The following is a 243,793-nucleotide window of genomic DNA, read 5'->3' on the forward strand; positions in this document are numbered from 1 at the left end:
AGAGACTATTTGCACATCAATAAACAGTGAGGAACGTCTGCTATGACCTCTTGCACGTGAGCGGTTAAACGTGTTACTTAATTTTTATGCACGCCATGAATCCATGTTAAAACATTGGCCATTTGGTCTAAAATTGCATTTAATGGACTTCAGTAAGTGGACAATATTGCATGGCTGTCACCTGCTATAGCGAGGAACCACTTGCCTATTTTTGCATTTGGTTTGCAGGCTTCCCCTGAGCAGGCCATCTGCAAGCAGAAGCCATATAAATGCTAACAACGGAACATTGATTTTTTTTTTTTTTCTTTCTTGGTGTATGTGTGTGTTTGTGAGTGTGTTGCTGTATCTGATACATCAATCTCATTAAGGTGGGAAGCTCTGGGTGAAGGTCCCGGCTCTGCACAATGAAAGACGTAAATACTAACAGTCCCAAACAGTCACAAACTCGGGACGCTTGGGAAGCTATGGCGACCACGACCAGCAGTAATTTGACCACATTAAAAGCCGTAAACCTTAACAGTAATAAACAGAGGAGAAGAAGGGCTGGGTGCTTGTGGAAGGAAGTGATTTACACTAATCTGTACCAACACATTAAGCTTAACAGGGTGGATAAATGCGTGCGAGTTTTCCGACGGAGCCACAGAAGCTACCAAGTTTTCACCACAGCATTGTTACATCAGAGAGAGGGGTATCACAAAAATCAGCGAGTGAGTGTGTGCGACTGGGTGTGAGTCAGAGAAAGAGAGAGGGAGGGAGTATTGGAATGTGGAAACCGTGTCGCGGCAACAACCTTTCACACATTACTGAGCCCACACAAAGTATGTGGCTCCGGTGAGTTGTCAAACAAGATACAGCTCACAACAAAGGGAAGCTTAAAAAAGTAAGGGGGCCATGACGGTGCAGCTTCCGAAATGTTTTCATTTGGCTATGTAGATATGGTTGCATATACAAACAAATACAATTAAACTTCATTGCAGAACAGTTGTATAAGAAATCAGGTGGGGAGGGGTTTAAGCAAGTTCCCTAAAGTTTGGGCCGAACTTGGACAATCTTGTCATTTGGCATTTTCATTATTGCCCAGAGGAAGAGAAATATCTCTTTACAACATTGTGATTCTGTCACAATCTGGGTCAACTGTACAAATAAAAGACCTTAAGCCATGCCACAGAGCGTGATGATTTCCCAATGCATCATCGTGCAACGTCGTCAATAGATGCAGAGCACATGTTTGCAGAAATGTGTCAGGAACTTGCATCATCTTTGCTGCCCTAATGTTTCACGAATGTTGCCGAGCTGCGAGTATCACTTTGGCCAAGGGGGCTGGCACTGTATATGCGTCTAGAACCCTCAAAAAGAGAGGCGAATAATGTGTACATCAAGCTTAGTTGTGGCCGGAGGGTTGGATGAGGGGGTTGTGACACAATATGTCATGCAAAGTCTCGAGATGAAAGGTATTTTTCTGACTGCCTTATTACATAATGGCTTTATCAAGCCAGCACCGCAGCGGCTTTGACAGGTTGAAAATGTGACTTTTGGCATGGCATGTAAGTGGAGAAATGAAGTGGAAAAAAAACATATACATTTTTGAAGAAACTGTTAATGCTTGCCAAGAAGTCATTCATTATTTTCTCTATCAGAAACTCAAAAGGCAGGCAATAAGCTTCTTTCGGCGAGGCAATTATCAGCTGTGGCAGATATAAAATGTGCGTTTCACAGTGTCGCCATGTAAAATCACACTGGGGGTGATGTAAAAATCTAAATTTTAAAGAGGCAGCCGGCTCCACCCCCCCCCCCGCCCCCCACATCCCCCTCCTTTGTCCCTCCTCGCTCCTGCTAAATGTGGAGGACAAACGTGTCACAGCGCTCATAAGCCCCTCTTAATCAGCGTGAGAGATTGCCCGCATATCTGTTAACTATGTCACTAATGGCTATTCTTCCTCATTAGGGAATGCTATCGTTCCTCTCCCCCTCTGCCATGTGCAGGCGCGATCAATTCCTCTATCATTTAGGGCCAGATCAATCTCACGGCGCGCCCTCTTCTTTTCCGTCTCTTCACACTTCAATATCTGCACTTGCCACCGTGATACATTACAGCATCTAATTAGTCGCGTGGCCCGAGGAGGGCCAGGTCTTTACATTCAAGGTGGTCTCCCGTGGTATAGATAAGTCTTCATTAAAAAAAAAGAAAAAAAAGAAAAAAGTGAGTTCCATACACCCCCTCTAGAAATAAAGGGCAGATAGTTGGGAAAGAGTCTCTGGCTTGAAAGTTGATCAGCCTTGGACTTGAAACTTCATGAGAATGAGTTCAAACTGGCAGCAACAGGGATTTTTAATACCTCTGCGGTAAAAATTTAAATGGTTCTCCACTATATCCTGTACAGGTGTTTTTCTTTATTCGGTATGGCCTTCTGTAGTAAAGCCTCACAGAATAAATTATTAAAGAAGACCATACAGATGACCAAAAACTAAAACATGGAGCCCTCCGTTTACCAGCTTCCTTCCAAAAAAGTTTGGGTTTAGCTCGCTGCTGACACTTGTGTTTTGTTGGACTCCTCCACATTTGTGGGAGGTGACAAAGTAGTTCACCTAAGACCTGTCTCAGGGCTAGTATTCAGAAGTGGCTGTTTTTGCCAGCATTTGCAAAACAGCTGAGCAAAAACAGAAGGAAAGGGTGGACATATTTGTATGGCGTTTGTTGATGGTCTAGAAATGTATATTTAGCCAGTAAAGTTGGCAAAATATATGTCTTTTTACCGTGTGTGGAGAGACGAGGTGAGAAGAATCCTAAATCCGCAGGAGACTTGTGTCAAATGGTAGAAAGACAGTGACTCTTTGACGAGAATGCGAGAGCTCTGTAGATTATTGCTGCATATCATTGATTTTTGTTCAGGCAGATTGAGGGCACCGGTGGACTCCCTGACATTTCCAGTAATTTGTGGAATATTTCCAGATTTGATACCACACAACCGGACATAGTAATAACTGAACCGTCCACGTTTATGTACACCAAAGAGAGAAAGTTATGTTGTGACGTGTCCTTCCGTGAGCCAGATTCAGTCACTTCCCTCCGGGGTTGAGGTGAATGAAAGCGTGGCTGGGCGAACTTTCACTCGTGACAAGGGCATTGGGAAGCATTGTTTCCTCAGCGTTTAACCATGCCGCAAGGTCAACACAGAACGCTTTAGAGACACATAACTGCCTTATAAGACCGGAGTGTAAAAGTCTTCCCTCGCAGCAAAAATAACAAAGCTCAAACTCAGTGCTCTCTGTAGTCACAAGGCCGTGGCGCCGGCAAACAAAGCAGGTCGAGAATAAAAAACGCCAACTGAAGGGTTTTCCTTCGTCTTCGTTTGGGAGAAGGTTAAACCAATTTGATTTGCAGTTGTAATTATGCACACTGTTTTCATGATAGTCTAATCAAACCGCCATGATTATAACTTTCTCGCTTGCAGCACAGAGTCTGGCAGAGCGCGGCTTTAAAAAAAACAAAAAAACAATAGTCGCCTTTATGAAATGCAGTACGCCAAGCTTGGGGCTTTTGTAATATTACACCTGATAAGGGTTGGATTTAATTATTACGAGTGTTTCATGGCTAATGCAAAATTTGCTGAAGTGACTACAAAGGCAGAGGCAGCCAGAACCGGATGAAAAGCAAGACATTATGCTCCCACCGTTATTGATTCATGTTTTGTTTTTGTTTTTTAAATAACTTCATTGCTCTCACATCTTGCGGCGCCCCCTTTAACCTTCAGCAGAAGAGTATTGGAGGTTACAAAAGGCTGTTTCTACCTCTCTGCCCGGGCTCTTCTCTATCTCACTGTAGTGGAAGAGAGGGAGTTATTATTTATTAATAGTCAGTCTCCCCAAAGCTCTGTAAAACATCCTGTTGAGCTCCCCGAGGTGAGCGCTCTGCTTCAAAGCAATTAAAACCGAGGCTATAGGAGAGCGGGCCTGCCGCACAAGAAAAATGGATGGGGGAGAGAAAAAGGCCTGACCAGCGACTGTACAGTCAAATATCGCCCTTTTTAGTTTTTCAGCCAGCTCCCTTTGTTGAGGACTCCTTCTCCACCTTTTAGGGCTGAGTGAAGCTTCCTCTAAGGCCAAAACCTCCACAGGGAATTATGTAACCGCAGCATGTGAATGTATTGATCCTCTCCCATTCTTGGACTTATGCTAAGATGGCCGGTAAGAAGTCCACTCAACTATCACAAAGCCTTCACATTTTGGAAAGATATTGGATATATCTTTATTTTTCATGTCAGACCCCAGTGATGTATCCTGAAACCCCCAAAAAACTACAGATATGCCATCGATTTAAAGAGAACAGGTGCTCTGTTGATCAAACAACATGGCAACAAGATGGTCTCACAGAGGAATAATCAACACCTCGCAAAGGGTGCTCTCATCACTGAGTTATCAGTTCCCTTTGTGACATCACAAACAGCTAACTTCCAGTATCTAAAAATTGAAGTTAGTGGAAGAAGTTAAAAGAAAAATAATTTTCTCATTTATGGAGAGTTCAGTGACAGAGCGTATTATTTTTAGACAGCAGTGATAAAGTGAACTTTGCATAATATGGGATGTTAAAGTTGTAAAGCTGATCCCCTGCAGGGTGCTAACCATCCCACCGCTGCATCCTGAAATACATCCGAGCCCCCAGTGGAGGATTTTATTTGCTGTAACCAAAAAACAGATGGGTTTCCTACAACTTGTTGGTCACAGGAGCCCAAGGCGTCTGATGACTGTGAACTTTAAGCTTTATCTCCATCTTCTTTTCTTACACACAGTTACAGCTGCACAATTTTCCACACTGAAACACATCATTAAAAACCAGCATGAGGCAAGGTTATGCCTGTATCTATCAGGAAGCACTGTTAGGCATCATAAAGGCTGGCTTAAGTGGTCTTTAATAAAGGTCGGGTTTACGCGCCTTTCAGCCATTTTCCCATAAAACCCTGAAAAGGTTTTGGTGAACCATTCTCTCTTATGGGCTTGTAAAATTGTAGCATCCTCCTCTGACCGCGATGACAATAAGAATGCCTTTACAGGAGGTGTTCTGCACTTCCAAGAGCCCCATAACCCTTGTGTAATTGTCCTCCTGTGACACTCCCTCGTGATACGCCCAGCTTCCGTTCTCAATTCCCTCTGTCACTCATCATCTACGATACTTGTGGGCCTGATTCGATTGCTCCCTCCAAGCCATTCAGTGATTACGATACGTATATTAGTTCTACTGCTGCTGTTCTAGGCTCCTTTGTCAAGGTGGGTTACGCAACTGAACAAAGGAAGTATTTTGGGCATGAAGATTGTGTTATTGACTGATTTACTTGTAGAAAGATGTTCCTGGTCTCCTGGCCATGAAAAATGATGTATTAAAATATCTTTCTGCTTAAGGAAAAGAGGACTTATTTTCGAGATGTAGTTGTGAAAAGGCCAATGGAAACACAACAACTTAACCATTTTGTGGGTGTAAGTTGCTATGGGTTCAGGAGAGGTCCAACAAACATTGTTTTCCACATTGTTCTTGGGAGTTCCCAAGGGGCGTGTAAACCAGACAGAATAAATAAAATCCCTCCCGTGCACTCTGAGTCCTTCGCAATTGGACATACCTGACCGTACTTCCATGGAAAGGCAGCCAATCATTTGACTGATCCCGCTCGACTTTGCCGTGGTTCTTTCCCTGTGGGCAATTCCATGGAGCCTCCATTGGAAGCTCAGTTTTCTGTCTTTATTTCAGCCCCATTCTTTCTGCCACAACAGATGCAGGCAGAATCTCGTCAGGGCAACCTTGGAACAACAGCAACTGAACAAAGGCAGTCAAACATAGTCCACATCTCTTCACCACAATACCCAAATCTGTACTCGACCCAGTTTTTGTCTCGGAGACAGAGGTTTGTTTTATCTATTTATCTTTTGTAATCCAGTTGTTTGATCTTCATATATCAAAGATCATCTTTATCAGTTGTCAGAAAACACATTTTCCAATTAGGTTGTTGGTCCTACATGCCAAATGTCATTGCATACATTTCCTACACGGTTTCTTAGCGGAGTATTTGAAAAGCAAAATGTTAACCTCTCTGAATTACACACTACTTGTGTGTGGGGTTCACAGGAAAAACATATTCTACGCATCATTTAGCAACTAATTTGCACAATTTATAATCCAGCGTTCAATTTACTGTCCAGCGGGTTTATTCAATTAACACGCCCTGCTCCATGAGAATGAGCATTTTGTAGGTCTAAAGCAGGGAATCTGCAACGTTCACACTGGATTATCGGGGTTTAACATATCAGGAGCTATCCAGTAAAAAGCCCATCAAGAGACATTTATGGCTGGGATTGAATAATCCATTACCTAATTAGTAGCAAAGGGATGGTCAAAGGACGGCCAGAACGGCTTAAGACTTATTCAAGCATGGCAGAATCCTCCAGTGAGTATCTTCTCCCAACCTTGTGCTCAAAGTATTGCATTGAATACTAGCAAGCAGCTGATAATGTCTTGTCTTCTACCTTTCCTATGTATATGTACACACACATACACACACACACACACACACACACACACACACTTGTAGGTACTTAGAAAGTATTTATGTCGAGACAGCATCGTTTAACTTGAACTAATAGTACAGCGTTCACAAATGAAAAGCAAAAGGTAACCAAAAGATTTTTTTGATAAAAAAAAATTTAAAAAAATGAAAGGGTTATTGCGGCTTTAGGCCCACGGGGCTTAAAGCAGACTTTTTGAAGCAATCCCACATGAAATATAACTCAACTTCCAAAATCATTATGCCTGCATTTGCAGGGAAAACTCTGAACCGCAGCCATTTAAGCATTTATATTTTCATAGTCCATCAAATTTCTGCTTTCATGAATATCTCAATGACAGAATTTTATATGCACCAGTGCCTTGATTTGAATCTTTAGAGGGACCAGGCACATGAAAGGCAAACCGAGGGAGAGGAAGGACAGACAGACGGAAAGCTCCCGACCTTCCTCTCCGCAGGAAACTCTTGACAACACTGACAATCGGACCACGCAGGTTGTGTGTAGATAAGTTGGGGGCTCGCTGGATACAATCGTTGGCGTCCATCAGTCAGAACACACTGGCCCACCACTGAGATTAACTCACTCCCTCTTTGCCTGCTCTCAGATCCCTCCCCCTGTCCTGCAGTAGCAGGAGTATTAAATATGTGAGGCATACTCACTGCAAAAGTGATGCCATCGATTTGCTGTCAATCTCCCTGGCCGCAGTGACTTGATTTGGTTTCAGTGATGACTAAATGGGTCCTCTCATGGCCTGAGCACTGAGAGCAGGAGGAGAGGTGAAAGGTTGGCAATTTATTCTGCAGATATTGACTGCTAAAGGCACCTCCACTTGTTTGGTAGCCTTATTTTATCAGTACCTGATCTCAAAGGGCCTACAACAAAACACATTGGTTGTAGTGCCCTATTTTGCAAAGCTGACTTTACCTCCTAAGATATTGGAAAAGTCCATCATTTACTTATTTGGCTTGCTTTACTTTTCAGAAAGTGCACGCTAAAATTGCATGTATACATCTCTCAGGTTGGTGACAGCAACACCCACGCCTCGTTTTTCAAAAACACGTTGAGGGTACAACAAAGCATCAGTTTTAGCAGGAAGCTTGGACTGAAACTGAAAACACTGGGCTGCACGAGTTGAGTATGTGGATTTTTATTTTTATTTTTTTTTGGGGGGGGGATTAATTGTATGAGACTGCTCCAACTTAAGAAAAAAAAGTTCCAAAAATGGGAAACTCTTTGGAACCTGTGGATAGCACATCTCCTTCATTTGTGTCAAGTGACAGAGTGGCGCTAACAGGTACCACCAGCTTACACATCACTAGCTTCATCAGTGCTTCAGCTCCAATGTGGACTCCGAACTCCTGCAGTGCCGAGTGCTTCACCCGAGTCTGCGTTGAGCTTAATGCAATTAATGCCGCAGCCGTCTCGAAGAGCTCCTTTGACTTTGAGAGGGAGACTGTTTGCCCAGACGCTTTTTAAATGTGGACAAAGCCAGTCTGAGAGCTGGAGGCAGCCTCGCCACTGATTTGTGTTACTTGCGATCAACTAGTCTATGCCGTATTGAATTCAAACTTTGCCTTCACTTGGAGCCTCCTGGTGGGCGTTGAATCTGTGTGACCTCTTTTTGACAAATAAGAAGCAAAACAAGTCATTTTTTTTTTCATCAGAGCAAAGTCAAGAAACACACACACACAAAAGTCCTGACAAACAAGCAAGAAGCCGCACGCAAAGTGTAGTAGCGGCACTGCTACTGGAGGGTTTTCCACAGTCTGTGTTGGAGCGCGTGGGCGGAAGGGAGCTTGCAAGGGAACTGTCAGCTTATGAAAAACAAGCATGAAGCAACATTGCGTTTGATTTACAGTGCGCATCCGCCTGTGCATGTGCATGGGCTTGATTTTATGGGAAGTAGCATGCAAACAGCGGCGGAATGTGGTGCCGTTATCTACATTGTGATGTCGTATTCTGATTCACCAAAAAGAAACCCTGACAGAGACTCTGTTTTGTACCATAACACTGGCACTGTTCCCACCTTCTCGGCAGGAATCGGTCCCTATCACACACACACACACACACACACACACAAGAACTACATTTTGCAGCTCAACATTGCCACCAAGTGGCAGGCAACGGTCATGGCCCAATGCACTGGCCCGAGGTGAGCGGCTCCACATGCTGGCAGTCGGTGCTCCACGTGGGGACGGCATTGCAGAGGCAGGTGTCACGGTGGGTTCAAAAGGAAGTGCGTGCGTCAGATCATAGCGGGGTTTGGCAGCGGTCCCGCCCTTTGATGAGCGGACATCAAATCGATAATCTGTTCATTAAGCCTTACAAGAGGAAATCTAAGAGTGATGTGGCGCTGAAACAAATCAATATTGCATGTAGTTACTGGTTGTGCCAAATCCTCTTCTCACTCTATGATAACCTTTAATGTGCATCCCTAGCTGCCAATAGCCCGACCTGCCCATATGTCCCCCTCCCCCCCCCCCCAAAAAAAAGGTCCTATCTATGGCGCTTGGAGAAGTTCATTGCATTCTCTGTCCATTTGTTAGGGGCCCCTGCCATCAGTGAGGAGGCAATTAAAGGCCTCATTTCAGAGGAATGTCTGCAATAAGGCCTCAAATCCTTTTCCTTTCCTTGCCATCAAGGTTGCAGCATGAGCCGCTAACAGTGACCTGGGTTATTTCCCACTGCCCCCTCCTTCATTACTATGTAATTAGTTGCGGTTCAGTTTGCCTCATCCCAGACTCTTTTAGATCAATATCGCGAAGGCTGCCCACTAAATGGCTTTTCAGAAGGGGTGGGACTGTGCGGCGGGGGGCGTGTCCCTGTAGCCCAATAGGAGCCATCAATCACTCAGCCGAAAGAGTGCCTCTGTGCTGAGTGCTCATTGACCACACATGGACTGAGCAACTGCAGCAAAAGCCACAATGGGTAGATGTGAGGGGCCGGATAATTCATTGTATATGCATGTTTTTTTTTGTCTTCAAGTCTGAATCAGTGGTTGTGAAAAGCCAAAGTGCACCAGCTCAGGTCCAAATGACTGATTTATTGATTTTCGTTTTGTTTTGTTTTGTTTTCAATTTAATTGCAGACTTCAGTGCAGCACCGAGGCACAAATAATTATTCAAAACTCTGGAGAGTTCCAGAAAACGTTGAATTTCGCCATCTGTTCAACGCAAATTGCAGTAATCGTCATAATTTCTTTATTTGTTGAGCACGGTAATTGCTGTCATATTAACAACTTTCAAACTCTTTCACATAATTTCCAAACAAAACATGTGTGGATTATCTGCAGGCGAATTGCTTATTGATTAATAAAAATAAAAATAAAGGTTTTTTGCTGATAAACACTGAAAAATACTTTTGGGTTGTCATAAAAATGGACTTGTGTGGATCAAACGGATCCAGTCAGATTTCTGGTGTCACTCTAGTTGACTGTTCAATGAGTTAAAATACATTTTCTCAATTTATGCTGTTCAAACCACATTGTACTTGTACTTGGATAATGTTCATGGTAAATTGTATATATACATGTATATACACATATATATAATACATACTTGATTTTTTTTTTTTATGCGACATCGTCTCTTAACTGCTTGTCTGGATTTCAGTAGTTAAGTAAAAATCTACCCTGAAAAAAATGACTCACGCCTGCATAATCATGCAGTTAACACTGGTGTAATGAAGGTCGATAGTCCAATTAATAAACACATCACCTCTGCAGCTCATCAGCTCAGTGTGAGCCCACACAGTCCCACGCGAGAGCATTAAACAGTATCATTGGCCTGGATGAGATATGAGCTGACTCGGAGGCTGAATGCAGAGAGATCAATCCACTGCTACTGAACCAAAGGTGTAGAGCGAACAACACATTGTTCATGGCTCGGTCAGACAGCTCTGCTCATTCAGGGCTGATTATTAATGTCTGCAGTAAGACATTACAGGGGTCACTTTCAAGCAGAACTGTCAGAGGGCAGTTGTGGGATTGATTTCAACACTGGAAGAGTGAGGAAGTTGCGGTCGGCGATGTTGAAAACTGCCTTAATGTCTCAGGAAGCGAGTAGCAGGATCTCCAAAAGATGAAACAGCAAGATGGTGGTGCAGGAGCCAAGGGGGGACGTTTAACAGAAACTAGACTATTAGTTTGTACTACACAAAATGTAAAAAGGAAAAAATAACACCTGCTTGAGATTTAAACCGCCTTGGTATGTAGACTTATTTAAAGTCTTGGCCTAATTTCTTTGGAACAAACCAGGCACTCTGTTTCTGACTGGCAGGTATACTTTGCAGTTATAAATATTATAATCTTATTTGGATTACTTTCAAAAATCTGTGCCGCTGAGTTCTTCTGTGCGGGGAACATGAAAGATTGCGAGCGTTCACCTGAAATTACCAGCATTAAAAGTAATGGGTATTTCATTTGGCATAAAAGGCTGTATTTTTAGATCAAAGCCACTGCTAAAAGCTGAAAATATCCTGCGCTCGGAAGAAAGCGGAAAATACATCTGTGGGAGAACAAGAGTGGAAACTGATTGAATTCCCATTTCAGGAAAGATAAGACAGAGGCTCGTTTTCTCTTTTGTTTTGTTGTTTTTTTTTCTCAGCACAATTCTTATTAGTCACAGGAATTCTCAACCAGAACACATACTGAAGTGATGGCTGCTGCATTTAATACTAGGGAGGGCACACGCGAGTCTGAAGAATTCATTCACAGAATGACAACAAACATCCTCCATCAGGCGGGAAGTGGCACAGAAGGGCGTTTTGAGCAATTCAGAGAGGAATTTAAAAAAAAACACACAGCAATTTGAAGGCGTCTCATTCAATGACGAAACAGCAGTTAGCAATATGGCACTCAGTCGAGATTCATCCCTCTTTCATCTCAAGCACAAAGCCATAGCAGCATGTCCTCTGCAAGGGATTTCAAGACTGTCTCATAACTGAATGATAACTCTGCGTGCTACTTCAAAAAAAAAATGTAAAAAGTAATGATAAAATTGAAACGAATGACCATAGAATAAAGCCATAGGAGGCATGCAGAGAGAGAAAAAAAGAAAAACGAGAAAATACACCTCACATCAGGACAGATTCCCATCGGAATAATGTACTATTTACATGCTGCTGTTAAATGAGGAGCCACATAACTGTTTAGTTTTTTTTTGTGTGTGTGTGTGTGTGTCTGTTTTTTTCAATTTTGGGGTGGATTGTGTATGTAGCGTTCACTCCCAGTGCGCAAAAGCTCAATGTAAGAATGGGGGAGAGGAAGCAGCGGGAAGTTAACCGTTTCTCTGCTCTGCCTCTCTGCCATATCTATCAGGAGGAATGAGGGCTTCATCTGACAGCAGCAATTTACTATGTCTGCTACATTTACAGCGCTGCAAGAAGGAGATCATCCATCAGCACACTGGCACAAGACATTACTGCAATAACACCACGGCCATAACTATCAGACAGTCACTGACATTCAGGTAAACATGACGAAAAAAGATAATGTTCAAAGTATACCTCTAATAATTAGAAAGGCCCACGCGGCACTCTCAGCTGCTTCTTTTGTCTCTCTTTTGTTCTATGCAAAACAGATGCTTTTGTCAGGCGCGAAAGCCCAACCTCGTCATATTTTAACGGACATCAAAATTGCACCTATTGTGGTCCCCATTGAAATGCACTTCAAAACGAAACGATGCACAATAAAAAGCAGAGACTCTCGTGTAAAGGAGACTGCAGCTGGGTTTACATTCTTGGCAAGAACAGCACCTCTTTGCACATTGGAAAGAAAATCAACAGCTATTTAAGTCTGCGACAAAGTTCCGCTTAAATTTCATTTTAAACTTCGATCACTTAAACATTCCAGGACAAAAATAAAATTCTGTGGATATTTTAATATGTATTAATATACTACTTTTTACAGCAACACATTTGGCCGACAGAGACTTAAAATGCGGGAATATGACAGAGGTTACGCAAATACATTCAGTTCACATTGGTTGTCCCATTCGTGCGAGATGGACAGCTGGACTGGAGTTGCAGTTGCAGAATGTGCCCACTGTGTGGCAGCGTCTAGGTATCCTGGCTTGTGTTCAGTGCAAGTTGTCCACAGCGGCTGAGGGCAGAGACTGGAGCTGAAGTACTGCATGGCACATTCTGAGTGTGGCTCCATGACGGTTTGCTGGTTCGACCCCTCTCGCCACCAGCTGTGACACGGGATTCTGTAGACTCTCACTGCAATTTGCATTAAGGAAAAAAAATAGCTCAGTACGTTCCAAGATGTGCAGGGGTTTTTGGTTTGTTTTGTTTTGACTGATGACCAAGAATAAATACGATTTAAAAAAAAAAAGAAAGAAGAAAATTTTACAAATTCTGTGGGCTTTTGGCAGAATATTGACTTAAAGGTAACATTCTAAGCAAAATGTATACATAGTTCCCAAACAAATTAGCATAAATTTAATTTGTGGACTGTCTGCAGCTTGGGTTACCTTGTGAATCACATGGATTCAGTCGTCATTTGTTTACAGTGCCAATTGGGTTGGGTTCAACTTAGAATTTCACTGTGTAATCCAGAGAATGTGTCAAATTTGCGATGGGTCTGTACGCACAATAGACAGTTAAAGGTCAAATATTGTGCAAAAATTAGCAAAAGTGTTACAAAGTGTTCTCCAGAAATGAGAAAACCTTTTAGTCATGTTATCAAATATAAATATGTGTGCAATTCGGGGAATCAGAACTTTGTGACCCACTTATGCTGATAAAAAATGATGCTGGTAAAATGTGGGACCTTTGGAATGGCTGCCATTTCAATAAAAAATGCTGATGGTTTTTAATGTCCCAAGACCAAATATTTACATGATTTGGCCACAACAAACGATTAGTTTGTCCTAGATGTCGGCAAGATATGTGGCTTTGTTTGAAATGTAAAAAATATGTCAGATAAACCATCACAGATACACAAGAGCTCAGAATCCAAATCAGACTATTTCTCGGCTCGGCACATCAGTTTTCTCCCTTGGCAACTTTACAGCGATGACAGAGCAGCAGGATGTTACTCCGCCTGCCAGGAAATTGGCCCGCACACAACCACCACCAAGTCAATTTACATTGTTGTTTATGCTCAGTTTAACAGACAAAATCTGGCCTAATCTTGATCAGTGGGGGGTCAGAGGCGCTTGCTCGGTGGATTCTGCTACATTTGGATAGAAACAGGAAGGCAGCTGCTTCCTCTGTTCCCAGCATGAAAGCTAAGCTACACAGCACGGATGCTGGCTCTTACTTTGTTGTGCATCCTTCTCAATATGTTGTTGCATTTCTTTTACAATCGTATGGGAAAAGTTTCAATTATCATCCAAATATAAGGACATGTTTTTGTATCACTGTTTAAATGTTTCCAAGCCGAGATATTTCTTACCTGGTTATAGGTGGACATCAAACACTCCCTCTTCCACTGCCTCGATTTCCTCCTCAGCAATGACTGGAAACAGAAAGTCAGTCAGTCAGTCAGAGGAAAATTTTAAAACATCTGTTGTTGTGAGCAAGAATTGCAGCTTGTCTGCACTGCAGTTTTGTCTTTGACCCAGAATGTCCACAGCAACGTCAAATCAGGAGACACAATAGTTATAACAGAACCGCTGCGTCTACCAATGACTGGCCGCACGTTGTCACTACAAAGGGCTGTTATCCTTTGATGTTATCTTTCAAATGTCAGTGGCCTATATTTGTAAAGGAGGACACAAGCACTCCTCTGAAAGTGGACGCCCCAAGCTGCTCTAAATGTTTTTGTCAAAATGCCTTCAGCCAGAATTCTTCCTGAGAGCTGCACTCTGCATTTTGATGAATAAAAACATGGCTTGTTGTGCCTGCGTGTGTTGCTCATTTTAGCAGCGACTGTGATTTTCTTTTAATTGAAATAGTACGAATTTAATCATTATGTGTGTGGAAATAAGTGACAACCTTTCTACTATTGCGTTTTGTGCTTAGAAGGTCACACACATTAGATAAACGTGAGGTCTTGGCTTATCACTGCATGTATATTAGAAAATGGAGTGTGACTAAAAAATGTACTTGAATGTCTATCTTTGACTCTCCACAAATAACAGCTTAGAGCTTTGCGTGGTTTACTACTCTGAAAGGTTTGGAACATTTTTTTCAACATCAGTCGAACAATTTCTCCCCAAGCATCATTTTTCTAATGACAAAGACATCATTTTTTTTTTTTTTTTTTGCCATTTCAAATACAGTTTTTAAAGGTCCAACGTGCAACATGTACAGGGAATCTATTTGCATGAATGCAAGTGGTTTTACTTAATAATAGTTAACATTTACAATTAAAAAGAGGACCAAAGGCCCACTTCCGTACTGTGCCACCAACATAACACAAGAACGATGGAAGAGATCAGAAACAAACAACACTTTATCGCAAAAACATGTCCTCATTCATCTTTAAAAAAAGAAAGGAAGTCCTTTGACTGAAGCTCCGTCCTCACCGGTGTTCTGCAGGCTGGGCGGCATGTTGGCCGGCGGTGGGAAACTGTAGGACCTCGCCTGGAGTGCAGGCGGCGCCTCGTGGCTGATGCTCTTGGTCCTCTTGCGGCACTCGACGGCCAGGCGGGCGCGGCAGGCCTTGTGGCAGTTCACCCCGCAGGCTGCGGCAGCGGCGGCCAATGGCGGCAGCGGGAGGGACCGGGTGGGGAGGGAGAGTCGGCGGGAGAGCGAGGAGGGAGGAGAGGGAGGAGGCCGGGTGGGGCGCGGGGTGGGGAGGGAGAGTCGGCGGGAGCGGAGGAGGCCAGGTGGGAGGAAGGGGAGGAGGGGGGAGAGCCGGGGACGGCCGTGCGAGGCGGGAGGAGAGAGAGCGACAGGGTCAGACCGGGGGTGCATTCCAAACAGGAGGACGAACGGGGGCGGCGGCGGCGGTGGGCGGAGGCGGGGGCTCGGACACGCCATGCAGACGCAGGAACACTCGCACACGCACACTGTGAGGCCGACGGTGCCCGACAGCAACGCCGGCAGCCAGTGGGTGTCTGAGAGGGGAGGGGGCGCCGGGTCGTTGAGCAAGGCAGCGGGTGGAAATGAAATGAGAAATGGACGAATGAATGAAATGCGAGCGGGGACGACGTGCAGACGTACTGTGCGCACAATGCTCGCGGATATACACACAAACACAAAAACGCACGTGGCAGCATGAAATGTTAAATTGTCATTGAGTGAACTCCAGCAGAGTCAGTAGTAGCCCTTTGTGACATCATAAGCATCAATTTGGCACAAAAAACGTTTTTAAAATCGTTTACAAAAAGGTTTATCGGCTGGAATGAGGTGGGTTTATACTTCTGAAAAAAACAGATACAAGGAAGGCAATCAAGGGAGACTCAACACTTGCTGAACTGATGGACGCCGACAATGTCTTTGCAGTCTCTCCATAACTCGCAGCAGCAACAACAACAGAAGATGAATGTCTCACGTCAGATCTCCGTGACCCTCACATCATCGAGCAAATGTTGCCCATTGCTGTGGCAACGACTTGCTTTGCTTTCAGGATGTGACCTCTCGCACATCTACTTTTTGTCACAACAATAACGAGCGCGTGTTGCCAACAAAGCAGTATCAGTTCCATTCACATGAGTTCCCTTTCGGTGAACTTTCAGAATATTCCCTTTGCATACGGATAGAGACAAGGCTGTTGTGAATTCCCCACCACCTGGTGCAAAAAGGTAATTCTGTGTCATCACGACGTGAAGCTCTACTGCCAGCTGCTGGCCCATATGAAGCTTGTATTACAGCTGACGTGGATCAATATTCAACGGCTTTATGAAAGAACAGAGGAGTAAAATTTCTCCCTGATTAAGGTTCATTCCAAAAAGGTCAACAATCGTCAGGAGTCGGGCTCATTGCTATGACATCATCGCTGTATTCTATTAATAGGAGAGCAGAGTCGAAATATCTCAGCAGCCCCACACACACACACACACACACACACACACACACCAAGAGCTTCCAACACACAATCCTGCACTGCGATTTGTTTCAATTTGGTCAGTCGCCGTCACTCTCTCTCTCCCTCGCTCTCTCCACTAGCACAATTCTAACAATGCTAATGGGAATGAATGGCTGTGGGCCTTTTCTCATTGACTTCCTGTGGTCTCATTAATGCATCGGATCACGCCAGAACACACTCCCCCGGTCGGATGCAGCGAGGACAGTCCGGCTGAGTGCTTCGAGTGCGTGTGTGCGCACAAAGTCCCGTCTTATCTCTCTCTCTTTCGCGCGAGCTGACATTTCGCAGGCATATTTGTCTCGTTAATGACGCGCGCTACCTTCCAGAAATATAAACCGAGATGTGTCCAAATTGATTAAAGTCGGGCACGTCGGCATAATTATGCAATTAGGAGCTGATGGAATCGTCTCTGCTCTTCCCGCTAATGACAAGGTGGATGGCAGAATGCGAGACCTCAGAGGCCCCAGGGAGCCTTCATTACCTGTGTTGCTATGCAACTCTTTGCCAGACTGAGATGAACCCACACTTGCGCTGATGATAAATAGCAAAAAGACTGCGAACTAGTTGCCGGCAACCTCATCAACTGCGGCAACTCAACCACTTCATCTACTTTACAGGTTTAAATGACACAACGTAGAGTCAAATCGTGTACAAACAGATTGACACAGGTTTGAGGAACACATTTGGATGATTTATGTTGCAAAATTTTGTTGCTCTTGAAATCTGGATGAAAACATCCAGAGGTCAGTTGTTGAAGTTATTTAACTTATTCCTGCAGATCACAACTTTTTAATAATAAAGTCTATATTTAAAAATCAATGACCACGTATTGCTAATCAAGGCAACAACTGCAGTGAATTAATAAAAGACATGTTGAACACCCTCATTTACCAAAACAGACTTGTTGGAATAATTTTTTTATCAAATTTACCAATTCAGCTGTTTTTATGACTGCAAATTGCCACATCTTATCAAATGCTGATTCCAAACAGGTTCTACACGACTAGCTTGTTCCAGCGCAGCCATCCCAGAGCATCATGGGAGTCATGTATGTTAGTGAGTTAAGCCAGCTGTTCTACCAGGGGCCTGGAGAGGAGAGAAATAATTGTGCAATGTGTGCGGCTGCGGTCTCAGCTGATGGAGCTCATCCAACTGTTCGTGCGTGGATACGGATCCATTAAGACTGTAACATATTTGCTGCGGTTCCTGAGTCTATGGCATTTACTCAACTCTCGGAGGAGGTTTTTCTATGGAGGGGTGAATGTCTGTGTGCGTGCGTGCTGGGAATCGATTCCTCTGGATGGAACGCAGAATCATTCAGCGGACTGGAGAAGAGAAAATTGATTGCCTACCTTTACACTTGTAGCCTTGCTTGTAGAATCCCCATATCTAGGAGAAGACAAAGAACAATATGAATTTTCATTTCCAGTTGTTTGGTTTTCATTGTTTTTTCACATCAAAGATAAGAATTACTAAAACAATTAGATGTTTGATTTTTCTCAAAATAGATTCCTCAGATTGCTGCAGAAAATAAGTGTACAGTACATTATTAGTAGTATACTTCCAATACATTATTCTTGAATAATATCAGTTAAACTGCACACAGGTTAAGCTCAGAAATCTCCTTGGTCTTATTTCCACAGTGGTCAGATCTTGAATTTGCTGGGAGAGAGTTGAGTGACTTCACCGTCACATCAGAGCTTATATAAGAACACTTGAATATTCTTTGCAGTATGCTTCCTTGTCGACTAAATCTTACACACTGGGTCATTAAATCTGCACTGCAGCATCAATTTGCATGACACAATAACAAGTTGTCATTATTGTTTAATAGAACAAGCTGATATATGGCTGGTATAACATACTGGGGGAAAAATACGTAGTCAAAGTCATATTTTCAGAGAACTGGACTCTTTTTTTGTGCTGAACAGCACATTATACATCTCATAAATAACAGCCACCAGAAGGAGTGCACCCAGCCAAAATATTAGAGTGCGCAGTGCATGCACTCCATAGGTTAAGTCAACTTATTCAGGTAATATACCAAAATGCAAAGGAATTGCGTTGTTTTGATTTGTCTATTTGTCTCTCGTGCAAAATAGTAGCGTTGTGCATGTTCGCACAGTTGTACACCATCAACCACAACGAGGCATGACTTGCAAAGACGTGTGAAGCATTCTCTTCACGCCTCGTGTCCTCCACTGTCACCCACGAGGGGAGGGGAGAGAAAGGAATACAGCGTACACTTCACAGTGACAAAGTAGGAAATACAGGCTGAGGAAGGGGTTGGCGGGACGGTGAGATCAAGAGGGATGATGGGAGCGGCCAGAGCGCGGCGGGAACAATGACATGAAAGAGCCGCGCTGGAGATCACACACTGCACTGGCACATCTGACGAGGTGCAAAATACCCTGACCTCCACACACACACACAGTGCGTGCACACGAACACACGCGGCAGAGCACGCACGCGCGCAGCGGGCAACGCGATCGGAGGCTCCATAACAAAGAGAAGCCAGTTATGAACTCGACATCTGAACAGAAAAAGCATCATCACAGCTCTGCCTACACTGACTGACCTTTAGAGGCACGGTCGACTTGAAAAACAAATGCACTACAAATAGGAGTGGGAGAAGCGGTGCCTCACCGCTTTGTTTAGCAGCTCAGTGTCAGCCTTGGGGGAAGCGTGTATGATTAACTTTAAAAGAAACAGATCTAAATTGGAGCGTCTGCATTTTAATGCGGGGGAAAACGCTTTTGGCAGCAGCGGTGGCAGCGGAATGATAGCAAAAAAAAAAAAAAAAAACAGCGACGCTCTGTGACATCGTAATAATGACCTCTTGCAAGCTCAACAGCATTTGAATCAATGATTTATCTGCGACTGCACGAGAAACCTCAGCTAATGAGCTGGACATCTTAAAATGGGAGCAATGCATGTTGCATTAGATATTTATGACTAACAGTCCAGGGAAATAGACTAGAGCCACTAATAAACTCGTCCAAGAGCAACTTTGTTCCTGCGCATTTAAAAACAGAGGAACAAAAAGGGAAAATAACTGAGAAAAGAGGAAGAACGGCAGAGCACGAGCAGAGGCACGATATCTCTCCTCAGTGACCTGCGTCTTGTACCAAAGGACACAAGGTCGCATCTTTTTAACCGCTTCCGGGACGTATTTATTGTGGCCTTCCGTCGAGACGTGTAACCCAGCCTGGTAAACTCAACTGCCGAGCTCTGCCTCACAGCGTCAACCTTAATGCGCCACATAAATAAAAAGGAATCTCCTGCAGCCAGGGAAGTCACTCTGTTGGACAATAAATGTGTGTGATTTGTTTGCTTTTATAGAACAGATTGCTTCAAGAGACAGCTTAGAGTACATGTGACTGATAGGCCGCGTATTCCCTCAGCAAAAAAGAACTTTGCTTTTGAGTGGAGTGGAGTCGCTGAAAGATTGCGTAACCCCCAAGCGGTAAAAGAGAGAAGAAGAAAAAAAAGCACCACTTGCTTCTCTTCACATTTCTCCACAGCTCAACTGAAAAAAAGCCCACAGAGACATCAAAAAAATAGTCAGCTTCAAGCTGTCTTGTGTCTTGTCAGACGCTGAAACAGCTCTGTGATGGACATGCCGTCTCTGTGATGCTTTCCGAAAACTTAGTTTGGAGCCATTCATTAAGATGTGAAAGATTCACAATGTACAAAGTTCACTCTTAGTTTCTGACAGTCCGTTTCCAGCCTCTCAAGGAACTCCCCAGAAAAAAGAACGTCCAGAAATAAGAGAAGTACATTGTTTACTTCCTCTTTTCAGAAAATGTGAGCTAAAGCACAAACATAAGCCTCTTTGTGATGTCACAAAGGGCAGGATTTGCCCTCTAAGACCACTTCACAGACATCCTGTTTTTGTCTCCTTCCAAAACTCATCGAAGGTTCACCAAAGCCTTTGCAGCTTTAGCAGGAAGTAAAGTTTTTTTGTTTTTTTTTAGAGAAGCTGTAAACAGAGGGCTAAGTATTCTCTCTTCTGGAAATCTGTACAGTTGTTTTTTATTTTAAGCAATGAAGCATGCAAGCCTGCTCCAATGAACACAGGCATGTTAGATAAAGATCGGAAAATGGGTACAACGTGGGAACGTTCAGGTTAAAAGGTGCCTTCAGGCACAAACTTCAGAGGGTTCTGAGGATCAAGTGAGTCAGCGGAGCCGACTGGGAACTCTGCTGTGTTTGCGGGAGCCCCCGGCCTGTCCTGTGCGGCCTCCTGCGGCGGCGGTTTTTAGCAAGTGTTCAAAAAATGGACCGCGGCAAAATATTGTTTTTGCACAGCAGCCAAGGGAGGAAAACACCAAGGCAGGCAGCGGAGGAAGCAGCCCCCGTGTCAACCTCACACACACAGGCAGGCAGGCAGGCAGACACACACACACACAGACTCACCTCAAAGGAAGGAGCTCTTATCTCTCTCACTCCGCTTGCTATTCTGAATTTCCCCTCATGATGGCACAGAAATGCACAAGTTTCCTCCAGAGAATGCGTTTGCGTTTTGTTTTTTTTCCTGCCCATTGAAGACCATTAAAAAGTCACCGTATGGATTCACATCATCTATGGCACACTGGCACACTCTGAGTGCATCTCTCCACAGCGTCGCCTGCAGTTCAACATGAGAGCCCTGTTCCTGTTCTCATTACGGCCCATTGCTGACTCACTGTCTGTGTCTAAATAACAAAAGGCCCCTTAAGGGACTTTGGGGGAATGTTAAGGACAAGAGGGCGAATGCACGCACGCACGCTCGCAAAAATACACACGCACACAGCCAATGCAACGCCGCCACGGAGGAGGGTTATCATCTCGCCCAATTACCCCTCCGCTGTATTTCCCACAGTGCAGCTTCTGCAGCGTAGCCATAGCTCAAAGTAATTGGCGTTGCCCCGGACTGACAGGGAGGAGCCGCTGAGAGATGGTCCCATCACGACAAATAATGAAGTGCAGAGAGCTGACGGGGTAACAGCAGCGGCAGGCGCGCCCGACCTCTGACCTTCTAAACCCGCCATGACACGTGCCGTGGACTGTGTAGCGAGGAAATCAATGCGGGGGGGGATGGTCGAGGCAAACAGAGGGGAGATTAATATCAGCCGGGCGCAACGTTTACGAATCACGCAGCTGTTCCTGTATTTAAAGAGGGAATCTCCAATCTCACAAAGACATAACAAAGTCCGAGTGTTTACTCACAAAGCCGGCGCAGTGCTCGCAGAATGTGGGTTTGACGTAGGTGGCCTCAGTGAACATGTGGATGAAGCCCATCTTGCAGTTGAGCAGCGAGCTGGCTTTCATGAAGTAGTCGATCATCTCCTCCCGGCTGATCTGGCCGTCTCTGTAAATGAAGGGCGGCACCGGTGAGATCTCGTCTCCCAGGCTGGGCAAGAAGGGACGCTGTCAAAGTGAGAGCGTGTCAAGTTCAACTCACTGGTTTTTGTCCAGTTCTCCAAACTTGCTGAGGTAAGGGAAGTTGTTCCTGATGGCCTCAAATTCATCCCTGGAGATGTGGCCGTCACCGTCTGTGTCGAAGTTCTTGAAGACTGACTGTGGACATGAGGCGTGGAATCAATGGTTTCAATGCTGGATTTAATTCAATCATATTGATATCAGGTATTAGAAAAGACATGGAGGATGCGGGACACCAAACAGTAAACTGTTTGGCTTTTTACTAGCACATATATGGACATCTTTTCCTGAATGTAGGCTTCCCGCCAGGACTTTCTACCAACAGCTGGAGCCTAGAGCGCCCTCTAGATAACTAGATGTTGCAGCATGATGCATAGAAATAGTTATGTATTCAACTTCCTGTTGCAACAGTGCAACTTAGATTTGATGCTACGAAATGTTAAACCACGGAAGCATATTCGAAGCTACTGTATCTACATAATAGATACATTTAAAAAGTGGATACCTTTAAAATGTTACACACCAGCCCCAGATTGCTTTTTGTTTTGTTAATGAAAAACAATAAAAATAGGGTTCTTTAGCAGATGTGATAATAAAAACATTGAGCCTTAATTAGTATAAAACTAACAACGGAATTCACAGCACACAACTTTTTTTTTTTTTTTTTCAAAATAGCAAGCAGCGGTGCTGGTGTCTGACTGCAATACTAAACGTACATCCTCCCAACTCCCATGAATGTAACAAGGAGAGACTTTCCAATGCAGCTTCAGCGAATTTGCATTTATCCGAGTCTCCCAGACATCCAGCAGACAGTAAACAGTGACTTATACCGGTTGCTTCTCTTCCCTCGCTGCTCGTAGACAAAGTCCCAAAATTCTCCTCAAAATTGCTCAGATTGGCGAGTTGCTGCGTTCAGAGAAACATTACAGGCTTTACGACGAGCTGCCTGTTGTCATCTGGGCCTCCTTGTCAAAGGCTATTACGTTTTGTTTTGTTTTTCTTCTCTGTAAGAAACATTGTGCTTCATAATCTCAGTAAGTTACTCACACAACTGGCCATCAATCAAAATAGAATCCAGTGAGGACAAAGAACAATTGTTTGATTCTTTGACCAACAATTAACAAGTAAGGATTGCAAGACTTCTTTTCACACACCAGTTGAGTTGCAGTGATGCAGGTTTTGGTGCAAGGAACAACAAGTAAAATTCCCCTGACAACCTCCAACCCCCGCAATGTGACCTGCATCGTCAGCAGAAAGGAAGCAGGACGTGTTGGCGGCAAAAAAAAACAAAACAACTCACCTCTACCATCTTCTCGATGTGCTTTTTGATGATGGTGGGGTCGGCGCTGGGCTTCACTGACACGGCCCAGTCATCGATCATGGTGGGCTTGGGGTCAGGCGCGGGGGTGGGGCTAGAGTTCTGCTGTGAAGTAGGAGGGAAAGCCAAACCAACCAAAAGACATCGATAAGACTGCAGGGGAGAAGCCGATGCTATGATTTTTACAAAGGAAGCGAGAGACTTTTAAGGGTCAAAATGTTGTGAGAAAATAAAGATTTCCAATATGCGCCGAATGCTGCAGCAAACTAACAGCTATTCCAGGACGGCTGCAGTGGGTATCAGTGCCATTCTGTGTAAACAGAAAGGAGGAGGCTGCGCCGAGTGTGGAGGAATAAAACTACGAGGTCCTTGACAGTTTGCGGCTCACCGCTGCCTTTCGAGGTTCTCTCTGGAGAGACATCTGGTAGATCTCTTCCTCGGTGTGGTACTGGTCCAGAGACACCTTCACATGAAAGGAGAAAGATTTTGTCATGACGAGCTATAATGAGTAAGGATAAAGCTTCATTTAAAAACAGCACTGTAAATATCAACCAGCCCAATATAATTTTGCAGGTAAGATTCAATATTTCAGTCCAGAGCCAGTGTGTTAAATTTAGTACCACCTAATGGATAAAAGTATTCTGCAAACTTTTATCCATTGCTGTTAATATGTTTTCTGACGATCCACTTTCTTGTAGCAGATGTGATGATGAAGTTGAAGAAAAAAAACTAACATGCATACATATAAACACATGAATGTATCCCATGTATGCACAAGGACGATGATGATTGGTGACTGATGATGGATTATTATGACTGATGATGATGATGATGACGATCACCACGTGATTCTATATTTTGATTTTGCAAATACTTTCCCCTTTCACAGATTTGTACCCTTTTGAGTCTTTTGTCATTCTTCTCATTGCAGCCTCAGTTCAGACCCCACATATAAGTACGGCACATAGACACCAACTGCACCTATTGTTAGCCTCACATTATTCCCACTGAGTTGCTGTTGCTGTTTTATTGAGTTCAAACGGTGAGCGCTAAAGAAAGCACACTGTGTACTTCAGTTGGGCTGTTTTGGAGATGAGGTTAAGTGCACTTAACCTGTCATCAAATCTGAGACGGTCTAATCTCCTCTCTTAAAAGACTAATGAATGTGCTTCAGGAGGAAGTTCTATTCTGAACCTGTGCAGCCTCCCTGTCAGAGCAGTACACTATTGTCAGGGCTGTCTTCATTCAAGTTATTTGACTATTTTTCCAACATTTAACTGTTGACTTAAGCCTACCTGACTGCAATTAGCACTGGCATAAGATAATTAGATATTGACTGTCAGCAAGTGTCCCAGGTGCCACTAAGCTCTGAAACCTGTCGAGTTGTTTTCTGTGATTTCTATTGGGGAAAAAAAGTAAAGGAAGAGGGGAACCAGCTGCAATCTCAGAGAAACACCTGCCATCAGATCGAATGATTGAGCTCTCAGGATTGTTCAGATTCAGAGCTCTCCCCTCGAGGATCTGGGAAACCCTTATCTACGTTTTCTAAAAAAAAAAAGGAAACAAACAACATACATCGCCCAGGAGTTCTGTCAGTGTTGGAGCAGTCCTTCAGCTCTGATGCCGACATGCAGACAGTGCCCAAGCTCCCCTCACTAAAGTGACCCACACAGTGAATCTGCCAGAGCATCAAAGACTTGATGTAGACTTACAAGATTGAAAAATGTATAAAGATCACAAGTAAAGAAAGACGGATGTTTAGCAGCATGTATCTTGTCTTACAGTGCATGAAAGTTGGACTGCTTAGACTTGAACTCTGAAATCGCGCCGACACCATCTGATTTTTAATGGCTGCAAATAAAGAGGCATGTGGCATGAGTGCCAAAGTTGTGATGAAAGCAAAGGTTGATGGCTTCAAGGTGTTGTGAAAAACCACAGAGGAAGACCAGGAGGAAAGAGGCTGATACGAGTGGGAGATGATTGATCTCAAAGACATTAGCAAGAGTGCGGCTGTAGAAGATAGCAGCACACATCTTTACATTACATTACTTATTAGCGCTTATATTCCAGCTGAATGTAGAATATGTAAATAAATATGAATATAATAAATATGTATGTTAAAGCCTCTACACAGAGAAAGTCCTTGATGGAGGTACAGAATAGGAGAAGAGGCTTTAGTACAGATTACCAATAAACCGAGTTCAGCAAAGTTCACGAGAAGTGGTGCTGAGACTTTTATTACTCAGAGTTCTTTCATGCCTTAACCATAGCAGTTTTAATAACATCCACTTGCATCCCTTTCTTTTCCATGGCGCTAAGAAGGTCAACTGTGTGCCCTACCAGACTGTAGGTGGTGGGTGCTTCAAGAAAGGTTGAAACGCATATGTTCAAAAGGATGTAAAAAATGTATAATTTCAAAGATGTGCGTTTTGGTTGTTATACGTTAACAAAATCAAGCCTGGTGAAAAATCAGCATGATAGGTACAAAGACAAAGAAAACAAAAATGTTGGAAGCAAATATATTGCAACACAAAAAATTGTATTGCTTTGGTTACCATTGTCAATATTTTAATACAACAAAGAGTGAAAACACCCACCACCACTCCTCCATCCTCCCATGTGACTTTTTACCCCCACATGTCCGATACTTGGTTTGACAGCCGAGGATTCTATGATTTTATGTTTTTTGGAAATGTCTGGTAAACAAATGCGAGTCAGGAGCAAAAATTAAAGAAATTAGAGATGATGCCAGTGCATCCCTTGGCAGGAAGTCCATGTTTTATAGTTCTTCAATAAGCCCCTTCAGAGATTAAATGTACTTAACGTGCAGTGAAAGTGGGCCTGATGTATTTTGTACTTGCTGGCCAATATAAACAACTTATGTGCTAACTTGCATTCCCTGGTCGGTTCTTCTTCTTTGCACTTCTCCATGAAAAATATTCCTACGATCACTCCATATGTCCTGAATGTATTTAGTGCACCTCTCCTCTGGTGCTCGCGTTAGTTGTGTTACAATCGGTTACATCAATCGCCTTTTGTCTGTACACAATCCCAGCTGGCTGGGCTCCTGAACAGTTTCTCTGACCATGAGCCAATCGCAGTGCGGCGGTACTAATTCTGGGCATCACTGCCCATTAAACCATTTGGAAACAATTGGTCCACCTCAAATCTCCTACAACACTGCTGTCTGGATCTGCATTCACAAAGACTGATGATTCACAAGGCGTCAAAGCAACTCGTTCGGGACGCAATTTAACAAGTGCATATTGTTGTTTTAGGCCAAATGCTACCTCTTCGCCCTTCTCCTCCATTTTGCACATTCCCATGAAGGGCTAGAGTGTCCAGTAATTATAGAGACACAGGGGTAGGGTTAAGTGTGAGGGCTAACTAGCCCTTCAAACAGAGACCACACTTCAAACAGAAGAGAATGAGATATTTCTTTGAGAAGATGATTCCACTACACAAGACAGCAGCGGAATCTGTTAATAAAGACTTGAAACTTACAGAAAACATTGTGCTTTCTTATTTTAATTCTCTTTGAGTTCTTGTTCAGATAATGGTCCTCCTTTTCAAAAAAAAAAATGCTGTTTGTCTGTGACACATCAGTAGCTTTCAGTCACATTTAAATGTACAGTAACATACCGTCACATATTTATTATTGTTTGCAATCTCCTTTAATGTTGCTCTACCTCCATTTAATGTCGTATGACAACCAGTCTGCAGTCCATCAACAGTGAGTTTTTCTAAGCTTTCAGAAAGCCTGTCAGAGCTGCTGCAGACATAGAAGCTAATGGCGCCTTCTGATGAGTCAGTGATGAAGGGGCATCTTAATTCATTGGAAGAAATCTCAGCTGCTATAACCCTTGGTTCCATGGGTCAAGGGTTATAGGGGAAAAAATAGAATTGGCATTGGGTCTAAGTGACACACACACACACACACACACACACACACACACACACACACACACACACACACACACACACACACACACGGCAAGTCCTGTGCACCGCTGACACTCACCGTTAGCAGGTTGACCAGGTCTGTGTTGGCGTCAATGTTGGGTGGGGTGTTCTGGATGAGTGCGAGCTCCAGAAGGATGGTGTAAAGCTGCTGGGTCTTGGTCAGGTTGACGCGCGTCTTCTCTTTGTCGGCCCAATCCGGCAGTGCCACGTGCACGGCTATGAGGTCCTTGAGGTGCACGCCGAGGATGGGGAATCGGAAGCCCGAGCACTCCGAGAACCGCTTGCGGTACTGACTGTAGTTCCCGCACGATGTCACCAGTTCAATGAGACTGTTGAAAACCTGCAACCGAGTTCATGATCAGTGTCACGGTGTCTTGTTGTCACTAACCAGGAAGAGGTGTCAGTGCCCTTTGTGACATCACAAAAAAGGGCTGGCTTCCAGAACTGTATGATTTGGTACATACTTTCTGCAAAGTGGTGCAAGCAAGAGTGCTAAAAGATGGACGAGCTGGAGGGATTCTAAGGATTTCCAAGAGAATTTACCCCCAACTCACACCAAAAGTGTCTGCAGCACGTCTGCGGCACGGAAACCGCTCTGTACCCTCTCACAACAAACGCGTTTCTGAGAGAAAACGAAAAAATAATCAACTGAACTACTGGTATCATACAAAATGCAGGTATTTAAAGTATACCTGCATTTTGTTCATCATAGTTTAATCTTTTAAGTGAAATCGGCTTTATTATTTGACAGCCGAACTGAACAGTGTTGAAGCCCATACGTCACGCTAATGTCTCACAGTAAAATCCAGTACATTATGATGAAGATCACCCGGATCCAGCGTGTTTTCCAATCATTGACTTCCTGCCTTTACGATTCAACCTGCTGCCATTGACGCGGTCGCCACGCGTGAAGCGTGAAAAATAGAACGGCAGCGTATTTTTCCAAAGCGTCGCCGTTTCACGTTTCTGGGACGCATCCCCGCCGCGCCTGGTGTGAACTTGCACACTGACTTTAATGGCGGCGATCTGCTGCAGAGCCGAGGCCGCGCCGCAGACACTTTGGTTGTGAATTGGTGCTTACTCAGTGACTCAGTGGTGCACAAATTTGGACCATATGAGACCTTTAAAAGGAAATACTGCATGAAATGCACGAAGTAGAGCAGCAGGAAACAACAGGCATGTCCCACGGGAGAGACTTTTATTAGATGAGTCAAAAAACATTTTGGAAAACTTTTCTTTTTCACACAGCCTCACAAAATTGTTGAGACGCTGTAACTGTTGCCATCATTTCAGCTACGTGTCTCGATCTCTTAGTTTTAAAAAGCCACTGCGTGGGCGTCACGGGCGCTGATATGGAGTTTGGCAGCTCACACCGAGGACACAAGGCAGACTGAATCCAAAACTTCACTTATTTGGATTAAGTTCATCAAGATGATGTCATCACGAGCTCGGTGGAAACAAGCTGAGGAAGATGTTCACCTTGTTTGTCTCGTTGCTGATGTGCGCCTGCGTGTCTTTGAGCCGAGAGATGGAGCTGTTGCTGAGACCGCCCACCACCGCCATCAGCGTGTTGAAGTTCTGCAACTCCAGCAGCTTCTGTCAACGGAGGAGGAGGAGGAGGAAACATCAGGCGCAAGGGCAAAGGAGTAGACAGTAGAGGAATGTGCTGGACACTGCCGAGGGGAATTTTAGGGATTGCAAAAAGAGAGTGGGGTAAAGGTCAAAAAATATTTACAGCAGAACAGACTCAGATGGATGCAGGAGGGGGAGAAAAAACCCGGAGCATAGCCAGAAGAGACTCTCGGCACCGTGTTCAACAACTTGCATCTACAAAACAAGTCTAATCCGAGCGCGCGAAGCCTGGTACTGGATGTTCTAACCTGCACTGTGTCAAACTGGAGCGCACTCTTTGTGAATGGCAATCCGCAGGGCTCCACGCTGCCCTTCAGCCTGCGCGGTGTATCGCTGAAAATCAATGGGTTCGCAGCTGTGTGGGAGGGCTGCCGGGGGGGATCATTTGATTCCGCTCAGACACCCTTTGGAATAAAAAGGCAAAAGCGGCGTGCAGGGCAAAGCCTCGTTTTTGAAAAGCAGGCTTCTGCCGAGGCAAAGGCAGGACGTGACCGCCGGCGAGGCCTGGCGAGGCTCACCTGTGTCATCGCACAGCTCCAGATGAAACGCAAGCACGCACTCGGGGGCTAGCGGTGATTAATACATCTCTTCATCTCCGGGTTTACCGCCCGCACGCAACTTATGGGCTGATTTGATGACGCGGCGTGTTCCGAGGCATCGTATCAAAGCACCAACGAGAAACGTAATTGCAAAAGGAGCTTGTCAGAGAGCGTTGCAGGAGCGCTTGTGCGTCTCGCGGAACAGACAAAGCGTGACGAGCCTCAGCCGTCTGTGTCGCGATTACCAGCGGGGAGGCACGACGGTACACGACTGGCGCCTCACTTGGGAACCTTCGGGGGATGTCGAGAAGCCGAGGCTGCACTCTGCGCGTCCTTGGAATACACTTAAAAATCAGCTTGAGCACAATTTCTGTCCCCGTATGTGTCTGATTCCTGGAGTTCGAAGCTCGTCATCTGGCAGGAGATGAACAGCAGGGGTCCCAACAGCCTGTGTCCAAATGCACAAATGTTCGCTCAGTCTGAACGGATGGCACAGTCCAAAAGCTAGTCAGGCACACTGTTATATTTGATGCGTTACTGAAGCTTTGTTTTTCCTTTTCTGTGATTTTTTTATGAACTGAAATCATTTTAGAAATAATAATAAAACGTCCCGAGTTATTATCATTTTCAGTTGTTTTTGTTTCTCTATAACTCCAGTGGAGCAGCTTTGCGTGAATAATTGCTAGCTCATTGAACCCTCTTTTCACTGCCTCACTCAGCTTCAGACTAAAACCGACACATTGCTCGAGATCCCAGCTGTGGGAGTGTTCACAAACATGGGAAGGATTGAGAGAGGTGACCAAACAAAGGCCAATGTCAAAAACTGCATGGTTTAGCGCACAGTAAAAGCAAGTGGAGGGAAAAGACAATGATGGATTTTGCTCATTTCTGAGGAGTCCATCACAGGCTAGAGACACAACAGCGCTTAAAAAACGTGAATCGATTCTGATTTGACAAAATCTTTTCATATCCCTTTTATCAAAATTGATCTGTCTGTCCCACTATCTCACGTCCTTGTCCAATCACTTCATCAATGTTATTGTCACCAATGAAAACGTATATTGGTGAGTGCGAACTCCTCCTTTTGGATGCGTTTGCTCATCAAAAGACCAACCTGCTCACTGCACATTCAGCCAATCCAGTCCCTTCATTGGTCAGAGACCGAGCCAGGATGGATGACAATTCTAAACTGTTAGTTTAATCGTTTTGTGCAAAAGTCACAATCCTACTCCGCTTGCACAGTTTCCTTCAGCATTTGTCAATAGTTTGCCAAACAAGTCAGGAGTTCTCCCTCCCTGAGGACAGTGACGGATGAGCAGCTGCTGCGACTCCCTGAGCTCCGTCCTGCTGAGGCGTCAGAGCACCGGTGTATTATAACAGGGGGAGGTGGTGAACCCTGCCAAGGCCCTGCTCAATAAATTATGAGTGACAGAAGAGTAGGAGGAGACAGTAGCCAAACTCTAACCACGCAGCGGGCAACAGGGATGAAAATGAGTTGGTGGCTGACTGAGGCTCTCTGTCGCCATAAAAAATGGGTGAAATGTCTCACAAAGAGATGACAAACTGTCTGGCAGAACAAAAGTAATTATATTATCAGGATGAAATGGCGTAACGGAAAGCCAGGATGCTCCCTGAAGGGCTGTTCCTGCCAGATAATGAGCTGCAGATACATGTGCGGTCAATCACATAAGGCAGCAAGAACCACAGCAGGCAAAAAAAAAACTGGCAGCTTTACCTCGGAAATTATGTGGGGAGACAAGATTAGGTTAAGATTAGGATTAGCGGCATTTTGGCTGCGCACATCCGTGGGCAGGCTGTGACAGTGCAGCAGTCAGACGTCTGACGGAGAAGCGTGAAGTCAACCGCTCCGGTGAGACTAAGATGCATCCCTGCGACTGATGAACTTCATTTACTCCCTAATTTGAAACTGCAGGTCTGCCCTTGTTTTCAAATGTTAAGCGAACCATTTAAACGCCTACTAGACACATTTAAGCGGAAAACTTTTGTGCTTCAAGCTATCAGTGTGTCTGGCTCCCCTCTCATGTCACTCGCTGTTTTACATTTTTTAATGGAGCGTTTCAAACGCTTTGAGGAGGGCTGCCCTTAAAAACGCTGCTGAATTCTCAAACACTTGAGTCATCCTTGGACTTTCAACAGAGGCTCTTAATTCAAAGTGCATCTGCGCCGTAAGCATATCAGCAAGCCGGTTTTGCCTGCTTCTAACAGAGCTGTTAGCTGCACCGTGTCTAAAAAGACAGAATAAATTAGCTCTGGTCCCCCATTAAGCATAACTTCAGGTTGAAAATCTAAATTCCACTGTTTGGTATTCCTTTGCTCTGCCTAGCGGATGCTTTCCAACCGGCCGTGCCTGTGAGCCACGCCACCTGCAACCACTTCTCCACTGATCGCTCTAAGATGAGTCACTGAATTCCATCGGGCCAACTGGAAGTGCACCCACTGCTCCTAATGAGCTGATGGACCTCTACACTTTTATTGATCTTATGTTGGGAGCAACAAAAAAGCTAATTGCCCCTTTTCTGTGCAACTTATTCCCAACATTTTTTGTATTTTTTTATCTATTGTCCACTGTTGCTAAAAGCCCACAAACATCAGCAATAAAAGCAAATGAGTCACTGCTCTAACTCAAGTGTTCCCCTGGCAGCAGCATTCTCTGTAATGTGTTTTAACATGACACCTCTAAAGCAAGGATGCAAATGATTGATTAATTCATTAATCGCTAGTTGATTGACCTTATGGATCAATTAACAATTAATTGATGAGCAGCAATCTTTTTTTCCTGAGAACCTACATTTCACAATGAAAAATGTGTCAGGAACACGTCATTTAACCCTTAACTAATGTTGAGGGTCCAATGTGACCCATTTTTACATTAGAGAACAGTAAAAACACCCTAAACATTTATCCTCTGAATTTAAGTTGACTTCTAATAGGTCACATTTCAACTTTAAAAAGAAAAAAAACAAAAAAAGTTGTTTAGTAACTTCTCTTTGATTTTGTACTAACAAGATGTGCACAGCAACTCGTTGGCTATCAAAAGTGGGGCACGAGGTCACTGACAGTCATGACTGTAGTGGAGTTGTTAAGTTCTAGGTATATTATGACCATCACAGTATCTACAGGTGAATGCCTCTTTAATGCCACTACACTGTTATAATGATATTAACTGCCCGTGTAAAAAATGTTCAATTAATTGTGACTAATTTAATTTAATCAACTAACTTCTTAATCGACAATTAATCGATAATCAATTAATTGTTAGCATCCCTCCTCTAAAGCCTTTTTAAATGAAACCTTTTTTTCTCATCTTAAATATGGATGCATAGGTCATGTGACTGAATGAAGGGTCCTGACTTCCTATGCTGCCACTCTGAACACCTGAAACCAGCAGTCGTCTTCAAACTTGGCCAGCAAACTGTGTGATGAGCCCTGATGAGCGACGGACCTGTGCCACTCTGATGAAGTGGGAGATGACGGCGGCTCTCTGCGGGGCCGTCGGCTTGCTGAGCACCATGAGCTGGATCCACTGGGAGACACTGTTGAAGAGGGTGATGAAACGCTCCAGGATTGGGTTATCCACCGTGCAGCCGTGCATCACGAAGCTGTGGTAGTCCTGAAACTAAAGGAAGCCAGCGTCATTCTTTATTTCATTGTTTGAATATTGGAATTAAATCACAAGACACCTAGATCTTAAAAAAAATCACCATAAATCCCCACAAATGATGTTCTCACAAAGACACAGGCTCATTTCAACAGCAAAATCATCATCATTTTGGTCCAAAAGGTTAAATTTCTATTGCAGACAGAACCTTTAGTTTATTACCAGTGGTGAACAAAATCATCTTCACTCACCAGTTCTGTGGAATTACTGATACTGAGGCTACAATTGTGCTGTCTGAGTATGTTGCTTTTACCAGGAAGTGTGTGGGATGGAGTCCTTCTGTGAGTGGCCTGTACTTAAGATGCAAAGTTAAACTATTGCAGGGTCTATTTCCTGGCCTTTTAGGATTATTGCTCGTTCAAAGGGGAGGTGGGCTTCTAAATCTATGATCTGGGTGTTTAACTGCACAGTTTAGGTTTTCTGAATGAATGATATTCTCTTCTTATGTTATTATTATACTTAGAAAAATGAATAGATATATTGCCCCTGCACGTTCTCGTATTTAATCTGACCAGGAAACTAATTTTCAGTTTAGGTAAGTCAAAACTAATTATCCCATCATAATCTGAGACAATCGTGACATTTACATCAGCAGAAACTGATTCACTGCTTTTCTTTTATAATAAAAGGGTCAAATGAGCACAGTTTTTAATATGAATTCCTGGCAACAGCTATAAGCTTGATCAAGTGCACCTAAATAACGACGTTGATAGCTTGAGAAGGTCACAGCTCTTTAGGATGACAGCAGTCACACTCACCAGGATCTTGCAGAAGGACTTGTATTCCAGGTAAGTCAGGTGTTCAGCCAGTTCGCAGGAATCCAGGTGGTCAAACAGCAGAGACATCTTCCTCTTTTTGGACACTGAGGGGACACGCTGGGTCACCTGGCGTTTCCATTTGTATGAGGGCCTGATAAGCAACAGGATGGCACACGATTACAGATAGCTTTGCTTCTCTGATATCCCTCAAACTTGTTCTGACTGCCGGTATTAAAATTCTAAAAGAGAAAAACATTGTGTTGTGTCTGCAACCATTAAACACCATGGATCCAATAAAAGACAAGTAGAACTGCTGAGACAAAGACCAACTTGGCAGATTCTTCTATAAAATGCAGCACTGCACTGCATTCCTGGAGGCGCATTCCTCCATTTGCAAAGCAGCTGCAGAAAGTCACACACATGCTCCATAAAGCCTCCTCTTTCATGGAACATAAATGGCGCACTGAGCTCAAACAAGATTTTTTTTTTTTTTTTTTTTTATGGCAGAGAAAAAGGAGAAGTCGGTGACCCGGCGTAATGCAGTCCAGCAATGTCTGACAACAGGCAAGGAAAGGGCATGCTGACATAATCATCCACAGACGGAGAAGCTCATCCATTCATTCCGTCGACAAAAGCCTTTTGGCGAGCCGAGTCACTCACACGCTGTCAAGGTCAATGAGCTGGCTCTGCCGCTCGTTGCCCTCGGTAGTCAAGAGGTCTTTAAAGTCTTTGATCTGGTCAGCTAGCTCCGGGTTCAGATTGAACTCTGCTGGAAACTCAGAGATCCAGTACCTGGCGGGCAACAACAAAGGGGCGAATAAAAAGGGAGGCGGGTGGAGGAGGGGATAGAGCAGGGAAATGATAGTCTGTCATCCAACACCCGTTCTATGAACCAGTGGTTTGCTGCCATGATATACAGTAAAAATGATACACTATAACATGCCCAAGCATTCAAGTTTAAAATGTAATAGTAATAGAGTAGAATGAAATTGCTTACTTGACAAGGTGGCATATTTTTGTGCGCCGCTCAGCATTGCAACCCTCCTCTTGAGATCTACCGCAGCAGTCAAGGTGCAACATGTAACCAAATTTCCAAAGTGTCAGATAAGGTGTCATGTTCAGCAGAGAGCTGAAAGAAAAGTGTTTTCATAGGCGACAGGAGTCTGAGATGAAAACAAAATCTAAAATAAATATGGAAGCTTCAAAAGGGAACAAGGAAAAACTTTTTTTTTTTTTTTAATTCTCTCTTTAAAAAGCTAAAACAGAAGAAAAATCTGCTGCACATCTCAGTCCAGGAGTCGCCTTTACCCTAAAGACATACCAAATAATACTAAGACTTTGGTGATATACTGTCCTCATGTACTGCGTTACACATAAATATGGTGCTACAGCATTGCAGGATACTTGAGCACGAGGTTCTTCGCCATGTCTGTGGAAGGGATGTACCAAGGCTGCATCATGAGAAACATGCGGACCAAGTACGCGTCCTTCAAAGTGCCGCCCTCATCTGCGGGAAGGAAACAGCTTAATCACTCATAGTCACTCATCGCTTGGAAGACGTCTTCACACATGAATCACCATGTTTCCTTGTATGTATTTCAATTGGCTCACTTCAGGACTAATCTAATTGGGTGGACAACAGAGAAATGACCGACCGAAGGCTTGGATGCAGGCTTCGACCAACTCGTCCACGGTGGCCGACTGCTCCGATAATATGGACTCCATCCTCCTTCACTTGTCTGTTTTCTCTCGCTGCTTCCTTTTCTCCCGCTTTGCCTCTGCCACGTGAAACTGCACATGAAAGGAGATGAAAAAGAGAGGAGCGGAAAAAGCAATTATGAGTCGTGAGGAGTGAAAATGAAATTCACAGTCGACGGATGCTGCTGCACGTTGCGGAGCGAGCACTAATTGGCTGAGCTTTCGATAGTGGGTTTTAAAGATCTCAGACGTTTCGCAATTTACAGAGTGCTTCAGAGCTATCGCATGGAAAAATGAGACCGTAAATTCCAATGTTTTACATGGGATTAATGTGATGAATTTATGGTCAAATCCAATATTGTCATATGAATGAAACATTTCTACATTTACACATCAGTTTAGGCTTTTAATTTCGTTGACTTATTTAAATTTAAGGGTTAAAGATTTTGATGCTGCTGTTTATTAAAGTCGGATTTAAGGGATTTTAAAATACAGGCAAGATTTACTGAGTCAGCTTTTAGCCGTCTTTCGTACATGGCAGAATTTGCCCAGTGTTGATGGATGTTTAATCTTGATGTAGTCATTCATCACAGTAAACCGTACGAGGGGGACACTGGCACTTAGCACTGACGCCTCACAGAAACGTTACCTTTGACAGCTTGACAGGTTGTAGATTGCGGAGGCTCCTCTGAGCCTGATGCATTTTCTTAGAACAAAACAAGTGCCAGGCGTGCAACTGACAGGAAACCACAATTTATTATCGAGTATTGCTGGAGTACGCCACAACACATGGAAGCCTGCAAGCAGCAGAGGCACGATAGCCAGTACTTTGACATGCTGGGCGGATGATGTTTTTAAGTTCTGTTGCAGAAATGACGTACAAAATAAAGTTGCTATCTTTGTCGCTTGAGAGAGTCCCAGCTGTGGGGATCCATGGCCACTGCTGCCCAGTCACATAATACCAGTATGTACACGTCATGCACCTCCACACACAAAGCATGAGGACATAAGTGTAACTGGAAGTGTAAGATATGCCTGAGTGAAACAGTCAAAACCTTTTCTTTCGTGTTTTTAACCCTCACTGAGTTCATTGCGTCAGACAGGTTGATGGACACTAATCCTTCATCTTCCTCATATAGACCACAGCTCAATGTCCCGGCATAAAACAAGGCCTGAGACATTTCAATTTACCGCCGTCTTGGTACTGACGAGCGTGACTGCCGATGCCACGGTCGTCGGACAAACAACGCATTCCACTGCAGCAACACCATGGTGTGATTCCGCAGCCAAATGTATGAAGGGGTGTGATGGGCGTATGTATCCATTGTGCCTCAGACAATGAAGCCTTCGATTGTACTGTCTGTATTGCCAGGTGGTGGGCGGACACACTCAATTGCAGGCTTACAGGCAGTTGTATTGGCCGCGCGCGCACAAACACACACGCAAACGCACACACATTTTCTGAAGAATTGGAGGCAAAAGCAAAAACAAGGACAGTGGGGGGTACGACTGATAATTCAGCCATGATTTGCACAGCATTGGTGAGTGAAAGCCACTGTGATAATGAGCCGAGGTGGCCGTGGTCTAACTATATCTAAATCGGCCGCAAAAACATATGCTGTGGTGAGATTGTGCAAGGATAAGTTGAAAGCACACAGCAGACAGTGGTGTGCTGTAGGATAGAAGTAGTATTGTCATAAAGAGCAAGGACAAGGACATGTTCCTCGGAGGCACTCAGGTTATTAAAGGACAATGGCTGCGAAAGTAAGGTAGAGATATTAATTTTGTAATAAAAATGTTGGGTTTTTTTTAAACAGAAATGTCCTTTTTAAACTTATTCTCAACTTTCCAACGCAACAGCTACAGCTACAAGACAGACTATTCAGCGTGTATTGTTATCTGTTATACAGGTACTACCCGAAAAATTAGAATACCAAGTAAAAGTTGTTTCATTTTGGCAATTTAACATAAAAGATGAAACCAACAAATTTTATTGAGCCATTACACACAAATTGACATTTCTCAAGCAGTTCCTTGTTGTAACTTTGCTGATTAAGCTGATTAAGATTTTCAGCTTATTAAAACCACAAACCCACAAACTTGGGTACAATTTGAGGGTTTTTTTTAAGCTGCAAGACCTGATCAGCAAAATCCAAAGAAATAAAAACTTGAAATATATTGATTTGCATATTATTTGTTTATATAATATGTCAAATTCACCTTTTAAGTTGAATTGCAGAAATACAACAACCTTTTCAGGATATTGTAATTTTCTGGGTAGTACCTGTAGATCTTTGCTGGAGCTGGAGTAAATCTGGCAACGACTTGGTACATTTGCTGAGTTCTTGGATTCTTTTCACATATTCAACTGGTAAATAACCCACCAACGGTGTTTGTAAAGAGGAGGCATGAATGCATCAACCTTCTGTCTAAGACCTTCTGGGTTTTGCGACTGTTAGCTTGGGCATGTTGCTAACAGGCGCTTAATGCAAGTGGCGACGTTGGCCACACGTGAACACACTGTGAATGTGCACAACAACACAAGGGTCATGGAACCAATGAAAAAACAACAACAACACAGCAAGATGGATGGGCAAGACTTCAGAGTTGCTGTGCAGGGTTACTTGAGCACCTTTTGGTGACAAAGCTTCAACCTTTAAATGCTAGCGTGGCTCAGAAAAGTCTCTGCCTCTCCCGAGGATCCGAAAAAACACTACTTCCACGCAGGCGGCGGCGACCTATCCTCCAGCAGGGAAAAGAAAGATGTGGGATGGTGACCTCAGCGCCACCTTGACAAAGGTTGCGTCTACTTCTGACTGCGGCACAGGCTGTGCCCATCTCGAAGATAACGCGCGGTCATCCATCATGCGGCTGACAGGGACTCGGTGCTGCCACTTGGGGAACAGTTCACTTTGTGCTCTCGTGGTTTTGTTGCATGTCTTCAACCATTTTTTTTCTTCCGTCATGCGTGTTCTCGCTACGTGACGCAGTCATGGAGCTCTAGCATGAACTGGTTGCCAGTTAGCAGAGCCATCGATCACAGTGGGGATAAAGGGACATTACCGGGTGTCTGGCCAATCCTGGTCATGGAAACCTAACAGTCTGCTGCCAGTCTAACAGACACTAACATGTCACAGTATCCATCTGCACTTACAGTATCCACAAGTTACAGACAATCCAAAATGTAAATGACCATATTTACCACATATATGTACAGTATGCACATATACTGTATTTGTAAAAAAAATAATAATAATAATAAATACATACAATTGTGCTCTAGTGTTTACAGGTTTTACAGTGAGCAGCAGGTGCTTTGTTGGCGTCTAAGCTCAGGATGATCAGTCTGGTTGAAGACCATAGGAAGGCAACTGTAACTGAAATAACCACTGGTTATAACCAAGGTATCATCGCTGAACCTTGAAGCAGAATACATATACATAAACCCTCATTGATCCCTTTTTTTTTTAAAGAAACCTGTTACGATCAAGGTGGATGAAAGTGGCCAGTGAGTGTATTTACAGCACAGGACATTTGTTCTTATAAGCATTAAATACATTCTAATATGCTGTTTGTTTGTACGTTTGTTCGTTCGTTCATTCGTTTATAATGGGCCTGTTAAAGATCAATTTAAAACACAATTTCAGGGTCGAGAATCAGCTATTATGTAACGGAAACAGAGGACCTCACTACAGTTGCTATGCCAAGAAAACACTGGAAACAAATGGGGAAAATATTTGGTCAGTCAAAAAATACATTGAATGATAAATGAGTATAAAAGCAGAGGAGGACAAGCAGGAACAAACTGATTAGGAGGAGAGTTGATGGAAACGACTCCTGCATAAAGTAAAAAATTATTTTTACCTGATTAAAGCTGCATTTACCGCAGCACTAGAGACTGACTACTAACTCTCGAACTACATGAAAGTTTTTTAGTGCAGCCAGTCCGGCTCAAGGCAAGTTTGACACTGGTGTTTCAATGACACTAATCAAGGACCTGGTCGGTTTCAGTTAATAGGCGTCCAATGGCGTCAGAGCAGCATCAAAAATCGAACTTAACCCAAAGAGACTGTATTAGCTGCTTCTGCAGCAAGAGGTGGTGTCTTGTTGATATATATATATATATATACAGTATGTATTTATATATATACATATATATGTATATACATATATATGTATATATATATATATATATATATATATATATACATATGTTTCATTTTCTTGCACCTTTCTTTTCTTTTTAGAGACTTCAGCACCTTCATCTTAAAGGTCCCATATTATGCTGTCACAGAAGACAGCATATTTAGCCCTCTGTTTACAGTCTCTTACAAGAAATGGTTTCTGCTATAACTTGTTAGGCGATGGCTTTCTTATTAATTTGATGTCAGGTTTGCAAGGGAAGAAGAACAAAGTGGTGTGTTGCCTGAACCTGGGAGAGGTATAAATAAAGCATGAGTGAACTTTGAGTGACATCGCAAAGGTCACTTATGACATGGCTAATTTCCACATATGCATGTTTTAGCAAAGAGGTTTTGAACTCAATGTCAAAAGCTCCGTGTCAAGGGAGCTCACTGACGAGCTTCACACTCTGGATCAATTCAATATTTCAGGAGAGAGACACATAGCAGTTACAAAACATGAGTAAATACAATTGTAAAAGATTTTGTGGGTTTTAAACAGTTAAGTTTTCTCAGTATTTTTGTGTTTTATTTTGTGGGGGTTTTTTTGTCATCAGGCAATGCTGAATGGATCTGCCAGTAAAAGGCCAGACCATACAGAGAAGCAGGACCTTTTAACGTCTTAAAGTTGACTCAATCACTGATTGATGACGAGACAAAATGAACCACAGAGAAATTTATCCACTGTGCTATTGACATTCCAATAACCTACCTATTTCTAGGCTAGTTAATACCCAGAGTGAATGCATGGCCACCAAACAGCCATTGATTTCACTATATCCTCTCTCTAACTGCGAATTGGGTAAAACAAGATTGATTGAGCTTGTGCAGATGTGGCCACATTAATTCACTCGGAGTGGCTATTGGCATACAGTCTGGTCAATGGGCCTTTCAAAAACTTCAGTCATATTGCCATGTAGTCCATTTTTTTGTCTTTTGTCTGCTTTGAGAATTGTTTTGGGTTGTTTTTTTTTACAATAAATTGATTTCTGCACGCTTCAAAATGTGGTTTTCTGGCAGATCCTGTGGCTGTCGATACATTTAAAACGAGATCAATTCAGCAATGAATGCACACCACTGAATTTTGCACCATCCCGTCGTTTCGCTTTTGTTTCGTTTTAAAACAAAACCTCAAAAAATAAAAACACTTCCCATTTAACACACTCCCCTTCCTCACTCCCATCCAACACCCCCTAGTTTGTTGCAGGAAGTCGTAGCAAGAGTGCTGAATGATGGGACGGATATAGTTCTCCAGAGGGGCCCCGCGAGCTGCCGGTGGCAGGCCTCTATTTACAGACTGCAGGGTACCGAGAGCAGGAAGGGGAACATTTCCCTTTCCCTGGACACGCAGAATGCCACGGCGGTGGGGGGGCACCGGCTGCAAACTGAGATTAGCAGCTACATTTCTGGGAGGTGGTGAGGGGGGGAGGAGGGGAGGGGGGAGGAGGGGCACGGGAGATAAAGGGGAGGACCGGGAGGCAGGAAGACAGCGCCGCCTCGATTTGGCCCGGTCAAACATGGAAAAAGGTTGCAGGCAAAAAAGATCAAACAGTGCGGGATGTTGATAATGGAAAAGTGGAAGAAGGAGGAGGGAAAAGGAATTTTTAAAAATCATACGCGGCTCAAAGGACTACTTGAAACGCTCCACATGAGGCGTGCAGGGCTTAAAATAAAAGAAGGAAGCTAAAAAAATAAAAAAAAAACCCAATAAAGAATCAACAGGTTTCACATCACAGTTGATATTTTATAACAGCCGACTCGCCCTCTCCAAATACCCCCGCTATGACCACCAACACCACCATCTAAATTGAACAAAAAAAAAAACAAGTCAAACATCCAGTTGCACACTCTGACATCTCAACTTTCGGCTCCTCTCAAACACAACAATGGATTATTGTGTCAGCCTGTTTTGGCTGCTTTGTTTAGAGTCTTCCTGTCCCAACGTCTGTCCTCTCAGCAGATGTGAGAGTTTGCTTCATAACAACTACAGGAAGGGTGTGCCGGTGCACCCAGCGAGAAACACCCGAGCGTCAGGGACTACGCAGATTTGCTTAAACCTCAAAATTTGGGAAGTTGATTCTTTTTTTTTCTTGCACCTTTCTTCATCTTTCATCTCACTTGGAGCTTTCTCCTCCCATTCTTGCTGTGCGATGAGCGCGAAGCCACATGGTGCCTTTTGCAAAAGAGTGAAACGTTGCCTCTCAGGTCTCACGGCGAACGCTCAAACCGCCATCGGGAATCTTTTTGTTTTTTCTGCAAAGCAAAAAAACCTCACTTCCTGTTGTTTCTAAGTGTTTCACTTCAAACAAATCCCATGCTGTGACATTTGCAGGCCAAATACTTATATCTGTCTAAGAAGAGCATTTCATTCTTTTTTCTTTTTTTTTTGAAAAAGAGACACGAGAATAGATTTTTTTAAATAAAACTGCCAAAAACCAAATTTGTCATCTATTTGCTGGGAAGCAATGTGTTACTTTTGTGTCTGTACAGTCAACATCCTGCACACTATGAGCCGTAAAACCCAACTTGTTTTCAGTATTTCTGCTAAGCCAAGCAACGCTAACAGGCTGCGGGCTGCCACATTATCAATCTCTAAATCTCTCCGTGAAGTGCATATTATTATTTTTTAAACAACACTGTACTTTGAACTTTGTTTTATATGTAAATAAAAAATATATAAAATCCTCTGAGCTTTTAATAAATCCTCAAATGAAAGTATACATAAATACCAACGGAGAACACGACGATCAAATTTTCCAGAGGAGTTTTACTAAGCAATCCCCGTGCAGCCATAAGCCAATTACATCACCCGGAGGGCCCCAGAACTGGTGCAACTGAGCAGCCGCAGGGCAGCGTCCACCCAGAAACAGCTCGTACTTAGGACCAAACGCACAGTCACGCCTGGGCCTTTTGTTTCCCTGCAACTCTCACTATCGAGGAAACGCATGCGGTTCATTAAAAAAAAAAAAAAAAGGCACATTCTGTGCAACTGGAGACTAATTTACCCTCAACCATGTTTATCTGCTCGGCTTCCTCCTGCCTGTCACGGCTGCACTCAGCGAGCCGCACGGCGCTTTGCATTGCGCCTCCTCTGGTTTCAAGTGATTTCTGTTTCGCATTCATTCAGCGCGGCGAGTCCCTTCATCATCCCCGCAGGCTGTTTGAGCTGTTATCGAGGGCTGGTTCCTGTTTATGTATTCCTCCCCGACGCCGCTTGCATCCCCGAGCAGAGCTTAAAAAACCCTGCAATTTCCTGCAGACGTGAGGCTCTGTTCATTTTGCGCGTTCAGAAAAAAGGGCTCAAACAATTACAAACTGCTAAAAAAAAAAAAAAGAAGAAGAAGAAGAAGGCCAAGGATGAAAACAAATGGAACAGTAATTTTCTCTTTTTTTTTCAATGCAGGTGCAAAATACCGAGAACTTGCAACTTCTCGATTCCTACTTTTGAAAGCGAGGCCCGCCCAACAACTGAAGGCAGGAAGGGACTGAAATAGACAGAGAGATTAATTAATCACGCCCATGCAATTGCTAGCCTCCCTTATTTACCCGGATTGGTATAATGACTGGATCTGAGACAGGACCGCCAGTGACTACCGTGATTTAACACCAGCCACCGCTTGATTTATTGCTCCGTTACTCGAACACCTTCCTTCCTCCCACGCCTCTCTCCCTCTCTCTCTCTCCCTCTCCCTCTCTCTCTCTCCCTCTCTCTCTCTCTTCTTCTCTCTCTCTTCCTTTCTCTCTCCCTCTCTCTCTCTCCTTCTCCCTCTTTCTCTCTCTCTCGCTCTCTCCCTCTCTCTCTCTCCTTCTCCCTCTCTCTCTCTCTCTCTCCCTGTCTCTCTCTCTCTCTCATCACACTTTCCAGCAATGCCTTTAAAAGGATAGGGAGAGCTGAGTGCATTAAGAGAACGCCATTTTTTTTTACAAGGGCTGTGGCCTTTAATGGGAGTGGAAGAGGTGGAAGAGGTGACAGAGGAGCAGAGAAATCGTGGCGGGGCAGAAGGAACATTAGAGAGAATGTCAGCTTAACCTTTGCTAGATCGGAGAGGAATGTGTGACCTGTGTTAAAAACGGCCATTACTGCAAAAAGAGACGACACAGTGAAATATTAGTCAGGCATTGGTAAATGCTGGCCAAATGAACATGTCAGTGCAGCAAGGGTCTTTAAGTACCTAATACAAATATAATTGCTCTGATATTAATTCTGCTTATGATCAGTTATCTACACTGCCGGTGATCATATCTGAGTTCTACTCAATCATGACAGCGGTGATATCATTTATTCCTTGTATCACCTCTGTCATTGTTCTACCCGATCACCCATAAGATAACTTGAGATAACAATTGGTTCATTTCTGCTTTCAGAAAATCTGAAGAAATAATTATGATCAAATCAAAGTCTGAAACTGAAAATTGCAATCCTTACGTCCAAAACAAGTAATTAAGATAAGCACAGCGAGTTAAAAAAAAAAATCTTCCAAAATGCACATTGTGCCGTGCAGTACGCGACCGTTCATTCACCAAGGAGGGTTGTTGTCACTTGTCCCTGACCGACAGTCCTCAGCGCCTAGTGAGAAATGTCGCCACAGGTGAGGAGAGCGGCTCAGGGGCCGCAAAGAAATAAATGGAAGTGCAAGTGAGATAAAAGCGGAGCGAGCAGTGGACCGTTGTCTCCGATCATGGCAAACATCCAAAAGCGCACGTGCCAGCCTGTCAGCTCGCTGCAATTATCGAGCTCTGTCTCTCTCCCCCCTCGCTGAGTCTCACTGTTCCGCTCGTGTGTTTACTCTTTCTTCTCTTCCTCTTTCCGCCTGACGGTTCTTCTCCTCAGCCGGTCCTTATGTGTTGTGGCGGCGCCTCGGCGCGGCACATATAGCTGTGGCTGGCTTTTCCGATAAAGTGCGACGCTGCTGCGGGTTTGAGGTGGACGAGGCAGGCGGCGGCGGCGGCGGCGCAGAACCGGCACGAGAGAGCTGCCGCAGCAGAGGAGAGCTAGAGGAGTATTCATGGCCTCTGTTGATTGCTGCGCTGCACATCTCGCACCTTTGACATACGAGTTCACGCCGATTCCTCTGCGCTGACCGACGCTCGGATCAGCCCCGGCCTGCTGAAACAGACTTGTCGTCGGGTGGATTCTCGTTGCAAGTGACAGATTTGAATGTGTGGGCACGGCACGTATGATAGCTGACGGTTGCAGACACCCCTTTGCATCCTGTAGCTCAGATCTGAGAATGAGAAAGTCGCCACATGAAAGGCTTCAGCAAGACGGGCCCCTAAAAATGAGCCCTCAAACATCGGACCTAAAACTGAAAAAGTAAAAAAAATGTTTTTTTTTTGTCTCTCGCCTGTCAATTATCTCTCCAAAAATGAGGAAAGTCTTTCACCACTTTTGTTTGAACCAGAAAACGTGTTCTAAAACACACAGGTCCAAAACACAGCTCTTTGTGATGTCATGACACGTCACTTGTACCTCCTGCCAAACACGTGGAAGTAGTTAGTTAGAGTTAACAAGGCATCGTTTTGCATAGGAAGATAAAAAATATATATATTTTTTTTTTTTTTTTTTTGCACTAGGCTGTAAAACAGAGGGCAACACCTGCTGTTTCCTGGAGTTGCACAGTGTGTTTTGGAAAATCTGGATGTGCCCGAGTCTTAACACTGGAGCTCATGCTAACCTCAGAAACCTTATAAAGGGTCTGACATGGGACCTTTAAGATGCCCAGAAAGGCACTGATGTACTTTGCAGCATTACAAGTCAAATCCTACCCGTTTGACACACAAACGCAAAATCCGAGTCCGGCAAGTAATCAGCAGCCGCCAAACACTCAAACATGCCTCCTAATCCCCCCCCCCTCCAGGCCCTCACTGCTCTGGGGGCGGTGGGAGGAAATCACCTTGAATCACCGCAATCAGGCAGCTGCAGTCAGCCAGGGAGCAGGTAATGAAGGGGCTGGCTGCATGAAAATAAAGCAGGCGGGTGAAGACTGACCTCCCGAGTTTAATTCAGCAGCCCCGGCCGACTCACAATGAGCTGGGAGCCGGCCTTGATTGTTGTTCTCCAGTCATGGAGAATTATTATCGCCATAAATGTACTCAGAGGTTTTAACCCAGGCCGCTCATGCAGCCCCCCCCACCCCACCCCGCACCCCCGAGATGCTGTCAGAGAGGCGCTTGACGGATACCTCAGCCGTGAAAAGATGCACCAGCGGGTAGAAGAAGGTTCCACTCGTCTGGCCTCATGGTTACATTTGAAACGTGAACACACTTTTGTTTGCCAACGCTGAATTAATGGCCATGACAGACTGCGGCACTCCCCTAGTCCCAAATTTAGGATCAGGACCCCGCTCATTCCATTGTGTGAGGGAGGTGGGCGGAGGGGAGGTGGGGGCTGCTGCTAATGCCATTACTTGGACTGGACTAGATGTCTGAACCAGCAGCAGGGCACAAGCCTTATCTTCGGCAAATCTGAGCAACACAGTTCTGTTGCCAAAGACGGTGGCGCAATCACAACAGTGTTTTTGAGTCGACACAAAATTCCCAGCAACTCTGTGGTTGATGGTGCAAGAGAGGCGCACGCGCTTGAGCTTACCTGCCTTTGCAGCACAGTGGCATACGCTTGAGAGTAGTGTGCAATTATATGGGAGGTTTATTCTATTCTGTTCTTAACATTTCAAAAGTGTGGTCAACCAAAATAAAGTAAAGGCAAACAAAAATAATAATAAAGCCACGTGACACACGTGGCGCGGTTCTTCAACATACAACACATAAAATAACGAGCAGGTTTGTCGCCGAACGTGCAACTTAGCAAAACGGTTCCTACCTCTAGAGTTTGAAGGGTCCCATTGCCGCGGGAGCCAGGAGATGGGAGAGCCTTCACATCACCAGCACCGCTGCCGAACTCAAAGCGCCCGCTGGGCTCCGGGTGCGGACGTGGGGAAGACCGAACCAAGACCAACTCCCAGGAGGAGGAGGAAGACGAGGAGGAAGAGGAGGAGACGCACTCGGCTCTCCCTTCGGAGTTGATACCGAGTTTTCTCGTCGATAACGAGGCGGGCTGTACGCGCACGCGTCCCCTCGACGCACAAGTTGTGGATGCGATGCGGTGCGTGCGTGTCGCCGCGGCGCGCATGCGGCAGAGCTCAGCTGGAACCGCGTGCCAGCCATCTGCTCCAGCTCCAGCTGCGCGGCTGACACCATCCCACTGCAGAGCTACAGTCCCGCCTATTGGTCGTATCACAGCAGCGCCACACGCTGGACACTCACACGCGCGCGCGCACGAACACACACAAGCTTGTTGCGCGCGCGCGCGCGCGCCGTTACGTGTGACTGCTTCACGCGCAAACCTGCGGTTAAGTGGCGCCTCGTAATTGTCGAGGCAGCGCCTTCGAAACCAACTGGTGTAATACTTAATGATGAGAGCGCGTGCTTGAGCAGGGAGCCGCTCGAGAGAGGGATTAAGGCATTCTGTTAATATTAAAATAATTTATCATATTTTATGATATTTTATGGGGTTTTTTTTATATATATTTTATTGCCGTGTAGTGAAAGGACTTCAACCTGTTGCTGCAGTATTTCACACGTCCACCCTCAACGTCACATGTTGCATTGAGGGCCTACGCAGTTAAACCAACGTGGATCTCATTTTCTTCTTATTTTTCTTTTAATAAACGCGTACATTTGGCCAAAGAGGTACTCCATCTATGTTTTATTCAACAAGACTATTCTTATTTGCAGGAGCCAAGTTCAGAAATGCGTATCTTTGTCAGTACACGTTTCAGGCCAATTTAAACTGTTGCTTTAAAATCAATCGAATCAATTGAATATGTGCTGCTACTCAAATAATGACAGAACATCTATATCATATTGTTCATGAAGTTGCCTTTTGACCGTGTACTCTTATTGTACGGAACCGTGGAGGTCATTATCCTTGGCCTGTCGTAAACAATAGACCAAAATATAAAAGCCATATGTCTGACAGTCAGTGAAGTTCACACACGCTAGTCCCGCCCTACCAGGAAAAGGTGAGGTTTACTTTTTTTTCCCCAAAGCTCCACTTTCGATTCATTACTATCGTCCCTATAAAGCAGACACAACCGTAAATGAGATTGATTCTTTTATTTAGCAGGATCTCTAAAAAACTCTTTCCTGAAGGTTAGTTTCCTTTCTGTTGGCGAATTACAGTTGTCTGTGTGCTTGTCAGAAACAACTGACAGAGAACAAAAAACTCACTGGGGATGTTGCTGACATTTTTGGCGATATTCCTATTTTACATTAGATCACTGGATATAAAATCGTAAGATTTATTTAAAATTATATGTATCTATAAAGACATTGTGTATATGAAATGATATTTATCTGAGAAGGATTGATCTTACAGTATGCATGTTTTCAGGGGGGCGGGGGGGGGAGTGTGTCATCTCAGCAACAGCTACAACATCTGTTTCCTGGAATGGCCAGCCAAGAAGTGGGGGGTTTACTGGATGAGTGTATCACAGCTTTGGAAACATGTCAACAGCCCACACAGCCGAGCGCAGAGGACAAGCAGCACTGCCGCAAGTGCAAAGGTTGGTCGTTAGATGGTGCTATTTGGCGACTTTTGTTCAGACGCAGTGGGGCATCGGAAAGAAAAAAATCGATTGCAACAAAACAAAAGCTTATTTGATGATATGATATAATTTGAAGAAATTATTTTAGAAATCTACATTAATATGTCACTAGTGACGAAGTAAAATATTAAATGGATGTTTCTAATTGCCACACCAGATAAGCCTGGTGACAACAGCGTGTTCACATGTAAAATCCGTAATACAAAATATTGACACTCAGAGCCACAACCATCACTTTCTGTTTTAGGCCCAGACAGTGAGCAGTCTTGATTCAGTGATTTATTCTGATTTGCGATTGACATGCACATACGCACACGCAAATGAAACAATAACACAAAGGGGGCAACTGGCACGACCTTGGATTAGAAAGCAGCACAACAACATCACCTACATGTCTGAAAAGAGGCGAGAAGAAGTTGCAACTTAGACTTATTCCTCATTGTGTTTCACTTCCTGTTTCGCTCATTTTTATAAATAACGAAACACAATTATTTCATCCAGACTTGTTGTGTCCAGAACTGGCTTCTCTCCTGCAAGAGGCAGTGGAAATGAAGTGGCCCTTTGCGCCAGAGAAGTGGCAGTACAAGCAGTCGCTCAGTGCCAGTGACAAGACCAACCTCAACGACCTCATCGCCAAACACATTTCTCCACTGCTGGTAAACACAACACTTCAGGACACCTCAAGTTCTCCTGGTTGTGTCGACTTGCATTTACAGAAAAGGGTCCTCTGTGTTGCCAGGCTCTTTTAAAGGCTTCCATCAGCGCTCAGGAGCCACACACCTCACTGGCTGTTGTGTTCTTAGTGGACCGCTTCCTTTACTGGGCGGACGAGTCCAGCCGGCTGCTGAGGATCGTCAAGTTGCTCCACAGGCTTCACCCTGACACTCCAGTCGCACCACAGCTGGTCATACGACAGGCCAGAGTGTACCTCAACTCTGGTACATTCAATCTTTGCTTAGTTTTACGGGAGGGGTCACCATCTGAATGAGAGTCAGTTCTTGTATAATTTTCTAATTTCTGTCTCTGCAGGACAAAAAATAAATAAACTCCGTACTGTTTGTTTTTTCAAACACTATGAAAAATGTATTCCATGCAGGCAAGCTACAGAAGGCGGAGTTCATTCTGAGCGGCCTTATAAACAACAGCGGGGCCACAGGTCGGTTACTTGTGCTGTTTACACAATTCTTAGTGTTGAGGGTGTTTCTTGGGGGGTCGTTGAAAAGCTGCTTTTTCGCAGGTTGTTGGGCGTACCACTCAAAAAGCGACAGGGCTCTTGTGCAGGCCGTGAGCGTCCAAGTGCGTGGAATGATTCTGCAAAAGCTAGGTCAGCTCTTTCAAGGGACACGCAACAGCCACTCTGCAGCACATATTGCTCTTACTTTTTCTCTCTCTCCATTTTTAGGCCTTTGGCTTGAGGCTGCAGAGCTCATTTGGGCCTCTGTGGTGGGCTACTACGCCCTCCCTCAACCTGATAAAAAGGTCATTCTGAAAGCCAGTCACAAAGCACGTGTCCATCATGTACAGTGCTGCAGTTGTCTGATCTGCATTGCTGTATGTTTCGACAGGGCATCGGAACGTCTCTTGGGATATTGGCGAACATATTGGTGTCAATGAATGATGAGGACTTTAATGCTTTTCGAGCCAGGCCAGATATTGATTTGGTAGGTCGTACTCTACCACGATTTACTCAGAATTATCACACGGGACTAGTTGTGTCTGATTTTCTCGGTGCAGTCTTTGCTCGGCGACCAGGGTCATCGTCTTCTCTCAGCAGCCCAGTCTGCAAAGATGGCCGTGGTGTACAGTCAGTACACCTCACTCTATGTGCTGACCAATGCCGTGAGTTGTTCCTCTGCCGCGGCACTGTATTTTCTGCATGACGCATATGAAGTCTTTAATGTCAACACCTCTGGTGTAATGGGTCTTCTTCTGTTCAGGCAGCTCAAGGGACGAGCTTGTTATCGTACAGTTTCTCGGCGGAGTGCCCCGCGGCTCTCAAGCAGTCCTTCCTCCTGCAGACCAGGGAGGCCTTTAGCGTCGCTTTGCTCACCAAGGCACACGGCGAGGTGGTCACCAGCAAACAGGAGCTTCACACATTCATCAAAGCCGCTTACTCCCTCACAGTCACCCACAAGTGGCTCAGCGCCACTCCTCAGGATGTTTTGGACGACGTGACGCAAATTTGCAGGAAAGCTCTGGCTCATTTCTCCGATTACGACTCTGACGGCCACGACAAAGACGGCCTCTGTGCTGAAATCATGGAGCTAATCTCCCAAGTCAAGCTGCAGTTGCAGGTGAAGCCTTTTCTTAATTCCGACGATGGGTCTTTTATTCCAGACAGTTACAGGAACATCAAGGAGTCCTCAGCCAGTTTTACCCTGGAGGGTTTCGCAAGACTTCTGCAGAGATTCCAAAAGTACCACGCATCACTTTGCGAGACAACTCACGCCAAGTGCAGGAGTGGAGACCAGATAGGCGCCGCAAGGTTTTGCATAACTGCTCTAGGTACGACTGTCGGCACGCTCAACACGCAGTGCCAAACTGAGGCCTGCACGGCGGCTAAAAATTCAGAGCAAGAAGAGGCGGCAAAACAGCGAGGACGAGATTCACACCTAAAGTTTGACTTGTGTACCACTCAAGGAAGCACAGAGGAAGCACAAAGCCTGGACTCTTCATGGCAGAACCTCTCCCTGAGTAACTCTGGGTCCCACAGGAGCAGTGGCTACAGAGGAAGTGATGGCACTGGTCAGGAAGACAAACTCAGCAACCAGAGATGTCCGACCACTGAGAGTGATGATGATGATTCGGACAACATTCTGCAATCTGGTTGTCATCAAAACAACTCCAAAAGCAACAAACCCCTTGTCAGTTCCAGTGAAGTCATGAGTGCTGCAACTCCCCAGACTTCCTCCTCCAGCGGAGTTGGTGTCTCTGAAAATTTTGAAGTAATGCAAGCTGGTATTGAGACATTAAGCACAGAGGAGGATTGGGTGAATGTGAATTTGGCTATGACGCAGAAACCACCGGCGCCTGATGGAGCTGCACAACACCTATCTCAGCTGACACCCAAAACGTCCTCCAGCGCCCTCAGCGACAGTTTCACTTCTCAGTCATCATGGGAAAAGGTTTATACTGATTCTGGTTGTGCCACAGCCAGAAAACCCCAGCCAAAGAGTCAGTCAAAGGTACAAACCAGCCAAACCAGCAAGTCATCAGAATCGGATGGGAGCTTCTTCATTTTGGAGACGCTTGGGTCTGAATGTTTTGATTCAGCTCGTGACCCAGCGCAGCAAAACCACACATCTCAACAGGAAATCAGAGAATGGTCCTCACCACAGCATCTGCAAGGCTTCGGAGTTGAGCAAGTGTCTGTAAAACCTGCACCCAAAAAGCCTTTGATGAGCCTCAAACCAAACCCACAACTGCGCAGTTCCACTGAGCACTCCACAGAGAGTTCATACGAGGTTCTGGTTGAGAATCAAGATTTGCATCAAATCAGCGACAATAATCCCAATGAAAAAGCCTGTGTCCCTGAAATGAACCATTTGTGTTTCAACTGCAAATATGGGGCTTTTGCTGATATTGCCAGTGAGAGACAGTATTGGCTGTCGCAGCAGGACTACAAGGCCCTGTTGGCTGGAGTTTGCCATGGCTGTCTGCTGAAGAGGCTGCACAGTGGAAAGTCCCAGTTTGAACTCAAGAAACATCAAACTGCCCACAGTAAGTGATGATTGATTGATTGATTTCTGCTTTCACTTAAAGGTACGATATGAAACCTTTTATTCAGATCTTGTTTATTTACCCTTGAATGAAATGAAGTAACTCGATAGTTTGATAATCCAAAAAGACCAGAAAATCATCACGCTCAGCACTCAGTTTAATTGTGCTAAGTTTTAGCGTCCTCCTTGCGTGGGTACGACTGTATGTTTGGCCTTTCACATGTTTGGAAAAGGCAAAAACACGGTTCGTGAGAGCACCTCAGGCAGTGCGTAATATAGGAATTTTAAATTGGACCATGTCATGAACTTTTTTTTCCTCTTTTAGATGCTCTTCACTTAAAGTTTTCCAAAGCCACCGGGCTATGGACAGCCAAGGAGACCTGTGTTTACATTGGTGAGCCAATGGGAATGCAGGGCAAACAGAGAAGAGCCATATGGGTGACATTTCTCCACCAGGAGGAAAGACTGAGCAGGTAGGGAGCAACACAGTCAAGGCAGTGGCTGAACATTAGAGCTCCCCCTCTCTTTTGCATGTTTGTTTGTTTGTTTGTTCCGATAAAAAACAAAAACAAATGTTGTTCTTTTCCCAGCTATGTTGGAAAAGACTACCTGAAGCCCAAGGAGATCCAATTCCACCTGAAAGATGTGGAAAGGCAGATGACAGCCCAGTACTATGTGACTGAATTCAACAAGAGTCTCTATGACAAGGAAGTGATGGCCCAGATCTTCTTCATTCCCTCAGAGGCACTGTTGGTGAGGCCAAATGAGACTTTGCACTCTTGTAAAAAAAATAAAATAATAAAAAATCTCATTGTTATGCACTGCCCTAGCACTTCCTCCTGACATTAGTTTTAGTTTTCACAATTTATATTAGTAGAGAATGTAACACAGGCTTTAAAAGCTCAGGAGAAGCTGTGATTAAAAAAAAAAAATGGTAACAAATGCCATAGTTGAAAAAATGGCACTGATCATTCTCTTTTTTGTGCATAAACAGATTTTGGAAGAGAATGAGATTGTGGGGTGCGTGACAGTGGAGCCCTACATGCTCGGAGACTTTGTCAAACTGACTAACAATACTGGGAAGAAGGACGGCAGATTCCAGGCCACAGATTATGGCCTCGCCTTTGGACATTTCACCTACTTGCTCTCTGGTGGCCAGGAGGTTGTTGTGGATCTGCAGGGTGTGTCTCTTTCACCGGTGCTTGAAAATACTGACTGGCAGCGAAATGATATTAAAAGCCAGAGATGTTTTTTTCAATTATTTCCCTTCTTGCGTTTTTCTACAGGGTGGGTGACGGCCAATGGCAAAGGGCTGACCTACCTCACAGACCCCCAGATTCACTCCACCAAAACACCCAGAGGCCCCTCCAACTTTGCTGACAGAGGCCTCAGGTACTTTCTGGAGGAGCAACATGGACCAGAGTGCAACGCCATTTGTCAGCTGCTCAAACTACCTCCATTGTGCAAACAGACACGTGTTGAACCACAGTAATCATGTCTACCAGTATTATTCCGGTTTTGTTTTATTAACTGATGTGTAATTTAGCTGAAACACCATCAAGGCGCTATGATTTGTAACCAAAGTTTTTATAAACGTGCAATTGATACTAGTTTTGACATCTAGGTTAGGTGCCTTGTAGATAAAAGTGCTGGCATTCTTCTTGTTTGTTAACAACAATCCATCAAACTTTCATGGCAATGACAATTTATATATACAGAATCCACAGAGAATTATATTATCAATAATGATTATTTTGGCTAATAGCCATGATACAGCAGGCTATGTTGTGCTTTTGACAAGTGTGCTACTGTACAAAACTTGTTTTCTGTTATGTTTAATGATGAAAATCAACTTTCATAACCACAGTTATCTAATGGTGTAATGCACTTCCTGTTCAGCCGGTTTGGCAAGCGAGTATCTGCGGACACTGTAACAAACTAACAACTAACAATCCAATTAATTTTTTTAAGCATAAAGATAGAATGTGAAAATAGCTCAAAGGAACAAGCTCCCCTTATCTGTTGTGATTGATTTGGTTAAAGTGCAAAGTGTGTTTGCAATGTTTCTTGTTTTGTTTAGTTTTTGTTGTTAAAGTTATCTGTTTGGACTATGATTAAGAGGACACTGCAAGGTTATTATCGCTGTTTTCTGATTCAAAAAAAGTAAACAAAAGAAAAAAGCTCTAATGTTTTTGTATTACAAGCAATACACTAGCTTAATCTTGCCTCAGAAATATGAGATGATTATAAAAAAAAATAATAATAACATTCATGATATTCTGTCATGAAATCTAACGGAATAAAGTGTTAACCTACATAATCTCTGATGTCAGCGGTTAATTTGTCATGCAGGTGCTTTAACAGCTGTAGTCACGCACCTTTGGGTCATATGACAGTGACGTAATTGCACCTGCACACCTCTTCTCCACTCAGCCTTAGCTCCACTTCTGGGTTTTCAAACTTCCACCAGCGATGAATCCAAACAACATTCTTACCCTTGACACACTGAACACAGACCATTAACTGCAAGGCAATACTGGAATTAACCTCTCTTCATAACTCTCTTTCAACATACTTCCAGTGAGAGGAAGTGACATTTTGTGGACACATTTCAGTGTTTGGTTCTCTTATTGGCCGACATGCAGAATATCTATTTTGTGACACGTATGCAGTCAGTGTGTTTAGCGGTAAAAAAAAAAAAAAAAAAAAAAAAAACTTACATAAGAAAAAGTTTGACAAAGAGGGACAGATGTCAGAGAGGTTTTTGGCAGAGAATGTGGGACATTGTAGCCCTTTATGATGTTAACCTCATAACAATCACATGATCTGAACGCTCCCGACACCATGGGGTCAGAAACAAAACCTGGCAGCCAGACTCTCACCTGGAGCTCCAGAGCCCGTATTTATACGAGCGAGCTGTCCCTCTCAAGCGTCAGTCTGTCATTGACACCTGGAGAGTGAACGTCTGCAAAATGAGACTGGTTGTGGTATTAGCGAGCCTCCTCGTATGTTGCCTGGCCAACAAGCCTAGACATTGCTGTAAGTAAACATATGGATTTGAATGTGTTTGCAGGGACCTCAGCCAATCTCCCTTTTTAAAATGGCATTTGTGCTTTTTCAACCATTGTATCAGAAATATCGCAATGATGCACTATGGTTAATGCAATCTTCTCTTCTTTCACATCACAGCGAGTCCACCTCTTTTGAGCGGAGCCCTCACGGTGGTAGGTGTTAATTATCTTATCTATAATGATAAAAAAAAAAGAACTTAATCAAAGCTTACCAAAATCAATGACATGTATATATTCTCTCTGCAGTCTACACAGAATGAGAAGCTGTGGGCGTATGCCAAGTACCTCTATGATGCAATGGGGCACCGGATACGGTTGTTTGAGATGGGAAAGTACAACAACCAGTCATTCACCATTGATGTTCTTCTGCTCTATCGGGAGGTGAGAGGCCCTGATCAAGCATAATAGAAACAGTGAAAAATGGCAGGGTATGATATTTTACCCTGTTAAACTATACTAACAACAGGGGGCACAGCTTAGTCAGCAGAATTGTGCAATAGTGAAATGTATCGGACTAAACAATCCATGTAGATCTGAAGACAACAGCGTGATGATCATAGTCGCCATCAAAAATATTCTTGTTCAACTTATTTGAGAAAAAAAAAAAAAAAAACAAGGCATCCAGGACATGGAAAAAGGTCCTGTGTTACCTCACAAAGGGCTGATTTAAACAGCTGTGTCTTTACGGACATATAGTGTGTAAAGTGGAGCAAGCAAAAGGAAGGCCTTTTCTCATTTCTTGGTAACTCATTGATAGATCGGAGAAACACATCATCATAAAAGAATAATGATGAAGTGGATTTTGCACAATACCTAAAGCAGAAACAGAAACACACACTCGCAGCAGGTCCTTTAATAGTGTCTATAGTCAGCCCAACACAATGAATGATATATGACATCTGGCACAAAAGAGTGATAAAACAATTGTGGACAAAGGTATGAGCAAGATGTTAGTTTAAAATATTCCTTAAATTGCCAGCGTTGCTGACCTAAAAACTTTATCTTATTCTACTTGCACCTTGTACAATTTATTGCTGTTGTCATTGCCAAATCAGACACCTGCGTCCAAGTAAGAGTGTAAAGTAGGGCAAATGACGAAAGACAATTTTATCGCTTTAAATTTTATGATGGTGGTATTATCAGAGATTAAGAAATCAAAGCATCTTGACAGTGTGTAGATATAAACACAGATCTTGCCCACACATTAGGGCAACTGTAGCTCACGAGGTAGAGTGGGATGTCCAATGACTGAAAGGTTGGCAGTTCAAATCCCACTCCATCCCAGTCTGTCGTCGTGTCCTGGGGCAAGACATTTAAAACTAAATTGTTCCCAATGGGGCTGGCAGCGCCTTGCATGGCAGCAGCCACCCATTGGTGTATGAGTGTGTGGGTGAAGGAGAGGCTATTGTGAAGCGCTTTGGGGTACTGTAAAGGAGTACAAGTGCAGTCCATTTATGCATTGCCAGAAAACAGTTGTGTTCAATAAAAGATACTTGATAAATTTAATAACGTGGCATGTTTTCAAAATAAACTTGAGGTACAGTGAGCCAATGTTCTGTTGTTGTTGTTTTTTCACCACAATTTGTATCCATCAGGGTGTGATGTATGAGATCAACGATAAGGCAAAGACCTGCGAGAAGAAGCCTCTGAAAGTAGATTTCCAGCCCCTAAAAATCCCAGATGAGGCATCGTTCATTGGCCAGTTTGTTATCGGAAGCTCATCAGGGCCTGGGGAAGGACTCCTGGTCAACAGCTGGCAGGGAGACATACCCAAAGGAGGTGAGGCATTTAAAAGAAATAGTGTGTGAAAATCTATACCATGATTTCATTTACAAACATGAATTTACATGACCTACCCAACAGGAAAGTACTTTGCCACCGTCACTGAATTTGGGTGCATTCCTGTCAGCGTATTGTACCAGACCAAACAGTTTGGATGGGCAGTGACAAGGTTGGTTCATATTATACAAAAAAAGATTATTTCAATAAGCAGGAAAGACTGGGAGTGACTCGAGAAATTGCTTATGATGTGAATGCCTGTCTGTTCACCAGCTACTTGGACAACTTGATTGGGATCAGCAACCCGAACCTACTCAACCCTCCGTCCTTCTGCCCTGCCTTGGAGGCGGAGGTTGACAGTGGGGAGGAGCCAGTCGACTTCCTGAATGTGTTTTTTGCGAAACCATGATAGCACTCGCAATCACAAAGCCTCTCTGAGATTTATATAAAACCCGTGAATCAGGATACGCAGACATGTTTACATCAACTTTGATTTGTTGTTTTTTGTTTTGTTTTTTAGAGGTTTAAGCATCTTTCATAGACAATAATCCTCCACAAATCCCAACCATCACTCTATTCTCTTGTCCAATAAGCTACAAGCAAGCTTATCTGTTTTGCCTAAGACCACCTATACCCGTTTATCAATAAAATCTGTGAAAACAAACTGTGAAATCTTGTTCTTTCATTGCGTCCTATTGTCATGCAGTTTTACTTGGAATGCATCAAAAGATTGCAAGCAGCAAAACATTTAACACAACTGACATAACTAGAGATTTGACATAACTAGAGACATTTTAAATTACAAACACAAGTTTCAATCCTAATTCAAAGTCATAATTTTTTACAGAATAAGAGCAATAAGAATAAAATGAAATCTTTGAGATCTTTATCTCTCTGTGCAATCCTCACAAAAGAAGGCAAGGAAATAAGGAAGGGGAGGAGGCAGAGAGAAAGCAAAATGTCCAACTGCAACTTCCAGAATTTTGATCATGACTTATTCTCGCAAATTGTGGCTCATCTAAAGGCTGTGAAACCACGTGAGCAGTGAACACACCCCTTGAGCCTTGTTCATAAAGACGTTCGCAGCTCCGTGTGTTTCGTGTCTTTTTGTCTAGACAGAGGTGTGAGGACCTGCGAGCAGCATGAGAGCCTTCATCCTGTTGCTGTGCCTGTCAGTGGGCTGCCTGGCTCAGAGACCCAAGCCATGCAGTAAGTACAACCACGCGCACTATTTGTTTGTACATTTTCTAGAATATTTCACACTCCTCAGCAGAGAGCACGTATACAAACATTGAAAGTTATGGAAAATATTTGACAGAGACGTTTACCATTTAACACTACTTTCACCTTAACAGCATCCCCTTCACTGTTTTCTGGAAGCTTCTCTGTCGTAAGTTTTGACCCACTGTGGCATTCACGGATATGTGACAATATTTCTGGACAATGTGCTGAGACAAATGAGCAAGTGAATGAAGCAACCTCGTTTGAACATTTTAATGTGTATTTCTGTCACTGACACAGTCCTCCCAAAGAGAGCAGCTGATGGTTTATGCCAGGTACAGCTACGATGCACTGAGGCAGAGGGTCTTCGTCAAGGAGTCTGGATCTTTCAAAAACCAGACCTTCCACATCAGTGCAATTCTACTCTACAGAGAGGTAAAAGACACGTAAATGAACAGACATTAAATGAACATACCATAGCAGATTGCACATGCAACTTCAGGCCCATCTTGCCATCCTTGTCTTCCAGGGTGTGATGTATCAGTTTAGCTACAGGAACAGGACATGCATCAAGAGGCCCCTGAGTGTAGACTTCCAACCCCTGGAGGTCCCAAAGAACGCTTCCCTAATGGGGCAAGTTGTGCTGGGAGCCTCCTCTGGACCCGGACAAGGAGTCCTGGTCAACTCCTGGGCTGGAGAGGTATGGATGGGACCAGCAAAAGGTACAGTGAGGATTATCAGAGCAAAAGGATCATAAAAAAGAAGCAACATGACACAGCACATGACCTGCTGTGATTTTTTTTTTTCTTTGTTTCAAAAACCCTGCTGAACCGGTTGCACTTCTTCAGACAACTCGTGATCTGCTTGCTTCCACAGCAAAATACATGAGTACTGTCACCGTGTCTGGCTGCATTCCCTTAAGCAATCTCTTCTACACCGATCAAATTGGATGGTTGCTGACCAGGTCAGTGCATCAGTTTTCCTAAAAAGAAAACACATTCCTGGGTGTTTGGAGTCAGCAGACCTTGGGCTGTTCAGTGTGGATGGTTTGACTGTGTCTTCATCTGTGTCGCACCTTACAGCTTCTTCAACGGTGTGGTCGGTCTGGTGGATCCTGCGCAGTTCATCCCGCCGACTTTCTGTAAGGAGGCCAAGCTGGAGATGCAGGAGCCAGTACACTTCTACAACTTGTTTGACAATAACGTTTAGCAGAACACAGTAAGGATTAGGGGTGTTACAGTTCACCTAACTTTCAGTTCGGTTTAAACCTTTTTTTTCTTTATGTAAAAATTCAAAACAAAAAAACAATGCCTGAATTTTATTAGCAAAATTATACATTGCAATAGAGAACATGAAGTTTTCTTGCCAGCTCACAATTTAAAAAAAGTATTTTAATCTCTTAACTATCCAAGAATGCAAATAATAAAGAACCGTCATGAGAACTGTCTACATTGTCGAAATACATACACAGTAAACACTGTTCTTGGTACCAATCTACATAAATAAAAATTAAATATTTTCGGTTGGAAAATCAACTTGGTCAACTTTGGGTCATATCTGTGTTTCTGGATGTAAAGCAAACGGCTGATTCCAGGTTGAGGTACTGCTGTGAAAGCGATGAGAGCAATTGGTTAAATCAAGGTGGAATCAGGTTCTAAAAATAAATCCTTTAAGCGGAGGTTTTTCCTATTTTATCTATTTTTTCAATAGCATTACAACCACAGCAATGATGACAATGAATTTGCACTAAATATTTGCCGACAATGCGCTGACATTGTGGAGATTATTTGCAATGTGAGCAAGAGTCAGGAGCGGAATAAAAACAGGTTGATTGCACATAAATGAAACGGACAATGTCAGTTTCAATTAAGCTGTCAACTATATAAAAAACAGAATACTTCGTATGAATGTCAACTTCCTTTGAAACATTATATTTGTGTGTATAAAAACCCTTCTAAGAGCCTGGAGTAGGATGTAAGAACAACTAATGATCCATGCAAGTAGACCTATTCCTCATGTAAACACAGATCTCTCTTACGATATTACCTAATGACTATATCAGTAAATGTGGACTATATGCTGTTATACAAATTTTGAAATTGTGGGCCTTTAATTTAGGATTATCTATTTAGGGATTTCATTTGTTCACATATACATTTATATTTAAAGCCAATTTTAAGTAAAGGGTACTTTAAAGTTAAGTCTTTAAGTTACTTTTCTTGTAAAAGAGGAAAGAAATTAACTTTCACTCTAAATATGTAAAAGGGGAAACTGAAAGGGAAGGGACTTAAATAGTACAGCGAAACAGTGAAGTACTGTGCATCTTTGCCATGTCTGACAGTATTTTGGCCACACGGGGGCAGTAGACAACAAGTAATGACAGCAGCTGCAGTCATCGCTCGAATTTATTTATGGTCATACTGCATACAGGGAGGCTTGTCTCTAACGTAGCAGACCATTTGTAATGTAAAGACAACGCTGTTTTTTTTTTTCATAACAAAAAGTGATGGGTCATTTTTAAAAAAATCATCATGATGTACAGTCAGCCACTAAATTGATACCATTACAGTTAAACTGATGGCATGCTATCCAACAGCTCTTGGAGTGATTTGGTAGCAATAATAACACACTCCTCTTAGCTCCCCAACTTCCTGCACTGCAACATCAGCTGCCACCACCCCTTGCTCCCGTGCCTCAGTCTCCAGCCACAGCAGCCTGGCATCAGGGTCCTCATCAGAAAACTGGAGCAGAGAGCCCGAAACCCGCAGAGCCTTCAAACACTGTTTCAGCACCACACTGGCCTTCCCCCTGCCTTCCTTTGACCTCACCAAGGCATCAGTGGTGCCCTTGTCAACAATTAGGTCCAAAGTGCCAGAGGAGTAGCGCTTGTGAAGCTGTGTGCAGTCCAGCTCAACAAACTCGAGTTGAGAGGAAAGGTTGAGGGGCTGAATGGCTTCAGTTCGGACATGCTCCTGCATCAGTCGCACGGCTACGGGGGAAATGTCAGCGCACGTGACTCGACATGGTAGAGTGGAGTGTCTGTATATACTGGGCCCTAAAGAGGATGTTCCGCAGCCCATGTCCAGGACTTGGAGCAGAGCATCTGGGTGTGACTTGGTCTGCAGGAGGGGCATGATGAAGTCTCGGACGGTGTCAAAACTGAAGAACCACTCAAAGTTTTTGAAGGTGGCCGTCCTGCTGCTGCTCTCAGTGTAGAAGCGGTCCCAGGTGGCCTTTTTATCCATGTTTTCAATCAGGTCAGCTGAACACAAACAGAATAATTTGATCACATAAAATGGTTTTATTTTGTTTTCTCTTTATTTACTACACTTTACTAACTAATCTGGCATTGTAAAATGAATTGCAATTGTGTGTGTGTGTGTGTGTGTGTGTGTGTGTGTGTGTGTGTGTGTGTGTGTGTGTGTGTGTGTGTGAACACATATACACGCGGCACACACATACATAAACAATTATTTGTCATTTAAGCTGCACAAAAACTTTTTTCCCATCGCTATCCGGTGACGTCATAAATTGGAGACGGAAGTGCTGTTCTTTAGTCAAACTGTCATTTTATAAATTTCTATTTCTATTTCAAAATACGTGCGCGTTTACAAACTTTTTTTTTAAAAAAATTGTAGTTTACTTGAAAAATAAAATAAGCACATTCAGCGGAAATTACACCAGAAAATGAGGCGTCAGCGATACGGTTAGCCCCGCGTTAGCGTACGACCATGTGAGCTCGCAAGTATGACCTATCTCCGGGAAAGTCAAGCTGGCGATTTGAAATGTTGCAAGCTGCTTACAGGTTTAATTTTAAAACGCACTTGTCAGAGATGAGTGGTACCGTGCAGACGCCGCTACCATCCTCCGACCGGACAGCGTCAACGACTTCAGCAGAACAGACATAATTCCTTCAGCTTGTCTTGTCCCCGTCCAGTTCACTGAAGCGCAGAGTCCTCACTCCGACTGAAGTTCTCAGGACGAACAACAGGGTTTCCGACCGTTGGAAACGCACATCTGTCATCCTACAGAATCATCTTTGATTAGACGACGGCATACGGATAAAAACACCGCACCATTGCTATTTATGGACATTAACCTTGTTACTGGCCAAGAGTCGAGAAATAGCGACTGCTCTGTTTTCCTTCCCCTTCTCTCGAAGTGGCGTGGTCTGTACTGCCCAAATTATGAGGACAGCTTGTTTGCTTATGTAAAAAACTAATGATGGGTAGTCACCCTTGCTAAAAGTATCTAGTATAATGGCCCATGTATGTATTATATACTGTATAATGTAAATAACTTGCGCCATTAATTTGTGTGAATTCATTTGACAACTGTTTTGTTTTTGTTTTGTTTTCATTTTAGTAATAATGATAGAAAGCCAATAGCACGAACGTAAATTGATGAAGTTCTGTATTCCAATTCTAATTTTGACAAGTATTAGGCAAGGGAAAAAAATAGTGCTAAACATAAGAGATTAATTTGTTTCCTTAAAGGAGACCATCCCCCCGTTACAAAATAAGAGGTCCTCAAGTGTCAAAGACAATTTTGGCAAGAAATAAGATGTAAATCCTTTTATTAAAACTCAATGAAACGCAGTGTAACAAAGGAAAAGAATCCAACATAAAGCAAGTAGATAACATTTACAACCACAAAAGAAAAAAAAAAACCTGTACAACTTTATATGTATGGAGACTTCTACTCTTCCATCTTTTTTTTTATTATTAATCATTGTGTGATGACTGAAGGTAAACTCAGGGAAGGGGGAAAGGGAATTATGTCACGTGATTTATCTTTAACTTATTTTTCTCAAATACATGAGTGTAATCTCATACACAGATGTATGCTTCATCAACATGGCTGCTGAACCTTTGGCCGCCACTGTACAAGCACAGCAGGGTGGGAGGATGAGGTGGGCCCAAGCCAGGAGTGCTATTTGTACAAGATGTCGTAATGGCCAGGTCTGTAGAGGAGGAAGATGCGTGGGTCACCCCTTTCAGGGAAGACATGATGATTGACTGTCCCTCCCTCTCCTCGATCCATGTACTCCACCAGGATGGATACGTTCAGGGCCTGGGCTAAGGCGATGATGTGAATGTGGTCACTTTCTTTAGACATTGGCTCTACCTCCTGGGGACAAAAAAGGAAAAGACTATTTCCTGGGGAAAACACTTATATTCTCCAAAGACTTTCTGTCCTTCCTGCTAAACATCGGGTCCACAAAAATCTCCTTTTCTTGTTTTGAACTACCCACGTAATCCCGGCTGTATCTCAGGGCACTTTCACACTCGACAATCCACACTGCGCCTCAACACCATCCACAGTTTAGTTAAGGTTTACTTGACTAGAATGAAGTGAACCTCGGCAACGGTCCACTTCCTTGGTGCCGGCACTGTTAGAGGAGGTGGCTCTTGGAATTGTGCGGTTAAACACAAGCACACTAACGCAATATTTTCAGGTTAAAATATATCAATGAAAACCCCAGGTTTTTAGTGGTATTGTTAATTAGGAGCCTCATCAACGGTAGTTTTTTCCAAAATGGACAGCATAGGAGTAAGCACAATTTATGTTAAAATATACTTGAAGCACAGATTATCTTTGAGACAAAAGCCTGTTGACGGCCAAGGTCGGTTACAAGTAAGACATAATTCATTATACAGATTAACGGGCAGACACCTGACATTGCAAAAATTATGGCCGGAGTTATGAGTTACAGTTGACTCTTGACAAGTGCAGCATTATAAAGCACTAGCAGCTGCAGCCAACTGTAGGTTTTATAGCCTCTTGCAGACACAGAGGGTAGGGAGTATCTGCAAGTCAGTAATTCAGAGAAAACTAAAAAATAAATCAGCTCTCTCTAGTAAGGTGGCTATCTAAACAACTGAGATCTAATTTGGTAACAGGCTTCTCTAAAGCAGAATGCTGTTTGCACAACTTGATTTAAACAAACTGTTCAATAATTATTATACCAAAGGGTTTCAAACACCCACCTGCTGACAAAACTCCTTAACGGAGCGTCCTCCCTCAATGAAGTGCTGAAAGAAAACGTGCTCTCTCTGCAGGTAGCCTGAGGTGAGCAGCCTCAGGTACACCACCACATAGTCCGACACATTTTGGTTGTTGAAAGAGCCAATCAAATTCTCCAGACTGGGCTCTTTCTCACACAGCTCGATGAGGTCCATGAACTGAAAAAAAAAAAAAAAAGTTTTATTTTTTAATGTTTATATGTTCCAGTTATAATATCCTAGACAATAATGCACAAAAAAATAAAGTGTAAACTCACAGTGTTGTGAAAGTCTTCAATAGTGAACTCAGTGAAACCTTCCTTAACCAGGTCCTGTTTACTTTTTGATGAAACTGCTTTAAACCTGAAGAGACATAAAAACTTTATTGACTGACAGGAAGGTGAAGCTGTACTTATACACTAAATGGAAAAACCATTTCATCACATTGCAGAGCTGGGTTACAACACACACTGACATAAGAAATAAATTCCACTCTAGGCACATTTTGCTCAGCTGCATGTACATTTTGTAGTTTGTAAAAGAAAAAAAAAAAAAGGACCCGACTTAAATGTGTATTGAAATATGAACATTAGATGTCAGCAGTGAAAACAGTGCAGAGTGTAACTGCTGCGACACCCACTTCTGAAGCTCTTTGCTGTTATCTAGCAGAGACTCAAGATGTGCGAAACCAAAGGCTCTGTAGAAACAGTTCCCATCTGGCCGTGTCTTACGAATGTGAGAGTATTTCTTGTATAGGTCCTGAAAGAAAGGGAGTCAAACGCCATGCTGTGAACTTGCACGCTCAAAATGTTCTTGTAATATAAAAGTGCAGAGTCAGAGATTAAATGACACTCTGGACTGGCACGTAATATGAGTGAAGTTTGACTTACCTTGATCTTTAGCTGATAAACCGTATCATCATCGGCGTACTCCCTCTGCAGCACTGATAGGTCCTGTCTTTCTGACACTAAAGGGTTACTGTTGGCTATCTGAACAAACACACACAAAAAAAACTGTGATTTCATTGTGTCTTTTACTTGAAAGGATAACTAATATTCAAGATTTAATGCGACTGATAGAAATGTTTAAGTCATTGTAGGGCTGGGTGATATATCGATATAAAAAATATATTGATATATTTTTAAACACGATATGGAATTAGGCCATATCGCCGATATTGATATCATTGCGATCCTTGCTCCTGGCAAGCTGCGGACCCGGACCGCTCTGCTCCCCCCTCCGACACCCCTCCTCATTTATGCAGAGGGTGGGAGCGCACGTCCAGATACTCCGAACCGGCATGACCGACATGTCATATTTGGCTTTAACTTAACATTTATTTAGTCTCACTTTGCGGAAAAAATATTGGGATAAATATCGTATATCGATATTCAGCCCACATATATCGGGATATGACTTTCAGGCCACATCGCCCAGCCCTAAGTCACAGCTACACAACTTTATTCTAAACAAAAGCAGAAAAACAGAATGAGTATGTATGTATATATATATATATATATATATATATATATATATATATATATATATATATATATATATATATATATATATATATATATATATATATATATATTTTTTTTTTTTTTTAAATTACCAAAGGACTTTCTGAAATAATATACAGACTTGACAAAACTGTAACTATTTCATTTGGGAGGGTCATGCATGAAAAGTCTAATTGAGTAATAGTTTTTAGCTGCGTCCACACAATTTGGAGATAGCCATGACTTATATAACTAAACAACTTTTAAGTGTATAACTATAAATCGGAACACTTGGTGACCCTGTTGTTTAAATGCTACTCTCGTGCCATTAGAAAATCAACGTCTGCCTTCATGCTTTCTCACCTCCTGCTGGATTCTGTCCTGCTGAGCAATTATGGCCTCATCATAAGCGAGGCAATTCACTCCTGAAAGAGAAAGGGCAAGAAACTTAAAGGTACAGAATAAAGTTTAGAGCTGAGTGAGATTCACTAAAGACTTGCACAAACCATCCTGTGACATACCCCCACACTTGTCACATTTTGGAACTTTTTGCAATATGGCAAACAAACGAAATGTAACGTGTCCTGTTCGGATTTCTGACGGACCATGTGAGCGTTTGAGCGAAAAAACAAAAATCTTGGCTCTTGGTGTATTAATGACGAACCGTGGTTTAAAATCTATTTAGTTCAGATAAGGCGACTTGAATTCACATGGAGAGGGGGTTGCCCGCATGGTGTCAAAAAAGACAGTACGGATGACTGCACATATTTCCCTTTAATTTATTTTATTTTAACAAAACAATTTAGAAAATGTCCTCACAAGACAGGGAGAATATTTTCACAAATTGTCAATTTAGACGAAAACCGTTCCCTCACAAGAGTTTCCGTTAGTTTGGGCTACGTTACTTAGCTAGCCTGACCAGCGTGAAAACAAAACATTTGTTTACGACAAATGCTTTTTTTTTTTTTTTTTTTTTTTTAACATGTCAAACGTCGGCTTAATTGTTTGATCAAAGTCCAACGCATTCAAGATGTAGTTAGGTCAAATATAGTTCAAGTGTCATTGCCTTACCACCCAAAAGTAACTAAACTCGCGTTTCTTTCTTTGTGCAGCAGTGGAAGCTAATGTTAGCCAGCACTGGCCTCTGCTGTCTGCCCCCTCATCGCTATTTGTCAACCATCTCCGTCACGAAGAGATAAACATCCAAAACGACAAACGGACATTCGTTGGAATGTGAGCTTTGCTCTTTTAGACGAGGGATGCGACTTCTTATCAATATTTGGTATTTTAACTGTTTCTCTCACCCTCCGTCTCCCCCTGCAATGTTTCCTGCTGCTCCTCCGCCATCTTAGTTTTCTAGAACTGTTCTTGCTCGTCACTCAGTTGGCTTAAGCATGCACCGCAACGGCGCGCTACTGCCCTCCCTAGGTTACCTTTAATGCGCCTCTATGGCGATGAAAGTGACGAAATACTTCACAGATATGTTATTGGAGTCAAATTTCTAAAGACAAGAGTTCAAAAAGTTTGTTCAACCTAGAACTGGCCCATATTTCAAAGTTGTCTATGGCAGGACTGTTTTCAGCTCATAGTATCTGACACAGTTTAATTTTCTATTTAGAAGATTCTTGTATTTTATATTTTTTCTAAATTTCAAATAAACACAGTAGACACTTCAATGTCTCATATTTACTGTGTGTTTACGGTATATACTATTTACTGTACTATGTTTAAAGCATGCATGCGACTTTAATGTCAAGATGACTGCCATCACTGCTTTTCTTTGTCAGGGCTTTCTTAGTGCATCCACTGAAGAACCTCCCTCAGCTTGGTCGTACCATTGTGAGGCATTATTTTTCTTTTCTTTTTCTTTAAAAAAAAAAAAAAAAATCAAATGCTTTAGTTTCAAAATGGGAATAGCAGGAAAAACAAACCAAGAAAGTGGTTTTCTTGTCAGATAACTTGGAATCATGGATGTCTTATTGGGGGAATGTACTATTTATTGTGCAGACACAGCACACATGGATTTAAAAAAAAAAAAAAAAAAAGTAGATAAATCTATGGGCACATAATCTGATAGTTTTGTTCAGGCTCTTGGCCTTCTTTGACATTATTTTCCAAAGCTGACCAAAATAATGTCCATGGCAAAATTAGAGATAATCAGTAACTACCCAGCAAATTCAAATTTTAAATACTTCACATATCCAAAACATATGCAGATGTACATCAAAAAGACCTAACAAAAAAAATGTAATTTCTTAACCAATGAACCTACTGTATATTGCTCTTTAAAAAGAACATACTTGCAAGAAATGCCATTAATCCATTTTCTGTCACGGTTTATTCTGTGTTCAGCGTCAAGGGGTACTGCAGCCTCTCCAAGCTATGTTAAGGAAAGGCAGGGATATTGCCTGCATAGGTTACAGGTTTGTTGCAGGCACACATAGAGACATGATCAACACGCACTGACATATTTTGCACACACAATCACACCTACGTACAAGTTGGATCTGCAAATTGGTCTAATGTGCACATTTTGGACTTTGAGAGGGAACTGGAGTACCTGGAGAAGAGAACCCACGCAGAACATGCAAAATCTTCACAGAAGGCCCCCGATCGCAGGATCAAACCCCATGGCCTTCCTGCTGGAAATAGTGGCAACCATTGCACTACCATGTTGCGCCACGCAGAGAATCAAAACAGGTACAATCAATGCATCCAGTAATCAACTGTGACACTGTATTTCCATCGACAATAGTGAGAGAGAAACACATCACTATCTGACAGACAGACACAAACACTTAATGGCTGCGTGAATGCAAAACAAAAGGTTCCCCTGTTGGAGGGCAGTGCCTTGAACAAAATTTGAAGCAACAATTTTAGTTCTTCAGGCTTTGCTAGAGAGCGATTTTTTTCCCCCCGACTTTTTTCTTACGGCCAAAACCGCCACAATGTGGTTTGCGCTCATATGGGTCTCTGCGTTTTCTGGCACATCACAGCAGGGGGCACTGTCTACAACAACATTTAAACATAACAGGTTTTATCATGAGAATTCCACCTGAACTAAAATAAACATTTTGTCTGAAATTATTTAAAAAAAAAAAAAAAAAGTAATCCAAAGGATTATTTTCCACAGTTTTTACCGAAGGTCAAAATAATACTTCACGTTTGCTGAGTCAGCAAACTTCTTTTGTTTTTTTTAATGTACATTAGACACGATCCCTTTGGCACTTGTATCCCAGTTTTGGGTTGTAACAAAACCCAATAATTCTCACAATGCAGATAAAAAATAAAATAAAACCATGTGTCCACTTGCAACAGAAAACGGAAATCTTAGTATCGCAAAAGAAACACACTTTAAAAAATAATCCAAAATATTCAGTGAGAATATCCTCGTGAGAAGGTGTCTTTCTGTGGTAAATGTCAGGATGAAATATGTATGTATATACATATACATAAAAAAAAAACAAGATTAAAAACAAGCAGGAGACAGGTTGGTGGCTCACAAAGGTAACCAAGAGACGACATTTCATCAAAACAAAACTGATGTGATTGCTAGCATGTTTTGGAGACATTGTAGCATACAACATAAATGCTCTCCTATGTATTTGCTGCATTTGGCCATGCTGTGCTTTCTGTCAATCTCTCTGTAAAATTGTAATATCTAATTTTCCTTTTATTTTCAGCAATCGTCAGCAGAGAATCAGTGTAACTAGCAGATGAGGGGAAAGGACGAGCAGATGAGGGGAAAGGCGAAACAAGTGGGTCGTTGGCGCATACATATGCTGATTGCCACACAGACTACGTAACTGACGGAAACAAATCATGTTTTGGCTGTTTGTCGCTTTTATCAGACACAGACGGTCTCACATGCCCGAGGCAAAGGCATGAAGACAGCAAGACAATATGGAGGTATGCATGTAGCAGGTGTGGCAAACACAAAACAAGTCCATGGTTTGAATGAGATCCCAAACCACAATGTTTTAAGGCCACTTAGAGTTGGCAGTTGATGCCAACGTACGCTACAAAAACTTGGAAAAAAAAATATATATAAAAAAATAAAAATCCCGCATGAGCGTTGATGTGTCGCAATCTTTCCATTTCTGATCAACCCACATTCCCACAGAGCCTCCACGTGCTTCCTGATTTCCCGTGGGACACCCACACTCGCACAATATGCAGTTGGACTGCATTCACCTGTTGACAAGAAAACAATTGTGTGTTGTAAGAGGCGTGCAGAGTACGTCGTCGGTGGGAGTAACACTGTAGTTGCACAGAGAGCTGTTGTGCCATCGTCTTTGGTCGAGTGTGTAATCCACGGAACAGACAACAACAAACATCGGGGAGACATCCGGAGGAGACCCGGCGGATGTTGGATGGACTCAATTGGACTCGCAGAGTAACAAAGGTCCAACACTGCAGTCAATGAGAGGAGATGTGGGAGCTCCCCCAGCACCTAATAGTTCACCAGTGGCAACTTTGAGTTTCAGTTTTTCCTGTTCTGCTTGCTAGACTATCTGGGCCTTGTGGATGGTGGAGGCGTGCGGGCTGACCACAGTTGGCTTGGGCAGGAGCGGGGGCCGCAGCGTGCCGTTAGGCTGCTGGTAGGGCTGCACGCTGTGGGCCTCGGACACCTGCGAGCTGTTTGTCTCACTGTCCTGGTCGTCGGGGTGCTCCTGACTGGCGGGGCCCCCCAGGCCTTCGTCCACCTCGTCCTCGTCGTCCGTCACCGGCGGGTAGCTGCAGCTAAGCGGAGGGCTCTGGTGGCTCTTGGAGACGCTTCCTGTCCGCGAGCCCCCCGCGGACGGGACGATGACGCTGCCGTTCAGCTGCCTCAAGATATCCGTCGACTGGAGGACCGGAAATGGTGACGGAACGAGAGGCGGCTGGAAGCGGGTTTCCTGCTGCAGAGACACGGTTCAAATGTAGGTGTCAGTGGCCGGAGCATGCGGAGGAATGAACTGGTGCACCAGACAGATTTCCTGAGTCCTGTACAAATTTCTCACGTATCCCATCTGGTTAAAGCCCATAGAAACTGTTTGTAAAGGGAATGCAAAACCTGAACAAAGTATTTTGTATTCAAGCCGACCATTTTATTTTTTAAGAGTCGGTTTTGCAATCTATCTAATCAAGAGTTCAATTTGGTGCATATTTTGGAGACACGTGGCACCCCACAGCCCACAATGGCAATAAGCCATTGTGCTAGGTTTTGCATTTTTGTTTTGCAACAGCAGGGCAAAGAATAGCTTGCTTGTTTTCTTTTGTTGAATGTTTTGTTGTTAAATTTCCTCTTAGATTCTCTCTGATCAATTTTCTTTTCTTTTCTGTGTCTTCAACTGCCAGCAGTCGCTGAAAGGAAGCTGACCAACAAGGAACACAACACTTATTGTAAGAGTCTGGTGAGATAAAACACCAAGATTTCAGCATTAAATTCTTAGGAATCCAGTTGTTGTACAGGGGATTATGCCATGGGTGAGATACATTCCACTATTTGGAGAAATCAGGCCTCGACTTGCCCCGATAAATACTTACAAGGGACATGTTGCTGTTTCTCACGTAAGACTCCACTCTCAGTCGGCTCTCTTCGTCTCTGTCCAATAGCCTATCTCTCCCCCTCCGTGAGTTGTTGTGCAGGACGGGTCTGCCAAGGTAATCATACGCGCCCACTCCTCCACGTCCAGAGATAGTGGAGCGGCTGTCGCGGCACTGGGCCTGCTCCTGCCAGCACAGGAGAGAAATTGGCCAGTCAATCACAAGTATTCACTGCTGTTCATAAAAAATAACTTTAAAGTTTTTATTTGAAAAAAGGTGAATGGATTTAAACATTCGGTTCACCCTGGAAGATTCAATTGCAATTAACTGAAAATATTCAGTTAATAAAAAGGTATTTTTATGAAAGTAATTGCCTTCATATGGCTTAAGACGGGCAAGAGCTGAAGACGAGAAAGAAGCTGCACATGCACGACAGCTGTGTCACTCAGTTTTCAACGCTGAGATATCACTCATCCATCATGTCAACATATCCAATCATTTTCTTTTTATGATGAAACCAGAGAGCAATTGCTCAAGGTTCCCTTTCAGAGCCAAGGAGATGGCAAGGAAGTAACTGCATCGCATTCAAGCCGCTGCTGAAGAGTTGTGCTTACGTTGCAGCAGGGCAGGAAGGAGCTTATCGTGGTTATTTTCACAGTAAGTAAATGATAAGCGACGAATGGCACTAAATGCAAGTATCAACTGATCCCAACGAGATCTGTTAAGGGGATAAGGGTGGCTTGCAACTAGAATGAGGGTGGTGACGTGTGGCTAATCTCATGCCATGTGGGTGGTGACGTGTGGCTAATCTCATGCCATGTACCAGTAGGAAGAACTGAGCAATAGCTACTATGGACTCTTCACTATGGATACCTTGAGATGAAAGGAGAAAAAGATTTGAGAAACATTCCATATATGGCACCCCAGCTTACGTTGCCGTTCCGATAGTTACACGCAACATGCGAGCTCTGTACGTCATTTCATGAAATGTGTCCTAATGTCATCTGCAGTATTACACGATACTGCTGTTAAAATACGGCAGAGTTCGTCAGTTTTTCAATTAACTTCCCTGCTTGAGATTGACTCTCCGCCACCCTTTCTGTAAGTTGTATATATAATCATCATCGGCTCATTTACACTTCAGACCAGAGGAAAGGAGGAGACAGGTTGGTATTTCACAGCTAGTAATTAAGTATGTCTGGGTCAGGTACAGTAAATATCTGGGAGTTGAGTCTCGCTTGATGAGGTATTGGAAACAACCATTAGTGTTGTTTGAAAGTTGTTTTTTGTGCATGAGGATAGCAAGGGGGGAAAGAAAATCCAACTTTGTGCATTTAAGCACATCATAAATCCAAAAGCCAAAAGGGGGACGTGAAGATTGAAATACAACAACTGAGATAGACTACATTTCTTGTTTTGATGACGTCGTTGCTCAGAACTTGGCCACCTGACATCGAGAAAGCAAAACGTCAGTTCTCGACCCCGGCCCTGTATGCAGAGACACAGATACTCGTAGACTGACCCCGAGGGAAGAAAAGCTGGTCCTGATGGTTCCCTCCACTCTTAGAGGGATGTTCTCCTCTGTCTGCAGCAAAGAAGAAATGAAAACGCTAAATTAGGCGTGGATGGAAGGCATTAAGCAGTCAAAACTTTGCAAACAACAACCTAAACCCTGAGACAAGTCTGTGCGTCGCGCCCTCCAAACTTTCAACCCCCACTCGCGAGTTTCCTTGGAAAGTCAAAGTAGGTCAAGCGTGCCGCGCAACAAGATATTAGCATTAGACTAGCACGCATGTGAAGTATTCATCACAATATATTTCTATGAGAATCCTTGAACAAATGAGAAACACGAGGGACCAGCAGTCGGCTGCTTTTGACGGCTGGTGTCACAAAGCCTGACAGCCGGAATCAGGTCACGCAGACGTCGGAGGAGAAACCTAAGATAATGATGCTGCAGTGCATTCGGCGTGATGAGAATAACTCAGGAACAGTACCGTTCCTCTGGGATCCGTGCTGACAGAGTTCATCCTTCTGAACGAGGCCTGCCTGGAGAGAGTGCTGATTTCCTCCCTGGGAAACGAGAAGCAGCAGAAGGGGAAGGGAGATGGGGGGGGGGACAGGAAGAATATTTAAAAGAAAAAAATGATGACTCAAATAGTCACGCTTCGTTTTAAGCTCTGATGTAGTTCACACTATACATTTTTAATTTCTTGCAAAGTTTCCATCCCTATTTTATTCTTTGTACTTAGTGGTTTTACATAAATTCATATTTTTATGCCATCCAATTCTGTTTAACACACTCCTTGACAAATGTGTAATAGCTCAGATTTGTTCATTTACTGAGTTTATCATGACATCATCTTGTCTCATCTCATCTAAGTATCTTATTATGCAAAGTTTACTTTCCTAATATTTACATGTGCTCAGGGATTTTAGTGACTGTTTTATGTTTACGCAGACCAACTGTTTTTTTTTTTTTTTCACTGCCAGGTTCAGCCACTGTGATAGTTCATTTTGGAGCAAAACAGACACATCAAAATTGAAAGGAAGCTGACTGGCCTGGAAGACAACAACATTGTAAGGCCAACTGAAAGGCTTTCTATTGGAGTCAGGCAAGATGAAAGTAATACATTCTTAGCAATCCAGCCACTAGATACAACATTTACCTCCCTAATGTTTACATACTGTAAATACTGCTGTAAATATGATGTATGTCCGTAGCCTGCAGTGAACTCACCACAAAAAAAAAGCCCTTCCTTCACTTTATTTGTTCTTGCTTGAAGCTAAAACTGGGGGGGGGGGGGGGGGGGGTTGCAAGAGACTGCAAACAGTGGGCTTAATAAGATATCAAAAACATTTTTTTAAATAATAAAATGTGCGAGACTGTTCCACTGGGGCCGGGCTTGAAAAATAATGTTCTGAAAATGAGTATGAAATGGCCCCTTTAATCAAACACTGTGCTCTACAAACAACAAGCATACCGCTTCTCTGTCAGCTCCTTCTCCAGTTTTTGGTTCCTGCGCTTATGGTGGCAGGTCAGGGTGATGACAACGATGAGCATAAGGATCAGCAGCCCCCCAGCCACCGCACCCACGATGATCATCAGCATGTTCTCCATGATTTGGGACCGTGGCTCACCCTCTGTACAGTGGAGAGTCTGGATATCAGCTTCTTTTTTTTTTTTTGGTTCCCTGTGTTACTCTGGACAATCTAAGTGCGGGCCGCTGACAGCGCTGTCATCTACCTGTCACGCTGATCTCCACCTCCGCGTTCCCCTCCCCCACGTCATTCTTCGCCACGCACTTGTAGGTGCCTCCGTCGGACAGGCTAAGGGGTCGTCCAAAATCCAGCGTGCCGTTGGGGTGGGGGACGACTCCCTCCGGCAACTCACCACCGGTTCTGGAAGCAGAAAAATAAACAGGTCAAAGTTTCATCACTGCGAATTCATCTTGTTTTAAGACTGTGGTGTGTTCACCGTCATCCTCAAAAGTAGGTTTTGATGGACATTAGTGCAAAAATTAAGGTTTTAGAATTCGAAAGTGAAGAGTTCTGTGTGACCTGTCCCGCTCAACACAGCAATAGTCACATTTTTGATGGATACAATGTCTTTCACCACCACTTATGACACAATAATGGAAAACAAGGCTGTCTGGATTGAATATGAACAGCCACCCCATCACCCAGTTGTAAAAAACAAAACAAAGATTATTTTCAGTTGCACCCAACCTCCTCCACGCCTTCACAAAGTCGTGATTCACTCCCTAATACTGCTTCCCTCTCCTCCCCCCGCCGGTGTGCTCGCACCACAGCGTCTGTGATGACAAGCAGCAGACCGGAATTACACAGCTCACACCGGCAGTCACAGGAGCACACTATCTTTTCTGCGTGAATGTAAATACACATTATTTATGATGTCCTGCGTATGGATTTAGGCAGCAATATAATTTTGTCATCTTCCACTGGAGATGATAAGAAATAAAAAAAAAAAAAACAGTTTTTCATACAATCTGTGTTTAAAAGGGGTTGTTTTAGCACATTATATTTTAATATTATTAGTTAAATCTGTTTGTTGTTACTTTATTATCAATTTTCTTCCCTCAGTCCAGTCTTGGCAGGAATAACATTAATATAATAAACCCACTCAACAAGTAGTTCCTGAACCAACCTGTGCAATTTACACTCGGGTTACGAGCTCTACCTCAAGGAATAAATCTGTCAGCCATCATAGAGACATTGCAATTGTTGTAGTGTTTCCTTCGCTTAAAAAAAGCAAAATAAAATCCATATCAAAATAGCTTCTTACTTATGTATTAGGTTAGTGTCACTTTAACCTCTTTTTTTTTTCTTTTTTTTTGTGTCACTTTAACCTGAGCCAAAAACCAAATAAGGGTTAACATTGTTTCAAATCATTTTGGCCCTCAGGGGACAGGAACCTTTTTTCCCAAATGTTTCATATCTTTTCATTTACATTTCAAGTGTGCCACGGTTGGTTGGAGCCAGTTTGTCTTTCCTGGCAACGTGACTCAGCGAAGATGTTTTCCAGTGAGCAACGCTCTCTGGGGTGTTGCCTCAATGTTGGTGTTTTGAGCGTGTTGGACTTAATCCCGCACCTTGCTTTGAACCCGGTCAGCTCACATTGATCCACAAATACTTTTACATTTCTCACTTTTGAAAACACAACACGAATGTCTCTAGACAAAGGATACCAATTGGGAGTCTCCCCAATCACTGGTTGTGAAAGAGGTGTTTACATTTGCTCCGGACACACCTTCATGATGGTTTCGTTCAACAGTCCGCACATTTCTCCTCCTTCCGTCCCCCCTCTTGGTTCAGCCATACCCCTTCTGCTCAATCTGCTCCGACAAGTCCACCTTTTTCTCCCCCCCGACCTCATTCTCATCACTTTCCCTCTTCCTCTCCCCCGACCGCCTTTCTTCCCCCTCCTTCGTGTGAAACTGTCTCACCCGTCTGCTCACAGCACAAGCTGCAACAGGACACTGTGACACCAGATATTACTTCACCTGACGCCTTTTATTGACAGAGCCAACAGGTTTACCCGGTGCCGCTGTGACTCCTGCTGCACGTTCATGCGTGTGCCTCTGCGAGTATCTGTGTGTGCGCGCGCGGCGTGCGTGCGAGTGAGAGACATTGTGCACAGTGTGCGTGCGTGTGAGAGAGAGACTGCACAGTGTGTGTGAGTGTGAGCGTGTGCTTCTGTGAAAACTGTCTATTAGTAAGAAGAGATTGATTGCAACGACAGTCTGAGTGGTGACGTGTGTGTGTGTGTGTGTGTGTGTGTGTGCGTGTGTGTGCGTGTGTGTGTGTGTGTGTGTGTGTGTGTATGTACACATTCAGGCTTGTGTGTACCTTCAAGGTTGGCTTGGGCCAGGTAATCCTGCGTCACAAAAAATAATTTCCCAAGGTGTGTTCGCGTGACTAACGGCAAGTGACACGGACATCGTTTGGGAAAACAATTTTGATCAGATTAAAAAAAAAAACTGATCAAAAATATCTTAACATTTTCTTTCCTCACACCATCATATACTCTCATATGCAAATACTTGCTCGTCTATGTTTGGGGAACTTCTCCCTTGAGGCTCAACTGTCAGTCCTCATAATTCAGAGGCAGCCTTTGCACTTGCACTCACTTTTGATGGCACACTCCTTTTGTTTCCAGTCGAACTCCACGCCACCACACCCTGAGAATGCACTTAATGCACCAAAGGAAATTGCGTGAAATAAACAACAGGCAACACAAGCAAGGGAAGACTGGCGTGTCAGTCAAACCCTGAGCGAGGATTAAAGAAGCAGCCACATCTCAAGTGACGCACGCGACATTTGAACGCTTTCATTTAGGCCATAGAATTGGAGGGTGGCATGGCGAGGGCTTGTTGACTCGCAGTGGCAACTGGAAGGGTGGAGATCCACTTTCAATGCACAATATGTTTATAATTGACCAGCCCATAATAAACACTTGCCTTTATAATCGGTGTTGAACTAAAACGCATCTTGGGAGCACAGCTCTGCCTTATTGTGGCTGCATCATAAACCTTTGACATCTACTGGGCAAGAAGACGACCAGTGACCATTTATGGACCCATTTTAGAGTCATTTTCAGATTTCTTTTTGTTTGCCCTCCAGAACAGCATCATTAGCCATGCTAGGTTTTAGCTTCAATCTTTGTCACTGTGTGACATGACACAGGGCGGATTTGCCGCTGCTTTTCCAACTAAGTTTTAGCGCACAAAGTTCTTGTTTTTATTCCCCCCTCCCGCCCCCCCCCTTCTTCTTTTCTCATTTCTTGCGCTGTTGTTTGTAGAAATTGGTGACGTGAGTTTCACATGAGGGGAGCTTTTAACCCTGGAGCTATGCATGCGAGTGCGTCTTCATCTCTCATAGAAAAAGAGGCTTTGAAGAAGTAGACTGAAGCTTCAGAACACTGACTGTGTGATCTGATAGAGCGGCAGAGAACCACTGCATCACCTGTGACAACCAAGGCAGCGGCTGGTGTCACAAACCAACCGCCTGTAATATACAAGACCAGGAGCAAGTGACATAAATAGTTAAAACCACAGCATCTGGCATCACAAATATAGACTGACCATCCTCCTCTCAGTCTAACAAGAAGGTCAACTGAGAAAGCCATCATTTCATTTCACTCGGTTAAAACATTAGTGCACCTTCTTATACCTCTACCTCCTTTTAATGATTGTGTCTCAAACGGCTAGCAGGAAGTAAAACAGAGGCCCGACAACACTGCTCACATGAGAATTTTCATATTGTTCACATTATCATCGTCATTTGGGTGAGAAATTTCATTGATACTGATACATAATGATAAGGAGTCCAAATGGTGGCACTGTAAGAGAAAAAAAAACATCTATTGAATTGGTCTTTAGCCTGAACTGTGCTGATATTAAAAATTTAGTCAACTCTTTCTCAAATGTGGATGCTCAAAGTGGAATGGGATGGTGCCTTTTAATTTTTAATTAGACCTGCTGCTGATCTGGAACAGTGTGGAAAATGTTCAATGTGAGTGATCTTTCTTGACATCAGACGAGCACAAATGGAAGAGTACTAACGTCTGAGTGGAGAAACCAATCAAAACACTCTTGTCAAGTGGAGACAACTTTAACTGTCTGTGGCCCCCTTGACCTCAGCCTAGAGTCCCCACACCCCACCCCAGAGTGGCAAAATCATCACACGATAATTGACGTAATTATCCTGAAACCTACGGGAAGTGTATGACCAGGCACCTCAGACAATTAGTCACCCCAGCACCAGACAGTGAGGCAGGCGGGTCCTTCTGTACCTGATCCAAGTGATCGTTGGTGCAGGGTTCCCTCCAGTCACGCACCTCACGGCGGCATTTCTCAAACCCGAGAACCAGTCTCCGCTGTAGCCTGTCACCTCTGCATGTGGAGGGACTGGGGAGGAGAAGCACAGGGAGAAAAAAAATGAATCAGCCTGGTGAGCGGTGGGAAAAGAGATGGCCTGAGAAAACAGGAAACAATAAGCTGTGTATTCAAGACTTTGTTCAGCAAATATGAAAAGTAAAAAAAAAAACCTGAATGTGTTTGATACTTGAACTGCTCCTTTCTCTTTCATTCAAAGTGATTAAAACAGGAAGTAGATGATTTGTTTGTTTGTATTTCAGTTTCTCCACAGCCTTTGTCTTTGTGTCTTCCCTGTCTCTTTCATTGATACTCACAGTGCACCACCAGGTTATTTTTGATCCTGCGGGGGCTCTGCGATGTGGGATGCCACACCAGACAGTCCAGCTTCATGCCGTTCATGGCCCTGAGCGGGTGCAGCGAGTAGTGCGAGGTGACCGCCCCGCTGGCCGACGAGCGATTGGTTGACTGGCCGTTCAGGCTGCTGTCCCAGGAGATGCGGGGAGGTGGGCGGGCCACAGAGCGACACAGTGCAGCCTTTCGGTAGGACTGGCCTTCCACCAGCGTGACAGGTTCCAGCGAGGAGATGGGGATGGCTGCAGGGGAGAGGGTTATGAAGTTTTTTTTAAAACAGTGTCTCATAAAAGTAAAGACCAAACTCTGTACTTTTCAACTGCTGTTATTTTCTGAAATCGGCAGTTTCGCAACACAAACTTCTCATTTGAATTTAAGTGTAACGCTTTACAAGGCTGCTTTTTTTTTCCGCTGATAAAGACATAAAGGAAAAGATGTTTCTTTCAACAAAAGACTGGAGCCCTCAGGGAATTCCCACACATTCTTTTGAAGGAACCACAAGATAGAACCACATGTTTGCATCACCAGTGTTTGCTTCTCTTAGCCTCGTGTCTAGCCTGTCGATAAACCCCCAAAGCAAACACTTCAGAAGGTGTGGCTTATTGTGACATCACAAAGGGCACTTGTTTATGATGCCCTTTGAGAATCCCTCACATGCAAGGCTGCTCCAACAAATTGTGGGACCTTTAAATAGCAGCATACAATAAGAAAATAAGTTGACTGAAATCCGAATCAGAACATCACTTAAATAATGACTTAATTTCCATCAATTCATTTTGATGTGTGTAGTGGAAATTTTCAATGGACCAGACCAATCAATCAATATCAAGGTTTAAAGCAAACTTGCAGTTGTGACTGTGTCACTGCCAGTGTTTTTGGGATTACTCCAGAAAAGTAATCCAACTACTGATTACTGATACTCCTTTAAAAAGTAATCTAATTACTTCTTTAACTACTTTGTTTCATAAGTAATCAACTACTAGTTTAGTTTTTTTTAAAAAGAGACAGTGACAGTTGAGAACGTCTTGTTTCTTGCACATAACGTACAACGAATCACAATATTCTTTCATTCAAGCAAGATGAACTCAAAATAATGTTTGTGTTTCCAGCTATTAAATGTAATCGCTGTTTTTTTCTTTTGCCGCCGCCATGCTTGTTTTTGGTGCGTCGTCGCAACTCAATGACGTTGCATGCACGGCTGCATCATCAATCTGCATCTGCAATCTGCAAACATAATTGTTTTTGGTTGTTTTTCTAAATTTCAGACATTTTGTGGACTGTAAGATATTTCTATCTTGCTAAATATTTCAGAAAAGTAATGAAATCATTACTTGATAAAGTAATTATGCTATAATTACCAGTTTTGCCACAGTAATTCCATTCCATTACTCTATTACTAAAAAAGCAGTTTAATTAGAGTAGTGGATGACTTAGTAATAGATTATTCGCCAACACTAGTCACTGCATGTCAAAAGGCTGCAGTCCAACCACGAGAGAGGCACTCACTCCACACGATGATCGACATCCAGGTGTCAAAGTTCCCCAGCGGGAAGGTGCTGATGCGGCACGTGAACGTGCCCTCGTCCGAAACCTCTGTGCTCATGATGACCAGGGACGAATCCATGATGGGGTCACTGTTTTTGAAGCGCACGCGGCGGGACCACGCCCCAAACGCTGCGCGGGAAGAGAGAGAAACGGTGAGTAGGATGGAGGTATGGCGATGACAGACTTAGTCAAGGAGACACACAGCTGAAGGACAAAGTGAAGAAGCATGTGACAGAAAAAATTAGGCCCAGAGATTTCAAACAGCGACCTCGGGGGGTTTTGTTTTGTCACCGTCGCTTCCACACGCACGTCTGCACCCTCGAAATGTGGCTTTTACGTTCTTGGCATTTATCAGGCTGGCCTTAACAGCTTGTCTAACACTCAGAAAGCGTGTTAGCCTCCTGAATCACTGCTAGTTAGCTCAAAAAGAAGACACTGTTTAAAACCAGCATCTCATCTGGCTGTCCTTCCTGCTTTCACTGTAAAATTGTCTCACTTAATTACATGATTTTAGACGGTTGGGAGCTTCTGCCTACAGGCACTTCTTAGTTGTTGGAGCACAGGAGAAAAAAAGGCCCCCAACTATCACATGTCAAGAAGTGGCGTGAACAAATCAACTTGCAATACCAGAAAGAAAAAACTGTTTGCTGAGTAGAATGAGCGTGACAGAGAGAGTGCCGGAGTAAGAGTTTTTCTTCTGGAAGCAGTGGAGGGATAACCTGAGGACAAGGTCCTGGCAGCAAATCAACCGTGGCCTCAGTGAGTGAAAGACAGCAAAATAAGCAGACCTGTCTGTCCATTAGTGTTGTGCGCGGTGATGATCTGCTCCTTGCCATCTGCCGTATCCTTGTACCAGGTGACCTGCACCACCTGGACGTCAGTGGCCGGTGCGTACAGACAGGGCAGGACCGTCTCCTCCTCTGCCAGGGAACGTATGGGATCGCTTGAAGGAAGCTTCACAAATTCTCCCCTTATCACTGGAACTGAAAAAAAAGGGCGTGAAGGTTCATGTCATTAGTGAGAAATATTACTGCTGACTGCAATTATTCCTAAGATAATGCTTTAAAAGGGCAATTTTAAAGTGAAATAAGAAAGAAAAAGAAATCTTCATCTTCTTGATCTTGATCTTCTTCAAAAAAAAGATCATGTTTGATACACTGACAAGTAATTCACAAAATACAGTGGGATGAGGTTCCATACAGCGTAACAGTGCAAAGCCTACCCAGAGATTCCACAGCCAGATACAGAGGCAGCATCTGTCTGTTCAAATTCCTGTTAACCAACATAAACTAAAGTCTGTGGAGCCTACAGAGGTACATGATCTCTGTTGCTTGAACAGAAACAGCTGTGACATTGACTAACTTCCTGTCACGCATTTAAAAAAAAGCACAAGCGGACGGGCTGAAGAGTTGCACAACACCGGCTGCGGCGGAAGGCCCTCGGCCCCCATATTTTCAGACTTTGAGCCGTTGTTGTGTGAATCACAAGAACAGGCATCCGGCCACGGTGTCGTTTGTTGGACGCCGAAATTCGTAAGAAGTGGAAATCCACTTTCAAATTTTCAGCTTCATGGAAAAGTTTCTTGACTTTGCACGGCAGCAGAACAAGAAAAAGGGTGAGGAGTGAGTAAACAGGCCAGAGTGAAGGCACACAAGTGAAGATATGTCGCATAACTAGTTGCTCGAGACAAGCTTTCAAAGAGAAAACACAGAGGGCCAGTTTGGTGTCTGGACGCAGAAGTAACCCGAGACACACAGCAACACCTCATAACACGCGCAAAACACACTCAAGCGACACACTGAGAACTGTGTGTCACACTATAAATGACAAATTACAGCATAAACCACAAACGCTGGTGCACAGCTTTTTTTTGTTTCCCTTTTTAAAAGAGGAAAAACTCCTATCGCCTCTCCTCATGCATGTCAGCCTCAGCTCAAAACTTGTGAATTGCTGACAAACTGAAATGCGATAGCTCGCAAACATACAAGAAGTATTCAGTTGCATGAGCTGATGTTGCGATGCGATTTGTCTTACTACGTTGATTACCAAAATAACAGTTTTCTCATCTGTTTGCGCCTCTTGAGGGGAGCTGTTGTTTTTCTACATCAAAGAAAAAAATGAACAGAATATTCTTTATGTGTATATTTTAGTTTTTTGGCAATCATACATGATTATAGTGACCGCAGGAAAAAACATGTAACAGGGAATTAATTAATGCTCAGCTAGCTGGCATGTTTTCCAACAGGCCATTTTTATTTTCAACCCAAGTACTTTGTGGAAGTAGCATCGCTCCTCTCGAGGGGGTGAAAACAGTGATGCACTGAAATTAAGCGCTGCACTGTGGTTAAGCACGAGGCTGCATCCACCTCAATTACAGATTCAGAGCACCACCCCGCAATCAAACTAAGTGACACATGGCTAACACACCCCGATGATATACAATTAACAGGGGACACCAAGTTCGGCAAACCGCTAAAGCACTGACAGATGATTTCAAAAAATATATATATTAATTCAAGTTTTTGTTTGCTGGTAGTTTTTCAAACATCTTCGTAGCTGCAAAAATTTACAATTTGCTCAGTTTTGTAAGAAAGTCTAGTTTTTATCTTTTCATTTTTGTGACAACAGAACCCCCAAATGGACCTGGGGTTCAAACAGCAGATAAGAGCTTGCATCATGGCAACACATCATTTTAGTCTAGCTTCTCAAACACTACTATGCAATAAATCTAAAGGTGTGTCCAAAATGCCACGCCTCTGTACCAAATGATTGATATTCTGAATATATCCATAACGGGAAGGATGCCAAAATATCATATCTTCAACAAGCATGATGTGCTATTAAGCCATGAAAGCCCAACATTAGTATTTGTCTGCTAGCTGCTGTGCTCCAAGCTACTGTGGTTCAGGATTTTCGCAATGTGGCTTTCTTTATTGTCTGGTCGTCGTTCACAATTGAAAAATAGTGAAAAATGTGAGTGCCAATTAAACAACAAAAACCTTGTCACCACCAGTAAGTGCACGCTTTGTAAATTTCAATGTGTGATCTGGGAGAATACCCTCGTCAAAATGTGCACCCTTGGTATCAAGTGAAGCGTGCAGTATTTATGCACACTAATGGAAGAGTTTGCGATTTTGAGAAGTCTTCATCTGTTGATGGAGCATCAGTTTTCAGAAGACTAGTGTAGGTAGTGTCACTGGCTGTAAGGAGGACACATTTGCAGTCTTTGGGCTTTTACAGGTGCTGATTCAAACCTGGATGTGGAAATCCGTTCTGATGTGTGAGTGGGTGGAGCATGATTCACGCATTTACCATCAGACATGATGAGTGTGCACCCTGACAGGTGTGTTTCCGTGTGTGTGTGTGTGTGTGTGTGTGTGTGTGTGTGTGTGTGTGTGTGTGTGTGTGTGCATGAGAGAGAGAGAAAGAGAAAGAGAGAGAGAGAGAGAGAGAGAGAAAGACAGAGTTGGAAGAATAATACACTTTGCCTATACTGCATTATAACATTTACACTTCATTGCCTTCTTACATTTTTACAGGTGGATTCCAATTAGTCGTGCTCACACAGGCCAGATTCATGTCTAACAGGTGGACTTATCTCAGTGGCTGGCATCTTTAACATACATACTTAGGTCCACATACAATCAGGCAGAAGACCACAATGGGTCAATGAAATGCTCCCCCTCTAAATCAGACAGCAGAAAGAGGGTATTTGATCAGCAGTAGCCTGTTTTGCCCGACCTTTAGGGACAGAATACAAGTGTTTTCTTTAACTGCTCCACTCCAGCTATATAACAGTATGAGTACATAGCACATAGCACAGCCGATGAACATAAACGAGATGCTACAGGTCTAGATTTTCATATTCTTCTGCAGATTATATCTTGTTTTGGAAAAAAAAAAACTGTTTGCCGTTTCTAACACAGACTATCAATATCTATTGTTGTTTTTTTTATTAACGTTGTAAATTATATATGTTCAGTGGAGGGAAAACTATTTGATACAGACATTCCATAAAGTACATTTTGACATCCAAAGACTTTGGACAGACACAATGTAAAGTTTTCTTACCCAGGGTGAGAAGGACACAGAGACATAGCAAGTGTGTGTTCAGAAGAGATGTCATTCTTCACAGCAGATGCTGTTGACTGCAGACGAGTTTGGATGGTTTCAGGGCTGGAAGAGTTCTCATAAGTCCAGGTGGTTGTGTTCTAAATGGAAGTCTTGCATGAGATGGATTCACGCCTCATCCCGCCGGGACATCTTTGACGTTGTTGCTGATGTGCAGTTTCCGTGCGGTAAACAATCCCCTCACTTAGAAATAAAAATGCAAAATGTAGAGAAGTTTAAAGTCAGTCCTTGTCCAAAAAAGTTAGATCCTCTTAGTTTGAGGTGCTGCTTTGTTGAGCACACACACCATGGTGTTTGCCCAAAAGGAGAAAAAAAAAAAGGGGGAAGGAGCTGCTTTACCTGTTTTGGTTACACCTGTTTGTGCTGCCCTTCTCTCTCTCTGTCTCTCTCTCTTTTGCTCTCTCTCTCTCTCTCTCTCTGTGTCGTTCTCTCTAATACACACACAAATACACACCTTCCCCTGAAACACGCAGACACACGTAGATACAGACGCACACACGCACGCACACACACTTTTGTGGGAACCCACCATTCCGGTTTGTCTGAGGCAATATGACAGTTATAGTCCCGTCTTTACTTGCTCGGCTCGGAGGAGAGGCAGGTGGAAGGGAGGCGCGGGGAGCCGAAATGACACAGTGCACATGTTTACCATTTCAGACCCACTGCCAAAACTAGAGGGCCACCTGAGAAAAACAACACATTGATAATTGACGTGTGGAATCACATATTGCAGCAAAAGTTGGGCGATGTAAAAAGGCCATTGCAGAGTTTCATGTGGATCTAAATCATAAAGTAAGGATGATGTTCCTTCACAAACAGTTTTGTTTTTTCTTGGCAATACGTTGTGTAGAGTCATTGTGTTCATCATTTGGCCCATAGTATGCTGTATGTGTCCACAATAAACATTGCAAACAACCTTGAGAGCAATTAAGAATTATATATATATACATATATATATATATATATGTATGTATATATATATATATATGTATGTATATATATATATATATATATATATATATATATATATATATATATATATATATATATATATATATATATATATATATATATATATATATATATATATATATATATATATATACATATATATATGTAGTATGAAGCAGTATGAAACCAGATGTTGGGTGTGATATGGAGTTTTACAAGTCAAAACTATTATCTCCAGACTCTGAGGTGGGAGAAGATTTTAGATGTTTAACAGCTCTGTGCTTTCTGCATGTAGCAGGTTATGCTCACGCGTGAGCAAAATGTGCTCGGAGGCCTCGTCACAGACCTCATCACTGCCATCTAGCGGCAGGAACACTCTTGAGTCTCAGTCAAAAAGCACCTATGACACGAATTTATTTATTTATTTGTTTGTTTGTTTAGTTATTGTGTATTTATTTATTTTTACTTACATATTTCAATACATATTTTCTTACTTCCCTTTCACTTATTTCACTTTCAAATTAGAATGTATTCAGTTATCAAATCAATACAGGTACTTTATAGATATTGTTGCTCTTCAGGAAAATACACAGAACACTTTTACCAGAAACAACTCTTTTATTTGTCTTGTATTGTCTCGCCTTTCTTATTGTCACCAATGCATCTGTGTGAATTTGGAAACTTCATTCATTTTGTAAAATCAAATTCTCCAGCCAGATTTGGAGACCGTATTGCTGGCAGGTATGATCTAATCTATGACGATCTACGATCTAAACTGCATTGTGTGCCGTTTTTACTGTGTTCAAACCAATTTGCAGTGGAAATTACACCTTCATATCTTGTGAATGGCAACACCACACAAAAGAAATGAAATGACATTACAAAGAACAAGTAAATACATTCATTTATTCTTTTAGAATTCAGCTGAGCACACGTTGAATATCTTCTCGACTTATTTCTGAAATGCCGTCAGGCCCTTTTTCTCCTGTTGTGCCACGGCGACATGATTTCAGATCATGATTACATCACTTCTGAACACTCACACGCACGGTACGACAACTGCCGAACTCTTTTCACAATATTAAAAGGCTTATTGTCCTTTATATTTATGGACCCAGTTTCCTTTTCAAAAAAACGGGAAGACTGGCGACTTTCGAGCAGCACTGAAAGAGGAAGCCAGCTACCATTCTGGCAGTATGTAGAAGAAGAAAAAGAAATTGGAGCCGAGCTTGTGGACACAGACATGAACTTGAAGAAAGGCAACACACACAACATATTAGACAATAGGACATTTTCATTTATATCAACCACAGTTTAAACATGATAAATATTTGATGGTTAAAGGACTTTACAAACAAAATTAAGCATTAAAAAAAAAATCATCCATCTTTTCTCCTCCATTTCGTTAAATACACAACCAAAGCAACACATCCACCCACATTCCAGCGGATGAGATCACTTCTTCATTCCGATAGTTTCATATGTGTCCTGAGGATGAGGAGTCAACCCCTGCGAGAAGACAGAACAACGGGTCAGTGGGTAATAACAACTGTGTGTGTGTGTGTGTGTGTGTGTGTGTGTGTGTGTGTGTGTGTGTGTGTGTGTGTGTGTGTGTGTGTGTGCGTGCGTGCGTGCGTGCGGTCAAGGCACAAAAACTCACCGTGTAGATGCCATCCTCACCATTCTGCCAGGGGACACAAAAAGATTCAATGTAAATGTAAATGTCCGAACATGCATATTGTAGCTTACAAGCGAGACACTGGATTGATATCTTTGGTCTGATAGGCGAGGGTGTGGTTTGTGGTTGCAAATAGGAAAGTGTTCAACAGCTGCCCGAGCACTTGTAAGCAGACAGAGCGTTGCTCAGTTTGTGCTTTAAAGGTCTTTAGGTTTCTAGGTCTTTCTCATGCAAGACCATTGGAACTATCAAGAGCAGAACAATCGTCTTGCTGTTTTTACTGCTACAATAGAATATTTGTTTCAATCTTGGAATACATAATTTAATTTTAGCATTTAAAAAGGCAAAACTAAAAGTTATGATAAAAGTTCTACAATTTTTTTTTTAAATAGTTTAAACAGTTCTAAATAATGTTGCAAAGGATAAAGACAACAGTCTCTGGAACTTTTTCAAAGCGGAACTGACATGTGATGAAGTCACTTGTGCAATCTGCCACTGCTAAATTAATACATTCTCTGTGCCTCCCCCCGAGAGAATGCATTGCATGGAGGTTTGGCCTGATTAGTGAGCCAGTGAGCTCTGCCTCTTTATCAAGCTGTGGTGGTCCACACTTAGCAGTACAAGATGGCTGCAGTTCACGGTCACACGTTAAATTAAATGTGTTAGAGTTGACAAAGATATTCGTTTTTGGTGTCATTACCGGTTTTGGTTTCCCAGCTTTGTTCTCTTTAGCGGCAGACATCTGTGAAGACAAAGTTCACAAATTTTAGCTATTATTAGTTAAATTTTTTAGCACTTCATAAATTGTTAAATGACATTACGAGAAGAGGCCGAGGTCTAAGCTAAGTCCATATAAATCTAACTGTCACATGCAAAGAACAACACAAAATCATGAACACAAAAAGTCTGTTGAACACTTAAATCTCCTAAATGACAAATTTACAACGAAATGTGTTGCCACGATCATAAAATGTAACACTTAGAGATGACAGACTTATTTTTCAGGGTGCTTGCTCACTTAATTGAAATAATGTAAAAAGGGAAAAAAGAAAAAAGAAAAGTGCAACTGTGCTGCCGAGGTCAAACCTTGATCCGACAGTAGAGGGCCGTCAGAATGATCCCGTACAAGAAGAGAATTCCGTCCAGCACGTAACAGATCTGTGGCTCGGAGAGAGCGGCTGTAAAAAAAAAAGAAAAGGTGAGCATCATGTTTGAAGCAATAACACATCATGCACTTAAAACAGAAAATGGTAAATTGGCTACCACTGTGACTTGCTTCCCCCAGAGCCCTTCCTCCTTGGACTCAGCTGCCTTGCGCAACTCTTGTCTTTTTTTTCGTTGCATTTCACACAGCAAACATAGCAATAAAGTAACAAACTAAACTAATATAAAGCACTCATTTAGCAGAGCAATTTTACAACATTCTTGTTTGGATAGAATTTCATATTATTGACTGTTATATTGACCTTTGTTTAGTGTTTTACTTTTTTCTTCTTTTTTTAATTTCCTTGTCATAAAGATGAAAAAAAAAATGTTTTCGTAGTTGTTCCAGATTGTCCTTCATGCTTTCAATCCCATTCAATTTAAACATTTCCTTCCACTGTTTTTGTTAAACTAAAAATTAACATCACTAAGTAATTTACTGATGGACTCTGAAAACTCAGAAACTCAGTTTCACACTTGTCTGAGAAGAGAAGATGTTTTTTTTTTATCTGTATAAATATCTCCACGATGAACAATCACAACTCAAGTGATAATTTGTCACAAATACTAAAACATTCTCTCGTCTGATCATCAGCAGAAATAGAAACTGAAATATTTCATTTGCCAGACCTCCCTCAAATAGAAGTGACCGAGTTCCCCTCAATGACTATGTTCACTTAACACTGTCCTCCCAGTTATGTAAATTTAAGCATCATTAAAACCGTAAAATCAGGAAACATAAAATCTTTTTTATCTTCAAATTGGGTTGTTCAGAAATAATCAGTTTCAATGTTGTCATTTTACTATTTCAGCTTTATGTTTGGAAATTGATTTGTTTTGTTGTAGTTCTGTTAACTTAACCTACAATTATTATGAGAATTCAGTATCTCAAAATTTAGAAGCCATGTAGCTAAAACTATTACTCCTGGTGCAAATTCAGTCCTTAACTGAACAAACTAGGGTAAAAAACGGCTCGAAAAGGTGGATGGTGGTTACAAATGATTCACGCGCAGGCACACATAAGCTTATGGTTTTTGCCACAAACAGGGTCAGCTTCTCTTTCACAGGAAACCTAACATGGTGACATCTTCTCAGCCTGCCACCTTAAAAAAAAACTGCGAGAAGGCAGAAGATCAGCTGGCTGAAAAACACATTGTGCATTTCAAAAATCAATCCTTTAAAACAGCTTCTTTGGGTACATTTAACACAAAGAATTATTATCAGTATTATTATTTTTTACTTCAAACGTCCTTTATTAAAATCTTTCATACAAGTGTCTTGTAAAAGTGACGTAAAAATAACAAAAAAAAAAAAAAACTGGATCAGAAACTTTCCCTTTATAAAAATTCAGTCATAACTCACCAGCACTCCCAAAAGTCAACCACAGAGAAATCACCAGAAGAACTGGGTTCCAACCCCGAACGGCCATGGCACCACTGGCTCAGCGGGGACAACTGCGCTGCTCGAGACACAAGGCAGACGAGGCGAACTGTGGAAAGCGATTTTCTTTTGACGGTGCTTAAAAAACACAAATGTTGCAGACCTCTGTAGCAAAGAGGGGAAGTTGTGGTCGGAGCTTGAAGTCCATCTGCCTCAGATCTCATCAGACCACTCCCCCCTTTTGACACCAAGAAACCAAGATGAGGATTTTCTCTCCGAGCGCCGATTGCTGATGTTTTCTTTGGTGCTTCATTTAAAACCAACGACGACGGGACGAGAGAAACGAAAGGGGAACCAAACAAAAGGCCATCTTGGAAATACACTCATTAAGACGCGACACCACATCAGCCAGGGTCATAAAATATTTATTAGGTTTATTCGGACATTGTACATTGTTGATTTTGGACAGAAAAGCGTTCTGTCACGAGCCTTACTACGGCGACAGTGAACAGGAAGAGAACCTGACAAACAAATGTAGGAGGGGAGAAAGAAATCTCCGGCCACACGTTGGCAGCATCAGGTTAGCGATCGACCTCGCCGAACACGATGTCCTGTGTGCCTGTCAGGGCGAAATAGGGGTTATATTAAAATTTAAAGAACACGCAGCTGAGGGCGTGTACACATAAATCTGCCGTCATTAACTCACCGATGATGGCCACCACGTCAGCAAGCATGTGTCCCTGGGCCATTTTATCCAGACCAGCCTGAGAGAAAGTCACCAAAACAAAACATTCATGAACATCCTGAGTAACTGAAGCCTCACCGCCGCACTGCACGGCAGTAAACTCGTACAACAGCGAATATTCATGAGAGCGTAGCCTGAAGTCAAAGCACTAATAACTCTAATAGTTTGTTGATGCAACTTCATAAAAAGGGAGCCTAGAAGACTGAGTCCATGTGTTTAACAGCAACAAGCAGCAGCAGGAGGAGGAGGAGGAGGAGGAGGAAGAGAGGCGAGCAGGAAGCTGGGAGAGCGGAGGAGGGGGAGGCGGGGGAGGAGGGGGGGGCGGGGTGTGCATTTTTAAAAATGCTGCTACAGTACGCCACAAAATATACTTAATGAAGTTAAAAGTAGCCTTAAGGACGAGCCTTTAAACGTGCTGAATAATTGATAGCCAGCGTGTTAAATATTTCACTGTGTTTTATGAAGTTTTGAAAGAGGGATGGGGGGAGAGGGAGGGGGAGCGCACCAAGTGGGCAAATCCGGGAGCTTTGATCTTGCAGCGGTAGGGTCTGCTGGAGCCATCCGACACCAAATAAACACCAAACTCTCCCTGCAAGTGACACACACACACACACACACACACACACACACACACACACACACACACACACACACACACACACACACACACACACACACTCAAGTAGGCGCGTAACATCAAGGATTCCCTAGAGGCCTGCGAGGGCTTCCCACTTAATTAAGACTCACAAACCAGAAGTATAAAGAGAATCAGCTCAACAGTACAAGCAACACAATTTCAGTTGACTACAGAATCTTTCTGACTTGCTTACATTTACTTAGAAGTCTAGTTTGGAGGGAATAGGCAGGCCAATGTTTAGAATTAAGCCGTGAAAGCAAGTGTTCCAACCTTGGGTGCCTCCACGGCTGTGTAGGTAGAGCCTGGTGGGACCTGGTAGCCTTCAGTGTACAGTTTGAAGTGGTGAATCAGAGACTCCATGGACATCTGGGACAGAGAGCGCAGAGGAAACGTGTGAGTTGTTGGTCAGTGTTAGACAGTAATATGTTTTTAAAAATGACTTGGATTGGGTAAAAAATAAACAACAACACACATGTACACACACACAACCCCAAAAGAAAGTCCCTGTCTTGCCGTTGCGAGTCCGTCTGACTCAGCTCACCTTCATCTCAGACCTCTTTGGTGGGGCAACCTTGGCGTCGTCGACCTTGATCTCTCCTTCTGGCATCTTGTTCAGTGCCTGGTGCATGATCCTCAGGGACTGCCTCATCTCCTCCACTCGGCACAAATATCTGCAGCGCACACACACGCACACAACCTAAGTCAGCTACAGGGGAGCACTCTAGTGAAAAGCTGCTGCAGGCGTGTGTTCAGAAGGTGGGGACTTTTTCTAAGCGTCGATCCGTTTTAACACTTAATTATTGCTGATTTGTGAGTCATACCTGTCGTAGCAGTCTCCATTAGTTCCAATGGGGACGTCAAAGTCCACCTCGTCGTACTTGTCATAGGACTGAGACTTCCTCAGGTCCCACTTGATGCCCGATCCCCGCAGCATCACCCCGCTGGTGGGAGAGGAAAAAGCAGAAAAGTGAATTATTTATTTATGTTTTTTAAAACAAAAAAGTAGCTCTTTTTTCAGAAAGGGTACATGATTTTCTTTATAGTGGAAATACAATTTTAACATTTTTCCAACGACCCTCAGGCTCAGTAGATTTGCAACACCTAAGATATTTGTGGATTCCATAAAAGAAGCATGAGGGTGAAAAAAAATGAGTTGCCTGAAACCGTAGTTGAGGGCCTCCTCTGCAGAAACCACACCAATGTTCACAGTACGATTCTTCCAGATTCGATTGTTGGTCAACATCTGTATGATTGAAAATGCAAAGACATTCAGCCCAAACATAATAAGAAATTATAATTTAGAATTTTAGAATTAATTTAATGATTTATTTTATCTCATTTCTTTTAGACAATTACAGTCGCTCACCTCTTCCACTTCATCAATTCTGATAGAGAAGTTCTTGCACCACTCATAAATATCATCCATCAGGCCAAGGGGCAAATCCTGGAAGACATTTGAAAGACGCACTTTATGACATTGTTTTCATGATTATTATTATTATCATTATGTGTTTGATGGTGACACAGTCATGAGTCATGCATTGCACATCATTTCATCAAATTCAGGAACTTGGCCAATTTTACACGGAAATGAATTTGCTCATCAAACAAATGGTAACAAAAACTTTTCTCCCACCTGATGAACACCGCCAGGTCTGACGTAAGCAGCGTGCATTCTGGCTCCAGAGACCCGCTCATAGAATTCAAACATCTAAGTGGAGATACAGCAAATAAATAAATAAAACGTTATCATAATAATATGTAAAGAGGGTACAACAATCTTATATTATACAACACATCTTATATAAAGAACAGTCAATTTAAAAGTTATTTTGCCAAAATACGTGACTGATGAAGCCATATGGCTGCTCTGTGTTCTGGGCCATCTGAAAAATGACCGACAGGATGTGATGTCACGTTGTGGTGCCTCCCACCTTCTCTCTTTCCTCAAACATCCAGAAGAAAGGAGTCATGGCGCCGATGTCGAGGGCATGTGTGGTGATGGCCATGATGTGGTTCAGGATGCGAGTCATCTCCCCATATAGAACTGCAAGCACATCAGATCAAGCATGAAGCCATTTACAGCAAAAATGTTAAGAGGGCAAGGACAGAATTTGGAGGAAAAAAAATAAATTTTTACAGTTCAACAGTTTTTGGATATTCCAAACCATATTTTGTCATTCTTCTGAAGTATATAATGTAAGTGTGGTACACAGTCAAATTGTGCAAGGTAGCATTGCTTTTTCATCCTGTGATTTTGATGCTTACTTTTTCACGCTTGAGAAAGTGCTGTTGTGTTTGTGACATGTTGTTGTGACAGCAGAAAAAGGTTTAATCTATGCGTGATGAAAAAACATCACGCTGATGCTGACTCATCAAGTCCCATTGTTGGTACCTCTGATCCACTGTGCACGGAGTGGGGCTTGGATGTTGAGCAACTTCTCCACAGCCAAAGAGTAGGCCTGCTCATTGCACATCATGGAAACATAGTCCAGACGGTCAAAGTAGGGCAGAGCCTGTCAAGGTTCAGAGAAGAGGAACCGATGCTTATCAAGTCAGGAACTTCCACAAATGGCACAACTCACAATTAACGCCCTTTTACATTTTACTTAATAAACCAGGTTTTTAAAAATCCTGAATTCACAATTCAATCCTGCCCAAGGCTGCCAGGCAAAAACAGGGATTAAACAGCTAAAGGAAGATAAGACATACATTAAATTTTCAGTACCTGGAGGTAGGTCTTGTACTCGATGAGTTTCTCTGTACCACGGTGAAGCAGCCCAATGTGGGGGTCACACTTCTTGACAGATTCCCCGCTGAGCTCCAGGACGAGGCGCAGCACGCCGTGAGCTGCCGGATGCTGGGGCCCAAAGTTGATGGTCAGGTTGGACACATTCTTCTCAGCGGGAGGATCTTTGTCTGCAGAAAGTTTATGAAATGACGCAAGGCATCGTGAGCGGTGCTCAAGATGTGCAAATCCAACCAGGGGTTAAGCGACAGTTCCTTTGTGATTTCCTGTTGTTTAATAAGTTTCACCTGTGTTTGGGGGAACGGTTAACGACGGAAATGATAGTTTTTGTGTTATGTATGCAAGAACCATACCATTCCATGGGGGTGGGCTCCACTTCTCATTCACAGCAGTGGGGTACATCACTGCTCCAGCAAACTGCTCCGTCCATTCCACATCTGGTTGCCACTGCTTCTGCCTGTCAAAAGCAATTGCAAAATGTTTTAAGCCAAACCTGACATAAAATCTATATAAACAGATGATCAGTGTCAAGTGTCAGATCAGAAGAAATATGGAAATAAACATTGAAATAAAACAATGTCATTTCGTTTTGTTTTACACAAATAAGTGGTTGCATGACGTATTAGGAAAAAGCAAATGACTGATAACTTGAAATACATTTAGAAATGGAAAAGGTGTGTTAAATCTTAGGAAGTGTGCTGCATAGAAACACATTTACAAATATCAATTTTGTGCTACGTTGATAGTACTGATATCAATTCCAAAGATATATATTCCAGCAAAGTCATGACATGGTCACACATAACTCGGGTGGCTCAGGCTTTATTCATTTGTTTTCACACTATGTGTACGACCTGAACATTTGGTTTCAGGATTTCTGGAAGGATTTTGATCGACGGATGCAGATGTCGAAGAGACAGTGGTAAACAGCTTAACACGTCGGACACAGAGCTAACAGGGACACAATTTCACGACAAGACAGCAGGAACACAACTATCCTGATACGTATGGGAACTACACTGAAGTCAAATACCATGCACCGGAAAAAGGTTAAGAATTAAGTTAAGAAAAAGGCTAACCGTAGCTTATTTCTATAAAACCAAGAGGGATTATTTATTTATTTTTTAGCTTCAGCTAACACTAGCTGTCAGCACGCATATTCATGTGGGACATACGCTGAGACAGGTCAAATTGCAATTAAAGTGTTCACTTCACTCTTTAAGTTCACTCACCTGTTTTGCAGAACAGTAGAACAGGGGCTCAGGGCGTTATTGTTTAATAGTAATTTGGTTGAAGGACGTCCTAGTTTAGTAAGCGACCTCAACATTGTGGCGGCCATCTTGGCTGCCAGACACCGCTCGGCAATGACGTAAGGGGACCGTTTCTTCTTCGACCAACGAACTACGCGTGTAATTCATCCGTCTGCCCCCTATCGGTTCAATGCGTGCAACACTTCATACCTTTTCAAGGTACAGGATAAATAAAGCAGTGATTAACTGTTAATAGAGGTTATATACATACTTTGCTATTTCTCATATTTCACGGATGTCCAGAGTATACTGAAAATACAAATTTATTATTAGCTATTATTTTCTCGATGGATCCAACTCATCTTAAGACAAATTTATTTTATCTTGGCTACTTCCCTTGTGTGTATATTGTTCTCGGATGCCCACTAAAACGACGAATCCTCTGCATTGTTGAGATTATGAAGTTCTTCTTTACAGAAATGGTTTGTCCTTTGTAATTCTCCAGAGCCGCTGAAACTAACTCCTCGTACAAACAGAATTCAGTCAGGAACGAAAAAAAGGTTCCAAAATGTATAAAAATGTAATGTAATTGCAGTCTACAGGAAAGACAAAATCCTTGTAATTTAAGCGCTGACAAATATAAAACAAACCAACCTTTATTTTTTTTATATATAAAAACAGTGCTTTTATTTATGTAATACTGTGGAAAAATAATTACATACCATTTTTAAAAAATACTGGAGATAATGAAATTAAAAAATGAGAGTTTGATAATGTTTGTCATACATCTTTTGGACAGCTTTCTCTGCTACGAAGAACAGTACAATAAGATAAACATTGGATTTTTCTAAATTCAAAGACACAATAATACAGGATACAGTCCTACCAGAGGTATAAAAGTATTGTAACAGGATTGTGAGAGAAATGATACTGTATACGGAAACACACGCTCACACACTTAGGCACAGACTTGCACACTCGTACGCACTCGCACGCACTCGCACGCACGCACGCGCACACACACACACATGTGCCATACAATAGCCGCACACACACTCCAGTCTGGCACTGTGTGTTATTTTTACAGTATGCTTGCCATACACACGCAGCCATTCACAAATCTATACAAACACACTATACAAATCGGTGTGCGCGCAAACGCCCACGCGCTCCCTCTTGAACTCTCTCTTTCTCACACTCACACTCTCACGCACTCGCAGTCACACATGTCAATATTGTGGACAAGCCTTCTTCAAACCTCTCCTTACACATTCTCCTCTGGCCGTTTTTTGGCAGACAAGACGATGAGGAATGATTCAAAACGGAAATGCACGACATGTTCCCCTATAAGGCCACTCAGTTCGAAACCCAACATCTGTGTTTTTCTCTCAGTCTGCACCAGGCTTGTATTAAGGAGCGCAGAGAAGGGAAGAAAAAAAGAGGCTCCGGCCTAGAAAAAAAATGTCAGGGAATGACTCAAATCCCCGAGCCTGGTTTCGTAAAGCAACAGTCACCGAAAGAAGGAGCCTCTACTGCATATACATGGTCTAAGGTGGAGAAAAACACGAACACTTGGCACTAGGTTTTATTTGTTTTGTTTACACCTATATACCCCTCTGTTGTAAAAGACAACCCGAGCTCCGGTTCCTTGCAGTTGGCACGACCCTTCAGTGGAAACCATCCAGGCAAACTCTCCGAGTTACTGTATGTGCGCTCGCGTTCAAACTTTTGGTCCGTACAGACAAGACATACATACACAATACATGTTTTACATTGACAAAAATAATTCTGTAATGTTTAAAAAATAGAATACAAAGCTCTAGTCAGGTGTGCAAATAAAAGGAGACATTACACAGATATAGATGAGGGACGTCAAAAGCATGAATACTGTCAATGCAGTGCAAAATGAAGACAGACGTTCCCCAAGCCCCACCCCAGCCCAAGGCATGATGACGTGTACCACTGAGCAGGAGGGCATTATGAGATACTATATATATATATATGTGCTCTATGATGATTGAAGGACAAGGACAAGTGCCTTATTCAACGATGAAGAGAAAATTAAATTAAAATGGTGGCCAGAAATGACTTCCACTGGCTGAGGTCTCTCTCAATCAGCGTGTACCATATTTGCCAGTCAGTTTGGCGTTACGGCGCTCTCTCTCTTTCCCTCTCTCTGAATCATTTACAAAGTCTGTTCATAGCAAAAGCCACGGGCTCCAAAGTGATTTGCGGTCTCTCATCGTCCACCGCTCGGGTTCTCCGCTCTCTCTCTCTCCCCAGTCTTGATTGTGACTTGCGCCATCCGCTCTTTGAGAGCCCTAGATATACGAACACATCGGGAGTATGGGAATTAAAACTCGTGTGGAATTTCCCTTCCCTGTCTCACTAAAAATTCCCCTCTTTACTCGTCTCCTTGGCTCTCCCCGTGTATCCATGTTTCTCATACCCTCCCTGTCTCCTGGGCATGGTCTTCTGACTCTGTGCATGTGTGTGTATGTGTGTGTGTGTGTGTGTTTGTCATTCATGTTAGTGTGTGAAGATGTGTGCCTGCAAATCTATGATGGTGTGTGTGTGTGTGTGTGTGTGTGTCTGTGTTTAAGGTGTGACACTATTTATAGGATGCTTCCTCGTGCTGTGTTAAGACTGTGAGGTGTTCTTGCGTCCTTCCGTCTCACACGTGAGTCTGCATCCTCTGCGTATGCCGGCTGTGGGAGTAGTCAGAGTGTTGCGAGGTGTAGGAGAAGCGAGTGGAGCTGCCGTACTTCCCCAGTCCAGTCTCCGACCCTGCGGGAGCCGGGCCGCTGGGACCCACGCCAACCCCAGGGCTCCCCACCCCTGGTCCAACGGCTGGTCCCACCCCATACATTTCGTAGGACGGGCCGGCCTCCAGGGGCGCCAGGCTGGATGGGGCGAAACCCATGCGATAGGTCTGGTAGTGCGACGGGTAGCCGTAATTGTCGTAAGCCAGCTGGGAAGTGGAGTCCAGGAGGCTGCACTCTCCTTGGAAATCGCCGGAGACGGGGGCGGGGTTAGCTGGAGGCTGCTGGCTCTGGCCGCCCCGGGTGAAGGTGTTGAATTGGGCATAGCTGATGTGGGAAAGTCTAGATGGGGGCCGGGGGTCGTAGCAGGCCTGCGGTCGGCCAGGGGAGGTGAGAGGACCGGGGGGGACGGGGGCTCCGCAGCTGGCTGTCGCTCCTGAGCCACCGGCGCTGCTGCTGATGGACGTGGCTCCACCTGGAGTCCCTGTTGGCGAGCGGTAGTCGGAGTAGTGCATGGTGGAGCGGGACGCAGGGCGGCCTTCATCATGGGTGGAGGCTCGCACGTTGTAGTAACCATTGGTGGGGTCCTAAGCAAAAGTAGAGGAGATGGAAACAACTCATGGTCGTGTCATCAGAAAATCTCTGCTTTTATTCAACCAAAGTCTCTTTAAATCATTTTCACAGAGCACCTTGGAGGGGTTCCCCACAAGTTTTCATTTCACCGATTTTCTAAACACCACAATGCCAGTGGAGGCTCGTGGGACGTTTTTCAATCAACATGCCGTAACTGCTGTGGCCATTCACAGAGAGGAAGTCACTTTCCCCTCGCATATAGCAGCATAACATCTTTAAGTAACTAGTTTAAGAGGCTGTAAGACTTGGCAGTCAAAATTACGTCTAAAGTGTAATGTTAATTTTTTTCTTGGCAAAACATTCACTCCAATCTTCTTGCCAGAGGATAAAAAGTAAATAAAAAATAGTATGACAGGTTTGCTAAATGTTTTGGTATTAGGAGGAATAATTTCCCTCCACAAAACTCAACAGCGGTTAAAATTTAACCTTGACGGGTGGTGGGGGGGGGGGGGGGGACAATGGGTGAAACTTAATATTTGGATAACAATCACTTCAATGAAACCATAAATCTGGGTAAAAACAAAGACATTCACTAAAAGTATGAGACTTTTCCCGCCACCAAATCAATTAGTTTGTTATCTTGAACTGATTAGCAGCTGTGTCTTCCACATCTATTATCTGGTAACCGTTCAGCTCAAGCGTCGCCATTTCCTTCACACACACGGGCTCCAGCGGCAGCTCGTGAAAAACTGTGATGGTTAGCGATGTTTGCATAAAGCCTTCATAATTTCACCCCAGACACTTCCAGCAGGGCGCATCCCCGCTGGCACTGATCCCACGTCAGCACGGTGATGCACGGCAACATGTTCTCGCGGAACTCCACCCTCTGCTCAATGCTCAAAGGCTGCTCTTCTATTTCTTCTGACAGGAGTCTGCCACCACATTGTCTCTCACTTCTCCCCTACTCAACTGTTTCACTCTTTTGGTGCTTCAGGCAGCGGGGAGGCGAAAAAACAGCCTGGCTGAGGCTGCTGTCGGGGTGATCTAACCACCTCCTGGGGTGGATTCGTGTCTGTGTTTCTTCAAAGTGATCCGCGGCAGCGCTCCAGCTGGAGGCGTGGCTGCAGCCTGCCCTCACGAAATATTCATGGGGAGAAGTATCAGCGCAGCATTTTGGCAGCTTTACGCTTGAAAATACATTTATCACCTAAGCCCGGCCCCACAGTGTCAAGATATATAAATGATTCATGGCGGCTCGAATGAGTGGCCTGAATGTCCTTCGCTTTTTTTATACGCGTCTCTCTCAAAAGACCTATTTGACGATGGCCATGTTGAAAGGATATTGCACATGGGTGCAGGTGCACCAGGTTCATTGGCTCAGAGGCGGGTTGACTGTAAGGGAATTCACTTGATTACATTTAGAATAGAGTGAATCTCCACCTTCACTTAATAATAGCCTCACTCCGGGGCTGAATCCTCCCTTTCGCACACTCACATCACTTCCAGTCATTGCCTTGACAAATATAAAGGTCACCCATGATCAGACGGTTGCTCTCAAATACAACAGCTTTGCGTAGTAATAATAATAAAAAAAACATGGATCTCCAAGAGACAGCATATTTAGCCCAAAGGTTTTAGCCCAAATTCTCTAAAAAGTGGAGCAAGTTGAAGAAGAGGAGGGAAGGTCAGTCGCGGGTTTGTTGGATTGATCACATGAGAATTCAGAATTTAGAATGTAGTGTGTAGCAGAGCTAATTACAGCCCTGTACTGAACCGTGTGTGTTTTTCTCTTTTTTTTATTTTGTTTTTTAGTCCCGGTACATGATTTTGACCTCTCTTGACTTACATATCATGGCTTCTAATCAGACCGAGTCCTAGTGTCGTGCCAAAGCTGAAAAAGGTGCTGGTACGCCAAGAAAGGTTTCTAGAATCCTTGAATCTTTTAAATTAGCATTAATTTTGTTGGCAAAATTTTGTCGACTTCATTGTTTTCTTATCTCAACTGGATGGATGCTGTCAGTGGTTGACATCCCTTCCATCAAAGACTTCCACGACGTGATGAGAAAGTCATCGCTCATAGTCGCCGTGTCACTGACGATCAGGTTGTCTGCAGCCCTCCGAGCTATAATTAGAATGCAACCTTGCTCCGACTAAACCTTACTCTGACTCATTCAGAGATAATGCAACTATCCATATACTGTATATCTGGATGTCTGTTAATGAAGTCACTGCACGTCTTAAAATGTCTTGAGCTGCCTCTGCACTATTGGCTCTGCTGTTGCAAAGGACCGCTGTGTGAAGCAGCTCACCTTTAAGTCGTACTCCTGGCGGGTGTCGAGGGTGTCACTGCGGAGGTCGGACTTCAGCTCTATGTCATCTTTAAAGGGCTGATTGGAGGGAGAGAAGGACACAGAGGGGAGAAACTAAACCGTCAAACGACAAAAAAAAAAAAAACAAAAAGAAAGAAGAGAGAAGGTGCCATGAGGAAAACAGAAGAGGGAAGGAGGCCACAGAGTAAGACGGGAAAAAAGAGAATGGGATTAAAAGTGTTAAAAGGAAAGCACAAAGTTTGTTTTCACTCAAAAAGGCAGCATGGGGAGAGGTTACTGAGTTAATCGGTGGTTTTTCTCTACAGCTACAGGCTGTGTAAACAGTGTCCTGCCCGAGCACACACATATCCCGCCGTCACTCACCGAGTACATGGCCTTGACCATGCGCGAAGCCGTAGACACGCTGCCGGAGTCTTCCTCCAAGCTGTGGGTCTCCTTGTTTATCGTCTCCACCTTGATGTCGGGCTTACCCAGGGTGACCCCGCGTCGACCTGGAAGCAAAACAAGGCAAGGTTGAAGTCAGCTGACTGCAGCGTTTTCTCAAGCTGCAGGGGCGAGTTCAGAAGGGGAGCCGCGTCGACATGGCGGCGAGGAAGGCGGCGGGTGTTTGATTCCCTCTGGTTTGCCGCGACTTATTTGGTTTTGGGATGAGCATTTCAACCTTAATCCTCTTAATAAATAAAAAAAAAACATGAAAAGCTCTACAGGACATGCAGATTTTGTCTTTGTAGTGTGTAAGCGCACAGTAGTGTGTATGACTCACTGCCTTTGCGCTGCCAGTAGAAGATAAGGACGAAGATCAGGGAAAGGATGAATAAGACGATGCCGGCGAGCACAATGAAAACTGCTACGAACCCCACTGAGAGATTCTCTGAAATAAAGGGGTGAGGGAGAACAAGGTAGAGAAGGTTAGAATGTGCAAATGCCTGTTTACAGCTGTAAAATGGAGATACTGACGTTACTAAAAATACACTTGGGCGCACTGCCAAGTTACACAGGATGTGCAATTTAAAAAATCTGTAGGAATCTGAATGACTGAGGGGAAACACACCCTTCTCCACCAGGGAGATGATCATGGTGCCGGGGCCAAACGAATTCCAGGCCGTGCAGTTGTAGGTGGACAGGAAGTCGGACTCCATCACATTGTTGATGGTGAGGGTGGAGAGGACGCCGCCGCCCTCGGCCGACGGTTTGCTCTGCTCCACGGTGTACCTCTCCAGCAGCGTCCCCTTCTCCTTCTCCCACACGTTCTCCTTCCACGCCCACACCTGCATCACACACACAGGAAAACACACACTGAAACCCTAGAAGGCAGTAGTATGGGCTGAAATATGTGCCACCAGAAACTGAATTTGAATCATTTATAGTTGAATTTGAATAACTAAATGCGAATAGTTGAATTAAAATTTTGAAATTTGAATCACATAATTTGAAATTGTATTGTTAAATTTGGATCATTGCATTGAAAAACTGTATTTAAATAGTAAAATTTGAAATTGAAATTCAATTAAAAAAAAAAAAATTCATTGTCACTGAAAATCCAACTGTCTAGACATCTTCACATTCAGTTCTCACAATTCAAGTTCAGCTCTCAAAATTCAGTTTCAATTTACTGTGACAGACATCTGGGTGCTTGGAGGATAAATGGGAAGAGCAATTTAGCTCAGATATACAGGACTCCTCTTCGGCCAATGAGCACTTACTTTTGTACACTTACGTTGATGGACCGGCGCTCCGGTTCAACTCGCTACTATGTTAACTGGCTACCTTTATTTACTCGCATCTATGGTCTAAGTGAAAACATTCCATGTTTTTTTTTGAACATTTCCTTGTCTGTCTGGTCGGAACGTTGTTAACGAACAGAGTTGGACGCCTGGTTCACACTGGACGCGGAAGCGCCGAGCGCTTCAATTCGGCGACCATGTTAATCAATGTAGTGGTTCACACCGGACGCGAACGGCGCGCGCCTTGCCTCGCCGATCGCGCCATGTACTTCGCCAGTTCACTGGAAGTGGAAGCGAAGCGAAGCGCCGCGAGGCGGAGAGCGCTTCCATTCGGCGCCCACGTTAATCAATGTGGTGGTTCACACCAGACACGAACAGGCGCGCGGCGCGCGGCTCGCGTCTTGCACTTGTCGTTTCGGCGTCTGCTCTATTTTGTGCGCGAGCGGTCCTCGTCAATAGTACAGGAAGTCGCTCAAAAAAAAAAAAACAAGAAAATCCGGTGAACTTTCAAAATAAACTAATTTCCCAAACTCCAAATCCCCGTAAAACACATTGTATGACTTGACGAAGTTCACTTTTAAGCACGTCTTCCCATTGCTATATGGAGAGGCTGCTTCGCACCGCTGGCAGCAGGCGAGCCATGCCCATGCGCACCTGTCAGTCACATATCTGTCACCTACCAATATCGTCACATACATGAAAAACATTCATTACAACTCCTTCCAGCTCTGTTCGTTCACACTGTTCCAACCAGACAGACAAGGAAACGTTTAAAAAAACAAACAAAAAAACAAACAAAAACAAAAAACATGGAATGTGTTCACTTGGGCCCGGGCCTGGGACCTTTCTGTGTGGAGTTTGCATGTTCTCCCCGTGTCTGCGTGGGTTCTCTCTGGGTACTCCGGCTTCCTCCCACAGTCCAAAAACATGCATGCGAGGTCAATTGAATATTCTAAAGTGGTTGTTTGTTTCTATGTGGCCCTGCGATGAACTGGCGACTTGTCCAGGGTGTACCCTGCCTTCGGAATAAGCGGGTAGAGAAGATGGATGGATGGATGGTGTTCACTTGGACCATAGATGCGAGTAAACAAAGGTAGCTAGTTAACATAGTAGCGAGTTGAACCGGAACGCCGGTCCATCAACGCAAGTGTTCAAAAGTAAGTGCTGATTGGCCGGAGAGAAGTCCTGTGTATCTGAGCTCAATCGCTCTTCCCCTTCATCCTCCAAGCACCCGGATGTCTGTCACAGTAAATTGAAACTGAATTTTGAGAACTGAACTTGAATTGTGGGAACTGAATGTGAAGATGTCTAGACAGTTGGATTTTCAGTGACAATGATTTTTTTTTTTTTTTTTATTGAATTTCAATTTCAGATTTTACTATTCAAATACAGTTTTTCAATGCAATGATCCAAATTTAACAATACAATTTCAAATTATGTGATTCAAATTCAAAATTTTAATTCAATTATTCGCATTATTCATAAAAAAATCTTGAATAAAAATATTCTGATTAAAAAAACATGTTTAACAATCAGCACTTATATATTTAAACCCTAGATAGATAGATAGATAGATAGATAGATAGATAGATAGATAGATAGATAGATAGATATTCATTTATTTTGCATTTGACAAGCCTTCCTTACTGCTATTAAACAGTTCCTTAACATCAAATAATATACAATGAAAAATGAAGGAAGCAAAATTAATAAAACAGAAATTGTTTGCGATAGTTGTCAGTAAAATCATAAAAGTGAAAAAATCGAAATATATTTATATGGCATATTTTCACATGGACTCACTCCCACCAACAAATTTAAACACAAATGTTATTCTTGGGGATTGAAAACTTTGTAGAATGTATATTTTTCCTTTCCAAAAGGCAGCCAGCAAGCTTTGCTTGGCAGAGGAAACAGGGACAGGAGGAGGCAGAGGAGAATTGATATTTGCAACAACATAAAGGAGTGGGGTCATTTGATCACATCAGAGTTGTCAGCTGGTTCATGTGACACTCTGTTTGCACTTGGTCACTTGTAACTGTTTTGGGGGACTGGATCACGAGAACGGATCTCGAAGCATCTGTTCGCACGTAGCATTAACATGCGTCTCGAGCGTGCCATTTGTGATCGCATCCCCCCCCCGCCGAACCTATGCAAATGCAACATGCGTCATTTCCGTTTTTAACGACTGGGGGCAGTAAAGCGCAAAAGCACGGCGAGTTTTACATGGCAGCGAATAAGAATCAACTTCCTGTTTGCGGACTATATCAAGTCACTGGTTTTAATTCCACTGCAGCTCGTATGGATCCGAACGAGGAGTAACGACTGGTGGGACAGAGTGGTGATGACTTTATTTTCGGATCAACAGTGGCTGGCAAATTTTCGGATGCAACGTCGCACATTTAATCTCAAATGTGGGGAAACTGCGACCGCTGCTCCGCTGACAAAATGCGCTCATGCGGAGTGAAATTTATTAGCATGCTAATAAACGAGTCTAATGATTTGTTTTCGCTTCTGGTTTGTAACTTTATAATGACGACGCCGGGAGGTGGGGCGCCGACCAAGTACGTACACGGGAGAGGTGAGTGGAGTAGGTGGTCGTTAATGTGGACTGAGCTCGCATTCTGTTCGCACGTCCGTGACGAATGCGTTTTTATGGGATGCGAGCACCAAAACCACCTCCTTGGGTATTCGGATGACAAAACGGATTTGGACTGTTTGCACTTGGTTACTTCGTGTGTTTTTTGCCGATCGGAATACGAAAAACGCATGAAATGACCAAGTGCAAACAGGGCCTCAGTACATGCAGCTAATGTGATCCACGCACCTTTCTCTGTGTGTTTATCCAGGAACCGAATGTGCACTACAGGCAGCCGTGACAAAAAGAACACATACGTTTACATGCTGTCTTGTAAACACACACGTTGCATGCCAAGATGCAAGCAGCAACAGTTTGAGCGCTCCTGTGGGCTGCAGTCGGTGGTTAATGGGCTGAGGGAGGGGAGGGGGGCTGGAGACCACGCCGGTGAGAATCTTGTACCCTCTCCGGCTTCAAAGCCACTAAAAGCAACTGTATTATTCAGCATTGAAGTACTGTACTAAGGCCAGTTAATTATGCATAAGGCCACATGTTCCCATAATCTGCCCACTTATTCCAGGGAAGGATAATCTCCTGTCTGTGGCATTTACTGGGACAACTGTTCCTCTCCTCTTCCTGTATATTTTATAAATCTTTCTTGGTCCCAGCCCTCAGCCACTCGCATTAGGAGCGTGGCAAGTCGCAATGTGAGTCAGGTTGGATCAGTCACAGGGGCCGGGGAGCTGGAGAGCCACTACTACAGCGAGGGGAGCAGAGCGGCGGGCTGATTTCTGACGCGGGAGCTAAAAGCGGCTTGGCTTTGCGTTAGTGTTGGTTTGTTTATGTGACGGGGATGGAGGAGAATTCTGGGAGAGTTGAGGGGGTGAGTCACAGCCGCGCGCAGTGAAAAAAAAAAGGGGGGATGGCGCCTAAAAGCATTTACGGTGCAGGAGGGAAGCCATGTAGAAACAGGAAGGCGCGAGGAAGAAAATAAATCAAAGAGCGTACGCTCCGCATGATCATTTGGCAAGTCTGGCAGTTTTGACGTTGGGTTAGGATTTAGATAATTCCCACTTTTATCTTCTTACATGTAGCAAAAATTTCCAATTTTTTTCCCTCTTTCTTTCTGTTGTTGAACTCACAATCTTATCGGGGGGAGGCGTGCTGGCGATGTAGCACGTCACCTCTCCTCTCTCCCCTCTCACTGCCTTCTGGACCGGATCACTGGAGATGATGGGAGGACCTGCATTCGCCAGAAAATGACAGGGTGCATGAAGATGTGTAGCAGCAAAAAGGAAAGCAGAAAATAACTAAAATAGCACAGGCTGCATAGCTGTACATTTCTTATTTCATAACTAGGCCTGTTTTAGCGGAACTGATGCTGCTGTTCTTTTAAACTGCTTTGAACAAGTGCTTTCTTTCTAGTTACTAACAAGGCAACCTTTGGGAAAGAACAAGCGACTCATCTAGAAGCAGTGAAACATGGAAAATGAGCGGAGAGTTTCTGACCATTGACGTTGAGCGTGACCTCGGTCTCCCCTACTCCGATCCGAGGGACGATGGCCTTGCATACGTATTGGCCGGCGTCCGCCTGGCTCACTGACTTCAGATGCAGCTGGTTGCTGTTACTCAGAACCTGTGGGGGAGTGGAGAAAAAAAGTACACAAATATAAACAAGGCAAGGGTGCTAAGCAGCGGGAGGAAGAAAAAAACAACGCAGTAAAAATCTTCATGAGCATTAAGTGGAGAAAGAGGCAAATGTCGTGTACTACATCTATCTGCATAGCTTAATTAACCTATTTAAATGTATTGAAATTAAATTGATCTTGTTCAGCATTTGAATGTGTCGCCTCATTTGAGTGTGCATCTTTAACTGCTCTGACCCCGGCTGCTTAACAATGCAAACTTGCACATTATAACACATCACAAAGGGTTCGCAGTTGCCTAGCAACAACATTCATGGGAAAATTAGCTGTGTGGAAATTATTCCTATGTAACCACCTCGTGAGAGAGACACCTAAGCCCTGGACTGATTATTAAATGTGGGTGGAGGCAGAGTTGGCCCGTAGTGTGCCATGGCAGATGTTTTAATTTGACTGTGTTGCAGCTCTGGTGTGAATAAATCTTTTCCTTGTAGCTTCATGGGATCCAACAAACATGAGCAGCAGACAACAATCAGCGATGGCGGCAAAAAAAAAACAATCAAGGCTCACTGATGCCTGCACTTTTATTTTAAAGGCTTGACAAAAACGTAATTAAATCAGTGCCATTGGACCAAAAGATAAATGAAATGAAATTATGACTTTAATGTTAGAAAAAAAGGAGAAGAATGAGGCCTGAAGTTAATTCAACAACTGATGCCACACTTCAGGCAGCAGATATTGAGCTTAGTGTGAGCCTGAAGAGGGAAGTCTGACACTGATCTGTATGAGGGTGATATAATCATCATCAGCTGCTGCTAATTAAGGCAAATCCTCACTACTCTTCATATTTAGTATTTTTGGCATTAGGCAGGTAAGACCTAGTAAGCTGCTGTGAACCTGAACAGAAACATCTCGCAGTTACTGCTGACGTTGCATTGGTTTAATATTCTTGTGTTTTCCTTTACAGTTGAAATATTGCATCTCATAATGTCTCGCTATTCTGTCAGTCTTTGGCTGAACAACCTGTAGTTGCTAAAGACTCACAATTGAGCTGCCAGTATTATTTGCTCTTCAAACTGAAAGTGAGGTTAAAGTTGAAGCTCCTCTAGAAGTATGGAGGCATTTAAGTGTACAGGCAAGAATTTGCCCTTGGAAGAAATTGTGGGAAAGAAAAAGCAGAGTGGGAATGCACAGAGAAGACAAATCTGCAAAGCACTGGCCTTTTGGCCTCTTACCATGTTTGAACCCTTTTTGAACCACGTGAGTGTCAGCGGAGGGTTTCCTGCCCATTTACAGTTCAAGGTGACATCGTCGTCAATGTCCACTGTTTTTGGCTGCGGCTCCACCAGCAAAATGGGACCGACTGCAGACACAAAAACGAGAGAGGGTGAAGAAGATGAAGAAGAAGAAGAAGAAGAAGCAACGTTGCTTTGTGCCCTCACACTCAGTGCTGTAGCGAGTGAAGTGGGCCACGAGAGACGGAGCGAGGTGAGGCGAGCGCAGAGTGACTCACAGTGAACGTCCACCAGGATGCTGACGTTGGTCTTTCCCACCGCGTTGAAAACCAGACAGGAGACGGGTTCGGTGAAGAAGGAGTGGTCGGCCTTGGTGGTGAAGACGCTCTCCCTGGCCCCCTGCAGCACCACGCCACCCTTGGCCCACCTGGGATTAAAGGAGGGAAGAGGGGGTCGGGGGGTCACATTTTATCCACAAAAAACAAAATATACGCCCAACTACGGCCCGGGGGCCATATGCAGCCCGTTAAGGTTTTTTAATCCGGCCTGCCGAATTTGAAGAAATTACATTAATAGTGAGTAACAAAATAGCTGCTTTTCATCCATTTTTCAGAGTTTTAAAAGTCATTTCAATTTCTACATATCCCATGATATGTTTTCCTCTATTTTTCTCACACCCCATCCATCAGCTCCTGCTCTGGCCCTCTCTGTCACATTTTAGAACCCAGTGTAGCTCACCAGTCAAAACGTTTGCCCACCCCTGATATACGCACACACACAATGTGGTGAACACCAGCAGAATGTGTGTATTTTGGTCTCCTTGACACAGAAAAACTAAAATATTCTCCCTTTTTTTCCTTTACCCTCTTTGCCTTTTATGGCATCCACTTCATTTGCTGTACAACTAAATCTGGAATGGAAAATGAACGGATGTAGTGGCCAATGGTGAATAGGCTTTACTGCTTTACCGGTCCAGTGTGTAAAATTTGGTTTGATTTCTGATTTTTATATTGGTAAAAGCTTACATATACATTAATAAAAGTGTATACTCGCAGAAAAATAGAATTCATTTGGTTTTCCTTCCCTTAGAACGGTTCTTATATATTTAGGAATATACATAGAGCAATAAGGGTCTCGCTCCTAGTTAGCTGCCATCTTGCACCACCATTTTTAAGGAAGCCCGCCTGACAGTGGCCTAAAAACCAAACATGCTGTCAGACAGGCTTCCTCAAAACATTTTACACATTATACCTTTAACTGGATGTGAAAAGAAATCTGTACTTTTTCGTGTTGATAATTTAATGTTGTCAAATGTCTGAAACAACATTGAGGCACTTTTGTTCATGATTTTGATTGTCGAAATTCATGGTTCGCCTGTTGTCGACTCATCCTAAGTGGCCAAGTGAAACTGAGAACGTGTTTTTGCACACAGACCTGTAGCCCATTATAGGAGGGTTGGCGTGAGCCTGGCAGGTGAAGGTGACTCGGTCTCCCTCCAGGACGGAGCGAGGCTCAATGGACAAGGTCACTGTTGGCGGATCTGGGAGAGAGGCAGAGAGTCGCATGGAGTCAGGCCCTCTTCCAGCATTCAATCGATTGTCTGTCGGACTCCAAGGTGCAGGTCATAACTTAGACTCGGACCTGGGCTCATTTCAATAATACTCACGGTGTACATCGAGGGTAACAGTTGTGCTCTTGCCGACGGGAACAGCCAGGTTGGTGGCGATGCAGCTGTAGTTTCTGCCTGTGTCGCCGTCGACGGGCTGGATGGGCAGGTAGCTGCGCGTCGTCACTCTCTTCCTGTCTGGGAGCACCTCCTGACGCCGAGCAACACACACGGTCACTGCATTTGATCGCCGCCAAAAAAAAAAAAACCTTTGGCGAGTTTGCCCCCAGAACTTACAGTGGCACTGACGGCGCCATCCACAGGCAGCCCGTCTTTGAGCCACTCGATCATCGAGGGCGGTTTGGCCCCCCGAGACACGCAGCTCAGGTTGTAGGACTCCCCAGCGATCAGCAGCACCTCTGGACCCCCGTCGATCACCGGGTCATCCGGGGGGACTGGAGGTGGAAAAGAGCGAAAGGTCAGAAGCGCATGCAGCGCGTCGGGGGTTTCCTGACGCCGTGGGTGTGGCTGCACCAACATACTCAGGACGGTGAGCTTGGCCCTCCTGGACCTCAGAGCCGCATCAGGTGCCTGGCACTCGTAGAGGGAGTCATCAGACAGGTCAGCTGACAGAATCTCCAGATTGTACTGGCCCAGCTCCTGCACACGCAACACTCGGTACCTGGGCCAGGCTAGGTTGCAAAGGGAGGAAGAAGATTTTAATGAGTGATTCATTTAAGTATGACTTTAAGAGGGAAAGGCGTCACAACACTAGCAGATATTTTTGGTTGGACTCAGTAAGGGTGAAGAAAGGAACATGGATCGGCTGCTAATGTAAATATTTCTATCTTAACAAAAAAAAAAGTTCACTAAATATTTACTCAAACAGGTTTCAGAATTGAAGTAATTGCTGTTTTTACTTGTTTAAATTGCCCATTGTTTTTTGTACTGCCTTGAAAAAAAAAATCAAAACAAAACAGAAATTTGAAGCATGCCGACACATGACTGAAGTTGCACAGTATTAAAGGATGCATATCACACATTTCACGCCTCAGATCTTCATTTTTATTCTCAGACTTTAGTGGAGCAGCCTCACACTGTCCACCAAAAAACTCAGTTAATTCAAAAACAGTTTATTCACTCCTCTATTTACAGCCTCCAGCACATGAATGCCCTGTGCTAACTTGCATATATGTCAGAGGGAATTTTGCATTGTTAATGGTAAAAAATAAAATAAAAATAAAAATAAAAAAATCTAAAAAAAAAACAAACTAAAACCTACATCTTAAAATCGTCCGTCCTTAATCCGTGTAGTGCACGCAGACTTGAATGTAACGTGGATTCTGTTTCTGTTAACTCGACAAAATGAGGCTTTGGAGCCCTTTCGCTTTACGATTAAAATCTGACTCACTCCTTAACGGGCCGCAGTGACACCAGCATGATGCACGGCCACATGATGAGCGAGATATGCACAAACACAAACGCATGACCAAACATCCACACACTTTCTGCACGATGCGCACGCACCGCTGCACACACGCCAACGCTGTCTCCCTCTCTCGCTCTCTTCCCCCTTCCCCCCACCACACACACACACACACACACACACACACACACACACACACACACACACACACACACACGCAGCCGCACGGTCCAGCTGTGTCCCCGCTGTACATTCCCACCATTAGGTGGCACGCATGCTCTCTCTCACCAGCAGGGGAGAGGGGATGGGTGGCGGTGGCGGTAGGGGTTGGCTCCAAGACGAATGCATTATGACAGCAGCGTTTTAGAGGACTCAAAACGACTCCGGTCCACAGCGCAGGATTCGTATCTGCTGCCGAGTCGCTGATCGCATGTGAAATACTCCGAGCTTTTCCCACGTTTGGCCCACAAACTGGGCTCTGCCGCTTGCCTAACCTTGTGCGTCCTTGTTTTCTGCATGCATGTGCGGTGCGCATATACGCCGCATTTGCATGCGAAATGTCGAGGGCGAGAAAGCGTATGAAAAGCCCAGTGAACGAGGCAGGGGAGCAGAGGGGCAGAGGGACAGAGACGCTCTCTCTCTCTCTCTCTCTCTCTCTCTCTCTCTCTCTCTCTCTCTCTCTCGCCCTTTCTCTCTCTCTCTCTCTTATGCAGACGCGCGCGCACATGCACGCAAACTGAGAGAACATGTGCATGAAACAGCCAGTGTTCATTCACATGTTTTCATTAAAGGCTTTTGGCTGGAAGCACTGGGCCATTATAGTAACAATATGACTGGAAGGGCAGAAGACATGGAGAAGCGGCAGATGAGGGCAGGAAATAATGAAAACAAGAGTTGGGCCAAAGAGAGTTGAGAGCGTGCAAAGGTAGGAATGAGAGGAGCATAACAAGGGCGGGAAGTTGGATGAGTAAGAGAGGGCAAGTAAGAAAGGGGGCAGAGACGACAATGACAAAGCCAATTAAAGGAAAGGACTCAAAATAAGAAAAAAAAAAAAATAGGGACAGAAAAGTCAGGGAAACATCAGCCACATCCACAGAAACAAGGCAACTGAGTGTCACAAATGATGTACTCTCCCTCCGGAGCAATCAGTTAAAAATATGCCCACTTGTTTTGACCAGTAATTGCTCAGCTCCCCTTTGGGCTAATCAGTGCAATTCTGAAAAATACACAGCTATGCAATGCATCATTTCCCCCATGTTCAGTCAACGTCACACAGGCTGTGTGTGTGTGTGTGTGTGTGTGTGTGTGTGTGTGTGTGTGCCCTCAAATCTGAGTTGGTCAGACGGACAAGCTGGAGATTTAATAAATCAAACAGAAAATTTCATCTGTTGGCGCAGAGACGCAGCGGGAAAGGCTCATGCAAACACCGAGGGCAGCGCTCTGCGCACTGGGACAAGAGATCTGCCGTCGTTAATAAAAGTGGCTTTACACACACACAAAAAAAAAAAAAAATCAGATACAGCCGCTAATGTGCGAGTAGCATTGATTTGATGTGATGCTGCCTGACCACAATGAAGGGTGTCAGTCAGATAAGGGCCCGAGGGCTTTTACAAATTCCCATGAAGCCCTGGGTGGCATGTGCCGAGTGACCAAAGTCAGCCTAAATAAGTGCACCATTTGCAGTATTTAGCGCGAACGCGCCGCTCGGTCGAAACTGCATCGCAGGCTCAATCTGGCTGTAAACTAAACATTCAGCAGCAAAAAATAACATTTTGTCAGCAAGCCACAGCGGCAGCGCACACCTAATGTCACACAGGGTGATCATGTGCCATTTGAATTGCTGTGAGGGAGGGCACTGAAGGCGCACAGCACGGTCTCGGTTTGCACTGTGACTCAATGTGAACGGATATTTTTACATTATGAACGCAGCGACAAATGTGGTAGAACTGACGCTAATTTTCCAAATAAACACCTTTAACCCACTTAGCGACCCTCATTCTAAACCTTTGATACCATGTTTGGAAGCTTGTTTCTACTTTATTGTTTCTACTGGCTGTCGTTCCTGTTGGTGGTGGTGTAGCTGCAGTTTAGCTGAGCTTAAACCTGGCAGCTTTTGATATATATTGTTTGGTTTAGTCTATTAATTGTGGTTGTCCTGACAATATCCCTCTGTTTTCACCTTAAAAACTGCTACAATTAAAAAACAACTACACACAACAGCAACAATAATCCTGCTGATCTGATCAATATTGTAGTGATTTGAAAATAAGATTTTGGAAATAATCAGTTTATGTGACATTCTCTGCAAAATTGTATCCGCGATATTAAAGTTTAACCTTGGTTCCAAATAGGTTTCTGACCTGAAAGTGTTTTTACAAGCAAGCACCAGACATTAAATATTGAATGTGCCTTCTATTTACAGCTCCAATATTCAGAAAAAAATTCACTTTCAAATGACAGCGTTCATCTCCACCCTTTGCTTCACTCTTCAAAAAGTACATGGCGAAACACGCAGTGCTGGATATCAGCCCGCCGTGATGTCACAAACGGTGCTGATACTTCACCCGCATTAGTGACCACAACTCCTGCTGCACGTTGGTTCGCAGCCAAAGAGCCGAGCATGAGGTTCAGCTGGAAACTATTAGTGAGAATGTCTGCGAGATGCCATGAGTCCAGGATCAGCAGCAATGGCCTGAAAATGGGTGTCGTGTGGGACATTTAACCTGCTTTTTTTATTTATTTATTTTCTGTTGCAATTGCGGGCGACACAGGTGGCCTCACATCAAGAAGGTTGCAGGTTCGATTCCGGGCCTGGTGGCCTTTCTGTGTGGAGTTTGCATGATCTCCCTGTGTCTGTGTGGGTTCTGGTTCTCCGACTTCCTCCCACAGTCCAAAAAAAAGGCACGTAAGGTGAATTGGGAACTGTGTGTGTGAGAGCAAATGGTTGTCTTTCTATGTGGCTCTGCGATGAACTCATACGACAGCTGGGAGAGGCTCCAGCAGACCCCCGCAACCCTGAGTGCAGGACGAAGCGGCTATTAAAAATGGATGGATGGATGTTGCAATTGCGACCAAACATCCCTAAAACGCCACAGACAAGAAAAAAACTCAAACTTTTTTAGCCCAGAGAACATGTTTTTTTTTGTTGTTGTTGCTTGTGAGCAGTTCCAATCACAGTGTATCAGAGTCAGCTGTGAAACGGCGTCTTAGTCACACGCCGGACAGACTGGAAGAGGCCCCAAGGAGGCTGTATGATGTCTCACCCTGCAGGTCCTCTCCGATGCCCAGAGCCAAGCCATCTTTGGTCCACTGAACAATGCCAGAGTAGTTGAAGACAACACAGGACAGGATCACCCTCTGGCCCCGCACCACCGACTGGTCTGCCGGCTCCTGAGAGAACCTCGCCGTCCCCGCCGGAGAAGCTGAGGAGGGATTGGGAGAAAAAGGAAGGAAAAATAAAACAGAGACGAGTTAGGGACTTTCTTCTGCTGTATGACAAAGTGTGGCCAGGCCACCGCAACAAAAAAAAAATCCCCCCCTTCCAACCACAGCTGGTGCATATTACTCTATCTGTGGGTTCATGGTTAATTGATTGAAAACTGCATTCCCTAAGTCGAAATGGAATGCCATTGATAGTCATCTTGATCACACGCTGGCCTGCGGCCATTAACCGAGGGAGTGAGGAGCGGCTGGTGGAGAGACAAAGGTGTCAAAAGGGAGGAAATGAGAACAGAGTCGGAGGAGAATAAAGAGAAAGAAAGAAAGAAAGAAAGAAAGAAAGGAAGGAAGGAAGGAAGAGAAAGAAAGAGAGAGAGAGAGAGAGAGAGAGAGAGAGAGAGAAGACGTAGATGAGGTGGTTAATGCTGACTCAGGAGAGCAGATCTGCGAGATCAAACGGGCAACCTCAGCCACAGGCGCTCTCTCTCTCTCTCTCTCTCTCTCTCTCTCTCTCTCTCTCTCTCTCCACACGCACACACACAGCCCTCTTCTTCTTCTTCTTCCTCCTGACTTTTTATTTCTTCCAAAACTCTGCGGCCCTCCCTCAAGTCGCTCTCTTTTTCTTCATTCCTCTCTATGAGTCATCTCCCAGGCTTCTTACTCCCAAACTTACGAAAAAAAAAAGAGAAAAAAAAAAAAAAAAAAAAAAAAACTACAGTGGCTGCCATTGTCTACAAGATTCTCTCGGCCCCGGCTTGTAAGTTCAGCAGATACGGACCGGCGACGGGGTGCAGGCAGGCCGTGCCAAAATGCCCGTCTGATACGAGGGAATAATACGAGGGAAGGAGGGAAAAAACCCTCTCTGCTATCCCTCCTCGCTTCGTGGCGAAGAGTCGTAATTAGCTGGCCACGCAATCACCGTGCGGTCTCTCGCTTTCAATTTTCTCCCCTCGTCCGCTCATTTAGATACACTCCCCCCGCCCCACCACCACAGCCGACCGTTAACCTCCAACTGTACCGCGGACCCCTTCCTTCTATCGGTCCCAGCTGTTCGACGTCTTGCGTCCTTCACCCAAACTCTCCGTTTCGCTCTCTGGCGTTTGAATCTACGGCACCGTCCACCAGCATCCTATCGCTCCTTGCTGGCACTGATTTCCCACCAATGTTGCCTTCGCCTTTCCATATACATACGTAATGCTGTGTATGTGCCTTTTACCCATAATGCTTTCTATTTCTGTGTTCCTCCTCCTCCTCCTCCTCCTCGTTTGTTGGAAAGGGGTTAGAGGCGGACTGTCACAACTCATTTATCACATTAAATATCAGCCCTCCAGCACTTTCTATCTCCCTCTCTTCCCCCCCATTCACTCGTCCCCCTCTTCTCTCACTCCTCCTCCTCCTCACCTCCCGCCATTTTCATCCCTCCTTCCTGTCCTCTCCACTTCTTTTTTTATTGCTTGTTTGCCCCGTGCCCCTGTCCCTCTCCCGTCCCCTCACACCTCTCCCTCGAGGCCCTCTAGCGTTTCTCTGAAGGTTCCCATCTTTCTTTTTTTAAACAACTGCCATATGCCTCCGTGCCTCACCTCCCGCCTGGCCTGTAATGACCCTCCGTCCCCATCTCTCACCGTTTTTCCTTCCCCTTTCACGTACACAGACACGCACTCTCCCCCCCTATCATGTCAGATTTGCTGAGGTACAATATGCCCGATAATACAAAAGAACGCAGCCATGCGAGGAAGATTTCCTTTTACCAATCACAACAATGGCTTCTGACAGTGCAGCACATTAATATTCCGAAGGATAAAGGAAGATGTGCAAGGATACACGGTGAAAAGGGTATCAGATGCAGATGGAGCTTTGCAGCGCGCATACCTAGAATAATTTTGCAGTGGGGAGGGGGGGTGCGGGGGGGGGGGACAGCAGCCCTTAATTTGGTCCCTGAGGAACACCCCAAATGAACTGGATTAATAAATTAGGATAAACAGAGAAGACGGCATAGCAACAGCGAATGGTGTTTGAGAGGTTGGGAAGCGGAGTTGTGTCAGGTGGGTCACGGATTTCCCAACGCAACGAAAAGACAACACAAGAATGAGAGCGGCTAGCAGGCGTCATTAGCTCAAAGCTGTGAACCGCGGCTCGCCAAAATCATGTATTTCTTTTGTCTTTTAAGTTTTGAAAAACTGAAACAACAGTTTTTTGTATGATGAAAGAACCAACAAGAACCGACTGCGGGGCGGCTGAGGTGCAGAACTTAAAGATGTAAATGTGGAACAGGCGAGGTTTTATCATTGATATGGTGAACATACATTTGCATATTTCCATAATTTGAGCGCAAAGCAACTTTTGCATTTATTCGCAGATGTTTTCCAGCCACCCAAGGTAATTAATATTCAATGTTCTTTTTACAGCACCTGTGTTTTGGGTCTCCACCAGCTCCGGAGGGAAATATTTGGCTCTTTGATTGCCCCACTATTCTCACTGGCAAGCTGCTTACATTTCCCTCCTCTATTTAAAACTGAGAAGATACGGCGTGCATAACAGTTTCTCTCACTGCGGCAAGAGTTGATTCGCCGGCAATAAAAACTGAAATAAAGAGCTGATTATTATGGGTATATACTTTCTCTCATAAAAGCTGTCATTTTATCCACTGGAAAGATTAAGTATGTCTCCGCATCATCTCTGGTTAAGACAATTTGACACTTTGCTCTCCAGATACTGAAAGTTATTCTTATCTTGTGCTTTTGCTTCATCAAAAGCCGACATGGGGAATCCAGCACAGTTCCGACGGTGAGTTCCGTAGTGGGAGAAGAATGTAGATTTTCTATCTTAAAAAAATGTCAAAATGATTTGTATGCTTGATGAACACAGTGAGGACAACGGTGTCCCTGCCATTGACACAGTGCACTCAACTGTACTGGTGCAGGTTATATAAGAAACATCGCTTCGCAGAGTCATTTCACACACCAACACCTATTGTCTGAGATTTTTGTTCATAAATAAAAGTTCATCTTTTGCAATACTGTAATTTCAATGGCAAATAGACCAACAAAACAAAATATGTTGGCCAGTGTAGGTGAAAAGGAAAAGAGTAAGCAAGAACAACACTATACATTAGTGTTCTTGCAAGAGAGCACTGGGCAGGCAACCAAAGTTGCATACAGTAGTATCAGTATCAGTAGTAGCACAAGTAGTAGTACAACACCAGTTAGGTGTACTGTGTCAATGGCAGAATTACCATTGTCCTCATCACAAGTCCATCAATCAATCAACGAATCAGTCAATCAACTTTTATTTAAAAAGAGCTATGAAAAGGCTCCTCGAAGCTGTTTGCACAATCAAAGAGAAACCAACTGGTCACTCCAGAGGAAGCATGAAGCAATGATTGGAAGAAACCTTGAGCAGACCCAGACTCTGGGGGGCAGCAATCTGCTTTGACCGGTTGGAAAAGGTGAAACAGGAATAGAGACAAAGAGATAGAGATAGGGCCAGAGTGGCAGACAAGCCAGAGTGAACTCCAGGGGGAAGACATACAAAGATTTACAAATCTATTGCTGTATAGACATTTACAATCATTCGTACATATAAACACGCTGACACAAACACACATACATAGTCTTTGAATAAAATAAACCCTTTTCGAACAATCAGTTTAAGGTACAACATCTACACCGTGTGGCGTTGAGCACTGTATAGTAAATCCATTTTACATTTGGTAATTCAAGACTGTTTTGCCTCCTGGAATGTACAGTGTGCATGTGCACCAGCATGGAAAAGCATGAAAAGCCTTTTCTCAGATATACATATAGGTGTAAAGAGACTTTAGCTGGGTTTAAATTACCCTACAACCTTGACAGTAGCCCGAGGGCAAGCAAATCCTTTCCTCCACCACCTCGGTTGTGTTAGCAAGAGGTATTCCCTTAACTGCCTTGCTAAACTACAAAACATAATCCAAACTGGATCCTCCAGCGTGGAGGCTTCACAATCTGCAGAGAAAACACCCGGGCAAAGACTGAAAACACTGACTCATTTAAACATGTGCTCATCGCCTCCTGATTTCCATATTACCCAGTTAACACTTGTCAACATGAGTGCATGGCGCTTCTGGGTGTGTGTCTGTGTGTTCTACGAAGGAAATCTACCCACAGAGAAGAGTGAGAGCCAAGGCAAGACCAGGGAGCGTATGCGAGGGAGCTTGTATTCTTTCATTATGTGGGTTATGCTGCAGCGACAAATTTAGAGTGTGTCCTGATTTCCTTGAGTCACCGATCCCCAAGATACCACCGGGAGACTCCAAGCACCGTGTCCACATGACCACACGTGCATGGACAGACACACACACACACACACACACACATGGTCGGCAAGACAAATGACCCAGCCTTCACCACATGGGCTAACCATTTCCTTTCAAAGCGCACACGCAAACACAACCACTGGGAACCCCAAACATGTAATTGACACGTCGAGGTGGTTTCCGGAACACGAGTCGCACCACGCCACGGACTAAGCCATCAAGCCAGTGGAGCATCTTCATGTCCGTTGGGTGGATGGTTCAGTTTGGTCTGGAATTAAGCGCAGCTCCAGTCAAAGTTTAGAGAGGGATTAGGATTAATCTGAAGTCTAGGACAACAGACCCCAACAGACACTGTGACACCGACCCTGGACGCTCGATACAAAGCCAAAGGCAGGTGCAGCGAGCTCGGCCGGGTGACTCACTGTAAGCACGGGCCGCATAGCCGCTATAGTGTCAGCCACCACCACCGTGGTTTAGCCTGAGGGGACCTCTCGCACCAAGCCGCGGTGTTGAAATAGCAATGTAATGAAGCGTCAATGTGCCGCAGAAAATTCCTGTAAGCGTATTTGCATGCAAAGATGATTGGAGCTATTTTTAGAGAGAGCTCTGCTATATGCCCTGCTTTCTTTTTTTCTTCCTTTTTTTAAATTGCCACCCACCCTGCTGTTGAGAAGGTGAATGTCAGAGTGTACTCCGCAGCCATTAAACACAGACGGGCTCCGCCGCTCACTATGGGACAAGGAGCTGAGGTTGAGAGCGACGCCGCGCAACAGAGAACATTTTTCAGAGGCAAATAAATCAAGTGGCGTTTTTTTTTTTTTTTTATGAATTGTTATCCATCAGTCTAATTATCTTTGTGTCTGGCCGTGTCCCCTGTACCCCTCTGTATCCCACCACTGAAGTCTCCCAGCCTTCCCCCTCCCTTTGCTCCTTTCCAGCCAATCCCGCGTCTTGGCTCGATCATGGACTTGCGTCACCATAGCAACAGCTGACGTGCAAAGTCGCTGCCCAAAAAAAAAGTTTTAGAGCACAAATGTGCGCGTGCAAACAAACGCGCGTAAAACAAGCATCTGTGCGTCTGATGAAATCCTCCCTTATGCTCGGCTCATCCACTCGTGAGGAGGAAATCTGTCAATGACCTCATCCACCCTCATCCACCTTTGCAATTACTAGTCGAACGGTTGGGAATGCACCGTTATTCCTTTCTCCCCGCCTGTCCTCCACACTTGCTCCGCTGTTCGTCGATCTGCACCGAAATTGATTTGGCTATCAGACTGATTCCACGCGGCCGCTGCGTGTGGCTGATGCGTTTGGGGGGCGACGGAGGAGCTGCCTAGAAATGAGATGCAGCAGCAGGAGAACAAAGAGGCGGCAAGGTCCACAGGCATGGAGCTGCGAAGTGCGATGGGAGGAGGATGACATCATTGTTTCAGGACAAAAGTTGCAGCGGGGTGGGGGGGGTGGAGGAGTCACGCGGCACAGTCTCGCTCGCTCTCCGCGTTGTCTGTACGTACGTCTGCATGTCACTTCATCGGCGAGCCGACGGATGACTCACCCTGCCGTGTCAGATTGCCTTTATTTCGACGCAAAATGACACATTTAAGCGTTTACGCTCATTGTTTATGTTTTTACGAGTTTCGCTCTTCAGAGATTCACTATGTCCTCTCATTTTCACGGCGCCAAAAGTCATTGGCCCAAGTGGCGATCTGAACAAATCCCCCCTCCGCTTGAGATTTTATTGCCAGGGTATTGCATTAGCCCGCACATCCTTCCCCTCCCTTTGTCCCAGTTGTGGGAACTCTAGCGCCGCTCTACCACCTGTGTCTGGCTGCTCTTTCACCAACATGGCCGTCCCGCTGGATGGCCATAATGACCCGTAACCACGGCGACGGCGCTATAGGGACGAGCCGGAGATGGAGATGGAGAGGAGTGGGGAGTGAAAGGAGGCGACCCGCTGGGCCCGCTGACACCGTGTCACTCAAGCACAAAGGTGACTCCTGGAGGTGGGAATGAAGGCGAAGGAAGATCAGGGCCAGACGGGGGGAAGGAGCCCTCCCTTTGTTTGCCGCATCGCCCGCTTTGCTCACTCCTCTTCTTCTCTATCATCTTACCTTGCCTTACTAGCACCAGGCGACCTTGCTTATCCTCGGGCTCTTTTGTGCCGTTGCCCCTCTCTTTATTCCCTATTCACTTGCTTTTGTCTGGCAGGCATCTACTCAGAAAATGACGGCTCCACTTCTCTCCCTCCACCGAACAACTTCTTCCCTCCCCACCGTCTACCTTTTCACCCCATGCACATTTTTCGGCCGCTCTACCCCTCTCTACCCGGCCTATTTTCCCTTATTTCGTTCCCTCTCTCTCAAAATGGTTGCTGTGGACGAGCGCTCCTGCGCTTTGTCTGTCGATTTAGACACGAGCCGTTCTCTGGGGCTCCTCTCGTACATGCACTTCACATCTGCAGGGCTTTATTTGTGCCGAACCTCTGTTACAGACATGGTTACCATGGCTACAGTCAGCAAGGACCACTGACACAATGACAGACACAGTGGCCATGGCAACCCCAGGATCAGTGCTGGGTAATATGATAATTCATGGATGAGGCATCTGACACATCACGGGCACATGAATATGCTCAAAGCGCTGGAAAGCCGGCCCCATCGCTGGTAATCCACGAGCCTTTTGTGCGGCCAACATGCCAAGCCGGCTGACAAAGAACACTGCAACCAAGGGTGACCACAACTAACAATAGCCATACTCTGGTTAATGTCAAACAAGGGGATGCATACATTTCAAGCTGCTACTCTGCTGCAGCACGCTGCGCAGATATGTGCCGCACCGGCGGACACGGGATTCAGCTGGCACGATCGATGTCATACTGAATCGATAATCCACGGCAGTGGTTCCCCATTGATTTTGGGCAAGTAACCCTTTCCTAAAGCCACTCTGCATGCGAGCGCGCACACGATCAGCGGAAGCATCAGCCTCATCAACTGTGACAACTCTGGGACGGTCAGCCGACCCACCTCAAGTTACTGTACGGCACACTAATGGAATCCAGTGGGACGATTTTACAAGCGGTGGCCCATCGATAAATCACCGCCTCCAAGGTCTGCTTTAATTCAATGGAGTGTAATCTAATTTTATTGGTATGTACTGCAGCGTCTTGCAATGTCATCTGTCACAAACCATCCAATAAATTCCCTAAGCCTTGACCTGATACAGTGAAGGCACATTTAAACAGAGACCCTAACTAATATTACCAGCAAAGCTTTTGCCCTCTCTCAAAAAAAAATAAGGCCACTGTGCTGAAAGCCATGACATCACATTTCTCCAAAAAGTAGCATGTTGCCAAGTTTGAGCTTTCTGCTAAAACTGATGCTCTGTTGTACTTTCCACATGTTCAGAAAAAGACGACACCATACTGTGTCAAAAAAAAAATGTGGCCTTGCAGACAAGACACGGAACAGCTGAGAGTTGTCTCATATTTTAAACACGATATGTTTAGAATGATGTTCACAGGAGTCCCAGCCCTGGTTGTTGCTGTTGTTGCTGCTGCTGTTGTGTAGTTTTGCCTCCTGTCTTCCTCTCGTGTTTTCGACATGACATCGGCCCCTGCGTGCAGAAACATCTCCATAAAAAGATGCTTTTCCCATTTTTCTACAGAGGAGCATGAGTCGCCCCGCAGAGCCCTGACCTCAACCCCATCACGCAGCTTTAACAGGTCCTATCATCCCCCATCAGCATCATCATCGCCCGGCCACCGAGTTAAGGTAAGATCAGCCCAGAGGGTACGGAACTAAGTTGGCCGCGGCGTTCTCATAACGCATCTGCAGGAAAATATTTTTAACGACCGGACCTCAAAGCCATCGATGATTACGGGCCGAAGAAACGGGCCCCTCATTATTCGCAGTGGGCAGGAGTTTCGCCCCGAGGCTGCTGAATTACACGATGAGACGGACGGCGGGCATCGCGGAGCTGCGGCGGCCGATTCGGTCGGACGGATGACCCTAATGTTGTTATGGTAAAGGAAAGATGGATTGCGCGTGCCATCTTTCTCTTTATCCGCCCCCTCCCTCCCTCCCTCCCTCCCTCCCTTCCTCTTTTTTTCTCAGTCTCTCACTCTGCCCCGTCCCCACGGACGAGCGAGGAACTGGGAGAGCGGAGAAGCGAAGTGACATCATCAGCGTCGGCCACATTCCTGCAGAGGGAGGGGGGAGCGAGGGGAGAGAGAGAGAGAGAGAGAGAGAGAGAGAGACGGGGACTGGGAAGAGGAGGGGGAGGAGGAATGGGAGGTGGAGGAGGAGGAGAATGTCCCAAAACTTTTTGAGGTTACAGGATCACCATCCCCCCACCTCCCTCCCTCACTCCCTCCCTCCCTCCCTCCTTCCTCGACCCCTGAAACACACAAACACCACTGATTGCTGCTCAAGTCGATTTTTTTCAGCGCGTGTTTGAGAGTGCGCACAGGCTCCTCTTCCTCATCATGCGCTCCCTCTTTTAATTCATGTGCCTCTCCCTCCTGTCCCCTCGCCTTCCCCTCCCCCACACCACCTACCCCCTCACTCACCCCCCACCCACTCTCCTCTTCTCTTCTTCCCTCTCCACCGACCAGAGGAATGCAAGAGCCACATCTGGAACTTATTAGGGGAGAGCCAGCAAGAGAGACAGAGGGAGAGGAGGGGGGGGAGGGGGAGAGAGGGAAAGGGGTAGATGGAAAGAGAAGTAATGGTAGCGACGGCAGTGGCGGGGTTGGGTGAGGGGGGAGGAGGTGAAAAGAAAGGAGTCAGCTAGAGAGAGAGAGAAAGAATGAATAAGTTGGGGGGGAGGACGGAAAGAATGAAAGAATGAACTTTTGGTGAGCGCGAGAAGGAAAAAAAAGGCCTCATGTTTGAAGGAGGAAGGCAAGGAGTGAAAAAGAACCTTTACAGGCCCAGTGTGTGAGGTTCAGTCGCGTCTATTGGTGAGAATAGACGCTGCAAATAATGTTATTGTTAACCCCCTCCTTGGTCTGAGGTCCCGCTCCAGCGCACACGTTTCTCACAGCAGCTGTGATGTCAGATCAAAAAAAAAAAAAATCACAAAACCCAATTTATATTCTGGGATGAAGCTGCCTTTCTTACAACAAGCGGTCCCGCAAACGACAGCGCTTATCGTCGGCAGAGAAGGGGGAGCGCAACAGTCGCTCAGTGTTTTGACCGGCTGCTTTCTGACAATGGCTCCCTTTGAAATGGGGGGACTTTGCGCAGAGGACGGCAAAGCGACATGCCCATTAACCTCAGCTGGAACGTGTGGACGGTTGGGTAGCGGGGCAGGGCGGGCGGGTGGGTTGGGGGTGGGAGAGGGGGAGGGAAATGGGGGGGGGGGGGGTAGCGGCCCCGCTTGCCACCTTCAGATGTTACTTCAATCACTCCCCGATAGCAGCACAAACGTGGCCTTTGAACGGGCCACCACCATATTCTGTCGCAATAAGCGGCCTGGCTGTCCCGGCCGAGGGAGCAGTCGGCCCGAAGTAATAGTCCCTTTCTTTCTGCCCTTTCTGCCACCGGCCTCCCCGAGCACTCCTCCCCCTCCCCCTCCCCCTCCCCACTCCCCTCCTCCGTCCTCGTCCCTTCTCTCCTGGCTCGCTTTTCTTTTCATCCGCCAGGCCCAGCGCAACCCCTCCTCCTCCCCGGCGGACGACAATGCCGCCCCCTTCTCCTCCTTCTCCCCCTCGCTTTGCCACGACCAAAACAAACAACGCAAAAATACAAAAAAATCCCTTTCGGTCGAAGCCCGATCGCTGCAGATCGAGAAGCTTCACACACCTCCCTCCTCCAACCTTCTTTGTTTAACCCCCTCCCCACAAAAAAAAACTTTTTCTGTAACCCTGCTTCAACTCAGCACCCCCCCCCCCCCCCTCAACTCGCTCTCCATCACCACAAATCGGCCCTCGCTGCAGAATGCGGCGGTGCAGTTTGGGAAAACAAGGCCAAAAGCTTCAGTCAGATGTGATAAAGCTTTCCTCTCCCGCTCGGGGGACTCTGAATAAAGAAACATTTTTAAGGGGATGTTTTTTTCTCTCTTTTTTTAAACGCCTTTCTTTTTATAACTCGGATGCCCCCTAGTCTGTCAAATACAATCAGATTATGGGGCTTTCTTCGCTGGAGAAATGTTCACGTAGCCGCCGAGGACGCTCAGAGGAAGTGTGCCCAACTTGCTTTAATTGAATCAAAACTCCTGCCACAAAGTTGACCATGAATTAGTTGACTGGTCTTCACTGCCGCCCCGTCAGGTTCCGACCGGATTATCACAAAGCAGGCGGCTCACACTGCTTCTTTCTCCCCAGACGCCGACTTCAAAAAGCATGACAGGACACTCGTGTCCAGAGGAATGCCCTTAAACAAACACATCAACCGGGAGAAGCAATCAACATGTCACACTTTGACAAACACCCGTCGGGACAAAAATGCAGAGAGTCTGCTGATTGAAAAGAACCCAGCGGGGGGGTGGGTGGTGTTGGGTGGGTGGGGGGGACGGCACCACAGGCATGGATGTGCAATGTAACATTACAGGCTGCGTTCTGATTGAGCTTTTACAACTGGTTCAGCGATTGCTTTCAGTGGCTGATGTCAATTAGAGATGCTTTTTGGGCAAAAAAACGGGCTTCATTCACATCCAGTTAGAGTGGAGAAAAAAAACATGACCTGAATTCACATATTAACGGTAGGATGCTCTGGAGCCATATCTCAGTCGCAGGGGTTGAAAATTAAAAACAGGCTTCTGCCTCAGTACATATGTCGCTCCGGATGTGCACTCTGGGTCGAAAAGGGTTCACTTTAGCGCCACAAAATGCTCCATTGGCCTTAAAACCAAGGCACAATGCTTGCACAAAGGTTCACAGGGCTAAAAATAGGACTACAAGTGGCAGCCCATGAGATCCTCATTGGAGGGACTTGACAAGCCTCTCTAGGTGGCACCATTTTCCCCCCCTCTTTCTCTTCATCAGCTACTACTACTTGTGTTTAATCTCCTGTAGCAGTTCATTCCAGAGAAGTTTTAGTGCACATTACAGCCCACTGTGTTTTCATCCCTTTGTAACCAACATTAGCGCTTGAATTTCTCCAAATCTGCATTAGTGTAATGAGACAAGGGTCGAGGCGGTGAGCTATTAGCTAAGGGGAGACACTCAGCTCGTTTCTAATTTCTTGCGGGGAAATAAAATGCATCACTTATCACGTGCCGGAGGAATGAAGAAAATGGTAAACATTCAAACGACAACCAATATCTGGAATGGCTGCACTTGGAAAAGTGAATAACAGTGGCGAAAAGCATGCATTCATTTAGATCTAAATGTCACGGATTGTAATCTGCAAAAATGAAACATTGTAAATACGTCCAGAGTCCTCGTTACGATTCTTTATGAGGCTCCTTCAGTTCTTCGATGTTATTTGTACTGTAACAACCTACTTTGTATTATGAAAGCACCCTGTTCCTACAATCTGTTGCCTTCACTATGTTAAACGATTTAATGTCCAGATTTGGTCACTATGGGATTTTAGATTTTCAAGTAATTATTAAAAGCAGTACTATGAGGTCGTTCCATTTAAGATAGAGATATCAGTTTTATATGAAGAACTAAATTCTGCTTTCCAACACTGCGTCAAGAACCAGCGTTTGTTTCAGGGGAAGCAGACTAGTTCATTTTTTTTGTTTCTATTTAAATAAACAAAATTGGAATTCTTTCAAATGACATCATGCACAACACGTTACAACAATACACCAACATAGTACAGTGGACAATAACCAAGCAAGAGCAAAGCAGATTCCAGGCTGAGGCAAAGCGTGAGAGAATGGTGTCCAAGGAAAGTAGAAAAACCTCAACTTTTGTAATTAGACAGTAAAAAATGAAGATAACACTGTAACATTATTAGAGAAGATTTCCTTTATTAGTCCCACACTGTGGAAATTTTCCATCAGTCTTATTCGTGCCGAAAACCAGCAACATGACTGAAACTCTCAGTCGACTTTGCTCCGAGGTGCATTTGCCAGTTCCGTATGGATCAGCTTATCGACAACTACACAGTGTTGGTGGTTGGGATGCCTCTCAGCCGACAACAGCGTCCTCTGTTCTTTTGCGACAGTGGTGTTGCACTCAGTGGCCTTTGGTGGCTGCTAGAGAGCACAGAACTGGATTGCTACATAATCTTGCTTCAAATAGTGAAGTTTGCTCCGCGCCCACTCACACATGTTAGCAATGGGCCACGCATATTTTATTCAACAAAAAAAGCAACTGTTATGTTAGGGGAACAGGGATTTAAAAATATTTTCCATGTTGTAATTTGAGCCAATAATTGGTGCCCGTTAAGGGGTTTTCCTGTGAAAATGAAGTCTACATCCCATAAGGGAATATGCTTGTATATTGTTTGTATTTCGAGGGCCCCACAGTAATGCAAAATTTAACATTTTCTAACCGTTACATGCATTCTGGCCTCTCAATGAACTCCCCAGAAATAAGACCAGTCCATGCTTTACTTCTTTAGATTGCACTTTTATCAGGGGGGCGAAAAATCTAGATCTAGATCTGGATCTTTCCTGACAAAAATAACCCTTGAGGATCCCTTCTTAAAGAAGAAGAAGAAGAAGAAGAAGAAGAAGAAGAAGAAGAAGAAGAAGAAGAAGAAGAAAAAAGTCCCTACTCTCAATTTGTCTGACTCGCCAACATCTGAATATTTTCTTTGTTGAGAGCAACGCAGGAATCCGTCTGAGGCATATGATTCACGGCCCCGGCTGCGTGATTCAGAGATGAGGAGTACAGTTCGGGCAACAGCAGCAGAAAGCAGCAGGGGGATCGCGGCTGCAGCACGAACACAAAAAAGACAGAGGCTGACAAATGGTTCACCTGCACCGGGGCCTTTTGTCCGAGTCAGCACTCGAGCCGAACGTCTGGGCGGCGAGGGCGACGCTGCGAGCCCAGACTCAAGGCCTTTGACTCACAAGGGAAGTTAAAGGAGTGTGCTGGCAGTGATTGAGCACGCAGTAACACTTAACAGCTGCGTTAACAGTGGCGGTTGCTTGGGACTCATTACTAGGTTAGCGCGTGTGAACACAAGGCCCGGGTACTGAATCAGTGCCTGCTATTGTGTTGCCAGTGGAGGCATATTGTAGTTGGCCTTGACTGCGAGCTGTATCATTTAATCTGACTTTAAAGAAAAAAAAAAGAGAAACATTTGGATTCTCCAAAGCTTTAATTAGCTCCAGAGCTAATAACCATACCAATCATTAGTGCGAGCGAGCAATTACATGTGTGCAAATTGCAGGCCATGAAACAGGGTTTTACATGTCTAATGAAGAGATAAGTGTCTGAGAGGCGCTTTAAAAAGAAAAAAAATGCTTCCATACCTAAAGGGAGAGAATTATCTCTTCTGAGGTGGTATTCATCTCAGCCCTCTCAAGATTATGTTTACCCCTCTTATGTTTTCAAATCCAGGAAAAAAAATATAAAATCCTACAGCGACAACATTTTTGGACCTTACAATTATTACATCATTTTTAAATCTTGCCGAACAAAATACATCCCGTGCGCGCAGCCTGCTAATCTCGTCTTCTGGGGGAAAAAAAAACATTTTTTTAAAAAAAAGCCTCTGAGAGCAAAATATCTTTTGTGAGCGAGAGAGCACCGACATGCAGTAATGATGGATTATACAGATGTAACAGCGCAACAACAGACAATGGGACACATGGCTTCACACATGAAAATAAGCGCTTTTCTCTCTCTCTCTCTCTCTCCCTCTCTCTCTGTTTGTGTGTGTGTGTGTGTGTACGTGCGTGCGCGCCCGTGCCTCTTCACACACCCGTGTGTGTCACAGAGCCAGTCATGTGGACTGAACGGTTCATGAGTGGACAAACAGCATGTGGTGGTGACATGGGGTCTCGATGGAGACAGGGGAGGGTTGGCAGGTGGGCTGAGGTGCGTGAGTGTGTTTGTGTATGTGTGTGTATGTGTGTGTGTGTGTGTGTGTGTGGTTAGCCCATCACCAAGTGGCAGACTGTGTCGCGTGTGTGTGTGGACCGTCAGAGAGACCCCCTGATTTGTGTCGACCGAAGACGTGAGCGCCACCCCACCTGCTCCCAGCGTACAAACGCAGAGAGAGGGGAAAAAAACCTTAGGGCTAAAAAGAAGAAGAAGAAGAAGAAGAGGAAGAGGAGGAGGCTCTGGGTGGGTGCAGAGCGCAGCCGCGCCGGGGCTGAGAAGTGGATACAAAAAGCCTGGCAGACGCGGTGACATCATCCTCTTCCATACCTTCCCCTGGCCGAACACGCCCCCTACCTATGATGGAGCGGTCGTCTGCTCGCCCTACTCGCTGCCGGGGGGTTGGAGGGTGGGGTGGATGGCGACGGAGGGGCAAGTGAGGTGGGGCGGCGTCTTTTTTTGGGGGGCGGGGGGGTTGTCTCTTTCTTTTTTCTAATCGCCGAACAGAAATGCCACCGTCAAACAGGTAGGGGTTGCAGGAAACGCAAGCATCCTCCTCCTCCTCCACCTCCTTCACCACCTCCTCCTGTCTCCCAGCTGTGATTATCATAATCCAATAGTTTACCTGTCACCCCCCCCCCTACCCCGACCACCCCAATCCCTTAGCATCACCTCCCCCATCCACCGAACACACAGGTACAGAGAGAGGGGGGCTGCTGCTGCTGCTGCTGCTGCTGCCGCTGCCGCACACGCCTCATTGTGCACGGAGGCAACAAGAGAGGCTGTAAATCAGGCACGCACAGGTGAGGGTGGGGGCGGGGGAGTGCGCCTTAATGCATGCCCTTACTACAGCATGGGATGGGATGGGATGGGTGGGGTGGTGGTGGAGCGGTGGTCTCCCTGTGTGTGTGTGTGTGTGTGTCTGTGACGGGGGGGGGGCATTGAGATGCGATCGCGGCGGTGGAGGTGCTGCTGGCATGTTGAGCAGCCGGCGGTCAATCACTGTCATTCCCGTCACGTCCTCAGCGCCTCACCGCGGCCCTGCTCAATAACGCCACCGGAAACAGGGAGGGGGGATAATAATATCTGTGTGTGTGTGTGTGTGTGTGTGTGTGTGCGCGCGTGTGCGTGTGTGTGCGTGCGTGCGTGCGTGCGTGCGTATGTTTTTTCTTTACTTTTTTTGGGGGGGGAAAAAAGAGGTCCTCTGAACATTCCAATCTGAAGACGCGTGCGACTCTATGTATGTGTGAGTGTACACATATTTTATCGTATCCTCCTGCGCGACAGTGACGCGATTGCCGCTAAAGTGAGTGAGAGGTGATCCAACGCGTCGGTTGCGCACACGCTGTCGCACACGCACCGCTGCGCGCGCGCGCACACGCACACACACACACACACACACACACACACACACACACACGCCTAAGGTGATCCATTACTGTGTCTCATGTGGGAATGCTATGAAATCATGTTATATGGCTCTCTTACCCCCCCCCCCCCTTCAACGCACACACTCACTCTCACACACGCACGCACGCACGAACATCAGGCGCGCGTGTCCACGTTCCTGACGGCATACCAGCGGACAGAGGGGCTGTCTTTTTTTTCCCTTCTTTTTTAATTGAGCCGCTCTCGAGTTGCGCATTGTGTTACGTTAAAAAAAAAAAAAAAAAACATACACACGCAAGCCAGCGGTCGCTGTTTAACGTGCGGAAAATAAACCCCCCACCCCCCCCCAAAAAAAATATGCGCAAATGCATTCTTACCAGTTTGAAAAGTCAACGCCAAACTCAGGAGCAGCAGCTTCTGCATGGTTCAGCCGACCAATAAGTCCGTTATTGGCTCAAACCTCCGTGAGGACAGCATCAAAAAAGCGGGAGTTTGTGAACTTCAAGGGCTGGATGAACACAGAGACGGCGAATCCGGCCGCGTCGTCCCTCCCTCGTATGTCCCCCGGAATCTCTCTGCTTTTACACCATTTCGCTGGCTTTCCCCCCTTCACCTTCTCCTATCCTCCTCTCTGCTCTACAGCGAATCTCCGTTCTCGAGTCCACTCCGAGGTCGCAAGCCAGAAGTGATAGCAGGACAAAAGCTTCCGCTTGCCTCTTCAAAATAAAACACCCCCGTCTAGGCTATTCACGAGAAAAACAGCGAACCCTAACCCTACGCCCACCTATTTGTGAAATATATAATGCAAAACTATGATTTGGTTCTATATCAATATATTGCCATTCAGACTTTATTACTGGACAAATGAAAAGGTGGGTTTACATCTTGCATTTAAAATACATTTTATTTACCATTTGTTCATTTCCTGCATAGAAATAGCAATTTCCCCTTACGACACAACGCACAGAGACGTGAATAAACAGAATTGTGTCTTTGTTTTGTTCAACGCAAATACATGAAGATTGTGTACACAGAAGAAAACCAGCATTTTAAAGAACCTCCTAAGATTGTTACTGTGTTAATATGGCGCATTTTTGTCTGTGCAGATGAGCAATGAACACATCCTATATGATTCGATGAAAGTATAGAAAGTATAAAAGTTTGCTGATCATCAACATTCTTTAACTAAATAAAACATTTTATTTTGGAAGCACTACCCGTTTCCTGAAATGGAAGGGCTGTAATGTGACTAACTTGACAGTACGATTCTCAATAACGGGGCATTCCTCTCTCTCCCTCTATCCCTATCTCCCTCGCTCTCTCTTACGTCAGCAGCATCACAGCACTGCCCCCTTTGTCTCCCGGATCTCACTCTGTCTGGCAAAAATGCAACATGAAATGAAATATCAATCGACAACGCCAATTTTCTGGTTTCGTGGACAGTTTAAGGGGATTTTCATGTTTCTGCAAGGATGTTATTCACATGCACATGCTGAACATGAACATGAGGCTCACACAGGAGTGCCATCAAGACATTAGGTCATTTTGTCAGACACCTTAGTAAAGGATACACCTCTAGTAATAACAGAGGAGGTTACAAATTTAGAGGAGCAACGTATTTAATATGGGAACCAGCTCTATTTCTTTTTAGATATGAGTGACAGAAGGCTACAGACAATTACTGGTGTAGCGGATCCATCACACCGTTGCAATGAAAAACAATTGGAACTCAAGTTTACAAAGAAAAACCCACAGTTTTTCCATGTCGTTCACACAGCTCGGGGGGAACCAGCTCCTCCCCAAACCCATGGAAAGTCAACTACACTGATGCTGTTGCGCCCCCTTGCGTCAGCGATGTTTTTGCTCGTTGCCCCACGAGTGCAACAAGGATTTTGAAAATATATTCGCATTGTGCTTGCCCTCGCGGCTAATTTACCGGCGAGAGGAGGATTCTAATATTTCAAGATTTATTAAATAAGAAGTGTCTGCTGCAGTCTGACAATCAAATGTTCTTCGGCATAGTGTTCAGGTTCAAATGCAAGCTAATGCAAAATAAGGGTTCATACAAAACGCATATACATGACAGCACTTTGTAAAATCTATGATCGAAAATGGTTTTCATTCAGCTCACTCCTTCTAAATTAAAACATCATTAAAAAAAAAGGCAAACATTTTTACATCACACACATTACATTGTTTTTTTTGTTTTTTTTCCTATTTCTCATTTTTGAATTAATCTCAAATAAAATATTCTAATGACAGCCATTTCAGAGGACTCTTCTTAGTCTTCACGCCAACACACTTAATTTAGGGTTGTATTGGATTTTATCTTCAAACAATCTTTTGTTTTTTTAAATCCACTGTTTTGAATTCACCACACAATATCATACGGGCCGGATTATCTGCAAAGGGTTTTATGTAGCAACAAGGTTGATGATAACCCCAAACACATAAAACACACATTAGCATGAAATCAAGACAAAGAAAAAAACACAGCTAAACCATCATCGTCAAGGAAAAAAAAGGACCGCAGGTCTGCCGTTCGGCATGCAGAGTGACCCATCTCTGCCGGGACTCGAACCCGGAGCCTCTGGATTAGAAGTCCAGCGCGCTATTCCATTGCGCCACAGAGACTGCGCCGGTATATCACGGCTCTCGTACAGTTTTCATTCATATCCTGTCCAATCGCCTCTCTCCGCATCCCTGCAGCATCAGGACCAGTCTGCGGTATACCGGTTGTACCGACTTCCGCCGCTAGAGGGTGCTATTGGTGTATGCTCGTTTTGAAGCTGCGTCAAGTTAGCCACTCTGCAAAGGAAATTGAGAGGCCAGACATGGGGAAATAAAAAGCTGGAGCAGGCCGGGGTGGGCTTTACGTACGGTCTGGCTTTTATTTCAAAAGTGTCTCACGAGGAAACTTGTTTCTGTCAAGCTAATTTAGAACGAGCGTGCCCATCACAATCTCTCGGGGATTTTTACTCGTTCATACACCGGAGTAATCTCGACGTGTTTCTGTGATCTAACAATTGAGGTTAAATAAATTGGTTACTGGGCTGAAGATGGACAATTACCGGAGCAAGTCATAATTATATATAACCGATATGATAAAAGCAAATAACTGTCTTTCAGTTTGCTGTTTTGTTTTGTTTCATACTCAACAAATATTGCAGTAAATGATTATGCTGTGACATATTGCATGTCGTCTCCTTGTATGTTGGTACGGTCAGTGTAAATCGTGCAGAAATCGGGAAGGGAGTATGGGGGCGTGGGGGGTGGTTGGACGTAGGTTACACCAGGATTGCATCAGACGCAGAATTGTGCAACTCCTTCCCTCTACGCCCTTCACCACACTCTGACACAACAATGAATTTCACTCTCAGCTGCATTTTCTTCTTTTTGTGGTCGAGGACACCCATGGCAACGCAGTGATGACACCTCCTGCAGCTGAATTAAAAGGGCTTTTTGTTGCATTTGTGCTCACGCTACATTTTCACTTACTCGTTACTTGAACAGAGTACACATTATGTGTGTTTCGTTTTGTTCGGATTATTTCACTTCCAACTGGGCATCGACAGTCACTCAAAGTAACGCATGGTGTTCAACAAAAACGTCTCAATCATTCACCGCTTTCGCAACAAAACCAACAATTTCAAAACTTCCCCATCCTGCTTCAGTTCTCTCTGCTGATCAGTCGAGACAGACTCTACTTCCCATGTTGTGACGAACTGTTTCTTAAGCTGCAGCTGTAGTAGATCATTACTACAGCTGCACCCAGAAAGTATTTATAGCTATTCACTTTTTCAACATTTTGTTACAGCCTCATTCTTGTGTAATTTCTTTTTTCCCCCACATCATTATAGTGGTGTTGTGTGTAGAATATTTAGTGGAAAATGAATTGAATTCATTTTGGGAAAAAATTAATTGTAGCATTAAAAATGTGGAAAAAGTGAATACTTTCTGGATGCACTAAATACTACAACACTTCAACACCACATAAAAATGACCCCCACCTCTCTCCTGGCACTAAGACTATAGCCATCGCACTCAATACTTCCCTTGTGATATTGTAGGATTTTGAGAAATGAAGGAACACGTCAAGAAAAGTGGAAGCGTTAATTATGATAACTTGAATTCAATATGACTCACAATAAGATTTATTTTTCAGTAGCTGTAGTTTAACTTCTCCTGAGTTTCTAAGAAAGATGTCCTTCATTCAGATTGTACATTTTCACAAAATCTTGATGCATTTAAAATGTACAAAATGTTCATATGAATAGGTAAAATCTTTGAAGTGACGGTCACTGCAGCAAACCACTGAGCTCAGAACATAAAAGACACTTTCAAAATTCTTTCACAAAAATGTCAAGCATTCAACCAAACATGCATTAGAAAAAAAAATCTGTACAACAGAAAATGAAAATAAGTGAAAAAGCATCGCTGTAAGCCACAACTAACAAGTGAGGTAAAAAGAACGTCATGCCCCGCATGTGGAAGAACAGGTGCAAAATACAAGAAAAGCTTCCTATAGTACAACCATACTACTAGCACTGACAAAGGAATCTAGCAGCCAAGAAGCAGGGAAATGGAGGCCACCTGCTGGACAGAATAGGAACAACCAAACGCAGAGCTCCGATCACATTATTATAGCTCTGAGAGAACAGGGAACAGAGGAAACATGGTGAAATCGCTGTATCACTGTATACCAACATAACAATGACAAAAATTTGTTCGACTTTTTTTCTCCTTACATTTGGGAACCGCACCACATCCAGCTGTCATTTCTGTCATGACAGAGAATATAAAGTAATTCTTTTTTTCTTTTTTCTCACTTTTATAGACAGCACCACCAATGCTGTTGACAGTGTTCTCTGTTGGCTACGTCTCAAAAACAACCATCCTTCTCTCCACTAAAATCAAATCCCGCTTGCTGTCTGCTGGATTCCACGCAAATGAGGCACTGTGAGCTACTGGCATTAATGCTTAAAAGCCAAAAACCCAAAAAAACATATGTAACAAAAGAAGTAATCTTATCGTTTTCTGTAAAAAAAAAATATATATATATACCGTGTGTTTACTTTTTAGACACGTGCCTGTTTTCAATAATGTTTTGTTACTCTAGTTTGATTTGATCAATTGCCCTTATACGACAAAAAACACATGTACACCATAGTGCAAGACAAGTGTTACAACATCAAGGCCTCACCGGAAGCGTTACAGACTTACAGCTGTCACAATTGCAAGCATGTCACGACTCCAGCGCGTCGATCGGAGGATCCATCACCAGAGTGATTTTAAAGAGTTCTTCCACTTCTAATGGAAAATAAAGGTTTCCAAATTGCATCTGCGAAAAAGAGGAGCAAAGTCTCAGTTGTTGCAGGTCACCCTAATGTAGCTTTTCTGACCTGTGTCATGTTAGCCTAGCAAGCACCCCTCTGTCAGATCTATGGAAGGTGGCGACAGTTACTTTATTGTTGTTGTCCGAAATATCACTGAGGAGGTCCCGAGGTTTGGGTATTGGAGGAAATATGTAATCCTTATTCCTGCAGAAATAAAAATGAATGTCAGTGGCAAATGAGGAAACAAAAGAAGTTAGATTTAAAAAAAACAAAAAAAAACCCCAAAAAAACAGACCTTATGCAGCACACCAAGGCAAGCACTGCCAGACCAGCGCACGCCAGTGGGACAATGACAGCAGCCAACACAAAGACGTCTAGGTCTAGGTCTGCATCTGCATGTGTGTGTGTGTGTGTGTGTGGGTGAAAAACACATCAAATGTACTTAGTTGAGTGTCCATTGCAAGCTTGATCCTAAAACTCCTGCAAATGACAGGTGGAAAAGCTGTGGATTTTAAGAGTTGTTTTAGAAAAAGGTGAGGAAGGATTATTGTCATACCAAAACATTCCTCCTCGGTCCTGGCCTCTTTTGGGTACACATGTGTTTCGATGGCGAAGCAGTAGCGGCAGTTGGGCAGCCGATCAATCTCAATGTGTAAGCTTTTAATTATACCTGACGGCTGACAAACAAGAGGGACACAATTATGATGATCAGTTGAGTGTTAGAGAGCATGCATGGCAGTGTGGATGAATTGTGTGTAAGCAAACAATCGTTGTAAAACGCTGTATAATAATAATGATAATAATAATGATAATAATGATAATAATAATAATAATAATAATGAAATGCTTAAAATCTTGCAAAGACGTAACATAAGAGGATGAAACAAGACCAAGATTGAAAAACAAGACACTAAAAGGTCTCGCATCATGCAAAATTCACTCCATTTTACACGTGTCTATGCCAGTGAACACCACAGGGATGAGAAAACTCCATCTTCAACTCCCATTACTTTCTTGCTACACTTTCAGGAGGTGTGTGCCACACCATTAACACATGGGGCACCGACCTCACTCAAGTTAGTGACGACATCCCTGCCCAAAACAGTGACTGTGAATCTGCTTTCCTAGCCACCTTGTGTTTGTGAGTTTTCATCACTTTTAACAGGAAGCCTTTTTTCGGGAAGCTGACAACGAGGCTAATGTTCTTTTTCTGGAGAGTTTTTGTTTTTTTTTCATCCAAGAGAGTCATGGACGAAAAATAAAGACCTGATTAAGACCTGGGCATGCTGGAAACATGTGCCCTTTGAAAGATAACTGCATTACTACTGCTGCACATCTCACCTTTGGTTTTGCACATTCGGTGTAAATAACCACAAACTCCCGTCTATGTGGTTTTGGGATATCAGGACAAACCCAGGAAATGTTGAATTTGCGGTCAGTTTTCGTAACACTCCACTTCGTGACTAAAGGTTTGACTGCAATGGAGGACAAAACATCACAGAAAGCATAGTCAAATCTGGGTACAATATTTTTTTATCAAACAACTTTAGCCTATCAGCTGTGACAACACCGCTGAAGTGAAGCCGAGTGGGGGAACATCATGAGCGTCTTGAGAGCTCAGTGAAGCGGTGCGTGAGCTACTTACCGAACAGACTTTTATCGAAGGTGTTTCTGACAGGCTTGCCATCCACAGTTCCCTTAAACAGGACCTCAATGTTGTTGGCGACAGGCGTCTGAATGTCACAGACGATCAACTTGCCATCATTGTGAAGGTGTGGGCACGGTAGCAGATTTGTAGTGGGCTGGCCAGAAGCTATTAACCTAGGAGAGAAGAGGCATTTTCTTCCTCTGTCAAACTCAAAGACACAGTAGGCCAAAGTTTCACACTTGGACATTGCAGCTGGCCAACATTGATATTTATTATATATATTATATATATATATAAAAGTTTTTTCCATAAGATATAACAGTGAACCTTTATATGTGGACCTTCTGATTTAAATTTCAAAAGACACCTTTTTCCAATAAATTTCAAAATAAAGTAACAACAACAAACCAATTAAGTAATAATAATATCCTTCAATGAACGTCCATGTCTTGATTGAGCAGAGCATTCTGGGATTTGTAGTGTTACAAATGCTGTATAATACTGGCGGGCCAGCTCTAGTAGTGATTTTGCATTGCCCTGTGAGCCAAATATAATTGCACTGCGGCCAAATTTGTCGCAGTTTAACACGTGTGTTTTAGAGATTATATGCCTTGGAAAACAGCGAAACAATATTTTCTTTGTGGCTCTTTGGCTGCATCCCAGAGTCCAAAGATGTGCGTATTAGGCCAACTGGAAAGTCTAAATTGTCCGCAGTTGTGAATGCGAGTGTGACCAAGATTTAACCCTGAATTCTTAAATTGATCAGCAAAAACCACGTGTCAGCTCTCGATCACACACACACTAACACTGATAGTCTGTAAAAATACAAAAATACAAACCATTCAAAATTGTCCAACAAATTGTACCCACCTGTAGAAAAATTGAGACTCTGGTGCCCCAGGGAGTGGAGTCCAGGAGCAGCGGATTTGGTTGGTGGATATGATGTCGCAGTCCAGCGCACTCACAAGTTCTGAGAGATAGCAGTGAATAAAATCACTGGGTAAAAACATGTCTCTTCAGTGGAATTTATGGTTCAATATGGTATGTTTTTCAGGTCTTCATTTTTCCCTGGACCACAGTGCACTGTAGCCTTTTGTGACAGGTGTTACAAAAGGCTACAGTGTATAATTCTTTCTTCTGCCTGCATTCTGGCAACTGAATAAAACAAATGTTGCACTGCTATTAAAAAAAAGTATTGAATATTACACATCATTAGTGTAGGTGATTTTTATTTTAAAAGGGATTCTTAACTGTATAAATACATCGTATTAATAGACTGTTATCTGTAGCATTGCTTAGCTAAAAATTAATTTTACATTCTAGATATTTATAATCATCAATCATATCATCAAATCGTTTTTTTCAATAGGATGCCATACATTTTAAAGCTCTTACGCTACCTGGATACATGTTGGTCTTAATGACAGGCTCACTCATCATATTGTTGCAGATGGTCTGAACAGACATGTTCAGAGAACTTTCCTTTGTGAAATAGAGTCCACTAAAGTTACTTTCATTTGGACACAGGTCTATTTCCTGAGGATGGGGAAGAAAAGAACAGGGGGGGGGCAAAAAATGACCATCAGGCAGTTACAATTCCAAGAAGTGCAGCCAAGGAAGGAAATGTTTCACAAAACAGACCTGTTAACAATGGATGCGACTGCAAGATCTTATTACCATCAGACATAATAGCAACATAGAAACTGTATTGCTAAGTTGCTATGTTTCAATTGTCATTGAAGATCACTGCACTGGACAAGCAGACCTTTGCCAACTTTCTTTCCAGGTTGCTAACCAGAGGGAATGTTTTGGGAACATCCTTCTGGAATTTTCTTGTAGACATCTGGTGCAACGGTTAAGAGTTGTCGCTGCTACAGGCTGGATATGCAATGGTGTTTAACTGAACTATTAGGGATTAGCATGCTAGAGGAGAACAAAAAAAAAAGATGGGGTATGGAGAAAAACCTTCAGGAGGTAATTTGTTATACCATTGACAATAGAATAAGGATGCAACTTGATTCGACTCCGCTTGGATTTCAACCCAATTGCACAACTCAGGATTCAAAGTTCAAATAAACAAGCTTACAACATACCCAAAGAAAAAACACTCTTTCAAGGAAAAAGACAAAATTCAAAGGAAAAATCACCCTGTCAAGGCAAAACAACTCTGAGTGGAAAGCGTATAATATAAACACTATGCAAGAAGCAAAATAACCAAGAGAAAGAAAACATGACTGGGCAACACATGAATCGAAACAGACTGGAAAACGGACTGCCTAACCCGAACCCTAAAACAGAAATCCACAAATTAAACATAACTTAATATAACTGCCCATGGACGTGCCCATGTGCAGGACTTTTAATGGCTTCCTGCATTTCTTTCATTTAATCTTTGTCCTCTTTCGGGACTTCTCAGGGCAGCTTTCCAAATTTGTTTCCTGCTTTTGTCATAACAAACTGAAGCAAAAAAAAGATCACAGAACACCACACCAAATAAAAAGACTTCAGTTGGGATTAATCCACTTTTGACTCGTGATGAGCAGTACTCAGAAAAGGAGTGCTAGCATGGCTAGAACCTCTCTGTATTGTACAACAAAGTTTGTCTAAATAACATAGCAAAACTTGTAGAAACACTAAAGTGAAAGCTGGGTTGGCAACAGCACCAAATGACCACCAGCAAAACGCAAAATATATCTATCTATTTATATCTATCTATTTATTCATTATTTATTTTCAACGTGTAAATGATTGATGGCTGCCATGTCCCGCCCACATCATTCGGTGATCATTTGGGATCCTTCACTCAGATCACTCAGAACCAGCACCAATTCTATCCAGTCAGCAGTGTGTTGTCAGTCACCAGGTCTCATTTCACGTCCACATGATTTGCTCACCATTTTGGTGGATGAAAAATTTAGGGCCAGATCCACAAAACGATTGCCCGGCTGTTGCGCCAGAAAATCAGCGCAAATAGTACCAAACACAGTGCGTCCTCTCCACAGCGAGGACGTGAAGGTGGAGAGCGAGGGAAAAATGAGCTGAGGCGCAGGTGGCGGCAGGGCTGCACCGGCCTTATTTGAATATATTTAAATAGGTCCTTTGGGGGCAAAATGACCCCCCTTTCTATGCAAATATGCCTCGCTGGAAACACCGCCTGATCCACAACGACATTGTTGCCGCATTTCTGGGCGTTTTTGCACGTGCGTATCGTTAGATAAGGACGTAAAGGTGGTGGAGATCACGGCCGCAAACTCGCTGCAAAAAGCGCCGCAATTCACCTTCACCTTCACATTCTTGGTGGATCTGGTCCTGAATATTTCGATCAGGCAGATGATGCACAGTTTGTAAGTACTCGGCTACATAATGGTCAGTGTTCTAATTTTTGCGTCAGTCGGATAGATTTTTTTTGTTTGTTTAGATTTAAGTCAACTGTGTGATGGGTATAATTTATCTGTTAGCTCAATCAACCAATTTCACCACTGCTCATTGTACTCATTGTCGCGATCATCTGCTAAAGAAAACTTACCGCGAACCAACAAACATTGATGGTTACATTGACCAATATACGAATCGTGATTCCTGTGACTGACCCATATGTAATGCTCCTAATAAAGTTAAACTGGAAATAAAATTCATCTTCTATTCAATTCACCTTCCAAAGCCGCTTTCTCCTGCACTCATGGTCGCAGGGTTTTGCTGGAGCTTATCCCGGCTGTCATTGGGAGACGGCAGGGTTACAACCTGGACAAGTCACCAGTTGAGAGTCCAATGTATTAACCACAAAAGTGGGAATTTAGGGATGGGCCTAAAGGCCGTTGGACCGTCATCTTGGTAAAGGTGTTATAATATGCTAATAGGGTCAAACCCAAAACCCAGACTTCAATTTTGGGTGACCCATCCCGCATCAAAGCCTTTGGTTATAAAAGTCCCTTTACATCCCAGGAAAAAACAGTCGATGTAACAAACAACCAAATGAAGAAAACAACAGGCATACATACGTTGTACCGGGTGGCTTGTACACTGACACGAAAACAACAGTCCCCTGGTAAATGCAGTGGCGGTTTCCATGAAAGCTGAGGCTTAAAGTCATTGATCCACTCTAGGCTCACATCCCGTGGTGCCAAGCTTTGCCCTACAGTCGAAAGACAAGAAAAGATGATTGACAAAGTAAAAATTGAATGTGAAAGTGAAATGGATTGAATAACATGCCTTTCCATGAGTCCATTCTTTGACCATAACCGCCACCCCTCCGACTGGGTATAAATTCCTGAGTGTTATTATCAAGGTATATGTATATGTATAGACCATGGATCAAGGTATAGACCAGGCATGGGCAAACTACGGCCCGGGGGCCATATTCAGCCCGTTAAGCTTTTTAATGCGGCCCACCGACCTTGAAGAATTTATAGGTTTGTGTTTTTATTTTGTTCAGACAAGGGCTCTGTTTGTATTACCTTGACATGATTCAGCAGAGCTTCCGCCTTCCTCAGAAGTGTCACTATCAGCTGCTATTATGGAGGTGTGACGGACCTGTCAGATTTGACAAGTCGGTCAGGCTTGAAATAAGGAGACGGGAACCGGGGTCAATGAACCAGGATGTTGCTCTCAGAGCTGGAGCAACATCCTGGACATGGTCCAGAACATCAGCTGACAAAGACGAGTCACACGAGCCACTTAAGTGACACTTCTGAGGAAGGCGGAAGCTCTGCCCAATTAAGTCAAGGTAGGACAAACAGAACCCTTGTCAGAACAAAAGAAAGACACAAACCTGCTTGAGACAAAAATGTTTCCTACATGTCCCATGAGGTGTCCCACCAAAACACTCCATCCATCAGCTCCCGCTCCGGCCCCTCCTCACATTTTGGAACCCATTGTGGCCCATCAGTCTTGCCCACCCCCGTATAGGTGTTGTGCTTGTTTGTTTGTCTGTCACTTTTGTGTTGCAATACTGTCGGCTCTTTCTTTCTTTCTTTCTTTCTTTGTATTTCAATCCTGTAGTTGATGAGCAGGAGAGTTGGTATTATCTTAACCAGTAAGTAAGAAAAAACAGTTTTAGTCTTTACAGACGAGATTTCCTCATATTCCTCTGCCACCACCGGACCTCTCCCCGGACGTCAACCAGTGGCAGCGGCATTACTACTGAGAAGCTGGAGCGTTTTACCGTCAACATTGAACCAAGATTGATAAAAATAATAATAATAATAATAATATTAATAATAATAATAATAATAATAATAATAATAATAATAATAATAATAATAATAATAATAATGATAAAAAACCTATTGAAACGTCCCCTCCTCGACTCACGACCATGAAACCTCTGGTAGAATTCATTGAACTTGTACTCCGGAGCCAGCGCTTCTCTCTCTCTCTCTCTCTCTCTCTCTCTCTCTCTCTCTCTCTCTCTCTCTCACACACACACACACACACACACACACACACACACACACACACACACACACACACACACACTTAAAAAAAAAAACCTCTCCTGTGTCTCACCTTCGGTCGAATTCCGCACTCTCACACCCCCGTCGAGCTCTTTGCTAATCACCGATGTGCTGCCTTCACTGACTCCCTGATCCGGACACCAACACCTCTTCAACGCTAGAACAAACCGATCATCGACAGAACAAATCGTCACACAAGTAAATAACAACACAAACAGAGCGTAACATACATGCTACACATGTACTGTAAGAACATATTTTACCTGACGATGATTCCGCTGTTACGAAGATTATGTTGACAATTACAAAGAACAAACTCGGGACGATCGTAGTCATTTCGAAGCTTTGTTTCCAAAACTTTTTGAAAGTAATCCAGTTGTCCGGCGTGTGGTTCCCACGCTGTTGCCACGATAACGGCAGTAAATCTCCGTGGCGACGTGCAAGGATCGAACTTGTTCAGGCGAAATACGTGTGAGAGGCTGGAAGTTGCTGGAAATGGGCGGAGCTTTTCCGCATTTCCACGACCCAAAAAACAAGGACTCTTTGATTTGACGTTGACGTTGAAGTGAATAACAGTGTGTAAACGCATGAATGTGAAGTATATAGTGAGAGAGAGTGAGAGAGAGAGAGGGGGGGGGGGGGGGGAGAGATAGATATAGATATATAGAGATAGATATAGATATAGATATAGATATAGATATATGTAGCCGGCAAAAACTGCATTCACCGGCGTACAACAAAAAATCAGGGGACAGGTGTGTCTTTGATATTTTTAATGGCAACCAAAAGAAAATGCCTCCTCTTAGGGTCATAAAGTACACAGAAGAAAAAGAAAAAATACAACAACAAACCAAAAAAAAATATTATTCCTGCCCTGAGGTCTATGTCTCAGGAAAACCAACTGACCCAACTCCACTGGAGGACAATACACTTTTTCATTTTGTAGAGCAACTCTTTCAGCAGCTTTTCTCTCTGAATACATTCTTGCCTTGTCATGTGCTTGTCTGAGCCTTTCCTGGTGCACTGACAACCAGTCTTGCTTCCTGTCAGACTCACACTCTCTTCCCAGCAGAGCGTCCACTGGGAGACGTGGCTGTACCCCAAAGAGTAAGTAAAAAGATGCATAACCTGTTGAAGAGTGAGGCGTGACATTATAGGCATATACCAGCTCGGGAAGGTACTCTGGCCAGCGCCTTTTTCTCTCTGGAGGCAATGTCCTCAGTTCGATTGTACCTCTCACACTGCGCGTTCCCTTGTGGTCTATACGGAGTTGTTCGGGTCTTTTTTACCCCATAGAGTTTGCACAACTCTGCAATAACCTCACTCTCAAAATTACGACCTTGGTCGGAGTGAAGTCGCTCAGGCACACCGTATTTCATGAACCACTCTCTGAGTAAAACCTTAGCGGTCCTTTCAGCTTTTTGGTCTTTCGTGGGATACGCCTGTGTGAACTTGGTGAACACATCAGTAACCACAAGAACATTTTCACGTCCATCCGACGATGGTTCAAGGACTGTGAAATCCACAGCCACCACCTCTAGAGGTCTGGAGGCTAAGAAGGCTTGAACAGGTGCCTGAATTTTTGGCTGTGGCATTTTGGTTAAAACACATCTCTCACAGTTTTTAACCCAACTTTCAACATCTTCATACATTCCCGCCCAAAAACATTTCTCCTTCAGCAGGTTCACAGTGCGCTCAATACCCTGGTGTCCCATCCCATTGTGCAGGCTCTCCAGAACTTGGTCTTTCAGACAGCCTGGCACTAGCATCTGCCACACTTCCCCAAGATGAGGATTCTGAACCACCCTGTAAAGCAACCCCTCCTTTTCTTTTATGAAACCCCACTGCTTTAGCAGTTTCTTGACTTGGGCTGAAAGACCCACCCTCTCCCTAAAGCTGGGTCTTCTTCCCTGATCCCAAAAGGATCGGAAAACCTTCAACACAGGGTCACTAACCGGGAAGAGTGGGTGTGTTGCCTTGCTCAGTACTGGTCCTCGCGGGATCTGACTACAAGGCACGGATCTGTCTCACCCTGTAGCACTTCAGCCCTTCAGTGACCAGGTCTGTGTCCAGAGGTGTTCCTCTGCCGATGAAATTACAGAGCGAAATGCAATGGTCAAACTCCGAGTCATGAGCGGCTTCAGGCTCCCCTGCAAACTCCTGCCTAGAGAGTGCATCCGCCGCAGCATTGCTACTGCCCGGGCGGTACTTAACTTCAAAATCAAAAATTGAGAGCTGGGCCACCCACCTCTGCTCTATCGCACCCAATTTTGCAGTCTGAAGATGGCAAAGAGGATTATTATCAGTGAGAACCACAAATTTTGATCCAAGCAAATAACCCCTGAATTTTTCTGAAACTGCCCATTTTAACGCCAGCAGCTCCAACTTCATGCTGCTGTAATTTCTGTCATTTTTCTCAGCATCACGTAGCCGACGGCTAGCATAGGCTAGCCGTCGATTGTGAAAGGCTGTGTAAAATCTGCAAACCCCAAAATGGGAGCAGACATCAGTTTTTCTCTCAACTGCATGAAAGAGCCTTGACATTCTGGTGTCCATGCATCAGCAAATCTAGGACAAGTCTTTGCTCGGCCCCTTCCACCAGAACATTTGTTAACAAGGTCATGCGATGGACCTGCAATCTGTGAGAAACCACAAATAAATCGACGGTAATACCCACAGAAACCGAGGAAAGATTGTAGCTCCTTCACGTTAGTCGGTACCTCCCAATTCTTCACTGCAGAGATCTTAGCATCATCTGTTCCCACACCACCTGCTGACACTTGATGTCCAAGAAATTTGACGGTGTCCTGCAGGAAAGCACATTTCTGCAGCTTCAACTTAAGACCTGTGTCCGCCAGTCTCCGGAGGACAGTCTCAAGTCGAATGCATCGCCACCTGGTGATACCCACTGGCCAGGTCTATGGTCGAAAAGAATTTTGCCCCCCTCAGTGCATCAAAAGTTTCGTCAATTCTTGGAAGTGGAAAAGCTTTGCGTCTGGTCTTTGCATTGAGTTTCCTATAATCAACACAAAGTCTCAATGTGCCATCTGACTTCCTTACCAGCACAATGGGCGAAGCGTAAGCACTGGTGCTTTCTTTCATGACGCCTTTCCTCAGCAGCTTGCTGATGTGCTCTCTGACCTCACCATACTGGGTAGGTGGTATCCGCCTGTATGGCTGCACCACTGGCACATCGTCTGTCAGGTGGATCTTATGGTGAACTTTGTCTGTAAAACCCAGGTCTTCATCCTCTGTAGCAAACACAAAAGAGTATTTAGCCAACAGTGAAGCAAGCTGTTTCCTCTGTTCTGGGTTACCACCAACATTTAGCTGGTTGAGAATAGATTGAGCATTTGGTGCCGCCTCAGCACGTTTATCAATGCTGACTTCTTCAGTGTCAGCTGAAATTCTTTGAAACTGCACCTCACAGGTTTCATCACTTTGAATCCCATCAGCATGTGTCAGTAAACCCAATCTTGTCCCCGACTTCAACCACACATCTTCATCTGACAAATTCCTCACTTGGACAGGAAAAGTGTGGCCTTCAGACGAAACTAAAGTGGGCACTACAACCAACCCTCCTGGCAGTGGCAGACCAGTAGGCTCCAGCAGCGACAGAGAACCTTTCTGATTTGTGGATCGAAACCCCTTGGCCATGACGGTAGCAAGGGATGAAGCAGGGACATGCACCACATCCCTACCCGCTACTCTAGCAAAAGAGGGTCATTGCACCACATCTGCCGAGTGAAGGTGATGAAAAACCTCTCTCCAACCGGAATCGAGTCTTCCCTGCATAGTGGTATCAAACTCCTGGTGCACTAACTCTCTGCATTTTTTGACAACGTTCATTCCCACCAGTCCCGGGACTGAGGTGGAGTGTGCTGAATCTTTGACAATTAAAAACCCTCGCTCTGGAATAGTCAGTCCCATCACCTCAACGTCAAGCTCTACATAACCAATATAAGGCAGTTCCAACCCATTTGCAGCAGTGATCTTTAACCACTCAAAAGCAGGACAGATATTTTCCCCCTTCTCTGCCAAGTGTTCTTTAAAGAAACTCTCAGATATGGTGCTGACTTGGCTACCAGTGTCGAGAAGGCATGGCACTGTCACACCCCGGACTTTAACCTTGACCGTTTTACATTCCCCCACTGCCCGCTCTAAAATGTTATTTCTGCCTGGAGCTTTTGGTGAGCCAAAGGCTTCCCCTCGAGTTGCTTGGCTCAAGACAATCGAGGGTTCAAGTTTTCCTGAGCTGCAGAGTGGCCCAAGGTTGGGGAACTTGGACTCATTCGAGTCTGCGGACACTTTTTTGCAATATGGCCACTGCCACGACATTTAAAGCAGATTGGCTGGCCATCTGGTGTGAACTTTGGCTGGTACCTTGGTCATGGCCTAGGCTCTTGAAAAGTGAAATCTGAATTGCACTTACTTAGCTCACTTACAGCACATGTTAGGTCAGCTAATGTTTTGGTGAGATCTGCTAACTGCTTTTCCTGCTAAGCAACTGCTTTCTGAACAGTGTCGAGTATGGTGGTTTCGTCATCTTTACCGGACTTCATAGAACACTGGGTAACCGAAACCTCAGATTTAACATGGTTACTCTTAACTACTCTGGAACGGTGAGATTTCACATCCTCAATTTCCCATAGCAAGGCCTCACTTCTAACATCTAAGAGGCTGGAATCAGGTTTTTCTCTTACCAGCTTCCGAAGCTCACGGCGTAGAGCTGTATCCCTTAAACCCTCGATAAACTGTTCCCTGAGCACCGTCTTCTCTTCATTCAGTCTGGTAACGTCACCATAAACGCCCGTGGCCCCACCTATGCTTTGATCTGTAGTATCTGAACTTATGTATATGACATGATTTGAACTGTATATGGCCTGATGTGAGCTCAGCAGTGAACCCGCTGCATTCCTTCCCTAAGGGGGTCTCAGTTTCCATATATGGTCTTGTTATGGCCACTGCCATCAAGTTGTAGCCGGATGGCCATTGGGGGTGCAACTATGGAATGTATACATTCTCCCCCACTCCTAGCATCTAACTCCCTGGTTGCTGGGGGGTATAAGAGGTGATGTGAACAAAGGATCATTGGAGTTGCTCACATCTGGCCCAGAGACATCCCCAGGCTTCCATGGTGCCTGTCTGACTTCTGACTGCTTTGCAATAAACCAGTTTTTATACAACTAAGTCTGTGTCACTGAAGACTCCTTCAACATCTACATCACGCGAAGCCACCAGAAGAATTCACCACAGATCACCCTGAGCATTTGCATTACCTGAAGTGCCCTCATCACCCGAATCATTAGACATCATGAAAAAAAGAAAAGGAAAGTAAAACAACAACAACTGTACTCCAATACAAATGAGAAAAGTTTGATTTCAAGGATATTGTGTGAAGAGTCTATCTCGGTGCCCAGTTCAATCTTGCCGTGTTCCTGCTGTAACCCTCTCAGCCGATGCTGGATTCTTCTGTAGCGTAGTCTCTATCCCAGGACAAACAGCAATTCTCAGGCACCACCAGCAGAATCCAATGAAACTCCTCCTCAAGGTGGTACACCGGCTCCTGAAATCTTCACCACTGCCGTATTTTCAAACTAGCTGGATAAAACACTTGTTGCCAAAAAAAAAAAAAAAAAAAAAAAAAACGAATAAAGGAAAAAAAATGTTTGCTGCACACCACCCCACTCCTGGTACCAAAATGTGTAGCCGGCAAAAAACTGCATTCACCGGCGTACAACAAAAAATCAGGGGACAGGTGTGTCTTTGATATTTTAATGGCAACCAAAAGAAAATGCCTCCTCTTAGGGTATACGGCAGTGGACTGGGTGGATTACAGTCACTTGTGGAGATGCTTCATCTACTCGACACAGTCACCTTTAACTCGTGATGACCATATTGGCTTTGCTTTAATGCTTTGCTTTACTGGCTTTGCTTTACTGTCACGACTCCGTGAACACATGGAACAACCTTTAACGTTCAGGACCGAACTCCCCAGATAGCCATTACATCTGGCCCGGATCCGTTTTAAGGTCCTTGCCTCCGTTTCTAGCTCCGATATGTTTTCTGACTGTGGACCGGATCGGTGCCAGATAGAGGTTTCAGCTTCTAGAGTCAGTGTCGTTTTTATATCGTTTTACAGATCTGGCCCAGATCACTTTTCCAGGAGGTAACCTAAAGACATTTGGCTTGTCTGACACTTATTCGGTCCAGATCCGCAATACTGATCAGAGCCGACCCTACTTGCGTGAGACGGAGCTGGGCCAGCTCCGCCTTTGCCGTACTGCGGATGCGGGCCAGTTCCGTTCCAGTGTATGTTGGCTATCTGGGTCGCGTCTCTTTTTTTCTTGCTCGCGCATCTCAAAAAAAAAAAAAAACACAGAACAAAATAACTCTGCAACACCCGGCGAACGGTAGACTGCCGCCTGGTGGCAGCTATACACAACAACATAATAAAATAAAAAGAAGACCCAAGTGTTTACCACTCGGTTACATATATCTATCTATCTATCTATCTATCTATCTATCTATCTATACATATATATATATATATATATATATATATATATATATATACATATATATATATATATATATATATATATATATATATATATATATATATATATATATATATATATATATATATATATATATATATAAGCGGTAGACTACAACAACAGCAACGACAACAACATAATCTACAACAGCTGCTGCTGCTACTACTACTACTAGTAAGTAGTAAGTAATCATTCATGCTAGTAAGTTTTAGAAAAACCTTTGAGTACAATATTGCAGTAATGAGAAGAAGATGGTTAAATGCAATATTTAGCTATAAGATTAGCTGTTCATTACCAACCTACCAACCAGTCTCTGGTAGAAGAGAGCCACTCGGTTACTTTGATTGCGTTGAGCTGTAACTGTACAATTTCCTTAGTAGATTAAAGTAAAGTCTATTTTAAGATCTAGAAAACTAGCTCTTAGAGAGAGTGGAGTGGACCCTTAAAGCACTAATGCGGGACAAACAAGCACGCAGATAAAGTTCCAAAGAAGGGTGGCAGTAATCCAACCATTGATCTTCCCATAATCAGGCTGTGACAAGTCAATGATTTCCAATTTATGCAGTTAAGACAACAAATCTTTAGCAGTACAAACAAGTAGACACCCCTCTCTCTTTCTTTTTTTTTTTTTTAAATGACCTTTCTCAACTACAATGTAAAGCAAGGGGTGGGGGGATCACTGGTAACACCTATAACAACTGTGCTAGAGAATGTTCTTTTTAATTTACAAAGGATTTTAAGGAAGCACAGCTGCGTTGTTAAATGATGAGGCAAAAAACACGGTAAACAATGCAAAAACAGGAAATTAATTTATTCTGTCATCAGTTTTAATCTGTCCATCCCTACTGCAAGGTGTTTAATGTCACTGGTCTTTTTCCAAAACAAAGCAGGGCATATACGAGCTGCACTTTTAAATTTCTCAGCAGGGAGGTTTTTCATGATGCACACAATAAAAACATGTAAGTGATAGCCCTTGGTGTCTGCCAGCAACATTCCCATAGGCCATTTCTTAAAGTGAAATTCTTTTAAGACATGCAGTAATGTTGGGCAGCAACATACAAAGACAAGATATTCTGCACTTTCTGGGGTGGGATGAGAAACCAGCCGTCATCCTTGTATTTACTCCACCATTTCCTCATACATTCCACAATTTATCCATGGAACTATGCCCAAATCAGCTGAAATCCTGATTTGGGCAATTTTGTGTGTGGAGGAGTCGTCGTTGTATGGCCATCTGCAGTAGTCCTTGAAGGCTATTTTTCCATGTTGGATCTGCTATGGTTCTGTCAGGCTGGCTCTGGCCATAGTTAGTCAAATCCTCATAAATCTGAACAGCATCCAAACAAACCTTTTCCTGAGGGGTTTTGTACATGTCATTCAGTTCCACCAAGCATGTAGGATATCCTTGTCTTTTCTATCTTTTCAGCGCTCCCATGGAAGGCATTCAAACCCTTCACACTGTCTCTATTCCTGGGCCCCGGGTTGGGAGGCTGTCAGGAACAGCTCTGCTGATGAGGTGCACTTGGTTGCCCTATGTTGCTCTTCCTGAGAGAGAACCTTTCCACTTTTCAACCTCTGGTTGTTGAAGCCCTCGTTATGCGAACACAATCTGTTGTGTCAGTCCAGCTTAGTTTAGTTCCAAAGTGAAAAAAAAAAAACCTTTCCATTTCTACTGCATTTATTTTGCCTTGGATGGATTTTACGGCATCACAGTGGGGACTGCTGGGCAAATGAACATGTCAAGGACTTTCTCTGGGTTCATTGTTTTCTGACACAACTATAATTTTGCAACGTTCGATGGACTCTGGCACTGGTGTGTACAGACCTCCTGATATGCTCTAAAAAAAAGCAGAACAGAATGCAGGTGAGCAGAAAATACAGTAGATAGAAAATATTTAAGGAAGATATATTGATTGGCTGCTTCAATGGATAAAGAAAATACAGTTTTTTTTTCTAAATGGGCAGAACATGAGACATTGGGAAATACCTTATGTTCTTTGTTTCCACTCATCATTTCCTTGAACATCACTGAAGGATCAGGTATAACAGGACAAAGAATGGCACTGTGCCTAAAAGGAGACACACCTTTTCGATAAATCTTTCAGCCGAGACAGAAACACATTTAAAAACATACTTCATTTCTCATCTATTTCTTTCTCTCAAATTCCATATTAATGTTTTTATAACTTTGCAGTTGAGGCCAAACAGTTTTTAAGCAAAAAGATCTGTTGCAATAATCTCAGTGTCATTTTTGTTGTTGTTGTTTTTACACAGTTTACTTTACAATGGGTAAAAAATATGTGACTTTTAGTTTGAATATGAAAAGATGTCTCATGAAACAACATACTTCCTGAAGCAGTAGCAGGACAGAATTACACAGATGGAAAGAATGACAGGGAGGGCAATGGTGATCACAGTCAATGTCTCCGGGCTAGTCTTGTTTATACCTGTGAGCAACAGGACACAGTATAAACCATCATGCAAAAAGTAGCGTAACAGTCCCCTGGGATAGGAAACTGTTTTGAGACTTAAAGTCAAGTGTTACTGTCAAGCTGTATTGGTTGACAATTTAAAAAACATGTTATTCATGCTATCAGGAACAGGAAATGCAACAGGAACAATGACTAATCATCCAAAGACAAAATTACAACATAGGGCAGCAATAACAATTGGTATTTTAGTCAACTTCTCAGTTCATTCTTTTGCAAACATGCAAGCTTTAAAATGTTCACTTTTAAAATTGTGTGCCCTGTTACAATACAGTCTTTGGATATATAGGCAGGTGCCAAATTTCTATTAGTAAATATTTACATATCTGATATTTATAGCAAACAAGGTGTTTTTGAAATTAAATTTGAAGTTAGCACTTTTACTTGAGTCCTATTAATAAAACCATACAAAGACATAAATGGATTGTTTCAAGACTTACCATAAAAGACGGGGTCACTGTAGTGGCTTAATATTTCAGTTTTGAAACAATACTTTCGCGACATGGTTCTGGCTGTGAACTCATAAAGGCATCTTTTATCGTGGGGCACTTTTATTGTGAGAACTCCAAACATTGGTTCCTGACATCCCTTTGAAAAAAGAAGCAAGGGGATGAGATAAAGGTTGACAAAGGTTGAGCTGACTTGAGGGAGGAGAAAGCGTAATGCCTTAAACGTCCCATCAATTACCCATTTGTAGGTCTTTATAACCTAAACAATACTACATTTTTGTATTAGGAAGAAATCTAGGAATATAGAACGCAATATTATTTTCTTAGTTTAAATAATAAATAAGCAAACAATGGATTTTCTGTTTTCTTGGGACTTGGACTAGATTGGAAAAATATCCTTCTGTTAAAAAAAAAAAGAAGAAAGACAGCGTATTTAAAGTAAAATTTTGCTTATTATGTTCCCATAAAAAGTCATTTTTCAGTGTCATTTCCAATGCAAAACTTCAGTTCATTTGAGTAAAAGACTTACTTTGAAATTATTGCACTCTTTGTAGCAGATGTTATAAATCCAGCAATGGGCATTAATAGGAGGTGTCAAGCTCAGGTTGAGGTCATCTTTTTCCGCTGTTATCGTCAGCGTCGGGGGAGATACCACTGTGGACAATGCACATAAAAAAATTAGTTCCAGCCGGCCAGAAGTTTAAACTGTTTTGTCATTGTTATTGGAGCCATTATATACACACACACACATATATATATGTATACTGTATGTTTGGAAGAACATTAATATAAATCGTTAGATGTAATACCAACCAAGTTGAGGTTTAAATGTGCTAATTGCTGTGTCAGTCTCCACCAGAATGTGGATGTCTTCTGGATCACCATGAAGAATGCAACCTTTTCTCACGCCAATGCTGTTAGGCTGTGTACATGTTTTAAGGCTTTTTATGGTTTCGTCCCTGACTCCAAACTGCCTGTAGTTGTAGAAAAAAGGCGAGAAGAGAAATTGTGAACAAGAAGGGGGCACATGCCTAAATTTAAACGTTCTTGAAAATTGCTCCAGGCCGCCGTTTGGAGCATGCAATTTCTCTAACCGCCACTAGGTGTCCGGAAAACTCAACAAATCAAAACAGGTCAGACTAGAAGTCCCAGGAGATGGGAAAACCTTTGTTGATGTGTTTACCTTAACCAAAAAGACCACAATTCCATTGAAAATATCTTTTTTTGGAATTGTGAAATATGCAAACTCCACACAGAAAGGCCCCAGGCCCGGGGCCACGGAATCAAACCCACGACCTTCTTGCTATGAGGCGGCAGCGCTAACCACTGCTATTTTTGGGGGGAATGTTACTGTAATGCTCACCTGTACGAAATTGTCATGTTCAGAGTTGCATTGGCTGGGATCCAGGAACAGTTCAATTCTTTGGTGTCTTGAATAAAACACTTGAAGTCCTTCACTAGCTCAGCTGTGCAACATAATTACAAAGATGACAAGATTCAAGTCATTACAATGCAAATGCTTGGCAATCAAAACACATCTGGGAATTGCTGCTGGCTTCGGGATACTCACCTCTAGGTTTAAAAGGAAAGATCTTAAAGGTTGCTGGGATGCTACTAGGATCAGTGCACTCATTGACAGTCTGAATGTTGCATTCCCAGTGGTCAGCCACCATCTCTTCAGTGAGAAGGTTCTCTCTGAGACTTGTCTTATTTACCTTTAAGCAATGTGGCTGGGGAAAAATAAAATAAAATAAAATAAAACTGTACTTTGGGACATGACATGAGTACTAAAATCAATGCAAGGTGTATACTCCCATTTATAATTTGAATTAAAAAAACGAAACACAAACATCATTTTCCAGTGCTGAAAACAGTGGTTACTTTTATGTTGACACGACCAAAAATGAGATTATCATTAAAAGTATGACCATGTGGCCAGTATTGTTAGAACAGGCTATATATTTCTTAATTTTTGCTTGGTGCAATTATCCTCCAGAATTATTTTATAAATTAAATGTATAAATAAAGAGTTTTTAGAAGTTTTCTTCTTCTTTTCCAAGCGCTATGTTTCTCCAAAATGAAAATGTTATCCTATCAAAACTATAATTACACAACACAAAAGGAATAGTATTCCTTCTCTCAATAGCTCACAACAAATGCTGGCAGAAAATATCTAAATATTGGCAAAAACATCATTTTTGCTTTTACTTTCAGCAACATTTTTTTTCATGACTGATTTCACCATGACTAACACATTTGTTGCTCACATGTTCAACCCTAGAATGTCTGCGACAGACCATTGGACAGATAATTATCATTCAAACAGACATGCACAAACGTTCATACACAATTGGAGTCTGCGCATTCATGCCCAGACACCACGTCTACTTTACTTACATATTTTCTAGTCATGTTCACAAGGAAGAGGAGATTTTTGTCATTGTTGTTTAGAATGTCCTGTGTCTTCCAGGACACCATCACAGTAAACCTATCAAGCCACTGAGATGTAAGCCCAATGGGTGGAGGATGTGGACCTAAAGGGATGACGATAACAAATAAAATTAATCTCAAGAGGAAAAATGTCATTAAATTCACATGACAGATCTATGATCCATGAAAAGACAGATGAAAGTTCCTGGATACTTGAGAGAGCATCTACTAATCTAAATAAGATGTATCTATTTTCTTGCATTACTCAATGTCAAATAACATAAAAATGCAATTTGACAGAAAGTTCTAATTCATTCCCTGTCATTCAAGCCCTAAAGTATGAGATAGGAGCAAAGGAAAAAGACAGCAAAGATCATCTTCTAAGCCTTTGTTCTCTGCAGCCAGGACTTGGAGGAGTCGGCAGATCAATTTTTACTAAGACACACTCAGATCACGCTCCTCTCCTCCTCAACCTGAACAAACAGGAACAAAACAACAGACCAAAAAGTTGGAGATTTGATACCTGTTTGGTCAATGAGGAGAACTTTATGATTTTGTCCAACTTTATGAGAATAATTAACAAGCATATTGATTGATTTTCTTTTTTTCTCAAGTTGAATAAGGGCTTGGCCTCTCCATCCATAACACGGGAGTCTATGATGGCTTACATCAGAGGTTCCACAATTAGCTACAGCTCTTGGAAAACAAAACAATATCAAGCCCACATTACATCCCTAGAGACTGATAGTAAATCCCTCGAAAAAAAACATTTTTGATGCTACTAATAGAATGCCAAAATCTGAATGCAGCTGGTGTACCACTGGCTGGTATACCCTTGAAACCAAACCTACAGCCAAATTATGGTCAGTTATATCACTATGTAACACTAGTGCGAGACTATTACATGGCAGTCCCTTTCATAATTATCCCGCACTACCAGCTGTATCAAGAGATGGTCTCACGATGGGGTGACGCAGCATGGGGATCAAAACACTCAGTGACTTCTATGACAACAATGTACTTAAATCATTTAAACAGTTTAAAGATACCTTCAATCTCCCTGCTGTGCATTTCTTTAAGTACCTCTACATCAAAATGTATCTCTTTAAATCGGCCTTCTCACTTAAATTAGGACCCTTTTTTGCTTAAAATATGATTTAATCTCTATTAGGCGGCCTTGGGTGACATGGAGCATGCTCCAAAAATGTATTATCGTCATGACTATTACTATTATTATCATTATGATGATGGAAGACATCCTCCATGCTAAGAGCACGGTGTCCTTGATATACTGTCGAATGCTGGACTTTCTGGCAAATAAAACAGTATAGGGAAGTCTAGGGTTCTGTGGAAACAAGATCTCGGCTTCACCTTTGAAGACTATGAATATGAAGCCATGTGTAGTGCAGCCCAAAAAAACGTGGCTTAAAGAAGTTGCATCACACATGGTCTCTGAAAAAATATGGTCGATCTGAAAAAGAAACCCATCTTTTCGACACAGTTGGAGTTACTTTAAACTGTATCTGCATAACTTCTGCAGGCTGATGGTGGAGTACTGCCAATGGTGTAGGTAGCAGGGGTTGGGGTGGTGGTTGCTGGTTGTTGCACAGCTGGCTGAGAAGCTGGACTTCTCCATTGGCAATGTCTCCATTTAATGCATGTTGCTGGGGTTTGAATTTCAAACCCCAGCAAACTTTAATTTGCTGGGGTTTTATTTGTTTGGCTTTAATTTGTTTAATTTATTTATTTATTATTTTTATTTATGCATCATTGTGTTACTATTTTTTTTCTTTCGGGGATGAAGGCAAGGCCCATGCTGGACTGAAAGGGGTTGGATTTGGAGTTCTAATGTTGTTACTAACGCTGTGACCTGTATAATATATTAATAAATAATTTGAGGGCAAAATGAAGCATATTGGCCTGGCTGATTCAAAAAGAGCATCACTTGTGTCATCAGACAACTTTTGTGGACACGCCCGATTGCTACACAATTGTGAGACATGCAGAAATTGCAAAATAAGGGATAAGAGGGATAAGAGGATGGCGCGTGGTTTACTTTGTATAACCTCGTTTCAAGGAGAAAACTACTACTACTACTACTAAAACTAATTATTATTATTTCTAATAATTATAATAATAATCGTAATACTTTTAGTATTAGCCAATAAATGAATAATGAGAGCAGCCTTCTGGAGGATGACGAGTTAACTGAACACGGCAACCCTACCCCATGCAGTACCCTTCCATCAGCTACATCCCACAGATAATATTGCACTTAACAGTCCTACTCGACCCACTCCACGGTGTGTGCGTCAGAGTGCAGACTGCGCCAGACTGACAGCCAACCGTCCTTCCAGGTGGAATGGACTCACCTGTATATTTGCGTCACAGAGGCGAATACACTGCCATGGCTTTGGTTATTCACGACAACGAGCCTTTGATAGTTTTTTTTTTTTTTTTTTTTTTTTTTTTGTTTTTTTGCGAGTGTGACACATACTATTACAAACAATCTTACGGTAGAAGTCACGGGTCGTTTACCTGCTCTGGAGCGACGGACCAACGTCAGGAAGAGCAACCACGTCACAGCGACTCTCATGTTGTCCTGAGGCGTGTTATTCTACTGCGGGAGGGTCTTTCTCTGGATCCTCTGGCGAGTCTATCCTAATCATACCCCCTCGGACATCCGTAAAACAGACTGTGTGGCGGCGACAGAGTATCTCATGTTCGGCAACGGCGACCAACGTGACGCGGGAATGAGGAGGGCGGCCAGATTTTCCCCAGGCGACGAGAGCGCAGTGTCAGTTCTCGTCATCGGCGGGGTGGAGCCGCTGTGAGTGGGAGGAAAACTGAAACAACAGCGATCCTTCCTGCCTTGGCACCAACTCTTACGTCTGAGAAACTGTTCTACGAACTAACGTCACGAGCCCAGGCAGCCTCGTCTCACCCAGAGTGGCCTTTTCCTCTCTCTCTCTCCCCCCCCCCCCCTCTTCCTCCTCCTCCTCCTCCTCCTCCTCTGTGTTGAACGCCCATCATCCACTCTGTCGGCTCCACCGGGAAGTTGCCCGGCCCTTCCTTAATGTACATTTTGACTTGATTATGCGCATGCCAGCGGCTTAATGGCTTTGACTAACGAGAGAGGAGGGGAGGGAATGGGGTGAGAGATCGAGTGATATAGCCCTAAAAGCCGGTGAAGGCACACATTATGAAAACCTGAACCACCGTGGCTGATTCATTTTTACTGTGAAGTTCACATTACTGAGAATGAATTCCTTACCAATTATAACCAACGGTGGAAAAAAAAATCTCCAGCCTACCAGGGACATTCATTATTCATTTATTTAGTTATTTAGAGACAGGTAGAGCACTTATGCTGTCATCACTTTACTCTTCACAAAAAAAAAATAAGATCCCACATACAGGCACTGATAACTCACTGTTATCTTTAAAAGGGTGGTGAAAACACAACCTCACAGGTTAATTGACCTAGTACATAGAAAGGTAAAACGTTAGCACCTTTTGTGGGTGCCTATAAACAGAGGGCTAAATAGGCTGATTTCCAAACTGTCATGGACTAAGGTGTTTTTTTTTTTTTTTTTAAGTGTTACCCCAGGTTTGAAAAAAATGTTCATCCATTCATCTTCTATACCCGCTTATTCCTATACAGGGTCACGGGGGTCTGCTGGAGCCCATCCCAGCTGTCTTAGGGCGAAGGCAGGGTGACACCCTGGACAAGTCGCCAATTCATCGCAGGGCCAAAAAATGTGAGAACGTTATTTTTCTTCACGTGAGTGTTTTGTGTTTAGTTTTTTCTTAAATGAGAGCATTCTATTTTCACATTTCTTTGAAATAAATATCTTTATCGTTCAGTCTGGAGTCATACAGTTGAGTCTTGTCCTGTATCAAGGTCGTTGCAAAAACATCTATTTCCAAACAATGTGGCTTCAATGGTGCCTCAAATTAAAGTAAAGATGTGAAAATGAAGCATGAATCTTGGCACCTAACACAAGCCAAAAGATGAGATCATTATTTGTGCTATTGGTTATCATGTGAGGATCAACTGAATGAAGGCTTGAAAAATTAAGGTGTGGAAAGCTGTGCACATTAAAAAAAAATTATAGCATGACCATGTGGTGCAACCGGTTTTGGACGTCACGTCTCCAAAGTTAAGAATGTCAGTCTCACTGTTTTTCATTTGGTTTTATTGGAAAAATGCTTTACAAAGTAAATTCACCAAGCAGCTTCTCTTCTGTTTACACTGCGGTTAAAACAAAACAAAAACATCTCTGTCAGGATTGAATTGGAACGGGAAATGTAGATAAATACATAGTTACATACAAACATACACGGGTAGGGAACTCACTTTACAGCATGACAATGACATTATGTACACTGGCTTAAATATCAGTCTGTCAACTAATTACAGTGTAGCACTTGTGAAATACTGGAGTGGGATGGGCTTGTTACGGAGGACAAGAAAGTTTCTTTCAGAATGTCGAACAGAAAGGCACTGGATCGTAGCCCAGCGAGGTCAAACTCCTCACTTTATCACTGAACCAAATGCAAAGACTCGCACACTGCAGGAAACCCAGCGTTGGTACCTCACAACCTGTTTCTGGTATCAAGAGAGCCCATTGAATAGGCTGTTTTCTGAGACTCAACCATAACCTTAACCCAGCACTGGAATGGTTTCACTTCATCGTTTTTTTTTTCTTCTTTCTGACAGCATTATTTTTCATTTCAATTAAATTTAATAGCGGGAATTCAGAAAAACCTGGACGTCTGTCTTCAGTGAGAACGAAAAAGTGCAATGGTGGTTTCCTTGCTCAGATTAAAATCCTGTCGTTAGAATGTCTTTGACCTGTCATTGGGTACTTATTGACATGACTGGAATGTGTTTTGCTTCTGTGTCAAACCTTTGATCGGCCGAAAAGGCTTCTGGTTGCATGTTACGACAGAACAGGTTGAGTTACAAGATTACTCAACTTGCCAGATGTTAAGTGATTTCCTGCAAATTCAAGGAGTCCTGCATGGATATTGAACACAGCATTGCAATTACAGGATGTATAAAAAGGTCCCTAAGTACAAGAGTCAACCCTGGGCTTTGTGTAAAGGCAGAAATAGTGCAATGCAACCTAGCATGACTTAGCAGAAGACTAAAACCTTTCATGCTGACGTGCAGTTGGTACATTCTCGGATCGACTGCTGCATGTGGCTTTCAAATGTCTTAACCGGAGAGCTGCTGATGCTGAAGATAGCCTTGGCAGGTTCAGCAAGAATAACAGTCACATACTTAAAAAAAAAGTCCAGTTAGGGTCAATCAGGGACAGTGGGTGATGCAGGAGAGGGGCTGGCCAAGGGGGCAGAGGTCAGCCAAGATTGTTGGACGTTCCGCTGATGGCACGAAACACATGGAGAGAGTTCTGCAACAGCGAACGCATCATGTCCTCCTGGTAGATCTGTGGGAGGGTCAAACAGAGAAACAGCTAATAGTCACACCGAGGCCTCACAATATCTGCAGCACACTATTTTACCGTTCAGCATGCATGTTTATTTTAAGAGTTGCTTGCTGTAACCAGAGAATCAGTCCGAGGGAGTTCACTTTGTCTGATAACCAGGTGTGGAATGAGAAGTCCCTTCTGCAGGTTGCTCTGAGAACCCATAGTAGATGGCTGGGGAAAATGCTACCACTAGCTGCTGAACAAACAAATCAAATTTGTAAGGTCAAATTTGATAAATAATCCGCTCACTCAAGCTTCTAGGCTTGGGCTCCCCTTTCTAAAGAGCCAGTTCTGAACTAGATGGACACATAAGAAACACTCAAAGAATTGAGTAAAATATCCATCTGGCCTGGCGAGTCACTATTTTTATTTTCCATTTAGTGTTTTGAATTTATATGCAACACTAGACAGACACACACACACACACACACACACACACACACACTTACATATGTATAGACACAAGTTGGACACATTCCTGTATTTTACATAAAGTTAATTTGTCCAGTTGTAAATGTATTCAGTGCAGATGGCTGGCATTTGCCACTTTACATAATAATGGATGCACAGCAAAATACCTCACAAACATTGACAAAAGCACAAAAGCACACCAGAGCACACATTGCGATGACCGTACCTGTTTCTCCTTAAAGCTAAAGGTCAGCACGTTGGAGAAAGAAAGCAGCAGCAGTTAGTGTGGGAAGAGTGGCTTGGTGAAACATTAGACATACAGCAATAGCACAGCTAGCTGCTCGAGAGGTGAAAGACTCGTTGCTCAGGTTCCTTATCGAATCTCTACGCTTCACTGCTTTCAACAAGTCATTCAGTTCAAACCAAAGAGCGTTGATGATCAAGAGAAAAATCTTCTTATATTACACCACGAAAAGTGACTCCAGGAGATGTCCAGGAGGAAACGCAAGTTACCAATTACGCTGCATAAACTAAAAAGCTTTTGAATGTCCAGGCATTGCATCTACCTTCACTTGAGACAATGACGGATGTTAAACACGGGAATCGTACCAAAGGGGAGGAATTAGAGAAGCCGTGCACATCTGAAGCCCATACTACATTGCTGCATTAGAAAAATAATATGAATATGTTGTTGGCCAGGTCACGTATGTATTTAATTAGAATGTCAAATGTGGCACTAAACGGGCTCAAAAGCTTGTTTATTGTTGCTGCTATCACAGCCACGGCTGCTTTATTGTGATAACTGACACCAAAGTGAAAGCAAAAGTGCTGGACGCTGAATAAAGTCAGAAATTAAGTATCATAAAAGCAGTCCTAAAACAAAAACAAAAATACAATCTTGTGAAAGGGCTTCTTTGCCCAAGTCTAGGGCGATGGGCTGTACCAGGAGCTGATAGCTCAGGAAATTAGAAGAAGTCCGGCCAAATGCGGTGGACATACTGTAATAAATTTGATTTTATTATTCACCGTTGTGGACCAGTTGAATAGGAAGTCACATTATTTGTGCGAGTGTGTTTCTGTGAATGCGTGCAGGCATATGCGTTGCCAGATGTTCCCTCGGGACTAGACGGTCAGCTGGCGAACCCATACAAAGCAGCAGAGCGGCAGAGAGGCAGAGGTGCATACCATTCCTTACTGGAGCCAAAGCTCACACCCACGCCATCTATTTGTGACACGTGTCACTATTGTTCCAAGACCCTCTTTTCTCTTGTTTATTTTAGATTATGGAAGTAAGATTAGGTTTTTGTTATTTCTGGAGGCCAGTTGATCCCCAGTCTAGATTGGTTGTTATTTTGGCCCTTGGCCTCAATCTGAAGACGATTAGCCCACACCACAAGCAGTATTTTTGTTGAAGCACACCACTTCTCCTCACACCACTACTTCACTGCTTTTTTTTTTTTTTTCAGTGGTTGTAAATAAACGTTCACATCACGTGAACACATGGCGGCTTTAGGGTGCTGGTGAGAGGAGGCAATTGTTGAGCAACCAGTAGGCTGGGCATGACAGCATGAAATACTGCATGGTCGCTGGTAATACATAAAAATGGTACGACGTAGACACGATGGCAAGCATTTGCAATTGCATATTCTCCCAGCCAGGCGCCATGCAGCTTGGCAAATCAGTGGTGCAGTTGTGCATAGACTTTACCTGCTCATGGATGATGTCTGACAGCTCTTTCACCATTTCTTTAAAGTTGCCCTTGAGGCCCTCGTGATACTCAAATTGGTCCTCTTTAATCAAGCGCTCGTTTATGTCCAGAGCCATGCTGCAGGCCTGGACAAAAAGCCTGCAAACATCCAAAGCAGAGAGGCAACGAAAATAAAATCTGATTGTAATTATTTGTCAGACTGGCAAGTGTTAAAAAAAAACATTATGGAATTTAAGAGGTTTACACCTTGATAAGGAAGTGCTAGAAACAAACTAAGAACAAACAATCAGTGAATCATGGGTACCTGAAAATGTCTTTGAGGTCCTTCACTTTCTTGTTGCCAGACTGGTTGGATTTGCTGTCATCCAAAAATGCTCTTGCATAAGCCATTGGACCTGCATTCACCTGCAGAAAAACATGTCTGGAAATGTTAGCAATGCTGTGTTATGTGTACTGCAACGCTTTAAGATTTGTTTAGAGTTCTCCTTTTAGCGGGAATGTTTTTTTTTAAACACTCAAGAAACAGACTAACACAGCATGTCTAATTAGCCGTGTTGGCGCTGACTTAAAGCAAACTGAAAAAAGGAGTTTCAGGAAGCCTAAAGACAAACTGGACCAAACTGTGTTTATGTCTTTGCACCTGCACAGAGACGCAGCCCTGCAGCTTCAGCTGCAACTGAATCATGTCCACTTCCTGGCAGGAGCAGAGCTTCGTTAACTCGGCCGTCTTCGACTTCATCTCATCGATGGCCACGTCCACAGGCTTGAGCTCCACCTGCTTCTCCCCCACCACCTCCACACGCTTCTTCACATATGGAAAGGTGTTGGCAGCTGTTGACAGGGAAACGGGGAAAAACAAAAACATGCAATGACACTGTACAGCACAGATTAAAACAGACTGGAATATTTTGCTTCCAATTTTAATGACTCTCTGACGTGAGCAAGCGAAAGCTAAAGTCAACAAGCAAGCATTTCAACTTCAGGCCTCCATTGTGTTTTGCATACTTATAAGGACAATCCTCCTTTTGCACTGCTCTTCCACCCCGCCGTGCTTTTTCCCCGACAGTGTGTAAGGCGTCTCAAACACGAAGCGGTTGATGTTGTGGCACTTCTCGAAGTCCGTCTTCTTCTCCGGCACCTCCTTCTCCTCAAAGTACGGCTTGACAAACGTCACCTGCACGTAGGCAAACTTGGGGTCCAAGTCTTTAGGGTTCACCTGTGGGAAACAACCAACTTTTATCAAAGTTTCCTTGTTCTGAAAACTTGTTTTTTTTGTTGTTGTTTTTTTCAATGATGTGTCTCTACACATACCAGTTTTCTAACTAATACATGCCATCTAATACAACTTAAATGAAAACAGTCCATTTTCCATCTTCAGTTCACTTTTCCTTTCTTAACGTGTCTGGAAGTCAGCCCTTCTGTGATGTCACAAAGGGCACTCCCAAGTCAATGGCAACAAACCCAGCCTGTGAGACCACCATGTAACCTCCTCCCATTTACACCTTTCCGAACACATGGTGGCCCAAAGGATCAAATCTAGTAGGAAGCTAAAGCCAAGGTTTTTGCCAGGAGGCTGTAAACAAAGAGCAAAATATTGAAGGAGGGTTTTTTGTTTTTTTTTTAGACAGTAGTGTGACTCTGCTCCAGTAAAGTCCAGCGAAATAAATAAAGAGCTGACAATGGAACAATGTGTACAAAGTCTTGGAACTGCTAAGGATTTTGAAGCAATTATATTAAAAGCATGATGATGAGATGAAATGAGATACGCTTTAATTGTTTCCAGTGGGCAAATTGTCATTAAAACAAAGTGCTCAAATATATACTGTATATTATTGAGCATCAGAGGCAGTTCAGTGAAATCATTTTCAACACGTTATTTCACAAGGAGTGTTGTCAATAATTATATTGTTTTATTGTAATATTTCTCTTCCATTTATTAGTTTGGGCAAGACCTCAGTGTAGACACAACAGCAGCCAATTCAGCAGAGCCAAGTCAAGAACTATAAGATTACAACTGATTTTTGCCGAGACACCTCCCACCCTTTTCTTCTGCCCCTCCCGTAAACGCACCTTGTTTGAGTCCTGAATTATCCGGACATTTTCCTGTCCAAACTTTTCCCCGTAGAGCGTAAGGAGCCGCTGGGAGATTTCCGAGAGCCCCGTCAGCTTGGGCTCTTTGTAAATATACTCCTTCCCATCCTCCTCCTCGAAGAAACCCTGCGGCAAAGAATGCACACGCTCACTGATTTATATATGTAAAAGCAAAAGAAAATGAATAACTCATAGCATTTTGATTTTTCAGTCTTTTTTAATGCAAAATTCAGTACAAAAAGTGCCAAAACTATGGGCAGCGTGCACAACATGATAGACACCAATCAAGCCTTGACTTACAATCCCTCCTCTGCACAACCTTTGGACATGCCACTGCCGCAGTATCTTTTATTACATCCGACCTTAACATGTCACTAAACCTTGTGTGCCAACTGGAGGCCAGAAGTCTGACCTTTGACTTGACTGCATGAATAATCTCACATTTATTTTTCAGTTACACATTAGTACAACACTTAAGCTACAGGCCTGGAGAGGGATAAAGCAACAGACCCATTCAATCCACATTTAGGTCTACTTAAGATTTTCTCATAAATTACAGAGGTAGCTGACTAATGCACGCGCCCTTACCTGACCGTAAAAAGCCACCCTGAAGTACGTTCCGAGCAGTCTGCGTCCCGACTGTATCACCTCCATGATTTTGTTGTAGGCTCTGTGCAGGGTGTCATACAGTCGGCTGAGTTTCTGGAAGAGTGAGACATTTGTAAAGATTGTGATGTTCGTTAAAAATGTACCGGTTCCGAATCTGGTTCTGTAGTGTCCCTCATACTTTTCCTGAACCAACTCACTTCCACATTATTAACCTAAATCACCTAATCTCTTGCAATCCAAATACTGAAACAGGAATGAAACATGGCTCTATGGATAAAAAGGATGACCCTTTTCCGTAACGTATATGTTACCTTGGCAAAAAAAAAACACGTTACCTTGGCTACCCTGGCAAAGAACCAAATGAATAAATAGAAAAGCTGATAAGACTTATAATAAATAGACACAACCAAAGTGACTTAAGTGCAGAAGCGTTGGTGAAGTTTAGAAGTGATGAACAACAAGCCCATTTGCATGGGCTGAAAAACAGATTATGAACGCACCTATGATGCATATATTGTACATTATTTATGAGTGTCATAATCAATTAAATGATGTCCAACCCAAAGAAAAATACACAACATTCCTGTCCAAAAAGTAGATATATACTATAGTCTTGTTAATCAGAAGCCGTTGTGTTTTTCCTTGAAAAATACATTCTTCAACTTTGCATACATGACAGGCAGATAGACAAATACCAGCATACTCAAAATGAGTTAAAGCTGCTAGAACAGCAAGGTGTAAAATGTCCAGGATGATGAGGAAGCGAACGTCCACTGAGTATACATTCCAATGAACTATTTAGCCTCATCAACACTCCAGACGTTCAACGGTGCTGCTCTTATGAAAAGTTGCAATTATGTGGCTGAATTAGTTATGGGTGGGACCAAAGTACCTCATACTCATGACGTTTTTCATAGATGGGGATGATGAGCTTGGCCACGTGCGTGATGAGCTCGTAGCGCTCTGCCTTCCACAGCGCTTCCACACACACTTCCATGTGCTCAACCAACACTTCCTGAGAAGGAGAGAAAGAGGAATACGAGGATGAGATTTGATCCAAGCAGATTTTTTTTTTTTTTTTTTTTTAAATAATCTTATTTATTATGGATTTTAAAAGCCCTGGTTAAGATGTAGACAAAAAAATGGAAACTTTTTAGTAATCAAAGTCTGAATAAACTTGCAGTTGTTTGTAATAATTTTTTTTTTTTCATTTGTTTTCCTTTCTTGTTCTTTTTAGCTTGTGCAGGAAGCAGCGCTCTGGGTCACACCTCAGTGTAATAGACATCCTGCATCCCTGTGTCTTCCTTCATGGCCGCTTCCTCTTCAATATTAAATGTGATCCTCTTAAAAGCTGCAAGGCCACTGGGGAACAACTCTGACAGAGGCGGAGACAAAGACGCGCACGTTATATGCATTTCTGAAACAGGGAAAACATGCGAGCAACAGAAAACGACAATTACCTACTGAGTGAGTAAACGCATGCTCACTGAACTAGTGAGGAAACTCAATCAACAGCCCTTGTTCACCAATATGCGACTCTCTTCCATTGCTTTATGTCGTTACAGCATATATAGGGCCCTCGTTCCACTTGCTGCTCTAAATTGCCACCAATCTCTGATCACTTTTTGCAATTTAAATCCACAACCACACATCAATTGTTTCGATAGATATTATTACATTACATTACAAAAAGGTTTTGCAAAAACCGAAAGACAGACGTAGAAAAACAGGACACTGAGACAACATGCTATCTAAGAGCTGATTCATTCAACTCTATAAAAGCATTTGGAGATAAGCAACACCATAGTTTTCACTGCAATCCAAAGATAAAGACTTGATGAGTATATTTGATTGATCATAATTGAGGGAGAGATCACACAATCTTATCTTCGATTGTGCAAAGCATTTTGAGATCTAGATTCACACCAGCTTTATAAATAAAAGTTGATAGATTGTCCGATTATGTGATAGTGAAGGGTACATTGATGAATTGTAGAACCTTACTTTTTCTGTGCAAGTATTCTGCAACCAGCGCCGCCACGTGAACGTAGCACATGGCTGCCTGTGGAGGCAATGGAGGAGGGTTAGTAAACCTGTAATGGAGCAATCACTCAAAGAAAATGCACTTAAAGGGAAAAACTCAAGCAAATCAATCTTCTCTGATGAATTAGGGCTGGAAAACGTAGTTTGACTTTCAGAGTGGCACAACTCACAACAAGTGACTGCCACCACAGAAACAACAATAGTAATTTAACAATAATAACCTGGGTACCTCCCAAGTCAGAGTGGTTTGTCTCACGCATCTTAGATTGCCAACAATTACCATAATCACAGCACACAGGAAGAGCTGATATGGTCCTTCACCTGATCCATCGTGCACAGTCATACTCTTTGGTCTTCAATTGAAAAAAATTAAAAATAAAATAAAAAATCCCTACACACACCTTCAATGTTATGTTCAATAAAATGATCTTGTTCACATCCAAGCATGCCAACTGGCTGTCAAGGATATGCAAAATCATAAGGTGACAAAATAACCTCTAACAACTTGACCAGCCTGGAGAAAAGCGGAAAGAGCACATCAGCAGAAAAAGCCTCAAAATTAAAGCTCCCACTGAATAATAAAATAAAATGTAAATCTCAAAAGAAAATGCCACTCTAATGCATGCTGTGGTGCAGGGAAAACCACCTGGCCCTGAAAGTTAAAAAAAACTTTCGTCTGGACACGTGAAAAAAAAAAAAACTCTGCAAGAAAGGTTTAAACTAGCAGTGTAACAGTGGCTGCAACTACATGGACCAGCTGCAAAGACGAGCTGGTTCTTGCTAGTTGTTCTGGGAAGTTGACACTTTCCACAACATCCTGTCAGTCTAGAGGAGATAAAGCTGCAAATTACTAATGTTGCTGCCCTGAAGAACTCTCACTGCAATTCGCAACGCAGTGTCAGTAAAGTCGTAGCGCAGTCGCCTTTTTATATAAATACTATCAAATGGCCAGTATTTCTTTCGGTCAATAAAAATGAAACAGTATGCTGTATACACTGCCATAATTCAATGACAAACCCTGATGCCACTGCCGCTGTTTGTTTAGGATTGCAAATACAATTAACAGCATTAATATAACACATTTTGACAGGCTGTTAGGGAAGTTTATTTTGTTTGTTTGAGCAGCAGACAACGTTTCAGTGCAACCAGGATCTCCAACCATTAAATAGCCATCAAAGGTATAATGTGGAACATTCTGTCGTGTTGGCCTCAGATATTTTTGAGCGCTCATTCGCTCACCCTCTGACTCCAAAGCTAACAACACCGAGCGTGTCGAGTTCTCCATCTGAATATGAGGTTCCCATGAATACACTTATTTAAACCATTTGTTTGCCAAGTCATCGTCACACAAGACAACCAGTATTCACATGTTTTTTTTTATTCCTGACACTTGTAGCATTTGGCTACCATTCCTGGCTGGCTGGCTCTCGCGCCTGTGCAAGCATCTGGTGATAGCGTGAGCTACCTGTATCAGCACTTTACTCATCCGGATATTGCAGTCCATTCTGTCTTGTTTTCTTTGACATTTCTGAACTACTACTAAGGAAACTGGACATGAGTTGATTATACTTTTTTTTTTTTTTTTAACTTTAATATATTTTAACAGAATCGCTAATATGAATGAAGCAGAGTAATAGCATGCCAGTCAACAGTCACCATGGGGGCTGGGACTTTTACGAATTGTAAATAAAGGTCATATCATTTCAGTCAGTGCAGTATTTATGCCTAATATTCGCAAGAGTTTGCACTGCATTTCAGTCAGATAGTTAATAAATATTTGTTCTTAGCATTTGGGTTATCATGCCTTACAAATATGGCGAGGCAAAGTTGGTGAGCCGGTGTGACCTTGCTGCATGTGCATATAGAAGAACCATTTTATGGTAGGGAAACCTAACTACTTTATTTTGCAGCAATTGTACGCTTGGACACTAGTGTACAATTATAAGCAACACAAACATATGGTGGTTTTCTTTTTTTATGTGTTATAAAAAAAAGTAATCAGTATGCTGCTTGCTGAATTGTTCTTGGGGCACTGTGTGTGATACAAAATCTTCTTTTGCCAATGCAAATATTTATTCTGATGCCCCACCTTGTTTTTGCTGTGAGGAAAAAAAAACAACAACTCCACCCTCTCGCAGGTACAGCACTTTTAACGACTCTGGTTCTTCCAACTAATCTGTTGTACAACCGAAAAACAAAAAACAAACCCCCACTTATGGGCAGGCTTGAGGCACTGCGGTGGTAGATGTGTCATGAGAGCAAAAAAGAAAAACAAAATCTAAATGATTAAGCCGCCTAAGGACACAAACCAAAAAAAAGATGTGTAGAGAAGATAGACCATGTCTTTTGTTTAGAGGAACACACCCATGTTCTGATATGTATGTGACTAAAATGTTATTAATTGTAATGGAACTAAATGTAAATGAGTTCCATTTCCAGGACTTTCTATTTAGAAAGCCCTGGAAAAGTAACAAGAGATGATGTGAAAGTGCCCGCACCTCTGAGAGATCTCCGTTCTTCAGGTGTGCGCGGGCCATGCTATCCAGCCATGTCCGTCTCAGTTCGGGGGTGCTTGCATAGGAGCGGGCCAAGCTGTACTGGAGGTCCAACAGCATCTCCGGGTCCTTCTCATGCTCCTTCATCTGGGCCGTGGCCATCAGCACCGTTCGGATGCGCTTAGTCAGACCTTTGACTTCCGAGGGGAACGCTGTTGACTGGAATATTGCAAGGAAAACGGAGAGAGTAACACACTTGTGAAAAACTCGTAAACTTTTTACACGCAGTTCACCAAGGCACTTCACTTCCAGGAAGAATAGTGAGTTCACTGCAGCCAACAACTCCTCTGTGTTGGCTGCACAGTTCAGATGGGTTAAGCTCCATGTTGCCCATCTCCATTTTCATGTCTTCAGTCATAAAAGAAGACATTTTTACATTGTTTAATTTTATATTTTACCCTGAATTTGAGGTCAAAAGAGAAGAAAAACAGAAAACCGTTTCAATCACTGCAGACAACAAACTTTTCTTATCAAGTGTCTTTCGTTTTCGACATTATTAACATACTGATGAGTTACCCAGTTAAAACCATTTAGAGTCTTGCAGTAGAGAGCAGTGCACTTGGAAAGAGAGGCGGTGTGTGGTCTAAACAGTCGCACACAAATATTTGGGACACAGAAAGGCTTTGGGTAGCGTCCTCTTCCGTGCTTTATTGAACACTAGAGTTGCTATGGAAATATTTAATCAACAGAAATGAGACAAGGTGGACGCTCAAGGTAGTCAGATGAGCAGTCAAGATGTACAAATAAAAGTGAGTACGACACCTTCATGGCCTTGTCGCTGTTTGCAAAGTTGTTGATGATGGAGAGGGACTCCTGGAAGCGAGAGCTGCCGGTAAGAGCCACATCGGAGATCAGCTGGCTCACAGCGATAATGATCTAGTGGTGAAACAAAAGAGGAGGAGACAAACAGAAAATGAAGCAAAACCTCCATGTCCTCTAAATGGTCCATGCAGTGGTACGAGTCCAGTGAGAGCTGGAGTAAAGCTAGACAGCCATCTGGCAGGGCAGCCACAGTTTTAATACTTTGATTTAGGAATGCAGCAAAAACAGTTTTAAAATGTGTAGAGTATGAATACTTACATATTCATACTCTTACTTACTTATGAATACTACCGATACGGAGTACTTGATTAAGCCATTACCAGAGGTGGGAAGTAACAAAGTACAAATACTTTGTTCCTGTATTTTTCAGGTATCTGTACTTTACTTGAGTATTTACTTTCCTGCTGACTTTGTGCTTTTTGTCCAGACAGTTGTACACATATACCTAACTTTCTACCTCTTACGTTAGAAAAATATGTTTGTTACTTTTGTGTTGACAGGTGTTTAAAAGATACTAATTCAGTTCAGAGTAATTTGTTGTGGTTGTTTGAAGTGGGGTTCTTTGAACTCTGGGCCACTCCGATCAGTTCATTCCAGATTATTCTGTCACAAGTTTCATTAATGGCAAAAAATATAATTTACTTCAATACATTTTCAGAACCTTTCTTACTTTGACTTGAGTAAAGGAGTTGAATCAGTACTTACATACTTTTACCAAAGCATTTTTTACACAAATATCCATACTCTTACTTAAGTGCAGAATGTGAATACTTTTGACACCTCTGGCCATTAGACATTATAGAATTACTTTTTTTTTTTTTTTGTCTAATTTTCCACAGATATTCTATTATTTGAACAACATTCTTCAGCATGTTTTTCTAGAACAGAGGCACTGTGACACATTTCACTGCAGTACAAACACATATTTAACAAACTTGTCGTATGTGTACACATATAACTGGTATCGGTGTGGTGGTATTGGCACATATTTTATATATGTTGTCAACCCCAGGATCAGCGCTGATACCTGATTCTGATATCGCTATGGGTGCATCCCTAGTTGTATTACTAATTTCCCAGTCAGTTGCCAATGCACTCAAGGAATGCAAGCATGGCCTATACCTGGCTGAAACTGAACCCCTTCGTCATGAGCGCCATACGGACGGAATGTCTTTTCTTCTGCGGCCACTCCTCCACAGCCACGCCATCGTTTAACTTTGTCACTGTTCATATCTATTTCCACAGCAAACAATACCTGCAGGTGCGTGCGAAGGAAGGTCTTCCTCTTGGTGTACTCGTAGTTGTTCCTCATCAGCAGATAGAGCAGCGCCGACGCTTCCGCCCTCAGGGAGGCCAGCTTGGAGACGCAGCACTTGAGCACCTCGCAGCACAGGGCCTCGCACAACGTCACGCGGCCCTTGAAGAGCACTGACGGGAACTGGCAGGACAGACCGAGTGTGTTAGAAGGCTGATCCTGGCCAGGGGAAGTGGTTCGAGAGGCACGGCGATGCAATGAGGGGAGAGGCGGCAGGAAGTGGGAATGTGATGGGGAGAGTGTAAAACCCCCTCTTGATGAGAGAGTGTGTGGGTTTCAGCCTCCTTCTCCAGTGGATGTGGAGCGAGGTCTGGCAGCGAGGAACCTACACCTGACTGCGGCTGTTGTCATGACCCTGGCAGACCTTTCAGTCCCCTTTGTGATCTCACAAAGCTGTGGAGCTCACAAAGCTGCACTCAGGAGATGGTAAAGACGGACCAAGTTCTGAGTTTTCCTTCATTTCAGTGACAAATTAGAGACAGATTATTGTTGGATAACTTTTGTGAAGTGATTTCCGTATAAAAGGGGACCTTGTTGGAGGGCTTGATTGTAATCAGTTTTCGAATGCCGTATTAGACTTTGCTAGGTTGTGTTTTTTTTCAGAGTGTTTTATCTTTTTTTTTCTGCCGCTTTTCCCGACTGAATTTTCCCCCTTTTATATCAGGGATGAACTTTTTCCCCCACTTGTTTAACACAGGGAAAGATCTGATTGCGTGATCTAACTCCTACTATTAAACAGAGCGTGTCAGAGCAGATTTTCCTCTGACTCACCAGGCAAGCATGCAACACTGGTCCGTTGGTATCTAATCAAAGCAGAAAAATTAAGGAGTGGGAGGTTTTTCTGCTTTCCCTGAGTGAGTAGTCTGAGCCAGACCCGAGTCAAAGGTAACTCCCAGTCCCCTCCTGAAGTTCAAATCAGTCTACAAAAGTGTTTCTCTTTTTATTTTTTTTAGCCCTCTGTCCTGTCTGACAATAACAACAAGCAGTAATGCACATTTATTCTACCAAGGCAGAGCTTAAAACACCACTTTTTAGGTTTCTTGGCAACGCAGATGAGGGGGACAGGAAGTGATCGAGGAGAAAATGCGGAGAAACGTGGGTGTTACTTGCCAGGCAGCAGGGAGTGTGTTTGTGTTTCTCCTCCCCCTCCCCTTTGTGATTTTTTTCCCCTCAGGTACTTGATGTAGGAATCCTTACCTGTGACGGCAGACCACGCTTCCTACAGGCTTCCTATGCCAGCTGGCCTATCAGGACAGAGACTATTCCATGAAATGGAGGATGTCTGAGGCACTCACTCTCTCTTGCCCTTTTGTTCTGTTGCTCTGACACATGTTTTGGCTGATATGTGGTGGGAGGTTTGAGGGACTAGGTAAGTTGGGGTACCCTGTACACTTTTGCACACACGTAGGTGATTACTTGTTATCCCACTGAGTTTATTGGTTGTGCCACATTTGTACTGTTTAGGCATTTGGTTTGTTTGTTTTTCCTTTAGGGATCAGCTAGGCAGGCCTACTTTTATTATATTGATTTCATTTATTTTGGCACAATCACCGTGCCCTGTCCTCCCCCACCTTGTGTTCTTTTGTCACAATTGTTCACTTCCACTGAGACTTCTTGGATTTTATGGTTGTCGTGTGTTTGTCTACCAACTGGGTTCACCAGGTGGACGTAACAGTGGAGTCAAAGGGGAGAGGCGGAGAGGAAGAGGGTTTAACTGTGGCACACGCATGGTTTGACTAAAATGAAAAAGAACTGACTGACTGTTGATTGTCAATCATGATCAGGTTTTATTCACTGATCGCTAAATTACATCCGCCGCTGTTCCACGGCGCTTTCGCTGTCAAAGTGAAGCCAATGCGTTTGCTGTGACAGTTTCTACGAATTCTGCTAGCGCAACATTTTGTTTTGCCGTTGGTGGTGTTTGCAATGCACTCTGATTCATTTGCATCACTGCTTTTTATTTGCATCACCTGTTTTCATTTGTGTTGCCGTGTTCACAGAGCAGTGAGCTTTCTCGGCGTTAGCAGGGATGTAGCAGGCTGTGTATAAAACTCATCTTCACGCTCCCTCTTTCATTGATTCTGTATGTTCTCCTGATAATTTGATGCACCCCCACGCCCCCACCCCCACCCCCTACACCTCCCAACACACACATGCAAACACACACTCCAAATACAAAGCGAGGCTGCCTAGAAATTCACATGCACTAACATGCACACGCCAACTGTTCGCCTTTGCAAAGAAAAAGAAGAAGAAAGATCAATACAAGAAGACAGAGAGGGTATGTTAGGTGATGCTCCTGCAATGTTTGATTGTGTAATAAATATCTTGAGAAAATTGCACATCAAGCAACAACAAAAAATTCTGGGGAAATGAGTGAGTTGCCCTCATTTCAATAATAAAGGTCAAAGTGTAACTTCAGTTATTAAAATTACATTCATTTTTCACGAGAAAAATTATGCTCTCAAGCTGCCTCACAGGCACTGTAGTCACTTACACTCACCAAATCTAAAAGAAGAAAACGGGAACAATTGTTGGCAGTATGCAAAGGTGACTTGCTGTTCCATTCTGTTGAAATTCAGGAAACATCCATCCATCCATCCATCCATTTTCTTATACCCCTATACTTCTTCCTGCACTCAGGGTCATGGGGGTCATTGGGTGAAGGCACCAGGTCATCGCAGAGCCACATGGAGACAAACAACCAATCACACTCACACACACACCTACGGATCATTTTAGAGTTTCAAATTCGCCTCACGTGCATGAACCTGTGAACCTGTGACCTTCTTGTTGCGAGGCGACGTATAACAATAATAATAATGATAATAATAAAGAAGACAAACAATGTGTGTAAATTTATCCTGCCCTTACCTTGTTTATGAAAGCCCTGAGCGAGGCGAAGACGTGCCGGAGGGCAGCCTCTGATTGTCCGACTTTAAGGAAGGTCAGGTAGACATCAAACACCTTCTTCATCAGGGGGTTGTGACCGTCGCTGTCCAGCAGCTGAGTCTGGTTCACACACACACACACACACACACACACACACACACACACACACACACACACACACACACACACACACACACACACACACACACACACACACACACACACACACATAAGTCAACTGGGCACCCTCACATAAACAGGGCAGGCTCTGCCTGTCATTAGGCCACAGTTTAAACAAAGTGCATTGGGTGCGGTTTAAGGCCAGAGACGCTGCTTATAGCATCTGTCGTCTGCATCAGCACATTTGTCAAAGCCACAGCCTTCCTCCCAGTGCCTTACGTCAACACTTCATAATTACAATGCATCTGTCCAAGCCTGAATATTCATTGATAGGGTTGCACACCAACAGGAGCAGAGATCCAGCGTTTCTTTTGGGGAAGTAGGACTGTCGATGTTTTTCACATCCACATTATAAAGAATTTCATCTACGGATAACAAATTACTGAAACTGCATTTTGGACATCACATTTGGATTTGATTTTATTATCCGAGCGTATGTGTGTGTGTGTATGTGCAGACCTTGAAACACTGGCCAAAAAGGGAGAGGACATCTAGAACGCTGAGGCAGACCTCGGCAGATGCGTTGCCCTCCAGCAGCGCCTGATGGTGGATTTCCGCTTCAGACGGCCCCACCCCTTTGATACACACAAACACACAGGTACGTGTCAGCGCGCAGCAACGGTTCATTTTTTTTCTCTAGCATGTTTGTGAGCCAAGGAAAGAGACCAGCTTGAAAATGTTTCCTGCATCAAACACGAAAGACTGCACTCTAACAGACGCGATGGTTTAAAATCCAAAACGTCATGTTGAGCAAGAGAATTAACATTGTCTTTCATCTTTATTTTATTTCATTTTATTGTATTGTATTCATTTTCTTCCATTGTCAAGATATGATCGTTGCAACTACACGTTTTACAGAGAAAGAGGTGTGAGTGTGTCTGTGTGTGGCCACCTATGTTAAGCGTTAGAGAGGCTTCCATTGTGCTAAACTGCTGCATCTTGGTCTGCATGAGGCTGGCACGGTTGCAGCGCATGGCCGGCATGGTCTGGGCCTTCCTATCCAGGGGAAAGAGCTTGGACATGCACGTCTCCTGACTGCTGCAGGAAAAAAAAATCACATACATAGACGAAAATGTCATTTTTAGCAAATTTACTGCTGAAAGCGTGTCAGCTATGAAACCTTTGATCCTATTTTAATTCAATATAATCTCTTGTGATTGTTCAATTACAGCCTTCGTTCCCGCTCATTCAAAAAACAACAGCAGCAAAAAGAACACCAGAAAAGAAACCTTGGTACATTGCTCCAACTCCATGAAATGTAAGCAGAATGATGTTTCAGTCATCCTGTAAATGGTGTCGGTTTGCAGCCTTACCGGCCAATGTTTCTTTTCCCGATGTAGCGAAACTGAACCAGACAGGTCCTGCACAGAAAGAAAGATTGCATTAAGCAGGTCATTAATATGAATGCATATCCTGAAGGATTTTACTTCATTTTTCAAGATTTCCTCCATGTGTTGTATCCCAAATAAATGTAAGTTATGCCAGAAAAACGGAATTTGGTTATGTATTAGTGTCTGTTATGTCTTCTGAACAAAACAGCAACAATTTGTGTGGCAGCCAGATGGCTGAAAGACAACACCAACGGCACGGAAACACATGGGAGTCATGTGACATTCCAACTGCCCCAGACAACGACAGGAGCGGCACCATGTGTGAAAAGGTTGGCACACTACTCACTCCAGCAAACTGAGAAAATTCATGATGTCTTGAGGGTTGAGTTTGTTCCAGTATGCGTTCAAGGTGTCTGTGGCAAAACAGAAAGTTACATTCAGGTGGATATACTTTAAATAACATTACCAGTAACGTCTTATTCTCGACGCAATATCTCTAAATAGGGTTTGATGTTGTCTACATGTGGCCATGTAATAAACTGGCAACTTGTGCAGGGTTCAACCTCCAAGCACTGGGATAGACTTCGATACCCCATGAACCTGAGTGCAGGAGAAGAAGTGATAGGAAACGGGCAAATAATTCTTCCTCTTCTTCTTCTCTTACATCTGTTCTATTGTGAACACCGGATAGCACATGCAGAATCATTGTATGTCATAAATTGAAGTTGGAAATAGGGAGTAAATACTTCCAAAAGCCAATTCACAAGGTCATGTCTCAAAGGCCTTTTTCTTGCATGAAGTGATCCATGTGAAAACAGAGGAGGATACCACAGGAGCTCTCACTCATGCATCTCGCTCGCCCTTCCACAGAAAGCGTCTCCAGTTGGTCTTGGAATTCCACAACCAATTAGTGTCTTTTCAGTTGTGACAAAACTAAGAAGCAGACTGCTGTTAAAACCGCCAGAGTTAAACACTGCAGCAACCGGGCGACCCACTCTAACCCCTTACGTAAAATGTTTGAACCCCGGTTCCGAGTGCTTGGAGATTTAGGAAACGCTTGAGTCACCCCACCTTCTGACAGGGTCTTGATGATGTGAAGGAAGGACAAGAGGAGGCCCTTGATCTCGTACTGGCCCAGTCTACCGACAGGAGGCATGGGGCTGCTGCTCATGGTGGAGCCACGTCTCTGAAGCTGCAGCACAAGGTACATAAAACACACAGATGCCTCACACAAAGCATACACAGCTATGCGACTGAAAGGTTAAGACGAGGATTAAAAAAAGCAGACATGACATATTTTTTTTGTCTGTACATGCCTGTGGATTTTGAAACAAACAAAAATCTTAGTGAGGGACACGGGACTCTGCGGGAAATGCCAGCCAAATCCTTTGTGTGGTTTGGCTGTCATTCGTGGTTCACACGTCTACATCTGCAAAACCGGTATCGAAGAGAATTGGCCCCCAAAAAAAAAGAAATAAGAAAAGGTTCTGGGGAGCCCAACCTGACGGAGGGGAAAGTTTTCCACTTGTTGAGCATTGGCATGTCCTAGTTCAAACAGCTTGAAAACCAGAGACACTTTGCAGGGAGCTAACGTCTATTTTTAAACTGGTGATGAATAACTCGTTCTGCTTCATCCAAGGAGACGGGCAGTGCTTTCCAGGGCGTCTGCTCCATTTGTATCACACATGTTGCCATTTACTTTTTTGGGACCCAGATCAGAATAATATAATGATGACAGCAACTGTACTATTTGCCCTGTGATTGATTAGGGACAGTCTGATGCAAGAGCAGTTCCAGTCCTGTCAAATTGACAGCTAAGTTATGTCTTTGATCGGAGACAGCATGAACTTCACACAGGTGGGGAAAAAAAAACGAGCAGAGCTAATGTTGCTTTCATGATTTTTATATGGGAGTAAATAAACCTCGTCAAGAAACCCCATTTGCCTAAATAATAAGGAGCGTCTGAAGTGACGGATGAAATGGATGAAAAAGTGTCACCTCCGCACTGTCCGGTGTTCCTGGGTCCATGAACAGAGAGCCTCGGGAGTCCTCTCTCCTCACAATATGGCCATTCAAGGCGTTCAAAGGCAGCGCTGGAGACAACACGATACAACATTTTTCTTTTACGCTGAAGCAACAGTTCACTAGCAAAGTTCAGGATATTATTGCAACAGTAACAGTTCCTCATTATACCCGTTCCAGTTCCATATCTTTTAGTTGTAAGACTGGGGCAGCCTTGCACTGTTATCTGAAAAAACTCAGCTGAACTCCAGAGGGCAATGGAGTGGGCCTGTTTACCAACACAGTCAATACAAAAGCTTTGGTTTTGTCTCCCACTTGTTTGGAAGGGTCACCAGGTGGTATCAGATGACAGGACACTTGGCTGAGGGTGTTGTCAAGAACCTAACAGGAGTATCAGGACCCTTTGTGAGTTCACAAATGACCCATCTATCTGGTCATTTCAACTGTGTGTTTGAGCATAAAAATGCAGAAAGCAGAGGATGGACTTTTCTTGGTTCGTAGAGAGAGTTCATTTCAGGACTTGCAATAACTTCTGTGACCACGGCTAATAAAAAAAGGAATCTATTTATAAACACAGAATACCCTTGGGTGACTCATGAGCCATGACACTCGTGAGAGGAAACTGGAGTTTTTAGCCAAAGGAGAAACTTGTTTTTGCATTCCCGAGGGGTTGTGGAGTAAAACATGGCAAAGCGTGAGCCTAATTTCACAAACTTGCACCTCATCCGTAAACAAGTGGTGTCAAAGCAAAGAAACTACAAAGCAAAAACTACTACTTCCCACACAATACCAGGCTAAGCCATTTCCAAATGACTTTGTTTAACTTGTTGCAGTTGTAAACCGGTGGACATGAACAAGGATCACTTCCTGCACTGCAGCCAGTTTAAAACAGGAAGTTCTACACAGCCTCTCTAATGGTTATGTTAATGGTAAAATGGATCAATCCATTATTACATAAGTGTTGGAGATGAGGCTGAGGTAAAATTTTATTTGGGACCATCAAATAAAGATCCTGCATGTGTTGGCTCCTCTTGCAATTCCCCCCAAAAATGTGCACCTGACTGAGAATCCAAACCATGGGCTGGGTTTGTGTGACACGGCTCAAGATAAAGGGGAGCTGGAGGATGGCACGGTGGTAAATCTGGCGCTGATCCGGTCTGGTGGCAATCTACTGTGACTCACCGTGCTCCTTGTCTACGATGGTGCTGATTCTCCTGCTTTCCATGGAGCCCACTGATATCAGATCGTCTCTGGAGCCCTATGAGAGACAAAAGATGAGTGAAAATATGTGAAAGCAGTTTACTATAAAAGGAGATGAAAAATGGTTTGCATTCTCGGCGCTTCGCAGTGCTCAAAATGGGGCGTTTCATTTGCCCGCTCACACATCCATTCACACACCACAACCACTGGGGGGGTTCAGTGTCTTGTCTTGTCTTGCCCAAGGACTCTTAGCAATAACGCCAGATTCATGTCAACGCAAGGCCGAACCGCATAAATATTTGTGCGTTTACAGAGAAACGGCGCCTTAGACATGTCGACAGTCGGAACTGGGATACAAACCACTTGGCCTTCGGTCATTGGACTACCTGCTGTACCACAGCTGCCCTCAGTGATTCAGTGAGGCTGTTAAGATTTACGCATTTATGAAGAAAACGAAACAAAACGCTTACATTGAGCACAGGGCTGGATGTGTGCTGCACAGTCGACAGTTGCTTCAGGTTCTGGTAGAGCAGCTCAAACAGTGGCAGGTAGAGCAAACAGATCCTCGCCTGCTGATTCTGAAACATTCACGTGGAACACACACAGAAAAAAAAGTTGAATAATGGAATCTAGTGTGAAAAAAATGCATGCTAAATCATCATAATTAAATTTTGCAAATCAATGAATGAATTGAACGACTTGATGGAAGGCAATGATGGAAATACAAATACAAACTATTATTTGTTTGGCTATGCCATTGTGTTCTGAATAACATCAGTGGAAGATGTTAAACTGCTTTCAATTTGTGGTTTAAAAAAAACAAAAAACAGAGTTCTAACAGTTTCCCACTATATCAGTTCCAGATCTTTATTTTCAGATCCAAGACTCCAGTGGAACATCCTGGAACAATTAACCGAACAAAAAAAAAAAAAAACTGATTTTGCTTTGCCCGGCTAAAACAGATGCCTTGGTTTTGTCTTTCACGTGTAGAAGAGGAGGTCAAAAACAATGCCAGCAGGTTTGCTGAGGGTGTTGTCTCTAAACTAATAGGGCACAAGATGGACTTTTCTCATTTCATATAAACAGTTCATTTAAGCACGTCCAATTGATTCTGTGAACGCCGGCAATATGAAAAAGAGAATCTATTTTTAAATGCAGATCCCCAAATAAACTTTTAAGAAACACAAATTATATTAAAACAATGACCTTCTGGGCACATTATAAGATGAGTTATGCACATGATTTCCAGTTCTGAATATTGCATTTGGATTAAAACGTTTCATTGACGTGCCAAGAACCACTTTAATAATGGTCTCACTCGGTTCTTCTGGTTCTTTTGCCCCTAAGCCTACTTGTCCCCACCACCTGGCTCTTTCCCCTCCCTCCCTCACCTTAAAGGTGGTGTAGCGGTCGTCCATGGCATGCTTGATCAGCAGGTTCTTCAGAACGGTGACAGCCAGCTGCCGCACATCAGGACCTTGCTGCAAGGCTTCGGCCACTTCTCTCAGCAGCAGACCCACCAGGAAGTGATTTCGGCAGTATTCCTCAGTCAGGCTGAACTCCAGGCTCTGTTCTGTTGTAAGGCCAGACAGGAAGTATCACCGCATTATAGTGCAGGCTCAGGTGTTGATAAAATGCAGAAAAATAGTGTCAGGAAGGCAGAGAAGCACTGATTGCTATTCAAAGCCAGGGCTTGTTAGTGCAGGGAATGTTTTACAGAGTGATCAGTGGCAAACAATTATTTTGGAAATGTCGCAATACTGCACAAGAAAGTAGGAAGAGAGAAAATCTCTTATTCTCTCTTATCTCTTAAATTTCTCTTATTGCAAAGGTGCATTCCAAACTTGCATGCTTCTGTGCATAGGTGTTATCACAGAGATAAATTTGTAAACTCCAAACAGTCTGAAAGGATGATCAAGCATCATTAACTAATTATTGTATGTGATGTAGCCAAGGTGGCACGGTGACCAAACGTCCCAGGTGCCCTGTTTTCAATTTTTTTTTTCCTTAAGTGATGAAAATTGTAATAATGAAAAAATAACTTTCCATCCATCCAGACAAATCATACTTTAAATGTTTTAAACACTTTGAGTAAACTTTGAGTATCACTCCAGTGTCTCATTGCCGGGACAAGTGTCTCGGTTTTCAGAATTTGGTAATCAGAATATCATCACCCAAATGGTTGCATTGGTGTCTACTAGTATCCAATAGTGAGCAATTGTATGCTTTGCTCCACATTTTAGTCAGACGTTCATGTGCTGTGCTAAGTTTTAGTTTTTGCTGTCTGTTTAGAGTTTGCCTTTAATAAAGCAACATAAATGAAGAACAGGAGGTTTAAATAGAAACGCTATCACTTGCAGTAAACACAGAACAACCATGCAAAGTGTTGGGACAGCATTGCCCACATCAGGAATAGTGCACCACATAGTCTGCATTCAAGTATTCTGGGCTGAAGTATGTCATACCAACAAAAGAATGCAACATGGAGCACAGCTAATGAGCTAAAGTGAAAACAGGCAATGTGACCTGGAGCTGCGCCACAATGTGAGAGTAATCAGGTGAACTAATAGACAGTGAGCCAGGCAGAGAAGAGAAAAGAGAGGAAACTGTAGCGTCATGAAAAAAATGATTCTGTCGCATGTTTACAGTGCCCCAAAAAGGACCAAGCTGTTCCCTCAGACACAAATAGCATTAGCCTAGCATTGGCATTTTGAAGAGTGAGCGGATGTTCCATGAGATCTAATAGACAGGAGGAGGAAGGTTGACAGGGCGGCAGGTGCATGACGGTTCAGAGGACGGCTGTGCAGTTCGACTGCATGTGGCAGCGCTGATGTGCGACACGGTGGCAATGGGCTTCACCTACCTACAGGGCCAAAAAGTTCCGTTGCATATGGGATTAAATCTGACCACGGGCAAAACAGAAAAGAGAAGGGTGGGGGTAAAAAATAAAGGAAGTGCGCCGGAAAAAAAAACGGTGAACAATCCATGCAGCATTTCCTGAGCTTTGCTTGTGGATCCGTGATACATTTTATGTGAAGTGAGGCTTAAACTTTTTGAGCAGAGGCCGAATGAGCTTCTGCCTGCTTTAGTCGGGACCAGTCGGTGCAACAACAGGTTAACAGAAGTATGACGGATGCAGGTTAGGGTCAGCTTCAGAGGCCCGGGGGGCAAGTGAGTAGTTACATGGTGTGGTGAACGTGTGGTGAAGTGGAGTGCAGGGTGTGCTATGGGATGCTCACCTTGGACCCTCTGCAGTTTGGTGCGCCCAAAGGCCATGGGCAAGTTGAGGGGGATGAAGTGCTCGTGGTTACAAACTGACATCAGGAAATCGAATTTCATTTCTGTCAACACCTGTGGCAAACAAAGCACACAAGGGTGTGTCCTCTGCACACACACATGCAAATTCTCTGTAAACTGACTGGGCCAAAAGTGTGGTTGTTAAAACTGTCAGCGGACAGCGGCAGCGGGACAGATTTGTTATTCAAATGGGTGTGCTGGATTTGGCTTTATCTCCTCTTCTAGCTTAAATATCGGGTCAAATAAAGATGCAATAGGAAGAACAAGATTAAACACACACATAAGTGCACGCACACACACACACACACACACACACACACACACAATATTGTTCTCACTCAAAGTCACTGAGGGGCCATTGTTAAGTGTCATAAAGAAAGTTAAGGAAGTACCTTTGGATCTTTGAGGCCAAAATGGCACATGTAGTGGTTGACCAGGCCAAAGGCAAAGCCCCTGTTCATGACGGTCAGGCACCTCTGCGGAGGAGAATCATAGTTAGTGCACATGATGCTGGGGGATATGAATTGCAGATGGCAAAAGTGGCACAAAAAAAGGACCAAATCAGGCAAAACAAAATAATCATCCATCGGATCGACTGCCTTTCAAATTCATCCTCGAGTGTGATCTCTTCATGAAGTTATTTTTCCCCTTTAATTGTTTAATTTCAATTTGAGTGTTTTGTGGAATCAATAGAAGGGACGATACAAAGAAGCCAATGTCTATATAATAATGGTATTAACAATCGTTAGGATCAGAAAAAAAAGGCTTCCATTTTCGCTTTTAACATTACATTTACACAAAAATGGGGCTAAACGGATAACCGGTATTTCTACAAATAAGATTTTTTTGACAGGATTGAAAGAAAGGGCTGGTTTTGCATGAATGCATGAAGGCACTTTTACTACCTTGATGAAGTTGGCCAGGCTCAGATTGATGCTGCGTGCCTCCTCTGGGATCTCCGTGTGGCGGATGGTAATGTGAGGCATGATGGACAACACCAGCGACTGCAGCGTCTGGTGGAAACTGTCGGGGAAGCGCTGGGCGCGGGGCATCTGCAGCGACATCGGAACAAACTTATGATGATTGACTGAGGTTGAGCTGAGAGCATCGCAAAAAATAAAATGTCATGAATCCAGGTACAAAATGATTACAACTGGCCAGATAAACTTGGAGGTGAACATTTTTGTTTGTGCAGATGACTTAAAGCTTGGTGCTGGCATCAAAGCTGTGCAGCCTCCATGTTTGGCATGGAGGCTGTTTCAATTTAAAAACGTCTAATGTATTACAGCCTCTTGGCAAGGTTAAAATGAAACACATGACTGCATGAGTCACTATCAGTTTAATTGCTGGCAAGTTCATGAAAACAATCATATTTTAAAATGTCAGAAGCGGTAATTATTTGTATGTTTGATCCACGCCTGGCCCAGGCAATGGATCTCTGGTTTGTCTCAAACCAAAACAAAGTTGCATCAAAATATACAGTAGATGTGAGGAGAAAGGCTGAAGGAGTCATCAAATACCAACCTTCATGCGGTTGCCCTCCTGCAGGTACTGGGCCATTGATTTGACCATGGTCTCAAAAAAGAACCAGGAATACTGTGGGAGAGAAATCCAAGGTTGGCTGGCATTAGATTCACAATACCCCAATTTTCAACCAGTCTGGGAAAGAACAGTTATTTGCGGTTGTTCGGGCGGGGGGGGGAGAAAGACTTTAAATGGCAAAGTAATAAAACAAAGGATGTTCAAAAGAAGCAGTGGCATGTTCAAGTGAACAGGAAAAGATCCAAAGAGGAGATACTTCATTACAGTTTGCAGGTACACCCCCTACTGGTCAATAACGATACTGCAGCTGAATACATATTGGCTAGTGCAGACAGATCAGAGTCGGATAACCCACCTTGAGCAGTTTATTGCTGATATTGTAATCTGCAGTTTGCTTGAGGGTGGCGATCATGGCCAAGGCGAGCACCTCGTGAGTGGTGGCTGGGATCCCTGTCGCTGGGTTCATGGTCACAAACACATACTACAGAAGAGGAAAGGGTATGAAATAGAGTTAACACAGGATGGATGTACTATAAATCTTAAAAAGACCAAAAAAAACAAAAGAAAAAATGAGACGCTGCCGCACTTTTGCGGCTGGCCGTGCACGTTACCTTGATGAAAGAGCGCAGGTAGTGCTCCAGGCCCTCCTCGTGACATTTGGAGACTATGTGTATGATCACCCTGAAAGCACACAGCAAGGCCTTGCTCACGTATTGGCGACAAACGACACAAGACAGCGGCACGTTAAGTGCAAGAGACCATCGAACCGGAGACAGTTGACAGCGATGTCGTGGGCTTCTTTGGTGGCCGCCGTCAGAACCTCAAACAGCTGCATCAGCACCGTCGGAAGAAAGTTGACGATGACGTGCGTCTCCGTGGCATGAAGGCACTGTGGGAATTTAGAAGGGGAGGCAAACAAAGGCAACATTAGGCGAAAACAAGAGGGGCCAGGTGTCATAAAATGAAAACAAAATAAAACAGCAGGGTGACAACATTGAGGAAGCAAAGCTTGAACAAGGACAATGTGGGTATTTTGACGACTGAGACTTTATTCATGCTGCACCTCATAACAATCAATTCTGACTTTTTGCTGAAATTCTGATTTTTCTTTTTGTGTTGTTTAGGGATGCACCGACATCAATACCAGTATTGGGTATTGGTACTGATACCAGGGTTGAGTACTCTACTCATACTCTTAAAATACATTCCACCACGAAACCGATACCAGTTACATACATGTATGTGACAATTTTGTTATATGCGTGTTTGTACTGCACCACATGTTCTAGAAAAACATGCAGAGGAATGTTGTTCAAATAACAGAACATCTGTGGGAAAAAAACAAACAAAGTAATTCTCTGATGTGTAATGACCTTATTAAGTACCCAGCATCGGTATTGGTGAGTGATGAAATGCAAGTACTGAAATGCAAGTTTAAAAAAAAGTGGTATTGGTGCATCCCTAGCGTTGTTGTCCACATTCTAATTCAAATGCGACTGCCACCAGGTCCTCGTGTGAACAGTCTACGGCTCTGAAGTGACCCACGTGCACAAAGGATGCCACCATGACAGCGTACGCGTAGCAATGTTTTGGTTGTGCAGTAGGAGCTGACAGAATTAAGACCAAGTGGTAATGAAAATGTCATTTTATTTCCTGACTAGCTCCATTATCCATTTTTTCCCCACAACATCATTTGATGTGATTTTCGCCCTCTTCTAGCCAAAACAATGACATCCGTTGCATTTCAGTAATGTAAAAGCTGAATAAAATTTGACATTACACATTAGAGTGGAGTCAAGAGTGTGCGTGTTTCAATGTATGTGTATCCTAATTGGGAAAACAAAGGTAAGTGGTCTAGGTGTGATTTGGAAAAAAAAAGAAAATTATGTGAAAAGCAAATGTAGCCTCGGTAATAAATTGTCATATTTGAACACTGTTGATAATTGTTGGAACTCCTAAAAAAATGAACCCTATTCTGTAACTCACCTTCAGGAATTTAATAAGCTCTGCTGGGTTGCCCTCTGATGTCGATTTCATAAGCTGGCAGTGCTGGAAGAACTGGTGAAGATACAGGTCCTGCAGAAGGAAGAGAAGAGGAGGATAACCCACCAGGCAGACAGGAAGAGATTTATTGTCGTTAAGCCAGACACACTGGCTCAAGCTGAGATCAAACTGCATGTATGTGCATATCAATGAAAAATAAGTAGACGTACCCGAGCGTTAATGGTCGATGTGGCGTGGATCCGCACTTTGAACAGCGTCTTTGCATTGTCCACCCACTTGATGTCTGATTGGGACTGTTAACAAAGTGAATTTACTCAAGTTAGAATGCGACTTCTTTTGTCAAATTGTTGAAAGCAATGTAATCATGCAGTGCTGATCAACACCTATGGATTAACAAACCCAATAAGTCTGGTTGTTCAGCTGTAGCGTTTGATTAATCTTTGGTCCATCTCTTTGGTTTATCTCTATTTATTAAATCTCTGCATTTATGTTGCGTGGGATTTGAAATGGTTGACACAGTGTGAAAGTGATGCTCAAGAATGTTTTTAACAGCACCTTCTTGCCGTCTTGACACAGGTATCCGGCTGGCAAGGTGGCTGCTACCGGCAGCGGCAGCTCCACTGACTGCATCCTCCCGTCTTTGAGCAAAGGTATCCAGGAGTAACCCACTAGGACACGTAAGGGAAGACAAATATATTTAAGTAAATATGTGTGAATCCAGAAGATGAACATTTATCTAACTGCTTTTAAAAGAAAATAATGCTTTCCAGGACATAAACAATTTTTGCACGCTCACCAAGAGATTCCACTCCTTCTCTCTTCTTGCTGCTGGCTTTGCTGCTGGACTCACAGCTGATGTGGTAAAAAGTGAAGAGGATGTGATGTTTCTCATGCATGTGGACAGGAAGCTCAATCTTAACCTGCCGAAAGAGAAGCAATGCGCGAAGTTCAGCAAACATTCATATGCTGTTCTACGCCTCAAAGAAAGACGAAAGTTTCTCTGTCTGTGTGTCAGGTGTGTGTGTGTGTGTGTGTGTGTGTGTGTGTGTGTGTGTGTGTGTGTGTGTGTGTGTGTGTGTGTGTCAGATACCAATACAAGTTCTCTTACAAATAAACTTTTCAACTGAAAATTCTTAACAGCTTCTTTTGTGCAATAAAAATCATATTATCCACCAGGGGGCAGCAGTGGAAATAAAAATAGCTTTCAGTGTTATATTTCCGTGCAGGATTTCTTACAAAAGACTCACCGTCTGCAAAATGAGTTTAAACAAGTAGAGGCTACTATTACACCGTCTGAAATGATCAGAATGTCAACAATTCGCATTCACTCAGGCAAAAGTCTGACTGTTTGCACGTACAATACTTTGACAGCACTTTGAGTGCAAGCAAAGTCGTTGGTGTATTCAAAGGGATTTCACGAGGGGAAAATGCTCAAATGTTAAAAATATTTGAATGACTGCAGTCTCATTTAGGTAGAGCTTCTCCACAATATGACCGGGGGTTGAGCATGTGGCGGTAAATCCCAATGGGCAAGCCTGTGCATGTGCATGGGGGCATGTGGTGAAAATGTTAAGATCATAATCCGTTTGATATCACGGCCATATGGACCCCCTCTGCTCTATCTCACCCACAGTATCCTGACCGCACCTCTAAAGCTGAGCTCCTTTCTTCCTGTGTGCGTGTGCGTGTGTGTGTGTGTGTGTGTGTGTGTGTGTGTGTGTGTGTGTGTGTGTGTTTAAACAATTCCAGCTCTGCCCTGAGACAGATTTATTGGATTAACTCAGTGTTAACGAAGGAATTTCAGCACTGGACATGAAAAGATACCCAAGATTTTGCTTTACAGGTTTTCATTGAGATCGAATTTGTTATTCACCAGTCGTATCGCGCCGGTGAGAACGACACAAAAAAAGAAAATCCTGCGTGATGTAAAACTTTCAGAAACAAATGAGGTAAAGAAAGTCAGGACAGTCTCCCACCTCATCGTAGAACTCTGGACTCTGGTTGTGGTGCAGGACGGCGGCATATGCACTGCTGGTGAAGAGAGAGTCTCCTGGCTTGCCATAGATGCACTGAAAGGGAAGGCATCATTGGTCACCAAATGTTCATAAAAATACTCACAATATTCAGATTAACAACGGGAGCAGTGCGACCCTTCACTGTCTGAATCAGTAAATCATTGCAGCACATTAGAGAATGAAAAGACTAGAAGAGGGAACAAGAACTGGGCGAAGATCATGTTATGTGACCAACACAGAGGCCTTGTTATAAAACTTTTAAAACACGCATCTGAAAGACAGGCTGTCTTGCAAGCATGGACACCTCCCCCTCCCTATGAAAAGTGTGGAACAAATTAGAAGACTTTAAATCCACTTGTACTGACCAGCAGTACATGTTAATATTGTTGTAGGCCACTAAGAGTCACTGGAAGCTGCAGCTATGACAAGAGCACGTATTGCTATTTAAAAGGTCCCAAATTACACCAGTTTTCACCTAATTCGTAATCCAGTAAACTCTCTCTGTATAAAACAGCAGATTTAGCTCTCTGTTTACAGCCTCTCTTTCTTGTAAATTCCACTATTTCAGAAGTAGACAAAAACAAACAAGGCTGCTGGACAATGCTGTGAGCGTTATGTCGCCAACGTGGGGGAGGTACCGCTGCCTTTTAGTGACATCACAGAGGGCAGCTTGTCAGAACTGTTTCTGATGAGGTACACTTTCTTAAAAATGAGCCACATATTATTTTAAAGTGAGTTTTGTTCCACAGAGTATCACCCCAGGGAGGGAACGGTGAAAATACCGAGGATACTAATCATTTTTCCTCGTCACACCAATGGAAAATAATGAGCAGTGCCGGCCAGCTGAAGTGCTGTGGAATCAAATGATTGACATTAAGACTGATGGAATGGTGGAAAAAAAAACAAAACAGGGGACTTGAAGATGTGGAGTCAGGACAGAGTGGGAGGGAGGCGGACAGGGATTACACTGATTTCAACACAGATCAGATACAGATCATACACGGCGCAGTGAGTGTGCATGTTACACGGGACTGGCATGGGAAAATAGCCCACTCTGATGGCAGGCAATGATTACCTGCCTCAAGATGGGGGTGGAGAGTCTTATCTGTCAGGGAGGCTTTCCTGTTTCCTGTTCGCATAGGCACTGTGCTGCTCGTGACTCAAAGGTGAGTCCACTTGCAAATCGAATGATCGGTTTAAATGACAAGCGAGCTGCACGGGTCAGAATACTTTCTCTGAGCCTTTTGCGAGAACTCGGATCTATTTCTGATTTCGCGTCCCTGATGTTGGACATCGGGGCTCACAAGAATTCCCAGCGTGATGCTGGAACCTCCCCTCAGCTGCCCGCAATTGCAATCTCCAGAGAGGAGCACCGACTGATGGCTGCCCCTCGCTGTCGGCAAACAATTTCCAACCCCCAGAGTACTTCAAGTAGTGCCAGCAGATGTGTGTGTGTGTGTGTGTGTGTGTGTGTGTGTGTGTGCATCTCAGGTTTCAGAGATGTAAGATGCAAGACTACATGATCATTTGTCTGGACTGCTCCGATCAAGGCCGTGCAGGACGAATGTTTCGGTAATTCAAGCTGAATATTTTCTGTGTTTTTTTTTTTCACGGAATAGCAAAAAGTCCAGTCTGCATTGCTGCGATGAGAGTTTCCACCCACAAATATTTGGCAAAAGAAAAAACCAGAGTAGTAAAATAGAATCGCAGCTCATTATCGTCCTTTGCCAGCTGGAACAGCCAGTTCCTGTGAACCCCTTTGTCGCCCCTCATCAGTGGGTCTGATTTAAATGAGGACCCCCTCGGTGGTTTTCTTAATATTGTTGTAAAAAACATTTGCATCCATCCCATCCAACCTCCTGCTTTATCCCTTTAATTCAGTTGCAATTTCCTATTGCAAACACTATAAAAAGTCGCATTTTTATATTATTTTGTCAGTTGTGGCGACATGGTGGTGCAGTGGTTAGCGCTGCTGCCTCACAGCGAGAAGGTTGCGGGTTTGATCGCTGAGCCTGGGGCTTCTTCTGTGTGGAGTTTGCATGTTCTGGATGTTTCTTTTGCTCCCTCCTATACGAATTGTGTGTGCTCGCTGCCTCACATTAGTCAATTGGACCCTAATCTGACTGACTCCCTCAATATCCTAAAACAAACAAGGACGACGTCGCCTTAAGCTGAACTGCAAACACAACACGTTCAGTTGCGCTTCGCACATCACACAGTAGACCAGAAAGCTCACCTTCAAAGGGGCGGCGCCATCATCGTCTGAATCTCGGAACTGGATGCAGACTGCAATGTTTCTCGCCTGTCGTTGAGGACACATCACTCCAGTCAGTCCACGCACAGAGTCGAGCAAAGGCGTCAGTGAGGTTTGAGCGTCAGGGAGGGAAACTCGACCCTCGCTGACAGACTCACTAGCATCACTTGTGATTTACCTTGGTGAAGGTCTTCTGGTTGTCATACTTGAGCTGCAGGGGGTAGACATACAGCTGATTCTTGTAGGTGGTGAATGGATAGTTGTACTTGGCCTCTTCGGGGAGAAACTCCTCGATCTCCATTGAGACCCGTTCGCAGCCGTCCTCAAAAGGCTTGGCGGGGACGTAGGAGGACGTAACTGTGTCTGGAGCAAAGGCCGCACGAGTTATGGAACAAAATAATCAAATTTTCAATCAATTTTTTTTTTTTTTTCATAAGTCATGGTTGCAAAAAAGTTCAATGCCAACACTGCTAATTAAGACAGACAGAGACTGGTCATATAGACAAAGACTGACAGAAATTCTGGTACTGACTAAGAGATAAAATAGATGCAAGTTGGTAAAAATGGAAAAACTCAACATTTTAATGAAATATTTCCATCACCTTTTATTTCTAATCCAAGTAAAGTGTCGTAAATGAATAGCAGTGACGACTGAATCAGAAGATGAGGATTACATTGTTGTTCTTCATTCATAAGCAATGAATTAAATGGATTATGATTTGGATTTTCAAAGTAGGGAGCCAGAAAAAGTGGTATACTTGAGAAGTCAGGGGGGACGCATTCAATGGTGACATTCAGCTGTCCAGGGATGATCTGAAGCTTGCTCTTCTCAGGCCTGACATGGATAGGCAAGAGACAACAACAAAAAAACGAAAAATTAAAAAAAGTGCCCCTGATTAATGAGAATCCCTCAGTGCATTGTGCGCACACATGAAATTAATAACCAGAGGCGCACAAAAAGATGATTGAACTCGAAGAAAAGAATTGCCGATGACTCACTTTCTGATGTCAGCCAGCAGCTTGATGATGTCGTCGGTGGAGATTTTGCTGCTGTCCTGGCGGTGCAGAGGAGAAAACTTTCCGTCCATGTCCAGGCTGCCCTGAGCATCTTTGAACACCTGCCTGGAAAGCAAAAAACAAAAAAAATCTGGCATGATGAACAGCATCAGGAGAGAGAAACAGAATAAGCAGGGTGCTGGTAAACTCAAGTCCTGCAAAGTCTAAAATCTATACAGGAATGAAATAGTGTGACGTACAGATGTGCGTCAGACTTTCATTTGATGCCAACATTTTAAAAGCATTGCTGTTATTGCCAATATGAGGGGTTTACTGCTAGTTTAAAGCCTATTCTCCTCTGCTATATTCAATATCTGAAAAATTCTTATCATTGCCTTGTTGGCAACTATATGTATATGGTCCTCCTTATAATTGTTCCTGCTCTTTATTTAAATACAAAAAAATATTATTATTGTCATTAAATAAATGACAATACAGTACCTTTTTATTTTTAGTAATATTATTAAAAGGGATACGTACATATGAATTTACTAATGGCTTTTATGACAGTGGAATCCTTAAAACATTATGAATTAGGGGGTTTAGCGTTTTTATAGCTTAGTGCCTGTGTCGATAATGTTTTTTTTTTATGATTGTGATATTTATATATATTATATATTATATTTTGACTCAGTGATTATTTCTGTCTTACTTGGCCGCCCAGGCAAACGGCATCCTGTACTGGGCCAAGCGTTGGCATGTCTGTTTGGCAGCTTTCAGCACTTTCTGAGCAGTCTGCAGACACAAAGCCAAACAACACACAAAATCAATACGGAGAGAACAGAACACAAAGACAACTTTCATACGCTGACCTGCCAGCAGAATTCAGTCTGCTACTATTTTGCGAATGAGAGGACCTTGTTTATATCAGACGTCTTGATGTACGGCTCGGCGCTGTGCGTGATGCCATTCTGCAGCACTTTCTCTATACGGGCCACCAGGAAGATATCTGCATGAGGGTTGGTCACTGAGAAGATACCCTGCAGGAAGAAAAGGGACAGAGTGAGGAGGCCACCAAAGTTCTTCTCCTACAATCTTTCTCTGGAGGTACAATATTTTGCAAAGAAAATATTTTACCAATGTTTTCTTACATTAATATTTGTCTCGAGCCTGTCAATGAAAAGTAAACAAATCAATGCACTCTTCTTTGGCCAGCTACTCTGTTCAGAAAGTGTGTGTTTTAACATGCTGCCCATAAAACCAGTCAATTCCAAAGACGTAGGTGACAACACGCCCATCCTGGTGGTGTTCATTTACACAGCTAGTGTGAGGTACTACACGGAATCCTTTTCCAAGGCTGTAAATATACTGTTTTCTGGAGCGATTTGGAGGGCTTTTTAGTGCTAGGGAGGTCATTAATTGCGTCAGACTGTTCTATTAGTGTCTCGAATGAATAATAAAATGCATGATATGGGAACTGTAAAGGTTCTCAACATTTGGAAGGAACAAAAAGTACAGAACATTAACTGACAGAATAAAGACAAATAGCTTCTCTGAGTGCAGTGAAAAAGATCAGCCATTATCAAGCACCAATTGTCTTCTTAATCTTCATCAGCTCTCCAGGATGAGTGAAGAGGAAGTGCCTGCACCCGATTCAAGTGAGGCAGGAAAACCGCAAGAGGCTAGCGTCTATTTCGGTACGTGGGCCTGCGTATTCTGTCGGTTGCAAACAGTATTCAGTAACCATAACCAAAGCAGCGTCACTTGTGCTCTTCTGTCTGAGACTAGTCCGGTGTTTAGTTTAAAGAAAACTCAGGCTATCACAACTGTGCACAATAATTAGATTTAAACACGGGATTCTGAACAATGTGGATGTGAAAAACAAAACCTCTGCAGTCCCACTTCCCCAAAACCAGCCGTGGCTCTGCTCCCGTTGGTGTGCAACCCTAACGATTAATATTCAGGCTTCGACACATGCATTGGATTTATGAAGTGTTACGTAATGGCCTGAGAGGAAAGCTGTGGCTTTGAGAAATGTGCTGATGCAGATGATAGATGCTACAAGCAGCGTCTCTGTCCTTGGACCGCACCCAATGCACCTCATTTAAACTGTGGCCTTGCCCAGCTATAATAGTGCCCTAATGACAGAGGCAGAGCCTGCCCTGTTTGGGTGCACGTGTTTGTGTGACGCTGCCCAGATGACGTGTGTGTGTGTGCGTGCGTGCGTGCGTGCGTGCGTGCGTGTGTGCGTGTGTGTGTGTGTGTGTGTGTGTGTGTGTGTGAAAGTGTGTTCCTGCTGGGACAACTTTCACAGATGCCAAGAATTAGACAAACATAAATTTGGGAACATTTTATTTTCGTCTGTCTGGTCTGCAACAGGCGGCTGAATTCTGAGTTAGAATTGCTGGGTTTTCTGTGTTTTTGTTTTTTTACTTAAAGTGCAAGAAAGTCTCACATTCACATTTCACATTTATGCTGCTTTCATTTTATTTCACTTTCAGGTTGTTTCTCTTTTAGGTCTCGTGGTGACATCAGCTCTGTCATGGAAATGGTAAGGGACTTCTGCTAACTAACACTTGGCATCCCTGATGATTGACAACCATTGGTCTTTGCCAACTGACTTTAAATAGTCCAAGAGGCAGATGTGAGCAACAAAATTGTGTGTGTGTGTGTGTGTGTGTGTGTGTGTGTGTGTGTGTGTGTGTGTGTGTGTGTGTGTGCGTGCATGCGGCAGCAAAGTCGCAAACTCTCCTATTGGTGTGACTGCACTGTAAACTCTTGCCCGAACATTAACTGTGACAAGAACCCTGAAGAAACAACTATGACATCATCACATCACAGTGAGTTTCTGGCTTGCTTGTGAGATTCTGACACGTCCAAACTAAATGAGCTCAACTGAGGTCTCACATGAAAGATTTTAAAAAGAGGACCTAGACCACGCCTCTAGTCCAGCCTTCCAGCACTATCAATGTGTTTGTTCCACGGCTGCCACATCTTTATCTCCTTCCAAACATGTGGAAGGTAGAACAAAGTGTCTGCTTTTGCTTGTTTATGAAGGGACGCTTCATGCTTCACTAAAGTCCAGCATTAAAATCAAAGATCTGAAAATGGGTGAAGTATGGAGGCTTTACACCTTCATCTATATAAATAAATGACAACACTTGTGTGTCTACCTGTGTGGGGAAGCGCAGCAGAGCCTCCGCCACCCTTTGCAGAGCCGGCAGGCCGTTCCCTTTGGCAGAGTCGCCGTTCACCACGACTCCTCCCCCTCCCACTCCTCCTCCTCCCTCGGAGTCTGACGAAGGGGAGACTTGGCCCGAGGTGTCAGTCAGCATCTCCCTGACGCAGGGAGGGTTCAGGTCGACGTGGAAGTCGGCTGAGATCTTGCAGCTCTTGGAGACGTCGAAGAGGGCCAGGCTGATGAAGAACGGTTCCACCTGGAAATCACCGGAGAAATACATTGAACACACGAGCCATTTGTGGATCCATGCAATGTCTATTGGAATATGTTTTTTTTTCCACTATAGACACTTTTACGTCCTAATTTGCAAAAAATAATTATGAAATGAAGGTGCTAGACGATGGATTCAACAAGAACGTGTTGGCACAGTCATCAAGCCGCCCACTCATTGCTTCGTGCCTAAGTGCACTTTGGCCTGGATGAGAGATTCTTGCCCAAACCAATAAACATTAAAAGTATCTGCGAGAAGGAAAACACTGAGCTTCTTTCAAACCGCATTCAGTTCCTCCCTCCAGCCGCTGCAGAGGGAAGAAGAGGCCCGGCTCAATGTTTTATGAGTGCATAAATCAGCGGCGATAAAAACAGCGCACTCACACACATCCTGCAAAAAAAAAAAACGCTGCATCACTCTAGCAGGAGCGTCAGGCTAATCACTCACTGACGACTGTTTCCATGTCAATCACAAAGTTTAGGGCAAATCTTCTGGAGAAGCTTGCTGGAGGAACACGAAACAGACTGTACTTCACTTTGATACAACTAAATTTAGCAGATTTTGAACAGAACGTTTTGGTTGCATGCAGTGAGGCCAACATGAATTATGAAGGGGCATTATCTGGGGCAGCGCAGCAGAGGGTGAACTACGGCAAGCTGGGTGTTGTGAAAAGGGGGGTGCAGAATGATTTGATACTGAAAGTAGTTTCATATTTGTTCATTTTAAACCCATATTTTATTATATTACTTTTTCATCGCATTGTGTTTGGAAATAAATGGTTGACATACATTGGTGAGGACGCTGTCGCCTTTGTCGCTAACACATCCCTGCAGACTGAAGGTCAGGTCATGGCAGCTGACCACGATGCGGCGGCCAAAGCGCTCCTCAAATGGCTTCACGTCCGGCTCGATGCCTGAGAAGTCCAACCGCTGCACGATAACAGAGGAACGAAAGAGAACAGACACAATACGAAGGAAAAGACAGACCGCAGGGAGGAGAGAGAGAGACGGCAGGCGAGAGTGAAAGAGAGCGATCGGTTATGGAATAAGTCATTAAGTACAACAGTGGGCAGAATTGTAACAACACCTGACAGGTGTGAAAAGATTGCCGTTTTTATGCCTTCATAAAAATATTTCATTTCATAATGTTGAAATGTGCAGACGGCATGAGCGCCACAAATAGACAAAACTGTTTTCATCTATTTTTAGTCATAAATTTAACCGCCACCATAGCTGACAATAATTGTTGTTTGAATTAATACATGTCAACTAAATTAAGGTAACATTTAATTGAGACATATAGAGCCAAATGATGACTTTGTAGCTGTTATTTCTTTATGGATATTTTAATGGCAAATTGCGTATATTTTGACCACCACTATAAATAACCAGAGAAAAAACATCACAGTGCAGGAGTGTTTTTCAAAAAGAGTACCTGCGTCTCAGGGTCCAGAGAGAAAAGCTTTTGTCTGCCTTCGTTCCTGTTGATCTTATTGAGTTGGTCAGTCTCCCTGGCGTACTGCGCACGCGCACACACACACACACACACACACACACACACACACACACACAATCAGGAGCGGCATTATTTTCCCTGTGTCATTCCAATTCAGCTCTATGATAAATGACGTTTCAAGTGATGTGTAAGTTTGAATAGATGCAAATGAGAAGATTCTTATCACGTCACTTTTATTTCTCATCAATTTACGGGACTTGGGATCGATGGTTTGGTTACATTTATATTTTATAGCAGAAAAAAAGTTTAGCCGTTACAATGAAACAGTCTGATCTGCCTCTTGGCGAGAAGACGAGTAGTCGTAGACATAAGGGGAGAGAGAGAGAGAGACAGAGAGAGAGAGAGAGAGAGAGAGAGAGAGAGAGAGAGAGAGGGAGAGAGAGAGAGAGAGAGAGAGAGAGAGAGAGAGAGAGAGAAGGCTCTTTTAAGAAAATAAATCAAAGCCTCTGGTCACAGTAAGAGCTCTTAATGTCTCAGCCTCCCTCCTCCTCCTCCTCCTCTTCCTCCCCTTGTTTCTGATTGGCCTGAAGACATGTTCCAATGATCTTTTGCTCAGAGTCCAGGTGGGGGGTAGGGGAAGGGGGTTCATGTCTGTGCTGAGGCGGCCTAAAGCACACACGCGGCCATTCTGCGGCACAGAGCGCTTTGTTGTCTGCGCACAGGTCTGAGTTTACAGGCATATTAAAGCAGCGCAGCCGCCCCAGAAGGAATGCTGCCCTCACTCAGGTCTACGGGAGACAGAAGCAGCCTCATGAGCGGAAAATAGTGCAACAAAGGGCTTCCGTCATAGAGAGTTTGGAAAAACAGAGAGAGAAATAAAGGAAACTAGTCGCTATCATAAATTTTCCGACGTGTTTTGCTGCAGGTAGTCAGCTTCATTTCATTTCACTGACTTATTACGTTGAAAAAATGGGGCTCACTATTAAAATTTAGGGTCGAGAGACAGCAAGTTCTGTCTTTCTCTCCTTTTGAATTTTCCCTCCATCTGAGCCTACTCTCTACATCTGAGTCTCTCACCCCAACTGACTTCACTACATCCATACATCTCCTCATTGGTCGTCCTCTAGGCCTCCTGTCTGTTCCTACCTCAGCATCCTTTGACCAATTTATTCAATGTCTCTCCTCTGGACAAATCCAAACCATCTCAGTCTGGCCTCTCTGGCTTTATCTCCAAAACATCTACATACGTTTTCTCTCTGATGGACTCATTCCTGATCCTATCCAGTTAGTTCTCTGCATCAATTAATTAGTTTGAAGCTGAACATTTTATTTAAATCTGAGGAGTTAATTTGACCCTGTTTTTGACACTATAATTATCATTATTTTATTAAAGCTGTTAAGGTAGCTGCCCGGTTTAACAATACCTTGCCCAACATACCTTCATCAGTTCTGGGTGTAAGCTCCTCCCCAGGCTCTCAAGCAGGCTTTCTCCCCTGCCCTGGCTGGAGGTGTCATCATCTGATGGAATACGACAATTAAAACCCATATGAGGTGTGAAGGTAATAACAATCTAGACACAGCCAGAATAAGCATACATCATCTAGTGCTAATTTCAGGCCCAGTAATGGAATGGCTACCAAGGGACTGGCTCTTTTCCTTCAGTGCATCAACATCTAGGTGATTTAAATCTCAGCTAAGGTTATTGAGTTGCTGCCGACGTTAAAAAAAAGAAAAAAAATTGGTCCGAGAAGGTAGATGCTGAAAAGATGATTGCTGAAGAAGCAAAAAGTTTTTAAAAAATTGGACAATTAATAAAATCAATAAAAAAGCCTTTAATAAGCCTCAGAATTTTCAGCTTTTATCTTAAATACAGAGGTGAACCTCTTCCAGTGTCACAGCTTTACTATTACTATTCCCTATATGTAAACAGTAAAAAGGAATATTTTACAATGAAAATGAATATTTTGAACTTGGTTCACTGTAAAAGTGAAGGATTTATACAAATCCATCCACCACTGCAAGTGCACACTTTAAATATGCTGCTAAATGAAGCATGGGGTGTAAAAATCCATTCAATTAAACCATTATTGGTTTTCTATTGTCAGTTTTCAATTAGCTGTGGCACAGTGGTTGACACGGTCTTACAGTTGCTGCTTTGCTTCCTACCCGAGTTCTTTCTGTGTGGAGTTTGCATGTTCTCGCTGTGTCTGTGTGTGTGTTTTCCAGGTACTCTGGCTTCTTCCCACAGTCCAAAGATATGCATATTACTACAATTATGAGTGTGTGCGTGTTGAGTGCAGTGAAAGCAGCGGCGGATGGCATTGTTACCCACCGAGCGCACAGTCCAAGGTCTCGGGACCGTTCCTCTTGTCCTGGATGGCCTCAGTGCTGCTCTGCAGGGCCAGCTTCAGGGTGGCCACCCACTCTTCCATCTCTGCCTCACTGTCTGCAGCCAGGAAGTGGCTGTAACGGTCCTGCATCTTCAGCTCAAAACCATTGCGCCGCATCTTAGGACTCTAAGAGAAGAATTGTATGAACTTCGATAAACTTGTATGAAGTAAAATATTGCACCTCCATTTTTAATATATGTCCCAATTCAGGTATTATAAGTAAGCCATCATTCCATTAAGAATTAATTTTCCTTTCAGTTGTGGCGAAAAGAAGAAGCGACTGTAGCTAGCTTCCACTAAAGGACCCCAAATAGATGCAAGAGCCAAAGTGCTTCTACAAGAGATTAGCATGGATGCTAGTCAAGCATAGAGTGACTAGTGTAAAACTTCAGCCTTAAGCAGTCGCTTCAACTGGCAGTAGAAATCTAGTAGGTCTGCGTGAAGGTGATAGAAAATGTTTTAAACACATTTTCTATGAGGTCACAACTGGAAGCAAATTCATTTAGCAAACCTTTGATCTGGTTGCCAGGATAATGTATTATACTAGATTGGGGAAGTGATAAAAAGCTGCCAGTGCACCAGCAATATGCTTGGAGAGATGGATTCAAACCAAACCAATAAAAACAGACAGCCTGTACTGTACAAGACAGGCCGCACATGTGAAAAATACTGTATTTCACCTTTTTCTGCACCGAAACTCACAAACTGGAATCAGTCTCCTCACTCCTCTAATTAATCTTCCAAACGTCTTCATCGAACTGAAAGCTTCCTGGCAGCCTGTCTGCTGAGCACAGACTGGAATGAGGTACCAGCCTGTGCCACGAGCCAATCCCAGCAGGCTCTCGTAATCTCCCAAAAAACCTTGCTTTGAATCAGTGGAATGCAGTAAATCTATCCAATCAAAATGGCCAAAGATCTACTGGAGTGTGGCGAGACAAGGAGACACGCTGACTTTCATGGAGGTTCAAAGTGCGAAGAAAGATGTGAATCTGAGGCCCGGGCAGATTCAGACGCAGATCTACAAAGGAAAGCAAGAGTTCTTTATAGGTTTGTATACCTGAACAATGTCTATGCAGGAGTCCAGGTAGATGGATCCTTTAGTCTCTTTGCAGTTCTTCTCATCCTTGTAGGAGTTTAAGATGTAGGAGCCGTCCGGGAGCTGAGACAGGTAGAAGTACCTCCTCTTAAAAACCTGCAAGTCACAGCAAGTCGTAGCAGTTGATTTAGGAAAGTACAGAAAATCTGAAAGACAGGCAGGATTTTAAGGACCTATGAAATGCAAAATGTATCAATCTACTTTATTTATTTAGCTTGCTCCAAATGTGTGCTGAAACACACAGTTTTGTGAGTCAGAAATAACAAATATTGGGTGTATAATACCCACACTGGACCCATCAGCTCTCCCTGTACTCAGATAAGTGCTTTCAACTGGCTGTCAGCATAAAACCAGCACTTGCTTGGCACAAACTCTGTCCTTCTGCTTTAAACGTTTCTCTGTCTCAGTCTGGGTTCAGACATTAAAAAAAAGAAAGAAAAATAATTGTGGTCTGATGTTGGTTACTGACTCAGTAGGGAACCTACAGACCGAGCGTCACTCTTGTAACGGAACACATTGTTTTTTGCAGGACGGATAAATATGAGGTTTTGGGATTATTGCAAATTTTCTTATAGCCAAAATCCCTATACTGTAGTCACACAAGTAGGTACGTTCCCTTTAATTATCAGTGGCTGTTGTTTTGAGATTAGGGATCAAAGACAAAAGCTGCTAAACAAGCAAATGCAAAACGCTCTGGTCACATTTCACTTAAGTTAACATTCAGAGGAGCAACAAATCTGCCTGTGTGGGATATTGTTTTATCAATAGCGATATAAAATGTAGCATTGTGGGAGATAATAAATCAGGAGATGAGCAACAGAAAGTGTGAAGGGAAGAAAAGATCAGCTAACCATCATCTTGGCTTGATTGGAAATTCTTTTTTTTTTTTTTTTTTTATTGTTGTTGTTGTTTTGCTGTTGCCTCAACATTTGCTACTGCGTTGCATGAGTAACACATAGTCGATCTGATGACTCACCCTCATGGAGACAGACAGGCTGCTGTTGATGTTGGCTTTCTGAAGCCAGCCCTGCTTCATGATGCCTCCCCTCTGGGAGCACAGCGATGCCGAGTCCTGGCAGTCACAAACATTATCACGCGGGTTAATTCGGGCTGACAGCTCCTTCATTTTATTCATTTTTTTCATATTCATTCAGATTCTGGTCTCTGCTGGTGTTCATTGCCTCAGTTTGGTTGGCAATTGTACTCCCACGGTGCCAGTTACTCAGGGGAATATCTTTTGGTTTTTCGACTTCAGTATTTCCAACTCATAAACATAACAAGACAGTTCATCATTACCGCAGAAAACACAAATATTCAACACAAGCATCCTGACACTGGCTCACACATGCAGGAATCCACAGGACGAGGAGCTTCAATTAACTTAATGTAAGCTGGGAGCATGGCATGTACTCCATGACGTTGTGGGACCTTGAATTATGGCCTTGTGGTAGAGCGTGTCTGCGAGCCAAAGTCAAGTTGCGAGTTCCATTCACGTCTGACCGTTCTTGTGATTTATTGGTGACTTTTGGGAAGCAATGTGCAACAGTTACTGGAAAATAAGGGGCTTAAATGACAACTTCAGAAACAAACAAATTGTAAAAGACTCAAAGGCATCACACTGGAGACAGAGCTCAAGGCTAACACCTGTTATTGGTCATTTAATATGCAAATTTCATTGTGTCTCTAAGTCCCTTGGTGAAATCTCAAGAAACGAGACACGGCCATTCCTTATTTCATTGGCTCTCCACACTTTTCGCAAAAGTGTGTCCAAACAAACAATCAAAGGATGGAGCTGAAGGATCTGATCATTGAGCACGACGCACTGAGAAAACGAGCAGCGTGCAAAAGAAGATGCCTGCGGCCATGGCGGCACGTTGACTTGCGGTTTGTGTCAACAATTCAACAATGACATCTGAGTGCCGTTTCGTCCTCTGCCTGCCGGCCCGCCTGCCTGCCTGCCAGCCCGCCAGCCTGCCTGCCACGCCTCTCCGTTCCTTCCAAGCTTCACCCATTAATCTAATTGGTCGGCTGCATGCGGCGGCTTACGTCCCTGCGACCTGCAGCAGCAGCAGACGCCACACCCTCACATCTCCAATGCCAGAGCATTTGGCTCTGTTACATAATGTCCCTGATAGCATTGCTATTGATCTAGTTTGATTGCGCTGTAAAAGGGTATATAAATAGAATAGCTGTGCTACAATGTATCTTCTTGACATTGGAAAACTGTGCACATGCGGAGAATAGCTGACATTTATGCAGGCCATACGTATTCTCTCGATATTAAATGTTCAACCATTAGATAAAATAAAGCAGGCAAGTGGTAAGTAAAAAAAATAATAAAGTACAGAAATCAGGCTCCACTTGAACCCCGTCTGGGAAGCACGACAGCAATCATGCTCCTTAAATGAAGCCCTCTGTCTTAGATAATCGGCATCCGGCGTGAGGGGAGGAAGGAGCAGGATCGATGGGTGCTATTTATAGCCCGCGCAGGGCTGCTGGTTCGTGTCTGAGGGTTCGTGCACTTAACTGACCACATGAGTGAGACACCACTCACAATGCGGTGGCCACATTAGCTGCATTTATTGCACGCTTTCCTGGTAAAAATCTGCGTGGCCCAGTGGATCAAAAGGAAAGTCAAACATTCCCAGTGGCTCCCCTGCTCACCTCATCCTTGGCGTCTTCATCGATCTCGAAAAGGTGGGCTGGCAGCTTGTCCGTCTTCAGGCCTTTGCTGTAAAAACACACGCAGTCGGGATCTTTGAGAGAGAAAAAACTGCACCTCCTTCGGCAGCAGGGTCTGCTACATCTCCACGTCTCAAGTATTTATTTAGCAAAGCACCACATCTGCACATCTTGCACCGACCCAGTTGCTGTGTATGAATCTGTTGGTCAATAAATCTCATCCCAGTCGATGTGTTATTGCAATAGAAGGCTTTGTTTCTCTGCCTTTGGCTCCACATTTTGGTTCAAGGAAAGGTTAAAGTGATAACGACCATACGAAAGGACGTTATTACAATCGAGAAATCAATTTGGAACATCTGGGCCGCAGCTGCAACCGCAAATTGCTGCCATCTTCATCTGAGCAGAGTAAATCTCTCGGGTACATCATACTTACTCGGCTCCGAGTTCTCTTCAGCACAGATTCAAAAGTCAAAGAGTGCAAAATCTTTCTTACCTTGGCAACATGCGGAAATCGCCAGAGTAGGCCTCGTATTTGTAGTTGATGACGTGCCAGTCGGTGTTGTACATCTTGATGCACTGCCAAACAGGTCAGCACACACAGAGCCGGATTAGGGGCAGTGGAAAGACTCAGATATGACTGAAACCCGGCACATGGCTCATTTGTCTAAAGACAGACTGAAAGGAGGATGCAGCGACTGGCTCCAGCTTGCTATCGCTTATTGAAAAGGCCAAAATAAGAGGCCCACGAGTCCACCGTCCTGCCACACAACTCTTTGTATCAGCCTCAAGATGGCTACCACCTCCTGTATATAAATTCCTGTCAAACTCCAACAGAGATTCTCTGAATGACTTAAACTGAAAGGATCGTTTTTTGTAGATGGTGAATAAGCATGACTCTCTCTTAACAAGCCTTGTGCAGCTGCATCCACACTGAACGTCAGTCACTGGAGCAGTTTAAGGATCAGTCATTGGAAGGCCGGTTGACCAGCCGCATATCAGAGCGCCGTTCCAGACAAGAGTTTGTGCTTCACTGCTTATTCCACCTACTATCATGTGTTAAGTAGTGTCCTGGAAATGTCTGTGTTTCCTCCGTGAGATTTCAGGGATCATGCCACACGTATTGTTCTGTGTCTGACTATAGTACCTCTTTGGCAAACAGGCTCCTGGCTTCCCACTCTGCATTCTGTGGCACCGAGGGAACAACCGTCCTCCTCTGCCGGGCGATCTGGGCCTCCTGCACACAAACAAAAGGGAGACACACAACAAATATGCAACTGAGCCAAAGGTACAATGTGATTAATTTTTTCCCCCAAGGTTGTTCACATGATGATTTATGTGCACCTGCTTTCTGATTCATGTGCGAACAGTCCCCATTTCTGAAGTGACCCACATGATAAGAAAAAGAGGTGCCGTAACACACAGAACACCGTCAATATGGAGGTAAATATGGATGCTACTCATGTCAGCGTGTGTGTGTCACTTTTGAATTGGAGCTGCCAAAACTATGACCAGGGGATACTAAGAAGATTTGGCTTTCTTCTTACTGACTTCCTCCATCAACATTATCGACCATGCTTCTAGCCTAAGCATGCAAACCCATCAAACAGAAGTCGCATTACAAAGCATCAGATTTTTTTTTTTTTTTTTTTTTTAAACAAGGACCACATAGGAAACTGGCCTGGATCTGCTTTGTAAAAAAGAAAAGAAAAAAGAAATGCGCATTTCAGACTGTCATAAAAATCACACACAGGTCACACTTAGATAAAAGTCATATTCAGGCCACGATTGCCTGCAGTGTCAAGCAGATCCATGGGATAACAGTTGCCGACTAGATAAGAGGAAGTGGGTGACAGAAGGCCCAGAGGGCCCAGCGGGGAAGGGATGAAGGAGGGGACTCACCGAGACATCGTCCACAGGGCACAGCAGCAGGTCTCGGTGGGGGTCACTGTGGATCTGGGCCTTTCTCTGAAACACCACGGCCTCGTAGTCCAGAGGTTCGATGATCTTTGGTTGCTCCTGGGATGAAGACAGAGAGGCTGAGCACCCATATATGCATGCATACCCAAAAATACAAGCAAATTTTAAACAATGATAAGTGATGATGATTAGTGCCAAAAGGAAAAAAGGGAGGAGTTAAACAATTATCAGAGAAATAAAGCATAAATAACAGTAAAAGATTTTTTTTTTTTTTGAGTTTTAGATACACTTCATAACTTCCTGTTTTGAGTTTCATATGGAAAATAATGATATAAATAAAAAAAAACATGAAATAAGAAGCACCAATCCATAACTAGGACCAGATGTGATCACAAGCTTTGAAAAAAAACTAAACCACTTGGAACAAGTTTGAATTAATTCCAAGAAAGTGGCACATTAAGCTGAGGCTAAGCGGTGATGATGTTGATGAACAGCTTAAGCGAAGCAGCCTTGGGCTGAAGACACCAAGCTGTTCAGACCTGATCAGCTGTGATGTGACACATTGCTTGAGCCGCTGAGCAGAGAGCAGAGAGCAGACAGACTCCACAGGCAGACCTGCTGCAGCTGGAGCCTGGAAGTGGTCGATTCCACCTTGTCATATTTTCCTTTTAGGGCCACACAGCTGAGGTGCACAGCCTGTTTTCCACCCCTGAGCGCGAGTGAGCCAATAACACATTTACGTAGGAGTTTCTCTGCGTTTACCCACAATGCTTGCAGTTTTTTCCTTTCCATCTACCAAGTGAACCAACCAAGTACCAACTGAATGTAAAACTCTCTCTGGCCTTATTTGGTGACTCTGTAAGCTCAAGGCAACTTTTTTGTGTTCAGGAAGACATTCAAAACACACTTTGATCAACTATCAAAATTTTAGCTCCTATGGTCCATCGTCACAAAAGTAAAGATCAATATGTTGTCTTGTGCATGTTTAGATAGGAGGAAAATGATGAGATAGCAAATTAACTCGTGGCTGGAGGACTATAACCTTGGAGAGATGTCAATCAAGTATCAGGGTCTTATGTGATCACACGGTCTGACTTCCAGAGCTACATATTTTAACACATAGCTTAAAAAGAATGGACTTTGGGACATGTTATTGTGAGAAAACTTTGGCATATTTTACATCAAATAAGGCCTTCAAAAAGAATATTATTTTTTATTTGCAATCTAATGGAAATATTCACATGGTTTTCATGTCATGTCATTCAGGGATCTTCATAAGATTACAATTTTCTTTGTTATTTGTTTTCTGACTTAAAATACTTCAACTAACTTATCTTTCTTGCATATATTGTTTTTTACCTTTTAGCTTCCACTAATCTTTCCACTGGGCACAGCTGAGTAGAGAACAATGTTTTTCTTGAGTTTCCTTCGATTGCTCTTTTATATTTCCTTCTTGAATATCATACAATCATTATAAGAGCCACTAAAGACAAGAAAGTTCTCTCTTTCCATGTTCTCTGACCAAAAACTTTGGCGCCATGGAGAACGTTGCCGCAGCATACGCACGCGCTCCACAACATTTCCACCAGAGCCCTCGGTGTCTGCACGTCGCACGCGTAAACGCTGCGTTGAGCAAATCTTTTGCTCTCTTATGGAAGAACAACCTTCTAGGCCTTTTGTGAAGTCGAAAAGGAGCAGCCCTCAGCAGCGGCGCAACGACTCGACACCTACGAGTCTGCTGAAAGCATTACATGTGGCTGTGCTGCCCGTGCACACGCAGCGCAGCAGCTCCGCTTCCTGTCATGTGCACGCCGCTCAACCGCAGCGCTATGGTTTCCGAGGGTGACAGCACATGGTAGCCGGCCTGCAGCACTGATCGGGTTACAAAGCCAAGGAGGAGTGCAAAGGGAAAAGGAGAACGAAAGACAGAGCGAGAGAGTTCTGCTTTCAAACAGGAGAGCCTGCAGTCAACGTCAGACTCTCTGTATTGAGAAATGCAAAAGTCGCTAAAAGGATGTGACCTAACACTTTGGGTGTAGCTTCATGATGCAAACCACATTTCAGCCCTCACAATGTTCCTCACACCCTCCACGCTGTGCAAATGTGTGCAGTGGTGACGGTAAAGGCAGCAAAACTTCTATTTCTAGTTGTGGCTTCTTGCTGCAGCGTGAGGTGAGGCCCTTGCACCTCATATTGGCATGGAAGGGTCATTATTATTATACACGGTGGATAAGCAGCGCACCAATGTTGACGCACTGCATGAGTTGTGCGCAGTGAGGGCGCATCTGCACTGTCCCACAGCTGACCTTCACAATGCTCCAATCTCTGTGGTCTTGTCAGGACATCGCTGCTCATCAGAAGGAAGAAACTGAACCTCACTGACCTCCGTCTGCACCATCACTGCACTTCTCTTTCACAGCAGAGGTTATTACACTGCCAACTGATCCATTTGCATTTAGAAGATCAACGTTTAAAGTTCATGTAAAAATGTACTTAATGGGAAATGGTATATGGACTTGATGTCCATTTACTATTTACCATGAAAATTTTCACAAATCTCATGTATTTATCTCACCTATCCATCTGGTAAAAGGCCCAACCCACCATTCTGTTAAATTAAACTTGACCAGTCAGACTTTTTATTGCTAGTTTAGCCCGCTTGTTGATTCAAGGTGTGATAACAGTTGGTGTGTGCCGCTGTCCTGCTGTTAGTTAGTGACACACGCCCTTGCTGCAAGATTTCAGGTTAAATGCTTTGTGAAACAGAATACAATGTGTCCCGTGACTCTGAGCTCAGGAATAAGCGGGTATTAAAAAAATTAGCGGATGAATACGACATGCATAGACTGTTGTAATATAGCAAATTTGCCCCATGACCCAGAATGGATAAACATGCACCCTACGCACAAATGTCATAACTAGTCATAACACTCTCAAGGAAGAGGGCCTAATGAGACATGATGCTTTCAACTGTTGCAACAAAAACTCACAGGCCAATTCATTAAGTAAAATGCTCAATGACTTGATGACAAATACATAACCAGCCAATCAATCAATCAATGTATCGGCAACTCAATGCATTTTGGCGTTTGGACGTGGTGAAGACAACCTGCTGAAATCCAAAGCGAGCATCAGAAATGAAGGGGATTTAAGTGGCTTTTTAACGTGAACATGGCTGCTGGGTGTGTCAATAACTGCTGATCAGCTGGGATTTCCACACTGGCACAACCATCACTGGGGTTTACAGGAAATGGTGTGAAAAAAGAGAAAATATGCGGTGAGTTGCTGTTGTGTGGAGGAAAATGCCTTGTTGATGTCAGGGGTCAGAGGTCAAAATGGGAAGAATGCTTGAAGACCTGGTTATGACCAAAGCACTATATGCAGAATCCTATCTCTGAACTCACGCACGCACACACACACACACACACACACACACACACACACACACACACACACACACACACACACACACACACACACACACACACACACACACACACACACACACAAGGCCTTACATCAAACTCTTAATAAAGTTTAAGTGAAACCTACTGTCCACAGGAAAAACTAGTTCTGTTCTTGGTTCCTCTTTTAAAAAGGTAAAAATGTTGCACATGCAACGACTAAAAAAATCTTCTTCTTAAAGCTACAGTGGCATCTCCTTTCTGATCTTCGTCAGCTGCTTGTCAATGCACCTTAGCGCAACTGGCCCATCCTCTCACCTCTTCAAATGCAAGATAGGCTCAATAGCTTGGGTCACAATAAAAAAGCCACTTTAAAAACACTTCCTCTTTGGGTTTTGTTATGGAATTTGAGTGACCCAACTGCTGAGCCAAGTTACCAAGAGTGGCTTAAAAAATTGACCTCACACATGTAGATACAGTACATCTGGGGAAGTGAACCAAAAACTTCAGTAATTGTTAATATATTTTTTTTTGACCTTAACAACAGGCCATTGCACTGTTCCTCTGAAATAGAGGGAATTGCATTACGTCCCTGCTTGCTTTGTTTTTATGACTGTGTACAACAGAGTCAAGATATTCATATTGTGCTCATGTAAGAGGACGGAGCATAAACATGGTTAAAATAAAACAGGCGAGTCCTGGAAGTGCAAATGTTTTTGTATCCTGCAGGAAAAAATACAATGTCACTTGTTTGACTTATTTTGACTTTTCCTGTTTTTGCAGTACGACTGTTGCACAAGGGCACGTGGGGATGACCATGTTAAAATGATTATTGTTGCCTGTGACAACACAACACTGAGGGGAAAAAACACAGCCAGAGGCACAAAGCAAACCTTGGTCAATTAAACATTTTGAGTTTAGAAAAAACATGTTGTGAAAGCAGAATTTTCATTTCTATCTCTATTTTTCTCATACGTGGCTGCCAGTTTATGAAGTTTAAGGCTGATGGGAAGCTAGGCTTACCAACTGAAAGCAGTCTGCTGATGTGAAGATGAGACAAAACGAGGTCAGAAAGGTCAAAGATTCTAAAAACAAAATACAACCAACAGCCGCAACTGACCCCGGCTTTCTCAAAGCGAATACCCGTTACAATGATTTTTAAAAAGCAGCAAATACAACATTTTAACATATGGCGTCTAACTTTTCATCCAGAACTCCATTAATAACACAAAAATTGCATTTAAAAAAAAAAATGTCCAGAAAGCCAGGAGCTACTGGTGCCCCATGTGACGCACTTTCTGGGAAGTGCAGCCAGAAATAACTATAGGCCTAAATAGAAATGAACTTTTCGTCTTTCTGAGGAATGCAGTGACATAATAGACAGACAACGTGGGTAAAGCAAATTGTACATAATCCAGGAGCTTGAAGAGGCTCAGACTGTCATTCTGAACAATCAATAGAATATAATTACCAACTAAGCTAACTTTTCATTTGCGCAGCTTCAACCACCTACTGCTTTCTGAGACGGTAAAGATGTCTACCGTTATTTTTAACAGGGTTTTCTGTTTAACATCGAGCACTCGCTGACACGTCAGCTGACAGGCCTTCTCACAGAGCAGCTTAACACTAATTTGCCCGAGGGCTCTCTGCGTCAACATATTGGAAATTTCCGCTGCTGCGCCGTTTCTTCTCACAACTGTCTCATTTGAGGTTGAACTCGGGAGAGACGGCACGCTTGTCCTGTAGAGAACCAAGCCAAGAAACCTAACAGAGATGAAAATGCAGAGAGCATGAACGCAGTCACAGGAAGCAGGGTCACAAAATGGCCCAGGGGATCCCCACAGCTCTTTAACAAAACACTACTTGTTCTCAATTACAGAAGGCCCAGCCACTGTCATCGCAACTGTTGAAAACCTGCTGCTGCTGCTGCTGAGCAGAAGACACAAGACACACACACACACACCCACCTCTGCGGCGGAAATCCAAATCTTATCACATGATTTATCTTTTTTGCGTCACTGTCCTCGCGACGATCGTCATAAGACCGGAGGCTCGTCCCAGAGGAGCAGGAGTTTATGGCTCATCCAAACTACACTTTCCCAATCATACATTAGATGAGGATGTATGACAAAGCGGAAGGAGAAAACACAAGCTACACGAGATGAGGCTCACAGTGCCATGTTTAAGGTTTCCTTCCCAGTTTAATATCTTCATTTTTTTTTTTTTTAGACTGAACAGCCATGGATGATGAATTATCTAAAAACTACCCAGAATAATAAAAACAGCAAACTTAGCGCTCTGTTTGCAGCCCCCAGGGTTTCATCCCGTGCTAAAACGCTTTGCTGGATCTCCCACATGTTTGGAAGGGAACGCAAACAAGGCAACAAAGTGATCTCAGATTGTGGAACTAAAACGTGGCGGTGGACGTCGTCAAGCTAGGACAGGTATCAGTGAGGCATCACGTTGAAACATCACAAAGCTTTGGATCCCACAACTGCGTGTCTGAGCACACATTTTCTGAAGTGGAGACGAGATGTGGAAAAAAAAGTAACAATTGGAATCTATCCCGTCTTTTTAAGGAGTTCATTTGTAGGGAAGAGACACTAATTACTGCATAAAACACACACAAGTAGGTATGTTTTGCTATATTACAATATATGGGGCCATTAGATACACACACACACACACACACACACACACACACACACACACACACACACACACACACACACACAAACACACACACACACACACACACACACACACACACACACACACACACAAGAAATATTGCTTTATCAGCAGCATCCTTGGTGCCAAAGAAGCTGCGGGGAAAGTAGAACCAGAACCAGACTGAGGACCAGGTCGCCATCAACATGGGTCCGTTTACAAACCATTGAGAAATCCTCTGCTTTGGCCCCTTTGAATTGTCAGAATGCGTCAATTTGAGAAGGACGCGCATGAGCTGCCCTCGATGGTTCCTCGTGGCCGTTTCCAGCCGGGATAAAGAGAAACAGACATCATCATCCCGTGGAAGCCATGCTTGCAGCTGTCCAACTGGCACAGCTCCTCATGCGCCAGCACACAAAAGGAGCCGCACCGGACTGGAAACCGAACGCTCCTTGCTCGCACTCTCACACCACCTCATTATTAGAGAAAATCACCGGCGCAAACCCTAGAAAGCTGGATGCTCGCCTAGAAATGGCCTCATAATGAATTAATTCTGTTTAACAATTGCATAGAGTGTAAAAATCCACGCCGGTGATGGCAATAATGCCGTGATTTGCGTGGGGGAATTCAAGTGGAGAAACAGGAGGGAAAAAATGAAAGAGTGGAAAACATGAGTGGAGGGAGAGGAGAGCAGCAGTGAGTGGAAAAGCAGTTTCATCCGAGCCGCGCTCACCACAAGGTCCACGGAGCTCCGAACAGCCTCCGACACGCTCTGTCGTACTTCCGCGGCTGTCCCGGGTTTGCTCAGCCGCTTTGTGAATTTTCGCACCTCAGACATCGCGCCCCTTCTCTTACAATCCCTGTCGTGTCTCCCGGTGTGTGAGCATGCCGCGGGGCCGGAAGTGCCGCCGTGGGATTTTTTTTTTTTTTTTCTTCCTCTCCCCCTTTTGTGACAGCCAGATGTGAGTTGCGCGTGGAGGAGAACCAGCCAGCGGTTCGCGTCCGAGGCGGGGCCGCAGCTGCTGCTGATGAGAGGGAGGGTGGCCAGAGAGGCTCGCACGGAGCGAGATGCTGCACTGCTGCCTACTTCCGTTTCCCCCCGCTCGGCGGAGACGCGACTTTAACCATTTGCGTGCGCGAAGAAAATCAATGGATGGAATTAGACTTATTTCAACGTGTTTAATGTATGGCGAATCATCAGTTGCACGCCCCGACTGATATAAAAGAAGCCACTAAGAATTTAGAAGTTGTTACCGACGTTGTAATCGTTTTTTTTATGACTGAAACTTGAGACGCGACGGCAGAATCTTTTAGAATTTAATGTATACCGCCACCCTATGGATAAAGCGAGACAGTACAGGATAGCTTCTTCACAGAAATAATTTACCGGCGTTTGGCACATCTGTTTCACTTAAATTCCACTAGTGGTACACCCAACGTCAAAGAAAATGAATTTTGTAGTGGTAAAATAATTGTTACATAAGCAAATTGGGCTTCCATTCGTATTCAAGGTATGGACTGGAAGAAAGGCAAAACAAGTGCACTTTTCAAGAAAGATAAACAGACCATCAGGAAGGCCAGTCCAGGCCAATAAATTATATATACATATACATATATCTAAAATACTGTGCATAATATTTGTGTTTTTTCCATGCAGAGCATGCACAGACTAGATCTATTTTTGTATTCTTTTTCTCTCCATACTGCTACTACTTAGTTGCTGTATACACAGTGCAAATTTCCCTGTTGTGAGACGTAAAGCTTCATCTTATTTTGCTGAATCATTAGCAGCTTTTAAGTTCACCTGTACTTCCTATTCTATGATCCTAGCCAACAACTCTTAAAATCCCCCCAAAAATGTTTCCTTTACTTTAGCCAACATAAAGTTTGGTTAAATGACAAACTGACTGTGTGGTCCCTGTCATTCCAGTCACTGCACTCCACCTACTTCATGCTCAGCTTCCAGAGTCGATGGAATCAATTGTTTTTCTTTAAAAAGAAATCTTGTATGCAAATAGCACCACTTCAGTCGTTTGATTGGTGATAGCACTTTCAACTTAATTTTCTTCATCATTGTAGTTATATGGCTATGCTGACAGTGTTGGTTATGTTTAAATAATAATAATAATATTGTTAAGAGTGACATGGCAGAGCAGTGGTTAGAGCTGTCGCCTCACAGCAAGAAGCTCTTGGGTTTGATCCTGGGCATGGGGCCTTTCTCTGTGGAGTTTGCAGGTTGCATGTTTGCATGGTCCTACGGCTTCCTCACACAGTCCAAAAACGTGTATATGAGGCAAATTGGGAATTTTAAATTGTCCATAGGTGTGTGTGTGTGTGTGTGTGTGTGTGTGTGTGTGTGTGTGTGTGTGTGTGTATCTATGTATGTTTGTTTGTCTTTGTATGTATGGCACCCTGCCTTTGCCCCACAACAACTGGAAGAGGCTCCGGCAGACCTCAGCAGCAGTGCAGGAGTAAGCAGGTAAAGAAGATGCATGGATCGAATATTGGTAAAGCAAGTGGTAAGATTATGTTAAGAAGTAAAGAGTGTGTGCCAGTCTGACGGAAAAGTTTTCTGTTTAATGATGAAAATCTTAAATACAAAATAAACAAGAAGACTTTGAGGTTAGGAGTGCAACTATCTATTTTGGAGAATAACACAAAAACAAATGAGAAATGTCTGAACATCTTTCTGGATTTTTGTTTTTTAACTCACCATTAAATTAACTTTCTTATTCCTGTAAACGCTACATTGTTGAATTGCAGACATAAAGAGGACAACTGTTTCCATAATGAACTACATTTGATCTTCTAATGTGTGAATTCCTTTAGCACCCAGTTTTTTGTCTCGATCTCTTGCCTCAGTTTGCAATACTCTTCTGCCAGTGCTTCAAATTCTTTGCCCAAGATCTCAAAAGAGGCCAGTTTCAACTCGACACTCTGCTTCTCTGCTTGACAGGCTTTCAGTTCAGAGTCCAGCTTCTCTCTGAAATTGCAGCATGAGAGTAAAAGCATTGCATAGTCAGATAATATTACAAACATCTAAAGGAATCAGGTCGTTGAGATAAAAAAGCAACAACAAATATGTTTATGTAACAATCCCACAAATACTGCTTCTGCATGACTTTTGAAAAAGCAAGTGGAAAATAACAGCGCAGCACCATTAAGACAGAAGGCAACAAACAAAGAGTGTCTTGCCTCATTTTTCTATGAGCCGATATTGAGTCCACTGTGTATGTGTCCAGCTGAATTTCCACCATCTCAGTCCTTTCAAGAAAAAGATATATCACAAACACACAATTCTCATGATTTTACAAAGACTATTTTAGCAATAATGATTATTTTAGTAGTAGAAAAAAAAACTTACTTGACTTTCTGTAAGACAAGTTCACATTTTGCTTCAAAGTAGTCTAATTTCTTCCTGTCCAGATCTGTCTGTATCTTCAGCCGGCAGTCCATGATTAGAGACTGCAGAAGCTGGATGCACTTAGTTAGCTCCTGAACACAAATTGATGCAAGCAAGAAAATGTGTAAATAATGAAGGATTTCAGTGAAGAAATAACTTGAAGTCTGACTGCACAAACAAAAATAGATCAACGAGCCAGTTTTCATCAAAAATAAAAAAAAAATCGATCTTACGCAAAGGTAGAGTTGAGTCTGTCTTTGCAGGAGAACCATGTTTTCTTTGCATGTCTCCTTCAGGCTCTCTGTTCTCTTCTTCTCTTGTTCCAGCTGGGAGGACAGATGAGATAATTTGGTGGTCTTCAGACCGTCACTCTCACTCTCTGCAAAAAAAAAAAAAAAATACACAGCAAAGTTGGTACTTAAGTTAACACATAAAAAAAGATCTGTGTGTAAATCTTTGTCTACTATACCCCATTCAGGTTGGTAGTAAGAGAGAAGGCTCAGACAGTTCTTTTTCAGATGCTTCTCCAGTTCTCTGGGAAGACTCTGCTTCATTCTCTGAACATTCTGCTGAAGGTAAACACCCCATCACTGACAGGGAAGTGACAAACACAGAGACATTTCCATGCTTCTATAGATCATTTCTAACATTACAAATCACATTTAATCTCCCACCTGTCTACCACATTCACATTGAACACCATACAAATTTTTGAGTCCCACCTTCTCTGATGGCATAAGCTCCTCTACTTGTTGGGGTTTCAGACCAAGGATGGATGTCTTGTCCTGACTGGTGGGACAACTTGGATCCAGCAGTCTCACAGCCTGGGCCACTAGCAGACATCTCTGCATCGTCTCATAAAACTAAACACACGCAAAATATATACTGAAACATATTTAAATTCAGCCAAGTTTAACTGCAGGACAACAAATCAATTTGCTTAACATGGACATGTGAAATAGATTTCAGATGTTGCAGATGACAAACGGAACTTTTAATTTTCCTGCTTGGTTTTGATTGTCACATAATCAAGCATTCATGCAACCATAATTGCAAAGATACCATGCTCTGGTCAGGGGGTATAGTGGCATGGTGCTTCCTGACACAGTGGTCCTGGATCATCTCCTGCAACCCCTTATGAAGACCCTCTGAGCGCAGCCACTGACGTCTGTGGCTCTGCAGCTTCTGGTCTGCCTTTAAAAAAAGAAAAAGAAAAAGAAAAAACAGTAAACACCCATAAGTCCATCCACTTATACATGATCTGAAATAGACATTTTTAGTACACAAATATCTTCTTTATCATGCTATATTAACCTTATTTGGACCCCCCCCCCGAAAATATCATTTCATGACTTTACGAAGTCATGTCAACTTGTAAAAGTAAGAACATTGTTTTCTGACCATTAAATCTCGATTAGAGCCCGATCTTTGACAGTGCATTTCACAAATTGTGAAAATCCATACAACAAGATAATATGTTCATCATTCTTGAGGGTTTGCCCTGGCCTGTCTGATGTTACCTTGTCCAGTTCAGTCTTCAGTGGTACAGTGAGTCCAGTTCGGTCCAGGTGCTGCGTCAAGGTAGCCAGCAGTACACAGAACTGAGGATTCTGGCTGAGATCATCCTCTGTCATGTCACACAGAGGGAAGGATGCGAGGACTGGGAGGGAGAGACCAAGTAAATGTCTGCCATTTACAGAGTTTCCCCTGCCAAAACATTGATTCCTTACAGTTTGGCATATTTATTTTCCAGCTTTCTTAAAAAGATTAGTTAAACAACAACAGCGACGACGACGACGACGACGACGACAACAACGTTTAACATGAGTACCAGCTTATTATGACTAACTTTTCCCCTACCTTGTTGACGAATACCGTCGCCCTTTCCAAGCGAAGATATATGTGCAGACTCAGGGGCAGAAGACATTTCAACAATCCGTTTTGTTTCGCAATACCATCGAGGTAAAAGGTTGATGCGCTGATTTTTGTGTCTTTGTGGCTCTTGAGAAGTACTCCACTCGAAACGCAAAAACTTCACTTCCGGAACTGAGTTGCGCGCGTGTAATACGACGAATGCTATTGGCAGAAACGCACCAATCCGTCGTCACAAAGGGGGCGGGCCCGAGTCAAGAAAAAGAATCGCAATGCGCACTCAAAATTAAAATCGTTTCACTTTTTTAACCGACGACATATGATTTCCTTAAATAAGACAACGCCGGATAAATATCAACAAACATGTACATATAAATTTAAAATTACAATTCCAAAATGTATCTATTAAAGAAATACACCACAGGATTTGAGGTTAGAGACCAAGATTGAAGATTGGAATAAGACGTGTATTGTTGTTACAGCACACACCCACAGTTAGATTGTATAACAGTGGCTTCGTCAAAAAATGACCTGGAAGAAACAGATATTGAATTAAAAAAAACTCTGGAGAAAGCAAACAGTCCAAAAGCAGCATAAAGTTCGGAAACCTCAGATAGTGTAATACTAAATAGCTCTCTCAACGTAACAGAAGAAATTACTTACAATACAACTTTTAGAAACACCATTATTTATTTATTTATTTTTTACATCATACTCTGTAGAGGATAAAACAAAAAATCAGATTTTTTTATGACTACACACACTCAAAAATAATTAGGTATCAATGTCCACCTATTAGGGAATAGAGGGGTTAGAAAGAGAGAGGTTAATAATGGTTAATATAATAACGTTAAAGCTTATATCAAATTCATTTGATTCTCAATATTAGGTTTTCTTGTTTTTTACAGCTGTATGGAAACACACAGAAAGTAATTTAGGCTCTCTGTGCTCAAATACATTCTAAATACACCTTCTGCTGTCATTATAACTCTATGATTGCATTTTAAAAAAAGTTTGTTTAAATACAATAAAAATGGCATCTCACTATTTATTTATTGAACATAGTATTTTCCATAGTGTTGCTCATTTTGTTTGCAACTGGGAATTGGTTTAGCACTGTGACAGGAGGTTGGACTAATTTCTAGAGGGTGAGACTGAGATTGAAGAATTTCTGCACTGGGTTGCATTCCTTCATGACCTCTGACCCCTGTGCTTCTCACAGCTGTTTCCTTGCAACAGCCCTTGCCCATATCTGGTCTTTCCACGGCCGCATGCATCATTCTTTGTTATCTAACACCTTACCAAGTTTTGGGAGCAGGTTTTTTTGTTTTGTTTTTGTTTTTTGTTTTTAGCATTTTCCTCCCTCAGTATTGCAATTCAAGGGAGACCGGGCATAGACAATGTAACAGCATGCCTTCATTGACATCAAAGTATTCCTTTTTTAGAGTTTCTGTGTATTTTTTTTGCATGTGATGTAACTTTGGTATACAATACAGGATGCACACATATGGCTACTTCTACGTAGTGATGTTTACACAACGACTGGTGGTCTTCTCCCATCAATGAGTGGGCAAACTTAAACATGGGAGCCAGACAACTCGAGTAGAATTGTAATTGACGCACTTATAAGCCAATAGGTTGTACTGGGATGCACCACTGTGGTTTTCAATTGGTGTGTCCAGTGGGCCAACCTTTATGTGCTAAACCAGTCGCCGAAAGCAAAAGTTGATCGTTGAAATGTTGAGCCAATCCAAGGCCAGGATACCCTTAGTAGGCGGGTCTTTCTCGCCAAGGGGTGTGGTATTCGAGGTCATTCAGTCCCTCTGATTCACTCTGTCGGCGTGTGTAGGGACGGGTAGTTGGAGTAAGGAGTCGCCGGGCGGTAGTACATCTCTCCGTACGTTGATTGGGAAAGCAGCGCCGCTGAAAACCATCGCCCCACAGTCCGAAGGACCAACCGCCGGAGACGACCCATTGGAGATTAACCAACGCAACGGCTGCGCAACGCGCACAGACCAACACACGCAACCGGGCTACCGAATGCTAATCAGCTAGCACCCCCCCAAAAACCTAACGGGATCAAGGTGTTGCAGCTAGCCTCCCAGCTAATCACCCATCAGTTAGCCTCCTTCCGTAGCATTACTCGCGCTGCTTCTCCCACCCTCAGGTCGACACACAGTGGTCGTTCGTCGGGGTGCCCGCCTGCTCCTGCCATCTCCCCAACAATCGGGCAGAACCAGACCACGGAGCTTCCCTAACAGGCAGTTGCTGCTGGAGACAGCGTCTGCGTTGCATTAGTTGATCCCATCACACCCATCACCCCAACCCCTTCTCCTCTTGCCCCTCTCCCTCCTCCCGAAACACTGGAAATCCACAAGCGGCCGGAGAGCGGCGAAGGGCCGGCGAAGCTGGGGGTGGTACCTATACCGGACTCGCCGGGAGTCTTAGCCGCCACAGACAAGCACAGCCGTGGGGATCCTCCGCTAACCATGGACGGGCTGGCCGTGGAAGTTCGCGGCTCTAACGGGGCCTTCTACAAGGTAAATTGATGGCAGTCGTAGTTTCTTGTGTTGTCACACTCCCAAGTTTCGCCCGTGATGAATATTGTGGTTTGGGTACGGGATTAGCTAGCGCAGAGTCGCGTATTGTTTTCTTTGATTCGGTTCTGACAAACGACAAATAGTGCGCTGGCTTTGGCCGTAGTAGGGTGGGTAGCTAGCACCATCTTGCTACCGAGCTAGGTGCACTTGTCATCAGTGTGTGGCCTGTATTTAGTAGCTTTTAGCGACTGTCGGTTAAAAAAAACAAACACAAGACAACACATTGGAAACAGTTTCTCCCCCGAGTTGTTTTCTCAAGGTTAATGGTTTTGTCACGCAATTTACTATACACTGAAACTAAGCCCAAGTGCTAATTGGGCAGCTGTTGTACTGCGCACAAATTTGATGAAGTGCTACATCAAAGCATTCAGATTAAACGTCAGGCACCTTAAACTTCATCCTTAATGGCCGGACCAGGAAGGATTTGATAGTCGCTTTCTGTTTCATTTCACGCTCGAAACAGCGTAGTTAGTTTCGCATCCATACCAATGCGTGTTGCTGTGTCACAGCCTGCATCCAAACTCGTATCAACATATCAATTTTTAGGTCACAGCTCGGGACTTTGATTTTCTCGAATGAGAAATGAAATCCTGTTCAATTAGTCATTTCGAAAAATGTGTTTGTTGACCCGGTCCAAGGAGTCCCCAGGTGCCCCTATCATTTAAAAAAAAATAATAAATAAACCTTCCCTTCCCTCCTCCTTTTTTGATATCTCCTATCCACTTCCCCATGTTCTCTTCTCCTCGCCTGGCTCTTCAGTCCAACGACCAAGCACATGGCGGTTTAGCAGTGAGCCTATATTTACTCTGCTTGCTCCTGCTGCTGCTTCACCTGTCGTGCTGTTTTATAGGGTGTCAGTTTGGCTCTGACATTAATGAACGCTCTCCACTGATCTCCGTTACGTCCGTGCCGCCTCGGCCCTCTTTTTATCCACAGGGATGAATGCACAGCAGCAAATGGCACTCCAAATGTCCTATTCTGGTAGTTTTATTTTGTATTTGTTCCTCTCGGTTGTGATTGACAGGAGGTAAAAGACTAGTTGAAGCGCATTCTCCTTGCAGATATTTCATATCATGTGTAACTTATTGTCTATGTTTTATATATGTATTTTTTTTAAAACTGAATCAAATCAATCTTTTAAGTTACATTGATATTGATAGAATAATCAGATTATTTCCACGAGTGTCATGCTTAGAAATTTCATTCTGCTGTGATCGAATCGCAGGCACCCCAGTCACAAATAGGATTGGATTGGTTTGATCTCTTATTGGAAGACAGTCATATCTTTATTCTAAACTTCAATCAAAACTAGCAGAAAGCGGATCTTGGTGTGTGTGTGTGTGTGTGTGTGTGTGTGTGTGTGTGGTGCCAACCCCAGCACACCCGGGGAAACCACCTGGTCAACTTAATCACCCTTTGAAAGAGGGGTCTTGTCTGCCCCTTTGACCTGGTATAACACTCACATAACTTGCACTGGCAGCAGTTTCTGAGTGCGACAATTTAAGATGAAGAACGAGCACTTTTTCCACTCAGACCTGTGACAACTGGCTGAGCTGCTAGACCTTTGCAATGCCAACGATATATACCAAAGACATGCACTGATGCTCTTTGGTCAGGGTGTTTTCTTTTTTGTTAAAAAAAAAAAAAAAAAAAAGGAAAGCCAAATTGGTAGCAGTTTTGACTCTCAACATACCCAGTTAAAGATGTCACTTGTGATTTCTGCCCCAAATATGGTGGGGTCACTCCACAACATCTGCCACACCCACCACTTTCCCACTGTCCTATCGCCACGAGGCGTTGAAGAGAGGTGGGAGGGGGTGTCTGTAAAAGTTTCGGCCCTCTATGACAGATTTGCCGACGGTCTTGACGGACAGCTAGCATGTTGAAGCGATCTCTCTTTTAATGGTTTCCTTCCATGACATGTGGATGGAAGTGTGGCCACGTGGGTGCCCAGTGAGGCACTGCCCACCCCATGTATACACATATCCTGAAAGAGGTTTTTCCTGAACGTGACGTTCTCTCGATCCGTTTCCCATGTCGACTGTGCTGTCTGGAGAAGTCGTCGCTCCTCGTTGCTGCATCCAGTGCCGAATCCACAGCTCCTAAAACTGCCTATTCCCCCCCAAGATGTCCATAGATGGCTCACAACTCACAGCATCAGTCTAGCGTGGCCAAAAAGCGAGCTGCCGTCTTTGTTTACCCGCACAATCATATACTCGCACCCCGAAAACCTCTGTCACCGCCTGTGCCTTGTGCCTTTTTGTGAGATTTAATTCTGTCCCTCTGCTTTTCTCTCAGGGTTACATCAAAGACGTCCACGACGACTCGCTCACGATTGTCTTTGAAAACAAGTGAGTGCGATCTGTCCAGTTGATCCGTTTTGCCGTTTTAAAAATAGAGTAAAACTTTTAACAATTGAGTCATTCCCAGTTCTCCATGCTTGTGAAACGCTCCTCCTCAGCACCCATACTTGGCGTGCAGCTGTCCGTACATGTCTGGGTTGTTTTATTCCTGATAGCATACTTCCCTTTACTTCCAACCCCAACTGTCCCTTTCAGCCCCCCGCTCCTCTTGTCCCTCTTTATCTACTTGGCTCAGACTGTCGAGTCGCGTTGCCCCTAAAAATAGTGAGCTAAGGTATGCAAAGAGGGAAGCGGGGGCAGCACGGTGGCCAGTGTCATTTTTGGGATTGTTCCTACCCTCAAGCTCCACCCCCTTCATCTCCGCTTACTTTCTCTAAGCACATGGCCGTACTGGTTTTGGGAATGCAGCAGATTTTGATCAATGAAGACACTGACACGGCTTTTACATGCTAAAATATATACACTTATACATAAAAAAAAATGTTTTGCCCCTCAACACTAAATGAGGACGAATTTGAAGTTTCTTGTTTTTACAGCAGTATTAACTTGTGTCCAGTCAGACATACTTCACTTAAGGTTATGCCACTCTGTCAACTATTTAGCCCCCTCCTCTGTTCTAAGAAGACATTCGATGTTGAACATAATCTCTCAACTGACCATTCACAGTTCCTGGAACGTCCTCAATGCGCGTAACACGGCATTTTATGTTTCGTGATGTCTGTTAAAGTTCCAGGGAGGTTAACACGCCCATGTCGCGGAAAGCTGCGGCTTCAGCGTTAATCTGGTATTCAAGGTGTCACGGTTGAAAATGTTGCATGTTTAAGTGCCGTCTCTTTTTGTTGTGCCTTTAGTTGGCAGCCAGAGAGACAGTTGCCCTTCAGTGACGTGCGGTTGCCTCCTCCGAGTGACTACCACAAGGATATTCGCGAAGGGGAAGAGGTGGAGGTAAAACTTGCTGCTTGCATCCCTTTTATCCCGTTTTTAACTGTTTGTGTTCATTTTATTACATGAATAAATAAATAAAACAGCAAACTGGAAGTGTAAATAGGTTTAAACTAAGACAATAAAAGCTGTGGCAAATGTGATTTCTGATAAACACTCTTTTTTTTTTTTTGATTTTTACTCTGTGCTTTTTCTCCAGTTAGTTGACTTAGTCTTTGGCTGTATGTTGTCTACCAGGTTTACTCCAGGGCCAACGAACAGGAACCATGTGGTTGGTGGCTCGCCCGGGTCAGAATGATGAAGGGAGAGGTAATGTCGTCACTGTTGCACTAACTGCAGCATCATTGTGTGAGAGAAGATATCACAATGTTGCATTATATTATTTCCTCTGATGCAAAGAAAAGCAACCTAACTTTTGTTTTAAAGCTCCACTGACTGCTTCTACGCCAATGGAATCGTGTGCAAAGGCGTTTTTGTGTACATTCACTGAAACACAAATACCAAGGCGACAGACTTCCCCATTTTAAATGTGTGACTCAGTCTGGCTGCGCTAGGCTACCTTCAAATTCTGTACACTGTACATTGTAATGCTTGCCAATATGGATTTGAGCCAACCTGTGTGTGTAATAGGCACAAGAGTCGGTCTTATCTAATCCATCTATCGATCCAGCTATAATTATCATAATTACAATGAAACGAAAGACTCTTGCAAGTTGGATACTGGGTCAGTGGGTTACACAGAGGACAGCCTTGTGTCTTGCTGGTATAGCATTGTTATTTGCTGCAGGCTGATAAGAGCCTGCAGGAATGTCAAGCACCGACCGATGGCTTTAATTCTGGTCATCTCTCTCTCGCTCTTTCATTCTCTCAATGATCCCCTTTGTCCAAACATTGCAGTCAGTCTTTGCATCTTGCTGCGGTGTAAATGTAGATGAGAGGGCAGCGGGTCCAGTTTTCCAGAGGTGGTGATAATGATAAAAATTGTTTCAAAATCATAATTTTAAAGCACTGATTTTGTTCGAAGAGGGATGCGATTAAGTGTGAATTTAAAAGCCGTCACTTGCTCCGAGCTCACGTATGTGCGTGTTTCTCTCTGATGTCTCCTTCCAGTTCTACGTGATCGAATATGCGGCGTGCGACGCCACGTACAACGAGATAGTCACAGCTGACCGCATCAGACCCCTCAATCCCAACAGTCCGTCTTCGCGGAACACCTTCCACAAGGTCCCAGTCTCAGTCCCAGAGGACCTGCGGGACATGTGAGTTATTTCCCAGCTTTAGTTTGAACTGCCTGTGGATTTCATTCTCATGAACAGAATAGCAGGATTTACCAGGGCAAGACATCACGAATGCATGAATGCATGCGTTTCACCAGTGATCCCATGTTACTCTATTACTGTCTTCCTCACTCGCTGTCTTCTTCTTCTTCTTGTGCGGTGACAGAGGTGGAATTATTGTTTAGTGACGTGCTTGTGTAAAATAAAACAACAAGAAAATAATTTTTTATTTAGATATTTATTTACTTACTTATTTAGTTTGATTGATTAATGTAAATGAGAGCAGCAATAAATGTTATTTTTCAAAAATCAAAAAATCTTCTTCTTCTTCTACCAGATGCGCAGACGACAACATCCATAAAGACTTCAGGAAAGCTATTGGAGCCAACTGCATCTTCTACAGTGCCCAAACACATGAACTCATAGTGCTGGTCAGTTTTCACAAAACACACAAACAAGCAATTGGCCTTGGCTCAATAAACTGCATTTATGATTACATAAATACATATACTTATTTAAATTCTGGTCTCTGTGTAAACGATCACATATAAATGTTTAAATCTAATTCATGTTTTATTTTCTTTGCAGTCAACAAACGAAACAACAGTAAAGCGTGCAACAATTCTGAGCGACATGCATTTCCGCAGTATCCGTACAAAGCTTATGCTCATGTCCCGCAATGAAGAAGCTACCAAACACCTGGAGGTACGTGCGCTCTGGTGACACGCACACGCACACGCCGGGACAGTTAGCGTTGTTGACCGGCAATTGTGCTCTCCCCTCCCAGACGAGTAAGCAGTTAGCATCAGCGTATCAGGAGGAAGTGAAGGTCAGGGAGGACCTGATGGGCCTTGCCATTGGTTCCCACGGTGCCAACATCCAGCAGGCCAGGAAGGTGCCTGGCGTGACGGCCATTGAACTTGAGGAGGACAGTTGCACATTCAGGATCTACGGAGAGGTTTGTTAACGGTCATCTGACGTCGGATATCGCCTCAACCTGTCCTGACATCTACTTTTTTCCCGCAAACTCAAATCTTGATGTTGTGTCCCAGACCCCAGAGGCAGTAAAGCAAGCGAGAGAGTACCTCGAATTCAAAGAAGACTACTTCCAGGTGCCCAGGAATCTAGTAGGTGAGTGAGCCGCTGTAGAGTTGGGAGCTCTTCTTCTTCTCTGGAATCTCTTTCCGTGACCAGGAATAATCACTCTTGTTAGAATACAGGGATGAATCCGCTTCATCTATTCATTTTCATGTGTTTTTCCGCTGTTCAGGCAAAGTCATCGGCAAGAGCGGAAAAGTCATCCAGGAGATCGTGGACAAATCCGGCGTGGTGCGTGTCCGAATCGAAGGAGACAACGACAAAAAGCTTCCCCGAGAGGAGGTAGGCAGGCAGGGGGCAGGCAGGGACGACACTGCCAGCAGCAAAGAGGTGAATGGACCGGTCGGCTCGTCTCCCACTCCCGTGTGACCCCGCACACACACACACACACACACCCCCATCCCGCCATTAACCCAATTGCAAAGCTACTTGGTAGCAGCGGCGATCGCGTCTGCTTTGATTCTGCCGTGTTGTCATCGTCCCGTTCCGCACACAACACATGTCTGTTTGTGGTGTGTGCAGTTTGTTTCCACCGCCTCAGTGACATCTTCCCCACAGTGGGACTTTGTTTAACGTGTTTTTCTGTTTCATTATTTTTAAAGGAGACTAAATTCCTTTTGTCCTCCCTCTTTGTGAAAACAGGGTATGGTTCCCTTTGTGTTCGTTGGGACTAAGGAAAACATCAGCAATGCCCAGGCTCTGTTGGAGTACCACGTCTCCTACCTCCAGGTTGGTTGCTGACCAGTTTGTGACATCTCTCAACCTTTTCTGAAATTTTTTTTTTTTTTTTTAACCCAAATATGGCTGCAAATGTTCCTGTTCTGTGTTTTAACACTCAAGCGAGCCTCTACCCAAAATGATCTGTGCATACTTTTTTTTTTTTCTTAGAAGGACAAGTGACATTTGGGGGAAGGCCCGGGGTTGGTAGGTGGGTGGATGGATGGGTGGGTGTATATGAGGGCTCCCTTCATTATTGGTCACCTGTCTCCCTCCTCCTTCCCAGGAGCCACATGGGGAAAGCTGCTGAGAGCACATCATTTTGCCCTTACCTCATGTCCTTATATAAATAGCGTCCCGCCGAGGGCGGGGGGGTGAAGGGTACGCCGGAGTTTAGATTACCAGTTATCTGGACCCTAGCCTTCCAAAAATAACATCCCCACCCCTCCACCTCACTTCCTTTGCACCTCCCATGAGGTTCAGCTGTCGTTGGTGGAGGCAGCTGTCACGCTGCAAAGTGATATGCCCCTCCCCTTTCTCCTCCTCCTCCTTCTCCAGATCACCTACAGCTGAACTACCACAGAATCTGCTGTCATGGCAGTGCTGCCATTGGACAGCCGTCCCCTCCCCAACCACCCACCCACCCATCTAAGAAGTTATCTATGACACAAGGGTCGTGTGGAACAACTGAGCTGCTTAACCTTCCCCTCATTACTACGAACTCGACCAATCTGACTGCTGACATCCACAAGGCGGATCAGCAGAAGTGTATTTATTTGCAATGACCATGTTTAACCTGGTCTGAATGGTTTCTCTTACCTTCACGTGCTCTATTCGAAACGCCCAACATTACAATCTGCTGCCTCTTGATGTTAGAATGACAAATTAACAGGGTTTAAGCACCCAAGCACCACTAGCAGTACTATAGTAACACTAGTTTACACATATATGTGTGTGTGTGTGTGTGTGTGTGTGTGTGTGTGTGTGTGTGTGTGTGTGTGTGTGTGTGTGTGTGTGTGTGTGTGTATATATGTGTGTGTGTGTGTGTGTATATATATGTGTGTGTGTGTGTGTGTATATATATATATGTGTGTGTGTCTGTATATATATATATATGTGTCTGTGTATATATATATATGTGTGTGTGTGTGTCTGTATATATATATATATATGTGTGTGTGTCTGTGTATGTATATGTATATATATATATATATATATACATACATACATACATACATACATACATACATATATATACACACACATATGTATATGTATTACATATATATATATATATATATATATATATATATATATATATATATATATATATATATATATATACATACATACATACATACATACATACATACATATATATACACACACATATGTATATGTATGTACGTATATGTATGTATGTATATTTATGTGTGTATGCATGTATATGTATATATGTATGTGTGTGTATGTATGTATGTATTTGGGAACCGGGGTGGGGTGGGGGTTCATTGTTAACAATCAATATGTTTGTTGATTACGGACCACAAATCCCTGCCAACCCTCCACCTGCCTCTCACCGTCCCCTGTAGGAAGTGGAGCAGCTGCGCCTTGAGCGCCTCCAAATCGACGAGCAGCTCCGTCAAATCGGAGTTGGGTACCGTGCTCCACCAAGCCGGGCCGGAGGCCCCGGGGGTGAACGAGAGAAGGGCTACATGACGGACGACAGCAACAACTCCCTCCACACCTCGCGCACCTACGGTGGCCGCGGCAGGGGGCGCCGCACATCCAACAGCCAGTATTCTGGATACGGTGAGGAGAGAAAAACCTGCGTGCACCTCCTGTTTTTGAGTTTGAGTTAAATGTGAGTTTGAATGTGGAACAATGAAGATGATGGAACACTATGGACGCAAGGGAAGCAAAGCCATAGACGAGAGAAAGTCCAAAAGACAACTTGAAAATAGCTTTTCTTTTATCTTTTCCTTTATTTATTTAGCACATAGTCAAGCTTTATACAATAAAAAAAATAAGAAAAAAAAAAACAAAACGAAAAAAAACAAAACAAAACAATAGCTTTGTCTACTCTGTTTGCTGATCGCATCATCTGACTTGCTCAGGTACAAACTCTGAACTGTCAAACGCCTCCGAGTCCGAGGACGCCAACGAGCGAGAGCAGCGGCCCCGCGGCATCGGTGCTGATGAGAGGGGTTCCAGGAGGGGTGGCAGGGGCCGAGGCTCCAACCCCGGGCGAGGCCGCGGCGGCCTGGGGCCCAAGCCTTCCAACTCCATCAGCTCAGGTAGGAGATGACCGCTGACTTGTAATGACTCAAATTCACTTCAATATTCATGGGGGGGGGGGGGGGGGGGGTTTCGGGGGGGTCCCAGGGGGCCCCCCCCTCCTTCTGGTTGTTACTCACTACCAATCTAAATTTCCTTAGAATGCAGGAGGCCAATAGTAACCTTGCAATATTTCAGGGATGCAAGCTGTGACAGTCCATATAAAAACGCACACAGACACACACACAGCAGCTCCGCTCCGTGTTAATAATGTCAATGTTATACTGGGAGATTTTAAAGACATTTTTAGTGACCATTAGTGAGAATAATGTATAACTTTTTTTTTGTAGCTTTTTGAAAAATTATGAGACCCCCTTCAGTTGTGCTTATTTGGGCTAATCGGGGTCTAATCCCCCCCCCCCTGTATTTCGCAAAGTGCTGACGTGCTTTTCCAAGTTCCTACTCATCCAGCAATCACTACCCCGTGTTGTTAAAGTCTTATCAATTCTGCCTTGTGGTGGCCCGTGCAGTGCTGAGGGACCCGGACAGTAACCCTTACTCCCTGCTGGAGGGCGAGGGCGAGCTGGCCGACTCCGACCTCAGCGAGGGCATGGGAGACCGCCGCCGCCGCTCCCGCCGCCGCCGCAACGACCAGGAGCCCAGTGTGATGGATGCCGCCGCTGAATCTGATGGCCAGGCAGGCCCCAATGAGAACGGACTCGGTGAGGCTGCGCTGTGACGGTGGAATGCAGTGACCTGCACTGGAGGGGCGGGGGGAGTCCAAAATTGACTTTTTTTTTTTTTTTAACTTATCTATCAGATGAGGAAGCGCGACCCCAGCGCCGCAACCGAAGTCGCCGCCGCCGTAACCGTGGCAACCGCCCCGAGGGAGGATCGACCAGCCGTGACAGACAGACAGGTGAAAATGGTGAGACTTTTTAGCCATGTTTTATCTTCCAGTAGGGAGAAATTAATTGTGAATCGATTTATGCTTTGTTCATCTTTTGTTGTAGCCTCCACATGTTTAACTGTTTGTTCTCTTATGTTCTCAGTGAGTGTCGCTGACTACATATCCCGTCCTGAGTCCCAGAGCAGACAGAACCTTCCCCAGAAAGAAAACCATGCTGGCCCCGAGCCAAAGGTACAACCTCAAACACAAGCACAGGGATGTAATGAGGTCTGAATTTTGCTCTGCTACCTAAGAGCCTCAGTTTTAATCCCATTTCAGGTGTCACATTATGTGATTTATTAAAAAAAAACAAAAAAAAACGTGCACATCAGTTACTACCACCACCTACCTATTATTGGGACTGGGATTTGTTGGTCATCAGAGGGTTTTTTTCAGTGTGTTTAATATGGCACAACACTGTATGTCAGCATGTTGCGTTTTCTCCTCCTTTGTTCTTCTTGATGCTGGAGAAACAAAATTTCTTCCAGATTTAAAACTCAATAACTTTGACAGACATGGTCTCTGGGCTTTCCCTCGCAACTAGTGGTGTCTGCCATTTTCACTTTGCATTTAATTCTGAATGAGGGGAAATTAGGCCGTACCATTAAATCCGCTTTCAGCTCAAGTCTAAACTGTTGGATTGCCTCTAACTTCTTGTCGCTTGTTGTGTTTACAGGAGAACGGGACCAGCTCTCAGATACCCGAGCAAGCACCCACCAAGCGCTCCCCAAGCAAAGACATGACTTCACCAAGTGAGACCCTGACTCTTGTCAACGGGGTCTCCTAAAGAGATGGTCCCCGTCCCTTGTGAAACCCAAGTCTAGAGCAAGACTCCATGGCAAACTCTGTCCCTGCTTGCATTAACTTAAACCTTAAACAGATGAGTGAAAATTACCTGACAAAATACCTGAAATCCATACTATGAGAGTGAAAAAGTACAAAAAAACGACAAACGCATCTACTTAAACACACGTTAACGGTGTATGCTATCCTATCTATCAGTACTCGCTTATTTAAAAAGAAAAAAAAAAAAACAACAACTAGCTTGCCAAAAGAAAGAGCTGGTGGTTAAGAATTGACTTTTAAGAATACTGATTTCTAAGAAACAGGACGAGACTTTTTTTTTTTTGTTTGTTTTGTTTGGAAACGGTTGTCTTTATTTGTGTCTCTCTTTTTGTTATTTTCGTTCAATGTTGATCACTGGTTCACACTCGCTGGTCGCTCTCTCAACCAAACACGGACGCTTCTCTTAACGGTGTCAGGGTGGCGGAGGGGAAAGACATGAGCTGTAGGGGCGGGCGTGGAGAGCAGACAGTTCAATAGCTGATGTGACGCCATGTTCGCACGCTGTACCTTGGAGCCGAGACAGACAGACAGACAGACATGACTAGACATGAATAGACATTGTGCCTTGAATTTGAAATAAATAAATTTAAAAAAATATACTTTAGTTGTTTTTTTCAAGAGGGAGTAAAGAGGATGAAGTTTTCCATTTTTTTTTATTTAATTTTTTTTTTTTTGGTTCCGAGTAAACAGGAAATGAGTGAAAAAAGAGGATTCTGATGATGATTGGGGGTGGTGGTGCGGGGGAGCGTGCACGAGAGGGAAGATGTGTCTAGTGCCAAAAGGAAAAGGCGCTTGTCCCCGGAATAGTCGATGGCGTCAGTTGGGGCCGGGGGTGGGGGGGTCGGTCGGCGCATGCATGGAAGTGCGCGGTTCCTTCGTTTGTGCGTGCACAGTTGAAACATGACCGCGGAACTAAAAGTGGGAGAGGCCACGTAGCAGAACTCCAAAACAGCAAGTTCTTCAGGCAGGGTCGGGAGGAGGCACCCTCGGGCCCAGAGACCAGACAGACTTTAGATCTAGACTGTAAGAGAACTAAAAACCCGCGCCTCTTCCTCCAGCGAGGAGAGAGAGGCGGCAGCGCTCGCTTCCAGCCACACTAGTGTCTTGATTATAAACCACTGCATCGATCGCACAGCAGCTCCGGATGCACACGAGGGACAGCACCTTTCTGGGATGGGGTAGCGTCAGGGCCTGGAGACTCAAAGAGAAGGGAGGTGCGTCGGGGGGGGGCAGCAGCAGCATCAAATGACAAGTGAGCCACACTGACGCGCACAACATGGCTCGTGCGGGTGTCGTGGTCGCCCGCGTGGCACAAAGTGACAGAGGACTTTAAAACGGAAGCGTCTGTCTTGTTACCTGACGGTTTTAAGACAAATGGAGTGAGGAGAGGGACTCAAAGCAAAGAAGAAAAAAAAACATCCTCTGTGGCTCTCTGCCAAATTTGTTACTGTTTTCTTGGTTACCGCTCTCAAGTACTTTACTTTTTTTGTTGCTATTTCCACATCCTAGAAAAAGAAAAAAAAAAAACTATGAAATAAAAAACTGAAGTGAAATCAACCTCTTCTCTGGAGCTGGAACTTTTGATTTCTCTTGTCTTGTGCGTTTGCAGTCTATTTTTCTAACCTTGCATGGCATCTAGTCAACAAGTAGCGCAGTGGTGCCTGTCCCGTGCATGAGGAATTAAAAAGGGGGTATCAATTCATCTGACTCACAGAGCCGTTGTCTCATCCACTAGAAACCGCTGCTAATGTACACGTTGAATGTCCCAACTAACGTAGAAACTTGCAGAGGGAGGAGGAAACTACCTGTGATTTTTTTTCTCTTCCCCCCCCCCCCCACTTCCAACTCTGGTTCATCTGCTCTTATGCGTAAAGTTTCTCAAAGTATTTGAATATGAGGCGACATTGTGCATGACAAGCAGGCGTTCATGCCACCAAAGGAATCAAGAGGACAGATGAATCGGGAGTGCGGTCGAATGGCGATGACCCCAGATGCTGCTCTTAGACGTTTCTGCTCACCTGTGTGTTGCGTGCAGAACAAGCACTTGAGTATTTGTTACCCAGTTGCATGTGTGCAAGTGGAGGACGAAGCCCTTATCCCTAGTATGTTTGTGTTTACCTTTTTACCTCATTGTGTGAGTACTGTATTTTCCTCATGTATCTGTATCCCTCATGTCCTGTTGAGAGACTGTGACTGCATTGTATGAGTGTGTTTGTGTGTGTGTGTGTGTGTGTGTGTGTGTGTGTGTGTGTGTGTGTGTGTGTGTGTGTGTGTGTGTGTGTGTGTGTGTGTGTGGTTGCAGGTTGTACAGTCAACTCAGCTCTGTCAGACTTTGTCTCTGGTTTTCTCACTCATGTTCTGATGGCAATAAAGGACTTTTCATTGTTTGGTATACAGGTTTTTTTTTCCCCCCCCCAGTTTTTTTCTTTCTTCTTTCCCCCTTTTCACTTTGATCTATGCTCTCGGCAACCAACAATTTAAAGCCTCTATTGAGTCAACAAAATAAAAGCAGTTAATGTTGAACACTGCTGCTAGTACAGTAGGCTGCTGGCAAGAAAAAACTGAAATATGTATGTCTCACTGCTTGATACAATACTAGTTTGCACAGGCACCACAGGTTCAGTGTGTACTGTTTGGTATTGCACACATTATATTTATTGAATGTATCCATACCAATTCATATTTAGCAAAAGTTCATATTGAGGTAAAAATGTTTGTTCTTTGAAATACTTTAAAGCTTAGGGATATGTACCAAAAAGATGTCTTTGAGATATAGTGAAAATATATATATTATAATCGTTTATTAATTGGCAAACGCGATAGGACTGCGTTCATTGTAATTCATTCATTCTTTTTCTATCACTGATTATCCTTCGTTCAGCATTTGGTGGGTGCTGGAGCCCCAACCGTCTTCGAGAGAAGGTGAGCTCCTCCTCAGAACTCTGAGTCAAAGTCTGTATAAACGTTCATCTACTGGTTTATAATGTGCTCCTTCGAGTTCAGTGGCCTTTTGTGACACTATTTCAAGCGTATGAAGAAGACGTGCCTCAAAAGTGCTCAGGTGGAAAGTATTCAGGAAAGCTGTTTTCACTCACTTTGACGGTCTTTGTCTCCCTCTGCTGGACATTGACCTACATATGTTTTCAACGGTCAAAGTTAGTGAATTTTTTTTTTTTTAACTTGAGCTTCTGTATAGGAGAGACCAGTCTGGAGAGGACCAGGAATTCGAAAGGCTATATTAGAGGGACAGGGCGTGTTAGATGTTTTGGAGCTAAAGCGTTAGAGGCCAGCCTGAAATGGTTTGGACATGAGAGGACAAGAGTGAGAAGGATGGTACTGTAGGAAGTAGACGGCAGTCTTGTTGGGCGGGAGGGTAAAGATTATATTTATGCTTGTAGTGAACGAGGACAAGAGGTGATATGGCGTCATAGGCGGTGGGTAGGGTTAGATGGAAATCAATATCTCACTATGCCGTGAAAAAGGCAGAAGGAGACAAAAATTGTGCAAGGCAAATTCAAGTCTCGCTTACTTGCGTTCACACTCCTGGCCGGAGGGCGGCAGTAGTATGGCAAGAACGTAGGACATTAGTGATGCAATTGCAGGAAATGCAAAAAGAAGAGCGATACGACGGCAGCGACCATCCCAGAGTTCCACTACGCTCTTTTGGCACGATTCAACAGCTGTAAGTTTTAGCAACTACTAACAGTATGAACGTGTTTTAACTGAAATTCGTCGTTGCCACGATATCAAGGTTGTTATTGCCTGTAGCGCTTATGCTCACTGTTGCCCTCGTGCTTTAGTCACCGGAAACATTTCGGCTAACACCGCTGTTAGCTTGCTCAATAGTATCTGCGAGACTCATTGGCAGGTCCCCGAACAGGAAGTAAAGACTTATTCTCCACATATTAGTTCGCGCGCACATGACACGGTCCAAAGAATAATGTTTAACTTGTTATCTGTGTTGGGGAAATGTTTGAGACCTTGGACCTGTTAAACATTTCCTTCCCCCATTCTTTTATGTCTACGGTAAACGACGTGCTGCTAACTCCCTCATTATCCCACATCTCTTCAGAGAAGTAAACTGCAGCGAGAATGGTGAAGATATTCATCGGCAACCTTTCTCAGGAAACGGAGAAGGATGAGGTGGAAGCCTTGTTCACTCCCTACGGCACAGTTACTGAGTGTGCCAAGTATAAAAACTATGCCTTCGTCCACATGGAGGATCGCAAGTCAGCCACCAAAGCCATTCGGGAGCTCCATCTCTACAAGCTGAACGGCAGGCCGATCAATGTGGAGCCCAGCAGACCAAAGGGCAACCAGGGTCCCGTTAAGATCCACGTTGCCAACGTGGAGAAGGGCTTTGAGAAAGAGCTGCGGGACTTGTTTGAAGAGTACGGCTCAGTCAGCGAGTGTGCCATTGTGAAAAACTTTGCCTTTGTCCACATGCAAAACGCTGATGAGGGCATGGATGCCATACAGGGCCTGGATAATTCAGAGTTTCAAGGTGAGGAGACCATTATTTCACCACCTTAAGTTACCTATGTTATGTCTAAATGCGTCTTTCTACATTTATGAGACGTTCTCTCTCTCTCTCTCTCTCTCTCTCTCTCTCTCTCTCTCTCTCTCTCTCTCTCAGGGAAACGCATCCATGTTCAGCTCTCTAAAAGCAGACCTCGTGGACCAGAGGAAGACGAATATCCTCTTCCTCCTCCCCCGCCGCCGCCAGGCAGAGGAGGTTATTTCCCTCCTCAGTACCCGATGGACAGGCCCGAGCCTCCCTTCAGAGGCCGCATGCCCGGCTACCCGCTTCCGCCGCCGATGCCCGCCCCTCCGAGACGAGGGCCCTACCCCGACCGCGGCTACGGCGAGCGAGACGACTACAGCGTAGTGGATTACTACGAGAAATTCCGAGCGCGTCCCTACAACCCGGCGGGCTACGACGACAGGCGGGCCATCCCTCCTCCGCCGCCTCCTCCCTCGGGTCTGGTCAGAGAGCGTCTCGGAATGGGCCCAGTCGACCCGTACGAGCGTCGCCCGATCCCTCCGCCGCCGCCGCCGTCCTCTGCCATGGCCAGGGACCGCAGCCCCATCAGGCGAGCCCCGCTGCCACTGCCTCCTCCTCCGTCAGCTGGTAACGGCCATCCCTATGAACGGTCCCATATCTCCCCCGTCACCAGGCCTCCGATGTACTCAGCCCCGCGGCCCAGAGAGGCCTACACAGAGAGAATGCCGCTGCCGCCTCCGCCTCCACGATACGCCGGCTATTAGGCTTGGTGAAAGCTTAATACAAGGTAAGGGCTGTGCTGGTGCGCCAGGCCAACTCAATTCAAACTAAGTAGGCTTGCTTGAGAAATGCTAGGATAGAAACGTGTGACGGCGATTAGCTGGAGAGCTGGACGTGGTCAGTTAGGTGAAATCCCTCTAAAGCGATTGCCTCCACCAGACGTCTCGCGTCTTGCAGATTTAGTCCTTTCAAAAACACTTGGTAATAATTACACGCTACATTGAATCATACGGTAAAATGGCTGCTTGAACATCAAAAATAAATCTTGCGCGAGTTCTGAGAAAAACACGTTCCTTGACATGTTTGGTGTGCTCTCTTTCCAGGTTTAGAATATGACAAGATCGTCGTTGTCTGCTGATGTGCGTGGCGCTATACACCCTCCCCTCGTCTATGGCGGATTGCGTTGCGTACACCTGAGACTTACTGGAAGATACTCGATTGCGGACAACCCCGTATTTAAAAAAGAAAAATCTCTACAGTTAGCTTTTTTCTGAGTTGTTCATGCCTCTTTATGTTCCTCTGTTCCTTGCTTTTACTGTTCAAACTCACCAGATGTTCTGCAGAATAGGGTCCTGGCGGAGATGCTTTGACTAGAGACTGATTTGAGTGTGGTGCAGTTGGCCAGGCACCCCAATCTTCTCTCAGACGACATGGCCTAACGATAAGGGAAACCATTTCAGTGAAAACGCTTGTTGCCTTGGTTGACATTAAACCATGTTAGTTATCAGACGCTTTAATAATATATAAATAAATAACAATAAATAAATACAATTGGGTGTGAGGGGCTTTACAACAACCTGTGCGATTTGCGACACATTGGCATGACGAGTCGATTTTAAGTGTGGCTTTGTTTGGTTTCTTTATTTTTTTAAAGCGCTTTGTGTTCTCTTTCGTTGCGCAAAAATAGAAATCGACATTACGGTAAATGTATGATTTTATTCACAATTTGATTTTCATCTGAAGGTTTTTTTTTTTAAATAAACAAATCAAACCAAAAACACAGTACTGTGACGTTCTTCCACGCTTCAATCCAGTAACCTGGCGGATGGATCTTCGCTCAACACAATAAACTTAGTCCGCCATGCGTTAAGTTCGTTTTTTGTTCACACACATTTAATCGTGTCCCTCCAGTCATGTTAGGTCTTGCATCCTCTGCCACAAGCATTTCCCACTAAAAGTTCGCTTTCAAAGTTAACACTCGAATGTCATCTAATCATCGCTCAGCGGATTCTAACTGTAAGAGAGGGAAAAGCGCTATTGTCCCCTCATTCACAACACTTGAAATTGTTTAGTTGAAGTGAATCTTTTTCAGCTCAAAGTTCATGATGCAGAGTTTCTGTGTGTGTGTCTGTGTGTGTCTGGGGTAGTTAAACAGGCTTTTCAATGACAGTTTAGAACTTCATATTAGTCACACTGTATTTATTATTGTAATGGTGAAAACTCATGAACTAGAACCCTAAGTTGCATACAGTGTTGGTGTTCTTAGCATTTGTGCTCTTTATAGGTTTATAGGTAATGAAGGAGATGCCAGTTGATGGTAAGTTGTCTCCTGAAGATGTCCGGCGTTGTAGAACCCAAAGGTAGGTCTTATTCAGTCTGTATCACAATAGGACAAAATGGAAATGTATCACTACTTATTTCAATATGTTTTGTTTGAAACAGATGCCAATATTTAAAGTGTAACAATGTAAATAGGTTTGTTGAATCACAGCGGGATGTTGGCAAGAAACTCAAGTGATTAAGTGTTTCAGGAGTTGAGATTTTCCAGTGAACCCACAGGAACAGAAGCGCCATATGGCTGCAGTGACCGTTGTAGTGATAATGCAATGTAATGTGACACCCCTGGAATCTAACTCTTTCCCTCTGTTTACAGACCTGCCTCCACTGTCCAGCCAAGGTTGCTGTGAATTCTTAGTATGTGATGTCGGGATTGTGCCCACTGGGAGATGAGCAATTTAAAGGTGCGCCAGTCTGGTTCAATACATTTGGCAAGTCAACAATTTAAATATGACTTGGATAGTGATGTTTGTCTTGTTTATGATGCAGGAACTTGATGTCCAGCTTTCATTTCTACCTACAGCATCAAGCCTGGGTTCACTGCTGATAATAGCCAAGATGATACTGGACTTTGCTCAACAGATGGGTTTCAGTGACATTGTTGTGTTGACGCACGAGGATGGCGCGAATTCAGATGAAGGGCAGGAAAGAGTTGGATCGCTCAGCGCAGTTGAAGTGTTCCAGTGGACAGATCCTCAGCAAATAACTTACTTTTCACTTCCTGCTGTCCATCTCCAGCCATGTGAAATCACGTGAAAACAACCCATTTTAAAAATGTGGATTCGACATTTGGACATCTCTATAACGGCACAAATACCCCAAGGAAATATACCCACATACAAGGGTTCCCCTAATGTAGGAGTTTTATTCTGGATTTTTAATCTTTTGTATGGCCCAAAATTTGAAAGTATGTATTAGTTCCTAACACTAATGCCTTTGGAGTCAAGAGTCAAGTAAAATTGTAAGTGCTTTTAAATTTATGTTTTAGGTTTCACTTTTGCAGACTTGAGGTTAAAGTTTCATTAATTTACAGACATCAAATAGTTTTAATTGTAAAAACCAGAAACATTGTTATGTTACTAACTTTTTTTTTTTTTTTTTTAGGTTAGGGCATTTGTTTCCAGATTTTATGTAGTTGTTTTTTAAAACCTCTATTGCCACATTTCTTGTTTTTAATTAAGAAAAAAATAACTACTCATGTTTGTGTCAAATGATTAGTGTTACTTTCAAAGAAACTGACATTTCCAGTAAAGTATATTTCATAATAAACATCTGCCAATAAGCTCAGTCGTCCTACTTTATTTCCTTTATTTCCGTTTTATTTGCGGACCCTAGTTCTTTAAGTGCACATGACCATTCTTTTGAGATGCACTCCCCGTTTGGTGCGTCGTTTATGGGAAGTCATTGGTTTTCATATACAACCTTTTCTTTGTTGCTTGTTCAACTTTATTGACCCTGAACACGTGCCAAACTTGTAACACCAGTACTTATCAGTTATTGTCCTATTTACCTTTCCAACAGTAATGTGTTGTTTTTGTTCAGCAATTATCCATATTGTGTTGTTATTTCTCCAACTGTCACTTGGAACTGTTTGCATGTACCATTAAAAAGAGAACACTGCATGCATCCCATTTCCTCATAACCACACGTTTGTGCATTTCGTAAGAGTTTAGTAAAGGTCTGTTTTTAAGACTGTTAGTGTGACAAACAAAATCATACAAATGATTGACAAGCACAACTCCAGTACATTTTGGAACTGTATATTAATGTATAAATGACATGATAAATGAATATGACACTCTTATCAACTGATGTCATGGAAGCGTGACCTGCTAGATTAATTTCGTAAAGGCCTTGCCTTCACTAAATGTTTGCCAATGCTACACCTTTTTTTAATTATTATATTTATTTATTTATTTATTTATTTATTTATTTATTTATTATAATATTTATTATATATAATTATATATAATATTACTGAAATATGTACAGGTTCTATATAAAATCACTATTTTCACATTACATGGTACAAAAAAAGACAGGAAGCTTAAACTTGAGATTTAACAAATGAAGAGTAATGCAGCAACGGTAACACAAATAAAAACCCATTCATGACCCGGGGGTGTAAGCGCACTCCGAGGGGCCACGCATGTCATAACTCATCAAAACGCACGAGCCCGAGCCCGTGTCCGTGACCGCCGTCCCGGTGGGAGTGCACAGGCATGTCTCTCTGGAGGGGGGCACCGCCAGCACCTCGAACCCCACCTCGAAACTGGCTTGGGCCTCTCCGAACTCGCGTTCTATCAGTAGCTCGTAGTGGCCGAACCGGACCAAGGCTTTGTCCGGGAGCTCCGTCTTCTCCAGGAAGCCCAGCGCCGAGCTGTTCACGGAGAGTTGACCCCGCCGGCTCAAGTTCTGAATCGTGAACAGCGTGTCGGCGCAGTGCGGAGTGCGGTACGCGTGGAGGGCCAGCTGTTTGCGCGAAACTCGCGGGTCGAGTATGGCGAACGTGCAGGTGCTGCCGTCGCGCCCCAGCGTGAGCGGGTCGTCGGCGGCGTGTCTGCTCCTAGTGTCCAGAGGAAGCAGCCCGTAGAGGTTCCTGTGGCTCTGCTGAGGGTGGTAGAGCCTCATGTGGAGGCAGGGAAGCAGATCCTCCTCCGTCTCGATTGTCTGGGACTGGGAGACGCTCATGGCCGCGTGCAAAACCCGCTCCAAAACCAAGGGGTGATGACTGAGTGAGTGAGTGGACCGGACCTGAATGAATGAGAGCGGAGTAGAAAAGTTAGTCGGTGCGCTGACGTTGTTTGTCTGTGAAAACTTTGGGCGTGCCCCCCCTCCGAAGTAGCGCATCTGTTCCCAAATAGTTTTTTTTTTTTTTCTTTTTTCTTTCAACCCCCTTATAGTCTACCTTTGTGTCAAAGGCTGGAATATAATAAATCCAAGGCGAATATTGATGCAGCTTTCCCTACGCGCGTGCTGGTGCCGATAGTGAAAATAAGTATGACGCTTCCTGTTTCTGGTTTTTAAAGCTGCTATCTCAACTGCTTTCTCAAGTTACATCACCCTCACGAGACTTACGAGAAATAGGGACCAGACGTGCTGCCTTCAGGGCTCGTTCAGGCAAAATCCAGGTTTGTCAGTTGTGGGGAGCGCCAAGAAGTCACTAAAATAAATAAATAAATCACATTTACAGCATGCATATATCTACCCCCCCCCCCCCCACACACACACACACACACTTGCCCTGTATCTTTTGGCTGTTTATGTGGGCATTGAAAGTGACATAAGTTTCGTACAACTTCAACGGGTAAAACAGACCGACCAGGTGCAATGTTGGCCATAAAGTTGAAATATTTCTGCCAACCCTGTTTACACGTACTAGTAAAAACGTTTGGCGGTTTTTCAGGTACCTCGCAAATGCGCAATGCTAATGTTATGGCGAGGCAGTTTCAGTAAGTCAGAAAGATTCAGTCGACACACTTCTGTTCCTTTAAGGTGATCTGAATCCATGCGTAACATGGACGGCAACGGCAGGTAAAGAGATTATATTTAAAGATAATTTTCAACTTCGCATAGCATAGCGTAGTTACTTAAGGTTATATATGCTCTCTTATTGTAATAAACATAGATCACATATGAATTCTCTCTCTCTCTCTCTCACACACACACACACACACACACACACACACACACACACACACACACACACACAGAGTCGTGCGTTTTGGAAGTTTGAAGCGCTGAGGTCGAAGCTACCACTCTGCCCAGCTCGTGACGTATTATATGAGACTGTGAAAGAACGTCTGTACGACAATGTTTGCAATGAAGTCACTTAAAAATGATGGCCGTTTAAGAGAACATAAAAACGGTGGCAATAAAATGTCAATGTCAATCACTTAATGACGATATTGAAGCGTTATCATTCAAAATAACTTCATTTGAACAAGACGTTAGTCAAACGTTTTATTTCCGGCATAAGTTAGAAAAAAACAAAACAAAATAAAAACAAACAGTAATCGTTTGTGGCGTGTTTTCACAAAAGTCAACAGCGCTGAATTTTTTATTTTATTTTATTTGTATTTGTATTTGTATTTGTATTTGTATTTGTATTTTTATTTGTATTTGTATTTGTATTTGTATTTGTATTTGTATTTGTATTTGTATTTGTATTTTATTTTATTTTTTTGTTATGTTATTTTATTTTCAAACTTCCGGGACGGCGGTGTGACGGGCGGGTTTTGTTAACGAAGAAGAATGACAAACCGGAAGTTAGCATACAAACGTCTTTCTGAAAACGTTTGAACCGGCCGGGCGGAAATTCTTCTCACGCCGAGGACAAAGGAGGTTGGATAAAATTACTGTTTCTACTCGTTTTTTCCGATGCATATCTCTTTAAAAAATTGTTGACATGTCGTTAGTAACAGTTAATTTAAAAAAGATTTAGATCATAGTTCAGCTTTTTTCTGAAACCGTGGCGTGGTAGCAAGCTAACGATGGCTAACTATAGCAAATTACATCAAACCGAAACGATAGCCTACGCCTCTTTGTTATGGTTGAGATTTAAACAAAAAATGGATGGTAGCCGAATGAAAATATCCATGCAATCATTCAATTGTGTTTAAATGTTCAGAGCTCAAGATTAACGTTTAACGGGGTCGCCTCGAAACGACAGCAATACCGATTAGCCAGCCATTTTACAGTGAATGCTATTGTGCCATTGATTACAAAGACGACAACAAAGAAAAATCCTATTGGATCTTTTGAATATTGACTCCTAACTAAATCGACAACAGGCATACGTATTAGTTACTTTGTTTTTTGTTTTTTGTTTTTGAATTAATATTACGTCTTACTAACATTTGTTTTAATCAACTGTTTTCCAGCTAACCGTGAATCATGGTGAAAATCTTTGTTGGAAATCTGCCCCGTGAGGCAACTCAAGAGGAAATCAAAGCGCTGTTTACGGAGCATGGCACGGTTACAGAATGCGCCATCATCAAGAATTATGCATTCGTTCACATGGACGACCGAAAGGATGCCACCAAAGCCATTAAGAGTCTGCACCTCTATAAGCTACACGGCACTCCTATCAACGTCGAGGCCAGTCACGGCAAGAATCAAGGCTCGGTCAAACTGCATGTGGCGAATGTGGAGAAGGGTTCTGATGATGAGCTCCGGGCTCTGTTTGAAGAATATGGCACAGTCACTGAGTGTGCTGTCGTCAAGAATTTTGCCTTTGTGCACATGTCTAATTCCGAGGAGGCCATGGATGCCATTAAAGGACTGGACAACACTGACTTCCAAGGTAAATTATTACATGATGCTATGATGCATAGCGGGGGTGGGCAAACCTTTTGACTGGTGGGCCACAATGGGTTCTAAAATTTGACAGAGGGGCTGGAGCTGTTGGATGGAGCGTTCTGGTGATCCATCTCATAGAACGTAATCTATCATGGGATGTGTAGAAACGTGCTTGAATGTCTATTGAAAATGAACAAAAGCAGTTACATTAATGTACATGTGTCTGTGAAACCCCACATTTAGCTTTTAATTGAAATGACTCTGGTGCTGGGGAAGAAAAATGATGAAATACAGCTATTTTATTACTTACGTACTGTTAATATTATTTCTTCAAGTTTGGTGGGCCGGATCAAAAAGCTTAAAGGGCCGCATATGGCCCTGGGGCCATAGTTTGCCAACGATTGATGTGTACAATTTATAGTTGTTTTGTCACATGGTCATAATTGCAACGTTGTGTTCCTGTAGGAAAACGCATCCATGTCCAGATTTCCAAGAGCCGCCCCAGACACAATGGAGAAGAGGAATACCCGCCTCCTCCCCCAGACCACGGTGGCTACTGGCCCCCCCGCTACCCAGGAGACGGGCCCGACGCCCCCCCACCTGGTTTCATGAGGGGCCGCGTTGGGCCGATGCCCCCGGGTTACCCCGCCCCGCCCTTGCCACCGCCCCCCCCTAGAAGGCCCGTGTACCCCGACCGTCCCTACGACGGCGAGAGGGAACGGTACGGCGTGGTCGATTATTACGAGAAGTATAGGGTGCGCCCGTATGGAATGCCCACCGCCGGCGCCCCGCACCCCCCACCTCCGCCGGCGGCCGCCGCTCGAGACCGTCTCATGACCCCGACGCTCGACCCTTACGATCGGCGACCCCTCCCCCCACCTCCCCCGCCTCCGTCCTCTTATTACCCTCGGGATCGCAGCCCCCTGCGGAGGGCACAGAATGCGCCGATGCCGCCCGCCAATAACGGCTACTCCTACGATCGCTCTCGACTTTCGCCGTCGTCCCGGGTGCCTGCTTACGGAGTTCCGGGGACGCCCTACACGGAACGGATGCCCCCGCCGCCGCCCGCCGCCCGCTATGCTTATTGAGCAAGGCTCCGTGAAGGTGAGGATAGGTCTGGAGGCAACGGGCTGTTCAAATGTTGCCAGGAAAACTGCCACCCGTCGCTGCAAAAGGCAGAGGCAGCTCGTTTGGAGATCGGCTCGTGTGAAACAAGTGTAAATGCGTTGGTTATGTGGGGATGGGCAGCTAACTGTGGGAGACCAGTGCGCTCTTCACCAACCTTTTCAGACGCTTCATTTGTGTCATTTGCTTTTTTTTTTTCCAGGATCGTCGTTCAACTGCGTCGCCACTCGTCGCCACTCGTCGCCCCCTCCCCCCTGATGTACGCGACGCTTTTGTCCCTTCGTCTGGCGGAGCGCGTTGCGTTCTCCCTGCGACGTTCACAGGAGGGCGTCAATCGCGGACGTCCACGTTTTTTTTCCTTTTAATTTTGGGACAGTTTTATACAGTCATTTCCCCCCCACCCCAAGTTGTCTTAGTTTTCCTATTGTGCTGTAGTATTTGTTTTTAATTTAACGTATTGGCGTTTTCCTTTTATAAAATGTGCATTTACGTTGGGCTAATTAGTGTATTGTGTGTGTGTGGGCGTAGAAAACTGAATACGTACGGCAAATTTTTTTAGGCGATAGATGTGACCGTAGTTTAACCTAATCAAAAACCTGTCTAGTATTAAATCTAATCTGCACATTGGTTCCTTCACTTATCCTCCTGTGGCGTTGCTGTAAAAAAAAAATAAAGACGTAGTAAAATTCAGAAAGGAACTGTCAACAGGACAGTTACCTCAAAAGCGGTCCCTTGTGTCTTTCTACTGTTAAACCTGTTTTTAATCATAAAATATGTACAGAAGTGTTGTTAACATGCCAAATGTCGTCCACGTACGTCTCCTAAAGTACGTTCTCACTGTCACCCTGTACATTAATTTGTGTTGATTACTTCGATCAAAAGCAAAATTACTCCCGCTCAAAAAAAACCCACGTACTGCCCTCGCCGAACTTCGTCATATAAAAAGCTCTGATCAGTCATCACCCTTTGCTATTCCCTGGTGTCTTTGCTGAAACCAGTTCATATTTGAGCCCCTGTTCCCTTGAGATTTGTCAGCTAAGGCTAAGTTACCTTGAGGCTGGGGGAGATGATGTCACAGGTGACGGGAGACCTTCAAATTCAGGTAAGTCAAGAGTTACAGGGAACACTGAAATTGATAATCATGTACACTTTCACATATCAAATACAAATGTCTAAGTCCCATAGTGTTGATTAGAATATATTCCTGATGTTCAATAGTCTGATAAACATTTCAGCAGTTTTCACCCCATGAGTCTTACTTTATGGGCACTGAGCTTGAGCAGAGAATGAACATCACCACAGGATGATGGCACTTGCTGAACTTGAAATTGAATTTGATGTATGCATCAGTTTTTTAAACATGTTTATTCACTTCTTCCACACAGAAAATTATTTGACACTACATTTTATGTTATAAAAACAGATTTTTCATAGAATTCTGATGGATGTGAAAGAGCATTACCATTTTGTGACTTTACACAAATAAAAGTTTGAATTACACAAATGCTTTCTGTTTTGCATCAAGTTATTTACCGACAATTAGTTTTATGGTCATTGAGGGGGACATTAATCAGGTTCTGTTCACAACTTGAGTATATCGAGACCATTATCGTTATTATTACTATTAGTCAGTTCAAACATACTTCCTGATGTGGCTCTTTTATATCACCAACTGCAGTTCCAGTTTTACCTGAAAATGAGGTGCTAGTGTAACATTTAAGGCTCAACCTGGGGTGACACCCTGGCTGGCATTTTGGATATTATCGGAGGTGTGAGCAAATGACCGGAGATATGTGGGTACATGTATCCAGGCTGGCGTTGTTATCCATTACACCTGGTGGCTCTTATGTGTA

General features: G+C 43.7%; 18 protein-coding genes, 1 long non-coding RNA gene and 1 other non-coding gene across 40 annotated transcripts; 7 read left to right on the top strand and 13 right to left on the bottom strand.

Moving 5' to 3' along the window:
* Positions 1–11,119: 11,119 nt before the first annotated feature.
* LOC142893402 (RAS guanyl-releasing protein 2-like) lies at positions 11,120–46,896 on the bottom strand. Of its 2 annotated transcripts, none has more exons than XM_076033951.1 (17): positions 46,541–46,896; positions 35,497–35,632; positions 35,246–35,348; positions 34,839–34,895; positions 34,502–34,633; positions 33,842–33,992; positions 32,868–33,041; positions 28,713–28,829; positions 27,292–27,573; positions 23,659–23,733; positions 23,253–23,372; positions 21,975–22,090; positions 21,740–21,881; positions 17,881–17,917; positions 15,024–15,182; positions 13,949–14,011; positions 11,120–12,768 (listed from the first exon to the last, which is right to left on the bottom strand). In XM_076033951.1, exons 2-16 carry the CDS (start codon positions 35,564–35,566, stop codon positions 13,953–13,955), a joined length of 1,794 nt encoding a protein of 597 aa, XP_075890066.1. In that variant the 5' UTR covers positions 35,567–35,632; positions 46,541–46,896; the 3' UTR covers positions 11,120–12,768; positions 13,949–13,952. The 2 variants fall into 2 exon arrangements, with proteins under 2 accessions (XP_075890066.1, XP_075890065.1); XM_076033950.1 differs by having other exon boundaries at positions 23,253–23,375; positions 46,541–46,895.
* Positions 46,897–47,747: 851 nt separating this feature from the next.
* Positions 47,748–54,260, top strand: alpk1 (alpha-kinase 1). Its single transcript, XM_076033949.1, has 14 exons — positions 47,748–47,875; positions 48,149–48,284; positions 48,828–48,982; positions 49,066–49,264; positions 49,423–49,482; positions 49,564–49,650; positions 49,729–49,805; positions 49,892–49,987; positions 50,061–50,165; positions 50,264–52,046; positions 52,371–52,518; positions 52,636–52,798; positions 53,040–53,226; positions 53,332–54,260. Exons 2-14 carry the CDS (start codon positions 48,170–48,172, stop codon positions 53,535–53,537), a joined length of 3,381 nt encoding a protein of 1,126 aa, XP_075890064.1. The 5' UTR covers positions 47,748–47,875; positions 48,149–48,169; the 3' UTR covers positions 53,538–54,260.
* Positions 54,261–54,928: 668 nt separating this feature from the next.
* Positions 54,929–57,559, top strand: LOC142893404 (ependymin-like). The gene is made up of 6 exons (XM_076033955.1): positions 54,929–55,084; positions 55,235–55,269; positions 55,363–55,497; positions 56,712–56,895; positions 56,980–57,067; positions 57,169–57,559. The coding sequence occupies exons 1-6, from the start codon at positions 55,018–55,020 to the stop codon at positions 57,302–57,304; spliced, it is 645 nt and encodes a 214-aa protein (XP_075890070.1). The 5' UTR covers positions 54,929–55,017; the 3' UTR covers positions 57,305–57,559.
* A 387-nt stretch (positions 57,560–57,946) lies between these two features.
* On the top strand, positions 57,947–59,660 carry LOC142893405 (ependymin-like). Its single transcript, XM_076033956.1, has 6 exons — positions 57,947–58,104; positions 58,251–58,285; positions 58,417–58,551; positions 58,646–58,838; positions 58,993–59,080; positions 59,199–59,660. Exons 1-6 carry the CDS (start codon positions 58,038–58,040, stop codon positions 59,323–59,325), a joined length of 645 nt encoding a protein of 214 aa, XP_075890071.1. The 5' UTR covers positions 57,947–58,037; the 3' UTR covers positions 59,326–59,660.
* An 843-nt stretch (positions 59,661–60,503) lies between these two features.
* cskmt (citrate synthase lysine methyltransferase) lies at positions 60,504–62,258 on the bottom strand. 2 transcript variants are annotated; one of them, XM_076033954.1, is made up of 2 exons: positions 61,961–62,258; positions 60,504–61,378 (listed from the first exon to the last, which is right to left on the bottom strand). In XM_076033954.1, the coding sequence occupies exon 2, from the start codon at positions 61,359–61,361 to the stop codon at positions 60,702–60,704; it is 660 nt and encodes a 219-aa protein (XP_075890069.1). In that variant the 5' UTR covers positions 61,362–61,378; positions 61,961–62,258; the 3' UTR covers positions 60,504–60,701. The 2 variants fall into 2 exon arrangements, with proteins under 2 accessions (XP_075890069.1, XP_075890068.1); XM_076033953.1 differs by having other exon boundaries at positions 61,941–62,252.
* Positions 62,259–62,675: 417 nt separating this feature from the next.
* Positions 62,676–67,251, bottom strand: otub1b (OTU deubiquitinase, ubiquitin aldehyde binding 1b). The gene is made up of 7 exons (XM_076033960.1): positions 66,928–67,251; positions 65,987–66,048; positions 65,012–65,110; positions 64,762–64,880; positions 64,400–64,484; positions 64,107–64,301; positions 62,676–63,246 (listed from the first exon to the last, which is right to left on the bottom strand). Exons 1-7 carry the CDS (start codon positions 66,968–66,970, stop codon positions 63,049–63,051), a joined length of 801 nt encoding a protein of 266 aa, XP_075890075.1. The 5' UTR covers positions 66,971–67,251; the 3' UTR covers positions 62,676–63,048.
* Positions 67,252–67,942: 691 nt separating this feature from the next.
* On the bottom strand, positions 67,943–84,964 carry LOC142893407 (nectin-4-like). Of its 3 annotated transcripts, none has more exons than XM_076033959.1 (11): positions 84,517–84,964; positions 81,234–81,428; positions 80,407–80,574; positions 78,864–79,142; positions 78,465–78,579; positions 74,397–74,551; positions 74,134–74,293; positions 73,147–73,222; positions 72,675–72,737; positions 71,153–71,338; positions 67,943–70,524 (listed from the first exon to the last, which is right to left on the bottom strand). In XM_076033959.1, exons 1-11 carry the CDS (start codon positions 84,569–84,571, stop codon positions 70,129–70,131), a joined length of 1,848 nt encoding a protein of 615 aa, XP_075890074.1. In that variant the 5' UTR covers positions 84,572–84,964; the 3' UTR covers positions 67,943–70,128. The 3 variants fall into 3 exon arrangements, with proteins under 3 accessions (XP_075890074.1, XP_075890073.1, XP_075890072.1); XM_076033958.1 differs by lacking the exon at positions 84,517–84,964 and adding an exon at positions 81,668–81,808 and having other exon boundaries at positions 67,943–70,521; XM_076033957.1 differs by lacking the exon at positions 84,517–84,964 and adding an exon at positions 81,668–81,808.
* Positions 84,965–86,413: 1,449 nt separating this feature from the next.
* fcer1g (Fc epsilon receptor IgFc epsilon receptor Ig) lies at positions 86,414–89,949 on the bottom strand. The gene is made up of 5 exons (XM_076033962.1): positions 89,771–89,949; positions 88,292–88,383; positions 87,906–87,947; positions 87,188–87,211; positions 86,414–87,036 (listed from the first exon to the last, which is right to left on the bottom strand). The coding sequence occupies exons 1-5, from the start codon at positions 89,835–89,837 to the stop codon at positions 86,983–86,985; spliced, it is 279 nt and encodes a 92-aa protein (XP_075890077.1). The 5' UTR covers positions 89,838–89,949; the 3' UTR covers positions 86,414–86,982.
* A 248-nt stretch (positions 89,950–90,197) lies between these two features.
* ndufs2 (NADH:ubiquinone oxidoreductase core subunit S2) lies at positions 90,198–95,288 on the bottom strand. The gene is made up of 14 exons (XM_076033961.1): positions 95,152–95,288; positions 94,273–94,376; positions 93,899–94,089; positions 93,566–93,686; positions 93,105–93,217; positions 92,807–92,881; positions 92,537–92,614; positions 92,328–92,413; positions 91,992–92,111; positions 91,712–91,841; positions 91,441–91,536; positions 91,039–91,122; positions 90,495–90,552; positions 90,198–90,407 (listed from the first exon to the last, which is right to left on the bottom strand). The coding sequence occupies exons 1-14, from the start codon at positions 95,256–95,258 to the stop codon at positions 90,370–90,372; spliced, it is 1,401 nt and encodes a 466-aa protein (XP_075890076.1). The 5' UTR covers positions 95,259–95,288; the 3' UTR covers positions 90,198–90,369.
* A 503-nt stretch (positions 95,289–95,791) lies between these two features.
* Positions 95,792–130,788, bottom strand: kirrel1a (kirre like nephrin family adhesion molecule 1a). 2 transcript variants are annotated; one of them, XM_076034001.1, is made up of 15 exons: positions 130,491–130,788; positions 114,310–114,468; positions 110,163–110,312; positions 109,918–110,075; positions 109,681–109,831; positions 109,449–109,554; positions 108,293–108,441; positions 108,015–108,142; positions 106,646–106,772; positions 106,279–106,379; positions 101,886–102,102; positions 101,598–101,705; positions 101,198–101,325; positions 100,814–100,927; positions 95,792–98,518 (listed from the first exon to the last, which is right to left on the bottom strand). In XM_076034001.1, the coding sequence occupies exons 1-15, from the start codon at positions 130,534–130,536 to the stop codon at positions 97,844–97,846; spliced, it is 2,517 nt and encodes an 838-aa protein (XP_075890116.1). In that variant the 5' UTR covers positions 130,537–130,788; the 3' UTR covers positions 95,792–97,843. The 2 variants fall into 2 exon arrangements, with proteins under 2 accessions (XP_075890116.1, XP_075890117.1); XM_076034002.1 differs by having other exon boundaries at positions 100,814–100,891; positions 130,491–130,786.
* A 1,666-nt stretch (positions 130,789–132,454) lies between these two features.
* LOC142893440 (uncharacterized) lies at positions 132,455–142,988 on the bottom strand. 3 transcript variants are annotated; one of them, XM_076034008.1, is made up of 12 exons: positions 142,814–142,987; positions 142,603–142,707; positions 141,096–141,229; positions 138,498–138,633; positions 137,955–138,067; positions 137,095–137,251; positions 136,791–136,924; positions 136,006–136,126; positions 135,745–135,841; positions 135,578–135,653; positions 135,337–135,454; positions 132,455–132,921 (listed from the first exon to the last, which is right to left on the bottom strand). In XM_076034008.1, the coding sequence occupies exons 1-11, from the start codon at positions 142,884–142,886 to the stop codon at positions 135,359–135,361; spliced, it is 1,242 nt and encodes a 413-aa protein (XP_075890123.1). In that variant the 5' UTR covers positions 142,887–142,987; the 3' UTR covers positions 132,455–132,921; positions 135,337–135,358. The 3 variants fall into 3 exon arrangements, with proteins under 3 accessions (XP_075890123.1, XP_075890121.1, XP_075890124.1); XM_076034006.1 differs by lacking the exon at positions 132,455–132,921 and having other exon boundaries at positions 133,961–135,454; XM_076034009.1 differs by lacking the exons at positions 132,455–132,921; positions 142,603–142,707 and having other exon boundaries at positions 133,961–135,454; positions 142,814–142,988.
* trnar-ucu (transfer RNA arginine (anticodon UCU)) lies at positions 132,674–132,747 on the bottom strand. The gene has a single exon. It is a non-coding gene; the product is annotated as a tRNA-Arg (tRNA).
* A 6,910-nt stretch (positions 142,989–149,898) lies between the features above and the next one.
* On the bottom strand, positions 149,899–157,382 carry LOC142893413 (uncharacterized). Its single transcript, XM_076033968.1, has 10 exons — positions 157,017–157,382; positions 154,446–154,582; positions 153,619–153,778; positions 153,412–153,514; positions 152,862–153,022; positions 152,578–152,702; positions 152,040–152,187; positions 151,458–151,557; positions 151,098–151,179; positions 149,899–150,948 (listed from the first exon to the last, which is right to left on the bottom strand). The coding sequence occupies exons 1-10, from the start codon at positions 157,072–157,074 to the stop codon at positions 150,850–150,852; spliced, it is 1,173 nt and encodes a 390-aa protein (XP_075890083.1). The 5' UTR covers positions 157,075–157,382; the 3' UTR covers positions 149,899–150,849.
* A 1,278-nt stretch (positions 157,383–158,660) lies between these two features.
* Positions 158,661–211,375, bottom strand: dock11 (dedicator of cytokinesis 11). Of its 4 annotated transcripts, none has more exons than XM_076033965.1 (54): positions 211,063–211,373; positions 204,238–204,354; positions 203,483–203,572; positions 202,832–202,914; positions 202,321–202,387; positions 200,633–200,728; positions 199,618–199,752; positions 198,503–198,686; positions 197,609–197,688; positions 196,150–196,233; positions 195,504–195,644; positions 194,437–194,700; positions 192,181–192,303; positions 191,976–192,058; positions 191,267–191,389; positions 191,026–191,102; positions 190,446–190,630; positions 190,250–190,315; positions 187,975–188,067; positions 186,795–186,918; positions 186,554–186,666; positions 186,208–186,291; positions 185,981–186,070; positions 184,762–184,883; positions 184,606–184,675; positions 184,350–184,475; positions 183,977–184,048; positions 183,358–183,504; positions 182,845–182,928; positions 182,395–182,506; positions 182,019–182,057; positions 180,547–180,728; positions 179,626–179,733; positions 179,138–179,213; positions 177,932–178,026; positions 177,005–177,125; positions 176,280–176,346; positions 175,916–175,963; positions 175,495–175,637; positions 175,062–175,177; positions 174,405–174,542; positions 171,471–171,653; positions 170,156–170,269; positions 169,337–169,552; positions 166,800–166,857; positions 166,064–166,170; positions 165,688–165,810; positions 164,775–164,888; positions 164,166–164,312; positions 163,101–163,311; positions 162,736–162,926; positions 162,400–162,500; positions 162,095–162,233; positions 158,661–159,934 (listed from the first exon to the last, which is right to left on the bottom strand). In XM_076033965.1, the coding sequence occupies exons 1-54, from the start codon at positions 211,165–211,167 to the stop codon at positions 159,845–159,847; spliced, it is 6,267 nt and encodes a 2,088-aa protein (XP_075890080.1). In that variant the 5' UTR covers positions 211,168–211,373; the 3' UTR covers positions 158,661–159,844. The 4 variants fall into 4 exon arrangements, with proteins under 4 accessions (XP_075890080.1, XP_075890078.1, XP_075890081.1 ...); XM_076033963.1 differs by having other exon boundaries at positions 175,495–175,640; positions 211,063–211,372; XM_076033966.1 differs by lacking the exon at positions 182,019–182,057 and having other exon boundaries at positions 175,495–175,640; positions 211,063–211,372.
* Positions 175,066–177,978, top strand: LOC142893414 (uncharacterized). Its single transcript, XR_012927701.1, has 3 exons — positions 175,066–175,200; positions 176,142–177,137; positions 177,890–177,978. It is a non-coding gene; the product is annotated as an uncharacterized LOC142893414 (long non-coding RNA).
* A 1,511-nt stretch (positions 211,376–212,886) lies between the features above and the next one.
* haus4 (HAUS augmin-like complex, subunit 4) lies at positions 212,887–215,788 on the bottom strand. 2 transcript variants are annotated; one of them, XM_076033969.1, is made up of 9 exons: positions 215,593–215,788; positions 215,253–215,392; positions 214,795–214,926; positions 214,455–214,595; positions 214,202–214,298; positions 213,966–214,111; positions 213,694–213,824; positions 213,525–213,593; positions 212,887–213,312 (listed from the first exon to the last, which is right to left on the bottom strand). In XM_076033969.1, the coding sequence occupies exons 1-9, from the start codon at positions 215,657–215,659 to the stop codon at positions 213,138–213,140; spliced, it is 1,098 nt and encodes a 365-aa protein (XP_075890084.1). In that variant the 5' UTR covers positions 215,660–215,788; the 3' UTR covers positions 212,887–213,137. The 2 variants fall into 2 exon arrangements, with proteins under 2 accessions (XP_075890084.1, XP_075890085.1); XM_076033970.1 differs by having other exon boundaries at positions 214,202–214,301; positions 215,593–215,786.
* A 1,635-nt stretch (positions 215,789–217,423) lies between these two features.
* On the top strand, positions 217,424–231,065 carry fxr2 (FMR1 autosomal homolog 2). 6 transcript variants are annotated; one of them, XR_012927703.1, is made up of 18 exons: positions 217,425–218,144; positions 220,503–220,555; positions 221,419–221,512; positions 221,747–221,818; positions 222,620–222,768; positions 223,124–223,217; positions 223,375–223,491; positions 223,574–223,744; positions 223,839–223,917; positions 224,057–224,214; positions 224,527–224,613; positions 226,194–226,413; positions 226,719–226,898; positions 227,409–227,600; positions 227,699–227,806; positions 227,931–228,019; positions 228,504–230,945; positions 230,976–231,065. XR_012927703.1 is itself a non-coding variant. In XM_076033974.1 (17 exons), the coding sequence occupies exons 1-17, from the start codon at positions 218,094–218,096 to the stop codon at positions 228,612–228,614; spliced, it is 1,968 nt and encodes a 655-aa protein (XP_075890089.1). In that variant the 5' UTR covers positions 217,424–218,093; the 3' UTR covers positions 228,615–231,065. The 6 variants fall into 6 exon arrangements, 4 of the variants coding, with proteins under 4 accessions (XP_075890089.1, XP_075890086.1, XP_075890087.1 ...); XR_012927702.1 differs by having other exon boundaries at positions 228,504–230,941; XM_076033974.1 differs by having other exon boundaries at positions 217,424–218,144; positions 224,057–224,166; positions 227,699–227,797; positions 228,504–231,065.
* Positions 231,066–232,210: 1,145 nt separating this feature from the next.
* LOC142893418 (RNA-binding protein 4.1-like) lies at positions 232,211–237,140 on the top strand. 5 transcript variants are annotated; one of them, XR_012927706.1, is made up of 7 exons: positions 232,211–232,355; positions 232,746–233,177; positions 233,310–233,766; positions 233,851–233,964; positions 235,462–235,537; positions 235,831–235,918; positions 236,004–237,140. XR_012927706.1 is itself a non-coding variant. In XM_076033977.1 (5 exons), exons 2-4 carry the CDS (start codon positions 232,766–232,768, stop codon positions 233,939–233,941), a joined length of 960 nt encoding a protein of 319 aa, XP_075890092.1. In that variant the 5' UTR covers positions 232,211–232,355; positions 232,746–232,765; the 3' UTR covers positions 233,942–233,964; positions 234,281–234,955. The 5 variants fall into 5 exon arrangements, 2 of the variants coding, with proteins under 2 accessions (XP_075890092.1, XP_075890090.1); XR_012927705.1 differs by having other exon boundaries at positions 233,310–233,964; positions 235,462–235,581; positions 235,620–235,918; XR_012927704.1 differs by having other exon boundaries at positions 233,310–233,964.
* Positions 237,141–237,258: 118 nt separating this feature from the next.
* Positions 237,259–238,580, bottom strand: tifa (TRAF interacting protein with forkhead associated domain). Its single transcript, XM_076033978.1, has 2 exons — positions 238,423–238,580; positions 237,259–238,268 (listed from the first exon to the last, which is right to left on the bottom strand). The coding sequence occupies exon 2, from the start codon at positions 238,203–238,205 to the stop codon at positions 237,624–237,626; it is 582 nt and encodes a 193-aa protein (XP_075890093.1). The 5' UTR covers positions 238,206–238,268; positions 238,423–238,580; the 3' UTR covers positions 237,259–237,623.
* A 1,134-nt stretch (positions 238,581–239,714) lies between these two features.
* On the top strand, positions 239,715–243,444 carry rbm4.3 (RNA binding motif protein 4.3). Its single transcript, XM_076033979.1, has 4 exons — positions 239,715–239,858; positions 240,398–240,819; positions 241,281–241,919; positions 242,143–243,444. Exons 2-3 carry the CDS (start codon positions 240,411–240,413, stop codon positions 241,901–241,903), a joined length of 1,032 nt encoding a protein of 343 aa, XP_075890094.1. The 5' UTR covers positions 239,715–239,858; positions 240,398–240,410; the 3' UTR covers positions 241,904–241,919; positions 242,143–243,444.
* Positions 243,445–243,793: the final 349 nt, after the last annotated feature.

This window comes from Nelusetta ayraudi, unplaced genomic scaffold (assembly GCF_046127955.1).
Source record: "Nelusetta ayraudi isolate G7.1 ecotype Tasmania unplaced genomic scaffold, CSIRO-AGI_Nayr_v1 ptg000042l, whole genome shotgun sequence".
NCBI lineage: Eukaryota > Metazoa > Chordata > Actinopteri > Tetraodontiformes > Monacanthidae > Nelusetta > Nelusetta ayraudi.

Bases quoted from the DNA above. Each gene is read 5' to 3' on its own strand.
- LOC142893440 (XM_076034008.1), bottom strand. From the start codon at position 142,886: ATGACTACGATCGTCCCGAGTTTGTTCTTTGTAATTGTCAACATAATC. The intron at 135,842-136,005 runs GTATGACAATAA...ACACACATGCAG, and splicing joins GACCGAGGAGGAATGTTTTG to ATGCAGACCTAGACCTAGAC. The intron at 135,654-135,744 runs GTCTGTTTTTTT...TTATTTCTGCAG, and splicing joins GCCTTGGTGTGCTGCATAAG to GAATAAGGATTACATATTTC.
- LOC142893405 (XM_076033956.1), top strand. From the start codon at position 58,038: ATGAGAGCCTTCATCCTGTTGCTGTGCCTGTCAGTGGGCTGCCTGGCT. The intron at 58,105-58,250 runs GTAAGTACAACC...TCACCTTAACAG, and splicing joins TCAGAGACCCAAGCCATGCA to CATCCCCTTCACTGTTTTCT. The intron at 58,286-58,416 runs GTAAGTTTTGAC...TCACTGACACAG, and splicing joins TTTCTGGAAGCTTCTCTGTC to TCCTCCCAAAGAGAGCAGCT.
- LOC142893413 (XM_076033968.1), bottom strand. From the start codon at position 157,074: ATGAGAGTCGCTGTGACGTGGTTGCTCTTCCTGACGTTGGTCCGTCGC. The intron at 153,779-154,445 runs GTAAGTAAAGTA...ATTTTTCCCCAG, and splicing joins TGAACATGACTAGAAAATAT to CCACATTGCTTAAAGGTAAA. The intron at 153,515-153,618 runs GTGAGTATCCCG...TATGTTGCACAG, and splicing joins CTTTCCTTTTAAACCTAGAG to CTGAGCTAGTGAAGGACTTC.
- alpk1 (XM_076033949.1), top strand. From the start codon at position 48,170: ATGGCCAGCCAAGAAGTGGGGGGTTTACTGGATGAGTGTATCACAGCT. The intron at 52,047-52,370 runs GTAAGTGATGAT...TTCCTCTTTTAG, and splicing joins GAAACATCAAACTGCCCACA to ATGCTCTTCACTTAAAGTTT. The intron at 52,799-53,039 runs GTGAGGCCAAAT...GTGCATAAACAG, and splicing joins TTCCCTCAGAGGCACTGTTG to ATTTTGGAAGAGAATGAGAT.
- LOC142893402 (XM_076033950.1), bottom strand. From the start codon at position 35,566: ATGGAGTCCATATTATCGGAGCAGTCGGCCACCGTGGACGAGTTGGTC. The intron at 34,896-35,245 runs GTATCCTGCAAT...CTGCTGCGGTAG, and splicing joins GCGAAGAACCTCGTGCTCAA to ATCTCAAGAGGAGGGTTGCA. The intron at 23,376-23,658 runs GTGAGCCGCAAA...CCTACTTCACAG, and splicing joins GAGAACCTCGAAAGGCAGCG to CAGAACTCTAGCCCCACCCC.
- ndufs2 (XM_076033961.1), bottom strand. From the start codon at position 95,258: ATGGCCGCCACAATGTTGAGGTCGCTTACTAAACTAGGACGTCCTTCA. The intron at 94,090-94,272 runs GTATGGTTCTTG...AACTTTCTGCAG, and splicing joins GAGCCCACCCCCATGGAATG to ACAAAGATCCTCCCGCTGAG. The intron at 92,615-92,806 runs GTGGGAGAAAAG...AATGTCTTCCAG, and splicing joins GACCTGGCGGTGTTCATCAG to GATTTGCCCCTTGGCCTGAT.
- kirrel1a (XM_076034001.1), bottom strand. From the start codon at position 130,536: ATGCAGAAGCTGCTGCTCCTGAGTTTGGCGTTGACTTTTCAAACTG. The intron at 108,442-109,448 runs GTCTGTGTGCAA...CTTTAATCCCAG, and splicing joins CCTCCTATAATGGGCTACAG to GTGGGCCAAGGGTGGCGTGG. The intron at 101,706-101,885 runs GTGTGTTTCCCC...CCTTTATTTCAG, and splicing joins CATCTCCCTGGTGGAGAAGG to AGAATCTCTCAGTGGGGTTC.
- haus4 (XM_076033970.1), bottom strand. From the start codon at position 215,659: ATGTCTTCTGCCCCTGAGTCTGCACATATATCTTCGCTTGGAAAGGGC. The intron at 214,927-215,252 runs GTAACATCAGAC...CTTTTTTTAAAG, and splicing joins TGAAGACTGAACTGGACAAG to GCAGACCAGAAGCTGCAGAG. The intron at 213,825-213,965 runs GTAAGATCGATT...ATTTGTGTTCAG, and splicing joins AGACTCAACTCTACCTTTGC to GAGCTAACTAAGTGCATCCA.
- LOC142893407 (XM_076033957.1), bottom strand. From the start codon at position 81,731: ATGTTGGTTAACAGGAATTTGAACAGACAGATGCTGCCTCTGTATCTG. The intron at 79,143-80,406 runs GTGAGTGCCTCT...TCTCCCCTGCAG, and splicing joins GATGTCGATCATCGTGTGGA to CCATCCCCATCTCCTCGCTG. The intron at 71,339-72,674 runs GTCAGTCTACGA...CTGTGCTGGCAG, and splicing joins CCAGCTTTTCTTCCCTCGGG to GAGCAGGCCCAGTGCCGCGA.
- fcer1g (XM_076033962.1), bottom strand. From the start codon at position 89,837: ATGGCCGTTCGGGGTTGGAACCCAGTTCTTCTGGTGATTTCTCTGTGG. The intron at 88,384-89,770 runs GTGAGTTATGAC...TTTTTTTTACAG, and splicing joins GTTGACTTTTGGGAGTGCTG to CCGCTCTCTCCGAGCCACAG. The intron at 87,948-88,291 runs GTTTGACCTCGG...TTGTCTTCACAG, and splicing joins CCCTCTACTGTCGGATCAAG to ATGTCTGCCGCTAAAGAGAA.
- fxr2 (XM_076033971.1), top strand. From the start codon at position 218,094: ATGGACGGGCTGGCCGTGGAAGTTCGCGGCTCTAACGGGGCCTTCTAC. The intron at 222,769-223,123 runs GTGAGTTATTTC...TTCTTCTACCAG, and splicing joins CCAGAGGACCTGCGGGACAT to ATGCGCAGACGACAACATCC. The intron at 226,414-226,718 runs GTGAGGAGAGAA...TGACTTGCTCAG, and splicing joins CAGCCAGTATTCTGGATACG to GTACAAACTCTGAACTGTCA.
- otub1b (XM_076033960.1), bottom strand. From the start codon at position 66,970: ATGGCGGAGGAGCAGCAGGAAACATTGCAGGGGGAGACGGAGG. The intron at 66,049-66,927 runs GTGAGAGAAACA...TTTCTCTTTCAG, and splicing joins ATTGCAGGGGGAGACGGAGG to GAGTGAATTGCCTCGCTTAT. The intron at 64,485-64,761 runs GTGGGTGTCGCA...ATGTCTCTTCAG, and splicing joins AACAGCAAAGAGCTTCAGAA to GTTTAAAGCAGTTTCATCAA.
- LOC142893404 (XM_076033955.1), top strand. From the start codon at position 55,018: ATGAGACTGGTTGTGGTATTAGCGAGCCTCCTCGTATGTTGCCTGGCC. The intron at 55,270-55,362 runs GTAGGTGTTAAT...TTCTCTCTGCAG, and splicing joins TGAGCGGAGCCCTCACGGTG to TCTACACAGAATGAGAAGCT. The intron at 55,498-56,711 runs GTGAGAGGCCCT...TGTATCCATCAG, and splicing joins TTCTTCTGCTCTATCGGGAG to GGTGTGATGTATGAGATCAA.
- tifa (XM_076033978.1), bottom strand. From the start codon at position 238,205: ATGAGCGTCTCCCAGTCCCAGACAATCGAGACGGAGGAGGATCTGCTT.
- rbm4.3 (XM_076033979.1), top strand. From the start codon at position 240,411: ATGGTGAAAATCTTTGTTGGAAATCTGCCCCGTGAGGCAACTCAAGAG. The intron at 240,820-241,280 runs GTAAATTATTAC...GTGTTCCTGTAG, and splicing joins GGACAACACTGACTTCCAAG to GAAAACGCATCCATGTCCAG.
- cskmt (XM_076033953.1), bottom strand. From the start codon at position 62,022: ATGTCTGTTCTGCTGAAGTCGTTGACGCTGTCCGGTCGGAGGATGGTA. The intron at 61,379-61,940 runs GTGCGTTTTAAA...GTTTGTGTTCAG, and splicing joins GTACCACTCATCTCTGACAA to CTGACCTGATTGAAAACATG.
- dock11 (XM_076033963.1), bottom strand. From the start codon at position 211,167: ATGTCTGAGGTGCGAAAATTCACAAAGCGGCTGAGCAAACCCGGGACA. The intron at 200,729-202,320 runs GTGAGCAGGGGA...TGTGACTGCCAG, and splicing joins ATGAAGACGCCAAGGATGAG to GACTCGGCATCGCTGTGCTC. The intron at 184,049-184,349 runs GTGGGTTATCCG...TCTCTCCCACAG, and splicing joins TCAGCAATAAACTGCTCAAG to TATTCCTGGTTCTTTTTTGA.
- LOC142893418 (XM_076033975.1), top strand. From the start codon at position 232,766: ATGGTGAAGATATTCATCGGCAACCTTTCTCAGGAAACGGAGAAGGAT. The intron at 233,178-233,309 runs GTGAGGAGACCA...TCTCTCTCTCAG, and splicing joins GGATAATTCAGAGTTTCAAG to GGAAACGCATCCATGTTCAG.